Source organism: Natator depressus, chromosome 2, assembly GCF_965152275.1.
Source record: "Natator depressus isolate rNatDep1 chromosome 2, rNatDep2.hap1, whole genome shotgun sequence".
NCBI lineage: Eukaryota > Metazoa > Chordata > Testudines > Cheloniidae > Natator > Natator depressus.
Window position 1 is genome coordinate 103095111 of NC_134235.1, and position 288358 is coordinate 103383468.

Here is a 288358-nt window from a genome sequence, read left to right on the forward strand (position 1 = left end):
GATTAGTATCTTAGGATGGTGATGCACCACGACTGGTGACTCAAGGAAGCTTAACTACGAGGGCAATATGTCCCCACCGTACAGCCACCGATGCATTCTTGTTAATGAGACAGTGACAACAGCTGAGTTCAGTGTTAACTACATCTATTCAGCATGTACTAATTTTCAAACGCAAGGAAAAAGTGTTATCACTCTTAATATGCTAATTTTAAAAGTGTTCACTGAACACATGACACTCAAAGCACGGTGGTATACTCCAGTTGAATTGTCCCTTTCTGTAGAAAGATGAATGCAAATTATTCCCTGGTTCTATCATTCCCACCAACAAACATTCACATTCATATGCAAAAACACTCCCACACTCATCTTTTAAATAACGTGCATGCTGGGCAATGTTGCTTTAGAACAGTATTCACTGCAATCAGGCTGTGAATGCAGTCTGCATTCTGATCTGAGTCTGTGCTGTCTGCATCTCCCCTCTAGGTTTCTTCTCTCTCAGCAAAAAGAGACACCCCACCTCAAACCCAATCTCAAAGGCTATGGCTAAAAACAAGAAGCCTTATTCATATGAATGAAACTGTTTTTGTAAGTGCAAATGCGGAAGCTGCCACCACCAAAATGTTTAGGAAACTGGTGAAAGGAAATAGCCCTCTTGTAGCCTAGAAACTAATTCAAGCATTCAGCTCTGTAGCAGCTACCTCTGGCTGAGCTGTGGCCACGATGCAGCACCTAGAGGAAGATCTGACTATTCTTGGAGAAGCAGATGATATCTTCTGTGAAGGTAAAGAGACTTTTATTAAGCAGATCTTTTTAAAACACAGACTGAAGACAGGTTTGTACTTAGCTTGTAATCTGTTTCTTTGGTAAAAGTTGAAGTTCTCCACTGGCTCAGGACAGCTGCTAGGGCTCGCAGCAATACGGTTGAAAAAGACTTGCTTTCTCTTGGTAAAATAATGGGAACAAAAGCTTTCTGGGTGCAATATAGTGAGTGAGCTTCATATTAACTAGGCAGACAGGTTACACAGCGAGGGTGTTAGCTCAAAAGGAAAAGCAAAGGGGCAGCTACATACAAAAGTGCATCTTTTGATCTAAAAAGTTACACTTTGCAAAGTAAGCTAATATAAAGGAGCCTGTGTTCAGTGATTGACACTGTGGGCCTGATTCACCATGGCCATAAGCCTTGTGCTGTCACTGGCACCAATGCAAAAGGCTACTAAATGAGAATGGGAATGTTTTACACCCACTTTGCACTCACTCTCCATTGGTGTAAAGGATTATACCAGGTGGAGGCCAATGAGAATCAGGTCCACGGTCTCTCTCTCTTCTCCCACCACTCCCCACTGCCTTAGACACAAAGGACTTGATCCCACAGAAGCCCTCCCTGCACAGAACTCCTGTGGTCTTCCATGGGAGTTCAACACACAGAGGGTTTGCAGGATTGGTCACAAAGATTGCTAACCTTTAAACTCAGCTGCAACATAGTTTCAGCAAACTCAGTTTAAACAGTGTTTGGCTGGTCACTTGGGATGGGGCCAAACCAAGTTATTTTAGCCTGAGTAAAGACGAGACCAGAGAGAACACATTTTAAAATCCTGTCTTCAGTGATGTGCTGTCAATATTTGAATAGGTTCCCCACAAATAGCCTCCCACCCCTTACGCTGTGACATATCCCTATGCCAGACGTGCAGTGCATTTGCAGAGGCAGGCTGAGAAGTCAGAGCATTTACTCCTGTGCTTTCATTTATACACAAGTACTTTCTAATAATCGTAGCCCAGGAGGGAGGCAATGCCACCCAGCAAACCAACTTACACTTAGCTGGAAATCAGAGTAGCAGCCGTGTTAGTCTGTATCCGCAAAAAGAAAAGGAGTACTTGTGGCACCTTAGAGACTAACAAATTTATCTGAGATGAAGTGAGCTGTAGCTTACGAAAGCTTATGCTCAAATAAATTTGTTCGTCTCTAAGGTGCCACAAGTACTCCTTTTCTTTTAGCTGGAAATGTTTATGCTTCGTACCTGAAAACAATACTGAGTGTACAATAATGTAGCGCAAAGTTCAGTTTGTGCCGTTTGGAAGGAATATAAATCCTCCTGCTTCAGGGCTTAAACGAACCTCTAACTATTGGGGTTCTGGAGGAAGGTTTCCCCTGTGGGCAGCCTATCCCATAATTACCTACTGTAGGGTTTCTTGTAATTCCTCTGAAGCAGCTGGTAGTGTCAATGTCAGGCTACATCATTGGTCTGATTCAACTGAATTCCTTTGGGTACAGTGTTCAAAAGTGCTTAAGACCTACTGGAAGTCAATGGGATTTAGGATCCATAGCCACTTAAATGCTTGTGATATTTTTGTCCCGTGTTCCCAATTTGAAATGTGAGGGGTAAAAGTGAACTTTTTTTTTCTTTTTTTTGAGTACCTGCATTTGATATAATGTAATCCAGTCCAAAGACACACACAGAGCATTCATGCAATCCTTGTGGACCCCATGGCTAAATCATCTCTGGCAGGAATGACTTATCAGGAGCCAGCAAAAGGCTGGTTACTGGGAGCCAGGGGAATCATCCTACCTTCCCTTTAGTTTAGTGGCAGACTTAACCAGAGGCTCAAGAGAGCCCCCAAAAGTCTTCACATAATATCACTGTATAGTTGTAACATGATCTGACCCTCAGCCACATTGGCTGGCTAGATGGTATTAGGAACAGGTTCCCATATTTCGGGGGGTTAACGGTCCATCTAGATGAGGCCCTCTCTATTTTCCCTTTGTCCTATTTCCTTTCTTTTGAGTGAAACACAGTATTTTGCTTTTATTTTCCAAAGCACTTGCTAGCGCCATTCATGGCCTCAGTGAGGGCCCAGTGCATTCCCATAGAGTGGGCCGTGCCAGCCAGTGAGGTGCCATCTTCTGAGTCTCAGAGCATTTCCTGAGCCACCTCCACTTGTATGGAAAAGAGAGAATCAAGGGGCAGCACCCAGCAAAGGAACCAATAGCAGCATGGTTCCATCAGATTAGTGTTACCAGAGGTTAAAGGAGGCCAGAATGGAACCAGGGCCAGCGCATGAGTAACACTGATCCTCCCATGTCTACTAAGATCCACAGATACCTACGAATTTTGGAGGCTGGATCCACTGCAAAACCCACCATAGTCTAGAGAAAAGAATTAGGAGGAAGTTTAAGTTCCACGTTTCCAGTCTCCTATACTGGTTAATGCTGCAAAAGGCCTGGGTCAACATACATTTGTTTCCTGTAATTCTATGTTGCCCTACAGTAATGGGATACTAAAAATATCTGTAGCTTCATAATTATAGCAAAAATATGTCCAAAATTTCCCTCTTTTTAAGCTGTAAAATGTTGATAATATTTTTTCTGGGGTGTGGTAAGGAAAGTCTATCACAGACTAGAGCACATGGTCTGATAGCTAAAGCTCAGCCTGAAGAGACTAACACATTAACCAACATGAGGAAGAGATTTTTAAGGTCAGAAGGGATCATTGTGACCATCTGGCACGGCCTCCTGCCTAATGCAGGCTATAGGACTTCTCTGAGTTAATTGCTGTTTCAAGACCAATAACTGTGGTTGAACTAGAGCAGAGCTTGTAGAAAAACATCCAATTTTTTTTTTTTTAAAGATTTCCAGTGATGGAGAATCGACCATGACCGTTGGTAAATTGTTCCAGTGGTTAATAACCATCACTGTTAAAGATTTGCATCTTATTTTCCAGTCTGAATTTGTCTAGCTTCAGCTTCCAGAGATTCTGAATCTTGCTACAGCTTTGTCTGTCTAGCTTTGAAGAACCCTCTATTATCAAATTCTTGTTCCCTATATAGGGAATCAAGTCACCTCTCAACCTTCTCTTTGGTAGGCTAAATAGATTGAGCTCCTTGAGTCTATCACTATAAGCCATATTTTCCAATCCTTGAATCATTCTCATGGCTCTTCTTTGGCCCCACTCCAATTTATCAACAACCTTCTTGAACTGTGGACTCCAGAACTAAACAAAGTATTCCAGTAGGAGTCACATTGGTTCCAAATACTGAGGTAATATAACCTCTCTACTTCTATTTGATATTCCTGTTTATACATCCAAGAATTGCATTAATCCTTTTGGCCATAGCATCAGACTGGGAACTCAAGTTCATCTCATTATCTATGAGGATCCCCAAGTCTCTTCCAGAGTCACTGCTTCCCACGATAGAGTCCCCCATCCTGTAAGTGTGGCCTGCATTCTTTGTTCTTTAACCTTAACTTTGGCTGTATTGAAATGAATATTATTTGCTTGCTCTAAATCAGTGATCTGTCCTCTTTATTATGTGCCACTCCACCAGTCTTTATATCATCTGCAAACTGTATCAGTAATGTTTACTTCCAAATCACTGATAACAATGTTAAATATGTAGGTGCAAGAACCAACGTCTAAGGGACCCCACAAGAAACAAACTTGCTTGTGATGATTATTTCCCATTTATAATTACATTTTGTGACCAGTCAGCTAGTTCTTAATCTATTTAATGTGTTTCTGTATCATTCTAGTTTTTTAATCAAGATACTGTGTGGAACAAAGTCAAATGCCTTACACAAGTCTAAGTATATTATATAAGCACTATTTCCTTTATCAACCAAACTTGTAATCTCATTTTTAAAAAAGATATCTAGTTTAACAAGATCCATTTTCCATGAATGCATGTTGATTGACTTTAATTATATTACTCTCCTCTAATTCTTTATTAATTAAGTACTTATCAGCCATTCCATTATTTTGCCCAGATTCAATAATTGCCTGGGTCATCCTGTTTATGTTTTTTAAATATTAGTCCAACATTAGTACAAAACATTATTTCTATTTCAGTCCTCAGTGTTCCACAGAGCTCCTTGGCCAGCTCTTTTTAAATTCTTGGATGTAAATTATCCAGATGTACAGATTTAAAAATGTCTAACTTTAGTAGCTGCTATCTCACATCCTCCTTAGTTACTGTGGAAATGAAATGGAAAGTATTTCATCATCATTGTGCAATAAGAATAAATCATCTACTTTTTCCCAAACACAAAACAGAAATATTTATTGAATACTTCTTTGACAGTTCTATCATTTCCATTGATAGATTTTCAGAAAGCCTTTGACAAGGTCCCTCACCAAAAGCTATTAAGCAAAGCAAGCTGTCATGGTATAAGATGGAAGTTTCTCTCATAGATCAGAAATGGGTTAAAAGAGAGGAAACAAGGGGTAGGAATAAATGGTCAGTTTTCAGAATGGAGAGGGTAAATAGTGGTGGTCCCCCAGGGGTCTGTACTGGGACCAGTGCTGTTTAACATATTCATAAATAATCTGGAAAAGTGGTAAACAGTGAGGTGGCAACATTTGCAGAGAATACAAAACTACTCAAGATAATTAAGTCCAAATCAGACTGCAAAGAGTTACAAAGGGCTCTCACAAAACTGGGTGACTGGGCAAGAAAATGGCAGATGAAATTCAATGGTGATAAATGCAAAGTAATGCACACTGGAAAACATAATCCCAACTATACATATAAAATGATGGGCTCTAAATTAGCTGTTACCACTCAAGAAAGAGATCTTGGAGTCATTGTGGATAGTTCTCTGAGAACATCTGCTCAATGTGCAGTGGTGGTCAAAAAAGCTAACAGGATGTTGGGAATCATTAGGAAAGGGATAGATAATAAGACAGAAAATAACATATTGTGTCTATATAAATCCATGGTACACCCACATCTTGAATACAGAGATTAATAAGATTGGGACTTCTCATCTTGGAAAAGAGATGACTAAGGGGGGATATGATAGAGGTCTATAAAATCATGACTGGTGTGGAGAAAGTAAATAAGGAAGTATTATTTACTCCTTCTTATAATACAAGAACTGGGGGTCACCAAATGAAATTAATAGGCAGCAGGTTTAAAACAAACAAAAGGAAGTATTTCTTCACACAACACACAGTCAACCTGTGGAACTCTTTGCCAGAGGATGTTGTGAAGGCCCAGACTATAACAGGGACTTGGTAAGTTCCTGGGGGATAGGTCCATCCAAGATAGGCAGGGATAGTCTCCCTCTGTTGCCAGAAGCTGGGGGATGGATCACTTGATGATTACCTGTTCTGTTCATTCCCTCTGAAGCACCTGGCATTGGCCACTGTCAGAAGACAGAATACTGGGCTAGATGGACCTTTGGTCTGACCCAGTATGGCTGTTCTTATGATGGATCAATACCATTGTTAGGATTCCTTTTGTTCCTAATATACTTAGAAAACTCTATGTGATACAGCTGAGGGGGCCAAACTACACATACAAATGTATGTCCTGAAAGAAGATCTTATAATTAATTTCCTTATTCTTGCACTTATATGCCACCTTTCATCTCAAAGGACCCTAGAGAGTTTTACAAATGACCACTTTGAAACACTTTGCCCATCTATGAAATGCAACCACTTCAGGTGTGAAATACAGCAACTTTTTAACAGTGCACAGACATGTTAGCAACAGATAGGAATCAAAGAATATTTATTCCACTTAAAAGTACAGAAGTTCATTTACATAAATTCTTATATGGCCTTCATCATCCTAGTACCTAAGCAATCACCAAATAAGAATTTGGGCAGAGCATTAAATTAACACACCTGCTCTTGAGAAAATGCTATTGGTTTTAGTGACTATAAGTGTTTGGGATTTTGAGTTTATATCTTTTAGAAATACAGTACCTCGAACAGCACAATGCTCCCTAATGCCATCATGGGGTATGAGTACACTAGAAGCCAGACCATACCCTCCATATGACCTAGATTTTCCTTATTTCCCATTCATGTACAAACTTAGCAAGCTCGCAACCCCATGTACTTCCACATGTAGTTAGCAATTATTGATATATCTAAACTTAGAACTTAATTACAGTTATTAGCAAGTCTTTTAGACAGCTACTCCACACTAGCCTGTACTCACTCATGCTCATCTCCCTCTCTCACCGCTGAATAGCCTGTCCGGTTGCACTTAGGATAGCTGACCTACTTTTCAATGGTTGTTGTAAAGCTAACACAAAATCCTCTTAATTCTTCCAGAGTATGAAAAAGCAAAAACAACTATTTTTGATAATATTTAGTAAACAAGAGATCCATTTTAGACAGTCCACAACTATATACATGAAATCCCAGAGGTCCTTTCCCTGCCCAGAGCTGATTTGCTTACTGGGTCATGCAACCATTATCTCAGCATTGCCATCTACTGAAGAGCTCCTTGAAGAATCGTAATTACATTGACTGTGCACAATATGTTTTAAAAATGTCTACGAGTTTGCTTCCTTGTGAAAGTCCCTCTTTGAAGAGATAAACCTAAATTGCTTAAGTTTCATGATTGGGGTGAGTTTTACCTGAAATTAGGGTGAAAATAACACTCAATATTCGTTTGATATATGTTTGTGGTAGGGAAAAAACTAGGAAAGATCCTTCCTATGATTACTGTAAGTTTAAAAGACAATTTTATATGGTTATTCATAAAAAACAATACCTTCATTCAATTCTAGTTAAGGTAAAATAATCTCTTCCTTAGCCAAAAATATTCCTTAAAAGATTATAGTTTTCTCTAATGCACAAATCTTTGAAAGCCTGGAAAATCCAAGTTAAAATTCCACATGTAAAAATAAATCATTCAAAAAGTATAAAAATGTACAGCTGAGGTAACACATATGACCTTAACTCCACCTCCTTAGCGCCACATTGAGACAAGCTTATTAATTCTTACAACCATCATACAGGTTCATCTCTTTAGTGACCACAAAACCAAATAACTTGCTCTTAATGAACTGGTGTGAAGCTTTTCTCAAAGTGGCACTTCTGGGCCTTATGTTCTTTGGTGACCAGAACTATGCAGTGGAATACTTTTGAAATGGAGTGAGAGGGGGACTTTGTCAAGTAGAACGCTATCTTGGAATTTTCAAGCAGTTTGTATCTTTTGAGAAAACGGCAATATTCTATTGAGGACTTTTTGGTTAAAGTGAGTAAGTTTATTCCAAATGTAATTCCAAATTAACAAAGATTTTTGCATGGGAATTCCCTTAGTTTATAAAATAATGTTTCAATATTGCTAAGTGCCTGGAGTCCTTAAAGATATAGTAAGTCCTGCAGAGACTGAGGTGAAACTTTCAAGCACCACAGGGACTTCGGCAGACTTTTCACGCCACTTGGGAATGAACCTCATTCCTACTTAGACTGCCTCCTATCTTCACATGTGGCTTCCTCTCTCCCATTCCCCATAAAAACTCCTTGCCCCTATCATAGGGGTTGCATGTTTCTCCTCCTTCCACACTACAGAGTGCATCAAATTGATGCATGTATTATCAAACTATTGAGTGTACACTTTAAAAAAAGACATATGCATTTCAAAACTATTTGCATTCGTTATGGATAATTCTCTATGGCTGTATATTTTCACAAAAACAACTTTTAGGAAGTGGGGAAATAAGTATTCAAACACCAAGGACATATTACTGAATATTCTTTACTGAAGACCAACCTCTGTCAAATGTATGAACCCTGGGCCTAGTCTATTCTCATACTTCTGGGACATTATGGACAGTTTGTACTGAAAGCTGTTATAGGTCATCACCAGCCCTACCTATCCCTTCAGCTTATCTCATGCGCCTAGAGAAGGAGAATGCTTATGGCACACTGAGCTGTAGTGACAAGAAAGAAGAATGCCCAATAAATAGTTCATCACCAAGGCAACAGTGTTTTCTTGCAGAATATATATTTCTTAACGGAGTTTTTTTAGCCACAGGCCCAGATTTCAGCACATTTAGCCAAGGACTTTTATAGACCTTGTTATCATTCAGAAGAAGGATGGATTTTTAAAGTATGTGACATATAATGTTTTCATTTTTTAATTTCTTTTTTGTTAAACCAACTCTTCATTAGTCTGTTTGTTACGCCAGTCATTGCTGATTGCGGTTACCAGATGGAAAGGTAACAGAACTAAAAAGGAGTCTGCTCTGGTTGTTAGTTCAAGGATCCACAATAAGATAGTTGGACAGGTCTGCTCACCCTTATCTCCTCCCACCCCACCCCACAATGGTTTTTAGATTTTCAAAGCCTGTGCTGTGACAGCTGGAGAATTATTTGTAACAGTGCATTAAGCTCTGTATTTTAAGTAGAAGTGATTGATTCTTTAAGGATGGATTTTTTTTACAAAATAATTAAATCAGAGATTGTTTCTGCACTGTTGTCTCCCTCTTTTTTAATTAAAGATCTTTGATCTTGTTTTCCTAACTCTGCCTTGATGCTAGCCTAACTGACTTTCATGATCGACATTATTTTTGGATGGATAATAATAATAGTAATGAGAAAACCAGGCCACCTAAAATAGTAGCATTTTGCCAGCCTTCTGAGAAGAAAGCAGGGTACATATGGGCTAGTGAAGCAACTTACTAGATGTGCTCAGACAGCATTTCAGGCTGCCAAACAAGTGTCTTGTCAAATTTGACCCAACATTGCCTTTCCTTCATATCAGCTTTCTCTAATATTTGTAGTTCCTTGTCTCAGTGTACAGCTCAGTAAAAAATATAAGGGCTCTCGTGTCATACCAAATGATTAAAGTCATAAAATAAATTTGGAGTGATTAAAACAGTCACTTAGCATATATACCGGTAACGTTACCCCTTTAACAATTCAGTGCACAGTTTCACAGCCTGCTGTGAACACACACCCACACAAACACATGCTAACCATGTCTTTGTGGTTGGTGTATTAAGGGTATGGCTCTCACAAATCCACGAAGCCAGGAAGTTCAGAGTTAAGGCTAATGCTTAGCTCACATGTTTGTGCGGAAATGGAAAACGGTACAACAGCATGAGTTAAAGACAGAGGGCAGAACTGTCAAATGCTTGACAGTGTTAAAGTGGCACATAAATGTTGAAAGTGAACCATGGCTCATAGAGCTATTTAAACTTGATTTTCAGCGGGTTCCACGTAACAGCATAATTTCTTTAGGGGATCCCTACATCTGATTTTAATCTATGGAGTGTGGCCTGGTCCCATAGAATTTGAGTCAAAATTTCAAAAGCTGCAAGCTGTGAGTTGCATCGGAGGAGGGCAGCTGAGTTAGTCAAGAGATTTGAATATGGTTCCCATTATGGCTTCAGTTGAAACAATCCCATTTAAGTTTTGAACGTCACCATTTCATGGGAATGACCTTCCAAAAGGCTAGGTGGATGTGTGCTCTCGAGAACATTTTGCATGCAATATAAGAGAAGGTACTTATTCCCCAAACAACCATCTACTTTCTTGTACCCAAGATTATAGTCATTTTTTGACTGGATAACAGGTGAGACTGAAGTGCTAATGAAAAACTGGGTGGAATAGACTGGATTGTAAACTTTCATAAATGTGAACATCTGTGAATTAAGAATGGATGGACACTGACACAGTCTAACTTAATTGCCTGGCCATTAAAGGATTTAAAAGCCCAGACTTTCCAAAAAAATGGGTGCCTAAAGTTAGTCTAGTAAAACTTAATTTTCAAAAGTGCTGAGCAGCCAGAAGCCAATTGGGAGAAAAAGAACAAAAAGGACTGGGTCATTCAAAAGACAGAGTAAAATAAAGAGTGGGGCTTTCACAAGTGCTTAAACAATTTAGGAGCACAAGTTCCACTGGAAGTCAGTTCCACCCTAAGTAAATAAACAAACACTGAAATGTGGCAGCAGGAGAAAATACAAGGGAGGGACACAGAGGAATAAATACACTAGGCTGCATCTGCACTTAGAAATTTGGCAAACTCCTGCTATTAGCCTAGCAGCAGTGCAGCTCAGGTGGTGCTAACAGCAGTGGCAGTGGTATTGGAGAACAGCTGCTTGCCATTTTGCCAGTATGTTGCCTAATCCTGCACATTCTTATCCATAATGGTAACCAGTCTACATCAATGCTCCTACAGTTGCTAGACCAATGGTGGGAGAACTCCCTAAAATTCTTGCTGTAGACAAGGTCTAGTGGTGATGATCCCACTGAACAAACCTGTTCATGGAGTCTCATTGTCTAGACCCATGTTAAAAATAGGGCCCTGAACTCATCCCACTGCTTCCAAAAAACAATATACCTAAAGCACACTTATTCAGAACACTGCCCATAATCAGCTCATTATATGACCTTCCTTCATTAAGTGAAAGTATGTAGCAGAGACCAAAATTACATTCACTTTACAAACAGGTAGTTGCAACACCTCCAATTTCATCATCCCAGGCTCTCCTTTTAGGTGGCCTGTCTTCCTTCCTCTCCTCTTACCAAACCTAAGAGGAAGCAACAATAAAATGACAAGCTTTTGTGCAACTATTTCTGTGCTACCCTGAATTCCAAGAAGCTGTTTGTGAAAGTGACTATCCTTTCCTGAAATTTCATGGCACTTTCTTCTTAGTGTATAATCTGAAGTTTTAAAACCCCAGTGCTGGGTCACCATTCCATTAACTGGAACTCTTGGAACCCAAGAAAGTGTCAGTCAATTGTCAGTCAATTCAGCAAGAAACCTGAAGTTTTCCCTAAGGGCTCTTTCCCTAAGGGTATGGAACGGCTTCCATATGAGGAGAGATTAATAAGACTGGGACTTTTTAGCTTGGAAAAGAGACAACTAAGGTGGGATATTTACTCATAACACAAGAGCTAGGGGTCACTCAATGAAATTAATAGGCAGCAGGTGTAAAACAAAAGGAAGTATTTCTTCACACAACACACATTCAACCTGTGGAACTCTTTGCCAGAGGATGTTGTGAAGGCCAAGACTAGGGTTCAAAAATGAACTACATAAGTTCCTGGAGGATAGGTCCATCAATGGCTATTACTCAGGATGGGTAGGTACGGTGTCCCTAGCTTCTGTCTGCCAGAAGCTGGGAATGAATGACAGGGAAGGGATCACTTGATGATTACCTGCTGTGTTCGTTCCCTCCAAAGCACCTGGCAGTGGCCACTGTAGAAAGACAGGATACAGGGCTGAATGAACCTTTGGTGTGACTCAGTATGGCCGTACTAATGTTCTTATGTACTGCTGAAAAGGACCTGCGGGTTGTAGTGGATCCAAAATTGAATATGAATCAACAATGTGATGCAGCTGCGAAAAAGGCTAATATTCTGGGGTATATTAACAGGAGTGTCATATGTAAGATATGGGAGGTAATTGTGCTGCTCTAGTCAGCACTAGTGAGGCCTCAACTGAAGTACTGTGATCAGTTCTGGGCATCACACTTTAGGAAAGATGTTGTGTAATGAGGCTCCACTCAGCACACTGGTGCCTCTTGCTGGCCGTCTTAGGGATTAGCTCTGCAGATCGGTACGCCCTCTCCCAATGGTGCCTTGCCCACTGTCACATCTGCTTTCTGACCCACGTCACTCCAGGGACCGCAGCATCTTCCGTGTCACTATCTGTGCTCCCCCCTTCCGGGGGTTTAGTATGGCAGTCCAGCCACTTTCCAGTGGCGAGTGGGGGGGACTCAGGCCCACCCACTACTCCGGGTCCCAGCCCAGGGACCCTCTGAACCGCAGTTACTTACTGTGGTCCTTTGCCTTGACTACTGCTGCATTTCCCTGATCCACTTCCCTGCAGCCCCAACATCCTGCTCAGTCCCAGCAGCCCATGTGGAGCTCCTTCTGGACTCCCTGGGTCCCTGCCTGCACTGCTCTGTCCAAGGTGCTACAGGGTTGGAGCCTACTAGAGACACAAAAAGAAAAGGAGTACTTGTGGCACCTTAGAGACTAACCAATTTATTTGAGCATAAGCTTTCGTGAGCTACAGCTCACTTCATCGGATGCATACTGTGGAAAATACATAAGATCTTTTTATACACACAAACCATGAAAAAATGGGTGTTTATCACTACAAAAGGTTTTCTCTCCCCCCACCCACTCTCCTGCTGGTAATAGCTTATCTAAAGTGATCACTCTCCTTACAATGTGTATGATAATCAAGGTGGGCCATTTCCAGCACAAATCCAGGGTTTAACAAGAACGTCAGAGGAACAGTGGGCGGGGGGGAAAAGGAATAAACAAGGGGGAATAGGTTACTTTTTATAATGAATCAACCATTCCCAGTCTCTATTCAAGCCTAAATTAATTGTATCCAATTTGCAAATTAATTCCAATTCAGCAGTCTCTCGTTGGAGTCTGTTTTCGAAGTTTTTTTGTTGAAGGATAGTCACTTTGAGATCAGAAATCGAGTGACCAGAGAGATTGAAGTGTTCTCCGACTGGTTTATGAATGTTATAATTCTTGACATCTGATTTGTGTCCATTTATTCTTTTACATAGAGACTGTCCAATGTACATGGCAGAGGGGCATTGCTGGCACATGATGGCATATATCACATTGGTAGATGTGCAGGTGAACGAGCCTCTGATAGTGTGGCTGATGTTATTAGGCCCTGTGATGGTGTCCCCTGAATAGATATGTGGGCACAGTTGGCAACGGGCTTTGTTGCAAGGATAGGTTCCCAGGTTAGTGGTTCTGTTGTGTGGTATGTGGTTGCTGGTGAGTGTTCGCTTCAGGTTGGGGGGTTGTCTGTAGGCAAGGACTGGCCTGTCTCCCAAGATTTGTGAGAGTGTTGGGTCGTCCTTCAGGATAGGTTGTAGATCCTTGATAATGTGTTGGAAGGGTCTTAGTTGGGGGCTGAAGGTGATGGCTAGTGGCGTTCTGTTATTTTCTTTGTTAGGCCTGTCCTGTAGTAGGTGACTTCTGGGAACACTTCTGGCTCTATCAATCTGTTTCTTCACTTCCGCAGGTGGGTATTGTAGTTGTAAGAATGCTTGATAGAGATCTTGTAGGTGTTTGTCTCTGTCTGAGGGGTTGGAGCAAATGCGGTTGTATCGCAGAGCTTGGCTGTAGACAATGGATCGTGTGGTGTGGTCAGGGTGAAAGCTGGAGGCACGTAGGTAGGAATAGAGGTCAGTTGGTTTCTGGTATAGGGTGGTGTTTATGTGACCATCGTTTATTAGCACTGTAGTGTCCAGGAAGTGGATCTCTTGTGTGGACTGGACCAGGCTGAGGTTGATGGTGGGATGGAAATTGTTGAAATCATGGTGGAATTCCTCAAGGGCTTCTTTTCCATGGGTCCAGATGATGAAGATGTCATCAATATAGCACAAGTAGAGTAGGGGCGTTAGGGGACGAGAGCTGGGGAAGCGTTGTTCTAAGTCAGCCATAAAAATGTTGGCATACTGTGGGGCCATGCGGGTACCCATAGCAGTGCCGCTGATTTGAAAGTATACATTGTCCCCAAATGTAAAATAGTTATGGGTAAGGACAAAGTCACAAAGTTCAGCCACCAGGTTAGCCGTGACATTATCGGGGACAGTGTTCTTGACGGCTTATAGTCCATCTTTGTGTGGAATGTTGGTGTAGAGGGCTTCTACATCCATAGTGGCCAGGATGGTGTTATCAGGAAGATCACCAATGGATTGTAGTTTCCTCAGGAAGTCAGTGGTGTCTCGAAAGTAGCTGGGAGTGCTGGTAGCATAGGGCCTGAGGAGGGAGTCTACATAGCCAGACAATCCTGCTGTCAGGGTGCCAATGCCTGAGATGATGGGGCGCCCAGGATTTCCAGGTTTATGGATCTTGGGTAGTGATAGAATATCCCAGGTCGGGGTTCCAGGGGTGTGTCTGTGCGGATTTGATCTTGTGCACTTTCAGGGAGCTTCTTGAGCAAATGCTGTAGTTTCTTTTGGTAACTCTCAGTGGGATCAGAGGGTAATGGCTTGTAGAAAGTGGTGTTGGAGAGCTGCCGAGCAGCCTCTTGTTCATATTCTGACCCATTCATGATGACAACAGCACCTCCTTTGTCAGCCTTTTTGATTATGATGTCAGAGTTGTTTCTGAGGCTGTGGATGGCATTGTGTTCTGCACAGCTGAGGTTGCGGGGCAAGTGATGCCGCTTTTCCACAATTTCAGCCCGTGCACGTCAGCGGAAGCACTCTATGTAGAAGTCCAGTCTGCTGTCTCGACCTTCAGGAGGAGTCCACCTAGAATCCTTCCTTTTGTAGAGACACAGTCTTCCTGCCTCGAGCTCCAGGCGGCTACTGATTTTGCTTTGCCCTGGGGCTCTTCTTATATGGGCCTGCTGGGCCCAGATTGACTGCTCCTCAGAGCCTCTCTCCTTTCGGCCACTTCCCCACACAGCCTCTCTAGGGCCCTATTAACCCCTTACATGACAGTGTGGGGTGGATGCCCCATCACATGTGGACAAACTGGAGAGAGTCCAGAGGAGAGCAACAAAAATGATAGACAATTTAGAAACCCTGACCTATGAGGAAAGGTTACAATAACTGGGCATCTTTAGTGTTGATAAAAGAAAATGGGGGCGGGGAGGAGATGGGAAACCTGATAGTCTTCAAATATGTTATGGGCTGTTATAAAGAGGACTGTGATCAATTGTTGTCCAGGTCCACTGAAGATAGCAGGAGAAGTAAAGGGCTTATTCTTAAGCAAGGGAGATTTAGGTTAAATATTAGGGGAAACTGTCTAACTATAAAGGTAGTTAAGCTCTAGAAATACTTTCAAGGGAGGTTGTGGAATCCCCATCACTGGCTATTTTTAAGAACAGGTTGGACAAACATCTGTCGGGGATGGTCTAGGTTTATTTGGTCCTGCCCTAGCACAAGGGGCTGGACTTGATGACTTTTTGTGGTCCTTCCAGACTTACATTTCTATGATTCTATCATTTTTATACCTCATTCTTGTTCCACTCTGGGGAAACCCTAGTTCTGGGATGCAGATGGGCCTGAAGTTGATATAAAAGGCATATTATTGATTAAAGTGTGTTTACTGTTTAAAAAACAAAACACTGACTATGTTGAAAAGTAATCTCTCCAAGTGTATATTCAGAGTCACATCTGAATTTCCTGACAAAAAGATGTTTTTTGCATCTGTTAGCATCACAGAGCTAATACAGCGACAGGAAAGCGAGTGGGATTCTATTGTGCCTCATACTTCATCAGCAGAACTGTCATCTGAGCTCCAGTTGCTGAATCTTTATTGCTGGTGATGATGCAAAAACCAGAAAGAGCACAACTTGGTTTTCATAAACTTGATTTCTCTGCGGGCATATGGAAAAATCATCTTTTAGTTTATAAACAGAATCAGTGTGGGAGTTTTGTTCAAGTTGGGTTTGCAGAATCTGGTCATAATTCAGAAGTCACAGAGAATATATGTGGAAACCCACATTGTAGTTTTTATAATTATTTTTTTGACTGCAAAGTCACTTTGAGCTAAGAAGATGTGTTCTGATTAGCTCTTACAGACAGGGACATTTTAAATAATCACATAAACCCAAAGAGCTTCTACAAGATCTTAAACGCTTATTGACAATGTTGCCTGTCAAGTGATACTATTTGTATGATCATAAATGAGGCTCTCTTAATTTAGAAAAAAAATGTTAAAATGGGCTGAGACAAAAGCTTTCAGAAGCATATAAAACAAAAAAAGGTAGAGTTTTACAATGCTGTTGAATTCACTTTTAGCACCGCATGTCCTTTTTTTTTTTTAAAAATGCGGACTAGTAGGTAGTACAGTTGTGTTGTACTCTGCTCAGCCCCCTCAGTTTGGGTAGCTTTGTGCCATTTCTGTTCCTGACACTTGTCACGAACCAGGAAAAGTTAGCTTAATCAGAGGCACGAGCCACTGATTAGTGCTGGGCTGCTGTCACTAATCACTTCAAATGCTGTACATAGGTCATATGTTGGAAAATGGTCCTCACTGCCATTTAACCTCAGCCATGCCAAATGCCGAATTAACATGATTTTCTGGTTTGCATTAAATATCCTTTATTTGTTTAATTGAAATCCACTGACAGACCCACTGATGTGGTATGAAAAGCTTTCCCTGGTTTGCTGGTGAGATGCATGGTGATAGTGCTGTTTGCCCTCTTGAGAGGAAATGGTCCCTTTCCCTTCAATAATAACATTAGATTTGTGCAGGTGATTAAACATCAGTTTCCATGAGAAAGCTGGAACCCACCAATTTCCTATTCTCCTGCCATAGGATGTTAGGAGAGTGCAGATCAGGATATATAAACTGTTGTCTGCTGTGGTTTCTCTATTTAACCATTTAGCAGATGCAGTTTAGGATCATTGCTTTACAGAAGCAGAAAGGTTATTGCAGTCAGAGAGGCATTTCACTCGCACAACAGTTGTGCACTTTTACATTTGCTATTTTTAAGCCATGGAAATACGCACTGACAAGTGTATTAAAAAGAAAGCAACAGTTGTATCTTAGCAGTAGTATGGTTAAGAAACAGGTTCTAATTTTTGTTCCAAATAGTGACTAAATGGCACTACTAGAGGTGCGTCTACATTGCGGAGATGCACTAACTCTGCTCGAGCTAGCATACTAAAGTGTAGCCGGGGGTGGGGGGTGGAGGGGGGCAACGTGGGCAGTAACTGAGGCTAGCTGCCCAAGGGGGTCTGAACGAGTTTGTACTCAGACAGCTAACCCAAATTAATGCCTGTGCTACCCTACTCTTTTTACTGCATTAACTTGAGGAGAGCTAGCCCGTGTCTGTCTACCCACACTGGGAAACAGGCTCCCAGATGCAGCGTAGACATTACTTGTATTGGGGTGATTAGGGTAAAAAAATAATGGCAATTCAGCTGGATATTAAAACACTGAGGGCTGAGCTCTGCTGAGCTACCCCAGTGAATTCACTGATTTCTGAGCTACAGGGCATTTACTTTGGTAGAACTGAGAGCAGAATTTGGCCCGGCACATTCGTCACACGGGCTCAGCAGAAGTGTCTCTGATGCATTATCGTGTTAGGGATGTGCATGAACCCAAATATCAAACACTGGGGCTCTCAGACATGGAACTGCAGCATTTTAAGTGTAGACCTGCCCTTAGTTATCCAGCACAAATCCTTCCCATAAACCAGTTAATAACAAACAATGGAACAGTGCCTCTGAGCGTCTCTCTAGGGAAAAACAAACTGGATACTCAGCACCTGTCACTTTAGACCTCAGATTATCACATTAGCTTTGATCATCTCGTCACATGTCTGACTTTTGGCTGTCCAGTAAGACACCATGAGCTTTCAGCAGTTTTTCATGCATACTAATTAGAGAACATGGAATGCTTTTCAAAAAAACAGGAAAAAACAGGAGAAAGGCACAGTAATAGACATACATACGTGCACACACACTTGGCTTGCATTTAAAAGCTGCTTGGCCTGCACTGGTTGCTAAGCATTATGAGAAATTGGAATGTACAGTTCCGTCAAGCCCTCTTGTGAGCTTTTCTTGTTTGCCATAAAAAACCTGCATGTAAGAGGGGCCGATAGCAAAGAATGTGAAGTGTGGGATTTTGAAAAAATATAGTGCTTAAATAACAAGGAGTCCGGTGGCACCTTAAAGACTAAGAGATTTATTTGGGCATAAGCTTTCGTGGGTAAAAAGCCACTTATTCAGATGCATGGCTTCTTCAGTACTTAAATAGGTCAGATGTTCTCTCGCTGTCGACCTGCCCCCGAAGTTCCATAGATGAGGGCAGGAAAGCATATGTTTGCTTTTATATCTACTGATGTTCATCCTTACTAGGTGTGATTTTCAAATCTCCATAGGTGTGCACAGCATTCTTCAGACAGCCACAGCTGGGAGAGTCCCTGTCCTGAGGGCTAATGATCTAAGATCACTGTGGATACAGTACAGCACAAAACAGCTTGGGGAAAAGCAAGCATAAGTTAGGGAGCATGCAGCTCCTCCCCCCTCTACTAAAAGCTGAGGGAAACTCCCCTTCCTGTCCCTGCCTTGAGTGAGCAGCACTCCTCCGGACCCCACAGCTCCCTCTTCTAATTGGCTGGTGCAGTGGGGACTCCCTCACTCCCCTGCCCCCAAGAACACACACAGTCCCATGTCAATCCACTTAACTGTGGCAGAGGAATTACTGTGGAGCAGTGGACTGAACACAGGGCTGGGATTCAGGAGAACTGGGTTCTAATTGTGACTCATTGCAGAACCTTGGCTAACCAAAAAATTGCTCTGTGCCCTAGCTATAAGATGGGGATAACAACGCTTGCCCAACTTCATGAAGTGCTTTAATGTCTGTAGGTGAGAAGTACTACATGTGCAAATGCTATTCATTATTACAAGCGAAGGTAAAACATTTCAAATGACGAGTTCAGGTGAGATAGCAGCACAGTAAAGGGGAGGAAACAGAAGATGCACATGGGTTATTATTTGCACGCAATGTGAAATCTGTAGGTTTTGCGAAGCTTTGTGGAACAAAGGGTGCTTGTTGTATGGCAATTGGGAGGGCATGCCCGATGTACAGGGAAGAGCAAGAGAAGGGATGAAGATGGTAGTGGGAGGAAAACAAAAGAGCAGTGAGGGAGGGCAGTGTAGAGAATGGGAGGGGTTACTGGATTATTATAATATGGTTACCTTACAGATACCAAGGTGAACTTTCTCCCTCCTATCCAAACCTGGAAGTTACAGTCTTGATTCTTGACCATATTTGCTCACCTCTTGTGGAAAGGGGACTGTCACACTTTAGGGGAAGCTGTTCCTCAGTTTCTTTGTGGGCACCCCTTTCAAGTGACAGCACCCACACTTCCCTCAGAGTGAAACCCCGCAATGCATTCATGATTTTAGACTTAAATTACGGGGTTATAACTCTTCTGTTTACGTGACCATTTTTCTTAGCAGACCCAACTTCCTTTGGCTTTGGTCAGAGACTTCCCTTCACAAGACCCTGTGATCAGTATGAAAATGCAGTGACTCTGGGAGACAGCCTCTTCAAAGCAAAGTATTACTCTTTTATGCATGGGAATATAGCAAACAGGGAGGAAAAGTGTTAAAACAACAAAAAAGTCCTCTTTGCATATTGTCTTATCTAGCAACTTAGGCAGGTCTAACTTATCACAGACACCCCAAAATCTGGGAGTGGAGAGATACAGCCTTCGCAGCTGCTGCCTCCTTTCAACCTGCTCTTAGCTTCAGGGCCAAGGTTTTTAATGCCTTCAAAGTCCTTTGTTTCACTTTTCTCATTTGGATTCTCTGCCTCCAGCGTAGCATTACCAGCCTGTTGGTCAGTGTGTGGTGGGGACAAACCTTCAGAGGAACTGAGACCTGAATGGTTTGTTGATTATCAGTGGCTGGACTATCTACAATTATTGTCTGCCTTCCTGCCAATGTGTAAAACCACTCAGTACTAAGTTACCTCTTTGTACCCAGGTAGCAGGCAGCATGACAGTAATCAGAGAGACAGCAGTTCCCATAATAGTCATTTTTAAATATGTTGATACCTGCCACATTCTTCAAACTCACAGAGTTTTCTCAGATTGTCCCTTTGGGGGGGCAGGGCTTTCCCTCCCATTAAATGACCCCAGGGTTCAGCCCCCAAATCCAGTGGGATCCCTTCAGACCTCTGTGAATTTGCTGAAGGCAAAGGCAACTTGTGAGAGGACTCTGTCCAGGACGGCCCTATTTTCCCTTTCCAGCTTAGTGGCAGTGCAATGCAATGGAGCTGAATGCCTCAGACTCTCCTGCCCTTTGCTGCCCTAGGAGATTCTATGGCTTGGAGTCACAGGGACCATGGGACAACAGAAAAGTTAAAGGACTTTTCAAGAGATTCGCCACATAGCTTACAGTGTCTGTTTGCCAGCAGATGTGTCCAGCCCTTATGAGAGACAGAGCTGCACAAACTGCTAGTATGAGCACAGGATTTAGGCACTCTTGAATTTTCATCTCTCTTCTAGCCCTGACTCACTCTTTGGCCTTGAGTTATTGGTTGCAAACCATGTGGAACAAGTAGGCTTTGAGCAGCCTAACAGGTAATGTAAGATTCCTTGCCTCAGTTTCCCCAACTGTAAAATGGGGGTGAATACCACTCAGGCTTGTTCTGAGCATTAGTGTTTGTAAACCACTGTGTATTTGCCAGGTATTATGAAAGAGTGTATCATTAATGGAAACATACGTGCATTGCAGCTTCAGGTTAATTTTAATGCAGAATACTTTGGAGAGGTCACTCTAGTTTAGTAGAGTAAGCAAGAATCAGTTTTGCTTCTGCCACTTTGAGATTTGTACTTAGGACATAAGCGGTGACCCATTTTTAACATAACAGCAGATTACACTTCAGCAGAGTGAATAATTTATAGGTATGGTAGCACTATCCCAATCACAATACAATGGCAGCTTTTAGGCCTGCCTACTTATGGAGGGAGGCAGTGTTCTCTGGCATTTTCCACGTAATTAGCAAAACAGCAGACATGTGAAATGACTGATTCTTTCAAAAGCAGGAGTGCCGGGGTCAATGAACATGCAGAAGGACAGTGGGGCAAAGAAGATGTTATCCAGAGCTTTGTTAAAACTATGGAGGTTCTTTGCGGTTTCAGCAGGCTATAGCATTAGGAGCAGGGTCATCATCTGTCTGCATTTGCTACTGCAAAATGATATTGAGACGTCCCAGAAGGATAGACTATATCTCCCTGGCTTATGCACACAGATGGGATAAAGAAATATTTGTTTGGAAAGAAAAGGACGCTTGGAACTGAGGAAGTATTAGTTTCTGTAACACTAAGTTCTAAAAAACTTGTTATATCCTCCTGAAAGAGGATATAACAAGACTCAGAGGAAGTTTTGCAACACACTGGGTATATACAATAATTACTAAATATCTATTTCAGGAGTGTCAGGGTCAAGGTGAGATATAGCAAGTAAAGCCCAGCACTGAGAACCTTTAACAAATAAGCCAGGCCTCCAGATTCACTGCCTGTCAGCCACCACCTCAAAAGATTGAAATAGGCTCAGAAGCGTATTAAGTATACATGAAGGGACTTTTATAGCTTTTAACAAATATTCCCTCTTCTCTTCCCCTGCAGCCCGAAGAGCACAGCTGCTTTTCTCGGGCAGCAAATTCTCTGAATTGCATCCAGAGTTCAGTTCGTTTGAAATGTAGAACATCTATTTCTGCTTTAATTGAATCTCGAGAAGTTTGCTCTCATTTCCACTATTTTTCAAAGCTGTAGCATCCTATTTAATTTCTATATACAACGTGAATAAAATATCTTCATTATTATGATTTGAAATGGATTAAGACCAAGGGGCAATCAGATTCAGCAAGCTGTATGTCTTCCAGAACATATACTCTCATGTTTTCATTTGTACAAGGTGTAATATCAGGTCCTAATTTTGAAACCCGCTTATTCTTTGCTGGGTTTCAGAGTAGCAGCCGTGTTAGTCTGTATCCGCAAAAAGAACAGGAGTACTTGAGGCACCTTAGAGTCTAACAAATTTATTTGAGCATAAGCTTTCGTGGGCTACAGCCCACGTCTTTGCTGTTATTTAAACTCACTTCTAAAGTACCATTCTTGTGAAAGGTCATGTGTCGTCTCTGAAAAATATTTGCATTTGAAAGGGTGAATTTCATCCATCGTGACATACTTAATCAGAATGTGTAAAGATGTAAATATTAAGGGACAGTGTCAATGCTTGCATGCTGCAAATTTGATTAACCCTTCAAAATCGTATTTGTCTACCAAATCCACATAATTGTTTGCTCTTAGATTTAGGAGTCATTGTAGACAGTTTATTGAAGGTGTCTGCCCAATGCACCGCAGCTAAAAATGTTAAAGGGACAGAAACTAATACAGGAAATACTGTGCAGACATTATATTGAATGATACCTAAAGTATTATGTCCAATTTTGGTCACCTCACTGTAAAAAAGCTGCACTGGAAAAATGAAAAGGGTGAGAGACCAGTAATAAATGTGCTTAGAGATCTGTCAGGGTTGACATATGAAGAGAGATTACAATAACTGGGATTATTTACGATAGAAGAAAGAAGATTTTACTTGAAAGAAATATTCCAGAATTTGATGTGAAACCTGGTCATTCCTTTCTTTATCTCCTGCCCGATGGTAATGCAAGAAAGAAGGCTCAACGGATAAAATGTAAGGTTCCCTCTTTTCACTTAGACTCACCTTTCTAGTGTCGTCTTTACTCTACACTTTAGTGTGTCTAAACGGAGAACTTGATCTTGCAGATGCTACCAACTATAATGCACACTAGTGCAAATGGACCTGTGGCATCAATGAACTACTCTTGGTAATAAACATTATGATCAGTCATATGTATGTGTAGTATGAGGCTCCTGGATTGTAAGCTCTTTGGGGCATGGACCAGTCTTATTTTTTCTGTATAGCACTTAGTGCATTATTGAGTGCTACATAAATAATACCAAATAAAAAAATAGTTCTTCCTGCAACAGACTGTGGAACTCATTGCCACAGGAAGTCATCAAGTCAGATACAATGGCTGGATTTTAAATTACATTTGTAATAACATGTGCTGAGATAAAGACAATCAAATCTCATGCATCAGACCATAACATGAATGTCACAGGGATCAGAAAGGAGTCACCTATGTGCAGCATTGCACATTTGGCATCAAGTAGCCAGTGGGCCAGGACTCGATTGACCTGTAACCTGCTGCAGTATGGCAGATTTTATTATGTTTATTCTATGAAAATAAGGCCAGTGGCTGATCATTTATGATTACCCTATTGCAACAACTGTGTGTTCATCTCATGGAAAGAGATGTCAATTGTTAGAGTTCATTCTAGAAAAGAGAGAGATTTTTAAGGGTATAAAACATGCCTTGACAGTGCCCTTTTAAACACAGCATATTAGAAATGAATACATTCAAACAAAAACCACCCCTTTATTTTATAAAGCCTTTAAGCAAAATAGGTCCCTGTATAGTTTAAAAGACTATTTTAGCTGCAGAGCAATTTACAAAGAGACCACATAAAAAGAATTGTGGTGTATTAGTTTAGGCAAAAAAAAAAGTCACTTCTATTTTAATGATCAATATGTAAGAAACCAAACCCCAGTTCCCTGGAGAGGTGGGGAACTGCATTACAGAAATGTTTGTAGGGGAGGCGAGGATGCCAGAGCGATTAGCTGAAAGCAGAAAGAAATGCACCGCCCTAGCTTCCGATAGCTAGTTAAAACGATCTGTCAAGCAGCTGTTTCTATGAGCCTCAGCTCCCAGCACACATTAGGCTAATCCAGCACTGCTCCCCACGCTCTCTCTCTCTCACACGCACATTCCCTCTCGTCTCCTCCTGTAACTTTATCAGGGACAATGGTGTGTAGTTACTGCTTCTTCCCGGTAGCAGGGTGAGTCAGATCAGAGACAGCGGCTGAAGACAAGCTGGTGACGGCTTCCCCTCTTTCCCCCCCCCCCGTCTTTTTTTTTTTTTTTAATCTGAAACACCAACTAAACCAGGGCTGACTGTGCAGACAACAATACACATCCAACTAGTCAGAGCCTAGTGTACTTGTTATGAAGCTCTACTGTACAAGAGGAACTTTGGGTTACAAGCCAGTGCATTCAACAGCCCTGCCATGAATGTGAATCTCTATATTTAGGTAGGTACATGGTTTGGTTCCCCCCTCCCCTCCTGGTTTTAATGAGAATTATAAACCTGGATCCTTCTGATTATCACTGTGAATGGTGTCGGTTTGGATGCTATAGTTTTGTGCATTCGCTGTCTGCAGTGTGTTAGGAAGCTCTAGAAGTAATTATGGTTATGTTTCAACAAATGCTTTCCTAACTGTCAATATTAAATTACAAGATGGATGTTACCATTACTGTTAAAATAGATGTGTGAGATTAGTGTGACACTCCAGGACAACAGGGAATTTATGCGTGGAGCTCAAAGTTGTAAAATGAATTGAGCATCACAGAATCTGTGACGGTTTTTACAATGTCTGTAGAAGGTGGTGGATTTTAAAGTATGAACATGCCAAATCAAGAAAAGTGCTCAAGAGTAGGGAAAAATGGTACAGAAAGTATATACTGTAAGAGTAAAGTTTGTATGTTATGTCTCCATGGCTCACCAGTCACAGGTCAATAGTGTGAAACTATCCACTGAGTTTGGAGAAGTTGTCCTCGGTATTTCTACCTAGATTACCACTGCCAGCCAGTTTGCCCTAATGAGCAGATAAGATAGTGGGGACCTAAATGGAAAGGAAAAATATTATAAATGAAAAATAAAAGACTTAAATTGTAAGAGATTGCAAGTAATCAAGCTAGTAGCTGGAGGTTGTTTTTTTTTTTTTTTTAAAGGCTGTTGTCACAAAAGCAGTTGCTGTACCAAGCCTATAGTCTATGAAGGTCCTAGAGCACTGGTGTGGGGTTTTAGGGAGAGAGAGCTTGAAACAATCTTTTGTGTAGTTGTAATCTGTACATTTGAAAAAAACCCTTTTTGTTTGTGTGCATTCTTTAAGGATCTGAATAGCTGTGCCAGGAAAAGCGTGTTAATCATTTTTATCACTGCATGGAAGCTTGTTTCTATCCAGAAGACATCTCAGAATTCCCTTCGATTTTGTTTTTCTATTCCCAGCAAGCTTTTATGGTATTATCAGTTTGAGAAAGGATTGACCCTCTTAAACTCTTCCCCCTTTAGCCTTTGGGTAGTGCCCAAGCCGAACTGGTGCAAACATATTGCACTTTCACGTTGTACACAGAGCATGTGAAGTGTGGTACACTCAAAAGCTTGTGTCTTTCACCAACAGAAGTTGGTCCAATAAAACGTATTAGCTCACTCACCCACCTTGTCTGGTCACAAAAGGTCATTCTAATCCTGTCTTCCTATCCTATCTGATCTTTAAACTTTTTAAAAAGGCTGTTTGGTCGCTTTCTGGAAGATGGTGTTTGTTTTTGTTTGTTTGTTTGGCCATTTTGAAGGTTAAATATAAAGGTATTTGGCAAAGCTGCACATTTTCAAGCACCAGTTTTGCATTATTTAATCCGACTATGCATTTTGCCACGCTGATCTTAATTACTGTGTTTTAGCTGCTGTCACACAGCAGGAGAGTGCAGGAAACACTCCCAAATTGGAAGCATTATCATCAGTATTCTCCAACAGCTAATTAGTATTCAAGAACAAATCTCTCTCTGTGAATAAACAAAAGGCAGGGGTGTGTCCAACGAGGGTGGCATTGGGGGATGAGGAAATTGCTTCCCAGGGGAAAAACTCTGCTGTGCTAGCTGCCAGTCATAGCTGAGAAATTACTTAAAAGTGGTTTCAGAGTAGCAGCCCTGTTAGTCTGTATCTGCAAAAAGAAAAGGAGTACTTGTGGCACCTTAGGGACTAACACATTTATTTGAGCATAAGCTTTCGTGAGCTACAGCTCACTTCATCGGATGCATGCCGTGGAAAATACAGTAGGAAGATTTTATATACACAGAGAACATAAAACAATGGGTGTTACCATACACACTGTAACGAGAGTGATCACTTAAGGTGAGCTATTACCAGCAGGAGAGAAAAATAAAGACTGGGAGTGGATGTGTCATTACACAAAGTAAAACTATTTCCCCATGTTTATTTTTCCCCCCACTGTTCCTCACACGTTCTTGCCAACTGCTGGAAATGGCTCATCTTGATTATCACTACAAAAGGTTTTTTTTTCTCTCCTGCTGGTAATAGCTCACCTTACCTGATCACTCTCGTTACAGTGTGTATGGCAACACCCATTGTTTCATGTTCTCTGTGTATATAAAATCTTCCTACTGTATTTTCCACTGCATGCATCCGATTAAGTGGGTTTTAGCCCACGAAAGCTTATGCTAGTCTCTACGGTGCCACAAGTACTCCTGTTCTTTTCACTTAAAAGTGGTTCTTCACAAGAGGCAGAATATGCTGCACAGGGCTACTGTGGTCCACATTGTCCTGTCCATATTCAAGCAGGGCTCCCTACTGAAAACAAAGGGGAGTTCTGATTTAAATAAATAGGAAAATATGGCAAATTGTCTTTTGATAATAACTCAACACTGATGGGTTATGGTTAAGTAAATGATACACTGTAGCTCTAAAATACACCAAACATACCATAATTTGTTCTGTAAATTCAAAATCCCTGCAGCCTGCAAAGGTGGGGGCGCTGCCTATGGTACTCGTCACTACAGATTAACTTTGACAACCTGGACTTTAAGTCTTTGAAAAGTCACATATTGCTTAAGATATATAAAAATTGTAAATTGACCCTAAACTACCTTTTTGTATCCAGGGGACATTTTCTTGAGTGTTTTTTGGTGTTTGGCGCCGTGGACTGAGAGTCAGGGCTCTTGGGTTCCACTGCTGGTTCCACCAAAGGCTTCCTCTGAAATTTTCTGTGTTTACATCCCTGTAACACAGTTTACACCCCTGTAAAATGAGAATACAGGGATGCTATGAAACCATTAATATTTGTTAAGTACTTTGGGATCTTCAAAGGAAAACGACTCTTCAAGGAGCCTGAGGGGGACCATCCCAGCATATGCAAGTAAAATGGGTTGCTATTGCTTTTTGTGTCAAGGTCTGTGACCATTTCATTCATCCGCAAACGCTCAAAGTAACAGCTGTGCAAAGCCTGGCCTTGATCATAGGCTGATACATCTTATTATATTATGCTGAGTGGAACTGCTAGCACTGTGTTCATGAACTTTAATAGCAGCCTTTTGCCCTGCATATAAACCTGATCAAGAGGAGAGATAATTTTCACAGTACATACTGACTCAGAAATGGGCCACAACTGCCTTCTTACTAGGAAGGAGTAGGGATAAAAGTAAAGCAAGTATTTATATGTGCACCATTTCTTCCCAAAAAAGAGGGATGCCTGATCTGACTTTATGCTTTATGCGCAGCAGTGGCTAGCAACACTGTACACTCAGGAACAACTCATTTACTGGGGTAATTTTTGCCTGCCAAACTCAGCTGCTGGCTGAGGGAGACAGGCAGCTTGTGTTTGTGGTCATTCAACCGGCAAAGAATACCAGCTGTAAATGGACAATGTAGCAATGCCTTAGAAGCATGCGCACACAGCTGGTTAATAGATGTAGATGGGGATGTGTAGTAGTGTCATACAGGCTGTTGTCATGTCAACCTCAAGTTATATGGTTACTGGATGATTCTGTTAGTGAAATGCTAAGAATTCTGGGTGTTTTCCCTTTTAGCAGGAGCTTGGTTTCTCTATGAGATTCACTCTGCTTCATGTCTCCTCACCCTTCTCATGATTTCTTTAAAGGAAATTTTATTGGTTAGAGAATCTGAATATTATAATGAAGAAAAGGGACAGATTTGCCTCTTGCTCATGCCAGTTTTGCACAGTGACTTCAACAGAGCTATGCCTGATTTGCACCAGTGGAAGCCAGGGAGGAGAATCAGGCCACAATGAGTTAAAAAGGTCTTTTGATGAAAGACCTAATTCTTCCCAGTGTAAATCCAGAGTAAACCCACTGATGGCAGTGGACTGACCTCAGCTTTACATTGGTGTGAACTGAAAGCAGAACATAACCTCCTTCCAGAGCTAACACCTGTCCACAGCTGTAAATCCCTTTGGAAGGTGGGTGGGTGGATGGTGGTGGTGAAAAGCTCTCTCAGGCCCTGCAGTGCTGCAGGACCAGTGGCTGGCTCTCCCTGCAAGGAAGAGTGCTGGTTGGGGGGGGAATGTGGCTAGAGCACTCAGCAGATTTAAAAAGAAAAAAGAAAAGGAGTACTTGTGGCACCTTAGAGACTAACCAGTTTATTTGAGCATGAGCTTTCGTGAGCTACAGCTCACTTCATCGGATGCATAGCATATCGTGGAAACTGTACTCCTTTTCTTTTTTCTTTTTACGAATACAGACTAACACGGCTGTTACTCTGAAATCAGCAGATTTAATAATTTTATTAAGAAAATGCTGAAGTAAAAAGAAAACAGTACAGAGTTTAGGCATAGAAGTTTCTGGTTATCAGGGAATAAGGTACAGATTATCAAGGGGTGCGAAATTCGGTTTAGGAACGGGTGGCGTAAGGAATACATAATCTGCAATCTCCCCGATTGGGGGTAAAAGTTTAACCAGTCAAAGTACAGACATTGAGATATGGGGGTATGTTGTTGACATAATGGCTATGTTCAGGTGTGGAGTATAATGAGTGGATACGATGATGGGGATGGATCTACCCTCATGTGGTGGGATTTAATGTTCAGTGAGTTTATGGTTCCAGTTCATATGGTCCAATGGAAAAAGCCTCTCAGTCCCTTTTGATACACTGAGACCCTGTCAGCAGGACACCTATTGAGCCCTCAGCAAACAGCTGCCTGTTTCATTAGCAATAAGTGATGCAGCTGGGAGAGTTGTAAGAAAGAGATCTTTATTGAGCATGCTGAGAGGCCTGTGCTTGTCTGGTGGTAGCCTGGTGACCAGTTTCCATTCCTGATTTTTCAGGTCTCACACCCAAATTAGTCTATCCTGAAACTGACACTCTTTTCTCCAGTCCAACCCCATCATACTACAGTCTCCTTTCCTGGTAGAGCTTGCATGAGAAGATAGAGGGTAGCAATGCAATCACTGTCTTCCCCTGGGGGTGAATGGAGCAGCAGCTCTCACTGCAGCAGGAATGGAGGTGGGGGGGGCTGCAATTTCCATATCCTTATGGCAGCAGGGTAAGTCAAGTCCACTTTGGTATACACCACCGCTCACCATCAATAAAACAAACACTCACGGCAAAGAAAAACACATGCCTTCTTCTATACATAGTAATAATCAATACCTTGCAAATTATGTGTGGTGAAGGACCAGCCCCTGCTCCTACTGAAGTCTATGGCAGTGCAGTGGGAGCAGAATTGGGCCCCCAAGGCAGTTTCCATGGGATTTAGGTTCAGAGCACTGAAAGCTGAAAGTACAAACTTTTAAAACCCTTTGATACTGAAGTGAGCGGCGGTTCTGAACAATGCACAAGCCCACTCATGCCCGATGCCAGATTAATTAAGGAGTAGCAGAAACACAACCAAGGTCTTGCTGCACTCTGGCATTGTTTAAAAAGCAACCACCAGCACAGACTGTCTTTGTAACAGGAAGTTATGGAAAAAAGCAGGCAACCCAAACTCTTCCTTAATTGCTTTTGGTACCTGCAGTCTGCTACTAACAATTACAGGTGCTTGCCTGGGTCTTTTTTACACAAGCTCTTGGTGTAAGGCCCTCCTTAGGATGTGAATTCTTTAAGCATGAGCAACAATAACAAAAAAAAGAGCTAATATATTTTTTATTGCCTTTTTTTGTAATTCTTGTATTCTCTAATTTTCCCCGCCGTAAACACAAAACAAATGATGGATTAGCCACAAAACATGCAGGCCTCTTTCTGCTTTTCAGTACAAGGAACAAATTGAAACTGACAGTTCCCTGGAACCAATGCAATACATGAAGCATTCACAATACTACATTTTATCTCCCAGCCTTTTAAAGCATCAGAAGCACCATAGTCCTTTAGTGCATATAGTAAGTTGACCTTGACTGACAGTCAGCCATCTAATTTCTGCTATCCCACTGCTCACAATATGTACTCATCAGACACTCAAACATTCAGATTAACTACAGTAACTGGAGCTTCTGAGGTCAGCTCAGCCTGCTGGTAACACCATATCTGTTCCTAGTCATCTGATTTTCAGAGGGCAATAGTAGTTTAACCAAAGCATCTAGGAGATTCGTCAAATTTAACCTTGTCCAAAAGATGCCATTAAATAGCAAACTGCAAAACCTCTGTCAACTAGAGCAGCTTTTGGATTTGCAACAGAATTTGATCAGGGTGTATATGACAAGGTTCTGGGATTAGCCTACACTTTAGCTTTGAGAAAAGATCATGCTAGTACGGTCAGTCAGGCTAGACATATTATTTAAGCCTCTCCATTCAGGCAAATGAAGGGGATGAACTCACTTATAGTGAATCTGTTGGAAACAAGCAAGTTAGCAAATAGCCATAGGAGTGTTTTGTTTCAACATATGGAGCAAAAACAGGGATTTCCCTACACCCCACCCTGAATTCCCCCATCCCCTCCTCAGTGGTCAAACCAACCAAGAATATACCAATATGTCATCTGAAGTTTCAAGTGTTGTATCTACATCCAAACAGACCGAAGCACAAATACAGCTACCTACTGAATAAACAGTGTCTCTACAACTTGAAGGCAGTTCCCGATGTTTGTCGGTCAAACTTTTCCCGTTTATTGAAGTTAGAAAAGATGGCTAGTAATGCACCTCTTGCAAAAAAGCTTACGAAGAAGGAAAGCTTCCCACTGCTACAACTGATAAAACTGGAGAAGCCTGGTTTTCCAGACCAATCAGCAAACCCAGTGCTGACAAACTACATGAAAAGGCTGCAAAACACCAAGCCTCTAGACCCCATTGACATGCAGAAAGCCTTAGAAGCTAGTCACTCTCAAAGCCAATTTTAGAAGTACTTTATGAGGCTGTTAAGAATGTTGGGAAGAGATACTACAAACCGGAGGCCAATGTTAAAATGCATTGTCACTTGTTAACCCTGAAGTTGGACACTGGTTCCGATCAAGACTGACAAATGCTCACTATCTTTATGCAAGAAACTCAACTGACTGGCTAGAAGCATGCTGTGCAACAGTGAAAGACACAGCAACTGAAAAAATGAAGAACTCTCTCTCATCACATTAAAAAATTTGCCTACATGGCTGATAAATGTGCCGATGCAAATTGGCGTCAAGTATTAATTCATTGCATACATTATCTTGATGGCAGTGGTAGACCAACAGATGCATTTCTAGAGGTTCAGGTTATTAGCTGCATCTGTGACAACTTACGTCTTAGAGTCAAATACTTGTAAACTGGAGCCCAAACAGATGGCTGCTTGTGCATTTGATGGAGCTGCAAACGTCTCTGGAAGACATGATGGAGTACAAGCTTTGTTCAGAGAAAAGTGAAACCCTAATCTCTCCTATACACACTGCAGAGGCCATTTTAACTTCAGTACCGAGAAAGATAATGGAGCAAATAATTAAGCATAATAAGATAAGTAATAATAAGGTAATTGATTTAATAATAAGTTAAGGTAATAATAATGTGAGAAGTAACAGTCAGCATGGATTGTCAAGAACAAATCACATCAAACCACCATGATAGCTTTCTTTGACAGGTCAACAAGCGGCAAATAATTAAGCATAATAAGGTATAAGTAACAATAAGTTAAAGTAATAAGGTGATAAGTAACAGTCAGCATGGTAGCTTTCTTTGACAGGGCAACAAGCCTTGTGGTTAGGAAGCAAGTGGCAGAAATGGTATAGCTTGATTTTAGTAAAGCTTTTGATACTGTCTCCCATGACATTTTCATAAACAAATTAGGGAAATACAACCTAGATGGAGCTACTATATGGCGGTGCATAACTGGTGAGAAAACCATTCCCAGAGAGTAGTTCTCCGTGGTTCACAGTCAAGCTGGAAGGGCATACTGAGTGGGGATTGGTCCTGGGTCTGTTCTGATCTTCATTAATGATTTAGATGATGGCATAGAGAGTACACTCATAAAGTTTGCCAATGAGACCAAGCTGGGAGGGGTTGCAAGTGCTTTGGAGGATAAGATTAAAATTCAAAATGATCTGGACAAAATGGAGAAATGGTCTGAAGTAAATAGGATGAAATTCAATAAGGATACAGGCAAAGTACTTCACTTAGGAAGGAACAATCAGTTGCACATATACAAAATGGGAAATGACTGCCTCGGAAGGAGAACTGCAGAAAGTATGTAGCAATACCAATTCTTCCGCTCTACTCCATGCTGATTAGGCCTCAACTGGAGTATTATGTCCAGTTATGGGCACCATATTTTAGGAAAGATGTGGACAAATTGGAGAAAGTCCAGAGGAGTGCAACAAAAATGATTAAAGGTCTAGAAAACATGACCTATGAGGAAAGATTGAAATAATTGAGTTTGTTTAGTCTGGAGAAGAGAAGATTGAGAGGGGACATGGTAACAGTTTTCAAGTACCTAAAAGGTTGTTACAAGGAGGAGGTAGGTAAATTGCTCTCATTAACCTCTGAGGATAGGATAAGAAGCAATGGGCTTAAATTGCAGTAAGGGAGGTTAGGTCGGACATTAGGAAAAACTCCCTAACTGTCAGGTAGTTAAGCACTGGAATAACTTGCCTATGGAGGTTGTGGAGTCTTTGTCTAAGCTGCTCTTAAAAACCTCCAGTGATAATCACCTGTCAGGGATGGTCAAGATAATACTTAGTCCCCTGCACTCAAAGCAGAACTGAATTAGAAGACCTCTCAAGGTCCCTTCCAGTTCTATGATCTACTCAGCTAGCACTTGTACTAACTGCAGAATCTTCAAAAGACATTTAAAAAACCCATAAATTTAATGTCTTTGTTATACTCTTTTTTTCAACAAGAGTCCAAAAAGACTGAACATCTTAGAAAAAACAGAAGATGCTCTAGAACTGAAGTTCAGATTAGTTCAACCTGGAGAAACTCACTGGTTTCTCATGAGCGATCTTTGGCTGTTGTCTTAAAATTACTGAAACCATTATTATTGCCTTTGGAAAGTATCTAGCAAGATGGGATCTAAGAAGTGAGGCTGGTGGACTCAGAGAAGACAATTTTGCTACTAAGTTCAGAGAAGACAATTGCCATTCTCTGTCTTATAAATCTACTGTTGAAACCACTTGTGTCATTAAACAATGTCATTCAGGCATCTGCTACAACAGTTGTAGATCTTTGTCCAGCAATGGAAGCTACACTTGGATCAATCAGATAGAGATCCATTAAAAACATACTGGAAAAAGCAAAGACTTCAGTCCAGAAATTCACTAATGAAGGCACTTAATTCAATATAAGTGAAGAGGAGAAGAAGTGTTTGTAAAGCCAGCTGAAAAAATACACAGAGCTGATTCTTAATCCAGAAGTTGCAGTTGTAGATTCTACTCCAGCCTCCGTGGAGTAGATCCCTGTCTTATAAAACACCGACAGTTGAGTGGAATGAGGCAGTACCAGCAATGGGGCTGGCACATGATCAGGACAGAAAAGAGAATTTGAACATGGAGTGGAATGTCATACAACGAAGGAATGAAGATTTGACTTCAACTTTTTTTTTTTTATCACTAGTGGCTCAACGCAATCTTTGTGCTATGTTTCCTGGGATGAAAGAAGTAGGATTCATCTCTTGCTGCTCCCAGTCAACAACAGCTACAGGTGAGCGTTCTTTTTTGTCATTGAATAGAATATTGTGTTCTGAGAGAAGTTGCCTTCTGCCTGATCATGTCAATGAACTAATGAGCATATGAATTGAAGGACTAGAAGTACCAGACGCAAAAGAAGCCACCAAAGATGAGCACACTGCATTTGAAAAGTTCATTAACAGAAATGAGAATTATAAGAAATCAAGGAAGATGTAGATGTAGTGCTTCATGGAATACTTGAATAGCCAACTTGTGTGATTTTTGAAACATGGGTTAAAATCAAATAAGATGGTCGTGAAACATTTTTCAGTTTTTACTATGGTGCCATACAGCCCACTTTTGCCCTCATGGTCTCATCCCTTACCCCCCTGTAAATTCGAACACAACCCCCTAATTTCAATTCCTGGGGGAAATACTGGAGCAAAGTTAAGTACTGCCTCTTTTCTGGAACATCATCTCCTGGTATAAGCATCCAAATAGCCAAATTATTTTCTTAATAAGGTGTCTGTTTTTTCTTTTATCACATATAAGAGTACGTTCCTAGAAGACTACAGCACAATAGCAGGAAAATTATCATTTACAATAAACACGTTTGTTCTAAAACCGTGCCCAAAAGGCCCCAGAATGTCTTGGAAAAAAAAAAGTTCATGCTTATTCTTAGTCTATGCATAGGAAGGTAGATGTATCTATTGTACAGAAAGTCTAGTGAAATGGCATTTGGCCATTTTTGAGTTATCCAGGCATGAAAGGACATTTTTTTATGCTTTAGTAATTTTATGTGCCTAGTTCTTGTTCAATTTAAAAAACTGCTTTGTTTTAAAATTTAAGACATGGTACATATGAAGGGCTGTACTCTGTAACTTTTCATAAAGTCCAAATAAATAGACTTTGCGTAGGGAATCTCAGTGGGGTTTGCAGGCACCATTACTGATTACACTAATGCAAGCACCACTGAATTACAGTAGCAACTACATCCAGTGTGCATGTTCCTACCGTATACGCAGGGTTTTAGCTAGTGGATCTGTGGCGTCACTGTGCTGCTGAAGAGAGACTAGGCTCCATGGTGGGTGTGGGGTCCCTCTGAATGGCCTCACTTACTGAGCACAAACTCTAGCAGTCCCGCTTTGTTTAGCACTTCCTGGAGGGGGCAAGGTAAGGAGTGTGTGGTTAGGTAGGTACATTTTGCAAAAAATTAGTTGGGAAATAAGAACAGTCTACAGCAGTGGTTCTCAAACTAGGGGCGCCACTTGTTCAGGGAAAGGCCCTGGTGGGCCGGGCCCGTGTGTTTACCTGCCGCGTCAGGTTCGGCCGATCGCAGCTCCCACTGGCTGCGGTTCGCCGCTCCAGGCCAATGGGGGCTGCAGGAAGGGCGGCCAGCACAACCCTTGGCCCGCGCCACTTCCCGCAGCCCCCATTGGCCTGGACCGGCAAACTGCGGCCAGTGGGATCCGCGATTGGCCGAACCTGCGGACACGGCAAGTAAACAAACCAGCCTGGCCCGCCAGGGCCTTTCCCTGAACCAGCGGCGCCACTAATTTGAGAACCACTGGCCTATAGGACCATGTGACATTTTCCTTACTCATTTTAGTGCTCACTGAGTGCACTTATTTAGATGTATACACAAATACAAGTTGTGTTAATCTGGATAGCCACCCATTGGAATAAACATAGCTGCATTTATTTCAGTTATTAGACATTCAGATAAATCATAGTAGCAAGAGATGGAAACTGCCAGTCCATTCCTCTGCCAGTGCAGGACCCACGTGCTGGGTAGAGGACATTCTAAGAATTAAGAATACTAAGAGTTCAAGCAATATTAAAATTTAGGAATGGTGTATTAAGGATACTCAGATTTCAGATACTGTCCTCAAATAACCATGTGCTACTCCCACTGAAATCAGTGGAGATGTACCTGCATCTCTGTATGTGTAAGTTGGCCCACAAAACCTTTGTTTCAATGTGTTCTCATGTCGGTAAGTGCAGGTGCTGAACTCTCAACCTGCTTGAATCCCACATGTCTCAGCTGAAGGCAAGAAAGGAACCTCAGCCCTCCTATATGTTATAGTTTCTTTTCACTGTGCAAATTATCCAATGGGGGGTTTCTTTTCTAAATCTTCCCATTTAAAAAAAAAAACATAATGCAAGTTTAGTGTATTTACATGCTCTACCCATGTAAGAGCATGGCCCTGATTCATCACTGCCTTGGTCTTTGTGCAGTCATTGACATCTGTGTGAAGCTGGTGTAAAGTGCTACCATGTCAGATGGTAGTGTTTTACACCCACTGTGTACAGGTGGAAAAGACTACACAACTAGTGGAGAAAAGGGCTGGCCAAAAAACTTTCCATTCAACTGTTCTGACAGAAGATGGACTTCTCAACAAAATGAATTATTTTGCAAAGTGTATGTCTGCTTTCCACAGACAATTTCAGTTTTTTCACTGAAAAACACAAATGCCCTAAAACCAAAAAGTTTTCATCTGAAATCTAATTGAGAGTGGGGAGTGGACTAGATGCCTTCTCAAGGTCCCTTCCAGTCCGAAACTTCTGTGATTCTATTTTGATTCAGATATGTCATCACAGTGCCTCATGGGAGTGGTAGTTCATTTGCTTCATGTTTCCATTCTCCTTGATGGGCCAGGATTCCCAGCTGGACTTCATTTTCCATTATGCACCACCTCCTTTCATCAAGAGTGGAGACCATGGTGCATCATGGAACATGTAGTTTGAGCAGGGAGCCCTACCTGTATAGGAGAATGGGAGCATGAGGCACCATGGCAGTATTTATGAATTAAAAATAAATACATTTAATATTTTAGCCAAAATATTTCAGTTTTCAAAGTTAACGTTTTTTGCAGAACCTCCCCACAAGCTTTAGTGGAGAATCAAGACCAGTAAATTCAATGTAATGGATCCCACACCAATTGTTACTCACACATTGGTATAAATTGTAGAAATTGAGCAACATTTACATTCATACAAATCACTTTATTTTTGTGTGTGGATGAGGGAGTTGCTGTGGGAACTTCACATTTGAACTTCCTCACATCTATGGTTTTAGATTTTCACTCATTACACTAAGAGTACTTAGTTCTAGCACTGAATAGGGCACTAGGGAAGGGCTCCTTGAGACATTTGCATTATCAGTCAGTTAGATTCTTCATATTCTATCTGTGAAGGTATTGATATCTCATCACTTTTGTATCTGAGTACGTCACAATCTGACGGTTGGTGTTCCCATGTAATCACCATTTAAACAAGAGTCTAGCTACATTCACTGGCAAAAGGGCAGAACACAATTATCTATGAGCAAACAGTGCATGGAGCAAATGGTTAAACAACTTCTGACTACCTTTTACTACTATATGAATCTGAGAACTCTGCAATCCTAGCAAAGGAGAGAAAGAAAAGAGTGAGGGTACTGGAGTGCAAGCCATAGTGTGATTCCCATATGATCCTTAATAGTATATCAAGTTCACAGTGAATGTTTTTAATAACAGAATGTGAGAAAATAGTGTTATAAATTTATGCAGCCTTAATTTATGCAAGGGAAAGTTACTCAGGATACATACCTTGCAATTCAATAATAACGAATGCAGTGAGATCTGATTATTCAATGCTTGGTTTATCCACAAGTCTCTGTGTCTCAAAGATTTTAGTAGTAACCAGAAGTGCTAGAACAGGGGGTGCTGCCACACCTCCGGCTTGAAGTGGTTTCCATTATATACAGGGTTTGCAGTTTAGTTCAATGGGTCTCAGCAACGCCACTATACAAATAGTTCCAGCACCCCTGGTAGTAATTAATCTTGTAGCATGTACAAAGTCTACTATTGGCTTCTTCAACTGAGGGTTGTGGGTTTTTTTAAATCTGCATACAAATGGAGTTATCTGATTTGGATTTACTAGGTCTGACTGTAATTACCATAGCAAGAACTAAATCATGTTCACAAGATTCTGTCCATGTGCTGTATGTAAGTAGAAGAAAATACAAAGGCAGATAGACAAAGTGCCAAAATATCTTTCAGTAACACAACTGCATTGGTGTAACACCGAGAATGTAAGTGTAAGTCTGATTATAACGAATTTTGGGGGGAGAGGAAGTGATTTTGTCTTTTCTTCTTAACTAACCCCCTCCTGTTTGCCCCAAGGAGCAGAACTGGGGGGAAGGAAAGGCCTTTATGGAAAAGACCTATAGAATTTATTAGAAAATAACCTTTCTATATGTTTTTTGAACCATCCCACCGAATTTGATAGAGAATTATATCCCTGCTACAGAATTCTATGGTTCAGAAAACCTGTAGATAGGAGATAGAGATCATTCTCTGTACAGTTCTATAAGGTTTCAAACTCATTTCCATAGAACACTTGGATTTATTTAATATTCTCCTGGCGTCACCTCTATGACATTCTATAAGACTTTGGCTGAGGTCTGGCATGCTAACAGGGCTGGCTGGCGGATGTGTGGGAGGTCAGGGTATGCAAATTGTACCTTAGTGTTGAGCAGGGGTGAAAGTAGGCTGGTATGGGCCGGTACAGCGTACCAGTAAAAAATGGCTGCCGGTACTGGCCCATATGCAGCCGACGTTAAAATGCTGCTACGGCAGCGCTTTAACGTTGTTGCCCCTTTTGCCTCGCCCCCCCCCCCCCCCCCGATCCACCTCAGGGGCCAGGCAGCGTGGATGGGCTGGCTGGGGGAGGCTGACCCCCAGCCCCGTACCTTCTGCCTGAGGCCCTGCCCCTTCCGGGGGCCAGGAACCGGCCCCGTACTGGTAAGTGGTTAATGTTACTTTCACCCCTGGTGTTGAGGTCATTATTACGCTACTGCCTCCTACATGTTTCAGGATTTAACAGTTAAAATAAACTTGGCCATGTGACTAATAACCACTAATGGGATTTTAAAGACAAATCCTAACGTTTTATATATCTGTACTAAAACACAAAAACTCCTCTAATGTAACATTCAGGTTATTGATTTAAATTCTCAGAAGCCAAGAAGTGAAAAAGTTAAATTTGAACACACAACCTGAACTCCTCGCCACCACTCATGTATATTATTATAATACAATGTTTAACTGCATGATTACATGCTATAGATAAAGTTTCTTCGGCACTTATCCTGTAGCCTAAAGATGAATAAAGCAACATATAGGTGCTATGGAAGTAAATAACACCCAGCTCTGGTGTGTTTTTATGTAGGTGCTATTGCAATGGGCACATTTGTTAAGTGTTGGAAAGATCGAATTAAATATGTTGTTGTAATATTCATATTTGGTACAAGAATAAATAGCTATAGGATATGTTATGAAGGAAGGCTGATCCAGTGGTTATGGCACTAGCCGCCTAGGACTTGGGAGCCATGGGTTTAGTTCCCTGTTCCATCACTGGCTTCCTGTGTGACCTTGGGTAAGTCATTTAGCCTCTCTGTGTCTCAGTTTCCCATCTGTAAAACAGCAATAATAATGCTTCACTGAGGATTGTGAAGTGCTTTTAGACCTACTAATGAAAAGCACCGTAAAGGAGTTAAGTATAATATGTTGTCTTAACACACCTGACAGTGTGCCTTTAACAACAAAGAAATGAGTAACATATCATTACTTCACCGAGTGAAACAGAATTACTATATTAAATGGTTGATGCTTTTTAATTAATCTCTCATCATTTACTTTTTACAGAGTAGCCATTAAGAGTCTTTATCATTTTACTGACTGAAAGGCCTTGAAAATGATATTTTATGCTCTGTTTGGTGACGAGCCTGTTTAAATTCTCTACTTAGACATTGCTGAAATGGATACTGAGTACAAATGCAGTTTGTTTATTCTGGATGGGAGAGGACAAATAAGTTTCTACTGCCAGAGCACTATTCTGCATCTAGCTAGCTCTGATTACTTTCTCACACTCAAAAAAGTGTGGTCACATTAACCCCATATCAGTACACTGCCACTGACACCGATGAATGAGGGTTACAGCAGAACTGCCACCAACAGGCAGGAATTACAAAGCTGCACTCCCACGGACCACTTTGTCTTAAATCTGCCTCTTGTTAGCTTGCTCTTCCTGTCAACATCTTCCCTTTTATTCCCTCCATGTGTAAATTACACCTTCGTTTTATACAGCCACTGAATGCAAAATCTGTGAAAGTTGCTCTACGTTACCATTCAATGCTTGATATGTAATTTACAATTACTGTTTAACATCACCATGGATGCGGATTTCCATTGGAGTCACACCTACTTCAGAGCGGATTGGCCAGTTGTTTCCATAATTAACCCTTCTGTCTATTGCTTGATACTTTTGATCAGTAAAGAACATTACCTGCACCAACTATTTATTCACTAGGATCATCAGTGATGCCAGCATTTGCAACCTGATATAGAACAGACCTTTTCCAGGCATATAGAATGTATGACAGTCGATCCAACCATCGGTCCCTATTGTCTGGTGAGCTGACAGTGAAATTCCATATAATGCATCCAGTTGTAGAGTGCTTGTTTGTGGGGTGAGTCAGGTAATTCCTTCAAGAACCTTTCATTAGTTTGGCCCCTCAGATACTGGAACAAATTCTGTCCTGTTTGTTACAGTGCAACGCTATTAAAGTCGTCATTCTGCGCCTACGTCAGTAGTCTTTGTGGATTCAATGATGGGTGGAATTTGAGCCCAAATTAGTAGTTCTTGGCATGGTTTTTAGGTTTGTTCTTTATTAGCATTAGACTATCTACCTACCTACCTAAGGTACTAACACTGGTGCTTAGAGTAGAAGATTTTTTTCCCCCCATTTGAAAAAGCACTTTACAGATTCTGTAACTGACAAAGATCAATCAGTGATCAATACAGCCTCATTTAAGATATATGTAGAAATCATTATTCAATTACATCTAAGAAAACTCAATCGCATATGAAAGATAATTATAATAAAATGAACTAACAAAAGAATTCAGCAAATTTGTACAAATTTATTTAATTTAAAAAACAAAACAAAAAGAAGATGAAAATCCAATCCAATCAGATGCCACGTTCTGCTCTCTCAGTTACACTCCTAGAGCCCCAGTGGACCAAATTTTGCTTGTTTACATCCGTATAAATCCAGTGGGATTACCCTATATTTATGCTGGTGTAATGGAACAGAATCAGACACATCAGTGACTGCATTTCATACTCTGAGTCCAGATGTCCATTTAAAACAAATGTAGAGGCAACAAATAAGAAAGAGGGCAGGTACTCTGAACCCATTTGTCCTGTGGGAGCCACTTAGTACCTACAGAAAATAATTTTTCCTTGCCTAGTTACAGCCAAATAACTCTGTTTTGTGTGCATGAAACCAAGGTTAAGGAACACACGGGGGGGCGGGGGGGGAAGCTGCCCATATTTCTCTGAGGGCAAAGCAAGCCGGGGAAAGGGCAGTTTCTGCTACGATGCCCAAGAAAGCAGGCACGTATTAAGCACTCCAAGAAAAGGAGCGAATAAAACAATGGAGCGAACCGCAGGGAAGGAGTTAATTATGGTACTACACAAAAACGGGGACAAATACTGCTTGTCTTGTTGACATCAGTCGGAGTTGCATGTTAGCAAGGCAAGCCGGTTTTAGCCCCAAAGGTATATTTTATCAAAATTTGAAGGGGATATTGTCAGGTTAAAATCCTAGCACCGGTTCTGCTCTCATACTGGCGTAAGTCTGACCTAGGTCTACCGCTGTCAGTGGAATTACATCAGCATAAAACTAGTGAGTGTAAGAATCAGACCCCCCTATATTTTTAAACCCAAATTACTTTACCATGTTGCTATTAATTTGGGTTATTAAAATGAAAGTTTTCACTTATTTGGGCTTCGTGTGCAAATATTTAAGGTGAATTCTCTAAGGACTTCTCCTCTGATGTTTAGTCTGAAAAACAGGAGTCCACCAAAACTAGTTTTTAAAATGTATACAATAAAATGCATCATCGTAAAAACACGTTTGACATGGAGACTGTTTAAACTGAAAAGGGACACAAGACTTCAGATAAATCACCCCAAATACTAATATTTTCAGTGGAACGAGAAATGAGACTCAGAGCCCCCCGGATGCTGAATAAAGGTCTCTCTGAGATGATGTTCCGTATGTCAGTAAGGAAAGGCAGAGCTGTCTGATACAAATTAGCCTAGCAATTTTGTTTCTGCTGGAGATGGGAGGAGGTTTCTAGCAGCCTTCCTTCAAATACCTACTGTTGTTGGAGGCAGCAGGGGTGAGGATAGCAACAACCTCCTTCACCCCCAGTCGTGATCCACCAGCGACAGTCAGAAGGAATGAGCTCTCTTATTTACAGTTCAATCTCTATAATGTTGGTTTTCCACAGCAATATTGCTGAAACCATACGAGCTCACCAAGCTGTTTTTTTCGATATACTCAAGTTAACTCTATCTCACAGCTCATACCAGCCATGCACCAGTAGATATTGTCCTGGGATGCGTGCTGCTTAATATATATCTGCAGTTATTTAGGAATATCTCATTGCTTTTGATTCGGATGGAACAAGTGCAAATGATTTTGTTCTGGTAGCCAAGTATGGTTCATTAGATGGTGCTCACGTGCCTGTTACCCAGCAGATGAGAACAGCAACCCAATCACAAGGACCATCACAAACCTTAACACCTTCCACTCCAAGTGCAAGGCACATGTATTTGACCTTGCCTTCTGCAATATAAACACATTGCAACATGTATATTTAAAAAGAATCTATCTCAACAAGACACACCACTACATACACTTCCCCCTCTAGGGAGAGGATGAAAGAACAAACAACGTGTGACCGATGTTAGTCATTTTGCTTAATGCACTTCTGGAAGGCACTCAGATACTGCAGTAATGAGTGTAGCATAAAAACCTATATGGAATAGAATAAAGTCTGCTCCTATTCTTAAACTAGGTTCAACAGGGGCAGGAGACAAAATCCCATAGGTAAATCCAAAGCATGGAGACCTGGGTGAAGGGTTGGAATCTGGGTGAGCATGGGCATCACAGCATGGACAAAGAATAGACAACAGGGAACATGGAAGGGAAAATCTAACAAACATCTTAGATATCTGTATGGCCATTCTTATGTTATAATGCAAGAAGTAGGGGGAATAAACAGGAAGAACTAGAAATACTAGTGAATAATTGCAATTATGACATAATTGGCATCACAAAAACTTGCTGGGATCATTCACATGACTGGAATATTGGTATAGAAGGGGGGGGAACAGCTTGTTCAGGAAGGAAAAGCAGGGGAAAAAGGGAGGAGGTATTGCCTTGCATATCAAAGATGTATACACATGCACTGAGGTTGAGCAGACAGAAGTGGGAAGCAGACCTGTTGAAAGTCTCTGGGTAAGGATGAAAGGGGTAAAAAAACAAGGGTGATGTCATGGTAGGGTTCTACTATAGACCACTTAACTAGGAAGAAGAGGTGGATGAGGGGTTTGTTTGTTTTTTAAAACAGTTAACAAAATCATCCAAAACACGACTTGGTGGTGGTGGTGCAGGACTTCAACTACCCAGACATCTGTTGGGAAAATAATACAGCAAGGCACAGATTATCCAACAAGTTTTTGGAATGCATTAGAGACAGCTTTTTATTACAGACGGTGGAGAAAACAACTAGGGGAGAGGCTATTCTGGATTTGATTCTGACAAACAGCGAGGAATTTGTTGAGAATCTGAAGGTAGAAGGCAGCTTGGGAGAAAGTGATCATGAAATGAGAGAGTTCATGATTCTAAGGAATAAAGACGCCAGACTTGAAGACAGCAGACTTTAGCAAACTCTGGATTGGTAGGTAAGATTCTGTGGGAAGCAAGTCTAAGGGAAAAAAATTGTTCAGGAGAGTTGGCGGTTTTTCAAGGAGACATTATTAAGGGCACAAGAGCAAACTAAACCGATGTGAGGAAAAGACAGGAAGTATGGTAAAAGGCCATGCTGGCTTAACTAGGAGCTCTGCAGTGACCTGAAACTCAAAAAAGAGTCATGCAAGTGGAATTAGGTCAGATTACAAAGGATGAATATAAAAAAGCAACACAAGCATGTAGGGACAAATTTAGAAAGACCAAGCCACAAAATGGGATTAAACTAGGGATATGAACGGTTATGAGAAAGCATTTGACAAATATATGAGAATCAAGAGGAAGACCAGAGAGAGAGTAGGCCATTACTAAATGTGGAGGGAAAGGCAATAACATAAAACTCAGCAATGACCAAAGTGTTAAATGCCTTTTTTGTTTCAGTTTTCACCAAAAAAATTAGCAGTGATTGGACGATTAACATAGTGAACATCAATGTAAATGGGGTAGGATCGAAGGGTAAAATGAAGAAAAAACAAGTTAAGAATTACTTAGACAAGCTAGATGTCTTCAAGTCAGTAGGGCCTGATGAAACACATCCTAGAATACTTAAGGGATGGGCTGAAAAGATCTTTGAGCCATTAGCAATTTATATTTGAGAACTCGTGGAGAAGACAGAAGAGAAACCTGAGGGCTGGAAAAGGGCAAATATAGTACCTATCTATAAAAAATGGAATAAGGATAACCCAGGGAATTATAGACCACTCAGCTTAACTTCAGTACCTGAAAAGGATAATGGAGCAAATTATCTAACCATCAATGTATAAGCACCTTTGAAGAAATAGTCAGCATGGATTTGTCAAGAGCAAATCATATCAAACCAACCTAATATCCTTCTTTGACAGGGTAATAAGCTTTGTGGATAGGAGGGAAGCAATAGATGTCATATCTCAACTTCAATAAGGCTTTTGATACAGTCTCATGTGGCCTTCTCACAAACAAACTAGAGAAATATAGCCTAGATGAACCAACTAGAAGGTGGATGCACAAGTGGCTGGAAGACCATTCTCAGGCCTTGTCTACACTGGCAAGTTTCTGCGCAGTAAAGCAGATTTCTGCAGTGTAACTCCCGAGGTGTACACACTGCCAAGTCACTTTAGTGCGCAGAAACTGCACAGTTGCAGAGCTGTAAAAAAAAAAAACAGCCCGACAACAGGCATAGAGCTTTCTGTGCCGGGGCTACAATACCACAGTGCCAGTGTAGACACCCTGGTCGATTACAGCACTGTGATTGGCCTCCGGGAGGTGTCCCACAATGCCTGTTCTTGCCTCTCTGGTCATCGGTTTGAACTCTACTGCCCTACCCTCAGATGACCAACTGTGAGCCTCACCCCTTAAATTCCTTGGGAATTTTGAAAGTCCCCTTCCTGTTTGCTCAGGGACGCATGCAGTAGTCTCAGCGCATCTTTCCAGGTGGCCAGGCCTGCTCCACGCACCAGGTGATCCCCCGCTTGGAGCAATGCTGAGCTGCTGGACCTCATCAGCATTTGGGGAGAGGAAGCTGTCCAGTCTCAACTGTGCTCCAGCCGTAGGAATTATGATACCTATGGACAGATTTCACGATGCACGACAGAAAGCGACCATGAACATGACACACTGCCTTGCAGGGTCAAAGTGAAGGAGCTGCAGAAACACCTACCACAAGGCATTGGAGGCAAACCGCCGCCCCAGTGCTGTGCCAATGAACCGTCTCTAGTTTTGGTTGCAATAACTATATGTTTAAAGAAAGCGATTGGTGTTCGTTTTCCTTTCTAATGGTATCTTCCTCCCCCACTCCCCTTTTATATATAAAATTTTTTTTTGCAAGGAAGTTACAGCCATGGGAGTTTCATGTGTCTGTTCATTTATTTGACTACAATAAGGCTCTTGGCACACAATATTTGCTTACAAGAGAAGTCTGGAAGTGACTGCCGCCTTTTAATCCCTTGTGATAGGGCATACAAACCCCACCGTGGAGAACAAGGGGTTAAGGAGCAGCTCTGGGCCCAGGTGGCCCTGCGCTACTGCACCTGTAAAGCCAACACATGCTGGAGGTGGCATTTAAAAAGGGAAGCACAGCAGCTCAGAAGGAAGCAGGTGGTAGAAGGGGGTAGATCTCTGCTCTGAGCTTTGGGAAGTACTGCCCAGGAGCTCTCATTGCCTGACACCTGGCAACAGAGTCCTGATAAAGCCTGAAAAGGAGAGATTGGTGACTGATTGTGAAAGTCAGAAACTTTATTTGTGGTTCTTTAATTTACTGTGGCGGGAAAAGGGTACTTGGGTAGAAAGGGATACAGAGAAGCAGCTGCTTAGCACCCCAAGGTGCAGAATTTGGCTGTCCACCATTGCACCCCGGATTGGAGCCCAGTGGAAAGCATGGGTGTAGACTCCCCGACCAACTCCCACAAATGGGACAACAATAGAAGCCTTTACCTCAGTGGAGAATCCAGCTGGGGAAGACCATGAATGTTCAAAGGCCCAGACCTCAAGTTCTAAGGTGAACTAAGGTGGAAGCCCTGAAGCTTGTGAGGGTGCTGAAAGACTTCTCTGTGATTGGATATATGCCAAAAGACCTGGACTGGAATGGGCTGAGCCACCAAAGAAGGGACAGACCCCACAAGATAGAACTATAACTGGAAGGGGGGGTGATGTCAGAGAGGGAGACAAACTGCCACACCCCTGCCTGACCACTAGGCTGCACCGGTGGTGTGTGCCCCTTTATGCTCCTATTGAAGTAACCGTGGACTAACGAGCAATGTCACAAATAGTTAAAATGATAATCTCTTTCACAAAGCGACAAGTAAACGTTCCATTGACATAAAGCTGCGAGGTGCTTATGGATCCACTACAAATAAATCAGTTATCCCAAAAGAGCCAGAGTCCAAAAGAATCCTTGGTGAATAGCCAAGATTTCAAATACACAAATCACTTCAGCCGTGGAAAGCACAGTATCAGCCTGGTCCAACTGCCATTGAAGTTAATGGGAAGATGCCCACTGATTTTAGCGAGACTTGAATAGGGTCTAGTATGCAATATAAACTCACAGGGCTAAATTCTACTCCTAGGCCAAATTCTACCCTCAGTTATGACTTCATTAGATGTTAGCATCCCCTTAGGACCCTTCTGTCTTCCTTGCACAGGAGTAGTGTATTTGGCTATTTGTGTGAACCTCAGATTTAAAAATAGCTGAGCTCCTCCTCAGCTGCGGCAGAGAAAAAGATACAAGCCAGATGTATGTGGCGGTCTAGCAGGGTCTACGTATAGTTTTCTCTTATGTTCACACCAAATAATTGTTGTGCTTGTTGGTGTGCCTTCCTGACTGGAACTGCTATTGCTAGCCCTGACTTTTCCTGATGATGGACAGGGTTCCTGTTGCAGCTTCAGAAAGGTAGGCATCAGTAGTTGCCCATTTGTTTGCAGAACCACACACATGGCCCTGTGCCTTGTGTAAAGATGGTTCTATACTGTCATTGGTCCTGGGTGCAGATTCCACCTGCCTCCATATCTGGCCTCAGTTTAGACACCTTGCTCTAAATTCTGGGGCTGGATCATGTATCTCCAGGCAAAGGAGTTTGCTGCTGTCTGAGCCCCCCTGTCTCTTTTAACTTGTCCTACTCGCTGCTGCTACTAAATGATCACTTATTTATATTGACATAGTCTGTTTGAAAATCACTGGTTTTCTCACTGTCCTGTTTATGGTCTTTCTGCCTCGACTATTCTAACTCCAAAACACAGGAAGTCAGGATATATCAGGTGGCTGGGGGAACCTTCCCAGTGCCAAGATAGTTATTTGCCTGTTTATATGCTGACTTGCACATGTATCCCCACAATAGGTCCTCCCCAAAAATGCAGGTGAACAAAATGCAGTTAGCTAAATTGTTCATGGGAAAAACAAACAAAAAAGGGTACAAGTATACAGCCAGTACTGTATCATCAGTCAGATTTAGCAAACATGTTTGTGAGTATATTTACCACTCACTTAGCTAAGTAAACAGATTATCAAATATTCTGGCATTATAGAAAACACACTCTCACTGGCTGAAAATGAGTCCTTCTGTAGAAGGACTATTCCCTCCAATACCTTCCCTTCTAATTAGCTTAAACCCAGCTGTTTCACCACTGTTTCTATAATGAAAGGAGAGATGGAGCTTTTATTTCCCCAGGGACAGAGATATTGTCAATTATCTGCAGTTTCCTGCTATCTGCTGTCATTGAGAAGGGGGAAAAAGTCCCAGCTCATGGGCTGTATTGGAAGCTCTGCTGCAGAGAGGAATTTTTTTTTTCTTCTAAAATACAGGCATAATCACATTATAAAATTGGAGTATCCTCCCAAATGACTGGTATATTTTCAGCCTATACTAAGAGACTTATCATAAAATGCTATTTTATTCTGAAAAGTGACTCAATTAAGGACATTATGGTGGTGGTGGTGGTCTATGTTTTATACTCCCATTTTTAATTTGCTCAGTTCAAAAATAAAAAGATGTTTTCTTTCTAACTGCCAGATCTGAGAGGCGAATTGGATTTTTTCCATTTCAGACAAAGCAAAAGTAGATGTAGACAGGTCTTAATGTAAACATCAATTGTATTTGTTCCACACTTCATGTGGATTTCACGAGTAGATTCACAGCTAATAAATCTGCACAAAACATGAAGGGTAAAGTTGGTCAAAATATTTTTAACAAAAGAAAAGTTAGGTGGAAAATTCCCTTTTAAAAATTATCTTTGATTTCCTTTTTACTGATGACAACTGAAAATATTTGTGTGTGTATCTATCATACACAAACACTCAGGAAATATTTTCGTTTAGACTGATAAATATTTATTAAATCAACACATTGTCACACTAAGGTTTTTACTCTTTTGTCACTAATAGGGACCTGATGGAATAGATAATTGTTGTAGTGTGTGTTAGCATTTTGACTAGAGTTTTGAATTTGCAGTACCTCATCAGATATAGCCCAAGGCTTCATGACTAATACCAAACTTAGTTTGTTTTTGTTCTGCTTTTTTCTTGAGGAATATTTGATGATCTGTATAAATGTTACTGTAGTTGAACCCAGCTGACTGTCAGAGCTGTTTAGCTTTTACCTTCACACCATCTCTAGAGTCTGTCTGGGATGCACTAATCATCATGTCAAATCAGGAAAACACTGAACAATTATTACTGATTTGAATCTGTTTTTAAAGCAATACAAATTGCTGCATGCAGTGCACAGATTAACCGTTTTAAAGTCATTTGAGAAAATAGAGAAAACATCTTAAACTAGCAGCATGGTACCTGAAAGTACTGTAATCAGATTGTTCCCCATTATGTGTCTCTTGTTTCTCAGCTGGGTTTGAACTACTTGACTCAGACTCTAATCAATGCTTAGACTCTGTACTGTATTCATATATGGGAGTTTGATCCTGTAAGGTGCTGAGTGGCTCCTGCCAGGTACTAAGCATCATCAAGTGGAAGCTGAGAAACTTGGCACAGTACAGGAAGTGCCCATTGTCTAGAAGGATTGGATCCTAACGTAGGGCCTGATTCTGGTCTCAGTTAATCTGATGTCAAGCTGGAGTATCTCCAGCAATACGTAGAGGAAATTTATGCCATTACGTAAATTAGATCAAAATTTTATTCTTATTAATAGTTACTGCTCTGCTTAATAATAAAGCATTACAGGACTAACGAAAAGGCATTGATATAAGATTTCATGCAGTTATGGCACAGACACAGATGTACAGAAGGCATCTGTGGAAGCCCTGTGAGAGGGGGCGTGACACAAATTTTGCAAGTTTCGTATTCCTAAAATATTACACTAAAAGACTATTCATTCCTTTTCACATATGTCCTGCACACATCTGAAGATTTGGCTAATGAGCTATAACCAGTATAAAACCAAATACTCATTCTGTATATTTAAGGAGCATACTGTGTATTACAGAGTACATTTAGTCCATTTTAAGGCAGACACTTTCGGTTCCTGCTTACAAAAAAATAAGGCACATAAAGTTCATTAAGATATTAATGGAGCTTCTTAAGGCTCTTTAACAAAGATCTAGTAGTTATGGTAAAGATGAAAGATGATCACAGCCTGATGCAACTACAAGGCCAGCATATCACAAAACCGAGATCATGTCTACTCTGGATTGACTGTAACCATGAGAATCCAATCAGTTCTGGCTTTTGAATCACAAAGATCAATGCTGGCTGCATCACACAGAAATCTTCAGGTTAGTAATAGTGACAACACTCCTGGGGCTAGAAATACTTTTGGCAGAGCTTCACAAAGCTCCTTGTAAAAGTACCTCTTCTTGCGAAATAGAATTCCCTCTGAAATTGTATCAGAGAAGGCAAAGCCTCCAGTGGTGATTAAGGAAATCTTAGAGTATTTGGCCATTTAAAAGTTACTAATCAAAATATAACTGGGCTGCCTGTGACATTTCAAAAATAGAATTAACTCTCTTCAGCTAGTGCATCTGAAAGGCAGTAAGGATAAAGCTACTACATAGTTTCAGTGCCTATTTTTAGTAAATTCATTTAATGCTTGTGAAAGGCCCTAGATTATCAGCCCAAGGAGTCATCCTCTTTCCACCAGACAGCAACAACAATGTAGTCTGAGCCACAATGCCCTGCTTTGGTGCTTCAGGGTTGTTTGGCAACCCTAAGGGTATGAGGGTCGTTCAGTCTCCCTGACTGCCCATTCAGCCCCTACCTCTCTGTTGAGGTTGCCAAAGAGTCAGTTGTGCTAAACAGGTGTCCACATTTAAAAAAAAAAAAACTACTAGGAAATTAACTGAAATCTCCAGTTCATTTCACTGAGGATGCTGAATGGGATAGACAACATTCTTGCCACAGAAGATAGCAGAGACGGTCTGATGAATTGCACTTTTTCCTTTCTATCACCACACAGATAATTCCCTTCCCTTCCCAGAGTTCCTGCAATACACCCACATTATCTCCCCCTATCCCTCTCTCTCTCTCTGCAATAAGACGCTAACAGTTACTGAGATAAGGAAAGCTAAGAGAACAGGTTTAGGACTACATATATTTTTCAATGAACCCTCATCATTGTCTTTGTAATAATACCTAGCCCTTTTACTCTTCAGAGCGCTCAACACATAGTAATTCCTATGAAGTAGGTAACTATGTATTCCCATTTCACAGATGGGAAGACTGAGGCAGAGCGTTTAAATGACTAGTCCAAGGCCACAGGGGTAGCCTGTGTCAGAATTAGGATTAGATTTCAGAAGATTCTGGCTTCCAGTCCTGTGCTGAAACTAATGGACTACATTTTTCTCTCTAGCCTGTGTTTTTACCTCTAGAATGTAATTCTTTCAAGAAAGCTGCTCTTATAGATGTTATCCTGGAATTCATGGAAGATGTGCAAATTGGTAGAGTTTAGTTCTTAGTAACGTGAACAAATCAACTGCAAGACTGACTATCCCTTGTATTTTCCATGAGAATTAAACAGAGAAAATGCCTTTGCAGACATTCCTGTTATTATTCTGAAAACTGAGCTGTCAGTATAAACAGACTATGAAGTAAAGAGTCAGGCTTGTAAACATCTAATCATCTCATGACTCTATTCACCTTGTGGGATTCATTTACCCTTTATCACTTCTGATGAATGCAGAATGGTCTCTGTCTTCAACCTGTCTGTATTTTACCACTGTCACTAATCTTTGTTCTATTATCTTGCAGGAATATCTTCCAGGCTCCCGGAAATCATGTCAGTAGGATCACAGTCATTCTCCCCAGGTGGTCCCAATGGGATTATTAGAAGTCAATCCTTCGCTGGCTTCAGCGGTCTTCAAGAAAGACGATCCAGGCAAGTACCATCTTTGGGGGGGAAGCTTTCAGCTCAAGAATTGAAACTCGCGTTGGAGACGGGAAGGTTTTTGGTTTCTGTCCCCCGAGCTGAATCTGGGTGCTGCAGGTCAGACTGTCTGTCTGTTCTCCCTGCGACTCAGCTGTCTTGCATGGAGAATAAAGAAGGAAGACACCCTGTCTCTTCACCGGGAATCTATTGGGCTTTGTTTTTATGAATATAGGGTTCACCCTCGGGCCTCAATCTCAGAGGAATTTTGCTGGCATATAGATTTTAGTCCATTAAATTATACAGTTATATGATCTTTTCAACCTGTAAAAAAACCAGTCCAGAACTGCCTGAAACCCACTCCCTCCCCAGGCTTCGGAACCCCAGCCACCACCACCTCAAAAGGCTGTCTATGCAGCTGTTTTTTAGAGCGATAGTGCGAGACCCACTAACTTAGCTGAGTCTGTTGACCCAGGCTGGGAAGCTCGCTTATGTGTAGACGTAAATTACTGATAACTTGATTAAATCCTGCGATTTTTTTTTTAAGCTTTCAGTGAAGCAGGGAACAAGAAGAAACAAGAATTCAGTGGGACTTTTGAGAAGCCACATGAGAGTGTGTGATTCATATAAATATAGTAAAATTACTATTTATTTGCAGTGCAGTGGTGCCTAGAGGCTGTGGCTGAGATAAGAGCACAGTTGTGCTGTGCATGCAAACATCAAGACAGTGCTATTTAGTAGCATATAGGTTTTGCATGATTAAAAATTGCCTTTGTTCTCACCAACTGGGTGTAGCTTAGGCATTGCTGCAGGGGACTGGACTAGAAGCTCTCGAGGTCCCTTGCAGTCCCAGGGTTCTATGATTCCCTAGCATTGCTGGATGGGACAGACCCAGTATAAGACATATAGAGCTGTCTGCCATGGGCAAGCCTCAGGCTATTGTTTACCAGAATGGCATTCAAGTCTCAGCAACTGGAACATCAGATGCTGATAGCCTGAGCACAATACTGCTTAACCTGTAAACAAACAGTCCTCCAGCAGGCACTACTATAAGAAGATTACTTTTGCCAAAAGAGATAACATCAGGCAACAGTCCTTTAAGATCATTGTGATTGATAGTGTTTTCCTTTCATGTCCATTTTGCAGGTGTAACTCGTTTGTTGAAAATTCCTCTGCACTTAAGAAGCCCCAAGCAAAGGTGAAGAAAACGCACAATTTGGGGCATAAGAACAGCACCGCCTCCAAAGAGCCCCAGCCTAAAAGGATGGAAGAGGTCTATAGGGCCTTAAAGAATGGATTCGAGTAAGAGAATTTATCACTGGATGTCTGAAGCTTTACTACTTTAGAGTGGAAGCAATGGGTCATGGGAGTGGGGAGCCTCGGTCATGGTAGGATAAATCCAACTGCTGACTTCTGCTCTCCTGTGTTAAACCCACTTGTTCACAGGAAACAAAAACACACTTGGCGAAATCCTGGCTCTATTCAAGTCAAGGGCATAACTCCCATTGACTTCAGTAGGGCCAGGATTTCACCCCTCGACTGTTGCTTCAAATTTGCCTCCCATCACATAGGAGAGTCACACCACACAATGTGATACAAGATAACATCACAGAACATAGTAATGCCTTTGTTAGATAGGCACAAGGACAGTGATTGGACAGAGGCAACCCACAAACTAAACAGCAGCTTAGTTCTCACAAAACCTAGCTGTGAAATGTACTTGAAAGCGTTAACCTGTTACTCAAGAGCTAAAGAAATGTTCCTATTGCTTGTTTAGTTGGTGTGAAGCATGAGAGGGTTGCACATGCAAATCACTAGGGAAATATGGAGAGTTTTTATGACAGTCAGGTCAGTATAAACATGTTGTACTTGTTTAAGCCAGTATGTGATGAGAATAACTATTTGTTACACAAATATTCCTTTCACAGAGGTCAGCAATCAGCACCCTATGTACTGAAATGTAGCGGAGTTCATGATTCCCTTTCTGATTTATCTTTACAGCGAGTATCTGGAAGTTCACCAGACAGAGCTGGATAAGTTAACTACTCAGTTAAAAGACATGAAAAGAAACTCGCGGCTGGTATGTGTTATCCGACGATTCAGATGATAAAGTGTTCTATACTACTTGCACAGATCAAGGTATCGGAGGAAAAGGGGGGACAAGGGAGTTTTAAAGAAAAGCAGTTCTTCTAGGGTTGTCAACATTGTATTTCAAAAGTACTGTTTTCTTAGCACCCCCACCCCACCCCTCCTCCCACTATCATCATCATCACTAATAATAATAATAATAAACAGTACTCGCCTACATTCGGCAGGGGTATTTCTTGCTGGTTTTTGCAGCATTCAGCAACTCCCAAACTTGTACAGAGATGAAAAAGTAAGGGACATCCCTTGTACTAAGGGACAGTGGACCACCCTAGGTGAGCTCCCACCCAGGATCCTGTTTGATATTTCAGCTATTTAAACATAATAGGGCACTGGGGGAGTGTATCATTCAATGGAACGGTATGACACACAAGCAAATAAATTGGTTAGTCAGTAAGGTGCCACAAGTACTCCTTTTCTTTTTGCGAATACAGACTAACACGGCTGCTACTCTGAAAGCTAATCATCATCTCCCTTTCTTTATTGCAGGGAGTGCTGTATGATCTAGACAAGGTACGTTACCCTCTGGGGCAGTGGTGCTGCAAAGAAAACATTAAAAGTTGAGTGATATGTACCCAGACCTGGAGACAGCTGGCACAAAGAGCTTCTCAGAGCCTGATTCTCTAATCAGATACCACCACTGATGGGGAGAGGCAGGCAGGATTTGCCACTGACTTCAGTGGGAGTAGGATCAAGTCCTGAGGGGTCAGAAACAATCCACAGGGAGTTCAGCAAGAACCCACTTCAGGCAGGTTACACACAGAATGGTAACCCCCAAAATAAACTCTAGAGAAACATACAAAGAAAGTCAGTGGAGAACGACCTCTGATAGCTACTGCCTCGGCTCCAGCCAGCACTTGCTCTGGAATTTGGATGTATATCTGCCACCTCTTCATTAAGAGACGGCCAAATATACTGCTAGGGCACCAGTGGAGTTGTGCCCACTTACACAAGTGGTCCACCAAGTCTTCAGAGTATTTCTAGTCTGAAGCAAAGGCTTTCAAGCTTTTGAGGAGAGCTGGTTGAAAAATGGCAGTTGTTCTTCACAGGGAAATGTAAAAAAAACCAAACAAACCCAAAAACTTTAATGAAAACGAAGAAAAAAAAATGTAAAAACCAAAACATTTTGAGTTTTCAAAGAACTTCTGGTAACATTTTGGCATTTTGAAAACCAAAAACTAACTAACTGATTGTAATTATTTTTTTACTGGAAACATACACTTTTAAAATGAAAATTTTTCAGGTTTTTTTAAATTGAAAAACTATTTTTAAATGAAAATTTGTCCATACAAATTTGTGTTTTGGTCAGAACCATTTTTGGACAAAATAGATTGGGATGGAAAAAATTCAACCAGCTCTACTTTTGAGTGAAAGACTAATTACGTTAAGATAAAGCACCTGATCTGAGGTTCATATACAAAAACCTCTCCAGAATGAAAGAAAGCTTCACAGTTTGGAGAAGAAGAGTTTCTTTGAAGCTCACAATGGCTTGAGACAGGAAAACCAGCTAAAGAGAAGATTTCTGCAAGGAATCTATATAAAAATACAATCATCTGAGCTATTGGAAAAAATCTCTCATTCCTCTTATTTATTTGCAGCAAATCAAAGCGATAGAAAGATATATGAGAAGGCTGGAGTTCCACATTAGTATGGTAATGAACAATTCTATCATGTTTCTTCTATACCTGCTTTTATATTATTAAGAAAACCAACCATTGCCTAGTGTGAAAGCTTCCACTCCAGAGGGACCCACCTCGCTGCCTCTCCCCGATGCAGTTAAAGTACTGCAATGACTCCTGAGACAGAAACAAAGAAAGGATTTTAAAAAGCTTTAAAACCTCTGAGGTTCACCAGTTCTACATGCACACCAAACTCTCCCACTGACAATGGGTGCAAAGGAAATGCAGGGTCAGGCCCTTCATGGGTAAGCTAAGATCTCATCATAAGTTTCCTTGAAAGGTACAGGTAAAGGCACACTTGCACCTGCAAGAAGTTTAAGTTCACAATTTGATCTATTGCATATTAAAAGTCTCACAGTCAGACTGCGAGTGTCCTCTGGATTTCAACACTAGTTTTTACACCATTGTACTCCAGTGGGCCAAATTCTGCTCAGTTACACCAGCATATACTTGGAATAACTCCATCCAAGTCAGTTGGTGTACTCTAGATTTACACCAGTCTGCCTTAGAATCAAACCCACAGTATATTTTCTTTTAGTCATTAATATATCTATGAATTAATATTTTCCCCAACTTGACAAAATGATGTATTTATATGATAGATGAAATGTCTACTGGGATTCATTTAAAAAACACACACGCTGCTTGTTATATACAAGAGTGACCAGGCATACAAAAAACACTTTAATTTCATTGTTCTCATAATCACGCAGCTCAAAGAAAATCTTTAAGAAATACAGTAGGTTGAAATTTTTTCTCCGAACAATACACTTCCTTGCTGGTAACCTGCATGTCAAAATTATAGCCTAAAGCACATTTTCTATCTAAATCCCTCCTATGCCATCCCCATCCTGCACAGAGCTGCTGGTTTCTGTGTTTATGAAAAGAGATCCTAAACATAAGAGGAACTAATAAAAACAACTCTGCTTGCTCCATATGTTAGTTCACTGCTCTATAACCCATGGTGACAAATAAATAGACCATGTGTGAGAGAGTTTTATAACATCAGATCTTAGGCAGCTATTTAGGAAAATGGTTTTTAAAGGGATAGAAGCAGAAGAATCTTTCAGAACAAAGACAAACTGTGCTGTCTTCTGATAGCGGCAATGCCCTATCAGTGCTAAGTACTGTTGTCATTCTATACAGGAAACAAAGCATGGAAAACAGGAAGTGTAGTAACAGGTGGCAGATCTTTACAGTGGCAAATGAATTCATCTTAACCAGGCTCACATGTGCAGACACAGAGTCTGAGCACAGGGTTAGGCCCCACCCGGATTATGGTCATAAATAGCAAGTGAAAACTATTTATAGCAGCTCTTTAGAATGGAGACTAGAGGGTTACTAGCTGGAAAGATTAAGTGCAGTGGGCTTGCATCTCAGATAAGCTTGGTTTGTAATTCTGAAGTGTTAATAAAGTTACCTTTTCTTCCATTAATCTTTGTTGCAGTATTCCATTTGTAAACTGCTTTCTGTTTTAGTTACAGGTCCCTCAGATAAATTATATCCACCATTATGAACCCAAATCAGCCTTGTTAGTCTGATTTTTACACTTCGATTTTTGAAACTGTGACAGAGGGGGCTCAGATGGGGTATACTCAATCACACTCCTTGTTTCCCATTCAATTGGGAAACAGGCAACAGTATTTTGGTTAGAGATAGAGCTGAATGGGAAATTTTGATTTAGGATCTGAACATTCCTAAAGTTTGGAGATCCAGGTTTTGGTTCAGGTTAATTTCTAAGGTAGATAAAATAAAGTCATGGTGGCAGGTAGTATATGAAATCAAGTTAACACAAGTTTTGATAGAGACAAGTTCTGCTGTGAAAGATCCATGACCGAGCAGCATTAGGATGCAGGGCATGATCCGCTAGAAAAAAGTGGAATATATAAAAACTGAATCTTGTCCACTGTTAGCAGGAACAGTGGAAAGAACTAATGTGACAACCTCCTTGTAGTTTTAGTTTCACAGAAAAAAATCCAACTCCTAAAATAACTTCGTTTTACTAATGAAACCACTTGTTCAGATTCAGCAGCCAGCTGCAGGAGATGAATCTGGTAGAAGTCCCACCGCTGCAAGCCCCCAGCAAATAACTCCGCTATAACAAATGTGCACACGAAGGATACGGTTTTAAAAGAAAAGCACAGTTGGGGTGTTGGATAAGCATAAGGAATTATTAATAGCATATGGAGCTTTTTTCTTTTAAAGTTATGATCTAAAACTGGCCCACATTGGGAGATAACTAGGACCAAGATTTCCAAAAGTGATTAGGGAGTTTTGGGTGCCCAATGTGAGACACTTTCAAGGGGCCTGAATTTCAGAGGGTGGACAATTAGCACCCAAAACTGCTAGTTACTTTTGAAAATCTTAGCCCAAGTTGTTACCATTTAATGGATGTTCAGTGGTCTATATGAAATGAGTTAAAGGCCTCTGTCACAGTTTCAGGGTAACTGTACCTGTATCCTCCCCACCCCCGTGGCCCACTCCAGGAGTTTTAAGGCTGCACAGCCCCCTTACACTCAGATATCCCCAGTCAGCCAGTCTGTCTAAAGGCCAGTGCCTGAGCTTTGCTTTCTCCTCAAGGGCTATGACCAGTGTATTGCCAGCAGTTACAGGTTACCACACAGCTTTTTCTCAGCAAGCACCTTTATTGCTTAAGGTAAAAGCATTACACAGAAAAGTAATAATAAATAAAAGCTCCTGCATGCATGCTAAAACCTTATCAGAGGTCAACCATCAGTCTTTTAGAGCCCTAGTAGATCAAAGTCCTGCCAACCCTTCTGCAAGGGTTGGGTCCTGCCCTGAGACAGAAGGTTCTGTCCGTTTGCTGGATCAGAAAGAAGGCCCTGAGTCAGTTCAAGCTCATCCATTTATACCAAAAGTCTTTCCTTTGTTTCTTAGTCTCTGGAAAACCCAGCTTGAATCAGTATATACAGATAACAGGAGGGGGTGGTACCTCTCTAGAGCCGTTTGGTCTCAGTGATTCACTTTAATCACCTCTCACTGTTTTTAGTCCCTGGAGGAGCTGTGGTAACCCTCCCCTATGGAGCAGAACATAATCAATCATACATAAACCTTCATAGCTTTCATGCAATATTGTCCCCAAAGATATTGCATGTATTTGCAGTATCTGTCACAGCCTCCATCCAGGTCTTGGCATTCACGCTGCAGGACTTGTGATTGACACTACCTGGCAGCAGCATAGTGGCCAAGGCTCTATTTGGAAACTCAGCTACTTTCCCACTGCTAGAAAGAACTCCTCCACAACAGGGCAGTGGTATGTTGTGAGGAAGCTTTCTTTCACTGCCACTATTGTGCGATCCTTGGTTTTGAAACCAAACAGAGGACATTACGGCTCCCCAGGGCTGTCAAATCCAAGCTCTTTTATAAGCTTGAAATTGATCTCTAAAAGAGATTTAGAGAGTTCTACAAATCCCATATGAAAACAGTAGCTGGAGGTCTGCAGAACTAAAGTACAAATTGCTGAGTCTCTGTTGTCTTGATGAAGTTTTACAGCAGAGGATGTTTTTCTGTATTGCATCCTTATTAACTTTAATGTGATGGCATCAAAGCTACAGTTGTTTACCCGCTGGTGTATCTTAAAAAAAAATTTCAGAATTGTTCAGTTCTATTTCCTTTTAATGGAACCTATTTTACGATTCCTTTGGGTTTCTTTATTTTAATGTGCTTTCGTTGTTCCTGCTAGGTGGATGAGCTGTACGAAGCCTATTGTATCCAAAGACGTCTTTGTGACGGTGCCTGCAAAATGAAGCAAGCATTTGCAATGTCACCTGCCAGCAAAGGTGCTCGAGAGAGTTTGTCTGAAATCAACAGAAGTTACAAGGAATACACAGAGGTATGTGCTGCTCTGTTTAGTCCAGTCCTGCACTGCTTGACATCAATGGGAGTGTTCCCATAGATTTCAGTGGGAATTTTGTCGGAATAAGGACTGCAGGATCCACCTGTAAATCAATGCAGCTAATTACTTTTCACTTTTGAAATATTTGACTGATTCAAAATATTGTGGGACTATTTTGTATTTACTTCCATGGGACAGTGGGAGACCTGCAAATACAAGCTTGTCACTCTGTCAGAGATGGATGGAGTGGGCACAGTGACATTATATTGTAATGCCACAATATCTCCATCGAAACATGCATCCTGCGGCCACTGTTCAGGAAAAGGCATAAGTCTGCCCTGAGTCTATCTGTACTCCAACTAAATTCTTCCCAATTCTGCAGATTTCAGTACATTGTGGTTTCCATTAGCCTGGAACCCATTTGTATGAAGACATCTGCTGCATCATTTCTAATCTTACTCAGTATTATCAAATCTACTTTATTAACGTGCGATTGCATCATGATCTGGAAAAGCTATAGAAAGGTGTGACAACCACCACAGCTATAGCAATCTCCTTAAATACAGAGAAAGCATTGGGTAGAGTCCAATGCCCCTTTTCTCGTAGTGTGTTCCACGTAGCTCAAAGCATAAAAACATGTTGAGATCCACCTTGGAACAAATCCTTGGCTGGAGGGAGGGGTGGGAAAATGATCCGCTTCGTTCTGCCAATGCAAGGATTATAATACAACAAAAGAAGAACATTGGGCCAAATTCAGCCTTGGTGTAAACAGGCTTGGCTCACCTGAAGTCAATAGAGCTGCATCTGTCTATTCCAGGGCTGACTTTGGCATATTGATTTTAATTTGAGATACTTATTTTTATCTACTGAACATTGTGGGATCGTTTCTTTCTAAACTTTTTTTTTTTTTTAAACAAAATGTGGGAGGTTGGCCTGATGTCAATCTTCCTTTTTCCAACACAGAACATGTGTACCATTGAAGGAGAGCTGGAAAACCTATTGGGGGAGTTTTGCATCAAGATGAAAGGTAATTGCCTCCCTCCCAAACCTTCTGCATAAACGGAATTGCCAGAGCGCTCTCTGTGTGTTTCTGAGAGCAAAAGCTAATTTAGGTTTAATGTATGAGAGGTTTGTTTTTCCCGTCACATCAATTGCTGAGCCTTCAGAACCCTGACTTACACCCACACCCAGTAGAATTGATCATACTAGTTTGATGCGCAATTCTGTACAGTGAGCTCTTCAAAGACAATTCTTCCTATTTTTGAGGGAGATGGGGTAATTAGACTGCATTGCTTTGGTTATCGAGATGAATGTGTGATGCAGTTTTTAAGGCGACTGTCTTTTGATTGCAGCAGAAATTGTCATAAATGGCCAAACTTCAAAGACCTGACCCTGCATTTCCTGCCAACCCTAAGCTTCCAGTGAAATCAATGGCACCTTATGGTAGCCTGATTTTTCATTCCATGCACATCAGTGAGGAATAAGCATCAGGAATGGAGTACTTAAATAAAAACCCTGATTACACGCAGAAACCCCTAACATAAAAGACTGGGAGAAGAGAAATGGTAAATGGTGCATCATCAGAATTTTCTCTGTGAAGTTCAATGCAGATGATACAGCAACGTTGTTGTGACCCTAGGATCTGAGGGTGGAGCTGAAATATATGTCTCTGAAAAGCTTAAACATCCCCAGTCATGTCCGTGCAAATCACTTTGATTTTGTGTCATGCGTTAATACCAGTAGAGCAACACAGTCTCCTCCACTTGTACTGGATGAACAATAATGTCAGATGGCAAAGGGCCGTCGCTCTATTTTCATGCATATAATGTTTAAAAAAAAATCACGATCATTTTATGAAGTAAGGACAATGGCCTTGCTAGCCTTCTGTTCAGGATTAACTCCCACGTCGAAAGGAGGGGTACTAAACATCACCACGTGTGTACCATGGAGTGCCACCTATCTCCAGTACTCTAGGTGCTGTCACAGCCCTAAGTGCTGGGGGATGGCACACAAGTCAACTAAACTAACCTCCCACTATTCCTCTCCAGCCTCTATGGAAATATACTTTGATCAAGCTGTAGCCGTTTGAAGAATACTAGGGGAGAGGCATGGCCCTTCCGGGTTAACCTGTTACAGTGCTTTCATACTGCTTTTCAGACTCGCTTTCCCTACCACTCCCTTTTGTGTCCCTTCCCTCAAACAAATGCTGTAGGCCAATCCCCCCAATCAAAGACAAAGATGGAGCTGCAGTTTTAAACCACCCTCTCTCTCCCCCTTCTATTGGGCTGAAGAAAATGTTCTTTACATAAGATATGTTCAGTGATACTGCCCAGCAGAGACCAAGTTAGCTGATACAAGCATCTTTGTAGAGATGGGAGCAGCAGCAGAGTGCTAGTAAACGTAAATTATTTATAAACAATAAATAAATTAGAAAGTGGGAGGCAACATGAGCCCTGACAGAGGGCTGCTTTGTTCTTCTGCTCCCAGTGTTCAGGAGAGAGTAGAGGATATGCTGTGTTCTGCTCAAACCACCCACTACAGAAGTGAAAGGAAAGGGTCTGGGTCCAGATTCTTAACGCAGTGACCAACTATAGATCAACCAGTAGTAAAAGAATAGGGTTTACCTGCAGTAGGTTGGATCTAAACACCTCTTGTTTTTTAAAAAGAGGGTTTGTTTTGTGGGTACGGCAGCGAAGACTGGAACTCTAGAGTCTTGCGTTTGATTCCCTGTTCTGCCACAGATTTCCTGTGGGACTTTGTGTTAGTCATGTAGGCACAGATCCTCAAAAGTATTTAGGCACTTCACGCCCTTTGAAATCCATGGGAGTGAGGTAACTAATACCTTTAAGGTATTAGTCTCTCTTTGCTGCAGTTCCCCATCTGTAGAACAGGGATAATGCTTCCCTACCTAACCAAGGTGTTAAGAGGATACATTAATTTGTAAGCTACTCAGATACTATAAGAAAAGGAGTACTTGTGGCACCTTGAGACTATACTATAGTGATTGGGCCCATATAAGAATTGTTTAGGGTGATATAAAGAGGTGTAATTAGGAGTAATGGGATGAAATAAAGTTGAAGACTTTTACGCCAAATATCAGCAATAGCTTCCTAAGAAGGAGATATGAGAATCTGCAGGAAAGTGGAAGAAGTTCCCTCATGTGAGACCATTTAAATTAGGCTCGTGAAAAAATAGCAGATGTGTACAGTAGCTGTAGGGAACAGTCTTGCATGGGCAGGGAGAGGGGCATAAATGAGTGTGTATCTCGAACTCCTATGCATCTATGAAGAGAAAGTATCTTAAAAGAATCCTGCTCTTTATAATTTGTATCTGTTTGGTAACTGTTTGCAAGTAAATGTAAAGCAGTTATCAGTGATGCCAACTCTTATGAGCCTCATAATGATATCAGATGTTATTCTTAAAGCCTCAGCTTATGAAGTGATATGGTTACATGAGAATCTCCACTTTTTTATTTTTTAAATACAAGCTTTCAGCCCTCATGTTTACAGAGAAAAGCTTGAAAACTTGAACGCTGAAGGCTCCGCAAAAGGCAAATAAGAACCCCCCAGATTAATTATTTTTAACCAATCTCATTATTTGTTTGAGGCCTGACTCATGGTTTTTGAACAGTTGGGGCTGGCAGTACTGGCATTCTCTGGATTTTTATATCAAATGGCAAATACTTCTTAAATTTAGGAAGAGCTCTTACTGAAACGGTAAATTAGGCTTGTGAAGGATTGCTGCCACCTACAGACAAGTCTTGAGAATAGAACACAGTATTATTGTAAGCCTGTAAGACACCAGGTTTATGTACTTAGTGACCACTTCACTAACTGCCTCAAAGCCAAGTTCTCTCCCTACAAACTAAGGTTGGATTCTGCTCTCAATTACCTTAGTGGAACTTAATTGTTGTCAGAGAAGTGACATCAGTGTAAATGAGAGCAGTTTTGGAGTATAACCTTGGTTATGAATGAGTGTTCTGTGTGTGTGTATAAAATATACCAAGCAACATTGCATATGGTATTGGAATCAATTTACCTGCAGATCTAAGCTTTCGTTGTGCAATTCAAAGTATATAGTCTTAATGCTTCACTGAATACTTGCATTTAATAGAGGTGTCGCAATTATGTGTGTGTCCAAGAGCAGAATTTGACCCAAAACATGTCATGGCATATATTTAATGCCATTTATGTCAATCTTAGATGCTGCGTGTTGCTGAATGTGGCGACCTGTTTCAGTTTTATCAGGAGTTGAATCATTAAATTCACCATCTGACCAGGTAGCATAACAAATATCACTCGGCAAAAAATAGAATGAAAAAATGCACTGTCATTTGCCTACCACCAGTTTGGATAGTGAATATACTGAACAAAGAGCAAACTAGCAGACAGCAAGTTATCCAAGATCTCTCTAGCATGACTGTCTACTTGCGTTACATTCAGATAGTTTTGTTCATTTGACATGATCACCATTTATAATAAACCATGACACAGAGATCATGAAAAAAGAATGAAAGTTGGAAGCTTATGTGATGTCCCCTGTAAAGCTGTTTGGTTCTTGATGCAGTTTCCATTTCTTGGGGCTGTAGTGGTGGCTAAGAAATGCATTTCCAATCCACCAGAAGATACTTGAGATTTGGGGCTTGTCTTATTAACTGATTTGTAGAGCTGCACTAAAGAATTTGAGGGGCTAGTAGGAAGTCTTTATAGGTAAAATCCAGCCAGGAGCATAAATCAGACATTCAAGCCCCAAACAAACCAAATCCGTGATTGTGTTATTCTCTCAGCTACCAATGCATCCTACTCTCATGTTGCCCAGCAACAAAAAATGAACCCGGCAGCTTTCCTGCCATCCGTGGGATCTTTATAGAAGCCAAAGAGGCAGCCTGAATCTCAAACAGTAAGAAATACTGGTGGGTTCAATTCTCTTAGAAAAGATGTACAAAGTGCTGATGCATATGGCATGACTGCACTGATGCCATAAAAGGAGTGCTAGGGTTTTGATTAGGTCTTAAGCATTCAGCTTACACAAGTAAAGGGAACTAGAAAGGGAACAAGGTGTTAAATAAAGAGTGTCTTCTGAAAATGATCTCAAATGTCATTTGCTCTTAGGTCTGGCTGGTTTTGCTCGTCTTTGTCCTGGAGATCAATATGAGGTAAGTATCGTGTCAGTTTCCTTAGTATAAAATAAGCGGGGGGGATTTCCATCACTTTGTACGTGATCCTGAAAGTAACTTATTGTGGTGACACCTCTGGAAAGAGCTGCTTTTTCCTCATGTATATAGCAAGAAAAGCCCCACTGTTGTCTTTATGACTGAATGTGTCAACAGTGAAGACTTCAAGATGAGATCTAAAGTACTGGATAATGGCTATTAAGATAACAATAGGTCTGTCTTTAGTTTTGTTTTAGAAAGAAATCATGTCTCACAATATCTTATTCTTGGCATAAGTCTCCAATTCTTCTATGCAGAAGATGCCTCATTTATCCAGTCAGGGCAGATTGAATAGAACAAATCTATTAGAGCAACACTATATCAATGGGACATTACTATCAGGACAGAATATATATATAGGAATGACAGAATAGGTTGTGCTGGTGGGGGAGTGTCACTATATGTGAAAGAAAGCATAGAGTCAAATATAGTAAAAATCTTAAATGAATCAAACTGTACCACAGAATCCCTACGGATAGAAATTCCATGCTTGAATAATAAGAATATAGCAGTAGGAATATACTACCAACCATCTGACCAGGTGGTGAATCAACTGAAATGCTCAGGTTGATTAAAGAGGCTATAAAAATAGAAAACTCAATAATGGGGATTTCAACTCTCCTCATTTTGACTGGGTACCTGTCACCTAGGACAGGATGCAGAAATAAAGTTTCTAGACACCATTAATGACTGCTTTTTGGAGACAGGACTCTGGACTAGATGGAACATTGAACTGACTCAGTATGGCCATTCTTATATCAACCTTTATTAGGTGCAGATCAAAACCAACTAGAACCTTTGGAAGTCAGTAGTTTGATAAAAGATCCCTCCCCTTTTACCAAAACCCACTTATTAGTCCACCAGTCACCATTTCTTATTTACAGTGGCAGGCCCTCCATAGGGGGCAGAGAGCTCACTAGCTGGTAGCAGGTCCCCTCTACAGAAGACTGGCCAGGCAGCCTAATTCTCCCATACCAAGATCCTCCAGCTAGGGTGGCCTGCTGTTCTCCCTGCTTTAAAATGTAGCATTAGGTATGGGGCTTCACTTAAATGTGTGGCTTCACTACCTTTATGCCACAGAGTGCACAAAATCTTGGAGCAATGCAGGATTTCTGTCTGTCTTCCCGAGGGAACCTGTCAGCTCCTAGAGAATCCTGGTGCCTGAAAATAGAGGTAACAGACAGCCCTGTGATCCTCTCCCCTAGCTAAGGAGATAATAGAGCAGATAAGTGAAGCTGCGGCCAGAGGAGGTTGTGTGGGGAGGAGAGAATGGGACTCCCCATGCAACCTCAGATCATTCGGACAAGTATCTCTCAAGCATATCAACTTGTGGTGTTTTTGCAAATCTGACCTCTGAATCTTTTCAGTCTGTCCATCTCTAGCAGTGATGCAGTATTACTAATGACATCACCATCTCCTTTTTCTCAGCCTCAGCTGCTGAGAGGGAAGGGATTTCTGGTATTAAGGAGTTGCCTTCCCTTTCTGCCCTGGGTTCTGGATCATTAGGAGCAAGTATTTCGGTAAGACATCTAGTGCTATGAGAGCAGGTTTACATTATTAAATGAATGTGAGAACTCAGTGCAGTACCCCTTCCGCATAGACTTTCCTCCCTGTTTGGTGGAAAGCAGAGTTCAGCATTCATAGCATCTATTCTTCAGGTGTATTTCAGAAACTACCCTTTTCCTCATATCTTTGTCTGACATTTGTCGGCTGAGAACAGGTAGAGCGTGCATGCCTAGGAACTAAGAGGACTTTTCTTTATCATAGATTTTCATGCGTTATGGCCGCCAGCGATGGAAATTGAAAGGCAAAATTGAAGTGAATGGCAAGCAAAGCTGGGATGGAGAAGAAATGGTTTTCCTCCCTCTTATTGTTGGGCTGATCTCCATTAAGGTAAACACACCAATTTGTACTGTCTAGCCACCTGCTGCTAAAAGCTGCCCATAAAGCTGAAATAGAATATGAGGCCCTGTTCCGAATACTACTGCTCTTTACCCTTGCAGGTCACAGAAGTTAAAGGACTTGCTACTCACATTCTAGTGGGAAGTGTTACCTGTGAGACAAAGGACTTGTTTGCAGCTCGGCCTCAGGTGGTTGCTGTTGACATTAATGACCTTGGCACTATAAAGCTGAACCTTGAAATTACCTGGTAGTAAGTAGAACTGCTTTACTGCGTCAGCAGCTTTTCAAAACCAAGTAAAATCTCATATCCTCTTGTTTCCCTGGTGAAGAGCATTGGTAGACAGTGATGTCTTCTGCTTTACCGCAGACTTCCTGTGTGACTTGGGGTTAGTCATGAAAGGTACATCTACACTTAAGGCAGCATGTAGAGTACAGACACTGCTCGCCCAGCTAACGCAGGTGTAAATAGCAGTGTAGACTGTAAGGCACAGCTTAGTCAAGTAGAATAATGCAGGTTGCCCTACATGCCTGTACCCTAGGGAGGGTACCCTACACGGCTCTCTACTAGGGTTGCCAAACCTCCAGGAATACGTCCAACCAAAATTGGCAACGCTACTCTCTACAGGCCCTGGCAGTGCCTCTCATGTCTACACTGCTGTTTTTAGCAGAGTAGTGTCCTGTTGCCTCCCGCTGCCAGAGCCTTTTCCTGTCATTTATAGCTACACACCACAGTGACGAGTGTGGACACAGCCTGTCTCACTGCAGTGTGTAGCTGCACATGTTCTACGTATTGTTGCAAGTCTATACAAGGTCTTAGTGGGCTTGTTCAGTTCTCTACCTGTATGAAGGGTAGAATAGCCCTTCTTCACTTCACAGAGGTGTTATGGGGATAAATACATTAAAGATTGGGGCACTCAAATGCTACGTGATGAGGGGCATATAGGTACCATACAGATGTTGCCTAATCAAACTCAAACATCTGAGGGCAAAATTGGGCCCTTCTGATATGCATGAAAATCTTAGTTACGCTGGTGCAAATTTTAGTGGAGATTTACACTAGCATAATAACCAAGAACAGAATTTGGCCCAGAGCATTAAAAACTAGCCTTCACGTGCTTGACACATTGCTTCACGGTAGTGGGAAATCCCTTGACACGCTCACCCCACAGCAATAATAAGCCTGTGATGACAGAGCAAGGGTTCAAAGCAAGATTTTATGGCATTTTAATGACGCATCTACCCGTCATCTCTAAACAAACACTGAAGTATTTACTATTTCCATTTGTGTATGTTCTATCTTATAATGCAATAAAGCATGAAACCGATCATGACAACTGCTGTATTCCATCGTGATGTAACAGCTCTATTGATAGTAGAGCGCCTTACTCCTAATTATTTTTTATACCTGTCATCTCAAATGCAAGAAAATTCTTCATGCTGTAGGAGTCACATCATATTAGCATACATAAAATTATTCCTGGCAGCGGACTGCTTTTGATCCTAAATGAGAATCACACTTCTGAGCTGTCTAATGAACAAGATTTTCTCTTTAATGGTTCACTTAAAATCTGAATTCTCCTTTTTAGATATGCTGCTAAAAGCCATTACTTTTCTTTTGTGTCACGTGCAGATTCTAATGAACTAAATGAATAATAATAAAATAAGGAAACAATTTCCCTGTAATTGTGATGCAGTCTCATTCTGCCTAGGGTGAGATTTAGTTAATTATTTATTTATTGCAGCCCATTTGATGTTGAGGACTTGACCCCATCCACAGGCAATGTGAACAAAGCATCTGCTCTTCAAAGAAGAATGTCCACGTATAGCCAAGGGACTCCAGAAACTCCCACCTTCAAGGATCACTTATTCTTTGTGAGTTAAGTTTGGCCCCACATAATTATGTAAAGAGACCCTCACTGCCTCATCAAAATAGTAAATGCTTAATTGCTTTAAAATGCATTTTTCCCAGCTTCATCATTATGCCATGTTAAACTCTTTATGTTTAGCACACATAATGCTAAAGTAACACGCTTCCAGCTGTTCAGCCTAGAAGGAAAGCGTGTTTAGGTTCCTGTAACCCTAAAATATAATATGGTCAGTTATTGGATGCCCATACTTCTGCTTGTGTGCTTGTAAGATTTGGGGAGGCTTTATAAAATGTATGTCTATTGGGCGATAGCAGTTTAAAACAATTAGATTAAACAACAAACTAGGATTATTCTAACTCAGGGTGAAATTCACCCTTATGCAAAGGACCTGCACAAAGCCAAGGTGCCACTTAAGTCCCACTTAAACCATATTTTGATGGGTTAAGTAGGATTTTAGTAGTGCATTGGCCTTGCACTGAAATGAATTTCACCCACAATTAATATCTTTAAAGCTGGCCATTTAAGTGCTATAACTATGATGCATTCAACTAACTCCCCCTTTTGCTTTAACTGCTGAAGAAATGGCTACATCCTCTGCAAGACAGGCCGCAGTTGTCAGTTTTAGATACTCTGCAAGACACTTTCTTTGACAGGCTGCAGCGCAGTCGCTCTTTCAGTGACCTGCCATCTCTCAGGCTGAGGCCTAAAGCAGGGCTAGAGCAATATGTGAGTTTTGCTGGTGGGAGGGGGGCGTGTTTGTGTGGGTGTGTGTAATGAATGATTGTTTCAGTGCTCATGTTTCATTTCTGTGCATGCTCTGTTTGATCCTTAACATCACAGATCCTCTAGTTTGCTGACTGGTTGCAAGGGAGAGACTATGAGTATAAAGCCCAATGCTGCTCTCAGGAAAGCCAATAGCAAAATTCCCATTGACTTCAATAAGATCAGGATCACAGCCCCTGTCGAGGGATGGGGCAGAGATTCAGCTACAAATGATAGTCAAACAACCCGTCTTTAGGGATGCAAAGTTAGATTGGTCGATATTGGTCTATATTTTTCTTGTAATCCGACTTCCAGCATTGATAGAAAGTTTGAAAAGGTAGGCACATGGAAAAAAGCAAAAAAAAATAAAAAATAAAACACAGAACTTCAAATATATTTAGACTTAGAATGAAAGATACAAAGAGCTCTGGGCAAAAGTTCAGTAGAATTTTGGATGCTTTAATCTTATAAACTAAGCCAGTGTATAAATGCTTACAGCTTTCTTCAGCAAATTGTCAGCAAAATATTTGTCACTTTTCGTCTGTTTTGTGTTCATATGTGAGTTGTGAGCGAGTTTGCTGTGCAATTCAAAAAATTCTAGGGTAAGGACTATGTTAAACGACAGGCATTATACTGTAGGCTTTCAATGTCATTCTGAAGAGATTCTGATACCTCCCATTTTGCTCTGTTTTTTTTTATTATCCCTTTAATGTTCTACATTTCATTTCTCACTATCTACTTTAAAGATTGGTTAAAATAACAGAAGAATTTGTTCTAAAACTTCAGAATGGCTCAAACCTGTTTATAGTGAAGAAGATAGAGATTTTTTTTTAAAAATACCACATTATTCATACTAAAGGAGAGTTAAATATAAGATATTCAGACATTTTGCTCCTTTTTACTGATGCCTTGTCTAACCAAAGGCTGTTTTTCACTTAAAAAAAAAATGCATTCTGGTGAAATTCCCCAGTCAGATCTGTGTGGCAAGTTTTGGCTCCTAAATTTTGCTTTCCCTACATTGTATAAAACTCCCATATTGCTCAGTGAGAGATGTGCACATGTGTAAAATGTGGAGAGCAGAGATCCACTGCACAGACCTAAATGCAGAAAATTCTGTCCATTTATACACACTACTACCTTCAACCTGTCAGTTTGTCAGAGAACTGGTGGAAACAGCATCATGCAAGTTCTTCTGTTATCTTTGATCTTCTAGATCAGTGGTCTCTAACCTTTTTTCGCACAAGATCACTTTTTGAATTTAAAATCAACCCAGGATCTACCCCGCCCCTTCCCCGAGGCCCCACCCCACTCACTCCATTCCCCCCTCACTCCGTCACTCGCTCTCCCCTAGCCTCACTCACTTTCACCAGTTTGGGGCAGGAAGTTGGGGTGTGGGAGGGGGTGCAGGCTCTGGGCTGAGGGGTTTGGAGTGTGGAGGGGGCTCTGGGCTGAGCCTGAGGCCGGAGGTTGGGGTGTAGAAGTGAGGGGTGCAAGCTCTGGCAGGGAGTTTGGGTGCAGGGGTCATATCGTCATACTGTACCTAATCTCATAGAATCCACTGGACATTTCTTGAATTTTACTTTTTATTAGTGTCATTTGTGGTTTTATAGATCCAAAATCCTTCAGGGATTGTCACAAATCAATGCAACATTCTCAACTGTGGGGTGTGCATTGGCTGAGCCCTGGGGCAGGGGTTTGGGGTGCAAGCTCTGGGAGTTTGGGTGCAGAAGGGGGCTCCATGCTGGGGCAGAGTGTTGGGGTACAGGAGACGACGAGGGGTGCAGGCTCTGGGAGGGAGTTTGGTTCAGGAGGGTGCTCTGGGCTGGGACAGGGGATTGGAGTGCAGGAGGGGGTGAGGGGTCTGGAGGGAGTATAGTGCAGGAGGGGGCTCCGGGCTGGGGCAGGGGGTTGGGGAACAGGAGGGGGTGCGAGGTGCAGGCTTATCACAGGCGGCTCCTGGCCGGCTGTGCAGCGAGGCTCAGGCAGACTGCCTGCCCGCCGTGGCCCCACGCCACTCCTGGAAGTGGCTGGCTGCTGGCACATGTCTACGGCCCCTTGGGGGGAGGGAGGCAGCAGGTCTCTGTGCACTGCCTGGGCCTGCAGGTGCTGCCCCCGCCAATGGGAGCTGCGGGGATGCTGCTGGGGGCGGGGGCAGCGCACGGAGCTGCCTCCCCCCACAGGGGCCTCAGGGACGTGCCAGCAGTCAGCCACTTCCGGGAGTGGCGTGGGGCCACGGCAGGGCAGGCAGCCTGTCTGAGCCCCGCTGCTTCGCTGGACTTTTAGCAGCCCAGAGACTGCTATCAATTGGCAGAGTCTCCAGGATTGACCAGTTGATCACGATTGACGTGGTGGTGACCACTGTTTTATGTGATCTATGTTCACCAGTTACTCTTAGTGTAACAAAGACGTTAATTTTTTTGTCAAAAGTATTTCATGAGTAAGATTGTGTCCCTAAAAATCATATAATATTAAACATTAACATGATCTAGTTAAACAGTTTTGTGATTCTGGGATATTTTTTATTGCTTTAGAAATGGAAAAAACGAAACAGGAAGTCTGAGCAATCATTAAACAAGTACAGACGTGCACAAAAGAACTGTAACAATATAACAGTGAACAGAGCTTTTCTATGTGAAGTAGTAAACTGAATAATGCAAATTAAATTGCTGTCTGAGAATTAATCCAATTATACCTATTCAGATCTTACTGTTGTGTCACGCTCAACAGTGGGCTCAGTTTACTTTGCCAACAGAAAAGATACTGACCACGTTTCCCAGACCTGATGTGGCAGGTAGCACTCCCACTGAAATGCGCAGGAGTTGTGCCAGCTTATGCCAGGGCTGAATTTGTGTGTGTGTGTCTCTCTCTTTTTTTACACACCTGTGTATCATGTGGGATGCATTCCTTGTGTGTTATTTTTACAAGTTTACATTATCTTTGCAGTCCAATTCGCCAGACGACATCTTTGAAAATGGGATGGCAGCCAATGAGAAAAGACCACTATCTTTCAGTTTTGGCGATATACCAAATGGAGATTGTGCTCCCCCACCCAGCACTGTAGATCCCTCCTCTGCCCTTAACCCTTCCAGTCCTGAAATTACTGTCACACCTCCAGAGCACAAATCCTCAAATAACCCAACGATGGACAGTTCCAGCACAAACTCGTCCCTGGACTCTACACCTGAGTCAAAAGACTTGAAGTCACAGCCAGAGCATACACCAGTACATGAGAACAAGAAAAGTTCCAGAGTAGCCTCTGAAGTTCACCAAAAGCCTCCAGGCCCTGGGAGTGATAACCTGTTTATAGATTCTAGTGTCCCCGTGTCACTTCTACAAGAGACCGATGAAGTGTCAGAGCTGAAACCGGTCGAACTGGACACCTATGAAGGCAACATCACCAAACAGCTGGTAAAAAGGCTCACCTCCACAGAGGCTCCAATGACACCTGAAAGGCTGCAGTGTGAGGGATCAATAAGTGGCGAATCAGAAGGATATAAGTCTTATTTAGATGGAAGCATAGAAGATGCCTTTCAGGGGCTTCTCCTAGCACTTGAGCCACATAAAGAACAGTATAAAGAATTTCATGACCTGGACCAACAGGTGATGCATCTGGACGATATTCTCAAAGTAAGTATATTTTCAGGAAGCATCAACGTAAAGAAAATCTGAGTATGATTGGCCCTATTAACTGTAAACAGCAAAGTACTATTTTTTCAGTCTGCTATCAAGAGCTCACTGGGAAAATACCTAAAACCAACTGATTCCCTCCTACCTTGATTGACCAACCATCTCTCTAGAGTGACCCATTTTAAAGCTTTGTTGTTTGCAGTTTGGTTACTATTACCTTACGTTCTTGAGCAATTTGTATTTTAATTTAATTATATAGAAATTGAAAAAGTAGCAGGATACCATAATCAACAAATAATTGAATACATTTCCCCTGCTGCAGAAATTACTTAGTGAAACTCTGACTTGTGTTATGCAGGAGGACAGATCACAGCAGTCCCTTCTATCCTTAAAAATCTACAGGCCAGATCCTCAGCTGCTATAATTCAGCATGTCTTCACTGATGTCAATAGAGCTCTGCCAATTTATACCAGCCGAAGTTCTGGCCCTATAACTGGATGAGTGGAATTGTTCAAAAATGTCCAGGTGGCTTAGGAGCACAAGGTCTACTGAAAGTCACTGGGACTTGTGCTCTTAAATCATGTAGGCTCTTTTGCAAGCCCACCCCTAAGTATCTATCTAAATCCTAGAATCACAGAAGTGTAGGACTGGAAGGGACCTCAAGAGGTCTTCCGGTTCAGTCCCCTGCACTCAAGGCAGGACTAAGTAATGTTACAAATCCTGTGATTAGTCTAAGAATGAGACTGAAGCTAAAAGGGAAAAGTATTTTACATATGTTACAGTACCTAATGTCTTAACCCTAGATTTGTTTCACAGCTCTTCACTAATCACTGTGATGCACATTTTTCCCCACAAGAAGATATTCATGATTCTTTATCATGAGGACAGAGTTAATTGGGAATAACTGCTTTCAAGTGCTTCATATTCATATGCCAGGTGGTCTGTTGGAATGATCTGAGTAGTGTAGAATTAGCCACATAATTGAAGAAGAGCATAACTAAGGAAAGGAGAGAGAGGTTGTCCTTTTGCGTTACCATTTTAACATCTGTGTTTCCATTGGCATTTACAGCTACATGATACTTTTCCAAGTTAAGTGCTTTTCTGACAGCCCGTTCCTCCTGCTCTGACTCCCTGAACTAGCTCCGAAGTGGATTTGTACATGAGAGACTACAAGTATCAGTCATTTTTGAACTTCCCAGCTGCTCTGCTGCTTGTGCAAATGAGGTCAGCTGTCAGAACAGTACTGGGGCAGGAGAAAATACTCATTTTCTCTCTGTGAAGCATATCATACAAAGGAACAGAGGGGGGATGCATGTGCAGGTGGGATACTTGGACTCTTGAAACCTCTGCTTCTTTGAGATCGCCATTCAACCTGTTAATTTGCTTGAGGATTGAGACTGTGGGTCACTAACCGAGTTGCTGGACTTCACGTTCAAAAGGTCAAGACAGAAGCTTGTTCTAGCTGAAGAAAGCTTCTCTTGACTATGTCAGCAGGAAGAGAAAATTGACAGTGCGGTTGCTACAGTTTTATTTTGTACAGGACAGGAAGCTGCATTACTAGCCCATCAAACATGTAAACTGAATGAAAGGCTGGATAACACATACCTATCTCACAGGGGTGTTGTGAGGATTGTTTAATTAATGCTTATACACAGCCTTTGAAAGTGTAAGATACTGTAGATGCTAAAGTATTAATATTATGTACAGATGGCATAGATGCAAACCTGCACATCACCCCAAGCTGTGGGAAAGTGTGGTTCTGGAATCAGATCTGAACTTCTCAGGTAGCTCATCTTTCACTAATGGGCTAAACCAGAACTCTGAATCTTAACACCAACTTTTGGGAAGGTTCTGTTCTGGAACCATACTTTGTGGCTTCGGGCTGTCTCTGATGAGGAGTGTAGTTAAAACTGTAGAAATTGCTGTGCAAAACTGCAGGAGCTGATCCTAAGTCAAGTTACCGACTTAAACTCTGATCTTGCAAGATGGTCCACACAAGTAAACCTCTGTCCCATGCAGAGCCCCACTGACTTCAGCATGGCTCTGCACAGAACGTGGGGTCTGTCTGCATGGATCACTATGCAGGATTGGGGTCTTAGAGATTTCTTACAGAGGCCATGAAGCTTTACTTACACTTTCTCCCTGTTGTTCTGATTTTCTCACTCAGTTCCTCCCTAGTGATATGAAAAGAAGGCATCTCCTCTGGTTGGAATCGTTACTTTCTGGGTTATAAAATTGCCTTTAGGAATCTCCTTGATTATGTTTATCATTAAAAAGCACTGTCTCCTGGGGTGGCCAGTACCATGATATTTGATAGAGGAATGTCTTGCTTTCCTCCTGCTTCCAGTCCTGTACAGTAATCTGGAGAGGTGGGACCAAATTCATACCAGATTTAAACTCCGTTGGAGTTATCCCAGGAATGAATTTGGCCAGTACAGCTTAAATGAATGCATGTGATTAAGCTTCTGTATCTAAAATTACTGCTATGGAATGTGCCTTACGTTTTCAGCTTCCCACATGTTAATTAACAGACTGTCCTCTTAAAGGCCATTGAAGAGTTTTTCACTTGACTTTAAGTGAAATGTTTGTCATTTCGATAGGACGGAGTTGAACCCCAGCCTTGACGTGTTTTCTGTTTGGAGCTTATTTAGTGTGCAGACTTTGATTGTATTTGTTATGAATATGAAGGTTTGAAATCAATATAATCCAATAAAATGAAATTTTAAAGCATATAAAAAGTTGTAAACTTCAATGTTATCCTTTTTTTCAGTAGTTAAATATATTTTTGGTGTTCACTGGTTTGTTCTGCCTTTGCAGTGCAAGCCAGCAGTAAACCGAAGCAGGTCCTCCAGTGTCAGTCTAACAGTTGAAAGTGCTTTAGAAAGCTTTGATTTCCTGAACACCTCTGACTTTGATGATGAGGATGGTGGAGGTGATGAGGTTTGTAATGGTGGAGGAGGTGCTGACTCAGTATTTTCAGACACCGAGACTGAAAAGACTAGGTAAGTCAATAGTGGCGGCCAGCTTGCAGTTCTCAAGGCAAGCCGCTACACTATGTCTTTGTCACTAACAGAGGATCCTGGTGCACACGTTATTCAAGGAAGATGAAACTAGATATCTGAGATTATAAATCAAGAGGTTTTCTAGTGGTTAACATACATGAAACTCTGCAAATGCAGGTATCAATTTTTCTTGTTCAAACAGCTACAGTCTGTCCCCCAGAAGGGAAATGTAATAAATTAGCACACTAGAGATCAATATCTGCAGAGCTTCTTCCTTGATATAGGTTTGGACCTGGTTTTCCTTGGTTTGGATTTAGTAACTAATTCCTCTGTGTTTTTCACCCCCACCCCTGTCTTTTCTCTCTAGCCCAGTGAGTCTTTGCAGTGGATTAGGATTGTCAGTAACAGTAACATAGGGCCAGATTTAAACAGCATGGTGTAGGTTTCCTCTGGAATGAAAGAGTGATGACTGGTTCTTGTTCATGGCCCTGCATGTTACGTGCCCTCATTCCACCACTGTCTTTGTGAGAGGAGAAGTAGTTGTGTGTTTGTTAGGTGCTGTCATGTCACCTTGTGAAGCTGACTGTGTTTTATCATTAGAGCCTCATATATACATTTGTAACCTCAGGAGAACTAAAACATGACCCAAAAAGTCTACACACTGCAAATATGACTGCAAAAGGAGCAAAGAACACACAGCAGTCTCCTAAAAGGGAAGCTACATTTCCCACTGCCCATCATAGCACTTGTAAGGGATTTTCTAGCACAACAAGCAGTCACTATTCTGCCACGGGGGGGAAGAAAAGAAAAACCTCATTGCATACTTCCCCTCCACCTGCTCCCTCCCCTCCCAAAAAAATCTTGACAGAGTCAAGCCTTATATAAGCACCATAGCAATTAGTTAAGTGAATTAGCTTAAAATGAAAAGGTTTCCTTTTTTTTTTTTTTTTTTTTTTAAATGAAGACTTTGAAAGCAGCCTCAGCTCCTACTCTGATTTTAGGTGAATTTTAATGCATAGTTTAGAGCATCCACCTAAAGCAGTGCAGGTGCTGTGATTTTTAAAACATGTAAATGTGTGTTTGCATATTGGAAATCAGAATCAGGGCCCTACTTTCAAACCATGAGAGAACATTATTGCAACAACAAGAAAATGGAAATAATGATTTAAACACAGTGAGAATAAGTATTAGCCTGTGGAAAAAATATGATGAAAAAATATGGTTTGTTATACACACTATGCCTAAAACAGCAGATGGAAACATCATGTCTTTTATTCCAGCAGATGGAAACATCATGTCTCTTATTTTCTTTTACTGACAATTAAATCTGGTGCCTGCAAAACACTGATAAATTAGTTCTTAATGGTTTAATTTTTGAGAAACCACAAATCAATAATGCAGTTTAATCCAGAACAATTTGGTAACTAATAATGTCAACAGATGAAAAAATAACAAGTGCTAACAAGGGCAAATGTCAAAGACTTCTTGGCGAGTTCTCCACAAAAGAGGCATTGTTCTGGAGAAACAAGTAGACCACTGTGGAAGCAATTTGTCTTTTAAATGTGTACAATCATTCCACATTCATTACACAATGTTACTGCCAAGTTAAGATATGATGTATTCATTAAAAGGTTTCTGGCTTATCAAGGGCTCTTTGGTTACAGATCACTGCTTGCAGCAATTCTTCTTGTGCCTGATGTTAGTCATTTTGAGTTAACGTGCTTTGTCTGCAGGAGAAGAAAATCAACTCCTTACCCAACTTCCTGCATTCACAGTTACAGGTCAGATCACCCAGAAGCCAGAGGGCACCTCAGTGAAGCTTTGACTGAAGACACAGGAGTTGGGACCAGTGTAGCTGGAAGTCCTCTCCCACTGACCACAGGGAATGAGAGTCTTGATATCACAATAGTTAAGCATTTACAGTACTGTACACAGCTCATTCAGGTACAACTGCTCTTTTGGGTTATATTTTTATAATAATATTCCCAGATGCATTTGTTTTCCAGTTTCTTAGGGTTTAAATTGGCTGATGAATTTAGTACTGGGTGAAAGCAAGGCAGGAGTACTGCTAGACTGAGCCAGTTGAGGGGCTGGCTGACACCAAGAAAGCCTCTGCAGATGTAGCTCTTCTAATGTGCCTCAGTCATGACCTGTCAGACCTCTGTTATGCCAGTCCTGGCCCTCTTCTGAGCTGAGCGCAAGACCTGAAACTACAGGGCAGTTTTGTGACTACTGGTGTCCACTGCAGAAAGTGCAGACCACTCAATTCACTTTCCCCTTGGACTCAGATCCTGGCACTGACCCTGCACCACTGACTTCCACTCCACGCTCAGAGCAGCTGCAGGGTCAGCCTTGTTATGTGACTTTAGATTTCCAGAGGTGACATGGAAGCCCATTCATTCACTGTTTACTCTAGCTAAACTCCAGGCCATTGGAAGTCAACCAAGATATGTGCGTTATTTAAAAGCAAAAAGGTATTTTGGGTATAAAACCAAGATGATTCTTTAAATGCAGGAACTGTAAAATGCTACCTTTGCTTTGGACTCTATGTGCAAGCACAGTGGAATGTCGCACTGAAGTCCAGTCTCTGTGTGAACCAAGTCTGGATAGTTATATATTCCAGGAAGTTTTCCCTCCCTAACCAAAGTAAAAATTTGTCCCAGGATTTTCCACTTCCTGAAGGGTGCCCCCTTTGGAGAACATCAGTGTTTTCCTATTGTATTGGAATACTGCCTACTGGAGCCTCATTTACTGCATTAGGCTCTTCACTCCCAAACAGACACAGTTAACATCTATTTCCAATGGCCACAGGCTCACTGCTACAATGGAAATCAAGTCCTGCTTCTGGCATCTTGCTGATTTAGACAGCTAAATCCCAGCCATGTAGAATACGGAAGGGTATTGGGCTTAATACAGGAGTAACTGCATGAAATTGTATGGGCTGCACATGTTATGCAGGAGGTCAGACTAGATGATCTAATGCTCTGCCCTAGTCTTAAACTCTATGGAAGGAGTTAGGTGCCTAAAGCAGCACTTTGCTATTTAAATGAGTAATTACGTTCCTAGATATAGATTTAGGCATTTCAGTATAGGCATAAAAACTGAGCCCCTAAGAAACAGTTTGCAACAACTGTGAAACATACACGCACCAGAAGCTTTAAGGAGATACTATGCAGCAGAACCTCAGAGTTAAACACCAGAGTTCACAAACTGACCAGACAACCACACACCTTATTTGGAACCGGAAGTACAGAATCAGGCAGCAGCAGAGACCCCCCCCCCCAAAAAGCAAATACAGTACACTGTGTTAAACAAACTACTAAAAAAAAGAAAGGGAAACAAGCATTTTTCTTCTGCATAGTAAAGTTTCAAAGCTGTATTAAGTCAATATTCAGTTGTAAACTTTTGAAAGAACCATAACCTTTCGTTCAGTTATGAACATTTCGGAGTATGAACAACCTCCATTCCCGAGGTGTTTGTAACTCAGAGGTTCTACTGTACAACCAATTTCTCACTGCAGTTCTTACAGATCAAAAGTATCTGTATTCAGATCAGACTATTTCAGCAAGATGAAACGTCTTCCGAACTTTTTTTTTTAACCCTTGTTTTATTAGCAAATTGTGTTCTCCAGTAAAACTCCATTTGTTGTAAGAAACCTCCTGGATAAGCTGTCCAAGGAGATCGTAGTAGTGGAGAACCTTGCAGAGATCAGCAGTGAGAACATGGGAAACGTCATCTCTGTAACTGAAGGTAAGTAACAGTATGAGGGTTTGCTCTTTGGAAAGGCTGGGCGTGTGTGTAAGTCTTCCTAAGCAGTCATTTGTCTGATTTTTAGTAAATTCCATTGCACTAAAGGTTGACACACAGTACCACCATCTAACCGGTATCAGTCAACAGATGGTGGCAGGAGACCTCAGGCTGGGCTAAGGTACGATATTCAGAAAGGCAAGGGGAGAAGGGAAGAGATGCTCACAATTTCCAATGTGCCTCCTTTCCCCTACCACACACAAAAAAGCAGATGGCTGCAGTAGTAAAGGGTATTGCCAAAGCAACTGGTGTGGGGTCTCCTCTGAGAAGCCAGATTCTTCCTCCACCTCTCCTTGCCCAGAATGGGGAGATTATTTGGGGAAGCTCTAGTTTACAGGATCAGAGGCAAGAGACAGTCTCTGAATAGTTTGTCTAGGAGACTACTTTTAGTTACCATTATTGACTAACACTTAGCAGTTTTGTAGCATCTTTGCATCTTTAAAGAGTTTTACAAATATTATTAATCCTCACAAGCCCCGTGGAGTAGGCAAATATTGTTAGCATTATTTTGCTGATCATGAAAGAGAGGCAAAACAGATAGGTGAGTTGCCCCAAAAGAGTGTGCCAGAGCCAGGATTAGAATTCTGGAGTTTGTGGTGCCCAGTCCTGTGTTCACACTATTACCTCACATCTCTCTGGTACTTAATGGTAATTAAATAACTATTTCCTAGTTCCCAATACTGGATCAGAAGCAAGTTTGCTTTCATCATTTGGAGTTTTAGTACGGGAACCCAAAACACCTTAAAAGCTCTAAGAGCTGGCACTTCCTGTGCACTGGGAAGTTGACTACTCAGCAGTGGGGTGGGAACAAGTATTCATGTACGCTTGTGTTTTTGTTATACTAACACAGCAATCTGATCTCTGTGATTTTGTTTCACTTGTTTTGTCGTCCCCCCCAGCAATTCCAGAATTTCATAAGAAACTATCACTGCTGTCTTTCTGGACTAAGTGCACGGGTCCCACAGGGGTGTATCATACCTCTGCAGACAAGATGATAAAACAGCTGGATGTCACTTTTGCCACAGCTGTGAATGAAGAGTGCCCAGGACTAGCAGAAACAGGTAGATTCTTCCAAAAAACAAAACAACACAACAAAAACATTCTATCCACAAGTCCAGGTGGATCTGGCAGAATCTGTCTTGTAGTGAGCTTCTGAAAAATGCCAATATGCTGAGACCAAGTTTTGCTCACCTTCAGTTCCAACTCTTCAATCCCACAGAAGTCAACTGGGATGTGGTTCAAAACCTTACCTGAAAGTAACCGATTTAAATGTTTTTTGCCACAACTTGTAAAGCCAGATTTTGCCCAAAATAGTAAACCCAAAGAAATCAACTGTTTTAAAGTCCACATGATTTAAAAAAACAACTAGATCTGATACAGTGTATTCGTTTAGTCAGATATTAGGGGGAAATTCTCTATTTGCACTGCCCATCTCATTCTCTTGCCTGTTCTGCCTGCCAAATTCACACTGATGTCAATAGAAGCTCTGTGTATGAACATGAAACAGCAAAAGATCCATGCTCCAGGCCAACTCCTACCCCTAGGCAATCTCATTGACTTCAGTGGTATTACAGAGGTGCAACTGGGCACAGCATTTGGGCCTCTATTTAATGATGCACTGTCAGGTGGAGAGAAAGGATGGTCTAGTGGACAGGGTGATGCACTGGCTTCAAGAGAGTTTCAGTTGCTGGCACGGCCCCAGACACCCTGTGTGACATAGGGCAAGTCACATAATCTGCTCAGTCCCCCTTCTGGAAGTTGGTAATAGTTCTTCCCTACCTCACACGGTTTCATCAGGATAGAATCTATTAATGATTGTGAGGAGCTCAGATATTACACAGATGAGGACCAGACAGACAGGACAATGTTGCCCTGAGCGAAGATTAGAAATGCTGATGCTGGGAGGTGTCTGTCTGTCTCTCTCTCTCTCTCTCTTTTTTTTTTTTTTTTAAGTTCTACCTTTCTTTCATTGTAAAGTGTTGAACCGAGTTAATTGCAGTGTTTTCTCTACCGAAAGTGTTTTGCTCTTGTTAATACAATGTTCCTTTGTCTTTTCCTGCTGCATGCAGTATTCAGAACCCTGCTGTCTCAGATCCTCGACCGAAGAGAACCAGTCCTCTCATCCAGTCTGTCCTCTGAAATCCTAACAGTTTTTCAGTATTACAATTATTTTGCCAGCAACAGCGTTAGCGACCTTGGAAGCTATTTGTTGCAACTTGCAAAAGAAGGTAGAGTGTCTAAGTTCTGGCTGGTAGAAGGGAAACGTATCAAGGTGCTTTCAAGCACCAGATAAAACAACTCAGCCCTTGGGCTGATTTTTCCTTAACCAACAAGGAAAAGAGGGAAAGAACTGCCTTGGGTGTTCAGATATGATTGCAGTGGCACATGTGTATACTGCAGGAAGGGGCGGCTATTTCCAACTGACACTCCCCCCTCCCCTCCTCACCCACACATGCGCATCAGCAGGCCGGCTCAAGACACCAGCGTTCCAAGCAGGTGCTTGGGGCGGCAGTTAGAAAGGGGCGGCAGTTCCTCCGGCCGCAGCGGCAATTCGGCGGCACCTTCTCCCCTTTGCCGGCCGCGGCGGCAGTTTTTTTCACTGCTTGGGGCGGCAAAAGCTGTAGAGCCTGCCCTGCTCATTAGTATTAAAAACAAGTGTGTAGAAAACTAATATTTAGGGGCTGGATGGTACTGTTGGTTTGGTCCCAAAATCTGGAAGGTGCCGAGTGCCCATAGCTTTTATTGATTTCAGTCTTTCCTTGGCTCCCATCATCGTTTTGGACTGATCTCATGAAGTGCTGAGCCCCTCTTGGGAAGTGCTGAGGAAGCTGAGCAAACTCTGTGCCTTGCCAGCTCAGCACTTCAGAAGATCTGAGGCCCTGTGAACTCAAAAGGGCAACAGACACTTGGCACCTCTTGGGCCCAAGCCCATAGTGCTCTAGACTTTCACTCCTGGAGATGTGAATTTCATTTGTTAATCTAGTGCCTCTGAAATGGAGTTTGAGGGACGCCTCCTAGTCCCCGGTTCTGCATGACACATTGTAGCACATCTTGGCATAGCTGCCAGCTTTTACTCAACAGAGGCCAAAGAACTGGGATAGGAGAGATGTTCAGTACTGAGGCACATTAGTAGGGGCTGTCAGCAGAGACGGACATAAGTGGGCAGGAAAAACTCGCACATAAACATGTCCTTGGTACCAATATACAGCAGAGGAGAAGATCTGACTCTAAGCAAGGCCTCCCCCTATAGTGCTTCCCCAGGGCTGTGTGGAGAAGCCTGCTCTCAATGTGGTTGGCTGAAGCCGATGCTATTAGACACTCGCTCTCCTGAGCACTAAATCTAGACACTTTTCTAAAACAAAACAAAAACTAATGACCAATATAACATCACTATTACTATAATCAGATATCCATGACCAGTGTAAACTCCACTCAAGAGTCATGTGGTCTTAAGATACTGAAAATGCCAAAGGAAAACATGCCTTGAACTCAACTCTCCCCGTAAGATATTCAAGTTTCCTGTGCTACAATCACTGATTAGAACTTCTTGAATTTTCTAGCTGCAGTTAAGGTTTGATTATTTCACTTTGGGCTGGGAATAAGATACCTAACATCCCATTTAGCACATCCACACACATCTGTTACTCCTGTGGAGAATGCATGCCAGTCCTCAGCAAGAGTATTTGGGAGGCACTGCTCAAAGAGCAAAACACTCCCCAAGTCGGAGCACTGCAATGCTGGAAACTCAATGAAGCAGGAATTTTTCAGCTCTCCCCTGGGCCAGTGGATAGCTATTTTAAGTGGAAAGAAGCAACATAACACATGGGGAGAATAAATGAACAAAAGGAGAATACTGACATCTCTTTCTTTTATATTCTAGCCTCAGTAGTTCAGAAGCTGCAGACCTTAAGAGATGAAAAATGGCTACAGAACATAGCTGAGCTAACCTCCAGCAGTCTTCCACCTCAGCAGGAAGTACTGAGGTCCTTGGCTTTACTTCTAACTGAAAATAAAAATGAAATTGGCGAGGCTGTGACATTACTCTTGTCAGCTTCAGCAGAAAACAGGCATTTCAGGGAGAAGGTAGGTATGGTTCCTCTGTCCCCTAATTGAAAAAACAACATACAGCATAGGAGACCTATATAATCATGTTCTAATGTGTAAAGTAACATTTCAGAGTCTTGCAGTGTTATTGTAGCTATGTTGGTCCCAGAATAGGTGGGTGAGGTAATATCTTTTTATTTATTTTATTTGGACCTGAAGAAGAGCTCAGTATAAGCGCAAAAGCTCGTGTCTCTCTCACTGACAGAATTTGGTCCAATAAAAAATATTACCTCACCCACCTTGTTTCTCCAAGCCTAACATAATATACAAATGTGCAGGTATGCCTGTACAATACCTGTCACAGTAATATCTGGTCACTAATTTAAAACTATTTGGTTTGCATTGTATTCTCCAACCATCTATCATGTTTCAGCATTAGTGGGTGCGCTGGGTTGTTTATCTGGTGATTACTGAAATGCTGCTGGGCCATTCTTCAAGCACTGCCCTTTTGGAAAAAGATGGGTCTGATATTTTGCTCCAAAGGTGGTAAGATCTGGGCAGCATCCTGATGTCTAGAGGAAGGGAATTGCTGCTGAGCAAACAAGAATCAGAGTCATGGTCCCTAATTAGGTGATAAAAAGAATTTGGATCAAAGACTTTAGTTTAGATATAACATGATTTGAAATTCAGGCAGTGTAAACAAGTGAACTAAAGAGAAGGAAGAAGGAGGGAGAGGTAATGATTGACTTTTGTACCTGCAATACTTCCCAATTTCTTCTGCTACCCCAGTGAAAGTTCATTCTTGGGTGCCCTGGTTATGAGGAGGGGGCAGAACAGGAGGAGGGTGTGATGGGTCCGGAGGAGGTGGGGATGGCAATCCAGATCAGTGAGAGGTTGCGTCACTATTTTCCCTGCAACCCAGAGTGTGCCTCACAATGCTTTGCTGTTGTAATTCCCAGCCTGGGCTGCTCACAACCAGCCTACCAGCTTGCAGGTCACAGCCTGAGTGTTAAACAGCCCTTGTTCAGTGGCTCTGACCCCAGCAGCCTGTCTATAGCCCCACTCTGCCTTCCAGCAGCCTTGATTACAAAACCAGCAAAGTGACCCCAACAAGCTCCATGTCCCAAATTTCCCCCAAATCATATATTGGATAATATCTAGCCCTCACCTGGACTGTTTAGAGGAACAAATGGACCTTATTATTTCTCTGAAAACATAACCTACCACTTCACTGGGGTAAATACACCCTTTCATTTAAACACTGCACTGACTTGGTTCATAGTGAAACTAAAACAAATGTATGAACAGTAGGTCATAGGTTGAGTAACAAGTAACAGGAATAAAGTTAGAAAGGATCACAAGCAAATGAAAGTGAAAACATGCATCTATACTTAACAGAGTAAGACACGGGTTTTGTTCAAGATGGTTTCTCTCAACAGTCATGACTCACTTTTTCTCCATCAGGACCTTCTACAAAAGCATAAGGGGCTGGTTTCTCTAGTCTTTCTAGGTAAAAGATCTTTGCCTAAGTAGGCTTCTCACCTACAGTCAGTTCCAGAGACTTCAGCACTAAGCTTGGTTGAAGGACCCATCTTTCTCAGCATGCTAAGAGCTCTGTTCTCTTGTCTTTCTAGTAATGGATGCCAAAGATGGCTTCTCTTGTCTTTCTAATAATGGATGCCAAAGATGGCTTGCTTATATCTTCCAGAGTTCAGTGACTGTTTCAAGATGCAGGATGAGCTCATGCTGTTACTCCCTTCCTATGGGCTTCTCATCCCCCTGTATGTAAATGGGGCTTCCATTGTTTTGACTCCACCATGCTTAATTTACCTAGAAGACAGGTTTAATAGGATTCACTATTCACAGCTGGCATGCCTCCTTATGGCTAATCTTGGGATTAGTCTGCCACTCGTTGGATGCCCCTTCCTGCAGTCACTGAGCCCGTTGTCTCAATCTCACACTCCAGAAACCAGGGTAGTAGTCTTCTTTGTGATGCAGCTGCTCCCGCATCAGGACTTGGCCCTTCGGCCAGGTCACTATAGCCCTTCCCTTCCGGGGTCTGTCAACGTCTCTCTGAATAAGCTGTTCCAGGTAGTCTTCCATCCGATGTCCAAGGCTGTGCCACTTCCCCAGAGCCTGGGAGGGGAAGCTGGGCCCACCCTCTACTCCAAGTTCCAGCTCATAGACCCTGTGCTCCACAACTATGGTCTACTTTCTCTCAGACCTGGTTGCTCCTTCCTTAGGCTCTGTCCTACTCCCTCTTTCTATCCTCTGGGTTTTCCACCTGTCCTTTGCTCCCCATGGCTGCTTTCCCCTTGGGCTTCTTGCCAGACCATGCAATCTCTAACATACTTCCCTCCTGTCAGACAGTGACTGCAGATTTTCTGCCTACAGCCCCCTCTGGCATTAGCTTTATAGAAGCCCTGTCTGGTCCTGCCCAGGTAAGCTTCATCCTTAATTAAGCATTATGGAGTCCTGGCTTCCCTCCAGGTACAGCCTATGCAGTTAATTGGCCCATTTAGCCTACCTTAATCCCTTCAGGACTGGTGTGGGATGAACATCTCATCCAACAGGTAAACAGCTCCCTTCTGTCCTGTCCTGCCTGGGAGGGAGCCTGTTTTTCCACAGATTGGAAAGTCTAATATCAATGAGTATTGGTAATGCCTTATGTAGTGTTAGTGCATACAATTCTCAATGGTATTTGTCACCAGTGTGTCATAGGCTTTCATAAAAGACCTCACTCTCTACACTTTTATAACACAGTACTATTGAATACAATCAGTTGATTCAACTGCTTATCACTTGAGGTTCACCCCCTCCCCCCAGTCTTTATGCAATGTAGTCTTTGACAAGTAAAACCCAGACCAAGCTTCCCTCTCCTGCTGGGTGTCTCCTACCCCACTTGTTAGTGTGAGGTTTGCCTCCACCCCTTGTTAACTTGATGGATCTCTTTAGGTGATATGTAAATACATTCTCATTGTCTTTCAAAGTACTTTGGAAGTAACTCCCAGGTAGGGAAAACATGTTCCTTTGTCTAGTGCAGACCTGTTTACCAACCCACCTGCCCCCTGGAATGCTTGGTTTAAACACACTTTAGTCATAATTCTAGCATATACCTTTACCTGTGTACACACAAGAATATTAATCAGTCAGTTATTAGTTTTCAAATGATACATCACAAGGCATGTTTTGTACAAAGATTATTACAAGAGTGTGGAGGGTGTGAATACAGGGATGCTTAGTGTCACGGGGGAAACGATAGAATGCAAAAGAAGGGGAGGAAAAAAATGCTCATTCTCCTTTTGGTCCTCTTCCTCCATCCCTCTATTCCCTCTTCACTCAGTCTCTCTATATTTTGTCCTCCCTCACTTTCCAACTGTGCAATATCACTCTGCGCTACCTCGCCCCACTTCTGCATGGACAAAAAAAAATCCCCTTCTCCAAGCACAGGCCTGCTGCATTTATGTCTGGCTCACTGCCGGAGGGAAAAGGCAGCATGGTGCTTGTATCAAAACACCCTGGAATTCACTAGGAGCTACCTGCTTTTGAGATTTGCGACTAACGCGGATTCTGGTTTGCTTATCTGTAACTGGAACAGTTCTAGAAGTGAGCTGTGAACTTGGTTTAGCAGCTTCTGTTAGCTTTGTGATAGTCATTTTCATTCTCTCAGAGTTCCAATCCAGCCTAGGTCACTAGTGACCCAAAGTCATTACCACCCCTGGGGCTAGAGGGACCACCTTAAAAGGGGAGAGAGCAGTTCAGTCTCCATGACCCACTTCATGGCCTCTGAGAAACTGCCATCAAGGGCACCAATTATTGTTGATTGCTTTAACGTGCACACTTGCTAAGAACTGGACCAAGGCCACTATCTCTTCCCACATACATCACAAAACTTGGACTGGATTTCAACCAATGACATACCCCATTATCATATCCAGAGCCATCCAGTTACTCAATACATGATGGCTTTTTCTTTTCAATCCTGTATCCACATTGTTAGGTAATTTGGTTTTCTGTGTTTGGAAATGTAGTGATACGTACATTACTTTCACTTTTCTGCTCAACACAGCTACAAAATATCTTAATTGGTGTCCTCTGTTTTCCAGGCTTTAATTTACTACTGTGAAGTGCTAACACAGCCTAACCTCCACCTACAGAAAGCAGCTTGCATGGCACTGAAATGCCTTCAGGTAAAAAGTGATGCAATCAGTTGTTGGACATTGTTCTTGCTTTGAACTTCCATGGGAGAGCAAAGCAAAGCTTCTATTCAATAGAGTAGCGGTTCTCAAACTGTGGGTTGGGACCCCATTTTAATGGGGTTGCTAGGGCTGGCTTAGACTTGCTGGGGCCCGGGGCTGAAGCCTGAGCCCCACCACCCAGAGCCAAAGCTGAAGCTCAAGGGCTACAGCCCTGGGCAGCGGGGCTCAGGTTACATGCCCCCTGCCTGGAGCTGAAGTCCTTGGGCTTCAGATTTGCCTCCCACCCCGTGCCGTGGGGCTCAGGTTTTGGCCCCCCCACACGCAGGGCAATGGGGCTTACTCAGGCTTCGGTCCCCCCTCCTGAGATCATGTAGTAATTTTATTGTCAGAAGGGGGTCGCGGTGCAATGAAGTTTGAGAACCCCTGCAACAGAGCCTCTTGAGCACAGAGACGCACATACAGCAAGATGCAAACAGCAGCAGCAACATAAGCATTGCTTTTTATTTTGCATTTTCTTCCCTGATATTTTACAAATGGCTTGTTGGCCTGAATTGTTTGAAATCTTGGTTTTTAAAGCAATCAGTTTCTGATGATGATTAACTATGTATTAGGCATCTGTCTCTTCGTGCCTTGATAAAAAGGATCTTATTTATCTTGGGCGATAGAGGGTATGTCCTACATGGAAAAAAAAGTCCAGAGTATAGAGCCTTGGTAGAGGGGGAAAAAAATTGTCTTCTCAAGCAAAATTATAATGGACATAGCCAAAAATTGTAAAAGGGGAGGGAAGGGGAAGATAGAGACATACGTTTCTGTACATTACATGATACCACAGCAATTGAGACAGTGTAACCTGTAAGTAAGAACCTCCAAATGGCTGGAATACATGAAAGTCCCCTATTCAATATCAGTTTCTGGTGCCATTTTCGTACCCCCCACCACACAAAAAATTAATCCTTGCTGCACAGCCAGTAAAAGGCCATGGGAGGGAATAGCTGTTCTCAATCCCTGAGCCCTCATATGGTCCCTGAAGTTAGGTAACTGCAGTAGGTGCCCCCTAAAAAATAATAATAATAATAATAATAATATTCTATGAGACATAGACATTACACAGTGGTGATCCCTCTTGGAACTTCCCTCCAGAGAATATAACTGAAGTGTAGCCACATATCAGTTCCTGTATCCTTATGTGCATACAACAACATCCTCTAGCTATTATGGGACAATGCACCCTCTGTAACTATGACCTTCCAACTCAAACAATAGCCATGCGCAGATGCCCATAGGACATAAGGGCATTATACCATTAATACTACTAGAATAACTGGTTCTAAAGGGCTCTTTAATCTAGCAGAGAAAGGTATAAAAGAACTAACAGTGGAAGCTGAAGCCACACAATTCAAATTAGAAATAAAGATACATATTTTTAACAGTGAGGCTGATTAACCATTGGAGCAAACTACCAAGAGATCAAGATTTGGGGATTTCTGAGAAGATATGCTTTAGGCAAACAAGTTATTGGGCCAAATACAGGGGTAGCTGGGTGAAATGTAAAGGCCTATGTTATACGGGAGGTCACCCTAGATGATCTAATCGTCCCTTTAAAAATTGATGAATCTGTGAAGAACCTGCCTGTAATAGAAAATGGAAACACTTGAGATTTTACTCTGAGCTGACCTGCACACCCACCCTAACCTTAGCCCTACCCTATTGGCTGGGTTTTTCTGCTATTCTCCTCCTGCAGAGGAGATGGGAGAGAATGAACCATAGGACAGATAGTTACGTTGCTTAATGCACAAATGGAAAGTGCTCAGATACTACAGTGATGGGTGAACTATATGAGAACCGCTATTTGGGAAAAAAGAAGACATCAAATTATACTTTTAAAAAAAATTCCAGTAAGTCATCTCATACTTTAAAGGAACAAAGATTATGTGGCTCCAAACACCTTCTTTCTGGTGTGATGGGACAGCACCCATCTCTATTCCACTCACCACCACTTTCACAGTTGTAGCACCCATGGCAAGGACAACCACAACTGCTGCTCTGTCCAAAGGTCTGAGATTTTTTGCAGCAGAAGTGCAGAACAGAGTTACTCCTCGCTCTCTGGGAAAGTAACAAATTGAGCTCAAACACAGAGATACAAATCACTGTTTGTATGTGTTTGGGGTGGGAGAGAGATGTGGAGAAGGAGGTTTATGTGTACTCACACAAGAATACGAATAAATAGTAACTGATGTCAACACATGTTTTTCCACTTTCTAGGCTACTGAAAGTATTAAAATGCTAGTTACTCTCTGCCAATCTGACAATGAAGAAATCAGAAAAGTAGCATCTGAAACCCTTCTCTCTCTTGGTGAGTTGTGTGTGTTATATTTATTTTACTGTTGTATAAAGTATCTACTTAACACATCCAAGACGCATACACTTTTTAAAACAATAAAAATACAACTGGACCTGTAAACTCAAACAGCTTAAAAATAAAAGAAAGAAAGAAAGAAAAAGAAACCAAAGGAAATTGGACCAAAAAGAGAGGGGGGGAATCAGACAAAAAGGAGGAAGAAGAGAAGCTAAAAATGGTTGAGAAGGAATTGACCCTAACAGAAATACCTTGCCAGCAACCTGGACCACAAATAGAAAAAAATCCATAAAGGCCTCCCCCGTACAAAGTAAAATGAGAAAAGGGGTAGGTTTATAACTCAGTGTTTCTCAGCCTTTTTGATACCAGGGGCTGGCTTGATGCCTTCATAAACTGTGTCAGGGAGATCTCAGGGACTGGCACCAGTCTACGGACCAGTCGTTGAGAAACATTGCTCTAACTTACTTACACCTTCCGAAGTGGCCCTATTGGTGGGGTTTTTTTTCCCTACAACTCTGCCCCCTTGTGCCCTCAGCCTGTAAATTACACTGACATATACTCACCATGACAAACCAGCATGTTACTCACCCCTCTATATAGCCCCAAATTTGGCCCCCTTGTCTGTAACCCAAATAGAATTAACCTTGGAATGGAAAGCAAGAGCAACCAAGTTGATCTCATTTACCTTGCAGATCAATGTATATAGGGTGGGGGAAAGTATAGAGAAAGAAAAGGGATATTAATAACCAGATCTCTTGGGTATGCTGGGGTTCTGTAGCCAGGGAATCCAATCCCTCCTGAAGAACTTCTTTCCAGAATCAAAGATTTAATTGTAAAGAAAATTGTATCTCTAGCCCTCGCAGCAATGAAGAAACCCTTTCAAACATGAACAGTGTATATTGATGGTCTTTTTGAATCTGCGGACAACTGGAAACAATACATCTGTGAGACGTAAACTGGCCTTTTCGTCTCAGTAGGGTGTTAATTGTTAACTGTTTCACTGCTGATCATTTCAACGGGAACATCCAATCCCAGATTGCCTCCCTCACCTCCTCAGGGCCAAAAGCTTGATCTGTTCGTTGCTCAGCTGCCAAAACTTCCTTTTCCACAAGATAGCTGCTGCAATGCATTGGCATGGTGTCAATTTAAAAAGCCCCAGCAACACTCTGAAAAGTGAAAATGTGGGGAACAGCTTAAAACGTAATACATATGTTACCACCACTAGGGCTTCTGCACTGACTGGAATATTTCCAGATTTCATTAAAAAAAACTTTTCTTAATTTAAATGAAGCTGCAACCGAACTTCAGCTCTGCTTCCCCAGAGTCCAGAGATCTTGCCACAGAGTGCCCCGGGGCCTTAGCTATAACAGTTATACTGGCAACCTTGTCGGGGAGCAGGGAGATTAAGATCTAGCTAGTTACTTGTGGCTCAGAGGTGATGTTCTATGAAATTCACTCTGCACACGTACAGACTGTGTGAGCAGATACTGTTCAGCATAAGAGGGAGAGTGAGAAACTCCAACTGTGGGCAGTGCTGCTCTGTCTCCCATTATTTTTGTGCCCGCTCGTGAGCAGGAAGAATGGTCGCAGCCCCTTTTTTACATGTTGCAAGGAGTTAAATTCCCCTGAGCCACACCAAACTCACCCTCGGCAGGGCTGTCATGAAGCCTCTTCGGTGGGCCACAGATTCCCCCCACTAGCTTTCCCGCTATGTAGCGCCACGGCAGGATTCCACTAGAGTAGCACAGAGGACTTTGTGACCCTCCGCACCATGGTGATTTTCACAATAGTGTCTCTTCTCTTGTAACAGTGCACTTGCTTCTCACTAACCAAGTGGCTATTTTCATTACAACTGGTGTATTAGTGTTTAATAAAGGAGAAGCACGCTGAGGATCTGATCCAGCATTCTTTATGCACCTGAAACTGATGTTCACAGAAGATTTGGATATGCAAAGAATGCAGGATCAGGCACAGGGGGGCACATCCAGCCTCCACCTGTGTGGATGTGAAGGCCTCTTGGTTGTTAAATCTACTGGGCCAGACTAATTTGGCGGGGGGAAGAGCAACTGTGTAGATCCCTCCATTCTGCCTCCTCATGGCAGGTGCATGTTGGGGGTTCAGTCAGTCATTAGGCTGGAGTAATCACTAAAGCAGCTCTGCAGCTACTCTGTGTCAGTGGGGAAAGGGAGATTCCTTTTGCCCATACTCTTTCCCATGGAGATACCCAGTACCTAAGCCCACTACTGCTGAGCAACTGAGTCTTTGAATGAGGCTACATGCACCACTTCAGTGAAAGTTCTTCAAACACTCTTCTGTTTCTCACACTCACTTACAAGCTGCATGGAAACTTCTTAAAGACAGCATAATAGAGGCTCAACTTAAACATATACCCCAAATTAAAAACATAATAAGAGAACCAAAAAAGTGCCACTGTGGCTAAACAACAAAGTAAAAGAAGCAGTGAGAAGCAAAAAGGCATCCTTTAAAAAGTGGAAGTTAAATCCTATTGAGGAAAATAGAAAGGAGCATAAACTCTGACAAGAGAAGTGTAAAAATATAATTAGGAAGGCCAAAAACAATTTGAAGGACAGCTAGACAAAGACTCAAAAAGTAACAGCAAAAATTGTAAGTACATCAAAGGAAGGAAGCCTGCTAAACAACCAGTGGGGCCACTGGGCAATCGAGATGCTAAAGGAGCACGGAAAGGGGATAAAACCATTGTGGAGAAACTAAATGAATTCTTTCCATCGGTCTGCACAGCTGAGGATGTGAGGGAGATTCCCAAACCTGAGCCATGCTTTTCAGGTCACAAATCTGACTAACTGTCCCAGATTGAGGTGCCATTAGAGCAGGTTTCAGAACAAACTGATATTACTATTTAGTTTAAGTCACTAGGACCAAATGGTATTCACTCAAGAGTTCTGAAGGAACTCAAATGTGAAATTGCAGAACTACTAACTGTGGTATGTAACCTATCATTTAAATCAGCTTCTGTAACAGATGACTGGAGGATAGCTAATGTGACACCAATTTTAAAAAACCTCCAGGCGATCCCAGCAATTACAGGCTGGTAAGCCTGACTTCAGTAACAGGCAAACTGGTTGAAACTATAGTAAAGAACAGAACTATCACACACATAGATGAACAGGATTTGTTGGTGAAAAGTTAACATGGTTTTTATAAAGGGAAATCATGCCTCACCAATCTATTAGAATTTTTTGAGGTGGGTCAATGAGCATGTGGACAAGGGTGACCCAGTGGATATAGTGTAATTAGGTTTTCAGAAAGCCTTTGGCAAGGTCCCTCACCAAAGGCTCTCAAGCAAAGTAAGCAATCATGGGATAAGAGATCATGGATCAGTAACTGGTTATAATATAGGAACAAAGGGTAGGAATAAATGGTCAGCTCTCAGAATGGAGAGAGGTAAATAGTGGTGTCCCCCAGGGGTCTGTACTGGGACCAGTACTGTTCAACATATTCAAAAATGATCTGGAAAAACAAAACTACTCAAGATAGTTAAGTCCAAAGCAGACTGCAAAAAGTTTTACAAAGGAACCTCACAAAACTGGGCAACAAAATGGCAGATGAAATTCAATGTTGATAAATGCAAAGTAATGCACATTGGAAAACATAATCCTAACTATACATATAAAATAGTGGGGTCTAAATTAGCTGTTACTACTGAAGAAAGAGATCTTGGAGTCACTGTAGATAGTTCTCTGAAAACATCCACTCAGTATGCAGTGCAGTCAAAAAAGCTAGGGAGAGATAAGACAGAAAATACCATATTGCCTCTATAAATCCATGGTATGCCCACATCTTGAGTACTGCATGAAGATCTGGTCACCCCCTTTCAAAAAAAGATATATTGGATTTGGAAAAGCTACAGAAAAGGGCAACAAAAATGATTCAGGGTATGGAACAGATTCCATATTAGGAGAGATTAATAAGACTGGGACTTTTCAGCTTGGAAAAGAGACTACTAAGGGGGGATATTGTGGAGGTCTATAAAATCATGACTGGTGTGAAGAAAGTAAATAAGGAAGTGATATTTACTCCTCCTCATAACACAAGAACTAGGGGTTACCAAATGAAATTAATAGGCAGCAGGTTTAAAACAAACAAAAGGAAGTATTTATTCACACAACGGACACTCAACCCTAGGAACTCCTGGTCAGAGGATGTTGTGAAGGCCAAGACTATAACAGGATTCAAAAAAAGAACTAGATAAATTGATGGAGGATAGGTCCATCAATGGCCATTAGGATGGGCAGGGATGGTGTCCATATCCTGTTTGCCAGAAGCTGGGAGTGGGCGGCAAAGGATGGATGTTCTGTTCATTCCTTCTAGGGCACCTGACATTGGCCACTGTCGGAAGACAGGATACTGGGCTAGATGGACCTTTATTCTCACCCAGTATGAGCGTTTCTAGTTCACCAAGAATTCATTCTGTTATTGGATATGGTATTGCTTGGGACACAAAAAAACCTTAACCCAGGGTTGTTTGCGTAGAAGATCACATTCCCATTCTGACCTGCCTTATGGCACATGAAGACCTCATTCATTTCTCTGAAAGCACATGCAAGATATTAGATTGGACATAATGTAATGAAGTTCAAACAGAAAACAATAATGAAAAAGGAAAGCTGGTAAGACACAGCAAAAGCACTGCTTACTCTTTTCTATTTGTGTCATAGGTAAACTTAGCTTGGAAAGACACAGACCATTTAGCAGTACACCTGTGCAAACAGCATCACATGATCACAAGGCTCACCTGCTTCATCTTTGCTCCAAACAAATCTTCCCCACTTAGCCCAAACTTTTGTAATGCTATTCAGACCATCTGTAAATCCATACTCCTTATTACAGATCTGTAGCTCTCATTAAAGATGAGAGTATATCATGTTTTAATTTACTCAAATCCTTCCTTTGCCTATTTATTTTGATAAGTGCCCACAATTTTACACAATTTCATATAAAACTGAATCCTTACTACACCATTAGTGAATTTAGTAGATTACCTGTACAAATAAAATTTAAAAATTACACTCTGGCCACCATCCTATTGCATATTAATCCATTTCCTCTGAAAGTGTGGTGTGAAAGTGATAGAATTTTTATATACCATCCAAAAACATTTGACAGAAGATAGCTTTTTGAGAAGACAGATAGTGGGAAAGAGTAGGCAATGGTGTTCCAATATATTTATGCAAGTAAACAGTATATGGGTTATCTACTACTACAGAGATGCAGAGTAAAAGTTTTTAAGGAGTAGCTTGAACATTCACAGCACGCTCAATATTTGTGCCTAATTTCTTAATTTGCACTGAATATATGAAAATTCCTATGGAAAAAGTCATCAGCAAAGCAATTCTTTCCACAGAAAGGAATGCAGGGTGTGCGATTGTGTGTACACAAATGATGCAATGTTTTATTTACGCTTGACTGTTTTGTGCTCAGGTGAAGATGGGCGACTGGCATATGAACAGCTGGATAAATTTCCTCGGGAATTTGTTAAAGTTGGAGGCCGTCGGGGGACTGAAGTTGCCACAGCTTTTTAGATACAAGATAATCTACCTAACAGTTAACAGTCATTATGACTGTTCACATTAACTGGAATGGTGCTGTAATTCAACTGCTTTAATAAAAAAAAAAAAACTTTTGAAGAATTCTAAAGAATGTCCTGAAAGTTAGCAATTTATAGACTTCTTAAGGAAAAAAAAAGTGTAAATTCCAGTTATTGAGTTCCTATTGGCTTTTCTTCCTAGCTTATGATAGAACAGTTGTATGTTGAAGATAATGCTTCTTCAAGTGCTTCAGAGTAAATGATTTAGTAAATCAGTCTCAGCAAACTTCTATATAAGATTTTAGAATTCAGCATCTTCATATTTTTACACAATTTTGCACTTGTTTTATTGAAGTTGTTGTGTAAGCTTGAAATGTGATGCTGCATCTAAAAAGGAAAGGTAGGGAATTACAAAGTGGAAAAGTGGAACTACAAAGCAGCTTTCGCTCCACATTGCGCTAAGTGTTGGATGCCTTGCAGGGTTCCTAGCAGCATTATATCAGCCTGGACTGAAACTCAGCTACCCAGATTGATTTTAACGATGAAATATAGATCAAGTTTCTTCAAATCAAGTTTTGCCTCCAGAAACAACAGGCTGTAAACCCCAGGAGATGTTATTTCACTGACTCATTTTAAATGCCTCTGCTGATCTTTTATTTCCTCCCTCTCACCCGCCAGTAATGAACCATGATTCATCCACGGATTTGCTTGTGCTATCAAGCAATTACGTGGGTTTTATAGAAATAAATGGAAGGTTACATGTGCTCATTGTTCAAAAAGAAAAAAGAATATAATACAATTGCCTGAATCCCTGAAGCCATTTTTGTTTCCTAGGTTACAAGAAGGAGTGGGCTACATGCACTCTGGCTAGGGCATAGCAGCTTGCTATGGAGTAATTTCAGTATAAAGAATTAAAGCAAAGTAAAGAGGACCTTGGAGCTGTTAAAGACAGGGTGCAAATAAAAGTGTTTCCTCCCCCTCCAACTCCAAGTATGAAAGACTGAGTGCTTCAAGCTATAGATTATAGCCCTTAAATTAACGGACGAGGTGAGTGTAATTTAACGGAAGAGCATTGTTGTACTGCAGCACATCTGACATGAAATACTATTTAGATGTTAATTAAAACATCCAGCTTCTGATAGATTATACAGAAAAGGATCACTAAAAGTTCACTTCGAAAAGAAGCCTTGTGCGCCAAATACAGTGGCAGACAGTTTTTCTGACTGTGAATGTTAGCAACAATGTACATACAGCTGTATATTTATAAATATATATATATATATTCTTCCTGTAATTAAAGGTACATTTGTACAGTCTGAAATATTTACTTGTTTGCTGAAGGAAATAGGCTCTTTTTACAGATGGTTAAATAACCATGTCATGGTTTTTATATCACAGCTACTGCATGAGCTGATTCTCCCATCATGTTCTTTTGTTCTGACATCTGCTTATTTTTTGCCTTCTAGTTTTGTGGCATTTGTATTCATATTTCCTGTCATCGTTAAGTTATAATAAAGAATATTTTTAATCACTAAACACATTGGTCCAAACTATAAAATGTGTGCTCTACCTTCTCCACTGTGAGGACTAAATAACCTTAATACACATTTCTCAGGTTTTTGTCTACACTGGAAATTGGCCCCCAGCACTAGTCATCGGTGGCCACTAATCACTGTAGCTGTCCCAGGGCAGAGCCCATCTGTTGTAGACAAGGAAGGCCTCAGTTCTCAATGGTGCAACTCCCTTCAGGCTGGCACTGGGGCCAATCCCCCAAATAGTTAATTACGGTCTTAGTTTGCTACTTGTGGCAGCTCCCTTTGTGCAGTAGGATGTCTCCCAGGAAACAATCTGCAAGTAGAGATTCACTGTTGTACTATCATGAAGGTATTTCATAAGAACATCTGGGAAAGGGATTAATAGTTCTGGTTTGATAGGTCTTGTCTCCTCTGCAAAATTAAGGCACAACTTTGAAAAGTCTAGTTAAATAACAATGCTATCCACTACTTTGCAATTAGCATAGCCAAGGGTAAATCCTGTTCAGCATCATGTCAGCTAATCATGGTTAAACCTTGGTGCAGCACTACCTTAGTGCTCTGGTTCTCACTACATCCAGGAGGCCTTGGAAACGTGAATGGGGCTGGGCCCCTGCATGCTGTTCATTTATAGTTTTACACAGCACAACATGGTGGCAGATATGCAGTACTGCAGCTTCTCATGGAATTCAATGGCAAAACCAGCAATGCTAGCTTGTTTTTTTTTCCCCCTTTTGCTTTTTCATGGGTGACTAGATTTGTAGCCCCAACTTTCTGCTGGCCAGAAGACGCTATAGTGACAGATTGTTTTAGTTATTAAAACCAAAAACACATACAAAAAAAGGCAGAAAAAAGAAAGGGAAGAAAAATCAGCCTGGAAAGGTGGAGGGGTCTGATTAGCTCAAGTCAAAGAAATGTGGAGCCAATGCTCTAATGCTAGTCTCCAGTACCCTCCATCTACACAAGGCCTTTTAAGCCAGATTGATTTAAGGTGTAGAGCTTTTTCACAACCCTAGACCCAGCGTTGAGGGGTAATCGTTATGTGACTGGTACTATCTGAATTTCTGCAAAGCAAAATGAGAAATTATTTTAATCGTGTTTTAAATTAAAAACATTATTCTGGAAATATAATAGGCTCATGTCTGGTTTCTGTTGTTCCTTCGCTCCCTGCTCTAAAATAAGATTACAGCCCCTGGTTGTAGCATGCTGCACACGGTGTAAACCAACAGAACACATGTAATTCAGACGTCTGAAGAAGATAATGTGTTACAATGAAATGGGGGCATTAGGGCATAGAACATTGATTTGCTAAAATAAATCCTCTGATGTCATCAGATTCTGTGTTACAACAAAGAGCTGCCTCCATTTTTCATTCTGTTTATTAACTTTATTCTAAAGTGTTGCTTAGTTACTAACCTGAGGGATTTTCTTCAAAATCAGAATTAAAACTGTTGCTTTCCAGCTGTTTCCTATTTAATTTCAGAGCACACAGATTTCTACACACATTGAAGAAAGTCATTAAGGACAACTTCTTGAGGAGTCATTGAAAGTATGTTTAAGAAGCTCCAAGCTTGTTATGAAACTTTCATCAAAACCTTTTTCTCTTCTGTGAAGGAAGAGCCCTACAATCCAACTGACAGCATTTTTCATAAGCAAAAAATTGTTAGATATGGCACCGATGTGAGGAACACACAACTACCCCTTGAACAGAGAGCCCAAGCTGCAAAAAATATTGGACTGCTAGTGTACACAGGTAACAAGGCAAACTGGCTTGTTGTTTGCTATTTCAGTACAATTTAAACCTACGGTTTCATATATGTGCTAAAATAAGGCCATTCCCCTGCATCACTACAACTACTAAAAACAGTTTATGAGATTCAGAATATATAGCTCCCAGTCCTGCTCCCAGTGAAGTCAGTTAGGAAATAAGGCCTTAAATTTTTAAAAATAAATTAAGGCCCTAATTTATGGATTCTTAATGGTTACATGAAAACTCCAACTTCCATTTCTAAAAGGATACATTTCTAGCTCTTGCAGTTGTGGAGAAACACTTGAAAATGTGAACACTAAAGCCTCCAATGATTATTACTACTTAAAATCTCATGATTTTTAAATGCTCTGGTTCAGCAACATTGCTGTTTTTCACCTACCTCCTCTTTAGCAATAAAAAAAGTAAGGGAGAGAGGGAGGGGGGAAAGGACAGAACAGGTACTCACCAGCTGGAAAAGAAATTCAGCAGGTGCTGGTTACAAAATGACTTTAGAACTGCAGCTGCTTGGCTCTGCAAAAATTTAAAGGACCAGCCACCCCCAAAAAATATGCTAGGGAAAAAGTTCTTGTAACAAGATGAAGAAGTCATCAGGGAAAGCGTGCCTAGGAAGGGAGCTGCTTTGGTGTTGGCTTATTATCATTGTGTCCTAAGTTTTTCCTATCCTTTTAATTGGGTATGGTGTTCTTCATTCCCTCTCTTCAGCTGTTGGGAGCTGCTATTGTGTTTCTAAAGAACTACTGTACCCTTTTCAAGAGTCTGATTTGTCTTTCCTACCCTTAAGTTTCACCTCACTTAAATACTACTTGCTTACACAGACATAAAAATACAAAAGTGTCACAGCACACTATTACTAAAAAATTGCTTACTTTCTCATTTTACCATGTAATTATAAAATACATCAATCTGAATATAACATTGTACTGACATTTCAGTGGATAGTATATAGAGCAATATAAACAAATCATTGTCTATATGAAATTTTAGTTTGTACTAACGTTGCTAGTGTTTTTCATGTAGCCTGTTGAAAATCTAGGCAAATATCTAGAAATGAATTGCTGTATCCCCTAAAAGACCTCTGCGTACCCCCAGAGATACGCATACCCCTGGTTGAGAACCACTGCACAAGTTTAAAACTGTATGAACAGTAAGGATAAATAGTAATAATATACTGAGCTTGTTTAAGAAAAGAAGGGGTTCTCTGAGCCTGCCAGACAGCAAGCCTACTATAATTGTCAGAAATATTCATAATCAGTTGCCCTCAATGTTCAGAAATGTGATATGTTAGTCATAGTACCACTGTGGGTAGAGGAGACCCTCCTCCTTCTAAATGTAAAAAAAGGTACAGAGAAAAGTTACTGGTATGTTGTGATCCAAGTACACACTGCTGGCAGATATTCTATTACTTTGGGGAGTGTAAAGTCAGCCAAAACTCAAAAAGAAAGTGGTTCAGTAGATGTGAAAGTCAGGTTTTTGGCTATCTAGAATCTGGACTAGGGAGGGCGGTCATGCAGTGAGAGATCTAATGAACATGATGGCTCCATCTCACAATTTTTTCCACAGAAAAATTTAAGTGTAACTCTCTCATCATGTGTTCTGCAATCTGGCCAAGTTTTCTAGAGAATAGCTCAGCCAAATTCAGAAGCCAGACTGGCAGCTATCAGTGGATTTATGCAAAAAGAGTGCCCAAGAACCCACGTAAATCACCATCGCTTGTAATGGCTGCATTTTAAAATGCTCACTTACATGAATGTTTTTGCCACTAAAAATGGCTTATCAGCCCAAAGCTAATGCAGAGATGCTTTTACTGTGTACTAGGCACTGTGCTGTTCATAGACAGACAATCTTTTTACATATCAGAGGGCAACATTTGCACAGACGACAACCAATGTTTCTTGTTCTGAAGTTATTTCCAGTCTATTCATTCCATCTGCTGCCACTCACAGTTTTCTTGCATTAAATGGCAAATCCTGACCCCCACTGCACAGCCCAATGAACCAGGCTGGGCACTGGAGAGACCTGATGAGTTTGTGGGGGAAGATGTTCTCTGAAGCTCACTTGCAGCTCTTTGATGGGAATGACTGCTGGACCAATAACATTACTGAGCCTGCTCTCAACTCTTCCCTCAACCTGCCTGTGTTGCTGGGTTACACGGCTAATCCATGTAGCTGTGTTTGGTTGTGCACAACTGGTGTGAGATCCCCGAATTCTGTCCCACTACTGCCACTCCTTAGTGATACCACATTGGTTTTGCAGCATGCAGTGAATTCTGCATTGACAGAGGGGGAATGGTGGTGAATGGAGAGGAGGGGAGAAAAGAGGGGGCAGTGACAGATTTACGCTTATATAACTGGATTGCATTTTAGTAGTCAGAGTGATGCCACATAGCACCTTCTCAGCATTTATTCCTTGGACGAAGACCCCAAATGTTTTTTAGGACATGAAATCCTTTTTTTGAATTGCAATGTGCTATTGTTCTGATAAAAAGGAAAAATGTGTGATAAATATGCCCTATAGCAGGAAATTCAGATGATAAATGTCAGAATCAGATTAAAGAACAACACAACGTAAGCAGCTTAAATTGCTACCAACTTCAAATGCAGTTCTGAAAAAACACAAACTACTCCTGGGGGAATTCTGCACCACTGTTCATGTGCAGAATTCATGTCTCCCACAGATTTCTTTGCTTCCCCACAGAAAAATGACTTTCTGACAGAGAAGCAAAGGGAAGTTGCAAGAGCAGTCACACACCACTCCCTAACAGTGCAGGTACATTGTTTCAGGCAGCCAGCAGAGAGGTAAATCACTGTGGGGCTGAAGACACCCCAGCCAGTGGTTCCTACCCTGAGCCAGGATCAGCTGCTAGTCCTGGTTGGGCTGGAGGCAGGAGAAGACGGGACTTCCTCTTCCCCTGCAACGAGTGTTTAGGGCTGTATCAGACCCACCCCCAGAAACCTCCCCCAGCTTCAGGAAGCTCAGCATCCTCCCTTCCTGCCTGCCCCCACCTCTCCTCAGCTGCAGGGGGAGAGATCACTGTATGGGGAGCTGCTCCCCCATCCACCATGCATCCAGACCTCTCATACCCAGACACCCCTGTCAAAACTTACCCTGTACACCCAGAACCCCCCTAGCCCTCCATACCCAAACCCCACCCCACTGAACCTCAACCCCTGCACACAGAGCCCCCCTGCACCAAGTACCCCCCCCGAGTTCCCTGCACTCAAACCCCCACAGTGATGAACCCTCTTCCTGCACCACCCTGAGTCCCCACATCCAGACCCCCATGACACTGACCCCCAACTAGCTGCACCTAGACCTCCCCGCCAGACTCCTCCACTGAGCCCCAACCACCTTCACTTGGAAGCTCCTGCAGAGTCCCATTGTCCCTGCACCTGGAACTCCCCAATGAGCCTCTGTGCACTCAGATTGTCCCACACAGAAACCTCTCATCTCCACACCTTTATTCTTCCACACTGAGCCCCTCAACACTTGGATCCTGCCTGGTTGACCCTGCCTCCCCCACACCTGGTGTGCCACTGAGTACATTAATCGCAAGGGGTAGTTCTCAATGATTTTCCAGGCGCTTGTGGATCACTGTGGGCATTTCACAGACATTAATGCAGGCTGGTCCAGAAAGGTGCATGATGCACACATCTTTTGGAACAGTGGCCTGTTCAAGAAGCTGTAAGCAGGGACTTTCTTCCCAGACCAGAAGAGCACCACAGGGGAAGTCAAAATGTCCATTGTGATCCTGGGAGACCCCGCCTACCCCTTAATGCCATGGCTCATGAAGCCGTACATGGGGCAACTGGACAGCAGCAAGGAGCGGTTCAACAACAGGCTGAGCAAGTGCAGAATGACTGGTGTGTGCATTTGGCCATTTAAAAGTCTGCTGGCGATGCCTGTATGGGAAGCTGGACATGGCCGATTACAATATTCATATGCTTATAGCCGCATGTCCATAATATTTGGGAAGGGAAGGGTGAAAGCTTCACTCAGGGCTGGACCGCAGAAGTTCAGCACCTGGAGGCTGAGTTTGAATGGCCAGAGACCAGGGATATTAGAGGGGCACAGCGCAGGGCCATAAGGAACAGGGATGCTGAGAGACAGCAATTTGAGGCTGTAAGCCACTAATAGTTGTTGCTATGCTCAGGATTGCAGTGCTTGTAATGCTAGGAGGTGATTGGTGCACCTGATGCAAGAAGGGCCCTTAACATAATTGTATCTTGCTTTGCATTGCTCTTTGTGCTTTTACTTACTAGAATAACAACTGCTTTCAAACAATTATTTTATTCAAGAATAATTAGAGGGGAGAGTCAAATGGAAAAAAAAATCATCAGCAGGGAGGGGAATAGGGGAAGGGAAGGTCTCAAGAGGAGGAGGGGTGCGGAGACGGCTACAGATTTGTTGTTTGTCCAGGAATCATACCCAACCTTCTCCTTTGGAGTACAATGCAGCAGATGCAGGGCTAAACTGCAGAGGGATGAGTGTTGAGCGCAATGGGTACTAGGAGTCCACAGGGCTGGACTGTGCAGGGTAGCAGTGGAATGCAGCAGGTACAGACTAGAGCCAGGGGGTTGATAAGAATGTGCTGACAGTGTGTGTGGGGGGTGCATATGGGAAACTTTTGCAACAGCAGCTGCAGGGGAGGGTGGGCACGGAGCTAGTATCGCCTGGAGCATGGCTGCTTGGCGCTCCATAACTGTTAAAAGCCGCTCTGTGGCTTCTTTCTGGTGTGCCACATTCTCCTTTTGGTCCCTCTTCTCGCTGTTCTGCCACTCCTCCAATTCCTTCTCAGCAGCAGAGTGCATCATAACCTTATGCATAAAGTCCTCCTTAGTTCTTCTTGGATGCTTCCTAATTCTTTGTAAGTGTTCTGCTGCCAATAAAGCCACAAGACCCCCAAAATGGTAAGTAGCCACAGGGACAGGGTAAATCACTGTTCCTGGACCCTGTTGTACACTGGGCATATGGCTCTTGGGGAGAGACAACACTGTAGAGTGGTCCTGATAATCATTCCTGTCCCCACACTTGCCACAGGAGGTGATCATTATGGAAGATGTCTCGCAGCCGAGGGTGAGCAGGGAAACAAAGAAGGGTCTTCTCTAAGCCTGTGGCTTCCACCCTGGCACCTATGCGGCTAGCCTGTGTGCAGCAATGTGTAATGTCCCCCCCATGATGGCACAGTGGTGTGGGAAAGTTACCGTTAATGGGGCAAGAAACAAAGCAGCTCTGCCGAGGAACCTGAGGCAGCCGATTGCCCAGTATCTCCACTAGCATTTCCTGGAGATCTCCGAGGGAGATTCCCGTGAAGTGAGGGAGTGTATCAACAACCCGTTCCACCACTCAAACTAGGCATGAGGTGGGAGACCAGCCTGTTTTCTGCAACCCTCCTGCCCCCAACAACTCGCTTCAGCAATTCCCAAAATCAGATCCACTTACCAGGGGCTTCCTCTCCTGTTTGCACTTCGCCAAGATCCGACTGCTGTGACTGGCTAGGCGACTCTGGGTAGAAAAGAGCTCCTGACTGCATGCATCTCTGGCCTCTGAGTAGTCCTCTGCCTCTGGGTCCTGGCCATGGCCCTTTTCTATCATGCTTCTAGCAATCTGTCCATAGGTATCAATTTCTACAGCTAGAGTGCAGCTGGGACTGGACAGCCTTCTCTCCCCAAATGGCAATGAGGTCCAGCAGCTTGGCATTACGCCAGGTGGGGGATCACCTGGTGCGTGGAGCAGGCATGGCCACCTGGAAAGATGCGCCGAGACCACTGCACGCATCACCGAGCAAACAGGAAGGGGACTTTCAAATTTGCAAAGGAATGTATGGGGATGGGGCTGATGGTTGGTCACCTGAGGGCAGGGCAGTAGAGTTCAACCCAATGGCCAGAGAGGCAAGAACAGGCATTGTGGGAAACCTCCCGGAGGCCAGTTGCAGCACTGTAATTACCACGGTGTCTACACTGACGCTGCAGTGCTGTAGCCCCAGCGCAGAAAGCTCTACACCTCTCATTGAGATGGTTTTGTTAGAACACAGCATGTGCACAATTTCCGCGCACTAAGCGGCTTGGCAGTGTGTACACCTCAGGAGTTACAGCGCTCAAAGCTGCTTTACTGCGCACAAACTTGCAAGTGTAGACGGGGCCTCAGCCTCATGGCTATCCTTCACCTATACAATAGTTTCCTTAGTGGCACACACAATGGAACTAATTTAAAGGTTCTGTGGTAGCCTTAGCTCAGAATTTCCAATGTACATGCAAATGATGAACTAGCCAATGACCTACTAAAGATAGCTTCTTCCATTGCAGGTGGGCCAAATGCTGGAATATGCGCATCAGAATACATCCAGGACCTAATTGATATCTTGAACATGCCAGACACTTCAGCAAATGTGAGGATCCTGGTGCTCCAAGGGCTGTGTGGCATTTGCTATATAAATTACAGTAACCAAAACAAGGTAAAAGATCTGAATCTTGCTGATATTCTTCTTGCTTGTCTCACTGAAGATGAAGATTCATCCCCAGCTAGCAACCATATTACCGTGGTTAAGTTCTGGGTTTGTTACCTTCTGACTGTCCTTTGTTGCCACAATATCCCTTACATTAGAATACTCCATGAATTGGGAGGTCAAAAGCTGGTGGTAAAGCTGAAATTCCTGTCTAGCATGGAATGGTCTGGCTGGCCAGATAATTATGCAGAAGTACTGTTTTCCCTTTTGGGGTTTCACAAAGCTCAACTTACTTCTGGTATTTAAAATGAAATAATCCTCTCAAGGATTGTTATAATATGTGAACTATTTACATGGCATAATAAAGAAAATGAAGACAAATTAAATCATGTCACTCTTCTTCTTCCCCATCCCCCAATAACTAGTTTAGAATTAAAAAAAATGAACAGGACCTACCTCAGCTCCTATGCTCATCCATTATTCACCCTCTCCCCCCACTGGAAAGTCAGGACTACCTTACAGAACAGGTAATCTGCCATCAGGTTCATTTTCCCCAGCCAATGCCTTACCAAAAACCTCTCTTCTCCTTTCCCTTCCTGACACACCTGCAGAGTAACTTCAAAGGACTCCAGACTAATACTCTCTTGAATAGTAGGCTGGAGCAGGGGTTAGGGTGATCTCTGTGTAGCATAGCCCTAACAGGATGTGATATGTCTGCTGAAGATGCTAGTCAGCATACTGATTCAGCAGGACTTGGGGGAATGCACGTTGCTTCTTTCTAAAAGGCCTACTCCTATTGACATTACAATAAATGGGTAGTATCAGACTCTAAAGGAATACTAAGATACATCAAAATTAACCCTCCACCCTCACACAAATCTATTCTCCCCTGCACTGGCTCAGGAACCTTTCAGACAGCTAGCCTCACTCTGCTACCCACTCCTCGGTGCATGCCTTTACAATAAAATAGGATATTTGAAGAGAGAGCAAGGTCTTGAAAACATGAAGCATGAAATTATGATTTACAAAATGTGCACAGCATGCCAGGTGCTTTACAAACATGTATAAAGAAGTCTCTGTCCTGAAGCATTTACCATCATGAGACTGAATGCTCCAAACAATTACACATACAAGTAGTCCCAACGAACAGAGCCAGGACTGTGAATCTTTTTAAATCACATGGAGATACCAGAGAGCCTCTCAGTCCCAATCAAAATCCTGTTGCCAGGTTCTCTTACAGCCCTTCTAGATCAGTGCCTGCTCTATAAACTGAAGAGCATTTTCTGGGAAAGGTCCCCCCTCATGGCTGTACGTGCTGGGTACAGCTCATAAAGCAGGAAGTGCTTTGGGAACCTCTCCCATGAAAGTTTTCAAGACAACTGCACCTGTTTTGATACAGTCTTTTGAAAGTACTTACAGTAACTCTTCGCTTAATGTTGTAGTTGTTCCTGAAAAATGCTACTAAAGCAAAACGATGTTAAGAAAATCCAATTTCTCCATAAGAATTAATGTAAATAGGGGGGCTTAAGTTCCAGGGAAATTTTTTTCACCAGACAAAAGACATTATATACATACAGCATAAGTTTTAAATAATTTTAAACAAACAATACTGTACTCACCAGTGATGACCGTGAAGCTTGCTTGAGGCAGGAGCATAGTGGGGTCAGGGCGCGGGGGCCTGCCCAGCTCTGGCTGACCAGCAACCCTGCCAGGGAGCAGGGTCGAGGGCTTGCCTGCTCCCCAGCTGGAATGCCGGGTGGACAGAGTGGGGTAAGCCCCCGTGCCCCAACCGGAACGCCAGGCGGGCAGAACGGGGCCAGCCCCCATGCTGCAACCCCGCTTCCCAGCAGAAGTATTGAGTGGGCAGGGCGGGGCAAGCCCCCGAGCTGTGACTGGAACGCCAGGCAGGTAGGTGGACCAGGGCGAGCCAAACAACCTTAACACGGAACATGGCACGACTTTAAATGGGTATGTTCTCTAACAGATCAGCAACCTAATAAGGAAACAATGTTAACCGAGATGACTATGTGAGGAGTTACTGTATTAAGTTTCCACTCAGAGCTTCCAGATGTGCACATCTAGCCTTAAACTTGTTTAGAACATAGTGGCTCATTTGAGCAACTATGGCCCCCCTCTCTCCCCACAAAGACACACCTATGCATTGATTGCTTATAAACAGGTAATAAACTTTAAGGTGGTAGGGTTGAGTTTGTTTTTTTTTTTTAAATACTTTGCTCATACAGAAATCTTCATCTAGATCCCAAAGTGTTTTATCAAAGGGGAGAAGGATCATTTGAAAGGCCTTAAGGCTGGAAGATATGGCTATATTGGATACCATCTCCTTGATGCCAGTGCTACTGGCTATCTATGCTCACACACTAGTAGCTTTTTAAGGATCTGCTGCTTGATGTTTGAGAACAGTGGGTGAACAAGCCATTGCCATGATAGGAGCAAGAATGACATGTAGAGGGAGTGAATAGCACAATTACAATCCCTCACTTCTCACCTTTAAAGACATCAATATTTCCTCCCTCTCCTGCCTCCTATGTTATTGTGTAACCACTGTTAGGCTGGCCTGCTCTGATCTCTTACCTTTCTCTTCCCCTCCTTGACCTGATGATCACTGTCTTTTAAAATTACAAAGATGATTTGTTTTGTTTTCCAATACTGTATTTCATGTTGTATTTGACGTGAAACACTTTTGTCCCAAAAGTACCACAAACTGTAAATGCAAACTAAATGTATTCATTTATGATTGAGATGTTTAACTTGTTGAAAACTTGCTTGTGACAGGCCATATTCATCTGAGAAAATACAAGCCAGTTTCTACCCTACTTATAACAAACACTACTTTATATAAAGAAAATGCATAACAAGGTATATGAAATCAAAATACTTGGTGTTTGGTACATACTTTCAGGGACTCTACAAAGGTGTTAGAAAAAATTTACAAAATACCCACATGTAAGACAGCTATAGAGAGTGTTTTGTTATATATTTCGTTTACCTTTAAGAGAAAAAATTCAAATGGTAAATTGTGACTAAATATTTTTAAAACATTAACTTATTTGATTTTAGAAACAGAGCTCACATTTTCAGATCACAAATTATGTGAGTAGGAGGTTCAGTAAAGCAAATTTTCATCAGATTTGATGAGGAAAACTGCTTCTCATCGTGCAAACATTTGAACCTTAATCTGGCAAACACCTGATTAACTTTACTATGACTCCCATTTGAGATCAACAGGACTACATTTGGTAGTAAAAGTAAGCATATGTCTGCAAGATAAGGGCAATTAGGATGCTCATTTCAGAAATTTGAGATCTTCAGATAATAAGTGTTTTAAATGTATGCACCATTAAACACTTCAGAGTGGTATTATTGAACTGGTTAGTTGTCTGTATTTTAGAGCCATTAGAGAGCAAGAAAAGGCCAGGTGAAGCTTCCTCTCTCCACCATGCCAAGAACCCTTTTTCCTTGATTATTTTCTCACGATGGTCAACTTCCCTAAACGCAGGTCCTACCTCTTCCTTGACTGGGGGGAAAGAACAGGGCTTGTAGGTTTCTGAAGTGGCAGGAAGCACAGATGCACTCTGGCATGTAAAGTAAACAGCTTATGGAACACACTGACAGGTGGTGCTGGGGCTCTTTTGAGGGAGATTTTGAAGCATGTACAGAACCATGCAGGACTGCAGGGCATGAGAAACATACTTATTGCAGTGTACTGAAGATTAGTACATAAGGCAAAAACCAAGCTACTTTATAGCAAAGATGAGGACTGAAACCCCATAAACTTTGGGAAATATTACATAACATTCACTGTTCCTTCACAATGCAGAGATTAAGGTAATCAATTGTTGATCATATAGGTCACTATTATGTATTGCTATTGAGCAATGGTTTCTATCTTCCATTTTAAGTGAAACTGATAGCTGCATTAAACCCCTCCCCTCTCCCAGAGCATTTTCTGTTTCAAGAACTAGATAGCTGCCAGTTCTGTAGAAAATATTTTTTTAAGTTGACTAAAATAGAGGTTCCCAACTATTTACCACTGCAGGCCACATCCAACATATATACAAACACATACACAGTAAATCCTCACTTAATCATCCCAGTTAACGTTGTTACGTTGCTGATCAATTAGAGAACATGCTCATTTAAAGTTGTACAATGCTCCCTTATAACGCTGTTTGGCAGCTGCCTGCTTTGCCCACTGCTTGCAGGAAAAGCAGCCCGTTGGAGCTAGCTGGTGGGGAGTTGGAACCAGGGTGGACTGGCAGCCCCCCTTAGCTCCCCACTCCCCTGTGCAGCAGCTGCCCAGCAGGCTATCAACTGCCAGCCAGGTTAGCTGTCCCTCCCCCTGCCCTGGAGCTGCGCTAGGGAGCCTCCTGCTTGTTATGCAAGGGAGGAGAGGAGTGCTAATGTCAGGGTGTCTGCCTCCCCCCATTCCTGCTCCCCACTCCTTCCCCCACCATCTTCACAGAACAGGGGGACATGGCAAGGCTCAGGACAGAGGGAGCTTGCTGGCAGCAGCTGCTGCCTCACCTTGTTGATCTACTTAAAAAGGCCATGTACTTAGAGTGGGCTCAGTGTACTTAAAGGGGCAATGTGCATCTCACACACAGAGTCTCTGCCAGCGTGTCTCCCCTCCCTCCATTCATGCTGTCTTGTAGAGTGTGAGGCTACATTAACAATGTGTTAACCCTTGAGGGCTCAGCTAAGTGCTAGTTCATTTAGCAGTAATGACAGGTTTCAGAGTAGCAGCCATGTTAGTCTGTATTCGCAAAAAGAAAAGGAGTACTTGTGGCACCTTAGACACTAACCAATTTGAGCATAAGCTTTCATGAGCTACAGCTCACTTCATCGGATGCATACTGTGGCTTAGTATGCATCCGAGGAAGTGAGCTGTAGCTCACGAAAGCTTATGCTCAAATTAATTAGTCTCTAAGGTGCCACAAGTACTCCTTTTCTTTTAGCAGTAAGGCATCCCACCGACTTCACCTCAACCAAGCTTCACAATCATTGCTGTGTACAGTATTAAATTGTTTAAAACTTGTACTGTGTATATATACACAAAATAGTCTTGTCTGGCAAAAAAATTTCCCTGTTTACATTAATTCTTATGGGGAAATTGGATTCACTTATTTCACTTGAAGTAGTGTTTTTCAGGAACGTAACTACATTAAGCAAGGAGTTACTGTACACACACAAACCACCTGTATGGCCCCAAGGACGTTACATACGCCATAGCTGTGTGCTGATCGGGCCCCAGGTTGAGAACTGCAAGACTAGAGTTTTCACTTTTAGGTAAAATGCAAGCCTTCTTTTAAAAATTCACCACCACTTATACCTACCACTTAGTTGATTAGATGTGGACAATTAGCAAATATTCTAACAAAAGTCAATTACATTTCAGAGTGGTCCCTTGTTAGCAGCACTTACACTTATTCTGGTTCAGCATTTATATTGCAGTAGTATCCAAGACCACTAATGTGTTGGGCTCTATTGCACTAAGAGCTGTACAAACAAGTTAGTGCTCTGGGGTAGGGACTGATCAGCTTTGACTCATTGACAATACACTTTGATTTTTTTTTTTTTGCTTTCAGCACTGACCACAGCCATTTCCCCTCTTCCCCCCCCATTTTAGAAAGACTAGTTCTCTCCCCCCCTTACTGCACAGGCAAACCCCCCTTACTTCCTTCTCTACTGTCTTTGGCCTCTGATGATCAGTTGTCCCTTATCTGTGTCATTAGCGTAAGTAGTGTTTGTTTTGTTACCTTTGTTCTCCCTAAAAGTACTTAGGCTAGTGTTTTATTTTATTCCTTTGGTTTAAAAAGGAGAGAAAAAAGGAAAAGAACACTTTCCTTCCCTGTCTGGGGGCATTTCAACCCCAGGCATCTAGTAGCCTCAGTTATTTATTTTTTTGAAACTGAAAAAGTAAAGATGTTTTTCTGCATATTCCTCCCTGCTAGAGGAGGGCAACCCCCTGCTCAGGGGCTTCCCTGGCTCTCTGCTCCAAGCAGTGCCTCTCTTGCCAGGAGTCCGTTCCTGTAATGGCCAGACACTCATTGTGCCTAGGAGACCATCACAGAAGTGCTTTACCTGCCACACCTAAAACTGCAGCCTCACAGGAGCTGAAGTAAAAATTCCTCCCTATAGAGAAAACACTTCAGTCTGCAGGGGACTCCGGTGGGTGTTGACCCCGGACCATCCCTGGAGCCTTCACTTCAAAAAGGGGTTGAGTGGTGAAAAGGAGGAGAGAAAAAAGCCACTAGCAGACTGCCCCGGAAAGGCTCCTCGGAGCAATGGCCAGCCAGAGGGGTGTTCCCCAGTTCAGCCATCTCCACACCTAGCCCCGAGCAGCTGGCCAGCCAGTGGAACTCCCCAGAGCGGCCACCTTGGTAGGACAAAACCAGCAGAGGAACCTACTGCTGTAAGCTCAGCTGCTGCTCCTGTTTGGCACAGCAGCTTCCTGCTGTGGGCTCTGCCCTGCTCTGAGTTCTGCTCTCAGAATCAACAAGTGGCTTCTGTAAGCTCTGAGAAATTACTGCACTGAGAGGGGACAGTTACCGTACCATCTCTAAGAGAGACACAGAAGCCCTGCTGTCAGTTCTGCTTTGCACCAAGACACCAGAGGCTTCCATGGTCATGCTCCGAGGCAATGGTACCATCCCCTAAGGAGAGGGGACAGTTACCATACCATCTCTAAAAGAGCGGCAGAGAGAAACCCTTTGGTACCAGATGCAACAAAACTCCCATCTAGGAAGTGTTCTGCACCTTCCCAACCATTGATACCGACTACAGACACTCCTCTGGGGTTCCGCATGAGCCCCTGGTAACAGGTGCTCTGATACTCTGGAGACCTGTGGCCTCAGTACCCAGGGAGAGACAATTACCATACCATCTCCAAGAAAGGGGCAACAAACTTTTTGCACCGGGCAAAACTCATTTAGGGAGTGTTCTGCCTGACTATCGGTACTGACAATGTACCACAGACCCTCCTCTGTGGTACCAAATGAACCCACGGTACTGCATGAGCTCTGGTACCCTGGAGACCTGATGGGGAAGAACCACAATCCCCATTACTTGGTACCAGGACCCCAGTATCGAGCACATCCCAGCACCCAGAATTGCTCTTAGCACTGGGCTGTATACTGCCAATACCCCAGTCAGTGGCACCCTTACCCACTGACGAATCTGACACTGGCCAGGAGGAGATCATTCCCTGGCCTGTCAAGGTGGCCCACCACCACACTACAAGGGTCATCCCCAATTCCATCATGCCAACCGTCTGTGCCTGCCTTCCTGCCTCTCCCTCCCAAGGCCATATTATAACTTCAGGTATACACACACTTGGTGTGACCATCTCTGGTGTCTCTCAGGGAGAGTCCACCAGATAGTTTGCTACAGCCTGGCACCTGAGCCAGGACAGAAGAAAGCTTTTTCAGAATAGAAAATAAGGGCGGGGAGGAAGGAGAAAAAACCCACACCTGAAGAGGAAGCTACCTCTTGAGCACGCTTCTCATCTCTCCCAGATGAGACTGCTGCTCACCCTGCATCACTAGTTGAAGATTTAAAAGCTTTCTGGATCTTATCAAGAGGGTGCCAGACAAGCTGCAGATTCCCTTACAGGAGGTGGCAGATACCCATCACAAGTTGGTGGAAATTCTGCACACTACCTTCTCATCTAGAACTGTCCTCCCAATTAATGAGCTGATTCTACCAAAATCTGGCAGAGCCAGCCTCCATCGCACCAACCAGCAACTGAATGTAAACAAAAGCCACCCTAAATCTCTACCCAAAGAGAGAGACTTTGTTTTCAGCATCTGCAACCCAACTCCATCATAGTTGATGTGGTTAATGCATGAAGCAAGCAACATAATGCCAAGTCAACTCCATATGATCAGGCTTCGCAAGATGGTGTATTCATCGACAACATTACTGTTTAGAGTCAAATTACTGACCTGTCATGGCCAAAACAATTGTTAATCTTGGGAAACCCAGGATGTTTCTGAAACATTACCAGAAACAAAAAACTGATTCAGACCATTCTTAGAGGTCAGTTAATAGCCAGACCAGTTGTAGAGACACCACTGGATGTAGCTGTTACAGCTGCCAGCCCAGTCTCCATGACAGTGGTACTGAGGTGGCTTGTGCCTTTCATCAAAAACACCACAAAGGTTATGATAGACTTAATGTGACCTGTATGTTTTGTATAAACTGCCAAGGAGCTACCAGCTCTCCCTCCCTGTGCAAGACAGCATTCAAACTTTGGAACTGATGCACCCATCACTATGTGCTCATCTCAACTGTCTACAAGGGATACAGAACGGGACAACCAACAGTCTCAGTCAGGATTCTCATGACAATGACTGTATACTGAATTCAGAGGTGCTTCAAGATATAGCCACCCTTTGGGGAACCCAAACTTTTAAGAGGCCTATGGATCTCTTTGCTACTTATGGGAACAAGAAAGGTCCTTGTTACTGCTCCAGGGCTGGCTTGGGGAAACATTCACTGGCAGTTGCCCTCATCTTCCCAGGGGACAGGGCCCACTTGTATGTCTTTTCCCAGATTCCTACCCTATCCAAGATTCTGTTGAAAATTCAACAGAACGAAGCGAGAGCTATTGTGATTGCCCCTCTTGACTATGACAAGTCTGGCTCCCTTACCTGATGCAGATGGCAATATGCCCTCCTGTTCCTCTGATATCAGCCCACTCCTCACCTACTCTCAAAAATATGGGCTGACCCTTCACCCCAACCCATGGGTCCTCTGCCTCCAGGCTTGGATCTTTCTTTGTTCCAAGGCTTAGAAGCAGAATGCTCTGACAAGCTGAAACATGTTGCAACACAACCCAAGCTGACCACTCCCCATACCTATCTACAAAATGGAAACTCCAAGTTTGGATCATTCCAAACAGACAGACCCAACCTCATCTTTCCTCCCTCTGATTTTGCACTACATTTTAAACTCTCTCAGCTCCCTTAAGGTACATCTCATGGTGAAAATGGCTTCCCACTTGGAGTTTGCTCAACCACTAATACATGGGGAAGAGTCCCAATGCCCTTAAAGAATCTATGCGACACCACCTGCTCCAGCCTGGGACTTTAACCTAGTTCTCAGGGCTTGGACTAGACCTCCCTCTGAGTCCAGGGCAACTTGTTCTCGTACACCTGTCCATGACAACAGCATTTCTAATTGCCATCACCTCAGCTAGGCACACAGGAAAAATAGCAGCCCTGATGGCACACCCATCATTCACAGCCTTTGTCTTAAAAAAAGAGTAACTAGGCCATATCCCAAGTTTCTCCCTACTTTTTCTACACTTTCCATATGAATCAGATTCCTGTTTTTTCCCCAAAACCACATTGTGATAACTGGGAGACAATTGTGCATATGCTAGATATTAGAAGGATGTTAGCATTCTACTTGGACAGGATTAAGGACTTCAGGAAATGCCCTACACGTTTCCTTTTGTCCACAGAAAGATCCAAAAGCTGAGATCTCCTCAAAGACTATCCAAATGGGTATCTAGTTGCATCAATCACTTTGCAAGGGTGTAACTTGCTTCCATCCATATGCACTCCATGAGATCAGTTCCTACCTCAATCACATTCCATAGGGATACCCCAATCTCCCTAAACTACAGAGCAATGATTGGGGCCCTCTGTCCATACTTTTGCAGAACATTATGCGATCACTGAAGATTTGGCTGCTGACACCATCTTCTACTCCACAGTACTCTGTAGTAAAAGACTCTGCTCTGAAGTCCCAGCCTCCAGTGGTGGGTACTGCTCTGGAGTCACCTAAAATGGAGCATCCATAGGGACACTACTTGAAGAGGAAGTTACTCACCTTGTGCAGTAATGATGGTTCTTTGAGATGTGTCCCTATGGGTGCTCCACAACCTGCCCTCCTCCCCTCTACTTCAGAGTTCTCTATAGGCCTCTGGTAGAGAAGGAAGTGAGGGGGTTTGCCTATGCAGTGCTAAATAGCCTCAAGGCAGACCATGAGGGAGGGAGAGCACATGCTTGGGCTCAACAGGACACTGCTACCAAAAAATCTCTGATTAGAGGTGCAGGGGCACACAGACACCTAAAGTGGAGCACCCATAGGGACACATCTCGAAGAACCATTGTTACTACACAAGGTGAGTAACTTCCTCTTATGTTTTCCTCTTACTGGAGCAGAAGAGTAAACACTTTATGAACTACTTTTAACACTGGAGAGAAGTTTTTACACAAGCTGTACCTGGATTCAAGGAGTCTCTACTATGATAAGATGCAGGAAGTGATTATAGGTGTCTAGTAACAATAGTTCATTGGAGAAAGGAAGAGAGGATAAATATCCAAAGAAATCATTTGTAGATTTCCTCCTGATGCAGCTTAGTCTTCGCCAGAAACAGCAGGGGACAATGGAGTTAACACCATCCACGCAAGGTATTCCCCAAGTGACCATTTTGTTGGGAGTTCACTACATGCCAGAACTGCAACTGTAGCCTATACAACTCCCATCAGGAAAGAATCCTATGTGAGTGTAGCTTGATACCGCCAAGCCCTTTTACAGACAGAAGAACTGCCATAACTAGATCCTCTTAGTAGCCCAGCTGTAGATTTTTTACAATTCAACCAGAAAGGCTTGCCTAGAGAATTGTTACCCTTAATTCTAGTTTGAGACAAATCAAGTTCTAAAACAAGTTATACAGTACTCAAATTTGTATTACACTGAGCAGTTCCATGAGGCATTAACTAAATATCATTTTTGTTTATGATGTTCATGTTTGTTCAGTGACTACCAGACTTCTACATCTCCCAGAGTATGAGACTGTAGCAATCTGTCCCCCACATGCACCACCTAAGAGGCAGAGAGTTTTGGTAGAGTTTAGTTTATTTATCAAGTACACATTCTCATGTCAAAGCAACAGATACTATTTACACAACTTAGAAATACATAGTATTTCCATTTTATAGAAGTGACCAAATTCAGTCTAATACCTTGTTAGGTAGTATACAGCTATTTCCATTGCTACATATTACCAGTTAAAACCCATTGTGAACTTTTAAAGCTTCCACAAGACTTGTAACTTATCTGAGGTAAACTTTGGCAGTATATTCTTCTGACAGTCATTTAGCAATTAAAATAGGAAGCCATGTGCACACTGGCCACTCAAGTTTGCCAAGCCATTTTCACAGACTTCTAGCTTTCTTTGCAGATGAATCTGTGGCATTCTCCGTAGAATCACATGAGACTTGTGAAGGCAACTCTTCAGAATCCCAATCTACATCACCCTCAGAATCACTCTCTTCATCCTCCTGCTCAAATTCCTCCAAGTCTAGATTTTTCAGTGACTCAAGACCATCAGGTGCCTGCCCAGTTAGTCTCTAGAAGATACAGGAGAGAACTCTTAAGAATGTGTTAAAGTTGTGTTTCTATAAGGATGCACTTTAATTTCCACAGAAAATATTGATTTAGAGCATCAAGTCTAAATGCATTCAGTTTTACTCAGTCACATATTAGCTAAGTCATCAATAAGGTTATGCTTCTGAGTGACAGAAACCCTGCCTAATAAAAAGCAGACACTCTCACCCCAAAAATGCAGTCTACAGTCGCAAGTTGCATCTGGCTTGCTGATATTAAGGTCTTCCAGGCAGCTGAGGCAAAGTCTATTTTATCAAAGAGTTCATCTCTTGGTTAAGGGACTGTTTGAGATTAAGTTTATTACTATACCACCTTAATATTGTTTCCCTAGTTTCACACAATATATTGCTGTGACAAAAGTAAAGTTTGTTGTCAGAGCTTTACAAATAGTTTAACAGCTGCCAAGCCAGAAAAAATAAAGCTCAGTACTGGCCTGTTGGTTCTTGGTCCTAGAGGAGCAGATTGCACAGTTTTGAAGATTTAGGTAACTCAGAACAATTTGTCTAAGTTGTTTCTCTTTACCAGACATAAAAGCCAGCTTTAGAGCATTCAAGAGTCAGCTAACAGCTGAGTTTGGGCTCCATTTAGACCAGGGGTGGCCAACCTGTGGCTCTGGAGCCACATGCAGCTCTTCAGAAGATAATATGCAGCTCCTTGTATAAGCACTGACTCCAGGGCTGGAGCTACAGGTGGCAACTTTGTAATGTGCTGGAGGGTGCTCACTGTTCAGCCCCTGCCCCAGCCCTGCCCCCACTTCACCCCTTCCTGCCCCCTCCCCACAAGCCTCCTGCATACCAGGAACAGCTGATAAGGAGGCACTAGGAGGAAGGGGGAGGCACTGGGAGCTGATGGGGCACTGCTGATATATTACTCTGGCTCTTTGGCAATGTACATTGGTAAATTCTGGCTCCTTCTCAGGCTCAGGTTGGCCACCCCTGATTTTGACAAACTTAATATTACATTATGAATGCCAACCTTCAGCTATTCATATCAGTTCAGAGCAAAACTTTTCTTTACCCCTCTTACAGTAGTTTTGGGGGTGGTCTTATCCTATAAGACAGTAAATATGGAAGAATAAATCTATGTACAAGAAATGTTATAACAAGAGTTGAATTATCCAACTGGAGAATCACCATTGCATATACTTCAGTCTCACTTTTCTATACACAAATTTTTAAGCCAGTTTAGTTAAAAATCAGTGCAAACCCCTGTGTGAGCACCTATCTGTTTAGCTTGTGCCTGTAAGCTTACAAGTACAGGTTATACAGATATACAAATGTCCACATTTGATCTCCACTGGTAAGACCTCTAGTTATGTCAGTGCAAACATTTAGACCAGGCCTTTGAAAGAAATCAAGATTCCTAGGTTGAAGTCCTCAATCTTATTCAGCACAAATACCTTTTTTAGGGGTACTTCTAACTTCAGAGTCCCCATTAGATAGAGTCACTAGATAACTCTTATCACCCAACCTCATTCCAGCCAAGAGTACAAAGATTCCTCAGTCACCCACAATTTACCTTCCAAGAGCCACACCACCTGGCTGAACAATTACTGTTACAATCTGGCCCTGTCCTTCTGGTCAAGGTATTGAATGTATTGAAAGTGGACCCAATCCTGGGTCCTGGTATGCTTCTTGGCCCCTCTAGGCCTGGGGGGGAGTCTACCCGCAGATTCTGGCTAAGGCACACTGGCACAGACCTTGTCCGAGAGCCCCTTCTTGGGTTGTGGGTCTAGGGAATCTAATTACCATAGTCCATAAAACCAGTGCCTCAAGACTTCTGAGCCCCCTGTTGCTTAAACATGCTCCCCTAGAGTTCCACTTTGTTGTAAGTAATTCTGGCTCCTGGCTTAACCCCTTTGGTGACAAAGTGGCAGAAGGCAAGGAACAAGATTTTAAGAATTTAGCCAGTCACTATCATTTAAAAAAAGCCCTAGAGATCTTTGAAAGGCAAGAAGTCTTGAGATCAGCCTGGGGGTGTTTCAGCATTGTGTGTGAGGTCTTCTCCACCTTTTAGGCGGAGTCCCTTCCAGTCTTCTCTTCAGCAGATTCTGCCTATATGGGGTGGTATCTACCACCCTTCAATGCAGTGTCTTCCTTCAGGTATATGTCCAGGCTGAGAAACTCCATCTCATGCCTTACAATCAGAAGGGTCATTGTTATATGGGTTGGACAAGCTGATAATAAAGTTCATTTTCCTAGACCGCTTACACTGATTGCTTCTCAGTCACTCACTCAGCTAGGTGTACAGCACCATTCTTGGGCCAGTACCTGCAGCATAGTAAACCAACCTTATCAGGTTTTTCCTATACAGAATACAAAAAATGTACTCAAAACAGAAGTCATGATTTGATAGACACCCCAGTCACTTACATCACAGTTAACACTATGGATTGAAAACAAGTCATATGAGATTACCTCAATCATATTTGTCATGTACTGCACATGTTCTGCAAGTAATACCAGTTCATCATTTTCTTCTTTTAGACGGGCAATTTCACCATCTTTCTGTTCAATTTCTTTGTGCAGCTAGAAAAAAAGAAAGTTTTATATAGGGACTAGCCAAGAGAAAAAAGTGAAAAGGTATTTAACCTGATGAACTACCTTTTCATTTTCCTGAAGCACTTCATACAGTGCCTTCCTTCTCTCTTCAGCCACTTCCTTCCAGTACCGAGACGGAGGATTTTCTGTAGGAAGAGTTTAATATGAAAAATCTCTTGTGTATCTTATGTAAATAAGCCTTGAATTCAAGCAAATTAAAATAGAGTAAATTTAAATATAAGAGTTCCATATGTTTGGAGTATTTGTCATTTCAATATTCTACAACCCATTCTGACCTGCTAAAAACGGCCAAAGTGGTTAACAAATGAGCTTTAGTAACTTGAGACATTTGATTTGGCAGATGGGTCAAATTCAAGCTTATACTAATTTGCTTTTGACATTATTGAAGAGCATTTTCTGAAGCCGCTTCAATAAGTGTCACAATGTGCATTGCAGAATGGTCCCAACTGCAAGACCTATTGAACATAGCCACTTCTGCAATGAGTAGCAGCAGAATAGGCTCACTAGGAATAGCAAAGGCTAACAACTTCCAAGACACCAATCACATAGCTTGAACCCAGATTCTCTCCTAATTTAGAACAATTTAAAAAACTGGGTCAGGCTGCTTAATTTGGTTGGCAAGTGGTAATATGGCCTGAATTGTGACAGCATGCTAAACTAAAGTACAATTCCCAAAGTTTAAATTTGAGCCTCACATACTGCTGGCCAAGTCACCTTAAGTGACAGTGTAAAACTTTTAAACTCTGCATAGATCTGTGTGAATGATGCTTAAGAGGACATGATCACTGAAATGAGTAAGTGTTGCTACCTAATGTTGGCAAGTAGCACAATTTAACAATTCTAAGCCCATTTGCTTTTAGTAGCATACCAAAATTATCGGAATACACATGAAGTTTCAAACAATATGCGATTGCTGGAAGTGTAAAACAAAACATACTTTTTACCATGAGATCAACAGCTTGAGTGACTCCTTTTAGATTTTCATTTTTCTGTTTTGGGTCCACAACCTCAGCTTTGCAGGTCTTTGCAGTTAACTGATCACTCCAAAGTTTCCTTTTGAACGAACATTTAGCAGGCTGTAATACAATAAGTTTGGTTTGCCGTTATGCTATTTGTCCTTGACATTTTACATGTCTTCATACACTTGCAAACTCATCTAAGCTATACTAACAGATGGAGTTTCTCCTTTACCTATTGCTCATAGGTACGGAAGTTCTGTATTTCAAGGGTGGCACATCTTCTTGCCAACTCACCTCCAGATTTCCTGAAGAAAAGCTTAACTCACAAAACATTTTCTCAGCCATCGGACAGCTTTCTTGCACTAGCAGTATAGGTCTGATGAACAAGCATTTCTCCTCAAGTGCTTTCAAAGTATTTGAAATATTTATGCTAGATTTACTATTCAACAAAGCTAAATGATTTAATTACTACACAGTTTAAAGGTTCTTTTTACAGTTAATGGATATTATTATAGTACCTTAGCCCTTCTATATTAAACATAACAGCATTTAGTTACTGTTACAGATTGTGTTGTAGAGTTATTACATCTAAATACTTACTTCATTTACCCTGCCAATAAGGCAACCTGCTGCTGAAGGCTGAATCGTTTTAAGAGTCCGTCTTGGGGCTGAGTTTGCATTGTCTGTGACGTACTTCTTGAAAAGAGAAAAGTTTTAATACAAAGCAGTTAAACTCCTGGATGGAGTAGGGTAATTTATGAAGTCTCATGCCACATTAAGGTAATGGATTAAACTATCAATCCACTTGTCTTTCCTACAAATAGGATTAACAAGCTTTGTTTTAATTTAGTTTAGGGTTTATTACACTACAATTACAATATAGTTTGTATCTGTAGCAAAGCTGGATCTTAACTGTTCTATAAAAAGCTGAAGACCTACATAAGCCTTATCTTGGTTAAGACACTGTCTCATTTACACTACAAAGTAGAACTATTTTAAACAGGTCAGGTAGCAGCTGTGTTCTAACTGGATTCCCAATTAAATTATAGTGCAAGTGTTCTGTTTAATCTCACAAATTATACTAGCCATTCACCACAGATTAATGCTTCTGCACTTTGACAACTGTTTTGAGTTGTTAGAGTGATCCTTATTTTTTGCTCAAGGTGATTTCATCAGTTTAAACTGGAAAACATGCACAGGTAATCATGAGCAAGGTTCATTTTTTACTATCTATATGTATTAAGTGCAAAAAGGAGTACTTGTGGCACCTTAGAGACTAAAATTTGAGCCTAAGCTTTCGTGAGCTATGGCTCACTCCATCGGATGCATGCAGTGGAAAATACAGTAGGGGAATTTTATATACACAGAGAACATGAAACAATGGGTGTTACCATGATCACTCACGTGAGTGATCATGGTAACACCCATTGTTTCATGTTCTCTGTGTATATAAAATTCCCCTACTGTATTTTCCACTGCATGCATCCGATGGAGTGAGCCATAGCTCACGAAAGCTTAGGCTCAAATAAATTAGTCTAAGGTGCCACAAGTACTCCTTTTCTTTTTGTGGATACAGGCTAACATGGCTGCCACTCTGAAACCTGTCTATATGCAAGTGGTTCTTCAAGGGCTGTATGCATTTAACAGACGTTCTACTTCAGCCATTCATTCATCAACAGGCATCTAGAATTTCCTTGCTTGGGGCATAACACTGATCCAGGAAGGCTATTGTTTTGTGGAACAGAATATTTATCACCTTTCCTTGTCCTATGTCAATACCTATTTCCTGCATTAAAGCTTTTTAAACCATTAGTTACACTGCCACCATGGGACAGTAAACAATGGTAGACAATCAAACAGGGATAGCAAGAACACAATACCATACAAGCGTGAGAAAGTTACTGATTCACACTGTACTTCACATGAGAAGAGTTCACCTTTCCCACGGTAAAATTTCTGCCACCAATTAGCTTGGTGTTGAACTTGAGGACAAATGCCAACTACCGTGGGAACCAGCATTACAGATGCTATTTGCAGCTACTGAAGACTATGATTGGTCAATGTTCCCCTGGCAAAAAGCAGTTTAATACTATGCCAGGTGCTTAAGTTAACCCATTGTTCTTCATATTTGAGATAACCAGTGAAGCATCCAGAAAAGTGAGTCAGCCAGACACCAAAATAAGATCATGGCCATATGCTTGCTAAGATGAGCCCAAGAATAAGTCTTTAGTCATGGACATGTCTGATAAAAACAAACTTTTCATTACACAGATTTACTATTTATCCTTTTAAGGGTACAGGATTAGTCTTCACACCCTACAACACTGAGCAATTTTAAAGTTCCTGTAAGTAAGAATACAGATCTTCCACTACGCAGAATTAGGAACATATGGTTAAGTGCCACTCAACATTATAATACCCAAATTACTTCTAGGTGACTTTTACCCCCATGTCTTTCCCTAGACTGAGTCATCTGGGACTTCACCCAACACACCAAATAAAGACAAGACAAGTTTTTAGGGAAGTCTTATACTTGTTCTGAACTGTCCACAATTCAGATACTCCCCTGATTACACTAGTCTTGTATTAGGTACATCATTGCTCTACTTTTATATTAAGAGTAAAAAGTCTCCAAATAAAACTATTTGTTTTAGATTTGGATTTAAGACTGACTACATACTAGGCAAATTTGGAAAAAAGGAGTAAAGCAAGGTTACTGGTAGTAGGGTACTAACAGCACAGCTTACTTTCCCTAGTAAAGCCAGGCACAATGTGAAGACAGTCCTTTCCTCTGGGCTGGACATTCACCTTGGAAGGTCATCTCTTGAAATCCCCACAGTTTAAAGAGGCCACAAAAATAACCAAGCAACTCCCCTGCTATCTTAGGCACCCCATTTTGAGTTTTACATGCTCTGGAGTCTAGAGTCTCCAATGTGGGGAATTTTTTGAAGATTAGTATTATGATGGTTCTACTCACAAGTCAGACATTTAATAACTTGGTCCCCCTCGTGCATTTAGCAACAATTTTATATGCACGGCGTATATGAATGATGCAATGGTATACATTCAAAACTACTACCTGAAGACTAAAGCAATGGTCAAGTGCCCAACTTCCATGTATGAAGCCTCATTCTAATGATTTTTTTCAAGCACGAAAATAAGAGCATTGCTTCAGAAAACTGCACAGATTTTTTTTTATTAGGATCTTAGTTTAGAGGGATCAAATCTAACTCACATTATGAAATTAACTCATTTTAAGTAGTCTCACATGGAACGGATTCTAAAGCCCCCCCTATTTCTTGTGGTTTATTTTCTTTGCTGTCTAAGACCCATGCTGATAGGGGAAGCCAGCTACAGGGCTGGGAAATGCAGACTTGAAAGAGTTCTCTAATCAGTTATACTATTTTATGTATTATTGCATGATAAAAACCTGTAAATCTAGTAGAGTTAGCTTTACATTGACTGGGTGGTTTAGGGAACTGGTAACAAGATACAAAGCCAGTAAGTCACCAATTCAAGTGTGATCCAGGTTAGTAGCATTTGAAGTTTGCCATATAAAAACATGTGCCTGGAACTAAATGCACATACTTAAAAGATCACTGAAACACTGGGAAAAAACTCAGTGCAGGCTAAGCAGTTTGTAATTCTTTATCCTCAGGGTGGCATATTTTCAGTGTCTTTGTGAACTACATACCTGTTCTGCAAAAAAACAGAAGGACTGAGTCTCCAGAGCATCAATGTGACATCTTTCATAAGAAAGGCACATGATCTCTTTTTAGCTAGCATTATAAAATGGTGTGGATATAAAGAGCTCAGCTAAGTCTGGAGTGATTACAGATGCCAGCGCAAAGTCTGTCATTACAATCTGATCTATTTATGTTTACCTTCATAGACCACTTTAAAGACTGAGTAATGCTGAGTTAGGTTACAGACCTTTATCGTTCCTGAGGCTTTTCCTGCATCCAATTTCTCCTTCATACTGAAATTCATCTGACTACAAACCTGTGTTTTATAACAAAGGCAAAGACACAGAAAAGCAAATTTATTAGTCAGAGCAGAAAGCACAAGTTCAGTTTGCCCAGTGGCATGCACGTCTATCACAACAAGCCAGCCATGGGCTCCCACCTGCCACAAGGGCAGTCAGCCTCCGCTCAGCTCCACGAGCCCCTCACAGCTATCAGTCTCGTGAGAGGGGCAAACCAGCACAAGGCGGTGGCACATTTAAGCCGCATGCACCCCTTTCGCCCCTTCACACCACGAAGGGGCTCCTCGGGGCAGGGCGCCTGGACCCCCCCGCGTCCCCGCCCCGCGTGAGAGGGGCCGCACTGGCTGTTGTGCGGGCACGACAGACCCCGAGGCGGGGAGCTGCGTCAGCCTCCCAGCGCGGGCCGCGGGATCCAGAGCAGGACGGCGAAGCTAGAGCCCTCGGACATGCGGCGCCTCCGCCAGCCACCCTCAGCCAGCAGCCGAAAGCCCAGTCGGAGACCTCCCCCCCCCCCCCCACAAGGCGGAACCGCGACCTTCACCTGCCACCGGCCCCCCCCTCCCCCGGTCTCCCCGTGGCAGGGTCACCTCCCCCGGCCAGGCCCCCGAGGACCGGCGCTGACCTGCCCCTTTGCCTCGTACCCCGGCTTCAGCCCCTCGATCCCAGCCCGCCCGAACCCCAACCACCCGGCCAGCCCCGCCGCAGGGCGCAAGCCCGCCAACCGCCAAACCCGCGAGCCCCCTGCCGGGAGAAACCCGCCAAAACCCGCACACACAGCCAGCCCCGCAGCGGAGCGCGTGCTCCTCCGCCCCAATCGCGCGAGGACGCCCGGCAGACGCTGAGCTCCCTGCCCCCTCAGCCCGGTGGCGTCCCGCTCCCTCTTCCCCCCCGCCCCCGCCGCGCCGAACCCTGCGCCGCCGCCGCCCAGCAGGGGACCCAAAGACCCTCAGACGCACCCGACTCCTCTCCCGCGCGTGCCTCACGCTGCCGCCTTCCTACCACGCGCCACCAGGAAGCAAAACAGAGCGACCAGCGATCTTGAGCGCGCGCGGGCGCGGCTATAAATATCCACCCGGCTCACGCCACGTGATCAGCTCCCCTCCCGTGAAGCCCCGCACGACGCTGCGGGTGGGGCCAGGAAAACCGTGCGTCCTCCCATCGCCCCCCTCACCTGCCCAATCCCAAACCGTATCCACTTCCTCCTGCCCCGCCTATCGGGGCCCAGCAGGCCCTGCGCGTCAGCGCTACGCCCCGCCCACGGGAGGAGGAGGAGGAGGAGGGGGCGGAGCGTTGTTGGGGTGGGATGGGCAGTGGGTGGGAGAAGCGGGGGCACAGTTGCCAACTGTGTACCGGCGCAAAACCCAACACGCTGGTCCCATCCCTCTTCTGAGGCCCCGCCCCTTCTTCAAGGTCCCGCCCCTGATCGCTCCGTCCCCCCTCCCTCACTTGCTCGTTGTCAGGGCGCTGGCTGGGGGGGGTTGGGATGTGGGCAGGGGCGAAAGCAACTTAAATCGCTTAGCGGTAGGCAGGGCTGCCAGGCCCCTGGGCTAAGGGGGGGGGCTAGCTCCGGGCCCCCAGAAGGGGCAGGGGCTCAGGCAGAAGGGGTGGAGCCTGTGGCACGGGAACAATTTTGAGGGTGGGGGTGCCGCGCAGTCTGTTTGCTGGCCCTTGTCTGTGTCCGTCCCCGCCCCACGCTGGGACAGCTCCGGAGCCTCACGGCCAGTGGCCAGGACCCCGGGTGGCAGCAGAACCTCTGGGGCCAGGGCAGGTCAGGGGTGAATGGGACTTTCTCTCCAAGGAGCAGGTATTACAGTATTGCCAGCTTCAGGGATCAACAATCATAAGCCAGCCCTCACAATCACATGTTGTTGTTTTTATCTGTCCTTTGACAGTTGCACTCCCAGATCCCATTGTGGGTATTTATTTCTCTTTTTTGTATAGGAATTAGCTAGAGTGCTCCTGTCAGCTAATTTCTGATACCCGCAAAAACAAAAAACAAAAAAACACTAGCATTTCCAGGTGCCTAAGGAGCCCCTGTCTGGAATAACAGTTAAAGTTGCCCCCCACCAAAATCTGTGTGTGTGTGTGAGAGAGAGAATTTGTGTTACCCAACACATTTGAGAAAGTGGGTAAGGTCATTTTGATCACCTGCGGCTAGAGCTCTCATCCCCCTTCTGCCTGTGTCATACCCAGCAATGACTCCTGTCCTCCCAATCCATTCTCCTCCCTCATTCGTTCCATCCACTTACAGGTCGGATTAGCCTTTTGTGATCTCAGCGCCAAACATATCTGTGGGCCCCCATGGGGGCAATGGGGCATACTTGGAGGGTCGGTTTCCATAGCAAGGGTCCGGCTGTGGGAAGTGGAGCAGGTGCAGCAGGGGTGTCCCTGCCCTGCCCAACTCTGCCCAGCAAAGTGCGAGAGCATTGTTTACAAACCGGCAGCCATGAGATGCACACTGGCTGGCCTGGCCCTGCACTGCCAGCACGGCCCTTCCCCTCAGGGGCAGGCCCGCACTACGTGCCATGATGCCCCATAGCCCAGCACCCCCCCCCCGACCTCTATATCCAGCACTCCCCCCGCCCAGAGACCCCACCACCACAACTGCAGAGTGCCCTGCACACCACCACCCACTGCCCAGTGCGCCCACAGACCCCTATGCCCAGGGCCCCCCCCCAGAACCTCCACTACCCAGTATCCCCTTATACTCCCAGCACCACAACTGCACAGTGCTCCATAAAGACCCCCCCACTACCCAGTGCCCCAATTCACACAGATCGCCCCACAGCCAGCACCCCCCCACACAGACCCTTCACTGCCCAGCACCCCACCCAAACACCCAGAGTCGCACTCCCCCACTTCCTGCCCCCCACCCCACATTGTGTCTGCCAGGCCAAGCCAGCAGAGTGTCCTGGGTGGGTTGGGGCAGTGCTCCAGCCCATTGGGAACAGCAGCACGACCAGGCAGGCTGGAGTGGCTGGGGAGCTGCCCAGGCTGGGTTCCCTCAGGAGTCCCACTTGCCTGGCGGGGCGGAGGGCATGCTGTCCCCCACCCCACTGGCTAAGACCAGCCTGGCCTCTGCAACGGTACCAGGCAGCTCGAGCCGGGGAGGTGGGTGAGGCCCCACAGGTGGCAGGCAGTAGAGACTGCTCAGAGCCGGAGCTGTGCTGCCTGGCCTGGCAGTGTGTACACCACGGGAGTTACAATGCAGAAAGCTGCTTTACTGCATAGAAATTTGCCAGTGTAGACAAGGCTTTAGATTTGCTAGCATGGACCACAGCTTGGTCCATGCTAACAGATCTGAACACATCAGGTCCTAAATCACAATCCTACAAAGGCTTATGCACATGGTAAGCTTTAAACTGAGAAGTACCATTAACTTCAATGGAACTATTCACAGCTTAAAGTTAAGTACATGTATAAGACCTGGTCTACACTACAAGGTTAGGTCGAATTTAGCCGTGTTACGTCGATTTTATAAGGAATGCAGCTACACAATCAACCCCGTTCCACCGCCCTAAAGGGCTCTTAAAATCAACTGCTGTACTCCTCCACAACGAGGGGAGTAGTGCTAAAATCGAACTTCCTGGGTCAAATTTGGGGTACTGTAGACGCAGCACTGTGCAATTCAATGGTATTGGCCTCTGGGAGCTATCCCTGAGTGCTCCAATGTGACCGCTCTGGACAGCACTTTTAACTTCAATGCACTAGCCAGGTACACAGGAAAAGCCTCGGGGGAACTTTTGAATTTCATTGCCTGTTTGGTCAGTGTGGGGAGCTCAGCAGAACAAGTGACCATGCAGTCCCAGAATCGCAAACAAGCTCCAGCATGGAGCGAATGGGAGACACTGGATCTGATTGCTGTATGGGGAGAAGAATCTGTGCAGTCAGAACTCCAATCCAGCAGAAGAAATGCTGATATATATGCCAAAATCGCACAGGGCATAGTGGACAGAGGCTACACCAGGGACACATAGCAGTGCTGCGTGAAAATTAAGGAGCTCAGGCAAGCCTACCAAAAGACAAAGGAGGCAAAGAGTCGCTCTGGGTCAGAACCCCAGACATGCCGCTTCTATGATCAGCTGCATGCCATTCTAGGGGGGGACCCTACCACTACCCCACCACTGTTCATGGACATCTGCAAGGTGGCAGCCTCACGCAACACAGAGGAGGATTTTGTGGATGTTCATAACATTCCCACATGTTATGAACGTAGAAGAAGCCAACCCCACGTACCCTTTGGCTTACCCTAGCTGCCTGGAAACCAAATTCTGTTGCCCAGCCGTGTGCGATGTGTCACCATACTGGCAGACGCTCAATATAAAAGCCAAAATGCGACCTTGTACCTAAAGCACGTGTGCTGTCTGCTGTGAATTGCCTGATTCACTGTGAAAGAGTCTCCCTTTTGTTCTCAGAAACGTATCTTCTTAAATTTTACTCTTACTTCCCCGGCCATCCCACAATGATGTCGGTGAAACGTCCCTTGTGATCCACCAGTGCTTGCAGCACCATTGAGAAGTACCCGTTGCGGTTTATTTACTGGTTGGCAAGGTGGTCCGGTGCCAAGATGGGGATATGTGTTCTGTCTATCGCCCCACCACACTTAGGGAACCCCATTGCAGCAAAGCCATCCACTATGACCTGCACATTTCCCAGAGTCACTACCCTTGTTAGCAGAAGGTCACTGATTGCATTGGCTACTTGGATCACAGAAGCCCCCACAGTAAATTTGCCCACTCCAAATTGATTCCCGACTGACCAGTAGCAGTCAGGCGTTGCAAGCTTCCACAGGGATATCACCACTCACTTCTCAACTGTCAGGGCAGCTCTCATCTTGGTATTCCTGTGCTTCAGGGCAGGGGAAAGCAACTCACAACGTTCCATGAAAGTGGCCTTACGCATGCAAAAGCTTTGCAGCCACTGGGAATCATTCCATACTTGCAACACTATGCAGTCCCACCAGCCTGTGCTTGTTTGCCGGGCCCAGAATTGGCGTTCCACCGTATCAGCATGCCCCAATGTCGCCATGATATCCCAATTGCCACATCCCATGCTTTCAGGAACATCTGTGTCATGTCCTCCTCACAATCTTCCTCGTGCTGGCGGCTCCTAGTTGGGCTCTGCACATACTGAAGGATAATGCACAAGGTGTTTACAATGCTCACAAAAGCAGTGTGCAGCTGAGCGGGCTCCATGGTTGTCGTGCTATGGCGTCTGCACGGATAACCCTGGAAAAAAGGCGCAAAACGATTGTTTGTGGTTGCTTTCAAGGAAGGAGGGAAGGCTGACGACATGTACCCCAAATCACCCGTGACAAAGTTTTTGCCCCATCAGGCAATGGGAGCTTAACCCAGAACTCCAATGGGCAGCGGGGACTGTGGGATAGCTACCCACAGTGCATCACTTGGTGAGTCGATGCTAGCCACAGTATTGAGGACGCACCCCGCCAACCTAATGCGCTTAGTGGGGACACACATGATGGACTGTATAAAATCGCTTACTAAAGATCGAATTTTATAAAATCGATCTAATTTTGTAGTGTAGACTTGCCCAAATAAGTCTTTGCAGGATTAGGGCCTAAGAGCTTGTCTACTCTGGCAATTAACAGCGCTGGAACTTTCTCGCTCAGGGGGGTGAAAAAACACCTCCCAAGTGCAGCAAGTTGCAGCGCTGTAAAGCACCAGTATAAACAGTGCCCCAACGCTGGGAGCCATGCTGCCAGCAATGGGAGCTATACCCCTCATTGAGGTGCTGTTTTTAGAGCGCTGGGAGACCTCTCTCCCAGCGCTGCGCTGCAACCACACAGGGCACCTTAAAGTGCTGCTGCATTGCCAGTGTAGACTAGCCCTTAGTTTGTATGCTTCTTGTGGCAGGGAATGTGTGGTTCTCTGTAATACACACGTCCATTCATAGCACTATATAAATATTTTCTAATAATAATATAAAATTTCAGTGTATGTGTTTTCTTTCAAACTCAGCTTAGTTGATGATTGCACTTACTTCTATAAAGGTTGTTTGCATTTATAAAAAGAATTAAAATGTCAGGGGAAATTTATTTCTGAAAAGTGGCATAACTGCTTTTGGAAATGTTGGTAATTAGAATGGGCTGATGTAGTGAAAGAAGGCTGTGATTTGATAAACTCAAGTTTTATTTATCCTTTTAATCTGTCCCTTGCTTTGCTATCCGGGTGGGGATAACAATGGAGCCACTCCTTCCATTTAACCAGTTGAAGAACTTTTGCTATTGCACACCCTTATACTTCAGTGTGAGTTTTCTTTCTCTTCAGTTTCTTCAGTTTGAAGGATTGGTAAAGAATCCCTACACCAGATCTTTTCCTTCTGTCAGAAGCTAACTGATAGGATTTAATCGTGGAGACCATTGTAATTGCACCAGAAATCACACTGAAAGGTTTTAGGTTGCATAATTATAACTTAGCCCACTGAGCACAAAAAAAAAAAAAAAAAAAAAATGATGTTGTGACCTTTTTCTGGATTGATTTAAACAATTTTCAGTCTCAATACCAGTTGTATTTCTCTTTCCAAGTTCAGTGTGTCATACTGGATTTCAGTTTGTTTGTTTCACAGAGAATGAAAATCTGAATGTCATGAATAGCTATGACTGTTTGCACTTCTGTAGAATCTGAATAAATACACAGAGTTTCCCATTGAGCTCATCCAGTTTGTTTGATTGTGTTGTTCCAGAGAAAATGCATTTATTTTTTAGACTTTTTATAATCTGTGGCAAATGATAAATGTTCTAATCTATTTTACAGGACATGACAATAGAAGCAGTTAGCTAGGGGTCTGGATGCATCAGGGGATTTGTAATACATGATTTATATTAATTTCTAGGGCTCCCATGTTGCAACTATCTCTGGGTGGGCAGACCCCTGCACCTGTGTGAAATTTCATGGGTGTTCCTATGTGAAGCTCATTGCAGAGCTGAGACCCAGAGCTCTGTATCTAATTAGCCCGGGTAGATAGTGACCAAAAGTCATTTCCATCTGACAGCTTTTTGTGGCCTATATATCAGAGGTTCCCACACTGTGGTCTGGGCAGCACACACTTGTGGTTTATAGAGAACTGCCTGGCCACATGGTGCTAAGGATCCTCCTTATTTCCAGCTGCTGAATCAAATATAGATAAAAATATCTTAAATACTTTCCTAATATTAATTTTTCATGTAAGCAGTTTCATGTAAGCAGTAAAACTCCCAGTATTGTTATGTGAGAGTGAATTGGAGGATAGGATGGTTGAAGAGACTAGATCCTGTCACTGTGCACACCACTAAGAGACATAGCCCTGTCATGCCCTTCCTGCCTCAGCCCTGCCCTTATGCCAAAGCTTGCGAGCCAGACCTCAGCGGGGAGAGAAGGGGAGCCATAAAGTTGTCTTCTCCAATCTCTGGCCCTTCTACCCAACATAAAGGGGCCAGAGTGGACTAAGCAGGTGTAATTCCTAATAAAGACAATAGCAATTCTGAACCTTTACTCCAGGACTGAATTTGTCCCTTAAGGTGTGACTACAGTTGGGTAGACATATCCATGCCAGCTTTAATCTTGTTAGTGTGGTTGAAAATGCAGTGAAGACATGGTGGCACAAGCTTCTAGTCCAAGTTCATCCAAAACCCTGGGTATGTACTCATGTTCCTAGCCTGTGCTGGGATCTGTGCTGCACATCTTCACAGCTACTTTTAGCCATGCTAGTGTGGATAAAACCAGTGTGGATATATCTACCCGAGATGCAATTACACCTTCAATTTCAGTGTAGACATACACTTAAGGTTAGATACTTTGTAAAAACTAGGCTTTAGCACCCTAAGAGTCCACTAGATGGCAGTGTAACATCAATTTGCTTAACATTTCAAAAAGAATGAGGAGTACTTGTGGCACCTTAGCCCTGGTCTACACTAGGAGTTGAGGTTGAATTTAACAGCGTTAAATCAATTTAACCCTGCACCCGTCCACACGACGAAGCCCTTTTTTTCAACTTAAAGGGCTCTTAAAATTGATTTCCTTACTCCACCCCCGACAAAGGGATTAGCGCTGAAATTGGCCTTGCTGCGTCGAATTTGGGGTACTGTGGACGCAATTAGACGGTATTGGCCTCTGGGAGCTATCCCAGAGTGCTCCATTGTGACCGCTCTGGACAGCACTCTCAACTCAGATGCACTGGCCAGGTAGACAGGAAAAGGCCCGCGAACTTTTGAATTTCATTTCCTGTTTGTCCGGCGTGGCAAGCTGCAGGTGAGTGCAGATCTCATCAGCAGAGGTGACCATGATGGAGTCCCAGAATCGCAAAAGAGCTCCAGCATGGACCGAACGGGAGGTATGGGATCTGATCGCTGTATGGGGAGAGGAATCCGTGCTAACAGAACTCCATTCCAGTTTTCGAAATGCCAAAACATTTGTCAAACTCTCCCAGGGCATGAAGGACAGAGGCCATAACAGGGACCCGAAGCAGTGCTGCGTGAAACTTAAGGAGCTGAGGCAAGCCTACCAGAAAACCAGAGAGGCAAATGGCCGCTCCGGGTCAGAGCCCCAAACATGCTGCTTTTCTGATGAGTTGCATGCCCTTTTAGGGGGTTCAGCCACAACTACCCCAACCATGTTGTTTGACTCCTTCAATGGAGATGGGGGCAACACGGAAGCAGGTTTTGGGGATGAGGAAGATGATGATGATGAGGTTGTAGATAGCTCACAGCAAGCAAGCGGAGAAACCGGTTTTCCTGACAGCCAGGAACTGTTTCTCACCCTGGACCTGGAGCCAGTACCCCCCCGAACCCACCCAAGGCTGCCTCCCGGACCCGCCAGGTGGAGAAGGGACCTCTGGTGAGCGTACCTTTTAAAATAGTATACATGGTTTAAAAGCAAGCGTGTTTAATGATTAATTTGCCCTGGCATTCGCGGCTCTCCTGGATGCACTCCCAAAGCCTTTGCAAAAGGTTTCTGGGGAGGGCAGCCTTATTCCATCCACCATGGTAGGACACGTTACCACTCCAGGCCAGTAGCACGTACTCGGGAATCACTGTAGAACAAAGCATTGCAGTGTATGTTTGCTGGCGTTCAAACAACATCCGTTCTTTATCTCTCTGTGTTATCCTCAGGAGAGTGATATCATTCATAGTCACCTGGTTGAAATAGGGTGCTTTTCTTCAGGGGACATTCAGAGGTGCCTGTTCCTGCTGGGCTGTTTGCCTCAGGGAATGTTCCCCGCTGTTAGCCACAGGGAGGGGGAAGGGGCTAGCCACGCGGTGGGGGGAGGCAAAATACGACCTTGTAACGAAAGCACATGTGCTATGTATGTAATGTTAACAGCAAGGTTTACCGTGAAAGAGTATACCCATTGTTCTATAAAATGTGTCTTTTTAAATACCGCTGTCCCTTTTTTTTTCTCCACCAGCTGCATGTGTTTCAAGGATCACAGGATCTTCTCCTTCCCAGAGGCTAGTGAAGATTAGAAAGAAAAAAAAAACGCACTCGCGATGAAATGTTCTCTGAGCTCATGCTGTCCTCCCACACTGACAGAGCACAGACAAATGCGTGGAGGCAGACAATGTCAGAGTGCAGGAAAGCACAAAATGACCGGGAGGAGAGGTGGTGAGCTGAGGAGAGTAAGTGGCGGGCTGAAGAGAGGGCTGAAGCTGAAAGGTGGCAGCAGCGTGATGAGAGGAGGCAGGATTCAATGCTGAGGCTGCTGGAGGATCAAACTCATATGCTCCAGCGTATGGTTGAGCTGCAGGAAAGGCAGCTGGTGCACAGACCGCCGCTACAGCCCCTGTGTAACCAACCGCCTTCCTCCCCAAGTTCCATAGCCTCCTCACCCAAGCGCCCAAGAATGCGGTGAGGGGGCCTCCAGCCACCCAGCCACTCCACCCCAGAGGACTGCCCAAGCAACAGAAGGCTGGCATTCAATAAGTTTTAAACTTTTAAAGTGCTGAGTGGCCTTGTCCTTCCCGCCTATCCTCCCGGGCTACCTTGGCAGTTATCCCCCTATTTGTGTGATGAATTAATAAAGAATGCATGAATGTGAAGCAACAATGACTTTATTGCCTCTGCAAGTGGTGATCGAAGGGAGGAGGGGAGGGTAGTTAGCTTACAGGGAAGTAGTGTGAACCAAGGGGGTGGATGGTTTCATCAAGGAGAAACAAACAGAACTTTCACACTGTAGCCTGGCCAGTCATTAAACTGGTTTTCAAAGCTTCTCTGATGCGCACTGCGCCCTCCTGTGCTCTTCTAACCACCCTGGTGTCTGGCTGCGCGTAACCAGCGGCCAGGAGATTTGCCTCAACCTCCCACCCCGCCATAAATGTTTCCCCCTTACTCTCACAGATATTGTGGCGTGCACAGCAAGCAGTAATAACAATGGGAATATTGGTTTTGCTGAGGTCTAACTGAGTCAGTAAACTGCGCCAGCACACTTTTAAACATCCCAGTGCACATTCTACCACCATTCTGCACTTGCTCAGCCTGTAGTTGAACAGCTCCTGACCAGGCTATCTGCGTATGGATTCATGAGCCATGGCATTAAGGGGTAGGCTGGGTCCCCAAGGATAACTATAGGCATTTCAACATCCCCAACGGTTATTTTTTGGTCTGGGAATAAAGTCCCTTCCTGCAGCTTTTGAAACAGACCAGAGTTCCTGAAGATGCGAGCATCATGTAGCTTTCCCTGCCATCCCACGTTGATGTTGGTGAAACGTCCCTTGTGATCCACCAGTGCTTGCAGCACTATTGAAAAGTACCCCTTGTGGTTTATGTACTCACCGGCTTGGTGCTCCGGTGCTAAGATAGGGATATGGGTTCCGTCTATCGCCCCACCACAGTTAGGGAATCCCATTGCAGCAAAGCCATTCACTATGACCTGCACATTTCCCAGAGTCACTACCGTTGATATCAGCAGATTTTTGATTGCGTTGGCTACTTGCATCACAGCAGCCCCCACAGTAGATTTGCACACTCCAAATTGATTCCCGACTGACCAGTAGCTGTCTGGCGTTGCAAGCTTCCACAGAGCTATTGCCACTCACTTCTCAACTGTGAGGGCTGCTCTCATCTTGGTATTCTTGCGCTTCAAGGCAGGGGAAAGCAAGTCACAAAGTTCCATGAAAGTGCCCTTACACATGTGAAAGTTTCGCAGCCACTGGGAATCGTCCCAGACCTGCAACACTATGCGGTTCCACCAGTCTGTGCTTGTTTCCCGGGCCCAGAATCTGCGTTCCACCGCATGAGCCTGCCCCATTGCCACTAGGATGGCCAAATTACCGGGACCTGTGCTTTGAGAGAAGTCTGTGTCCATGTCCTCATCACTCTTGTCACCGCGCTGACATTGCCTACTCGCCCGGTTTCGCTTTGCAGGTTCTGGTGCTGCATATATGGCTGGATAATGCGCGTGGTGTTTAATGTGCTCCTAATTGCCAAAGTGATCTGAGCAGGCTCCATGCTTGCCGTGGTATGGCGTCTGCACAGAAAAAAGGCATGGAACAATTGTCTGCCGTTGCTCTGACGGAGGGAGGGGCGACTGACGACATGGTTTACAGGATTGGCTTACAGGGAATTAAAATCAACAAAGGGGGTGGCTTTACATCAAGGAGAAACAAAAACAACTGTCACACAGAATGGTCCCCCTCAATGATTGAACTCAAAACCCTAGGTTTAGCAGGCCAATGCTCAACCCAATGCTTAACCCACTGAGCTATCCCTCCCCCTGGTATTTCAGGCAGGACTGAATCTCCATTAAACTTTTCAAGGTGCCCCTGACAGACCTCACCGAAACGATTGTCGGCCGTTGATTTCACGGAGGACGCAAATGAATACAAACCAAATCTGGTCTATTTCTTGCTTTGATTCACTCCATCTATCTTTTACATCTTTGGCTGGCAGCAGACGGTGCAGTAGGACTGCTAGCCATCCACATCTCCTGGCTTCTCGGCAGAAGATGGTACAATAGGACTGCCGGCAGGACTAAAGAGAATGACCTGGTCGAGTCACTCCTAATTTAGTCCCTGCGCCCATGTTTGCCCAGGCGCTCCTGACTGACCTTACCGAGGCGGCCAGGAGCACCTCGGCCACGATGACGATGGTTATCAGGCCTATTGCACTGTCTGCTGCCACACGGCAATGGGTTGCGGCTGCTGTGTAGCAATGCAGTACTGCGTTTGCCAGCACCCAGGAGACGTACGGTGACAGGAGCTGAGTGGGCTCCATGCTTGCCGTGGTATGGCATCTGCACAGGTAACTCAGGAAAAAAGGCACTAAACGATTGTCTGCCGTTGCTTTTATGGAGGGAGGGAGGGCCTGATGACATCCCCAGAACGACCTGCACCAGTGTTTTTTGCCCCATCAGGCATTGGAATCTCAACCCAGAATTGCAATGGGCGGCAGAAACTGCGGGATAGCTACCCACAGTGCAACACTCCGGAACTCGACGCTAGCCTCGGTACTGTGAAAGCACTCCGCCGAGTTAATGCACTTAATGCACTTAGAGCATTTTGTGTGGGGACACACACAATCGACTATATAAAAACGATTTCTAAAAAACTGACTTCTATAAATTTGACCTAATTGCGTAATGTAGACATACCCTTAGAGATTAACAAATTTATTTGAGCATAAGCTTTCATGGGCTAAAACCCACTTCATCGGATGCATGCAGTGGAAAATACAGTAGAAAGATATATAGATATATACACACACACACACACATATAACAGAGAACATGAAAAAATGGGTGTTGCCATACCCACTATAACAAGAGTGATCAGGGAAGGTGAGCTATTACCAGCAGGAGAGAAAAAAAAACAAAAAACCTTTTGTAGTGACAATCAGGATGGCCCATTTCCAACAGTTGACAAGAAGGTGTGAGTAACAGTAGGGGAAAAAAATAAGCATGGGGAAATAGTTTTACTTTGTGTAATGACACATCCACTCCCAGTCTTTATTCAAGCCTAATTTAATGGTGTCCAGTTTGCAAATTAATTCCAATTCAGCAGTCTCTCGTTGGAGTCTGTTTTTGAAGTTTTTTTGTTGTAATATTGCTACTTTTAGGTCTGTAATCGAGTGACCAGAGAGATTGAACTGGTTTTTCAATATTATAATTCTTGATGTCTGATTTGTGTCTATTTATTCTTTTACATAGAGACTGTTTGGTTTGGCCAACGTACATGGCAGAAGGGCATTGCTGGCACATGATGGCATAGATCATATTGGTAGATCTCCCTTGACTTCTTGTCAACTGTTGGAAATGGACCCTCCTGATTATCACTACAAAAGGTGTTTTTTTTCCTCCTGATGATAATAGCTCACCTTAACTCATTATAGTGGGTATGGCAACACCCATTTTTTCATGTTCTGTGTGTGTGTATATATATATATATCTTTCTACTGTATTTTCCACTACATGCATCCGACGAAGTGGGTTTTAGCCCACAAAAGCTTATGCTCAAATAAATTTGTTAGTCTCTAAGGTGCCACAAGTACTCCTTTTCTTTTTGCGTTTAGACTAACACGGCTGCCACTCTGAAACCTGTATACTGTCTGTTATCAATTGTTGAGTTTATAATGGCTTCTACTCTACAGACTAACATGGCTACCACTCTGAAACTTAACATTTCAGTTCCAGAGTATTATTTCTTATATTAGGTTCCTGTGCATTCAACAAACAACTTTGTAGTTTGTCTCTTTCCCCGTTATTTGTTTTGATAAGGTTGCAGTCTTATTAAAATATCCTCAAAGAAATTATCATCCATACACCATCTTCAAAGTAGTTGGTCACAATGCATGCCGGTTTATCGTGATCCCCATTGCTATTAATTAACTCTCCCCTGAGAGTCCATAATAGCCTCCTCCTTGTTAAAATGAGAGATTTTCCTACAAGTATAGTGATCCCTCATGCTTCAATGGAGAAAGATGAAAGGAGAAAGCTGAAAAGTGCCTTTCCCCTCCTAGATTTTTCTTTAGTTTAGAATTGTGTGAATCATTAAGTTGTCTCTTAGAACGGTTAGGAACCACCTCCTCACATACAACGGGATCTCTAAAGTGCGGTTTTACTTTGAGAAAATCTATGTAAAAAAACCTCAACAACTCTGTTCCCTCTAAGTATTCAGAGACATAGCTGCTGACTTCAGCGACTAACATATATTTTTAGTCCCACATCCACAGAGACTTAGGCGTTGCAGCACCTAACTTTTAGGGGCCTAGAAAATCACAGGAACAATACTGTGATCCACAAACCCTGAGGTTAAGTGCCTCGGATCCTATACAATGAATGAGGGACGGCTGCTACTCTGAAACTTGCCTTAGATTGTGATCCACAAAGCCAGCACTCTAGTGGGGGAGTTGCCTAAAATAGCCAATGGAAGATGCCAGGAGAGGCATACTAAGCCCTGCCCCTCTCACAGAGATAAGGCCTAAGACCAAGCTGCAGAGAGGTGCCTAGCTCTGCTTGAGATGCATAGGTGTTTGCAGGATCAGGGTCTTAAGCTGACAGGTGTACAAAAAGAGCCAGAGGAGATGGATTGCCGAGACACCTTTCTGCTTCCCCCTCAGTACCCTAGATATATCTTGTTTAAAATTAGTGCTATTTTTGTCTTAATCTAAACAACTGAGACTAGGGGCAAAATTTTCTAAAGCACCTCAGTGACTTTTTTCAGAGTAGCAGCCGTGTTAGTCTGTATTCACAAAAAAGAAAAGGAGTACTTGTGGCACCTTAGAGACTAACAAATTTATTTGAGCATGAGCTTTCGTGAGCTACAGCTCACTTCATTGGATGCTCAAATAAATTTGTTAGTCTCTAAGGTGCCACAAGTACTCCTTTTCTCAGTGACTTAGGAGCCTAAATTTTCCCCAGAACTACATTACTCCAACTCTTTCTATTCCATTAAATAGCCTATAGCAAGAGATATATTTATGTTTGCTCTTTCCACTATAGCGGTTGCCCATGCTGCCTGATTCTGCTTGCTTCTTAGAACAGACAAATGAACATTGTTCCCCATCTTTGCTCTTCCCCGCCTGCTGAGATGAAAGCCCCTAAAGATGTGTATGCATATAAAGAATTTTACTCCCCAAAGGCTACAGGGCCCCAATAACATATGAAATATTCATTGGAAGTGGAGGAAGGAAGGGAGGAGTAAAACGTACCAACCAATATACTTGGGTTGTGGGGGTCAAGCAGAGGCTCTCCCACTCTACCTACCATATTGCTCTACCATGAATAAAAATGCAAGAACATTATCTTTGCTGAGCTAATGGGGCTCTACTTAGAGGTCGTTAAGAAGTGTGGAATGGGAAAAACAGAATTTCACCTTGGAAAGGACCAGCTAAATTGATACCATAGCCAGGGCTGCTTCCTTGTACCACAGCTGTACTAATTTTGATGAAATAAATAGGCCTAGAGTCAAAGTTATCAACATGACCCTGAGGTGCCACAAGTAGTCCTGTTCTTTTAACATGACCCTGTCACTGTACAACACTAAACAATTAAACATGGTTCATGTGTTTGAATACAGAGGCTTCGGACTGCTTAGTTCCCTGGCAACAACTTCCATTAAAATCTGTTTATAACCTTTTATTAAAGATACAGAAAAAGAAGGAAAAACAGTAAAAGCATTTAAAAAGCAAAGCATTAAGTAAATCTTTCACTTTAATAATATCCCTTATTCATTTTCCCTTTATGTGTAGAGAATATATATGGGGAAAACTCCTTGTCTGACTGTCTTTTAGATGTTATTAAAGATGGTAACAAACTGTCATTTCTGGGGAAAAGACAGTTAGCTGAGATGGATTGGAGCTGTTGTTGATGTTGTTAATGTTCCATCTTGCTTCCTTTATGACAAAACAAGACAAGTGCACAAAAAGAGAGAGAAAAAACAGCCAAGATGGAAAATGCAGCTTCTGTCTCTTGTGCTGACTTTTACTTGCAACCTTGCCTCTGGAAAAACACAGGCATGGCTCACAGTCTTATCAACCACTCTGAGACCTGGCAAACTAGTATCAAACTCAGGCTGTTTAGGGCATTGCTTTTAGCTCCTTTTCTAGTCATGGGCTCACAGCAGTGTTGCAGGAAAGTACATACTGTTGGCCAGCTAAGCCAGGTTCTCATTAAACAGAAGTGAAAAGGAGAAAGATATCAAAGTGGGGGGAGGAAGGGGGGAATGGTGGGGAAGGAAAAGGACGCACACACAAGGAGGTGATAGCAGGAACCCAGTGTCACATTCCAGGTTGTTCACGATTTAGCTGAAGCTGGTGGAGATGGTGATGTCATCAGTTCCCTCTCCCTGGATGGTCTAGTCAGGACATCTCTCAGGATCAGGATGATGAAGGTCCAATGATGTAACAGTGGATCCTGGTGTCGCAGGAGATCGTCAGGGTGGTAAAGTCCACTTCTTCCAATTCAGCCACCATTCAACCTGGTGTACCGATCCCCCAAAGTCTTTATTTCATTTATTTACTTATATTTAGGGATCCCAAAAAGGGGATGATGGGCAGAATAGCCCATCCCCTCTATATTTTGTTCACTAGTTAGGCCTAATTTCCAATACACCAATTCTGGTCCATTAATGTCTGATTCCATTCTCCTCTTGTTTACCAGTCATGATCTTCATACAGTCCTTGGATGGCATCAGCAAGCTTTTTTGTTTGGACTAATCCAGCTCTTTCTGATTTGAACTTTTGCTGACTTCTATAAACAATTGTATGTAACAGGCTGAGTTAGACTTTTGTTACCTTCGCAACTTAGAGCACAGGCCTCTATACAACATTTCCTCTCCTATGAACTAAATCAACTTGATCCCATATGTTGGTTCATAAGATACAACTGTAAAACAAAAATCTTATTTTCTGTTCAGTATATAAGAAAAAGTATTTAGTTATATTTTAGGTCTGCAAATTCTGTATCCCAAAATTGCTGTCTCACAGGAACAAAACAACAAAAAACACATCAACATAAAAAATAAAACAGAAAACACATTTGCACAAACAAAACAATCACAATCACAACAAAAAATTTGGTGCTGCAACAGCCCTTTCAGAGCATTTCAGAGCAGACACTCAATTTATAGTTGATATAGCAGCAGTCCTGAATTAAGACAGCATTTTGTTAATGAGGGGTAACACAGGATACTCTTTTAGTAAAAGTCTGTTTTAGCAACTTAACCTTCAAAAATTTAAAAGACTTAATTTTTACTGCTTCTGCTTTCTTTAAAATTCCTTTACATTAATCTAACAAAATTATTCTCATTACAAAAACTACAATTCTCAAAATAAACAAAAGAAAAACAGAAGCAAAACATAGCATATCTTAAAAGGTTTAAAAATTCATAAGTATAAAATGAATTGTTAAATGGTCTTTTTTTTTTTAAATAAGAACATTAACAGTTTGTTTTGCATGCTTAACCTAAACAAGATCAACATGTTCAAGGATTTTAAAACAAACTTTTGTTTCTCAAATCAACTGTAACCTCTCTAGCATTGTCTTAAAAATAACGTTTGTGTTGACTGGATTTAACGTGATATAGGATTACACAGTCAATCTGAAGCATAACCATATTCAAGTACTGAAAGCCATGTGGTGAGGAGAAATATGGAGTGATATTGCATAAAGCTCTCTCTCATAGGCCCTTATGCTGTTAAAGGGAAAGGACTGAAAGACAAAGGAGGAGTGTGTGTGTGGGATAAGACAAGAGACCCTTATGCTTTCTGTCTCCTTAGGTTCGGCCTCCCTGTCCAGAGTCTGTCATCTGGTAGGATTCCTTCTCCTGCAAAGAGGACCCCTTCCACCCTAAATAATGAGTCAATCAGTAAAGGTAAAATCAAATAAAGTATATTGAAGGGTTTATAACAAAGAGTGGGACAAATAAGAAGGGGAATAAACAGCAAAATTGTGCAATACAGTGATTACCCCCAAACTCAACCCTACAAAACAGGTATAAAAACCTTCTTCACAGATCAAAGCAACAGCATGTGCTTGGGACCTCAATCCTCTGGCTAATGGCAAACCTTTGGAGAGGAGCTCCAAGGCGTCCCTTGATGTTCCTTCGGGACCACGGGAAGCAGGAGAACAGCGATGGATGATGACAAAGGTAAGTGTTGTTTCTTCTTCTCTCTTCTATTTACAGGTGAGGAAGCTGTTGGAGCAAAATCCCTAGCCCTTCTATCACTAGGATGGATAGATGTCTGCAGGTAAGACCCATGAACCGTGACTGTCCCTGGCTGCCACTCAGATGGACAGCCCTGAGGCCATGTTCGGGGCAGCTTTTTATACACTTGCACGGGAAACCCCTTAGAAAAGGTGGGAAACCCCTTCTGGGAAACCCCTTAGGAAAAACCGGTTCTGACTGGAAGTTATTTACAACTCCAGGAGAAATCAAAAGAGCAGGAAACTTAACCTATAGTTCATGTGAGCGCAAAACTCCATTTTAGGACCAACATGGATTCCTGTAGTCACAAAACATATAAGAAAATAAACCCAACCTAACAATGCCCAGATCCACAATAGGATTTAGGGCTTGTCTACACTTCTCTGAAGTTCAGACTATGGAGGTGTGAATAGCTGTGTGCACCACAGCTGTGCTGTAACATCCCTGTGTGGATGCTGTGGGTGTGAACTAAAAGATTCCAAGTTCGTGATAATGTAGTCCTCTTCCTCTGGACTACATTAATGCAAACTAGGAACCTTTTAAGTTGAACCCACAGTTCCCACATGGAGGATATACAATGCAGCACTGGGTGCGCACTGCTATTCACATGCCCATAATCTGAACTGTGGGGCACTGTAGACATAACCTTAGGGACTTAACTCCCTACTTTAGGCACCTAAGTCAAAAAAACCCTGCTCAGCTAACCCTGTAGGCATCAAACCCTGCAAGCTTCTAAATTTTTGCCCCTGGGCATGTGCACAATGCCTCACACTAGGCATCCAGATACTTATCTCATGCCTAAACCCCAGCAATCTCTCCTGTTGAAGATATTTCACTTTAGTAAATAAAGAATCATTGATACAGGAGGACAGGATCCTAGGTCTCCTACCTCCTAGATGAGTGTGGTAACCAGCAGGCTATAGAGGCATTCTCATTTGCATTCTATATCTGGCCTAAAGACTATTTAATCCAAATTTAAACAGCTTCAACAGGAGAGACTGCACGAGAGCCACACCAGAATATCCCATAGCCAAGGGCACGCTCCTTAGAGGTGAGAGACCCCTGTTCAAATCGTTTCTCCCCATCCGGCAGAAGGAGTAAATTAAACCTCTCTCCCACATCCAAGACAACTGCTCTAGCCACTGGACTAAATGTTATAAGTACACTGGTGGCACCTCCTCCTCCTCTGGTGTTTCTTGCAAAAAACAGCTTAGATGCCTAATTCCAGGAGAGGGCTCATGGCTGTGGATCCCAAACAGAGATAGATACCTTCTTCTGGTCTGGATTTAGGCACTTTAATCCCAGAGAGGGGTGGGGCTTATGACACCCTGTCACTGGCATCCACTGTTGGCTATTTTAGGTGGGCAGCTGCCTATAGCATGCTGGCTTTTGTGTATCCCTTCTTAGGATCCTCTCTCTCCATTCATTGTATATGAAACCTGGGAGCCTGGGCTTTTCGGATTCGTTTTTTTCAGGTGCCTAAAAATTAGACACTGCAATGCTCAGCACCCACAACACCTAAGCCCCTTTGTGGATCTGGGCCTTAGTTCATCCTCCATTCATTAAGGTGAGATGAAAACAAAGCATTACCATTTAAATGAAGATGTTGGTATATACCAACTTTTGTCTGCCATATGATCTTCTCCATCATTGGTGGAGTTCATCATCATAATCGTTATCATGGCAAATCTCAAAGGAACGTGGCCTCCTTGCAAACTGAACAATCCCAGATCCATCTCTGGCAAGGGACTTAAGGTGCTCTGGTTATATATTCAGTTTATGTCCATCACTGGCAATCTTATTGTGCCACTGAAACTTTTGATGCCCATGTGATTGCCAGCTGTGTAGCAGCATTCTATGAGGAATTAATTGGGTCTTCCATTCTAATATTATGTCCATACCAAGAAAGCTGCTGAAATTGAATCAGTGCCGATGGAGGCAGTTGCTGGGTTTGGCTTTGAATATTTTTATTTCTGATGGTGTCTGGAGCAGCTGATGAAGACAATGAGAATTGAAAACTTCAATCTGAATATCTACAGCCTTCCTTAGCACCCACATTTCACTGCTGTACAGCAGAGTTCATATAACCATGGTTCTATAGATTTGCAGCTTTGTAGCAATCTTGATGTCACAGTGTCCCCACAGTGGCTACTGAAGTGCCCAAAACATGGCAGCAGCTGCTGCTATACTATTGTCCACATCTTTTGAGTATCCACCAACCCTATCTATGATGCTGCCCAAATATTTAAAAGTTGCCACCTGCTCAGTGTCCCAACCGGACAGGTTAATTCTGAGCTGTTTGTAATCTGGAGCTGTAGCCTGCTTAATGGTAACGGCGGTGGTCAGATGTTGACTGCGTGTGTGTTCATGCAGTGTGCTGTCCCAGCTCTGCACAGATAGCGGAGATTACAGACCTCAATTAAACTGCCCAGTAAATCCACAGACTCAGTTTTCAGCAAAGGCGCCCAGCCAGGTTTATTGTCGATGAAGCACAGTAATAGCACCTGGCAGACTCTACGAGGATACTAAGGCATATATGCCCATGACAATGGAAGCAGCTCAGTCAGCGGTGGCACTTTCAACTGCCCCCTCGGCTGGACAAAGATAATCCCTCTAAGATATATCTTTATATCCCGATACAAACAAGTTAGTACTTCCCCTTTGGCGTAGTTAGTTACTGCCCCCTGACATCACTAGTTATCAACCTTTATCTCGTACACATTGGTTGGATTAAAAGATTTTTATTATGTACTGTTATCCTGACCTTATCTTTTAGGAGGGGTCAGTGTGTTCCTGTTATCCTTGGGAAATGTTTTTGTACTATCCTTGATATCGGGATGTTCTGGTATCACTTGATATTGAGATGTGTTTGTGTGAGCACTCTGTGACTAGCACTTCTTAGGAATGTGTATTTCTGCATTGGTTTCAGAGTAACAGCCGTGTTAGTCTGTATTCGTAAAAAGAAAAAAGAAAAGGAGTACTTGTGGCACCTTAGAGACTAACCAGTTTATTTGAACATGAGCTTTCGTGAGCTACAGCTCACTTCATCGGATGCATAGCAACACATGACGAAAGCTCATGCTCAAATAAACTGGTTAGTCTCTAAGGTGCCACAAGTACTCCTTTTCTTTTTTCTTTTTATTTCTGCATTATCAGCCCTGTTCTTGCCAAATTTTGTGAGCAGGGCCTGCCTCTTGCTCATAACCTGACTTTGCTTTATATCAGCAAAGTTTTGACCACTACTTTAGTTCAGGCCTCATACCAGGCCTCTGATACAAGGGCTTATGTCTCAGGCTCTCTTCCTATTACATTTCCCACACTTTTTGTCTTTTTATGGGGAAGATATTTACCCATTGGCCCAGAAAAGCATAACGCATAGACTGAAGATGACCCAGTGGGCTAAACACTGTTATGTGGTTACCTTACTTTGCCATTCACACATTCATGCCCCACACATTCATCTGTCACTTAGTTTGCACATTTCCTCGCATGACCAATAGACAGATTTCATTTTCTAATTGTTTTTAGTCCCTTAGGTGGACCTGGGAATGTTAGGCCCGGGACTTTGATTATACATAATTTTGTGCCTTGGGGGCACTCTCAGATAATTAATATATATGAATAATATGGATATTTGTATGTATTTGTGGTGTATATGGGCATATATGTATAGCATGTATGTGTACATATAACGCCACCTTATATTTAAGCATAACAATTCTTTTCCCATTTGGTATTGTGATTTGGCCCTTGTGGTACTGCAGACAGCAACACACTCCTAGTAGGGCATTTACAATTACCACATGTATTTTTATTGGTAGAAGGCTAAGTGTTTTGAAATACTGGGATAGGCAATATTACAGTGATCCACAGTGCTATGTATATGAGAAGTAAAACAGAAATTTGGAGTAGTGACACTACAAATGAGGCCTTTATATATAAATGTCTTGTAATTAGTTACTACCCAGTACTGTCCATTCATGTTATAGGTTACCATTACTGCTGGTTGTCACTCTCTGATAAGCTTTACTAGGCAGGAAAAAATGTGGATAACAATTATAGCTTTGGTTAAGGTCTGACTGATGTTATAATGACAAACATCTGACAATCTAGGGCTAACTTTGTACTCCCATTTAAACTGCTTGTTTTTACTCTTAAATATAGGAGTATTGTTAGCAAGCATTGCCATAAAAACACATCAGAGGAGATCAACATTTTCTTGAAGCAGTGATGTGTAAAGGCATAAACTATTTTCTCACAGACACTGTGAGATACTTTCACTCCACCAACTCCTTGTTACTGTAGTACCCCTCGTCCCTCAGATAGCTGCAGAACAATGAACTGATTGCCCCCCTCAATTAGGATTTGCCATGCAGCGTATTTCAGGGCAGTATGGCCTGGTTCTCCGGCTCCCGACCAAGGACTCACCCCTGTAGGACCTGAATAGATACACCCTCCCAGTTTGAGAGTGAACCACTGATAACCACTTTTTGAATACAGTCTTTCAACCAGTTATGCACCTACTTTAATTTCACCTGCACCACATTTCCCAAGTTTGCTTATGATAAGGTCATGTAGGACTGTGTCATAAGCCTTACTAAAATCTAGATATATCACATCTACTGCTTTTCCCCCATGCAGTAAGCCAGTACTCCTGTGAAAGAAAGAAATTAGGTTGGTTTGGTATGATTTGTTCTTGACAAATCCATGCTGGTTATTCCTTCTAACCCTATTATCCTCCAGGTGCTTACAAACAGATTGTTTAATAATTTGTTCCAGTATTTTTCAGGTATCAAAGTTAAGATGATTCATCTTTAATCCCTAGTGTCTTCTTTGTTCCCCCTTTTAAAGAAAGGTGCTATGTACCCTTCTCCAATCTTCTGGGACCTCACTTGTCGTCCAGGAGTTCTCAAAGATAATTGCTAATGGTTCTGAGATTGCTTGAGCTAGTTCCTTAAGGTCCCTAGAATGTCATCAGGCCCAGCTGAAGTGAATACATCTAAATTATCTAAATATTCTTTAAACTGTTCTTTCCCTGTTTTGGCTTTCAAACCTTCCTCTTTGTTGTTAATATTAACTGTGTTGAGTATCTGGTCACCATTAACCTTTTTTTGTGAAAACTGAAGCAAAATAGCCATTAAACCCCACAGTTTTCTCACTGTCGTTAATTGCTCTCCTTCCCTTGCTAAGTAGAGGACCTACACTTTCCTTTTTCTTTCCCTTGCTGCTAATATATTTAGAGAACCTCTTCTTCTTGAGAGTTGTTAGGAGACAATGCCAGGACCCTTGGCTCTGAGGATGCTGCCTTATCTCCTGCTGATCCTATCAGACTGGTTTGGATCAAAAGGGTAAAAGTCTGGGAACTCACAAGAACAAAACAACTCTGGAGGGATTAAAAGGAACCTGTCTCTGAAGAGATGGGGATAATTATTTGGGGAACCAAAATTGAGACAGACACTCTATGGGGTGTTTGAAAAACTTAGGCCTGTCTAATTTACCATCAAGGGATGATAAACCTTTAGATAAGATAAACGTGTGTAGTCTGTTTGCTGTTTTAAAATACTTTTTTGCTAAATGCTTTGCTCCTACTATTATTGTATTTTGGTTTTTAAAAGTCTCTCTGTTTACTGTATACCCCAGGTCACAGGCTCCTGAAGGGAAGAATACAGGTACTTGAACTAAGTCAGACCTGTTGCATAAGGATGGTTGATCCACAGGATACCATAGATCAGGGCCTGGCCTAAGAGTGGGAGAATTGCAGAATTCCACTCCAGAAGAGTTTCAGAGTAATAGCCGTGTTAGTCTGTATTTGCAAAAAGAAAAGGAGTACTTGTGGCACCTTAGAGACTAACCAATTTATTTGAGCATGAGCTTTCGTGAGCTACAGCTCATTCCAGAAGAGGTAAATGCAGGAGGCCTGACCCCAAGGGGGAGCACTCAGAGGGACCAGAAACGAGACAGATGCAGCTAGCTCTGTAACTGTGATGGTGGCTGCTCCTGAAATCTAATTAATCACCTAGGCTTAGAAGAAGAAATAACTGTATACTGTCTAAAGAAAAGTAGTACTTGTGGCACCTTAGAGACTAACAAATTTATTTGAGCATAAGCTTTCGTGAGCTACAGCTCACTCCATCGGATGCATGCAGTGGAAAATACAGTAGGGGGATTTTATATACACAGAGAACATGAAACAATGGGTGTTACCATACACACTGTAACGAGAGTGATCAGGTAAGGTGAGCTATTACCAGCAGGAGAGAAAAAAAACCAAACCTTTTGTAGTGACAATCAGGATGGCCCATTTCCAACAGTTGACAAGAAGGTGTGAGTAACAATAGGGGGAAAAAATAAGCATGGGGAAATAGTTTTACTTTGTGTAATGACACATCCACTCCCAGTCTTATGTCAAGAATTATAACATTCAAAAACCAGTCGGAGAACACTTCAATCTCTCTGGTCACTCGATTACAGACCTAAAAGTGGCAATATTACAACAAAAAAACTTCAAAAATAGACTCCAACAAGAGACTGCTGAATTGGAATTAATTAGACACGCTTAAATTAGGCTTGAATAAAGACTGGGAGTGGATGTGTCATTACACGAAGTAAAACTATTTCCCCATGCTTATTTTTTCCCCCTATTGTTACTCACACCTTCTTGTCAACTGTTGGAAATGGGCCATCCTGATTGTCACTACAAAAGGTTTGTTTTTTTTTCTCTCCTGCTGGTAATAACTAATCTTCCCTGATCACTCTTGTTATAGTGGGTATGGCAACACCCATTTTTTCATGTTCTCTGTTATATGTGTGTGTGTATATATCTATATATCTTTCTACTGTATTTTCCACTGCATGCATCTGATGAAGTGGGTTTTAGCCCATGAAAGCTTATGCTCAAATAAATTTGTTAGTCTCTAAGGTGCCACAAGTACTCCTTTTCTTTTTGCGGATACAGACTAACACAGCTGCTACTCTGAAACCTGTATACTGTCTGTTATCAATTCTTGAGTTTATAATGGCTTCTACTCTACTTCCTCTCTATTAATTTGGGCTTCCTGTTCAGGAGCATGGGAGTTGGTTGAATGGGAAACTTCTCTTTTGTAATGCAAAAAAAGTTATGTATTGGCAGGCCTTCTGTCAAATTTCCCAAGTGCTCCCATTTTGCTGCCTTTGTTTAGATGAGCTGATTGCCACGCTTACTAAAAGTATAAGGTTAGACAGGTTCTGTAACTGTTCCTCCTCCCTTCTGAGGCACCTGCAAAATGCTGAGTAGGCATGCAAACGCAATTCCTGCTCAGCAGTTCTTCTTACACCACTGAAACTGAGGCCTTGTCTACACTGCCACTTTACAGCGCTGAAACTTTCTCGCTCAGGGGTGTGAAAAAACACCCCCAAGTGCTGCAAATTTCAGCGCTGTAAAGTGGCAGTGTAGACAGTGCATCAGCAGTGTAGACAGTGCACCAGCACTGGGAGCTGGGCTCCCAGTACTGGTAGCTACTCCCCTCGTGGAGATGGTTTTTTTACAGCGCTGGGAGAGCTGTCTCCCAGCAGTGGCGCCACGACTACACAGCCATGTTAAAGCGCTACCGTGGCAGCGCTTTAATGTTGCTAGTGAAGACATATCCTTCACTTCGGGGAGGGGGCTCAGGGCTGGGACAGGGTATTGGTGCATGGGGTTGGGGCGTGAACTTACCTCCGGCGGCTCCCGGTCAGCGGTGTCGCCAGGGTGCAGAGGCAGGCTTCCCGCCTGTCCTGGCACCACGGACCACGCTGCACCCCAGAAGCGCCCAGCAGCAGGTCCGGCTCCTCGGTGGAAACAAGCAAGCGACTCTGCGTGGCTTTCACCCGCATGCCCCGCCCCCCAACTCCCACGGGCCGGGCTGGGTCCTGTATTCTTACGCTGCTGCCCACCTTTGCAGGGGGTTAGTGGCCGTCTACTAGGCTGTCTGTACATTATGTAACAGGGAGGGTCCTTAATTTTGTGTGTTTCTTTCAGTGTTACAAGGGAGGGTGGGTATGGAAAAGTTACCCAAAAAGTGTTATGTAATTTATGGTCAGCCCCCTAATCCATGCTACCCTGTGCTCTCGGAGCCACAGCCCAGTGCTAGCTGTGTCCCTGGCCTCGGCTGTCGGGGTCGCAGCGCCCCGGGCTGCGAGGAGAGGCCCGTGGTTGCACCGCAGCCGGCCAGGCTACAGTTTGCCCCTTAACTCCTTGTACAGCTGCCGGGCCGCCCTGGGCGAAGCGCAGCGTGACGGGGCCGCCTCCCCGCGCGGCGGCCACATGCAGCAGCAGCAGCAGCAGCAGCCCCCCGCCGCCGCCTGGCTCTCCCCGGGCGGAGGGTGCCACGGCCGCCGTCAGGGGGCGCGCGGCACTGCGGGGGTGGGGCAGCTGCCACCACCCCCTGCCCCCACAGAGATTGAAGGCGAGGCCCCGGAGCCCCGCCCAGAGCCAAGGGCGGGGCAAGAGGCGAGACCGAGACGTTGCCCCCCCACAACAGGGACACGATGGGGTGGGGCAGCGTAGGTCTGATTGAGCAACTCCATCCGGGTCCCCGAGTGGGAAGCGGTGCAATGGTTGCGGGTCACGTGGGTCGCTAGAGCCCCGTGACCTGCACTCAACTGGGGGGGACCCGGGTTCCTTACCGTAATGCGATGCACAACCTTCCCTTCCCCCCCGCCTTCCCTGTCACGCGCGGGGCGCAAGCTGGCTTTCTCCCCCTGCCAAGGCATCACTAGCTCGGCCGCTACTATGGGCTCCCTGCTGGATCTTAGGCTCGCGCTGCACCCCCCCCCCGCAGAGCTGGGAGATGGTACATGCCAGCGGAGCGCGCCTGCGCAGTGAGTCCCGGGCGGCGTCTAGTCTGTGACTCGGGCAGACGCTGCCATTTTAAGTTGTTTGTTCTCGCTCTGTCCTGTCGCTGTCGGTCGCTCCCGGGCCTGAGAGGCGCCTCCGCTCTCGCCGCCGCCTGAGAGGAAACGCCTAGGCGGTGCGAGGCTTCCCCACGCACCCGCCGCCGGGACTCGACGCCATCGCCTGGTCTTCTCCGTAGGAGCCGCTAGCGCAGGGACCCGGCCTCCTCCTCCCTCCTCCGCTGCCGCCTCCGCCACCATTTCCCCTCCCCCGGCACCGGGGCGCTGAGCTAGACTATGGGGACCACGCTGGGGCTGAGCAGCGGCAGAGCGGGCGGCCCGGTCACCGTGTCCAGTGCAGCAGGGATGGGGGGGCTCGGCGGCTTCGTGGCTTTATCTTGACATGGCTCCTCCCCGTGCTGCTAGCAGCGCCGCCGCCTCCACTGCTCCTCCTGCGCCCGCCGGCTGCGGGTAGCGAGTGGGCCTCGGTCTCTGCCTGAGTCTCTCCGTCTCCTGCTTGGGGGGGATTTGGGGGTGTTTTGTTGAGAGGAGAGGAAAAAAATCGGTGGGTTTTTTTTAACCTAGTCCGACGACTTTATTTTGGGTTAAAACTCTTTCAGAAGCCCCAACCCCCTAGAAAAAATGGCTGGAGTGAGGCAAAAATAACCTAAAAAGGGTATTTTTTTTGTTTTGTTTGGTTGTTGTTTTTTTTGCAAACAATCTACCACCAAAATTTCAAAATAAACGGGAAAAAATTGGTAAAAATTTGCACCTTTCCCCTCCCCACAAAAGTCTGTTTTTCAAAACAACCCACCGGCCTCTCCATGTCTGTAAAGTCGCTACCATGAAGTGAGAGGGGGAACGCCAGGCCACTGAGTCGGTGCCTCGTTGCTCTAGGCACAGGCCGTCCCCCGCCGCCTTGTGTAGGGAGAGGCCCAAGGGGAAGTGAAAAGCATCGGCCATGTCTAGCCCCAGCTAAATCGGGCTCCCTGAGGAGCGCAGCGGCAGAGAGAGGAGGATCCCCGGGGGATCAGCAGCCCAGGGAGACTCTGGGGTGTTGGGGAATGTAGGACTCTCACCCTGAGGGGTGGGGACAGTCGGGGCCGAGGGATCAGGTCGTGTTTGAGTCTCTAGGCGATATACTATTTTCCCTTCACCCACACCCACCCCTCATCTATGGCCATCATGATCCCTCTTCTCCTTGGCAGTGGCAGCCTTAGGGCGATGATGTGCCTGATGATGAGCAGGATGAAGTTAGAAATGACTCCGCTGTTTTTCCTCTTTGCTCTTCTGCAAACCAGCACCATGTTGTTTGTAGTTGATGATTTTGTTGTTGGCAGGGAAATCTCGTACCTCCCGGGACGTGCACGCCTCCTCCTCTGCACTCTCTTCTCTGCTCTCCATCAAGTGTAATAATCCTTTTAAAAAAAGAAAGAAAAAAAGGGGGCAACATAGCAATAGTGGAAATCTCAGAATAATAATCAGCAGAGTCATGAATCTGGCTGGGGTAAAACGCAATTTGTAATTTGTTTTTTATATATATTAATTTTTTTTTTTTTTTTTTTTGGTAAGCAAGGCACCGATAACCCCACATGGATTGGGCTTGTGCCAGTTGCTTTTTATTGTACACATAAATCGTGATAAGATTTTTTTTTTTCCTTTTCATTCTCACCCACTTATTCCTGTGGTTAAACTCTTCACACAAGCATATTTTCTTCAGAATTTTTAGGGTTTTTTTTTTTTTTGGTACTGTTGCAAAATTGCTTCTTGTCCAATCATGGTTGGACAATTACATAGTTTGTTTCTTGACCCCTCTAATATGATAGCCTCATAAAATATTACCTGAGGTGCGTTTTTTTGGGTTACATTCGCGTTTTATCTATTGAGTCGTATTAGCGGGAATAAAATGACTTGTTTCTGTTGTACTTGAGTCTTATGAAAAAGTGCCCATAGTTTAGTGACCGTTTCCAAAGGCTTTAGTACCACCTGTGTTACAAAATGGGGGACCCAAACTCCCGGAAGAAACAAGCTCTGAACAGACTTCGTGCTCAGCTTAGAAAGAAAAAAGAATCTTTAGCTGACCAGTTTGATTTCAAGATGTATATTGCCTTTGTATTCAAGGACAAGGTAACTTCATTTTAAAATCTTTCTTCTTTGTTGTCTGTTACAATAGGACTTCAACTCTTTGTATTCTGTTAGCAGTTTTTTTGCAAAATGATCCAAGGTCAAAAATGAAATTTAAAATGTTTGTCACCATGGTGTCTTAACGTTTGCCTTTAAGTGATTTTGGCTTTCATTTGTCATGTGCTTGTAACACAGTGGTAAACTCATCCTTTGAGACACATGCATCCAAATAAATCGTTTCCCAGGGTGGGAGGGAATTAAAAAGTACGGTATGTAACTTGTCTATAAAGCCTAATTTGGGGCCTGAATTAGATGCTAATGTGTTTATGAAAGTCACAGTTGTGACAGAGAGAATTGGCTGCAACAACTACTGAAGTTACTACCTTTATCAGATTAAAACAGAAGTTGATTGTGACTTCCTTTTTAAAACACCTCTTGAAATGGTATAAATCTGCATGGATATCCGAAGCTGCTGCTGTCATTCTTGAAAACAAGTTTTTATTTGCTTGGCTGCAGTGAACAGAACTTCCAGATGTTGTCATGTTTGTCTGTCCTTGGATAACTCATCTATACCTGCATTTGTATCTTCAATGTGGGTTCTAACTGTTTGGCAACTATTTTTTCACTTAGAATTAGATTAAATTAGTTTGACATACTAATGAATGATCCTAGAAATTCAAATTTAAAATGAGGATGAAACTGCAGTAGTTAAAGTTATGTGTTTACTCCAGGAATGAGGGAGGAGGCTATTCAGTATTCCGGAATGTGATGCTAAGAAATTGAGCAGACTTAAAACACTTCTTTAGGCCATGTCTATACTAGCACTTATGTCGGTAATACTTTTGGCACTCAGGGGTCTGGAAAAAACACCCCTGAGCAACACAAGTTTTGCTGGCATAAGCGCTCATGTGCACAGTGCTATGTGATGTGGCGAGGGAGACTCTCTGGTTGAGCTGGTTTTGTTATGTCAGCATAACAGGGCTACACGAGTGATTTTTTTACAGCAGCACAGCTGTGTCGATGTCGCTTGGAAGTGTGGACATGGCCTTAGTCTGCAGTTACTTCCTGAAAGCTCCTTTCCTGAACTCCCCGAGGTAGTTTTGACAAGCCTCTAAGTCTAAATCTAACTCTAACCTCAGTTTTGTGAGAGTGATATCTATCCATGGCAAATGGTATTAGGAGTATGTCTGGTGATAATGGATATGCAGGTCTCCTCTGTTCTTCCTGCACAAACTCCATAGACAATTGTAGCAATCACAGATCTGTGAAAACCAGACACTAAGGAAGTGAAAATCTAAGTAACTGAGGGAAAATGATTTTTTTGGTCAAACTGTGTTACACCTTTCTCTGCCTTTTTAATGGAGCACAAACTAAAATTGTGAACATCTACTTGAGAATGTGATAGCGTAGACCTACTGGTCTCTAGTTGCTATGTCATAGGGCAATAAAGATGACTTCTTAACTTATTCACGTGGCCATTATCATGCTAAAAGATTCCATGCTCAGTAATAAGGTGGCAGCATATGCCACTCATTTAAGAGAAATGTAAATGTTTAAGCAATGATAGCAATTACATTGTCTCAGTTAGGAAAAACGCTGTCTGCTTCAAAACTAGTGATAATACCAGTGTAACTTCCTAGATGTTTTTTTGGAAGTGTTCTATGCATGCATATGTGTTCTGAAACCTTGCTTACATCCAAGTAGAGCATTCCAGACTCCATCTTGCTGTCAGTCCTGTACATGCACACCAAGACTTAGGGTGTTTGAAAGCTTAATGGCAGTAGGAAAGATTTAGAATAGCCCAGCCTGGAGCATGCAAAAAAGGGGAAGATAAAATACTCAGTCTCCATAATAGACATTATGTGCCATATATCTAATGAGGTGTTCAGAAGAGAAATGAAGAGCCTCAGTGAGTTATAAGAAAGTCCTACAGGCAAACAACCTTGGTTTACAGGTGATGTATGTGCAATGGAAAACTGCTTTTTGTTCCTATGTTCTCATGAATGGGAGATGCTGAAGCAGTTCATAAGTAACTGTCAGTGTGGAAACAATGCAAGAATCAGCTGTGAAAGTGAGTTAGAAAATGAAGTAACTCTTCACTGGTTGACAGTCTGTGATTGCTAGAATTAAGGCTTTTCTACACTACCACTTCAGTATAATGTGTGTCACTCAGGTGTGAATAATCCACACCCCTGAGCCAGTGAAGTTACACTATGTCAGTGGGAGAGCTTCTCCTGCAGACATAGCTCCTGTCCCTCATGGAGGTGGAGTAATTAAGTTGACAGGAGAGCTCTGTCTGGCTTAGACTGCAGATGCACACTGTAGCGCTTCTAGTGTGGACTAGACCTTAGAATTGTTCCAAAATTGGATCTGCCTCCCTTCTACTGATAGTGGAGTTCTTTTCGTAGGGGGGAGAGACACTTAAACTTCCATTTGATGGAAATTGACAACTTTACAGATGTGAAATACCTTTGATTAACTTGGTTCACCAGCAGAAATCTGTATCTAGAGCTGTTGTCAAGACGACAGCTGTCAATTTTAGACAATAAAGCTCCAGTCCCATCAATGGTTGTGCATGTGTTTAACTTGAAGCATGTGCGTAAAAAAACTTTTGTGGGGATTGGGGCCTGAGTCATCTGTCTAAATATTTATTCAAGTGACACCATCATAGGACCTAATCACATTAGCCACACCATCAGGGGCTCGTTCACCTGCACATCTACCAATGTGATATATGCCATCATGTGCCAGCAGTGCCCCTCTGCCATGTACATTGGCCAAACAGGACAGTCTCTACACAAAACAATAAATGGACACAAATCTGACATCAGGCATCCTAACATTCAAAAAACAGTAGGAGAACACTTCAGCCTCTCTGGCCACTCAGTAAAAGATTTAAGGGTGGCAATTTTGCAACAAAAGCTTCAAAAACAGACTCCAAGAAACTGCTGAGCTTGAATTAATATGCAAACTAGATACCATTAACTTGGGTTTGAATAGAGACTGGGAGTGGCGGGGTCATTACACAAAGTATCCTCACACCTTCTTGTCAACTGTCTAAATGGGCCATCTTGATTATCAGGAGAAAAAAAACTTTTGTCCTGATAATAGCTCATCTTAACTAATTAGCCTCTCACAGGTTGTAAGGCAATTTCCAACATACTCTCTGTGTGTGTGTACACACACACACACACACACACACACACAATCTTCTTACTATATGTTCCATTCTATGCATCCAATGAAGTAGGCTGTAGCCCACGAAAGCTTATGCTCTAATAAATTTGTTAGTCTGTAAGGTGCCACAAGTACTCCCTGTTCTTTCTGTCTAAATAGAGCTCTTTGACTTATTCTCAGTCTTGAAGAGTTTTGCAAATAACTTCTTAAGACCGAGTTATGACTCCACGACACACTACGAATGCAGTGCTTAAGCAACGCTAGCACTGAGGGGGAAAACATGCAGGCTTTGAAATGCTGTAATCACAAACTGCTTGGAAAAAGGGTAGAACCCTAATGTGACTATTTTTTTATTTTATTTTTTTTTTAGAAGAAGAAGTCAGCACTTTTTGAAGTGTCTGAAGTGATACCAGTCATGACCAATAATTATGAAGAAAATATCCTGAAAGGTGTGCGGGATTCCAGCTATTCCTTGGAAAGTTCCATAGAGCTTCTACAGAAGGATATAGTACAGCTTCATGCACCCCGCTACCAGTCTATGCGCAGGGTAAAGTTATTCCTTACGCTTACTAGTTTTTGGCCTGAGTTCTGAACAGTTGTGAGCTGTTCTTACAAATCCTGTTCCCAATCCTGCATTCCTCCAAATTTTTGTTTAAACTAGAACTTTGGGTACATAAAGAATGGTGAATTGTGAGTGCAGGTTGGGGGCTGAACTGAAATGTGGCACATGTGCTTATCGTGGAATCGGATTTACTTAAGTATTTGTGTAATTATTGAAACTTTCCTTTTGTACTTGAATGGGACAGATTATATACTTAGAAATTTGAAAGTTCTTCTTCCTGTTAGCCTTGTCCTCTTCTAGTGGGCAAATATTAATCTTCACAAACCAGTGTTTTTGTGGCATGGGTAAATGCTTATTCCATTTTTGAATGAATATTGAAATGAAATGACACTCAAATAATCCATGAAAAAATTTATAATAAGCCTCTTTGAGACTAGAAGTTGTAAAACTGGGGACTGTTATGTAACACTTACTTTGCAGTAGCATGTAAAAAAGCCAGCTAGTTCTCTGCTAGCTCTTGTGCAGACAGAAAATTTATCCCATTTCTTGTCCCAAAGCATTTGCTTTCTTGGACTAGATATAACAGGTAAATCGGATAAAATAGTGGGTTAGGATGGAAGAATGTGGAGACAAATTTAAGAATTGTGAACATTGTTACCTTATGCAAAAGTGGATTATATTTGCTCTTGCACGGATCATGCTGTAAGGGTAATTTACAAGTGAACCACTCAACTCCTTCTTGCAGGATGTGATTGGCTGTACTCAGGAGATGGACTTCATTCTTTGGCCTCGGAATGATATTGAGAAGATAGTCTGTCTCCTGTTTTCTCGGTGGAAGGGATCTGATGATGAGCCCTATAGGCCTGTTCAGGTATTTTGTAAATTTAAAAAAAAAAACCATTAACTTATTTGAAATGTTAAGATTTTAATATTTCCTGTGAAATGCCAACTTGCTCCTTAGGCTCTTTGTAGCAGTGTATAGTGAGCTCCTGCCAACTTAATGCTATTACAAACATAGCTGCTATGAGCTGTCTTGCATTAGGTGAATGTGCAAGCAGCTTCAGCTCACCATAGGATATGGGAAAGGATTTTTAGTTCAAGTATTGTCGCACTACTCCTCTTTGGTCCTGAGCTTGTGCTCCATTGAAGTCCAGGGTTAAGCTCCCATTGACTTCAGTGATGCAGGATCAGGCCTTTACTTAGCATAAATGTATTCTCTTTTGAACTAGAATGATAGCAAGCATGTTGTACATGTTGCTTGTGAAAGTATATTCATTTTCATAACCAATAAATTGGTGTCAGATACTAGTGATAGTTACTTTATAAATGCTTGAAAATTTATTGGCCACTTCTGTTACAAAGCAGCTAAAATATTGAATGCATACTTCTTTCTGTTACTCATTCGAATAGTAGTATTGGCAGACTTTTAGCATCTGAAAGATATTCACAAAAGTTGGAATTGCATATATTAGAAGATGCAGAAACTGGAATTAGACATCCCTGTTTTCCGTACAATCCAAACCTTATTACTTCAACCTCCTTTAGATAATAATGAATGTTCCCCAATAAGTGGAGTTGTATTAATAATGTTTGATAAATGGAAGAGGGGAATGACTAAAGTTTAGATGCTGTTCCTGTTTCGTTCTTGGCTTGAAGTTAATGAGTTATGTACATGTTCCACAGCCAGCTGTAGCTTATTACATTAAGATATTGAAAATATTTTATGCTTTATGCTCCTTGCTATTGCTTAACGGGCAATAAGCAATTCCAAGTGTTGTGCTACCATCAGTGATGCAAAGCTGTTCTAACAAAACAAGATGAAGTTCCTGTTAGACACTGGGTTGAAATGGCACCTCTGTCTACATTTTTTTTTAATGTATCCTTGTTATGGTTAACACCTACAATGTCTGAGTGAGGGACTACATTATTCCTTGAGTTTACTAACTTGTTTGTCAACACTTTAAGTCTATAGTCAGCATCACTTCCCTTGTTTGTGTTTCATAAATAAGCTGTGTGAGAAGCAAAAGGAAAACTTGATTGTAAAGCTGCAAAGTGGAAAGGAAAGCTGGCATAGTACTGAAACTGCTTGTAACTCCACTTTTTATTTAAGCAGCCAGCTGTCTTAATTTCAGCTACACTTGAAACATCAGAGAGCAATATTGGTGTTCCCTAACGAAAGGCAAACAAACTTCACACAGATCTCACTTCAAGCTTCGAGTCAAAGTAAAGTTAAATAAATCATTCTTTCATATAAAATCTAAATACTCTTAGATTTATAAAACAGTGATAAGGACTTTACTGTGCAGCATACATGATGGCCCCTAGTTTTCTGTAAAAATAAGTGATTTTTTTTTTAGAATTCTACTTAATATTTTGTCTTCTTAAAACTGAACACATCTGCAACTAAAAGTGACTGCAGATAAAAATACTTGTGCCCTGTAGTGCTGCCTAACAGTGTGTAAATTGTCTAAAGTCTTTAAGCTTATATTTTACTTGACAAATACCATGACATTTCAAAATGCTAGTGAGGGATGTGCCCCATGAAGACTTTGACCCAGTTTAACTTGCCCACTCACAATGAGTAGAATCATAAGTTGCTTCTTTCCCAGTTCTCTGTTGAAGGGGAGATGTTGAATATATTTCTTGACATCTCCCAGAGGTCTATGAGTATTCTGCTGAAACAGAGAAATTTTAAACACCCCATTCTTCCTCAGTTGAGGGCTGGGAAAGTTGCTCAGATGTCAAATTCTCCCAAGTCACTACCCTATCAGTTTTCCACCTATGGCAAACAAAAAAAAAAAACCAAGGAAGGTAAGGACTTACTTAATGGGTGGGGTTTTTTTTTAACAGCATTGACAAGCCTTGGAAGTTGTCTGCTCTACAATGTATAGTGCTAGTGCATGAGAACCAGAAAGTGAAGTATTGTAGACACTATTTTTCTTGTCTAAGCTGAGTAAATGCAAAAAAAATTTGGTTTTGAGAATGTAACTCTACTAAAGTAGAAGTTTTAGTAGTTCAGGGTGTAAAAAGGAATCTGTTTTGTTAAAATGTTTCTTAATCTGACAGCCTCTAAAGCAATGCTAATATATGTATCTTTTGCATTTGCAAATAGTTCTTCCATTCTTGATGTAATTTGATGCCCTGAAATTGGTAATTTTTATCCCTACTGCTCTTACTAGCTACACACTGTAAAAAGTCTAACTCTTAAGGTCTGGTCTAAGCAGACTTGCACCATTTTAGCTAGATGTGCATGTTGAAACTGATATAGCTAAATGGATGCAAGTTTGCCTAGACGAAGTCTGAGTTAAGGAGCAACACCCATCAAGCAAGATAATTACTCCATTTGGAGTTCTTACAAGGACACAGTTAATTTGAAAGTCCATTTCAAATGGCCAAGTGTGTAGTACCTAAAAATATCCTTCAGTTGCCTTGTCAATTTTTATCAATTGAACTTCAACTTTTTCAAATATTTTCTCTTCTCTCCTCCCTCCCCTTTCACATTTGACACCCATACTACAGGAAAAACTGACAGTACTCAAGTGCTGTCAGGTGTGCAAAATAAACCTAGAGCTTTTTTTTCTTTGTTATAATAATGCAGCTTGCTCATGTGCCTCTGCACTGCTTATGTCTCTGTCCAGCAGCAGAATGAAATGTACATCTCTGGTCACGTTCACCACTGTTTAAAAACCTAATGGGTAGCAGTAAAACTGATCATAGTGTTTCTTCCCCCAAGCTTAAATCTGAGCAGTAGAGAGGGATCAGCTCTGAATTTTACTACTCAAATCAAAACACAGAATGTTAGTAATTTAATTTTGTTTGTAAACACTGCCTTTATTCCTGTACAGGCCAAGTTTGAATTTCATCATGGTGACTATGAAAAACAGTTTCTGCATGTTCTGAGCCGAAAGGACAAGACTGGAATTGTTGTCAACAATCCTAACCAGTCAGTGTTTCTCTTCATTGACAGACAGCACTTGCAGGTAAGCTTGTGCTCTTCACACTTTTCAGAGCATAGTTTTTAAGGACCTGGCATATTTAATCTTATCTTATGAGAGAACACTTTATCCTTTTGTAAATACATGAAAGGAGAATAATCGTCCAAAGGTTTATAAGTGATCTAGTTGTAAGTATTTAATTATCTAAGTTTACATGAACAAAATTGCCGTGGTCTTATGCTTGCAATTAAGTGGTGTTACAACAAACCACCATTCTGAAGACTTAAAGATGCAACAACTGGATATAAGCAAAAAATGTTGCCAAATAAGATTGATTCAGGGCTTTTGTGTTATGGAATCTATTGGAAATAACTGCTAAAACAGATTCCTTATATTTTGGAAAGTCAGAGCAATTTTGCTTAATTCTTTTTGTAGTTTCATTAAGTTACTCAACTCACAACTTAGAGTTGGAATGAAGAATTATTGGAAAAACAGTTCAGAGGTTTTGTAACACTTTCATCTTCTAAACATTGCAGATCTACTGTTGAAGACTTAATTCTTATACATACAAAATGATCACTGTCAAACATCCCTCCCACTCGGGCCAGTGATCAGTCTGAGGCCTATTTGGAGCCTTGCCATATTTCTTATATCAAACTTCAGAAAAATCTCCATTAGACAGGAGTAGTATCCTAACTGGCATCCTCTTTCAAAACATCTAACAATTTTCAAGGTGCTCAATTGCCTGTATTCCTAGAATCATAGAACTGGAAAGGACCTCAGTTGTCCAGTCTACTCCCCTGCACTCAAGACAGGACTAAGTATTATCTAGACCAGTAATTCTCAACATATGGGCCCCCTGTGGCCCAATCATCCCATAACTGCAGTTCATGTGACATCCTCTGGCATACAAGTAGTATATATTGTATGGATGTGGCCCACATAATATAGAACTGCATATGCTGTGGTAAATAGGTTGAGAACGACTGATCTAGACCATCCCTGACAGGTGTTTGTCTGACCTGCCCTTAAAACTCCAATTATGGAGATTCCACAACCTCTCTAGGCAGTTTAAAGAAGTTTTATCTAATGTAAACTCATTAATGTAAACTGAGGCAAACTCAGCAGTCCTGGGGTTGAAAACAGCATCTTATTTTAATAGCTTGTTAACTGCAACTGACAGAACAGGAAGCAAGTACAGTATCTATTTGAAACTATTGGAGGAAATTGGTGAACTCTAATTATCCAAACTGTTTCCTGGCTAGGAACCACTGCAGCTACCATCTTTAGTCTCAAAATGCCAAGTGATCTTCAGCAGATCCTGACAACCTGTAGCCATTGAAATCTTTAGGGGGAGCTCAAACAGTATACCTTAATATTGGGGCATTGATTTGGTACTGAAGAGAATATAGCCTCTCCATTCTGCACGCTGACCAGATTATATTCAATTTAGTTTGAGAGCTGAGCTCTCAGCCTGCGATGATGTGGCTGCATACCTTCCCCATGTAGAACTGAATAACTTATTTTTGTATGAAAATATATTCTGGAGAATCTCTTCATTGTTATAGAGCTAATGTTAAATCTTCACACAAGAAGTCTAAATTGGTAGCCCCTCCTACAAAGACACTATGCTACTTGTTAAATCCCACTCATGGTTGTAAAAACTTGTTAAATAGTTTGACATTGTCCAATATTTTGATCAGAGTCTACATACACAGAAGGGGATGAAGCAGAGTGGTTGTAATAATCTCATTTATTTTTAGGGAGTGTTTTAAATGGGGAAGGGTAAATATTAAACCTATGAAAATGTAACTTTGACTACATGTTAGGTCTGAACAAACTAAATACTTGTTTGTGTGTTGTTTTTTTTTTTTTTTCGTCCCCCCCAGACTCCAAAAAACAAAGCTACTATCTTCAAGTTATGCAGCATCTGCCTGTACCTGCCACAGGAACAGCTCACCCACTGGGCGGTTGGTACCATAGAGGATCACCTCCATCCTTACATGCCAGAGTAGGGTACTGGCCAGCAAAATGGGGAAGATCACAGAATGCAGTAGTGAATTCATTTTCCTCACCACTTCATTCTTTCAGAATTTAGAAGAAAATGGACTCATGTTCAGAACACTATACATTGTGAAACTTGATCATCCTGGATTATTTTTTAATCATTTGTGTATCAGAACTTTACAATTTTTTTAAATGTTTTCTGCATGGACCTTGTGAAAGAGAGGATGCTCTGCATATTTTTGCATTGCATCAGCGTCTTACTAAAATGTGAAATGAAAGGACTGTTGTACACTGAAACAAATGTATCTGAAAGCACAAGGTGATCATTTGTGGTGGTGTTTCCATTTGTGCTGATCATGCCCCCTAACATCTAATGTTGTTAGTCATCAGTATTTGGAGGGTGAGAAGTGAATGTAACGGGTATAAAAGCCTTATAGCCTTGCTGTTAATATGATTGTATCAGAGAGCACTATCCGGTTCATTCTAATGAACAGAAAAGTGGCTGTTACAATAGAAATGTAAATGTGGGGAAAGAATTCTTATAAGGAAAAAAGCATCTCATTCAGTGTAGGCATTTCTTGCCTTTTTTTTATTTTGCTGGGCCATGTTTAAGTTTACTGGCACTTTCACTTTTGGATCTTTCCCCAAGTTGCTGTATAACTGTATAAAAGAGTATTCTGTTGAGTTGGATACATTTATACAGATTATGAGGCAGACCTGGAGTCTGAAGTAGTTAAAGCAGCTAAAATTAAAGTAAAATAGTAGCTGCAGAAACCTTGTTGTTGGTAGAGGATTATTTTTTCTTGAGAGTTGAGACTTGTAAACTTGCTGGCGAACTGCAGGAAATACTGGTTTCTAAAACATTTCTTATTGAAAACCCATTGAGGGTTTTTGAAATAGACGTTATAAAGCAGTTGTGAACTTCACTGTAAAATAGTGTTTGGAGTGTCAAAAGTTGGTTCTGGCAGAACATTTTAAGACTGTGCAATGAAATGAAGACTACTGTATAGTTTTGATGACAAAGAAGGCTTTGCTTAAGGGTTGAGTACTTTACTGGAGTAAATCTGTATAAGCCTGCTCCCTTTGGGTAAAACTAGTGCTTACCTGTTTAAATTTGTATTTAGCTTTTGTTTGGAATTGGAAAAATTGGAAATTAAATAAATTAGGTGAAAGATGACAATGTTCATTTTATGCAAAGCTCATGAGTTTAATTACCTAGCTCATACTATTGTCTTACAATATGTCATCTACAAGCTTTAAGTCTGAAATATTTGTGGAACAGTCTAAGCATAGTCTCTCCAGTGAAAATTAGTGGCAAAGACAGGTTCTCAGCATCTCTGATATGGTTTTGGTAATATCAGTCTGGTGTTCAAAAATAGTGATGTGACAACATTAATAATAAACTATCTACCCAAAGCAGCTGAATTCACTTAAGGGCATGCTGGTGTGCCAGAACCACTGTGAATTCTACTGGTCCCCGTCCCCCCCGCCTTTTGTCCTGGCAAGTCCCCCAAAACAAACTGAAGGGCTGCTGAAGTGAAATTACGTAATTTCAATTTATTAAGAAAATATTGCTTACTCTTTCCCCTACTTCTGTTGTTTTAGGGCCTGATCCTGAAAAATGCTGCTAGGCATGAATACTTGAAAATTAGCATAACTGCCGGTAGTGCTGGCAGGATCAGTGTGTTTCTTTTCGGTGACCTGTAAGACTACAGCTTGGTGAAACTTCGGTTCACCTTCTAGAATACTGTCTTTAACAGTCTTGTTTGAACACTGTAACCTACTAATGAACTGTTCAAGGTTGCTCATATGTTGTCTTGGGCAATGCATCTCAGGTGGAAATTAGTGTTTCACTCTGTCCTTGATCAAACTTTAATTATAGGGTGTGGTAGTGGCCATCTCAGTTGAGATTCTGGTCACTGACAAGCAAATAAGGCAAAGGATAAGAGTTAGTGAGGGAATTGGTGTTTCTAATTATAGAATCTTTTAACAGTCGTAAAAGAAAATCAAGATACTGGTTTATGAGGACATCTACAGGTTTATCCACAGTGACCAGATCCTTCATCTTAATTTAAAATTCTGTTACAGAAAGTAATCTGTACTCAATCATATTGCTGTTGTCTTCTGGATTTGTATGGGAATCTTATAGATGTACAGGTATCAGACCTACATTATGTGGCAGAGACCTCAATTTAAACAGCAGTATACTCTTAAAACACTGCCTATTCCAAGCTATACACTATTTCTTACACACTTTGATAAATTAAATCTATTATATCACTACCAAGCTTTCAACTTCCTGAGGATGTTGAATTGACAAGTAACATAACTGTATAAGTTTGTCAGGAAAGGAGAAAGGGAAACAGGTTTTAATAGGTGGGTTGGGATGTCATTGGAGCCTTCTGACTCCCAGGGAAGGAGTAGGAGGGTGGCTTCACTCCCCACCCCCTTCAGTATTTGAGTCTTAAATCTCTTGCTCTGGGAAGGGGATTCACCATCTTTCCTTTCCTCTCCTCTTGGGAAGGGCACAAGAGACCTCGCATTTAGGAAGGATGCCTCATTTTGTCAATGTATCTCCAACTATGGAGAACACTGAATATTCTGGTTTTAAAGTTCCCACCCTATGAGAGCAGTTTGTCATTGAGCTATTATTTTTAGGCCATCTTTGGGGTCATATTCTGCTAGAGGTGTGTGAGCTGATGCAATCTTCACAACTCTAAAGGCTAGGGTTCATTTTATTAAATCTTTTATGAAGCATAATTGTGCTAACTTAAGTATGTGTAGCAGCTCTGCATAAACACCCAAAACATAGCTTCTTAAAAGGTCGAGCTGTTTAGTTAACATTCTTTGACACATGTACACCTCCCTTGTATGTCCTTAAACAGTCTAATAGGAAAAAGACAAAATTCTGTGAGGCTGTTCTCACTATGCACCCTGTATGTTGTAGCAGGAGTCCTACTTGATTCTTGGCAGGAGAATTTTCTCGTGGCTCTTAAGTCTGAATATAATAGGAATTGAAATCTGGGCAGGGATTTGGGTACAACAGAGCAGACTGGTTAGGAGTATCTGTGGTTGGTTCAAGTTTTCCATGTATCTTGGCAGTGGAAAAGGATGCTTGCAGAAGAGGATGCTTACCTACCAACTATGGAATATGAGTTTATGGGGCAATCACTTTATAATGCTCTTAAGCTTCAAAATGCTAAATCTGCACTCCTAACCTACTAAGTAATGTAGCTTTTTGTCCAGCTGAAGAAACCGGTAAGTAGTTACTGTGGCACACCAGATAGCATGAGGAAATGGTTGCATTTGGGGTGGGAGGGAAGAGTGGGTCTGAGAAGGGGCTGGAGCCAGGAGCTTACCAAAGGTTGAACTAGGTTTTTACATCTTATCCACCTACTGAATAACTGATACTACTTTATTCCTCCATTATACTTTAAATAAAATCCCTTCCCCAGATCTTTACTAGATTACACTTAAATTGATAATTAAATGATGCATCATACATCAAGCAGTTGTAACACATTTAGGTAATATAACACTTCTGTTTATTAAGCACATGCTTCCAAATGCTCAGAACAATGCTAAACTAACTGGTTTGGCTGAAATTTTACATGCTCTATCTCTGCCTCAGCTTGATTTATTGAGCAGAAACAGTTTTTAAACCTGTTAACAAGGCTAATGAAAAGTTGAAAGTTTTGCTAATTTTAACTTTTCAAACAGCTCTGGTAGTTCTGTGGTGTAAAGTAACACTGAAATTAAGCAAGATGATAGTGCTGGGAACAAGAATGTGCCATTGGCTATTCTTGTGAAAGTCCAGTCTATCTAGATTCGGTAGTTACAAACCACAGATTTCTACTTGCATAGAGAGCTTATTGGATGCTCCTTCATTTTCTGAAAGTTTCAGTTACACTACGCATGTTCCAAAGCACTTACATAGAAATGAAATCTTTCTATAGGGTGGGGAGAGACCCAAAATGGAAATAGTGGATTGGGAAGAAGATCTGGAGTTCTACTGTAGTACTACTGGCTGGTATTATGTGCACTTCACAACCATTATTACTGAGCAAGGCTTTATATGCTTACACAGTTATCTAATATGGCAGATACAAGTGTTGGTTACAGTAAAGTTGCCTCAAATGACATCCTATCCATATGCTTGAGTATGCTGTCTGCAAAAATGGGGCTATTGCTGCATATGCTACCTTAGTTAGGGAAGGGGATTGGACTGAAGTTGTGGATCTAAAGGTGGAGGAGGCCTGGAATTACTTCAAGTCAAAGTTGCAGAAACTATCAGAAGCCTACATCTCAAGAAAGGGGAAAAAATTCATAGGCAGGAGTTGTAGACCAAGCTGAATGAGCAGGCATCTCAGAGAGGTGATTAAGAAAAAGCAGAAAGCCTACAAGGAGCGGAAGATGGGAGGGATCAGCAAGGAAAGCTACCTTATTGAGGTCAGAACATGTACAGATAAAGTCAGAGAGACCAAAAGCCATGTAGAGTTGGACCTTGCAAAGGGAATTAAAACCAATAGTAAAAGGTTCTATAGCCATATAAATAAGAAAACAAAGAAAGAAGAAGTGGGACCTCTAAACACTGAGGATGGGGTGGAGGTTAAGGATAATCTAGGCATGGCCCAATATCTAAACAAATACTTTGCCTCAGTCTTTAATGAGGAGCTTAGGGATAATGGTAAAATGACAAATGGGAATGAGGATATGGAGGTAGATATTACCATATCTGAGGAAGACGCCAAACTCTAACAGCTTAACAGGACTAAATCGGGGGGCCCAGATAATCTTCATTCAAGAATATTAAAGGAACTGGCACCCGAAATTGCAAGCCCAACTAGCAAAATTTTTTAATGAATCTCCAAACTCAGGGGTTGCACTGTATGACTGGAGAATTGCTAACATAGTTCCTATTTTTAAGAAAGGGGAAAAAAAAGTGATCTGGGTAACTACAGGCCTGTTAGTTTGACATCTGTAGTATGCAAGGTCTTGGAAAAATTTTTGAAGGAGAAAGTAGTTAAGGACATTGAGGTCAATGGTAATTGGGACAAAATACAACATGGTTTTACAAAAGGTAGATCGTGCAAAACCTACCTTCTTTGAGAAGGTAACAGATTTTTTAGACAAAGGAAATGCAGTGGATCTAATTTACCTTGATTTCAGTAATGCATTTGATACAGTTCCACATGGGGAATTATTAGCTAAATTGGAAAAGATGGGGATCAATATGAAAACTGAAAGGTGGATAAGGAACTGGTTAAAGGGGAGACTACACCACATCATACTGAAAGGTGAACTGTCAGGCTGGAAGGAGGTTACTAGTGGAGTTCCTCAGGGATTGGTTTTGGGACCAGTCTTATTTAATCTTTTTAATACTGACCGTGGCACAAAAAGTGGGAATGTGCTAATAAAGTTTGTGGATGACACAAAGCTGGGAAGTATTGCTAATACAGAGAGGGACAGGGATATCATACAGGAAGATCTGGATGACCTTGTAAACTGGAGTAATAGTAACAGGATGAAATTTAGTAGTGAAAAGTGCAAGGTCATGCATTTAGGGATTAATAAGATTTTTTTGTTATAAACTGGGGGCTCATCACTTGGAAGTAACAGAGGAGAAGGACCTCGGAGTATTGGTTGATCACAGGATGACTATGAGCTGCCAATGTGATATGGCTGTGAAAAAAGCTAATGCGGTCTTGGGATGCATCAGGTGAGGTATTTCCAGTAAAGATAAGGAGGTGTTAGTAGCGTTATACAAGGCACTGGTGAGACCTCATCTGGAATACTGTGTGCAGTTCTGGTCTCCCATGTTTAAGAAGGATGAATTTGAACTGGAACAGGTACAGAGAACAGGGCTACTAGGATGATCCGAGGAATGGAAAACCTGTCTTATGAAAGGAGACTCAAAGAGCTTGGCTTGTTTAGCCTAACCAAAAGAAGGCTGACGGGAGATGTGATTGCTCTCTATGAATATATCAGAGGGATAAATACCAGGGAGGGAGAGGAATTATTTAAGCTCAGTACCAATGTGGACACAAAAACAAATGGATATAAACTGGCCATCAGGAAGTTTAGACTTGAAATTAGATTGTTTCTAACCATCAGAGGAGTGAAGTTCTGGAACAACCTTCCAAGGGGAGCAGTGGGGGCAAAACACATCTGGCTTCAAGACGAAGCTTTAAGTTTATGGAGGGGATGGTATGATGGGATAGCCTAATTTTGGCAATTAATTGACCTTTGACTATTAGCGGTAAATATGCCCAATGGCCTGTGATGGGATGTTAGATGGGGTGGGATCTGAGTTACTTCAGAGAATTCTTTCCTGGGTGTCTGGCTGGTGAGTCTTGCCCACATGCTCAGGGATTAGCTGACTGCCAGATTTAGGGTCAGGAAGGAATTTTCCTCCAGGGCAGTTTGGCAGAGGCCCTGGGGGTTTTTTGCCTTCCTCTGCAGCGTGGGGCACGGGTCACTTGCTGGAGGATTTTCTGCACCTTGAAGTCTTTAAACCACGATTTGAGGACTTCAGTAGCTCAGACCTAGGTTAGGGGTTTGTTACAGGAATGGGTGGGTGAGATTCTGTGGCCTGCATTGTGCAGGTCAGACTAGACTATCATAATAGTCCCTTCTGACCTTAAAGTCTATGATTCTATATGTAACTTGTTGATTCAGTATATTACACAGGATAGTACACCAGCTAATGGAGTTACTCCTTCAGCTCAAATAGTCAAGGTCTGTGCTGTGGATCTGAAAACCGTGGTTGTGAATCCCACTGATGAACAATGCAGAGGATCATCCGAGTTCACTTGATATTTTTTCCGTTGAAGGGTCCTGTGGGAAAGAGTATGTGATTATGCAATGAAAGGCAGTGTCCTAATGCATATACAAAATGGGAGTAAATTAAGATTGTGTTTAGTGTTTACTTTGAAATGTTAACATTCTTTTTAAACTTTAACTTTTGAGGGTTTTTTATAGTTATATGTATATGGAGAAAGTCCATGTGTCTTGTGCATCAAAGTGTGTGGGGGAATATGTAAGGTTAACTTTCATATGTCCACACTGTTAACCAAATGTGCAAACTGTATGGATTAACTATTTCCCTATTTTTAATGGGACCTGGACACTTGGGAGGTCCAAAAATATTATTCTCAATCTTTTGGTGTGTTTGTTATAAACCCAGATAGAGAATAACCTTTTATATTGATATACGAATTTAAACCATTCAGATCTGGCATTTTTCCACTTACTGGTTTGTCATTTTTACTGACATTTGATCTGGTATTTCTATTTCATAGTTACTTGTTACTGCTATTACATTGAGGTATATATGACTAACTTGCACTCAGTTTCTGGTCTCTTTACTCAAAATGATTAGTCCCTTATTTTAAGTAATCCCTGCCATTTCAATCGGGGAAACTTATTCAGAGTAGGGATATCAGAATCTGACTCTGAGTGCAATATAAATAAGTGTAAATTCTATTTTATTGAACAGGTTACATGTATAAAGTCAAACTGTCTAAAATATGACATTCACATGGTATGAATGAATAGCTGATATACAGCATCTACCCCCTAGAAAAGAATTCTGAATTTTGTCACTATAATTCCTATAAACATTTATAACAGCATTATAACAAAGGAAGAATTTAGGTAAGTGAATAAAAATGATCAGACCAAGTGAAACTATTGTGGGCTAATTAGGTGAAAGGAAGTGATGAAAACGAGAGGCTTCGTGAATACAGCCAAAGGGCTTGGCTAGCAGTAATCACAAGACAAGTCAGAAAAGCATGAAGAGAACACTAGTGCAGATAAGTTTCTCCATACCTCATTACACATGCTTCTTACTCTAGAGCATAAAACTTCTCCTGATCTGTCTATATAATAATAGCTCTTCTTCTGTATCCACAGCCATTCACTGTTGCTAGCAATGATTTGTTTCCCTAGAGTTTTACGTCTGCTGAGACCAGAAATGAGTGTTTGAAAGTAAGTAGTGATTAGGCAGAAGCCAGTCTCAGGGCAGTAGGTAATTGGCTAGCTGGGTGCATAGACACAAGGACTGTGCAGGCAATCAGAGATCCAGTTATCTAACAGCACTGACTATTCTTCTTTTCCAGTCAGGTGTTGTTTTTCCCCTAAAACTCTCAACACTCAACACTCAAAACAACATTTCAGGAAACAGGAAGTGCCTTTGACAATCTGCCAGATTGTTCTAAATGGAAGTCTGTTTGTAGTGAGCACTGATTTAACTCTAAATGGCAATGCTTCACATACATTTTTAATCAAATCACTTGAGACCCAAAGATGATACTTTACATACTTCTAGTAAGTCTTTTCCCTAAAGAAACTAAATATTCTTTTTCAAAAGAAAATGAAAAGGCATGTGTAGCATAAAAAGCTAAATTCATACACCATAACTTTTGAAAGTAATGAGATTCTTAAAAATACTTAATGATTATCTCAGTAAGGTAGTGGAGCATAGCATTGCCTAGTCCTGAAGGTTATCACATGACAATCTTTAATTCCTGGAGACTTGGCAACCCTGGTCATGTAAGGGTCTGGTTTTTGCCTACAGACCAAGAGCTGAGAGATTTGAATAGAGAACCTATCAAGTGCTAGCACCACCCAACATTTTTAAGCCATCTTCCTCTCCTCCACCCCATTTTCATTTATTAAACGGCATAAACTGTGAGGAATATAAACATTCAAAGATACTTTAAAAATCAGTTAACAGATTCATCTGGCCTGCTTAACAACACTTATGTCCCATTTTCTTAATTATGCAACAGGGACTAAACGCAACATGAACGACTGCATTGGAGTTACAGCAAAAGTAAATGCTAATGGCATGATCCTGCAGTCATTACACAGGATGACTCCCAGTAGAGTCTAATTTCTGTTTCTAAAGCTATGCAGATGCCTTCTGAATACACACCTGCTCATTCTCTATTCCCTCAACATAAGCAGCAATGAAGAAAATGGAAGTTTTGACTGATATGACGAGAGGGCAGTGGCTAAACTGTTTGCTGCAATAGTTCACATTATTAATTTTTAACTTTAGTCATAGAGTTGATTAATTTAGTCAACTTTTGCAAATAAAATATTCAGTTCATCACTTTCTCATTATTCACTCATCTACAGCAGTAACAGTATTTGATTCCATGTGGGAAGCGTCTAGGCTTTTATTAGATGGCATGCAGACAGAGCTTGATTTGTTTCAGTGCACAGATAAGGCAATAGCCTACTTAAGACAAAGGTATATAATTACAGAATGGCACATTTTCTTTCAGTCCGTTAAAACAAAGTGGGTGTAATACTATTCATTAACATTGATTTTCACTAAATGGTTAATGTATGATAGTTCTGTAAATGAAATAGATACTGGTCACTGGAAAAGCTTTTTTTAAAAAATGAATTAAATGGCAAAAATAGGAAAGATTTTTTCCCCATTTTACTGTATATAAGAAGGAAGCACTGACTAGGTCAATTTGCCTTGGCAAGAATGACAGACTTTTTAAAGATGGCATAGCTCTGTATTTAAATACATTAATTTTTAAAAAGGAGGTAATGGTCATTTTAGAAAAAGTTAACCCCCTTGCATTTTATATTAAAGAATAAAAAAATATCAGTGATAACCCTCTAATACAACTACTACTATTTGACCTCAAACACTTTTTGAAGGTTTTGGCTGCCGCCAAAGTTATTTTGGAAATGTAATTTGCTTCAGAATGGTTTTGAAATTTTCAACACCTCACAACGCTCCTGATTGCACTTTGTGATGCACAATCCCACCCCTAGAGGTCATGAGCCACTGGTTGAGAAAACACTGCTCTAGCACAATATAACTATACAACTTTTCAGAGAGAAAAGTTTCTTCACATAGTTTCTTCATCTGGGCTGAATGAGCTTACTTAATGTAGTAGTATGAGAGCTTTTATTAAATGTGTACTTCTTGAAAATTTATTGAATTTTTTTTAATGAGTTAAGCATTTGCCAGATATAAAGACTTATCTATGTTCTCAATGTATTACATTTCCCATTTGCAAAATATTCTTATTTCAGATTAATAATTTAAAACAGCAATACTAAATGTGTAACACCTGTTACTTTAACACTTAGTAGCATAGGACAAAAAAAAAAATGCAGTTTGTTAGTTGCTTTAGTTTTTGAAAGGTTATGAACTGACAGCCCTAGAGACTGGAACCATGCTCTCATGAGAGAGGTTCAGAATGGGAGCAGAAAGCTTCCCCACACAGTCCCACCAGTGAGCCTGAACACTGACCTTATCTTCAGGCCCAAAAGAAATACATTGTCTTGGTTTAGTTTTTAGACTAATGAGGGGAAGAGAAAAATAAAGGATTAAACCATTATGGTTTAAGTGTCAAGCCAGATGTTTCTATAAATCTCCAGTTGCAAATTGTTTCCCTAGGGAAATGTATACCTCCTATAAAAACAAATATGCACATTGTATGCAGTGTTGGGGTAGCCATGTCGGTTCCAGGATATTGGTGAGACAAGATGGGTGAATAATATACCGTTTTCTTTTTATTTTAACATCATCTTAATAAAATTCTTAAACCTGTTCTTTTACTGGACCAACTTCACCTAAACAAGAGCTCTGTGTAAGCTCAAAAGCTTGTCTCTCTAACACAAGTTGGTCCAATAAAAGATATTACTTGTCTCTTCAGTTTTTGGTCTCTCTACCAAGACTGCAACAAGCTCAGAATTAGTGCCAATTACAATGTGAACACTTGTCCACTAGGAATGGGACTGAGACCAATTCATTTTACATAGACCTCTTAACTGCCTTCATATCGTGGTGACCTGATACAGCTTAAATTAGAAAAAAAAATATCAATGCTAGCTTCTTAAGCACAAACTTTCCTTTTTAGATATTGTTTTCTTATATTAATGTCCAAGGTGTTTTGTATGTCTGCCTTGTGCCACAAACTTTCCCGTTGCCTTGTTTGTTACATCCACGCTGGCAAAGGCAAGACTTCTTCCTTGCTTCAAAATCTGAGCAGTGATCAATATCTCTTCCCCAATCTTAGCAGCAGACATGTATCTTGAATGAAAAACAGAACAATTGTTTTATACAACAACACGCTACAAATCAGGGAACATTCATCTGTTTAAAATTATTTTTTGAAGGAGCTACCATAGTCAGTTTGTACTTAACCCCTTGCACCTTTTCACAGGCCTGAATCTTGCAGCTTCTCCTCAGGCAGCGCTCACACTGATATTCCCACTGATATTCCATGCATGAGAAGATTATAGAATTTGGACTTTGTTACCTAGAAGTAACTAAGGCATTAAACCAAACATAATAAAAGAGGGAGCTTAAAGAACATTTGACTGCCTCAAACTAGTGTCTCAACCACATGATGATATTCCCAAACAGGATCTATAATGACTTTATTAGAAGTTGTTCTTTCAGAATAGACTGCAGTTTGTCACTAAAGTGGTAGCTAGATCATGGAAGAGAAACTTAGCAGAATCCAGGCCCTGTTAGTAGAACACATCAAACATTAAGATCTAACATTTGACAGTAAGCATGTTCAATACATACGTAATGTTCATATCCACACTGACCCCGGGTAGTCCTCTTTCTGTGTACAACAATGCTGCTGTTGACACTACGTCTACCAGTGTGGCAGTCAAACCTCCATGCAAGGTGCCACCTCTGTTTGTGTGCTCCTCCTCTATTTTCATTTCACAAACAACCTTTCCAGGAGTTGCAGAAAGAACTGTCATCTGAACAAACAGGAAAGAGGAACAAAATTCTATTAATTCAAAATCTCAATAAGGGGAAACATACGGACAATTACAAGTCTAGTGACTGCTCTCAAAGTAAACAGATCAACTTGAAAGTAAATCTTGGTTCAGTTTTTAGACTAATGAGGGGAAGAGAAAAATAAAGGATTAAACCATTATGGTTTAAGTGTCAAGCCAGATGTTTCTATAAATCTCCAGTTGCAAATTGTTTCCCTAGGGAAATGTATACCTCCTATAAAAACAAATATGCACATTGTATGCAGTGTTGGGGTAGCCATGTCGGTTCCAGGATATTGGTGAGACAAGATGGGTGAATAATATACCGTTTTCTTTTTATTTTAACATCATCTTAATAAAATTCTTAAACCTGTTCTTTTACTGGACCAACTTCACCTAAACAAGAGCTCTGTGTAAGCTCAAAAGCTTGTCTCTCTAACACAAGTTGGTCCAATAAAAGATATTACCTCACCCATCTTGTATCTCAAATATGGACACTGTCAGTTTATTGTAATCATCTTGAGATTTCAGTAGTTGTTTGAGACAAACTCTACTGAACTCTATTAAAAATGGAAAGTTGACTTGTCTGACTTTATACCTGGCTTAAAGCTAATAGAAAGTTACTACTAAGTGTTTGCTTTGATTTTTCCCCACATTGTTGGCTAGCACAGTTGCATAGCCTCTTGTTTACAGAATGAAAATCAGCAACATCTGAGTAATCCTTAAAGTGAAGCAACGTCAATTAATATTTAAATAATGGAACTAAATCAGTATTTTGAAAGGAATAGGTATTGTTTCATGGTCTCTGTGTATATAATGTCTTCTGCAGTTTCCACAGTATGCATCCGATGAAGTGAGCTGTAGCTCACGAAAGCTTATGCTCAAATAAATTGGTTAGTCTCTAAGGTGCCATAAGTACTCCTTTTCTTATAGCAGAATAATTATGTAGGTAAATTTCCCCATGCAGACAAGCCCCAAGAGGCTAGTTAATTGATTCTAATGCCTAGAAGTTTGTTATTCTAGAGCATTTAAAATACATTCTTCTGATTCCAGTTGGAACAACTGAAAATTTTGCATATTACAAAATGAGAACAATGGACATAAGGTACCCCACAAAACTGGGAAAAGTACAGTTTCTGTAACTACATTCATCCCTGCAAAATTATTTTTTAAATAAATCATTCAAAGTGGCTTTAGGATGAAATGTCCCAGAGGTGGAAATATTAAGTTATTTCAGTAAGAGATTCTTACTATACATTTGGAAGTAGTAATATTTTACTAAAGATGGCATATGTATGTCCTATTTTTGAGGAATATATTCATAACATTATCAGTTCACTATTGATTGGTATCACTGAAACAGATTTAAAAAACCCCCCTACAATGGAGTTCCAAGGGTATGTCTGTATTAGAAACATTACAGTGGTGCAGGTGCACCACTGTAGAGAAGACATTTAACTACATCAGCTGAAGGAGTTATTTTGTTGCTCTACTAAATCCACCTTGCCGAGAGACAGCAGTTAAGTTGACAGAAAAATTCTTCCATCAATCTAGCGCTGTCTACGCTGGGGATTAGGTCAGTTTAACGAAGTCTCTTGGGGTGTGAATTTTTTACACCTCTGATCGGCATAGATAGGTCAACCTAAATTTTAGATGTAGACCTGGCTTCAGCCACTGCTATAAAGCCCCTAAAACAGAAAGGTATTATAGCTATTGTGAAATAACATTTTAAACAACCTCTCCTGTGTTATTGCCTAGTCTGTTAAAATATAGCATGAAGAGGAGAAGAATACTGATTATTAAAAACCCTAATCTGAACAATCCAAACCATAAGTTGCTCCTGACCTTTTCAAACATGTCAGGGGACAACTTATTTTGGAAAGTTAGGGTTCAAGAAAAAGAATTTTACTTTCAGTACAAATGTCAGATAGAGGCCTAAATACAAATTCTGGATATCACAGATTCAGACAGCAGCAGTTTAGAAAGTCAGGATTCCGTCTAAACATTTCATTGCATCCCACCCCCTTTTTCTGTGTACTGGCCAATCAGGACTAGATCCTGCAAACCCTTATTCACAAAAATAGGCCTAAATCATGCAACTCGTCCCACTGAATTCTCATGTAAGGAAGCAGTACTCATGTGAGAGCTTGCAGGATCATACTTTTTGGCCTCAATTTTGCAGCTGCATCTCCTAGAATGGACAGGCCCCTACTACAACCCTATGGATTTAAACTGAGAAGATCCAACTGGGATTTTAGTTTGTAAGCCTCTCAAGACAGTGACTTTATGCTGCATATATATAGGTTTAGAACAGTCGTTTTCAACCTTTTTTTATTAGTAGACCTCTACAAAATTTAAAATGGAGGTACAGACCCCTTTAGAAATCTTAGGTATAGTCTGCAGACCACAGGTTTTAAAACACTGTTCTATAGTAATGCCAACCATTCGCTGACTCCTTAGACACAGCCTATGGACCCAGAAGGGTCTATGGACTACAGGTTGAAAACCACTGACTTAGATGGATTGGATTTTTACTGATAAAATATTTCCATCCATAATAATCAAAATGTACAGATAAGTAAAGCAAGAAAAATGCGGATAGAGAATTTAGAGTATGATTTCAGGTTATTTACTTTCCATACTTTGACATGTTTTGTTGACATGTGCTTTAACTTTTTGAATCTCAACAGCTACATTAAATAATCAGTTTAACCGCCCCCAGAATTTTCCCACAACTGTGAAAATTTAAATATAGAAAGATGCTTTAAAATAAACATTGACAGTATCCATCAAAATTATACAAAAAAAATCAAATTCTGCCAAACCTACATATGTATATGTTTAATATCTACACACCAACTGCTGATACACTCTGGAGGATGCACTCCTCATATAACAAAAAGAAAAGGCGGACTTATGACACCTTAGAGACGAACCAATTTATTTGAGCATAAGCTTTCATGAGCTACAGCTCACTTCATCGGATACACGAAAGCTTATGCTCAAATAAATTGGTTAGTCTCTAAGGTGCCACAAGTACTCCTCGGTTTTTTTGCGAATACAGACTAACACGGCTGCTACTCTGAAACTCCTCATAGAACAAAAGCTATGCAAGTGCCAAGCATCAATCCATTCCTACCTACAACTATACCTTACTTAACACCCGATCAAAGTTGGATGAGCTCAGCAAGACTTTCATCATCTCCCGGAAGGAGTGGATCGTGAAGGAGCTCATGGTTTAAAGGCTGGTGGCGACGTCCCTCTTCCGCAGAGAGAGCGGCGTGGGGCACCTGCTCCAGCCGGCGGGGAAGAGTGCCCCGGAAGCGGGCGCACCGAGTGAGCTCTGCGGGGCTGGGAGCAGCTGCAGCAACAAGAGGCCGGGTGACCTTCAAAACACGCAGCACAAGAAGGGGGCGGGGCTGGCCTGGCCCCGCCCCGCGCGCTCCCCCTGGCCCTCTCCCGGGGCCACAGCAGCCTGGTTCCACCCCGCCTCGATTCACCACGTTCCACAGGCCGAACGTTCGCGGCCCTTCTGATCACCTTCACGTAGGTCACGCGCGCGCGCCCCACGCGGGGCTCGCGGGACCCCCCCGCCCCTACCCCGGGGGGCGGGGCTTGAGCTCGCTGCCCCCTTCACCCCTCCCCCCGCAACGCTGCCCTCGGAACGTGCGTCCGCTAGTAGGGCCGCTGGGATTGGGTGAGTGCTGCGCAGGCGCGCCGCTCGGGGGTGGCCTGTACGGCGGGGCGGGGCAGCCCGCGAGCGGAGCCATGGAGGGCGGGAGCGCAGCGGAGGGGCTGCTAGAGCAGCGGCCCCAGGAGGAGACGGTGCCGCAGCCGGAGGAGGCGGAGGCGCTGCCCCGGACCGAGGAGGAGGCGCTGCCCCGGCCCCGGCCTCGGCCCCAGGAGGAGGAGGAGGAGGAGGAGGAGGAGGAGGCGGCGCAGCCCCTGGCGAAGCGCAGGAAGCTCCTGTGCGCCGAGTTCGCCTCCATCACCGGCAGCGACCTGGCCCTGGCTCGCTGCTGCCTGGCGGACAACGACTGGCACATGCAGGTAGGGCCCGGCCCGGGCGCGGGACGGGCTGGGGGCCGCCACTGAGCCGGGCCCTCACTCCCGCTCCTTTGCTTTCCAGAGGGCGCTGAACTCCTACTTCGAGCCGCCCGTGGACCAGCGAGACGTGGGCGGGAGGACCCAGGCCTGCGCCCCGCCGGAAACCTGGTGAGCGACGGCGCGGGCGGGGGGGACTCAAGCTCGCAGGGAAGGCGGTAGCCGGGCCCCCGGCCCAGCACCGCCCTCGTCTGCCTCCCTCCCCTCTTGGCCAGCGCCTTGCAGCTGCAGGGGAGGCCCCGCGGCTCCGCTTTGCTAGCGTTGCTGATGCTGCTCGTCCCCCGCTGTGAAGCTCCTTCCCGAAGGCGAGGGGCGTCTCACGATCCACCCCCGTGTGAAACTCTCAGGCTCTGATTGCCCTCCTCCCGCCCCCACCGCGTCTGTGCATCCTGTGTCTGTCTGTATGCTGCCTGCTGGTAAACTGGGTTTGTTTCATGTATCCCTGCGAAACAGCATGTGTGCGGACTCCCTTAAAGTCATAGAAGATTAGGGTTGGGAGAGACCTCAGGAGGTCATCTAGTCCAACCCCCTGCTCAAAGTAGGATCAATTCCAGCCAGGGCTTTGTCAAGCCAGGCCTTAAAAACCTCTAAGGAAGGAAATTCCACCACCTCCCTAGGTAACCCATTCCAGTGCTTCACCACCCTCCTAGTGAGAAAGTGTTTCATAATAGCCAACTTAGAGCTCCCCCACTGCAACTTGAGCCCATTACTCCTTGTTCTGTCATCTGGTACCACTGAGAACAGTCGAGCTCCATCCTCTTTGCAACCCCCCTTCAGGTAGTTGAAGGCTGCTGTCAAATCCCCCCCTTTCTCGTTTCTTCTGCAGACTAAATAAGCCCGGTTCCCTCAGCCTCTCCTTGGAACTCATGTGCCCCAGCCACCTAATAATTTTCACTGGACTCTCTCCAATTTGTCCACATCCTGTCTGTAGTGGAGGGCCCAAAACTGGACACAATACTCCAGATGTGGCCTCACCAGTGCCAAATAGAGGGGAATAATCACTTCCCTCAATCTGCTGGCAGTGCTCCTACTAATGCAGCCCAATATGCCGTTAGCTTTCTTGGCAACAAGGGCACACTGTTGACTCATATCCAGTTTCTCGTCCACTGTAACCCCAGGTCCTTTTCTGCAGAACTGCCACTTAGCCAGTCAATCCTCAGCCTGTAGCGATGTCTGGGATTCTTCTGTCCTAAGTGTAGGACTCTGCACTTGTCCTTGTTGAACCTCATCAGATTTCTTTTGGCCCAATCCTCCAATTTGTCTACGTCCCTCCGGACCCTATCCCTACCCTCCAGCGTATCTGCCTCTCCCCCCAGCTTAGTGTCATCCATGAACTTGCTGAGGATACAATCCATCCCATCATCTAGATCATTAATGAAGATGTTGAACAAAACTGACCCCTGGGGCACTCTGCTTGATCCCGACTGCCAACTAGACATTGAGCCGTTGATGACTACCCGTTGAGCCCGACGATCTAGCCAGCTTTCTATCCACTTTATAGTCCATTCATCCAATCTGTGCTTTTTTTAAAACTTGCTGGCAAGAATACTGTGGGAGACAGTATCAAAAGCTTTGCTAAAGTCAAGGTATATCACGTCCACCACTTTCCTGATATCCACAAAACCAGTTATCTCATCATAGAAGGCAATCAGGTTGGTTAGGCACATAGGTCATTACTTTAATTATGTCAATCTAAATTCATTTAAGAGGTTATCCCAGTGTAACTTTCCCATGTAGACAAAGCCTGATACATTTTTGCTAAAATTTCTCAATATCAGTTCAGTGTTAGACTAGTGTAGATGGAGCACAGGTTGACAACTGGAGCACAGCATGCACTTAGCTTCCACTAGTGGGACTGAATTGGGAAATCTTAATAGAAAAATCTTACTGTAGACATAGTCTATGTCTGGGATAGCCTCCCTTTTCCAAGTCCTTTTAGAAAATACACTGCTTTGGTTAGCTTTCCACTACTAAGCAAACACCCATGTTCTAATAGCTACATTAAAATGATGATGTGAGTTCACATTATAGTATAACCATAAAATTTCATCTTGGCAGGGAAGTCTTGGAAATGCATGCCCATTATAGCTCCTATTTACTTCGTTATATCCCTGGAGCACCCCCAACACCTGGTCTCTTTTTGTGCACTTTAGATTGAAGCTCCTTAAGGCATGGATCTTATCATCTTGTCTTTAAAGCACTAAGCATGGCAACAGTGCATAACTTACTAATGTTTAAAAGTTGTAGAGAGGAAGTGTTTTGGTTAGAGGTCCTATCTTCACAATTTCAAAGTAACAGCCGTGTTAGTCTGTATTCGCAAAAAGAAAAGGAGTACTCGTGGCACCTTAGAGACTAACCAATTTATTTGAGCATAAGCTTTCGTGAGCTACAGCTCACTTCATCGGATGCATACTGTGGAAAGTGTAGAAGATCTTTTTATACACACAAAGCATGAAAAAATACCTCCCCCCACCCCACTCTCCTGCTTGTAATAGCTTATCTAAAGTGATCACTCTCCTTACAATGTGTATGATAATCAAGTTGGGCCATTTCCAGCACAAATCCAGGGTTTAGCAAGAACGTCTGGGGGGGGGGGGGTAGGAAAAAACAAGGGGAAATAGGTTACCTTGCATAATGACTTAGCCACTCCCAGTCTCTATTTAAGCCTAAGTTAATTGTATCCAATTTGCAAATGAATTCCAATTCAGCAGTCTCTCGCTGGAGTCTGGATTTGAAGTTTTTTTGTTGTAATATCTCAAACTTTCATGTCTGTAATCACGTGACCAGAGAGATTGAAGTGTTCTCCGACTGGTTTATGAATGTTATAATTCTTGACATCTGATTTGTGTCCATTTATTCTTTTACGTAGAGACTGTCCAGTTTGACCCTCTGATAGTGTGGCTGATGTTATTAGGCCCCTTACAACTACAATACCCACCTGTGGAAGTGAAGAAACAGATTGATAGAGCCAGAAGAGTTCCCAGAAGTCACCTACTACAGGACAGGCCTAACAAAGAAAATAACAGAACGCCACTAGCCATCACCTTCAGCCCCCAACTGAAACCCCTCCAACGCATTATTAAGGATCTACAACCTATCCTGAAGGATGACCCAACACTCTCACAAATCTTGGGAGACAGGCCAGTCCTTGCCTACAGACAGCCCCCCAACCTGAAGCAAATACTCACCAACAACCACATACCACACAACAGAACCACTAACCCAGGAACCTATCCTTGCAACAAATCCCGTTGCCAACTGTGCCCACATATCTATTCAGGGGACACCATCACAGGGCCTAATAACATCAGCCACACTATCAGAGGCTCGTTCACCTGCACATCCACCAATGTGATATATGCCATCATGTGCCAGCAATGCCCCTCTGCCATGTACATTGGTCAGACTGGACCGTCTCTACGTAAAAGAATAAATGGACACAAATCAGATGTCAAGAATTATAACATTCATAAACCAGTTGGAGAACACTTCAATCTCTCTGGTCATGCCATTACAGACATGAAAGTTGCAATTCTTGAACAAAAAAACTTCAAATCCAGACTCCAGCGAGAAACTTGAATTGGAATTCATTTGCAAATTGGATACAATTAACTTAGGCTTGAATAGAGACTGGGAGTGGCTAAGTCATTATGCAAGGTAACTTATTTCCCCTTGTTTTTTCCTCCCCCCCCCCGCCCCCCCAGACGTTCTTGTTAAACCCTGGATTTGTGCTGGAAATGGCCCAACTTGATTATCATACACATTGTAAGGAGAGTGATCACTTTAGATAAGCTATTACCAGCAGGAGAATGGGGTGGGGGGAGGTATTTTTTCATGCTTTGTGTGTATAAAAAGATCTTCTACACTTTCCACGGTATGCATCCGATGAAGTGAGCTGTAGCTCACGAAAGCTTATGCTCAAATAAATTGGTTAGTCTCTAAGGTGCCATGAGTACTCCTTTTCTTTTTATCTTCACAATAAGTTTGTTATGCCTAAGCAGTATGATTAAATCCCATCATGTCCCCAACTTTCCTAAAAGACCATTTGATCTTGTCTTGCCAGTTTTGATGGGGACAAGCTGTGCTACAGCTTTTTTTCTTTACTACAGGAACTTGAATTGGAGCACACCTCTTTAACAAGGTTTTGCTCCCAATCACACAAGAAAACTCAAGTCGTATGGCAATATAGTCTGTGTACTACATTGTAGAAGCATGCTGGTTAATCTTAGTAAAGTCTGTAGTGTAGACCAGGCCTTAATCTTTGAAACGCTGAAGACTGGGGTGCTTCTTCCCAAAGAAATATGGCAAAATAGACAGTCGTTAATATTTTAGAGGAGGTGTACACAGACAGAGGAGTCAAAGTAGTTTCAGAACACAGACATATAAAACGAGGTGACCATTATTTCTTTTTCTGGTATGAAACCTGCTCAGATTCTTTCATGTATCCTGAGATTCTCCTTGGTGATTAAAAGGTTTGGAGAGAATTTAAATTAGTTGTGTTAAGCTGGTTTAATTTAAATCAGAATCAAGCCCTTTGTCTTGTGTCTGCAATGAAAAAGAAAAACATTAATTACAGCTACATACTGACGGCACCATGTGATTGTTGCATATGTTCTCAGTCAATGTATTTATTTTAGATGTTTTAAAATTAGAGAGTAATTTATGTTAATTTTTGCAGTATGTTCAATAATAGGTTTTTAGTTGGGGAGCTCTAAAAATGTCTTGCTTTAGAAGATGGACGTTACTCCAGGGGACTGCTTAGTTTACTGAAAGCAAAAATTTTAAATATTCTTTCTAGTATTGACCTGACTGCTGATGTTACTACTAGTAGTGTTGGAGTGAACAACGCAGACTGCAGGCAACAAGAAGATGACAGCAGGTTCTCTTTACTTACCTGGAATATTGATGGTCTGGATCTAGGAAATCAAGACGACAGAGCTAGAGGAGTCTGCTCTTATTTAGCATTGTAAGTATTATCTCCTTTATAAGTTAGTTTAATATTTAGACTCGTAAGTATCGTATCTTATTTTAAGAGTCTATAGGATGTATATCCCCAAAGTATCCAAGCACCAAATACAGAAATACTATAATACAGAAATTTCATAATGTGTGTAATCCTAAACTAGCTTAACTAAAAGCTGTGATTTGGTTGGCCAAAAGAGGTTCTGAACCTAATCTCCCAATATATGCAAGCTTTGGTACTAAAAGCCTTTTTGCCAGATAGTCACTGTAACATATAACTTTTTTTAAAATAAGCATAATTATATTAAATGTCTAGCTATAGTAATGAGTCAGGAGGTTGTGGGATTGAAATAATAGATTATAATGTCAGGAAATGCAAATGCTGTGCTTCCAGTGACAGTATTAACTTGACCCTGTTGCACAACTTGCATTATTTTATGGTGTGTAGTCTAAGACAAAGCACAAAAAGGTCACTCACAAAAGGAAAAACAGAAATACAAAATCCTGATTACAAATAAAGTGGCTGAGTTGACATTACTGTTTTCTTGTTTCCATATTACTTGTACTTTGAACTGTGAATCTGAACATGGTATTAAACATGGGGGTTGCATTTATTTTCCATATTCTTTTAAAAATGTTATCAACCTAATAGTCTCATTGCATTGGAGACATTTATTCTTTGCTGAGGTGTGTGGGGTTGGGAACAGAGAGTTCCCAACTTAAAAATGCTGCTGTTCAACAGTCTTCAGTTGGTCTGTTGTGATTGCTTTGCAGTGGATAACTTTACAACCATTTGTGTAAAATGCAAACCTAAAATTTGCAGAATAGGTAGAATGCAGTAAAAATTGTGAAGATGCACTAAAACTGCTGAGTTGATGACTTTTTTCTTAGTTAAATCAGTGCAAACCCATAAAATGGATGGATTACACTCAAACAGGTGTAATCCTTGCCTATAATCGTTTAGCTTAATATTGTAATTTAGCAGTGCAAACTAAACCAATTTAAACAAATGTTAAACCAATTTAAATGTATCTAAAGGGTTATCAGATCAGTTTTAAATTGATGACTAAACTGGTGCAATTTTTCATGGATAGACAAGGCCCTATATTTTTCCTTCATGCAGATTATCCCAGTACCAAACCCTGTACCTGCTCGGAGCATGTTTACATAAAAATGGTGACAAGCTGCTGCCTGTGTCCTGTCTACATGAATGCTTCCAGTGTTGCTAGTAACAGGAGAGTCACCGATTAGTAGTGCAACAGAAGTAGATCTTTAAAAAAGGTCTAGCGTAGACAAGGCTAAGGAGAACAATTGCCCTTTTACCTGTCAGTCTGGACTGGGAGATTGGGGGGGTGTTATCACAAAGGTGATAGGTCTTAATTGGACTCTCCTAGAAATCTTAGGGCTTCTAAGTGTGCTCTGAAGCTATATTTTCAGTCACTAACTTAAATTCCCCAACGTGCATAAAATTAGACACCTGCATAATTGTTTTCGAGATCCAGATCTATGTGAGGAAATTAGCCCCCGCATTAGTAACTTGTTGGTAAAATACAGATTTGAATCTTTTTTTTCCCCTCCAAATATGGTGGCATTTTTACATGCCAACAAATGTGGCGGAGCTTCTTTGGAAACCATCATAGGCACTTCACATGTTTAAAAAACCCCAGCCCTATACCCAAAACCTTACTCTGTTTACGTTTGGCATTACAATGTGAAAAACTGTGTCTGCTTTAAAAGTTATATTGTAAACTTGTCTTGCTGATTTCAGATACAGTCCAGATGTGGTGTTTTTACAGGAGGTTATTCCACCATACTTCAGTTACCTACAGAAGAGAGCAGTCAGTTACACAATCATTCCAGGTAAAAAACGAAGGCCTAAAAATTTGAGAAATCTGATTCAAATGGATAGAAGAAGCAAAAAAAAGTTATTTGTTTTCTACTCACAAGCTTGTTAATACCCCTCTGACCATTGGTAGAAGTTGAAAGGAAAAAGGAGGGGAAGGAATCAGTGAAATGGATTTCCTTGGCTTCTAAACTCTGGAATCCAGTTTGATGCAAATTATAAATGAACATCTTAACTGTCACTTTCTTCTAGCTTTTTTCTTTTAGAAAGACAGACTTTAAAATTAAGGACAGAGTTAAAATTAATTCATTTTTCTGATCCTTCACTATTACTGAAAATAGCTACATGTTGTATGGATTAGGATAAGAAATGTGCACCCTGAAAAGATCTCTGTGAAAATATATACCATATATACTCGTTCATCAGCCCATTTGTTTATAAGCTGACCCCCCAAGATGGATAGGTAAAAATAGTAAAAACTGTATGACCCTTTCATAAGCCGACCCTATATTTCAGGGGTTGGCAAACTTTGGCGCCCGGCCCGTCAGGGTAAGCCGCTGGTGGGTTGGGACGCTTTGTTTACCTGGAGCGTTCACAGGCACAAAGCCCCTCAGCTCCCTGTGACCGCAGTTCACCGTTCCCAGCCAATGGGAGCTGCGGGAATTGGCGTGCCACTTCCCGCAGCTCCCATTGGCTGGGAATGGTGAACCACGGCCACAGGGAACTTAGGGGCTCCAGGTAAACAAAACGACAATATATTAGATATTCAATTCAGTGATTTTCATAGAGTTTAAAATCATCAAATTTTGGTGTAGGCCCATTTATAAGCCGACTCCCGCTCTTTGATGCGTCATGTTTTTACCAAAAATATTTGGCTTATTAACGAGTATATACGGTAATTCTTCTATATGAAGGGATGGATGAATATGGTGCATACAGCACTGAACTTTTCTTTTCTTTCCTTTCCTTATTCCTCTTTAGGTAATATAGATGGTTATTTCACTGCCATAATGCTGAAAAAATCAAGAGTGAAGTTTTTAAGGCAAGAAATAATACCTTTCCCAACAACCTCCATGATGAGAAACCTATTAATTGTGCATGTAAGTGGGTCACTATATATTACAAAGCAGTTGAATGTCTAATTTAAGGTGACAAATCTTTCTTAGTCTGGAGTTAAGGTTGTAAATATGGGTACTAATTTGAAGGGAAAAAGCATCAACAGATCATTATAATTTAAGAGAAAAAATAACTTGAAAAGTAGGGCATTTAGATTTGAAGTCTCCAATAAAAACACTAGAAAGGATGCATCAAACAATTTTATCTGTACTGTCTTACACACATCCACACTCTTACCAAATCATGCTGCCCCCAACCAATGTGTGTATATAGGTCGTATTACTCCATTCTTCTGTACCATTCTCAACCCACCATGTGTCACCTACTCAGAGATTATCCCTCACTTCACCCTCCCGCAACAAGAGAGACCTTCAGTATTGTACCTCTTAGATCTTTGGTATGCATATGAAACCTATGAAATTCCAGTGCACCTTCTCATTAGATTTTCCCCGCATCAGACACATTAGTTGTTTAACCATTTAAATGGTTAAACTCCTGTCCTGTGGTAAGTCTGTTCTGCTGCGGGCTTCTTAAACCTTAAATACTCTTGCCATTAGCCTGAGTAAGCCAAGAATAGGTATAGATTAAGTTGTCCACAACTGCTGGTAGAACTGCAAAGTATACAAGGTCTGATATGTCCCCAGCTGCAATATGCAGTAGTGTTGTAGCTGTGTTGGTCCCAGGATATGAGACAGACAAGGTGGCTGTGGTAATATCTGTTATTAGACCAACTTCTGTTGGTGACAAAGACAAGCTTTCGAGCTTATGCAGAGCTCTTCAGGTCTGGCAAATATACTCAAAGGGTATGTCTGCATTGCGATTAAAAACCTGTGGCTACCCAGTGCCAGCTGACTCAGACTTGCAGGGCTTAGGCTGCATGGCTGTTTAGTTGTGGTGTAATTTGGGTTCAGACTGGAGCCAGGGCTCTAGGACCCTTCAAGGTGGGAGGATCCCAGAGCTTGGGCTGGATCCCAAGCCTGAATGTCTACATCTCAATTGAACAGCCCCTTAGCCTGAGCCCAAGTAAGCTGGCATAGGCCAGACATGGTTTTTAATTGCAGTTTAGACATACTCGGAGTGTCATAGCTAAATACAAGGTGGCACAGATTGTTTAGCGTAGGCAGTTAACACGTATTTCAAGGTGAAGTGACCTGTTGTTACCCCTTCAGACAGGAGGGAAAGGAAGGGTGGGGGATAGGCAGCAGGAGGGGGGCAGGTTGTTGGTGGGTTATAGATATTGTAATAAGCTATAAATCCAGTGTCCATGGTTCAGTCTGTGATTTTTAGTGTCTAGCAAAGTTATGCTGCAGTGGTTTTTACCAAACCACCAAAGTAAAGGGTTTAGCCGTCATAATTGCCAGACATGAACTTTTTACACAGAGGGAGCATAGAATAGTAGGAAAAGAAGGGCAAAGTTAGATTATTTGGGATACCTTCTCTGCATTTGTATACTTTAAGAATACGTTATCTGGGTGGTTTTGGTTAACTAAACCTAAACTTTTGACTTTCCAGATATGCAAGTGTGTTGTTTTTTTAAAAATACGTCTTGTTAATATTTCCCCTTCAGTTACTGATGCATGTTTACAACCTTTCTATCTTTCAAATAGTTGTATATACACCTCAGACTTTTCAAAAAAATATTCTACCTTAGTATAAGATAACACATATTAAATTTTGGGCAGACTTGTTTCACTTGGGTTGAAGTAGAGGTCAGCATTGGCTTTTTAACTGAAAGCCACTTCCAGCCTTAAGCTTAAAGTGGTTAGCATGGCTCTGGAATAAAAAGTTGAAAATTCTGCCCTAATAAAGGAACTTTAAAAAAGGATGCCCTTGTCCTGCTCAGCAAAATGTCCTGAAAGATTTTAGGGTGAGGAGTATTTCTTGCCATATATAAGCTGTGAACTGAACCGGATTTGAATTCTTGTTAAAAATCAACATTTAAGCCTGCTGCTAGTGGCACATTCACTGTCAAAAACCTCACTTATGACAGCGGAATTAGAGAGGCCCAATATCAAGTTGTAAATCACTTCTATCCTGTATAATAGCAGTTTTAACAAGCAGAAGAGTGTTCCTGTTCAATATTTGAACAGTATGTTTTGTATTTGGCCTTCAACTGTGTTCCATGGTGTATGGTTTAATGTTTTTCTTTGTCTAACAGGTGAATATATCTGGTAATGAACTCTGCCTTATGACTTCCCATCTAGAGAGCACAAAAGGTCATGCCAAGGAACGCCTAAATCAACTGAGGCAGGTGTTAAAGACAATGCAGGAGGCATCAGAGTCAACTACCATTATATTTGGAGGGGATACAAACCTAAGAGATCATGAGGTGAATAGCAGTAAATCGCTTATAATTATTTTGAGAACAAACCACCATTTTGAACTCTGTTGGGGGGTTTCCTCCTTTTTATAGGATACAGTGACTTTTCCCATAAATCAGTTATACATAACAGAGATGTTGAGCTTTCTGCTCTCAAACATGCACAGGTGTGCCCTCTAAGGTATTTCTACACAGCAAAGAAAAACCCACGGCTGGCCTGTGCAGGCTGTTTTATTGCTGTGTAGACTTCTGGGCTCAGGCTGGAACCCAAGCTCTGGGACCTTCCCACCTCATAGGGTGCTATTGCCTGGGCTCTAGCTGTAGCCCAGACATCTACACAGTAATGAAACAGGGCCGAGTAGGTTGGCATGGCCAGTGAGGAGTGTCTAGTTGCTGTGTAGACATACCTGTAGCAACCCCATCCATTAAGTGAAAAAGTGAAACTGGGACAAGCGAGGTTGCTGCCTAGTAGACGTTTAGGCTTGATTGTGCATGTCTACTTTGGAGCAATGTTACAGCTGAAGTGACATCAAAATTAAAAGAGATGGTGGTTTTTCCTCCCCAATTGGCTTCGTGTTGCTCCTCTAAAGAAATACACAGAGTCTATGTGCAAGCTGTAACCTTCAGAAATAACCTAATTCTGGGTGCCACATTTTTAGTTGCCCAACTTTGGAAATCTAGCACTCAATTTTCAGAGATGCTGAGCACTGACACTTCAAGTTGAAATTAGCAAGAGCTTTGGTACTCAATGCTTCTGGAAAGTCAGATCCTATGTGTTTAAATTTGAGCAACCGAAAATGGAGGGACTGAAAATAAGGTCACTTCTGAAAAATTGGTTACCAGGGTTCCAACTGAGGGTGTTAAGTATTACTAAAGACCCAGTCTTGCATGATCAGGTTCAATCACTTAAAAATGCAGTGGTTTCTTACACACACTTTGATTTGGGAAGTGCAACATGAACAGTCAGTCTTAGGTGGTTTATATTTTTATATATTTCTTAAATTCTTAAGGGGCTATCCTATTTTAAATAGTGTTTAAATAGTTGTGATTTCCTGTTGTGGCTGGTGCTGTGCAGAAAAACAATGTGCTGTAATATCTAAATTCTAGGTTCAGCAAATGATTGTCATGCATATTACATTAAAGGCATTAGCGGGTATAATGTTGTTCCATTTTTTCTCTCTTTAGGTTACTCAAGTAGGTGGCTTACCTAACAATATTTTGGACATATGGGAATTTTTGGGCAAACCAGGGCACTGCCGTTATACATGGGACACAAACTGCAATTCTAACCTGGATGCAAGTTACAAATGTAAGTTCCGATTTGATCGCATATTCTTCCGAACTGCAGCAGAAGGGGGACAAATTATTCCACGGAGTTTGGACTTAATTGGACTAGAAAAATTAGACTGTGGTAGATTTCCCAGCGATCACTGGGGTCTTCTGTGTGATTTTGATGTGATACTGTAAAGAAAACAAAGCTTTTAAAGTTTATGTATCATTGCAAAAGCTCTTAAATCTTTTAACCTTTGGATTTCACAAAAATTTAATTCTAAATTTACATAAGATTTATTTTACAATCCTAAGGAGTTACCCACTCATTTAACATTTGCTGGGATATCTGCAGAGTAAAAAACCAAACCTTTTTATTTTCTTTGTATACATTCTAGCAGACTTTTTAAAAATATATTTTAATGTAGCATAAAGCACAGAAATACAAAACAAAATCCATTTTTAAATGGAAGAGATAAAACAATCTCAAATATAATCCATCAACGAATTAAAACAGTCATTCACACTCTTTCTTTTATCACTTTTTGTTGTAATAGTCTCAATAAATACTGATTGTAAATTTTTTTAGTGTAAATGTCTGTTTCTTTCTTTTGTGGCTAATGCCATAAACATTGTCTTATTTCTCACAAGGCACCTAATATCTCACATAACTCAGGACATTTCCATGTAATTCAGAGTTCAGTCTTAAAGGATAACATTGGTGTTTTCAAAAGGATGAATAGATGTTAACAAAACAAAAAAATAGTTCAATAAACAACTGAAATATTACACAGAATGGCTTTAAGAACTGAGGATATTGGATGATAAACTTCTTCAGTCATCCATCTTACAATAGACATAAGGAAGTTATGCTCTTGGGCTATTAAATAGCTCACTTTATCAATCTAGATATGAGGGAGAGCTGCATGTTTTAAAACATGAGAACAAATGTTGGTAACTTTTGAAAATTATCTGTTGTAAGATTTCTTAAATCCCTGGAGTGAATTTACCTTTCTGAGCATTCCTCCTTCATCTAGTGCACTTCTGGTGCCACATTTTCATCAACAGAATGTTCTCTTCTGTGTAAAGCTGGAGCAGTCAGAAAGTGTAATTGAATTTTATTTCATGCTCTCCAAAAAGAGCAAACAGAAGAGGTTTGTTTTGTTTTTACGTGTGAATAATTAACCTCTTGGAGGACATTTTATGGAAGTATAGCATATTAAGTTGTGTGATAACTAAGGGCTAAAGTTCAGAATACTGAGTGAAGGTGGAGAACACTCGAGCTATGGAGTATGGTATAGAAGCCTTTTATTAAATAAGTTTAGCTGAACTTGTGGGTAATGTACATCATTCCAAAGATGAGGGAGACTTCAGAGGTGGCAAATACATGCAACACCTCAGAAAAGGGGATGTAAGGGAGTCTAAATTAGTGTTATGTACCATGAGGGGACAAGAAGCGAGGGCCAGATTTTCAAAGGTATTTAAGTGCCTATAGGTGTAGATAGGGAGTTAGGAACCAAACAGGATTTTCAAAAGCACCTATGTCAAGGTTTCTTCCCCACTCTGAACTCTAGGGTACAGATGTGGGGACCTGCATGAAAAACCCCCTAAGCTTATTTTTACCAGCTTAGGTTAAAACTTCACCAAGGTACAAACTATTTTACCTTTTGTCCTTGGACTTTATTGCTGCCACCACCAAGCGTCTAACAAATATATAACAGGGAAAGAGCCCGCTTGGGAACGTCTTCCCCCCCCCCCAAAAAATCCTCCCAAACCCTACACCCCCTTTCCTGGGGAAGGCTTGATAAAAATCCTCACCAATTTGCATAGGTTAACACAGACCCAAACCCTTGGATCTTAAGAACAATGAAAAAGCAATCAATCTTAAAAGAAGAATTTTAATTAAAGAAAAAGTAAAAGAATCACCTCTGTAAAATCAGGATGGTAAATACCTTAGAGTAATCAGATTCAAAACATAGAGAATCCTTCCAGGCAAAATCTTAAGTTACAAAAAGACACAAAAACAGGAATATACATTCCATTCAGCACAACTTATTTTATCAGCCATTTAAACAAAACAGACTCTCACGCATATCTAACTAGATTGCTTATTAGCCCTTTACAGGAGTTCTAACCTGCATTCCTGCTCTGGTCCTGGCAAAAGCAACACCCAGACAGAGAGAACCCTTTGTTTCCCCCCCTGCCTCTAGCTTTGAAAGTATCTTGTCTCCTCATTGGTCCTTTTGGTCAGGTGCCAGTGAGGTTGTCTTAGCTTCTTAACCCTTTACAGGTGAAAGGGTTTTTCCTCTGGCCAGGAGGGATTTAAAGGTGTTTACCCTTCCCTTTATATTTGACAACCTATGTGCCTATCTGCATCTTTAGGCAACCAAATACTTGAAAAATCTGGCTGTCTCTCTTGTGTAAGCACATACATAGTCCCACTAAAATCAGTAGGATTACTCACATGCTTAGACCAAACACAGGTGTAAGTGTTTGCAGGACTGGGACCTTAGTTTCTGCCCTGGATTTAACCCTTAATGTTCAGGACCCAGATTCTGTTTCTGTGAGGCTCATCCATGAGCTTTGAGGATATGTCTATGCTGCAGTTAGACACCCCCAGCTGGCTGGAGTCAGCTGACTTGGACTCCTGGGGCTTGGGCTAAGAGGCTGTTTAACCATGTAGATCAGAGGTGGGCAAACTATGGCCCGCTGCCTGCCCGGCCCTTGAGTTCCCGGCCCCTCCCCTGCTGTCTTCCCTCCCCTGCAGCCTTAGCTCGCCATGCTGCCAGCACTCTGAGTGGCGGGGCTGCGAGCTCCTGCTGGGCAGCGCGGTGGTGTGGCTGGCTCCAGCCGGGCACCGTGGCTGCCAGTGCTGCTTGTCTGAGCAGCATGGTAAAGGGGCAGGGGGTCCCGGGGGGCAGTTGGAGCAGGGGGCAGTTGGATGGGGGGGATGTGCAGTCAGGGGATGGGGAACAGGGGTTTGGATAGGGTTCGGGGCAGTCAGGGGACAGGGAGCAGGGTGGGGTCCCCGGGGTGGTGGTTACGGGTGGGGGGGTCCCAGGAGGGGCTGGTCAGGGGACAAGGAGCAGGGGGGGTTTGATAGGTCAGAGGTTCTGAGGGGGGCAGTCAGGGGGCAGGGGCCAGGCTGTTTGCAGAGGCACAGCCTTCCCTACCCAGCCCTCCAAACAGTTTTGGAACCCTGATGTGGCCCTCAGGCCAAAAAGTTTGCCCACCCCTGATGTAGATGTTTAGCCTTGGCCTGGAGCCTGGGCTCTAGGAACCTGTGAGGCACCTCAATTAAAGAGCCTGCATCAGCTGGTGTGGGCCAGCAGTGCGTGGCTAATTGTAAAGTAAACCTACCCTGAAAGGAGCAGGGCCTAATATCCTCAGTTTTTGCATCTTCCATTGACTCCAGAGAAGCTGTAGGTGCCCATCACCTTAAAAAAATCAGACTCTTAATACCTAAAGAAGGTGAGTGATGGAGCTATACTACCCTAATTTCCTAGCGCAGACCAGGCCTAACACGCTTGAAACCATGTTAGCTGACCACATTGTAGTTTAAGGGGAGCCTAGGGTGAGAAACAGTCATGGTGAAGATGACCATATTAAGGAATCATATACACTACAGTTAAGGCTATGATTTTGTCACAGAGGTCACGGAATCCATGACTTCCAGAGACCTCAGTGACTTCAGCGTCCCCCTCTCCCACCCCCCGCCTGTGGAGGCTGGGAACTGTAGGGTCCCCCTGCTGCCTGAGCTGCTGCAGAGGAACCCTGCAGCTCTGGGCCCCCTTGGGGAGTGTGGGACCCTTGAGCTCTGAGTCGGGGCTTCTGCAGCTGCCCAGCTGCTGCAGGCGATTAGAGGACTCCCTACCTCCCCATTTTGTCACGGATATTTTTAGTAAAAGTCACGGACAGGTCACGGGCTTCTGTGAATTTTTCTTTCTTGCCCGTGACCTGTCCGTGACTTTTACTAAAAATATCCGTGACAAAATCTTAGCCTTAAAAGTTTGCAGGTCAGGATAATAGCAGTGATAAATCTGCTAGCTTGTAATAAGTCTCTCAGGTTCACGCATTCGATTTGGAGGTCATCAGTCTATTGTTCAAAGCTCTCCTTTGTTAGAAATCATATCTCGAGATATGGAGCAGGATTGAAGACGAAGTGATGTCATAGCCTAAAAGTATAAAAGGAGACTAAGTGCATGGAATGTTAATGGCAAAAGATGGAGCCTTAGATCACATGTCCTTACATGCCTTGCTGAATCATTGGGTGAGCTGATTGTCCTTAATGGACCATCAAGCAGGCTGGCTAGTCTTGATGCAAATCTGTCTTGGAGCATCATCCAAGAAAACATGTTTGAGATACAAACACATAGCCTATATTCATAACTTCAGATACAACAATGATACATGGATTTAAACAGGATAATAATACTTAATAGTCTATAAAAACTTTCCATTGATACATACATGACATACTTCGTAGACGATTTATTGCAATTTTATAACAGTGATGACTGTATTAGGGTAATTAGTTATTTTCCTCTTTATACAGCATCACACCAATTATTTTGACTAAGGGGAAAAAAACAAGTTATAATTATGTATCTGCCTTGAAGAAGGATAGTATGATTTTTATGGAAGGAATGTACTATGTCATTCTAACCTACTTGGAAGCAGAACAGCAAGTAATCCCAGCAATCAAAACAAGGCAAGCTTGAAAAAGACAAAATAGACCACCTGAAATACTGCCATTGGCTTTCAAAAGTTTCTACAACCCCTGGAAAGTCAAAATAAGACTATATGAAATAATGTAAAAATTAACCCCCCAATACCCTCCCCCTAAAGTTCATGGACACCTCTCCTGGATGAGCCCAACAGATTATACAGAATACAGAGATTTTTACCATCATTTTTGAGATATGGGGTTCTTAAAATTAATAAATTAAATAGAAATAGAACACTCTAACAAAAATAAAACACCTCTAAGTAATCAAACTGTCAGATCTCACAAACCGAGATACCTGATTACCCCCAAACTTTACAAAATCAATTCATGGGTAGAGAAATCATAGGAGACATTTCAAGCTGGGTGGTTTAGTTGTGGCCAAATTGGGAGGAGAGTGACAAAATCAGACTTGTGACAAACTAAACTATGGAGAAGCTCCTCCCCTCTCCATTAGAAGAACCATAACCCATTAGAAAAAAAATCACATTTTCCCTAAATCAAAGCAACACAGCCCAGCAGTGCCAGTGTACCACATAGTTGTGAGGAGAGGTGCACATTAGAATCAAGCTTCCAGAATAACTCTGAATGTTTTGCAGAGTGAACTGTACTGATGCCATATCCTGATTAAATTAAGTAATTAATTGTGGAGGACTGAGCACTGGTAACCTGACCAACTTCCCATAGAATTTTACATTTTGAAGCTCTAGCAGTCCTCAGATACGATTATTGCATTCAGATCCTCTTATTTCATCACGGTTATGAAAGGCAGGATCTTGCTCAGCCAGGAAATGTCAACTCGACTTCTACCATCTTCATCAAAAATGCTTTTCAGTCCTGTTCTTCCAGTGCACAGCATTTCTGGAGCTACAAATTTTGACTGGGCAATAACTGCTATAATTGGATCTCTGCAATCAGGACTGTTTTCTCTGACACTTTTGAGTCTGAATGTGACCAGCTGCAACTTGTTCCTGTAATAGAGGGTGGGGGGAAAAAACACTTTGAACCAGATTCTCCTCTGTGGAGAAAGAGAACACATAGCAGCAGGAAACTTGGGAATTTTGCTTTTTTATTTTTTCATTAGGAGGGTGGGATTTGCCCCCTTGAAGGATGAGCAGAGGGTTTGTCCCCCTAACCCTGTGGATGTCTCGGGAGCACCAAGCACAGCTGCCTAGGCCATCCAGAAAGTGGTTGAGCATGTAAGTGAAAATCTACTCACGCAACAAGGCGGGATTTGTGCAAATACGTCTGCCGCGTTTATTAGAGGGTACACCAAGCTGTTTCAGGTGGTAAAGTCAGGTTTCCATAACAATGTAAAACAGCCAGACCAGTGTTTCTCAATCAATGTGTAGCAACACCTGTCTCTCCCCCAAGGCAATCAGGAGGGTCATGAGGCAGTGAAAATTTTGTTCTAATCTAAAGCCAAGCAAATCTTATTTCTCCCCCCCTCCGCCCCCCCCCCCCCACACCCTTACCTTTCAAGGTCAAGTATTCTATGTCAACCTCTTAAAATGCACAAAAGATAAAGGCTTATCAGGGATAAAAAAAAAAAAATTCTTACTTTTACAGTAAATGTAAGGGGGTCATGATATTTTTTTTACTTAGAATAAGGGGCTGTCAAGCTGAAGAATCTGGAAAAACACCGATCCAGACAGCCCATACAGAGAATCACAGAACTATGAAGCAAAACCAGCAGCACAACATATTTTGTATAGCTTTGTAATTTTATTTCTGTGAATGCTAATTGGTTAATCCCCTTAGGCCCCATTCAGATGTTTTTAACAATAATTCAATATTGCAGTTTGGAGACTTGTATTCCTAACTGTCTCACAGAGCAGACACCAGCCTTAGTTGGTCCTCTGGAAAAGTAGATATGAAGCCCCAGGAAATGGCATCTTCCCAGGACCAGCTTACAGTTGGGAAAACTGAAAGGGAGGAGGTAAAAGGAAAGAAAAAAGACAGAAAACAATTTCCTGTACACTGAAAGATGAAAATGTTTGCCTTTTAGGGCACTTTTTTTAACTGTTATACAGTACTTACATAACAGTGAGCAGTTATAGGTGCCTTAGAGAAACTATAGCTATAGAACTAGGCAGCATAGAGGTAGGGAGGTAGAAGAGAGGGTTTGGCACGTAGGTGGGTTGGAGCAGAGTTATACAATATATTTATAATTAAATACTAGAAATTCAAGTCTCTTTGCACTGTGTTAATTGAAAGTGAAGCTACTTGCTTAAAATGTTGTTAAGGTGTGTAGATTTCTTTGAGCAAAACCAGGTCTCTTTTCTGTGGGACCTGGTGTTGAGCAGAAATGGACCTGTTTAAGAATGAAAATGGACCAACTATTTTGGAGTGATTCTGTGAAAATTCACATTTCTGCAGATTTTCAATGCAAACATGCCATAGCCATTGAGCTGAAAATGCAAATGAAGCAACATTTAGGGAGTGTGAAATCTCATGAAAAAAATGGTGACTATTTTAGTGAGAAACTCCGTAAAACAAAAAAATTGTGATTTTTACATAGGTATTAGTTGGAGGCACTTGTCCCTAGGACACAGGGATTTGTCTGCTGGGAGAGAACAGTCTCTAATCACTGGAGTTGGGAGAATTTTGGCAGCTGGTGCGGGAGGTTTGGATCAGGAGGGGGACATCCTTGAGGACTAAAAAGATTTGGGCCCCAAGTTCATCTTTCCGGGTGTGGGAGGTTGTGAGTGCACGCTAGAAGTCATACACTGACAGACTGGTCCTCAAAAGTCTTGGGCAGCAATATATGTGACCTCCATGTTGTGTTAGGTGGGATCCTAACTGGCTCCCAAGCTATCTCTTGTTCTGGTAGGCTCAGCTGGAGATGTTGGATTTGACACCCTGGCACCTTTCCAGGTGATCATGTCCATTTTTTTTCAATCTGTGGCAAAGTTAGGCTAATACCTCCCTCTTTCCCCACAGCCATATTGAGAATTTCAGTCAGATGCTGACTGATCCATTACTTCTATTACAAATTCATAAATCTGAAGCATTATTACAGGCTTAAAACTCAGAGGCTCAGTACCTTAAGATTTTTGCTGCATGTGCTTCCTGCTATTTTATCTGCAGCTGCAGAACCTGTGTCCAGTCAAGTCTGTGGAAAGATAAAACTCTTCTTATGATAATCCTATGTGGGATAAAATAACCAAGTTGAAGCTTTCAGGGACCAGAGTATTATTGGTGCTGATCATTATATAATACTAAATGCAAAGACTCTATAATACTAAATTTTAACCTTCTGGTTTCTGCATTCCATCTTCCGTAGAAGCAAAAATTCAAATCCCACCAGCGTCAGCTTGAACCTTCATCCTTTTTAGGTATGCATATGCACATTATCTAGCTATCTATGTGTGTGTCTCTTCCAAGCAGTTTACTGTGTCGTCTCTGGATGTGACCTTAAAACCAAAGTCCTGTCTGCTTTGGTGAACAAAGTTTACCCTAGTGTCCTTGGGTAAGATTTCTCTTACCACAACTCTTTTCTGCAGGATAGTGTGTGCCAGATGGCTGCCATGCTTTCCCCTAAAGTAGCTGCATTTCAGTGGTGTTGTGTATATATGGTTTATGAAGTGCTTTGGGATGAGATTTGCTATATTATTGGTTCTATTAATTATTTGATGTGACAATTTCAAGTGTTGCCATCTCTTGCAAATTTTATCACAAGTCTTGTGCTATCTGGTGGTTTTCTTAAAGCCCCAGCTTCTGGCCTTATGTTAATTTGTGAGAATTTCAGCTTCCATTTAATAGGAATAAGTAAGTTTCTTGCCCTCGTAATTGTGGAGAAAGGCTTGAAGGCAAACAAAAAGACCCCCCCCCCAATGTATTTTTTAAAAATCTAATAATTGGGAGGGAGGGGGACTGGCTCCTGGCTTTTGCATGCCTGAGGTTGGCAATACTGCCTTTTACAGATGGCAGCTCCCAGAGTGCATTTTGCCCCACGTACATTATTGGACAGTGAAATAACTAATACTGTGTTAAGATTGAGATTTTACATGTACGAAACAGGGATTTCACATGGGGACCCATTCCCCCTTTTCCTCCCACTGTAGTTTCAGTTACCAGACAGAGCTACTGCCTTGCCCCTCCCCTACCTGCCTAGGATGCTTTCTGCCCCTTCCCCTGAAAAACCTATCTTCCCTGGACCTGTCAAAGGGCAGCAGGAGAGGAAGGCAATGTCCTCTTGTAGTTGTTGCTACACTAAGCAAACTGTGGGAATCCCTGGGGATTCCTGACAACTATGTTCTAGTTATCCCCTGCCTGGGCTTAGTGTAGTGTAGCAGTGCATTGCGGGAGGGAGAGAGTGTGTGTATAGGAACAAGGGGAGGTCAGGCCTTTTTCTCGTCCCCCTACTCCCCAAAAAATCCTGGGCATGGAGGAAGACATTGTTCTGCCTGGCTGACACTAGCAGAAGATACAAGGTGGAGGAACACAGCCACTAACCCTTCTCCCACTTCCTTCCCAGACCCTGAAGACCCAGGGAGGAGGCCTCCCTGTTCTCCTTGAAGGCAGCCGTGGTAAAGAGGTATTGCTAGGGCTGCTGTGGGGAAAGAGGATATAGAACTAAGGGTCCCCCTGAGCTTTGAGTCCCTTGTATTTAAGCTTCCCAGCAAACCAACAGTGCTCATTCCACTTCCACTTCTCCATGAACTGAAATCTGCAGGGTTGGCACCCCTCTACTCACACCACCCCTGGGATTATGGACCTGATCCCAGCTTGCAGATGGGGGATAATCACCATGACAGTTTCCCTTCCTTTCACCCCATACTGGCTTTGATGGTTGTCTGCTGCAGACTGAGCTCTGTTGCTTGGAAGCACCTTTTAAAAGCCATCTTTGTCACACCAACACTTCCATTTTGTGTCTTTCAGATAGAGCAGGGGACTGGGAAACCAGACTTCTGGGTACTACTCCCAGCTTTGCCTTGGTCATGCCATAGCACTGCCCCGTGCCTCAGTTTCCCCATCTGTAAAATGGGAAGAACAATAATATTTGTTCACTTTTGAAAGGGGGTTGAGCTCCCTGGAGGAAAAGTGCAACCTGACTGTTAGCCTAAGTGCAGTTTTAAGCAGAGGTGCCTCTGAATCAATATCCCAGCAGGTCTGAAGACCCAGGACTTTGAGGGATTTATAGCTGCCCTCTTTCTCTTGGGTGGGACCAACTCCCCACCTTTGAGGAGCTGGGAATCTGCATCCATATCTGCTTCTTATTATCGACATTATTTTTAAACATCTGCTTTAATGCGTGAAACACCCTTCTTCCGCCCCCGCCCCGAGACCCTCCCCCTTCCCGCCCCTCCGCTTCTTGCACCGTGGACCCACCCACCCAAGCCGTGCACCACGGCTAGACGCCCACCCGCTCTTTGCAGAGGTCGGTCTGGGCGGGAGCGTGACACGCTGCTGCGCGAGCCCGGGACAGGTTCCATCTTCTGCTCCCAGCGCCCCGCCTCCCCTGCTCTGGGCTCCCGGCAAAGGCTGGGCTGACTGTGCAACCTACAGCGCGCCCCCTCGGGCTGCCCGGCGCGGGGCTGGGATAAAGCGCTAGGGGGCGTCTCCGGGCGCTGCTGCTGCTGGAAGAAGAAAGGAGGAACAGCCCTTGCTGTCTCGCTCCTGCTCCTGCAGCCGCCGCGCTGGGGATCCGGGCAGCAGCAGCTCCCGGATTCAGCCGCAGGAAGAAGACATTAGGAATCTTGGCCTGGTGCCTTGCTACCGCTCCCCCCCTCCGGCTCCAGCGCACACGCCTCTCCTCCCGCTTGGCTTCCGTTCCATGGATGGGGCAGCGAAGGATGCTGCCAGGCCCTGGGGAAGCGACAGCAGCAGCATCTCCATCAGCAGTCTCAGGTACGGTCGTCATACCTGCCTCGCTAGCCTATAGGTGCTAGAGAGCGAGTTAACCCTGTATGCAACGCATGCCTCACAGATGGCTATGTTATAGATACAACAAAGGATGCTGTAGATGCTCGCACTTGTTTGAGCTTGGGAGCGGGTGCGTTCAGTGTTGTTTGGGTCTGCGTTGGTGCTGTGCAGTAAGTACCTCGTGCTGCACAAGCTAATTGTTGCATAGATCGGTTATTTATTTGACAGGGTTAGGAAACTATGGAATTTCCCATCCCCATCCCCCTCTGGCTGTAAACATTCAATAACTTCCCAGCCAGAGAATGAATGTTCTCCCCTGCTCTATATATTGCCTGGAAATGTGCATTACTTGTTAAATAGATTATGATAACCAGTCTACATTGATTGAGAGCTTTAAGTGATTTTATGGTCTTGCACCCTCCAAGAATTTCACAAATATATTACAGGTCTAGATCTTGAACACCAAGACTAATTGGCTGCACTTGTGCATCTCACAGCATCAAGGAAGGAAGGAAGGAAATATATGCTCCTTAGCAAATATGTTTTCACTCTCTGCTCTTAGGAAAATACCTCCCCCCCTTGCTGAATTAGCACAATGCAATATAATGCCTATGTGTAAAGAAATACTGGACAAAGTGGTTTTATTATATGACTGTGAGGGTCATTTGAAAAAATAAAGGAAATGCTATAGCAATTGTTCAGTGTTAGTAATGTTTTATTTCCATAATGTATTTGGCAAATGTGTACCACCTGTTGGACTAGGAAGAAAAACAATTAATATGGATTCACTGCTGTAGTGAGGGCATTTCTTTTCAATTTCCACTTAGGTTAAAAAGGGTCAAAAATGGAAAAGTCTCTTCCAAATGTTGCTTTGGAAGTATGCAGATGTGATGGAGCTGAGAAATCTTAATATTGCAAATGTTACAGTTACAGAGCCTATGGAAATTAGTAATTTGCTACTGAAGTGCATGCTTTTGTTGTAAACATGTATTTACGTTATGGTGAGCACTTATATATTTGCTAAGTGAAAAGTTTTATCCCATTGCAATCTAAGGAAAAATCATTATCGATAATTCCATTACTAGCAGAGTTTGGGTGCTGTGTAAATACTAAGTGCTTTACAAACACAGAAAACATTTTTCTGCCCCAAAGAGCGTACAGTCTAAATCAACAACCTATAGATGAAAAGGTGAGTTGGAAATTAAATGCAACATAAGCCTATTTTTCTTCTTCTCCCAATCCATGTGTGTGTGCATTACTTATATTACAGTAGTGCTGACCAAGTCTCTTCTACTAGATGCTGCACAAACACACATCTATCTATCTATCTATATAGAGTCCCTGTCCCTGTCCTGAAGAATTTACAATCCAAGCCATTTATGGATTAAGCTCTCCAGGACAGGGACTGTGTCCTATCTCTGTTTGTACAGCATCTAGCACAAGAGGCCTGACCCTGAGCAGCATAACTGTAATCCGTGTAATAAAAATCCAGGATTGTTACTCTGTGTGTCACTCTGGAGCCTATGATGTCTGTACAGTCAGCGTGAAGTGATGGAAACAACTACAAGCATGGCTGAGAGCAGCTTTTGTTCAGAGCATCACCAGACTGAACCATCACTCTGATTCACTATCATTTACTGTCCAACTTTTAAGTTCTCAGCCATTTTGACTTTACGAATTACCCCTGTGCGTTTTTCAGCTACAGTAAGGCATGTATCTATGCGTGCCCAGAATCCTAGACCATTATGATAGCAGAGGTAATTTAACCAATCACAAGTGTTATTCTACAGCTAATTTACATGCAATCATTTCATTGGTTGTATGAGAGACTGCCCGGATGATGGATAACCCGGCCCAGCTGCCACACCCATGTGCCCAAATGCCACCTACGCAAATCTCCCAGCACAACCCCCCCAGACACAAATCAACACAGCCAGCAGACACAATAACCCCAAAGCCTAGAAGGTCTGTAGAGTCAGTGTTAATCAATGGAAGTAGCTACAAGCATAGAGGACAACTCGTTTTGTTTAGAATATTGCCGTGATTCAATCATCACTGAGATCGATGGTCTGTTACTGTCCAGTTTTAAGTTCTCAGCCATTTTTGGCTTTTTTACACACAACTTTATGAATTACACCTGTGCAACAGCATAGGCTTTCAGCTACTAGCACAAATATATATATATAGTAGCACAAATATATTCCTCTTGTTTGCATAATGCCCATTCATTTTTATTAGCTTTTTCATTTGTGGGGTTGACTATTCAAGTGGATGTTCCATAATTTTTGGCCTGCCTCAGGACAATTGTAATCTCTTATTAACCTTGTACCACACTCATCTTTCATACTCAATATTCCCTGTAAAAAGGGAAAGATTAATTTAGTATCTTAGACAATGTGTGCAGAGCTACACACCTCACAAAGGATGGGAAATGGGGCAAATTGTGTGAAAGGGGTGGTGTAAGTGAGAGGAATAGAGTATACACACAACGCCCTGGAGTGATGTGCTATCCCTGAGAGCAAAGGAAAGGACTACATAGTAAGGCCCTAATTCTACACCATTAAAGTCAGTGGGAACTTTCCCACAGACTTCAGTGAGTGTAGGATCAATCCTACAAGGGGTATGACCTAAGGAACAAGGGTGTATTCTCGAAAGCACCCTGGCAGTTTATCCTTCCCCACCCTCCCCCAGCAATGAGTGTTGGACATGCAAGCAGTGAATAAAGCAACAGCCACTGGATGCCCTAATTTCCACAGGGAAAATGCCTGGATGCAATTCTGTCTTATCACTGTTGGTTGTGTGTGATTCCCTAATCAACTGTGTGGGATCCTTGTCTACTGGTGACTTTATCAGTGCTACTTTGTGTGTCTTAATATTGCTATGTATCCAGTGGAGCTCTCATCATGCATGGCCTCTTTCATCACGGGAGAGAAGCTATCCATTTGGATAATGTGGCAGGCACAGCTGTTGGTTATGCTGGGCATTGCTGATGGTTCCACTGCATGGTTGCTGCCTGAGCATTGCTTATAGAATGTTATTTTCTGAAGGTATGTAACTTTACATGGTGTGGTGTGGTTGATTGTTTTGGTATTGTTACTACATGTCTGTCCTTATTAGGATCATAAGGATTGCCGTACTGGATCAGGACAACAGTCCAATATCCTGTGTCCTACAGTGTTCAGTACAAATGCTTTAGAGGAAGGTACAAAGCCCCCATAATAGACAATATGTCTATGCAAAAAGTTCCTTCCTCAACTGAGGCAGTTAGTGGTTGGCTTATTCCTTGATAATTTGTTTCCTTATCTATTTTAATGGCATATATTCCTGTTATTTTTACAAATGTCTAATCCCCTTCTGAACACAACTAAACTCTTTGCCCCAATTATATAAAGTAGCGGTGAGTTCCACAGGTTAATTGTGTTTTGAGTTTTAAAAAAAGTTCCTTTTTTAATCACTGCCAAGGGCACACTCAGCTCTGGTTATGGTGCTGTGTGATTTGTACCTGTGGATAGTTCTTCCTTTAGCTTCATTGTCTTCAAATAAACACTTTTGTTAATCCTGCATGCCTGTGGCTATTTATGATATGACTGTTGTTTTTGCTCCAGTTGATTGACTGTATGGATCAACTGCTTCCTTGCCTAACCTCTGAACACCCACATATTCTCCATTTTGCCCCTCAGAATGCTGTTGTGATATGCATCTCCTCCTGCCATGCAGCACCGGTGCCAGTGGAATCAAATTCATCTTCAGTTCATTCTACAGCACCTCCCAAAACCCACTGGTATTTTACCACCTCTCTGAGGCCACTACTGGAACTGCTTATTACCTACATGTGTGGCACATCTTCTTCTGCCATGCTGTGTTGCTTATTGGTAGGGGCTGGTGCTTTATGTGTGGCCTGTCAATCAAGCCCTGGTTACCATGGATATCTTCATGTCCTCTGTCTTAGCCACTTGACCACGTTTATTATAGTTTTGCAGCCTTTTCATAAACTGCAAAGTGTCCTAGGACCCAGTAGGCTCCATGCCAATTGCCCACCCCTCTATTAACTGCACATGATGTGATTTACTCTTTCAGGCAATCTGATCATGGAGCACATTGCATATAACATTTTCCATACTAAAAGAAAAGGAGTACTTGTGGCACCTTAGAGACTAATAAATTTATTTGAGCATAAGCTTTCGTGAGCTACAGCCCACTTCATTGGATGCATCCGATGAAGTGAGCTGTAGCTCACAAAAGCTTATGCTCAAATAAATTTGTTAGTCTCTAAGGTGCCACAAGTACTCCGATGAAGTGGGCTGTAGCTGACGAAAGCTTATGCTCAAATAAATTTATTAGTCTCTAAGGTGCGACAAGTACTCCTTTTCTTTTTGCGAATATAGACTAGCATGGCTGCTACTCTGAAACCTGTCATTTTCCACACTGTGTTTCATGTTCCAGATTTGGGATGATGGGGAATACTGTCCATCTTAGCTTTGAAAAACTGTCAGAAGATTTATTACCACAGGCATGAGATATACTCTCTAGCCTTTACCAGGATAACTGGCGATAATGAATATCATAGTGATATTTTACTTGCTTATAACAAAGAGAAACAAAACATACTTGCCCTGGTTGAGTGGGCAAATAAACTTTTTTGTCAAGGTAATGTATCTAATCTCTCTCCCTCTGTCCATACACAAACTCAGACTCAGAGCTCGAAAGGTATGTGTGAAATCCCGCTGAGACAGGAGTCATGTCTAAAAGCAGCTGCAAGGAACTATGGATAGAATAAGTATACACGTCTAAGTTACAGGATTTTGTTTTTGCTGACAGTGCCCTGCAATATCTAAGCAGTCCTGTACTGAGTCTTTTCTTCTCCAGATCATTTGACTCAATCTCCATCATTAGCTAGATCAGGGGTGGGCAAACTTTTTGTCCTGAGGGCCACATCTGGGTATGGAAATTGTATGGCGGGCCATGAACGCTCACAAAATCAGGGGTAGGGGTGTGGGAGGGAGTGAGGGCTCCTGCTGGGGGTGTGGGCTTTGGGGTGGGGCCAGAAATGAGGAGTTCAGGGTACAGGAGGGGGCTCCAGGCTGAGGCAGGGGTTTTGGGGTAGGGGGGATGGGGGCTCCAGCAAGGGGTGTGGGCTGTGGGGTGGGGCTGGGGATGAGGGGTTTAGGGGTACAGGAGGTGGATCCAAGCAGGGATCAAGGGGTTCTGAGGGTGGGAGGGGGATCAGGGCTGGGGCAGGGGGTTGCGGGGCGGGGCGGGGGTGCAGGCTCCAGGCGGCACTTACTTCAAGCATCTCCCGGAAGCAGCGACATGTCCCCCCCAGCTCCTATGCAGAGGCATGGCCAGGGGGCTCTGTGCGCTGCCCTGTCCACAGGCACCGCCCCCTACAGCTCCCATTGGCTGGGAACCATGGCCAATGGGAGCTGCAGGGGCGGGGGTTGGGGTGGGGGTAGCATGCAGAGCCCCCTGGCTGCCCTTTTGCTTAGGAGCTGGAGTGGGGACATACCGGCTGCTTCCCGGGAGCCGTGGCACGTGCACAGGGGGTCAAGCCCCTGACCCTGCTCCCCAGCTGGAATGCAGGAACGGGGCAAACCTCTGACCCTGCTCCCCGGCGGGAGCTTCAGGGACGAATTAAAAGGTCTGATATGCCGGATATGGCCCGTGGGCCATAGTTTGCCCACCGCTGGGCTAGATGGTCCATATTTTTAGCGTCAAATATAATTAATCAGCTATGCGGGCAATAGGACGTAATCTTAAACTTAGTCACATGAGCCTGTCTCAGCTAATCAGACTGTGACTGGCCATTGAAGGCTATAATAAATATGTATATTTAAGTACTTACGTAACTTCAGAGTCTGTATTTTACAACATGAATCCTTCAGTGCACTCCCTTAATATAAAAATATCAATTCCCTAAAATTAGGGGTATTCATTAGTTGACAGGTGCATATGGCCTTGAATACCAAAAAGCGACTTCTCATATTTGTTGAGCAAGCTATATGTTGTCTGACATGTACTCAAATAATGAAAATGACATAAAACATCTTATGTTCATAAAAAGGGTAACCTCACTGTTATATTTAAAATGAGGTAATTGCCAGAAAACTTCTGCAGTAAAACTGAAATTTTAATGAGAAGTGTTTCATATGTAAACCCCATCAATGCGTGTAGTATCATTGCCAATACAATTTTAAAGTAAAAGCCAGAATTTTCTCACCTTGCTGACACTGCAGACTGAACCAGAAAATAGAGCTGTTTGCTTTTTGGTTTTGTGATCACTATCTCTCTGGCTAAAATGTTTTAAAGTGTGTGATTTTTAGATGCCTCAATTTTGGGGCACTCGCCCTCTGATTTTCTGGGTGCTCAGCGCTTCTGAAAATCAGGGTCTAGGAGTCTCAAATGGGGTGCTCACAAACTCAGGCATCCAAAATCGGTGACCACTTTTGAACATTTTGGCCTAGACAGGTAATGGAGTGTCAGTCAAAAAGTAAGTTGCAGATAAGTAGTTGATTGGTATGATGCTTCCTCAGTGTGCCCAGTACTGTGAGTGACCTTATCACTCACCTGCCTTTGGTGAGAGGAAGTTTTGCTTGGGCTGAACTGGGGGTGAGCTCCCTGATACCACCAGTCAGTTAGCTTGCACCCTAACAGTCTCCTCAGGGCTCTGCCAGACCTTACTTTACCTTGCTGGTTAACAGTAGGTGCACCCCAATCCTCAAATACCTACATGCTGTGTCTGGACACTCACAGAAATTACCAGGTAAGCTGTCCCCAGAGGAATAGTGAATACACCAGCTTCTATTATTCAAATGAGGATCAGCTCCAATATAACATCACAGCACTGAGATATATTTATAGTGAAAACAATCATCAGTTTATTATCAAAGGTTAAGATTTGAGAGATAGTGAGTAAGGATAGAAATGGAAACAGAAATGATTACATATAAAACAAAAAGTATAACACTGTTCCTAGAGTCTAAACTTAACATTAACAGAATAAACCTTTGTCTGAAGTAGTTTCTGTCACCTAAAGCAATCTCCCAGCATCTTCAACCAACATGGCTGGGGATCCCCCTTTCATGAATGCAGAAAACGCTGTTCTTTTTGTTTCCTCAGTGAAGGATCAAGATGTGTTCTTTTGCGTTCTCCTTATATCCCCCACAGTTCATTGTTTTGTCCCCAGAGTCAGGATGGTTTATTTGTCGGTGTGCTGACTCCATGATGCCTTCACATCCTCATGTTAACGTCATGCAAACAGTCTTCCATTGTGTTGGCTTACAATGCCTATTTTACATATGACCCGAGGCACACAGGTGAATATACATCCTTAGTCTGGTCAAAACCTGCTTGACATCCCTGCTTTGATTCAGACTTTAAAACACATGTTCCGGTGTGTATATATACACAACTCCTTAAATAACATCCATCCATACATCTCATAACAATTAGGATTAGTATGATATTGTAAGTTTTTATTAGAGACTTTTCTTGACCCTCTTTGGATAAGTATTTTGAAAACAATGTGTTAGATGTGGTGAGTTTGTAAGGCCTGTCAATAGTTACTGTTACAGATCAGTGAACCCTTTGCCAATTAGCATTGAGGTGTTCTTTAGGTCATAATCAGACATTATATAACAGTATTGCCAGCCCTAAGTGTTCAAATGAGTCGGGCTCCAAAAATCATGACATTAGCTTAAAAATTATAGGTGAAATCCTGTCCTGTTGAAGTTGAATGGGACCAGGATTTCATCCCCTAGATTTTATTTTTAAAAGATACTAAGTATTGGTTCTTTTTATTTGCCTTCTAGATTTTGAGTCTTTAGGGGGTGTGTTTTCAAACTTTTCTCCGCAACCATGAGGACTAGAAACTTTCTTTTTCTTTTTTTCTTTCTTTTTTTAATGAAGGCTAAGATTCTCACGTGATCTCTTGACTTCAGGAAATAGGACTTTAAGAAAAATAGCAAAAATCATGAGACTCATAATCAAATCATGAGAGTTGGCATAACTGAGTAACTTGTTTTTATTTTTAAGATCTTAAAACTTGATTGTAAAAATATGATCTTCGCTGCAACTTAGTCTATGTCCCTAAGAGTGAAGTTTTGATTGCATTTAATAAAAAACCATGTAAACCATTTTGACAATATAAAAGCACACCAAAAGAAGTGCAAAAATAATCTAAACTAATCTGATCAGAGGTAGTGTTTTTATATATATATATATATATATACATACACACACACTAATCAAATACATATATTAAAACACTATTAAAATTAATAATCTGAGCTAATCTGATCAGAGGTAGTATTTTAATATATAATATATTCAATATATAAATATATTATATATATTTTATATATCTATTAAAACACAACTTAATTCAGATTTTTATATATATATAAATGTGAATTATATAAACATATATGTTTTCTCTTTATTTCAGTGCTCATGAAAGGTATCAGTCTTGGAGACTGATACTTTCTGTTCATGCACAGGATGGGAAGCAGCAGTGCAAGCTTCCCTTGCTCTGTCCCATCAATGTGTCCCCCCCAGTCTGACCTGCAAGACCTCTGATATGAAAGGGTAGTTCACTCTCCATCCTCATTCCGACTTTGGCCTCGAAGATGAGGGAGGCAGCCAGTTGTGGCGATTGCTTTTTATGATGAGGACACATCCACTAGGAATTGGACTGAGACCATGTCCATGCAGCCTCATCACAGAGGCCACTGATCAGCCATCAGACAGTCGTGGCTTTCAGCACTGCAAATATGAGCTGGATTCATACCAGGATCTTTGAGGCTGTCTGTCCCATTAGCAATCCCTTGAAACCTGTTTTTTTCTCTTTAGTTTGATATTGACAACTGTATTCCCCTTCATAATGGATGTTCAGCAATGATACAGAGAACTAATAGGAAATACCATTTTCATACAAAAATCAAGAATGTGTGGAAACCAAAAGATCTCTTGATTACAGTCCCAGTTGATCACAACAATCCATCAGTTTTTGTCCTCAGGTGCCTCCCTTCTAAGACTAGGATTTATGCCAAGTGAGGATTCAAAGTGCTGAGATGTTTGGCATCTTTGAGTCTTTATTGATGCATTTATTGAGTTCAGCTCATATTTACCACACTGCATGAAGTACTCTGGCATGTGCATACACTAAGTGCTATGCAAATGATATCTGTATTGCAATTTAAGTGGCAGCAATCCTGAATGATTTTGACTTGTTTCCAGTCACTATATGTGTCACAGTGTGGTGTAAATTCTGACACTGATAATGGCACTTTAATTTTTCATTAGGGCAATTACACCGTTCATTGATTTTTTTTTTATTTTATTTTTTTAACTGTAAACTGCTCATGGTACTGTGTAACCTTTTTAAGTGTCTCATTGTTAGGAATTCCTTTGCTGTTCGCTGTATCTGCAGGAATCATAACAAAGTCATTTGTTATTCAGGTAGCTATCATATCTGCTTAAGTATTGTACAGTAAAATGACCCTTTAAATGAATCATTACTTTTCTGCTTTAGCTGTGTTACTTGCATTGGATAGCAGTGATGAGTGTTTGGGCATATCACACAGACAAGTGACCCTTCAGTACAATGTAATAGGGTATTTTTAACTGGGTAGGGAGGTTTTTTTTTTTTCCACATAATTATTTTTTGTAGGAGTTCTGAATTTGACTGACAAAATTGACTGGAATTAGGCTATAACAACCTACAGCAGTTACTAAACAAGGCATACAGAACTCCATACAAATTGAACAGAGAAAGGATCAGAATCACAGATATGTACTGGAGTTGTAATAAAGAAGGTTTTGTCTATAACCCATTTTCAAAACTGGGTGCCTATTATTAGGCATCTACATAAGGGAGCTGATTTGCAGAGGTTTTGAGCACCAGTAAATCTCACTGTCTTCAACAGCAGTTGTGGATAGTTTGAACATTAGCTCCTTTATTTAGATGCTTAATATTAGACACCTAAGTTTGGAAAGGTTTACCACTGTTACACCATCCTTTGGCATTAGAATTATGCCTGCTTGTTCCCCAGATAGTTTCCTTGTGATACTAGTGGTGAGTGCTGCTGTCGTGTTTTTTCTTCTCTTCTGTGTTAGTCAGAGATGCCAGGGGTTAGTGTAATGGTGCAATTGGTGGAGCAGTTCTACTTGGGGTATCCCCCTTTTTTTTTTTTTGAAGGATTGTTTAATGCTGTATTTAATGGAAAGATTCAGTTTGAAATTGTTTTTTGTTAAAAAAATCAGGACAGTCTAATAAGTAGGAGGTTTCATTTACTGTATCTTCCTGTTTTGGAGAAGGGACATCATCAACATGAAATCTGGCTAGTTTAAAAAAAAGAGAAGAGTTTAAGATATTACTTCTACCTGTTCTTCTTCTGGCAGCATAACCCAAAGAATGCAGGGTTCCTGGCAGTGGAAAATCCTCCCTGAGGTGATGTTTACTCCTGGGGGAATTCTGCATCACTGCATGTGCACAGAATTCATGTCCTCTGCAGATTTCTTTGCTTCCCCACAGAAAAATGACTTCTGACAGGGAAGCAAAGGGAAGCTGCAAGAGCGGTCATGTGCTTCTCTCCTGCAGCGCAGGCAGGTCCGTTCGGGCACCTGGGGCAGCCAGTAGAGATGTAAATTACTGCTGGGGGGACAGGGGGCTGGGCAGTCATGCGTTTGAGAGAGAGAGAGACACTGTCCCTCTCGCTTGCTATTGCGGTACACTTGGTGTGGAGAGGCAGGGCTTTGGGGTGTTTCTGAGGAGGTAGGCGTGGGGCAGGCTCTGTCCCCTTAGGCAGAGCAGAATGTGGCAGTCTGCCTGCTTAGTGAATTGTTCCCAGTGTCTTTGTGAATTCCCACCAGGAGTATAAAATAGGTGTAAAAGTTTTAAGGCTCCTTTACATTGCCAGAGTGGTGTAAAGGACAGAATGGCCTTATAAATGCTTATGGTGCTTTAGTGATTAGAACCTGTCTAAATTTTTGGACTGAAAAAAATTCCTATCAAAATGTGCTCCATGAACTGTTTGCTACTGACCTTTCTGGAGATGGTCAGTAGCCAATATAAATTGTGAGTTTGATTGCCCAGCCCTCGTTTGCTCTTCAGTTGCCTGTGATGTAACCCTGAGCATATGGCTGCATATCTTTGTTGACTAATAACTAGAAATAAAGGGTCAAACCTAGCTGCATTACTATTAGGCAAGAAGGTTTGGGGATTTTCGTCAGTACTCCCCACTTCCATTCTCCATCCATTGGATTATAGTTTAAATAAATTACCAAAATAATAGAAACTAGCATGATTATATTGTGTTGTTTTGACAAATTTTGCAGAATTTTGCAGAATTTTAAAATATTGACTGCAGAATTTTTAATTTTTTGGCTCAGAATTCCTCCAGGAGTAAAGTTGTTGCTAACGAGCAAGGTATTCATAGTCCTGTCATTCCACTGGTGGTCAGTCTGCAGTTCTCCAGAGCTGCTCTGTGACTATCCTAACCACACACTCTTTCCAGTCTTTGATTATTTTACCTTGAAGGTGAAATGTTCTCACAGCTGATGCAAGTACCGTCAGTACCAACAGTGAGCTACATTTGAAGATTCTGAGCTTTCCTGTATGGGCCTGACTGAGTCCAGTGGGAGTTTTGTCACTAATGTCAATGAGAGGAAGATAGAGCCTGGATATGCTGCCTTATGCTATATTCACCACTCTGCAGACCAAGGATTTAGATGTAGTCCCTGATCTAGGTAATACAGTCTGTACAATTTTTTATTGTTCTAACCCTGGGGTAACTTTTATGTGCAGGGAATGTTAATGTGTTACTGCTTGGCTGGTCCCTTTCTCTCTCTAACAGGGAAAATGATTTTAGTCTATGTTAAAACCCAGGAGGATTGAAATACAGAGAAAGGTTCTGGGGGAAATTGAGTTGTTGTTGTTGTTTTTTGTCCTCTGAACAGTCTGGTGCTGGGGGTCTGCCCCGCTGCTGAGCATGTTAAAAATCATGAAGCGGAAATGTTTGTCTCGGGCTGCCAGATACAGAATTCCATTTGGCTCAAGCAAAGCTGAAAGCTGGCTCAGAAAAAAAAAAAGTGGTTTTCAGTGTAAGGCAATATATATTTTTACTGTCATATAAACTTTCATACAGTCCATTTTGAGCAGTTCTTCCTCTGAAATGTGAATAAGATTACAGGTCTGACTTAAGCCGATGAAAGCCAAGAAAATTCAAAGTTAATGCCGACAGCATTATCTTCTCTGTTCACATCATTATGAAAATAAAAAGGCTCAGTGATGTGTGAGTGCAGGATAGAGATTCAGCTATAATACCAGATCCCCTGGCTTTGTTGATTTAAACCAGACTTCTCATCCACATCATTTTTTTAAATATATGCATTTATTGATTTATCTACATCAAGGTAAGCAAGCTCTGATGTAGTGTGTCTGATGTCACTTGTATGTAGACAGTGTAATATTGTGGGGTAAATCAGAGGGGTGAAGGTACATGGCATTTCTGTGAAAGAAAATAGTTACATTTTAGTGGCACATGTCTGCAGAATTTGCTTAACCTCAGAATCCTTCCCCACGGCTACACCCTGCCTCCCTCTGGAGTGTGTTCATGGGCCCAGTTATTTAGACATTTAAAGTCATTATTGTTTTTAAAGAGGTTTTCTATTTTTTTAATGGAGAAAAGGCTGTACTCTTAATATTCGCATTATATACATTTTGGATCTGATATTGCTCCCATTGACATCAAAGGTAGTTTTGCAATTGACTTCAGTGGGAGCAGGCTTTGGCGATTTGTTACATAGAAGGTAAATAAAAATAGTTACCTGTCATCAGAAAATGACAAAGTTACCTGAGTGAGGCAGGCGTCCTGTACGGTAAAAACAGTGTGTATCATAATGCATATGCAAGTTGGGTGAAATTAAGCTTGTCGCCTTTTTAATGCTTATCTTTGACACCTTACTTTCATATTTACAATGTAGGTTTATAAAAACCTCATTTTCTAGAAAAATACAAATTCTATCGTATAAATAACCTTGTTCCACAGGCATCATGAGTAGGGTTTGAACCCAAGAGATTCAACAGTGCAAATATACTAATAATTTTTGCTGAAGCAATATCTATATTAGTTGGCATCAGCATCAAGCTGTTAACCTCTGTGAACCAGCCACTAAAGGGGGAATATAGTACACTGAAACAATGGGTTATGTATACAGGAGGAGCTCCATTTTGAAGCCGTCTTAGAACTGGCATATTATTTATGAGAGGCAGTGCAGCTAAGTGGCTAAGTCTTGGGTCTTCTGTATTAGAGACCGGAATTCTATTCCCAGTTCTGCACGATATGACCTTGTGGAACCCTTACTTACTCCTTCTGTTAAATGAAGGAACTGATACTTGCCTCCTTTTGGGGGCAAGGGTATAAGGCCTTGCTTAATAACTCTGTATACTTCACAATCCTTATTATTAATGCCAGTCAGAAGAAGTGAAACTTGACCCTGTGATGTTTTGATTCCCAGCCCAATGCACCTTCCCCTAGGCCAGAGGAGCATGTGTGTCCAGTCCATCCTAAAGAGACACATCTGATTTGTGGGACTGCTTCAGGAAATCTGTGAGGGGTGAAGAACATTTTTACTGGCACAGAAAAAGATATCTCTCTGACTCTAGGAACCTATCCCTCTGCCAGATTTCAAGTTTCTGTTTCAAACCAGAGGGATAGGTTCCTAGAGTCGGAGAGATATCTTTTTCTGTGCCAGTAAAAATCCATCCAGAACTGGACAAGTCATAAGCCACAGAAAACTGCCATTTGCGCATGTGCAAAAGAACTTATTAGGAGCTTGATCCTAAAATCTAACATCTGGGCATGATACTTTGTTCTTAAGCAGCACCTTTTTCCAAAGGATCTCCGAACACTTACAAGCATTAGTTAATTCTCATAAGACACCTTCCAGCTCCCTGGGTTTTTTTTAAGTTGGAAAAATTGTTAAGGTTGGCAAAACTTCCTGTTTTTCCCTAATCTTATTCTCAAAAACAGCTGAAACATCCCAAAGAAATTAAACCTGAAACAGAGAGCAAACATGGAAAGTTTCAGTCCCAGTAGCTAAAGTTTGACAAAGTTATAAGGAGTTGAACTTTGGGGTTATAATGGGAAATGGTTGGCAACTTTAATAATAGGAGTCACTATCACTAGCTCCTAAAATGTAAAATGGATTTAATAATATTTGCTTAGCTTACAGGTGTCTTATGAGAATTAACTAATGCTTGTAAGTGTTTGGAGATCCTTTGGAAAAAGGTGCTGCTTAAGAACAAAGTATCATTATTTTCCTTCTCAGTTAAGCATACTGAACCAGATTAATTCCTAATGTAACTTCATTGCCCTATGTGGAGCTACACTTGTGTTGAATTTAGTCTATTTGAATAATGACAAAAACCCAAACACCCCAGCTTTGCACGAGCTTTTGCAGTGCTAGATTAAAATAAAGATTTTTTTGTTTAATAGTTGATGCCCAACAAAGGGTGGTCAGAGTGGGAAGAAGAAGTGGATTAATACATTTTCATCCTGTTTCTAGGAATTTCTTTTGGATGGGGAGCTGTAATTGCAAATATCAAAACACTTTTAAGCATAAAGTAGTGTTGTTTTGTGACAGATAGTTGTTCTTTCCTTGGTTTTGAATAAATCATGATAACCATTTTGATGCTTGGTGCCATGGATTCTCTGTAATAGTGTGTCTCTCAAAAAGAAATTTTATTGCTTGTTTGGTAGAATTAGGCTTAAAAATGTCAAACTATATTTTAAAATAAGTGTTGGGCTTCTGAAAAGTGACTAACCTTCCACAGTTTTGCAGGCAGCTTGCCAAATTTATTGCTTTTCACATTTGGGACTTGAGATTCTCAGCAAAATATTTTTCTACTTTAACCTTCCCCTTCTCCAAAACTGCAGATTGTTTGTAGGGACCCTGGAGATTCTTCCTTTCCTAATGAATTGATGCTACATGGCTACTTGGATTGCATGTGGAGCAGATGAAGTCCATCTGGAATCTGGAGCTGTTTCAATATCTACCCTGTTTAGATCAGCCTGTGTAAAAAAAAAAACCATGTCAAAACAGCTCTCTTCTTCCTGTATTTCTCCTTGTTTTGTAGCAGGCCAGTCACTTGCCATATAAAAGGCCAAGTTTTAAGGCACAAATCAGTAACCAGCTCAGTGACTGACTTGTAAAGGAAACAAACTCCAGTCATTCACTGACTATCAAAGGAAACTAGCTGTGATTCTCTGTACTGAAAGGGCTATACTCAAGCGAAAGGTTCAGCTCCCTTCCCTCAGGAGGTATGCCTCCGTATCCTTTGTATGCATAGTAGATTGTAGCTAAATAGCTGGCTAAATAAAACTTGTTTTTCCTTCTCAAATCGGATGTTGGAATTAGTTCTTCCCCATTAAACCCATATGTTAGTTGCTTAGGATTCCTGGAGGAACTTTGACTGTCCTGAGAAGAAATGTCTTCTTCCTGAAAATCCCAAAGAGGCCCTTGTTTGCCTTACTCACACAAGAAGTCCCATAAATTAACAGACTTATCTTTGAAGCCTGGAATTTTAATATTGAAGGTGTTTTTTATGGCTCCACAGTGAAGGTTGCATTTCACTTTCCACTTGAGCAGAAATAAACTCCCTTTGTTCAATAAGTGCATAGAGGGGTTACTGGTGCTTTGTAGATACAGGAACCCAAGAGTGTAGGCTATTTCTGTACCTTCAAAGCACAACAGTTACAGGTAAGTAATTTGTTCTTTATCTTCATTTTGCCCAATCTCCTGTTTCATCCATCACACAGACGCTGGGGAAGTAATTGTCAAGCCTACATTTATCCTCTCTGCTTTGCTGTGACAGTCTAAAATGCTAATGTCTGACCTGTTTCTTCCTCTGCTGTCTATTACAGCCCTTCAAGGCTCCTGCTAGGTACTAAACAGTATTAGAGGAAACCTACACTAAGGTCATATATCATCTCCAAACAGCTGGCCAGAAGCCTGGTTGTCACTGCCTGCCCGGTGTAGAATGGCATTTGGGCTCAGCACTCTGTTCTTGTTGCTGTGGGCAATAACAGGTAGGAGTTTACTTCTTGTGTTAATGTCTGAATCGTGCACAGCGAATGAAGCAAACATTACCGATTTTTGTAATAAGAATAGGCTGAGGAAAGGAGACTGTTACTGTTCCTCACTAAGAAGAGTTCTTGTACATAACTCTATATCTGATAGCCTCTGTATAAAGTCCCCTTTTTGCTGTTAAAAACTGATTTCTGGCCACTACAGATAGGGTGCAGGTGAGGGTGGAGGAAAGCTTCCAAGAAACCCTTCCCTATCTATTCTGGATCAGCCATAATTAGGTACAGGTGCTGGGGAGTGCAAAGGGAATGGAGCACTATAAGAGGCATATCTAGGGAGGGGCAGGGCCATATGCACCAGCAGCACCGTGGTAGAGGAAAAGCACTGACTACATCTGTTGTTTAGATGGAGCAGGTCCTCACAGGTGCCTATGAAAGGCACAATGTTTTGAAGGATGAATGCTTCCAGGCCTCAGAGCTGAGGCCTGATCAAGCCACTAGTGTGGGGGTGGGCAACCGTTTTGGCCCAAGGGCTACATCAGGGTTGTGAAACAGTATGGAGGGCCAGGTGGGGAAGGCTGTGCCTCCGCAAACAGCCTGGCCCCTGCCCCCTATCCGCCCTCTCCCACTTCCCGTCCCCGACTGCCCCCCTCACAACCCCTGACCCATTCAACCCCCCCTGCTCCTTGTCCCCTGACGGCCCCCTCCCAGGACCCTCTGCCCCTAACCGCCCCACCCCCGGAACCCCAGCCCCTATCCAACCCCCCTGTCCCCTGACTGCCCTGACTCCTATCCACACCTCCACCCCCTGACAGGCCCCCCTGACCCATCCAACCCCCCCCACTTCTTGTCCCTGACTGCCCCCTCCTGGGACCCCCATCCCTAACTGCCCCCCCAGGACCTCACCCCCATCCAACCCCCCTGCTGCCTGTCTCCTGACCACGTGCCCCCCCCCACCTCTGTCCCATCCAACCACCTCCTGACTACCCCCCGGGACCTCCTGCCCCTTATCCAACCCCCCCCGCCGCCCCCTTACCATGCCGCTCAGAGCAGCAGGACAGGCTTATTGGAAAGCCTGGGAGGTTGGCAGGCTCAAGCCATGCTGCCCACGCAGCAGCGTAGCTGCGGGGGAGGGGGACAGTGGGGGAGGAGCCGGGGGCTAGCCTCCTCTGCCGGAAGCTCAGGAGCCAGGCAGGACGGTCCCGTGGGCAGGATGTGGCCCGCGGGCCATAGTTTGCCCACCTCTGACTAGTGCATGGAAAATAAAACTGCATTTTTTTTTCAGGTAAGTAGAATTTCTTTTTGCAAAGACACAGTTTAGGGAAATGCTACCAATTCTCCCCCACCCCCAGCCACCACTGGTGACTTTTTTTTTTTTAGCTATAAGCAAACAAATGAAAAGTAGTATAGATTCTCAATACTACCACGTTATCATCCATCATTTTATCTCAAACGTTGGCAGTGTTAGCACAGACGCTACAGAACAAAGGTGAAATGCTCATATAAGGTCTTTATTTTGCCAGAGGGCTAACAGTTTTTGGAATTGTGGGGGTGGAGATACTGGCAGAATCTACATTATTGGAATTCAATAAACAAATAGAGAAATTATTTGGACGCCAGCAAGTCTCTTGAGATACAAGCAGGATTAGCTGTTTAATAAGGCAGATTCTTGCTCGTATGCCTAGTTTTAATAAAACCGCTGAATTTGGGAATGAGATGGCATTAACTCCAGGATATTTTGGTGATAGTTCTAGAACCATCCTCTAGAACACTGTGACACTGTCATACTGTATCTCCACTGAGGGGAAGATGGGCCTGTTTTTGTATAGTAAACAGTGGATGCATGTGTCTACTCGTGTAGTCAATCCTATTTAAGCAGTATTTGAGGTCCTGATATGTGGCCAATACTGGTATTCTCTGGTGAATAAAATTTCAGTGGGAGCTCTTTGTGTGTAAGGAATAATGAATTTGACTCATTAAGAGTGTTACCAAATTATAGGAGTGTATAATAATGGTTCTAGTTACTTATTACTAGACTAAAAAGTCCTTCATGACATCTGAAAAGACTTGTTCATTGATTATGTCTTGTAACCATGTCTCAATTATTTTTCCAAATAACAGCAAACCTGTTACCCATCTCTCACATCGTAGGGCAGAGGTTCTCAAAGTGTGGTCCGTGAGCTCCATTCAGGTGGTCCGTGGATAGTTCCCTCTAAGCTGTGCACCTGGGTGGCCACACACAAGAGAATAAAGGGCCATCCACCTAATTAGTAGAGCCGTGGAGGTGTGGCTCCACTAATTAAGTGCCTGGACCCAGGAGAAGATGCACATGTAAGGTGAGGTGGTGGCCTTGAGGGGAATAGGTGGGAGGGGGCAGTAGGGTGAAAGAGGGGGTGGGGGGAATTTGGGATGTGCAGGGCTGTGGTGGCCAGAGAAAGAGGCAGCTTTCCCCAGCTCCAGGGCTGCGGCTGCTGGAAAGAGATGGCCCTCCTTCCCAGCCCCAGCTCGGGGGCTACCACAGTGGGGGAGAGAGGGAGAGACCCCCCCCCTCCTTCCTATCCCTAGCTTGAGGGCTGCCGTGGCAGGGGAGAGAGGGCACATCCATCGAATTAGAAAGGTAAGACTACTGATATTAAAATAAGAGTTGTATGCTTTCATTTGTAGAACCAAAAAAAGTTGTTTATTATTAAGATTTTTTTTATATAGCGCTTTTATCCAAAACGCTTTACAGTAGTTAGCTAACGGTACAAACAACATTTGGAAAGATCATTAAGTGGTCTGCCGAGACCCTCAGCAATTTTAGAGTGGTCCGCGAAAAAAAAAGTTTGAGAAGCACTGTCATAGGGTATGTATTACAAGCTTCTCTCTGTCCCAGAGGCAATTGTTCCGAACAGTAAATTATGGGTTAACAAATGTTATCATATAGCCTTTTATGTTGATTGTGTCCCTTCCCTCCCCTGCACACTTCCATTTACTTTGGCAGAAAATTCAGGGACATTATCCCTTTCAGTGCCCTGCCAAAACAGTTCAGTAAGGGTGTGGTTCTGTAAAGTGCCGTACACCCCAATTGAATTGGAGGGTGTTCAGCGTCTTCCAGAAGATGCTCATTTTAATAAGTCAATGTATGCTCACTCCGGTGCATGACAGTAACATTATGTGTGGCTCAAGAAGCTTGTTAGATGTTTGTGCTAAAGATTTTAGCTTTTCTGTCTCTGATTCTCTGAACTACTGATCCTTCTAAAGAATTGTGAAGTGTGTTGCATTTTCCTAACAGTCCTAAGCATGGATTTGTTAGGTCTTCCAGGGCTATTTTTTTTAGTCAAGTTGTTTGCTATTTGAGCTGACTCTTTCAGTAGCTCGCTTGACTTTGCATGGTAAGGGCTTGATGCAGTGTGCTTGAGAGAGAATAGCTGTAATTGGAAGGTGCTAAAAAAGAGGCAGAACAGTCCTCTCCTTTGTCAAAGGCTTTGAGCTGAGCTACCTTGACCTGTATGCTGAGATGGTTCTATTTGTGTTTTTATTAGTTGGCTGAATTAGTTTGTGGTGGCTGTTGTTTGCTGAGAGCATTTTTGGTTTTTGTAAAGAGAACATATAACAGCAGACACTGAGGTTGGTGGGTACTGACCCCTGCTGTTGACCTTATGTAACACTGACTCATGTGATGAGCTTTGAGCCAGGTGTGTCAATGAATATTGGTGTCTTACTATCACTGCTATGTATCATGCCTTAGCACTCAGCACCTCCCATGCTTGGGTCAACTGACTTCATGAAACTCTGGTTGCAACTTATAATTTCTCCTTGTGTCTCACTAAGGCTATGTCTACACTACAATCTTAAATTGACCTGTGTTAGGTCGACTTACAGCGACGGCATTAATTACTGTGATGGCTGATGTTCACAGTACCCTCCTCTGGTCAGTAGTGCTTACCAGGAGCACCTCTACCGACTGAAGAGGGGCAGTGTGGGGCACTGAGGGCCAGGGCTCTTGGCTCCGTGCAGCTCCCCACCGGGAGCCCAGCTGCCTCCCCCCACCTCCCCACTCCCATCTGAGCTTTGATCTCGCCTCCAGGGGAATGATCTGCACCCGGAGTCCGGTTGGCTGCCATGCTTCCAGCGGGAAGCCAGGATCCTGGTGTGCAGCAGGTCTCCCAGTGGGGAGCCCAAGCTGGGAGTGAAGGCCTGGATGGGGAGCCAGGAGCCAGCTTTCTTGCCAGGAGCCATGAAATAGACAAGATTGATTGCCAACGACCAATGTAAGGAATGCAGTGTCTACAGAGACACTGCATCGCCTTAACTAAACCGACATAAGCCTTACACCTCTTGTCAAAGTGGTTTTATTATGTCAGCATAAAGGAGAGTTACATCGGTGGGAGGAGCATTTCAGTGTGTGCACCTCCACTGTTTCGTTGATGAAAGCTGACTTGTGTAGACAAGGCTTTAATGTATGTATGAGTCTCTTATAATGTAGTCTATTGCCACTGATATAAATCCATTAATCAAATTATTTTGTGTTGAATGAGGTCTAAATTATTCTGGCCATTCTAACTATCAAGAGTGGTTGTGCTAATGTATTCCAAAATTGATTTTATATTTATTTATATCTCATATAACTATAAAATGCCATTCCAGCTGAACTAAAGTGGGGAATGTACAGCTCTCTCATTGATAAAGACAGCATGCATTCGTTACCATCATAAACACAACTGTTTAGTTGACAGTGCTATAGATTGGATTAAATTCAGTATGGCACACTTGCAGAGACATGCTCCAACCTGGCATCACAGTGATCGTACAAACTCATTTTATTGTAATTCATTTCTACTGGCGTAATAAAGCTCAGAGGTGTCATCATGCCTGACTCGCAATATTCAGCTACTGCATTTTCACACTGTGCTACTTTGTTCTGAGATTAGCCTTTATAACAAAATCACAAAGATAGTTTAGTGTGCAGTCACAATTACAGGTGGTGTAGAACTCCCATCTCCTTGCTCTGGGCAATGCAGCCCTGCACGCATAAAGCAACCTCCCAGTGCCATTTACAAAGACGCCATTCCCATTTCTCTGTTTAATAACACACTTCTCCTGAGATTCCTACAAGCTGTGAGTTCTCAGCACACTATTGCCAACCTTATGTGCTCAAAAATCAGGAGTCAAAATATCACAGTGAGACTAAAAATCATAAGACTAAAAATCTGGTTTCTTTCGATTTGCTTTCTGATTTTTGATGCTTTAGGGTTCATGTTTTTAAAACTTTTCTTCACAACTGCAGGGGCTGGAAACTTTTTTTTTTTTAAATGAAAGCCAGGATTTTCATGAAACACATGATTCCAGGAGCTGGGGTTTTAAGAAAAACTCCAAATATGCGAGAATCACAATAAAATCCTGAGAGTTGGCAACACCGTAAACAAATGTCATTCTCTTCTGATCAATTATTTTGCAAATATGGCACTTTGCACACACGAAGAAAGGAGATGTGTTGCAGAGGAAAGTCATAGCTGCTGACTCTAGTGAGTAAAGTATATTTTTATAGCTGTTAGCATTGTGGAGTCAACATAGCTTATTGAGAGGGGCCTAGAGTCTATTCCTTCTTGAGATCATCAACAGAATTGTTTACTGAGTTCCAGTCAGGTACAGCTGTGCAGGCCTACTGATTGCAGTGGGGTTTCACAAGTGTCACTGAGGGCATAATTTAATAATAGTGGGATTGTCCAGTACAACAGACAGTATAATTTGACCTGAAAGCAACAATTAAGAGTTTGATGATGCCTAAAGAGGAAAGAACCCAGCTTGACTTTCAGGGTCTAGATCAGGGGTGGGCAAACTTTTTGGCCTGAGGTCCACATCGGGGTTCCGAAACTGTATGGAGGGCCGGGTAGGGAAGGCTGTGACTCCCCAAACAGCCTGGCCCCTGTTGTCGGTAGCTACCGGTGTGGTGCTCCGCTCTTGTTCGATGATGATAACAGTCGGTTGTGTGTGTGTTCCCTCTATGTGCTGCCCCAGCTCTGCGCAGATAGCTAACACAGCAGACCCCGAGAGAATCCCCCAAAACCACAGACTCTAGTAAGGTACGAAGGAACCCGAGCCAGGTTTATTGTCAAACGAAGCACAATAATAGTTCCCTATAGACTCTACAGGGCATACTACGAATTTGTGCTCCCTGGCAATGGACACAGCTCAGTCAGTGGCAGGACACTCCACTGCCCCCTAGGCTGGACAAAGATATGAGCTCCGGGACCTACTTTTATACCATTGCAGGACAGATTACTCATCATAGTTCAAACAAATCTATCCACCATGTTGTCCTTTTGACCCTGTCTTTAAGATGCACCTGCCTGTTCCTTGTTATGTCTATGGAGTGTCTTGCTGCCATTTTGGCACAAGTTCCTCTCATTAGCACTTATGTGTGTGTGTGCACGTGCCTCTAACAACCTTTTCTTGCAAACTTCTGTGAGTGGGACCTGCCTCTGACTCACAGCCCAGCTTTTCTTATCGTTGCCTGGAAGTACTTTGGTTCAAGCTTTACTTTGGTTCAGGCTTTAGGCCTCAGACTGGGCCTCTGATACAAGAATTTATATTTCAGGGCCTTCTCTTACTACAGCCCCCACCCCCTATCCACTCCCTCCCACTTTCTGCCCCCTAACTGCCCCCTCAGAACTCCGGACCCATCCAACCCCCCCACCCCCGCTCCTTGTCCCCTGACCACCCCCTCCCGGGACCCTTGCTCCTAACCGCCCCCCCCGGGACCACACCCCCTATCCAACCCTCCTGTCCCCTGACTGCCCCAACCCCTATCCACACGCCCACCCCCTGACAGGCTCTCCGGGACTCCCACACCTATCCAACTGCTCCCTGGCCCTTGACTGCCCCCGGGACCCCCTGCCCCTTATCCAACCTCCCTGCCCCCTTACCATGCCACTCAGAGCACCAGAACTGGCAGCTGCGCCGCCCGGCCGGAGCCTGCTGCACTGCTGCACAGTCTAGAGCACCGGGGCAGGCTGGCGGTTCTCGCAGCCGCGCTGCCCAGCAGGACCTCGCAGCCCCGCCGCCCAGAGCGCTGGTAGCACAGCGAGCTGAGGCAGCAGGGGAGGGGCTGGGGACTAGCTTCCCCGGCTGGGAGCTCAAGGGCCGGGCAGGATGGTCCCGCGGGCCGGATGTGACCTGCAGGCCGTAGTTTGCCCACCTCTGGTCTAGATTGTACGTGCAGGGCTTGGAAAGACCAACTTTTTAGTTGTTTGATATTAAACTTATCAAGAAATAATAAAAGGTGAACACCACAATGCCAGTCACTTTGCAGACCAGAACTGCACGTGAAGCTCTTTCCTCCTGTGGATTTCATGGTGAGTCCTGTCTCTGCTGCGTCAGTCTGTTTAGGCTATAGGATTGTAGGGAGGGACTATCTTTGTCTATGGGCTGTGTACAGCACCTACCATATGGACATATTTTAAGTACATTTCAAATTGAATGAATTACTGACAATTGAAAAAAAAAAAGATTATATCTATTTAAGGTATTTATGTGGCCCCTGTTCTCTGAGCATCTCATAGTCTGTAATGTATTTACCTTCACAACACTCTGTGAGTTAGGGAAGTACCCTTATCCCCAGTTTTAGAGCTGAAAAACCAAAGCAAAGAGAGAGTGAGTGATTTACCCAGGTTCATACAAAAAATCAGTAGCAGAGCAGAGAACTGGATCTATGTCTCCCAAAATCCTGCCCAGTATTACATAGGGATACTGGGGACGAGGCAGGTAAGTAGCCTCTTCCTTCCCAGAGCATAAGCACAGCCGCAGGGAAAGATTCCCACCAAGTGCTCAAGAGAGTACTGGGGAGAAATTGAATCCATCTGCTCTACCCACCAGTACTTCTTGATTTATCAGCAACAAACAGGGATCCTGGCAACCCGTGAAATGAAGATGAACCATCAAGTGAACCATCAGGATCAGTGAACCAATTAGAGAGGCTCAGCAGCTGATCCTGGGCCCTATAACAGAATTGTAAACATCCTGCAGACTGCTGCTCTAATTACTGTAAAAGCTTTGCAGCCCATTGTTTGTAAATCTAATTGCAATACTCTTGGTTTTGTCCCTGTGTCAAGGATTTGCTTTTATGTAATTTAGCATTTTTCCCTATTTGCTTTTCCCCCCTCCCCCAGTGTTTAATCTGCAATTAGAATGGTCTCTGAAGCAAGAAACAGGCCTTCTGCTTTCCCTGAAGTATCTCTGTGTAAAAGCTTACAGGATTTCAGGGAGGGAAAGGCTCTAAATTACATGGAAGCAGCCTGTGGAGAGAGAATGAAGTCGTATTCCTTATGTACAGAGGTGTACGCCATCCCCTCAGAAACTGATGCAGTGACACTTCAGATTTTGATGAACTTCTGGCTAATCTGGCTTCTCTGGTTTTGAGGATAGTGATTTTTATAGATCCCTGCTAAAGCTGCTGGAGTTAAGCCTTTGTCAGCATTTATGTTATAAATCCTATTCTTCAGAGGCTTATAACTCAGCTGTGAAAATTGGCTCTGGCTTGAAAGTTAGAATTAAAGTTCTCATCTTGGGAGACAACTATTTTTTTTTTTTCCAGAATCTCATCAAAAGTATCTCAGCCCTTTATAATGCTGAAGAAGGATAATAAAATTATAATATTTTGCACTTCTGTTGCATGTTTTCTCTCAAAAGCTCCCAAAGCTCTGACCAAAATAAGCGTACACATAACACCACTGAAATGCAGCCACCTCTGGATGTGGAAGCCAGCCCACAGCACAGTGGTGTGGGGACAGGAGATTTTGGGCCAGGATACTGGGGCAGACCCCATCCTACCCTGCCCTTATGAAAACTAACACTGGATCTTCCATGTTCATGTAGATTGTGCCCATGTGACCTTGGTTAAGGTCTGTATCAAAAGATGCTTATATAGTAAACTACACGGAATTCAGTTTATCTACCTTGGAAGGATGAAGAGCTGAGTCACTCCTTCGAGGATTTGAACTTGTGACTCCAGCAAGCCTAGGGATTGAAAACTAGCTATGGCTAGGAACAGCCCCTCAGCTAGAAATATATGTTTGCAGTTTCAGCTTGTTTTTCTTGGGCATTAGCAGGATTCCTGCTTACAGCTTTAAAATCTAGGTCTAGCCTGGCTGAGTAGTGGCAGCGTGGCCAACCTTGGGCTTTGAGTCTGTCCCACGTTTCCCACAATGGTAGGAGCCAGGAGCGCTGTGTGTGTGTATGCTCAGTCTCCAGGAGATGGGACTGCTTTGAATTGTTCCCCTAAAATCTCCTCTGCCACAGCCAATTCTGACTGGCTATGGTGAGGCCAGGGCTAAGAATGCTGGAGAGGGAATAAGTGGGATGGGGGGAATCTCAGAGCATCAGCTTGACAACTAATCAGTTTCTTAAAGGGACGGGGTTAAAACTGACCCACTCTTCCTTATCAGTGGTTCCCCATTGCAGTCCTTAATGGCTGGATTAATTCCATCTGATATTTCTCACTTAGAACACAGAAAACCCTCCTGCTGCACAGCTTACTGTTAGATCCGATGACCAAACCAGTCCATGTGCACTGTCATCGTAATCATGCAGAGTTTCCATCTGCCCTCTAAACAACCCTGATAACCTGCAATATATTACTGTGTGATCACCAGGCCAAACACAATTTGGTGCCTAGTAAATTACCACAATCTCCATGCCATTCATGCCTCAGTTGGCCTATGAAGCTGACAGTGAGAGAATAGGAAGCCTCAGTTAGTTTCTGCCAGAATCCTTCTGCCCAGTTCAGGCATGCTGTCCCATGCTGCTCAGGCAGAAAGATCATTGTTATGATTTCAGGCAGTGAGGGCAGAGAAATAAAGCAGGAAGTGTGTGGAGCAGGGGAACCTTGCAGCTCAAAGAGGGGCTTGGGGGATTCCTTATAAGGAATAAGAAAAGGAGTACTTGTGGCACCTTAGAGACTAACCACTTTATTTGAGCATAAGCTTTCATGAGCTACAGCTGTAGCTCATGAAAGCTTATGCTCAAATAAAGTGGTTAGTCTCTAAGGTGCCACAAGTACTCCTTTTCTTTTTGCGAATACAGACTAACACGGCTGTTACTCTGAAACCTGTCCTTATAAGGAATAACTTTACTTTACAAAGTGACTGTAAAAATGGTGCCTTCTTACTCAGCAGTTGTGCTCCCTGCATATGTATGAAGAGCTATGTCTGCAGACTTGAGGGGGGGAATTGTCTTTATTAATTTTTCCTAAAGTTAGCCCAAAACAGATCTGGGAATGTGAGATTATTCTTTACTGGTTTACGCATTATCAACAGAATTACTAACATCTGTGACAGGGCCACTTGTGCAACTCCATTATCTCCAAATTATGCCCTCAGTTATGCCTGTGCAAGCCTGCTCCAGGTATAAGGTAGCACAGATGTAGGTGTATTTGGCCTACAGAACCTTTACTGCAGGTGATGCTGCATGAGCCAGAATGCTCCCAGCATGACTTTGCAGTGCTGGCAATTAGGAAAACCATCTTTTTAACTGTAAACTGAGCACACATGATCTGCAAGTCATTCAGGCATTATAAATGTGGAACTGCATGATGCTATTTTTGCACAGTCGCTTTTCTGAGTGGAGTGGCATGTTACTTTCTGACCACAATTGACTGTAGGCACAGTTTTTAAAAACTACTTTAATTTTATGCCTGCAGTCAATTGGGGTCAGTTTTGCAGGCACAAGTGTTAAAACATGACCATCTAAGTAATGAATTTTCCGGCAAGTTTCTCACAAATCAGATAGACATCAAAATTCTATCACTTGGGACCACTGTGGAGTGCAGATAGGAAAACTGGAGATCCAACTGAGTCCCCTTTGAAAGCCGGGCTTTCATATCCCAGCTGAAACCAACCAACAAAGAAATGTAGTATTGAGGCTGAAATTTCATCCTTGCATCATCCAATTGTGCCCAGTTATTGCTTCAGACTCTACAATGGGCCAGTTGGTGCTCCCAGTGAAGCCGGTGGCAAAGCTTCCATTGACTTCATGGGGCTTTGGCTTAGGCCCAGTGGGCTCAATTGTTCCTTCTCAGGAGTAATGCATATCACTGTATCTCCTGAAAAATCTGCTACTGTGCATCCATATGGAAGGGCAGCAGCTGACTTTCCAAAACACTCAGGCCAGGTCTACACTATAAACTTACATGGGTATAACTGTGCCGTTCACACCCATGAGCAACGCAAAACACCCATGAGCAAAATTCACACCCATGAGCAACGCAATTATACTGACCTAACCCCTGGCATGGACAGTGCTATGTCGACCAGGGGGCTTCTCCCGTCGATATAGCTACCGTCTCTCATGAAGGTGGGTTAACGCTGCTGATGGGGGAAACATCTTCACTGTAGCGCTACAGTGGCACAGTCTGAACTGTTGCATCTTTTTAAGTGTAGAGCTTCCCTCGGTGATGTGTGTTGCTCAATGCTGGGCACCACTGAACTTCTTGAGCTGATTTTCAGATGGTCAGATTTGACACTGTTTTTTTGTTTTGTTGGCCAGATCTGACATCCAACAAAGCTATGGGTACTCGGCACATCTGAAGACTAAGTTACCTACCTATGCTGTAATGCTTAGACATAACAGGGTGAATGCCTGCTTATGCAGGGGAAATTGTAAAAGATCTAAAACATAGGTGTTCAACCTGGGGGCTGTGAACAGGTCCAGGAGGGTCGTTGCTACTCTTCCTTTTTGAATGAATGGATGAGAAGGGGTCCTGAAACTCCTGCTTTTGTGACATAGAGACACAGTATAAAAAAGGTTGAGAATCACTGATCTGAAACAACCGCTGCCCTCCGAGAGGCCCAGGGCTGGCTAGGGCATGGAGATTGAACTATAGTTCGGCAGGTAAAACTGATCCATTCTGTACCTGCTCTGTGGGTAAATGGAGGACTACAGTCTGTGGGAATATTGATCTACCACGTTGCATCAGCATGAAATTCACTTATAAAAAATATAGGCCACAGTTTTCAAAAGTATCTAGTGATAGGAGAGGCAGTAGGGCCTAGTGGCTAGATCAATGGCCTGGGACTCAGGAGACCTGGATTCTGTTTTCAGCTCTGCCACTGATCTGCTGTGTGATGTCAGGTAAGTCATCTCACCTCTTTGTGCCTCAGTTACCTCTACCTGTAAAGTGAGGGAAGTGATGCTGACCTCCTGGGTAAAATGCTGATGACCAGTGCTATACAAGGGCTGGATGTCATTATTACTGTTACTATTTTGGGTGCCTGAATATTTGGGTGCCCAGCTTGGGAAGCCTTCAAGGCACCTGATTCAGAGAAAGTGCTGAGCATCCAAATAACCAGTAGTTTTTGAAAGTCTGGGCTTTATACCTATTTTTAATGAAGGGTTGTTTACTTATTATTGTACACGAACCTGAGGCACACTTTTGTGTTACCCTACAAGAGATTTTGTTGTTTTTCCAAGTTCCCATTTTATTATGCTTTTATCGATGTGGATAAATATGTCTAAATTGCACAGCAGTTAAACTGGTTTCCTACCTCCCAGCCCTCTCCTTTAACCATGAGCTCCTGCAGCTGCCCTGTCAGAAGCTGGGTAGCACATTTAAAGTACTGATTTATGGTAAGTGTTTTCATAGACCTCTGCAACAGCATCCCTGATATTCTCAGAGGTGAATGGGAATGTGGAGGAACTAATTATAGTATACTCGGTGTGGGAGAGAAGAATGAGGGTGCTGATAAGCTGAAGAATTGCACACTGTTGTACAGGAGCTGTTATTTTACGTTCATGTTCCCTTGAATAGAGGTCTAGCTGGAATACAAATACAGGCAAAAACAAAACCCCAGCCCTGTATTAAACTGTAGCTGTAGTCAGAAAAGTGCTGCTGTAAATATAGAATCAAAGAACTGGAAGGGACCTCGAGAGGTCATCTAGTCCAGTCCCCTGCACTCAAGGCAGGACTAAGTATTATCTAGACCGTCCCTGACAGGTGTTTGTTCAACCTGCTCTTAAACAGGGGGGCATTTATGCTCTATTAGTGCCTTATTAAATGTTGTCCATTTGCAAGTCAAAAGATTTTTTTTTCTCCTCTCAAAGTGCGAGCACTGCAAACTCAGGGCAAAATCCTGCCTTACCATCTCTCTGTCATGCTGCGGGGGGGAACAGTAGCAGTTGAGCAGAGAGTCTGCCTGCCCAAGGATACCATACTCTGCAGTGCACCTTATCCTTACTCGTTCAGGTCCAGTTTGGGATCCCCTTACTCCCACTGAGCAGCACCTCGCTCCACAAGGAGTCTCAGTGAAGTCAATAGGGCTGCTCCTGGGATAAGGTGCTGTTTATCATAAATAAGGGTATCAGAATCAGGTGTAGAAAGAGTTGTGGGCAATTTTCCAGGCTGTTTCTGCCAATTGCAATATGTTTTCATGAGGGATTGGGCCAGGGTGGATTAGATTTAAATGAAATTGATTTAAATCATGATTTAAATCGCTAGTCAGGAAGACTCAATTTAAATCATGGATTTCTACATAAAAGTGCATTCTTGTTGGTTGTTATAACCTTAATACGTATTCTTCACAACTCAGAGATAGATGTAGGTTTCGTTTTTAGAAGGTACACACTATACATTTTTAAAGTGATATATTATGAAAACTTTTCAGATTAGTGTTACAGCTATATCAGAAAATGAATGATTGTTTGGTTATTTCATTTACCAAAGGTAATTGAAGCGGATATTTATGAAGTCATTGGGAGGTGAACTATCTCCAATTCAACAGGTTAATCATTAATATTTGGAGGATTTTCTTGCCAGGCTGTATTAGGAGAAGAACATAATCAGACAGACATTTAAATTGTTTTATTTAACTAAAACAATGTTATGTATTCTGGATTTTTTTCTTCAACAGCAAACATATAGTATTTTAACAAAACAAGCATATGAATTTTTGAATTTAGTTAAACATTCAAGTTTTTTAAAATCTGATTTGCTTTTGTTAAAATTGTTTTTAACTAAAATAGTTAAATGAAATATTACAAAAAAAATTGACTATGTTAGCCAGGTCAACATGAGAAACCTAAAATATTGGCTTCTACAGCTCACTCAGTCGTCTTCACCTTCATTTTACTGTTTGTTCATAATCTGCTTTTTCAGGTCTCAATTTGGAATGAATTAGTCCAAAGGAAGAAAATATTCTTTTGACACCAGCAGAAGAAACTAGTTTGGGGTGCAGGGACACATGGGGATGGGGGAGGATGCAGGGCCACATCGGGAAGGGGAAGGAGAGGCAGCTGAGTAGGGGTTCATGGACACATGGGAACAGGGGAAGGGGGGTGCAGGGACTATTGTGGATGGGGGTAGATGTGCCTGATTCAATGGGAGAGCCTAGGGGTCAGGCACGGTCTACATGGGTGAGGCTCCCAGACTCCCTAATAATTTCTCCCCCGCTCGCCGGGGAGCGATAAACACCACTTACTTATCACTTATCACTAACATCACTTATCATGATAAACACCCATTTTTTCATGATTTGTGTGTATAAAAACAAATTTCTTCTGTATTTTCCACAGTATGCATCTGATGACGTGAGCTGTAGCTCACGAAAGCTTATGCTCAAATAAATTGATTAGTTTCTAAGGTGCCACAAATACTCCTTTTCTTTTTAGTTTTGATAGTCCTCCTTGATGGGTGGGTGAACCACTTCTCCTGCCTGGGTTCACAAGTTCAGAGCAGGCATTTTTACAGTTATAAAGCAAAAGTTACATACTACCTTACAGCATAGGATACAGACATTACAAGTAAAATTATTGCCTAAACACTGAACACATCTTACAAGTCTAACACCTGTCTTGAACAATACTAACATACATGTGAGCTGGTCTGGTTTCCAGCTCTGAATTTGTCAGTGCTCAGCTGATGACTACAGCGTTGGCAAAACCTGGCATCTGGTCTAGTAGTGTCACAATATGTATGTTGTGCCATCAGGGTTCTTATGTTCCCTGCCCTGCTACTAGCTTGCTGTAGGATGTTCGGCAAGTCATGTAACTTCTTTGCCTCAGCATCTGTATTTGTAAAATGGGATAAGAGATACTTTGCAAGAAGCTTTGAGACCATCGGATGAGAAATGCTACGTGAGTGTAAAATATTACTCTTAATGCACACACATATCTTCAAGAATTAGCAAACCTTGTAAGAAAAATAATGGCAAAACTTGTGCATGGTAAAATGATTTATATTTAATCTTAATATTGTTTACATTTTTGCCCTTGAATGAAAAGTCCCTCCAAGGCATGATGGCAGCTTCTACAGCTGTGTGATTGTAGTTCTCTGCCTAATGTCAGTGTATGTTGTTTCAGGGTATTTCTGTGAGCAGTGCACAGAAGGAGCCACGTATGCAGACGCAGTGATATCTCCTAATTTAGACACCACTAAAATCATGCGAGTTCCCCATGCCATGTCGATGTCAGACTGCACAGCAGCTTGCTGCGATCTTTCGGGTTGTGACTTGTCCTGGATGTTTGAACGGCGCTGCTACATTGTGAACTGCCAGCATAAAGAAAATTGTGAACCTAAGAAAATTGAAACAGTGAAGTCTTATCTTACGTTTGTACTTAGGCCTTCTCAGAGGCCAGGTGCATTGCTAGGGTATGGACAGGTGCTGCCAAATATGGTTCACTCTGTGGGACTACAGAGTGAGCCCTCTGAGGAAGTGAGTAACCTGAAGGAGCTTTCTTTGCTGAGCAAAGATCACAGCCTTGACGAGATACCTGAATACACTGATGACTACAGGGACTTGGAGAAGGACCCCTTTCAGCTGAGCATCAAGCACAAACAGAAAGAGAGCACTGATTACATGGACTGGGGCCTGGTGGTGACCAGTGAAAATGGCTTCAACCCTACATTAGCTGATACTGAAGACAACCATGAGGATTTGGCTGAAAAGCACAGGGAAGGCAGTAGACTGGAAAATCTCATGACTAAAAGTGGGTCCAATTCAAACTCTGTTCCTATTGAACATGCCAAGGAGAAAATGCCATCTCTCGCTGAGATGACACCATTCCCACTGGAGTCCACTGAAAGCAAAGCAGCTGGACAACCACCTGTAAAAGCCATTGACAACCTGGGGAAAGAGGTAGGGATGCCTCAAGATCCCAGAAGAAGTAGTGATGTGTGCACTGTAATGTTCTGCTTTATAGGTCCTTTTCAAATCAAAATAGATTAGTATAGTAGTCCCTAAGGAAATCAGTGTTTCATTGTCCACTACTGTCATGTAGGGTGACCAGATGACAAGACCAAAATATTGGGACACATGGGGGGCAGCCACAGGCTCACCCCCACACCAGGGCTGGCTCTAGGTTTTTTGCCACCCCAGGCAAAAAAAAAAAGCCAGAGTGCCGCCGAAGCAAAATATCAGGACAAATGGCGTCCCGACCGTACATCGTTCAGGACATGGGACAAACAACTAAATATCGGGACAGTCCCGATTTTATCGGGACATCTGGTCACCCTACTGTATGTGACAGTATAAGAAAAGAGTGTGCTCTTTTAAAAAAACCCAGCCCTCCTGGCTAGTGTTTAATGCAATACAATGCTACTTGGATCAAGGCAAGGCACTCAGATATCTATCAGACAGTAAGGAGTAAAGCTTCTGGTAGTTGGGTATAGGGATCCCAGTTTAAACTTTCAGACTTGTGGACATGGATCTGGGTTACAATGTGTCTGTATGGTATTCTGGCTTTCTGGCCTTCAAAATGCATCGTCCTTTAACAGCTCCCCATGCAACATGCATTCTAATGTGCACGAAGCAATGTGGTCTACGGGAGTATGCGCAGGGTCGGGACTCAGAAATTCCTTGCGTTTGAATCCAGGCTGTGGCACTGCGTCAGTGTGTGACCGTGGCCAAGTTATTTCAAATCCTGGCCTCTGTTCAATAAAATAAGTCAGTGTAATGGGGATAGTAATACTTTCCTATATCCAAGGTGCGTTGTGATGATTTATTAGTATTTGTGTAGTGCTTTGAATATGTAAAGCACCATATAAATGCTAAGTATTATTAATGGACGTTACATGGTTACAGAAAACGCTGCTTTTCACCCTAGAAGGTCAGTGTTCAGGTACTTATCAGTAGATAAGGATCATTACCCACAAAGGTGGACATGCCCCCTGCCCTGAAAAGCTTAGTCTTAATTTAAGACTAGACACAAATCAGTGTGACAAATTGTATGTTAATAGCCGTATTCTTGCATTGGTCTGCATGTGGAACTCCTGTTGAGGTTGAAAGCAGTTTCTTAAAAATATGATGGGAGAATGTGGGCCTTCATTGGTAATGTTTTTCTTCATGTTCAGGATATCCCAATGACACTCATTGCTGGGCTCAGTTTATGCATTATAAATAATGTATATCTGACTAGGGAAAATTATTTATTCATAATAATTTTACCCTTACTGTTCCCCTTATAGGTTCTAAAGCCTTCTCATAACCCTCCTTCAGACAATCTGGAATCTACCCAAGCTATCGCAGAGAGAACCCAAATCCCAACAACAGCCCCCTGGAGTCTGACACAAGATGGGATCACACCACTTCCAGCTAGTTCTGTCATCTCTCAGGCCACTGTCATGCAGCAGGTCACATCTCCCACCACTGCTGACAAAGCGGGTAACTTTCTTCTTCAAGGCGGAACTTTTAAAAATAAAGCAGTTGAGAAATGTAGACTCCTCCTAAGGCAAATAGCCCTACTCCGCTGCCCAGACAGTGCTAACACTGAGCGCAATGTTGGTGGCGCTGGTCATTTCTGATTACCAACTTCAGTGGGACAGTGCAGGTTTTATACCAAAACACAGTGTATCAGCACTTTAAGGTGGTGACACAGGTTGCATGAAAAAAAGCCCTGAAAGCCAGAGTTCATTTTGGCAATGGATAGTATGGAAATGCTTAGAAGGTGCTCTCAGTTGAGAAGGACTGGCTGTGAAATGAGCTTCCAGAGGCGAGCAGGTTAATTTAGAGTCTCACTACTTTTACAGCGTGCTGCAAGCCTGGCCCCATTTGATAAAGCTTTCTCACTCTGGGTATATCTACACTGCACTCTGAGCTGGGTCCTGGGAGACCTAGGCTTGTTGACACAGTGTTTCCAAGCCCATGCTTCAGTGTCCACACTGCATTGTAAGCCTGGGCTTACAGTTGCTGGAACCGGGTCTCACAGCCATGCTATCACATCCATACTGCACTAGTCAGAACTTCTGACTTGGGTATGTGGCTTGAGCTGCATCCACAGTGCAAAATGACAGGCTTGGACCGAAGCCACAGCGGAACTTGGGCTCTGACCCACCCCCCCTAGGAGGCCCTAGGAACCAGTCCTGTTTTCTGACCTAAGTCAGATTGGTTTGCATGTGGGCAGCAGCGGGGCTTGGACTCAAACCTGAGTCAGAGCCCAGGCTTAGTATGCGGTGTAGACATTTACTCCCTACCTGCTATGGAGATGACGATGATAATATCAGTGTGCAAATATATTTCCAAAAGTCAGTGTTTTGCTCAACTGTTAGACAGTAAAACTCGAGTTCAGCATGGAGGAGAATGGGAAGAAGGGGAAAGCCTGAACGTGTGCGGTTTGCTCCACTCTGCTCATGGAGTGCCTGACAGAAGAGCCCTGCATATCTCAGTAGAACCATCAGGGCAGGGATTTTTGCAGAATTTCTCTCTTGAGCCAGGAGCAGCCAGCCTGGACCTAAACCCGCAGGAAAGCAGGACCCTGAAGCAGGTGTCAGTCCCCCCCTACCATGACAAAAAGATACAAAGGGGGCCCCTGAGCAATGGGGTGAGCCCCACCTCAGGCAATGGTGTGTGGCTGCAACCACAGGCCAGGCAGCTTTTTCCCTGCTCCCTCCTGCCTCTCCTCAGTAGCATCCAAGGGAGGGAGAGGGCTGAAGAGGACTCAAAATGGGACTTGGGAGAAGTCAAGGGGTAGGTAGCACTGAACCTCCCTCCCCCTGGTGTTTCCTCAGAGCTGCATCGTTACTTCATCCTTTTAAGATTAATCAAGTGCTGCCATGGAACCACAATGTGATTCTTAATGCACTGACTCTGCATCCCTTTGAACCCCTCAGGAAGGTATCCCTGTATTTCCTCTCCACCAAGGATGGCTTCCTGATGGACATCACCTCTACCCAGAGAGTGTCAGAGCCTGGGGCTTCACCCATTGAGGAGCACTATAGCACATTCCACAATGAAAAGGTGGTTTTCATAAAGACGCAGCCTGTATCCCAAAAACTAACTCAGTTTTTCAGAACTAAAGAAATTGTGATCCTGTCCACCCAAGAGAGAAGCTCTAGCATACATTGGATGCTCGTGGAGACCTCAGCTCTAAATCAGTTGCATACAGGCCTTTTGCAAGTTCAGTGCTTGATCTGCTCTCTCTCATCCAAAGAAAAGAGAGCATCAAAATGTTCTATTTCGAGAGGGTTGGATAGTGCATATATGAAGCCTTCCAGACAAGAATCTCTCCAGCAACCGGCATCAAAGCCCACTCGCTCGGAGTGGTACCAGCTTCCTGGGCTCAGAGATCTTCTGCCCCAGATGATGAGGTCTGCTGGGCTCAAAATGTACAAACTGGACATTTGGGCATCAGCAAATGCTGCCTCTGGTAGCAGGGTGTTCCAGGCTGCGGTCTCTCAGTAGTGGGGAAGCATTATAAAACCCTGGGTATATATAGTTCTGTTTGACTGAACCCTGCCTGAAAGTGCATGGCTGTACAAATCCCAGTGGTTAAAGGATCTGTGGACCTTGTAGATGGAAGAGTGGTTTGAAGGAAGAGAGGAAGGACTCTTTGTGGCCAAGAAGTAGAAGGCTGTTCCTAGAGGGAGGGCAGCATGAAATAAGATGCAAAGCATACAGTCACCTTTTAGCCAAGCTGTTTTTTCCATGTTCTCCTGCTGTTTTTATGGACATTGAAAATGTGACGCTATGAATAGCATATTAATCATGTCAATGGCAGCATCATGCTAATGTATAAACAGTACACAGTTGGTGGAAAAGCGAGCTCCTATTGCATTAGTAAGTGTTGTGTTACTTTATTTGGTTTAATCTCTTTTAGTTCTGACTCGGCTGGTTGTGATTTCTTTGGAATGCTTCCAAGAACAAAGCCATTAGAAACTGTTCAGAAGCCTGTCATCAGAATCACTGAGAGTTGTTTGACTGATTCAAGAACACATGTGATTGAATTTAGGGCTGAATTGTGCCTTTAAGCACAACGGACACAGTTGGGTTTGGTAGCCTGGATAGAGCTATCGAAGCCGAGCAGATGCAATCTGCGGCATCCTGCAGAAAAAGAAAGTGCCTCAGGGCCTGCTAGGGAGAGTGCATGAAGCAGTAGCACTTACCTGTAAAAAGAGTCGGCACTGACCTCCGGGTGCTAGCAGGTCTGCAGGAACTGACTGCTCCGAGTCTGCCTGGCTATGCCTTTCTTGAGATTTAGACTGCTTCTTACTTTGCTAACTGGTTCCTGGTCTGTACTTGGGGAACATGAGCAGTGGCTTTCTGGAAGTATCATGTATGGGGGTTTGGAGGCTGGAGGAGGCTTCCTTTACTCTCTTCTTTCTCTAGTGCACATTTACAGGGTTAGCCAAAATGTGGCCCTTAGACAGCAAACTATGTCTCCTCTATAGGTATCTGATGGAAATGGAAAACTAGCGACTGGGAAACTTGAGAAAAACTACATAGAGATTGAATGCAGACATGCTCCGGTTCTCATACAAGTCCTTTCTAATTCAGCACTTTTACCCTTTAGTCTCCCAAATTTCCATACTTTTATTAAGGAAAAACACATTGGCTCTGTGGGGGGGAATTATGATTTTTGTGTGTTCAAAGCAAAATGAATATACACGGTGTACGGAAAAATCACAATCATTGATTTAAAACAAAAATGAGTTAATTTTGATTTCAGTTTCAGGGGGAGCCATTCTCAAGTGTAGGCTGGTGAGAGAAGATTAATCTGTAATTATGATTATTCTTGATAATTTATCAAGAAAATGTAATTCTCCCCCATCTTTCCCCAAAAAGTTGCCAGATGATATACAATAAATATGCAATCCCTATTATAATTTGTTTTTCAAATCCGTTTCCCCTTTATTCTGTTTTTTTAAAATGTAATGCTTTTATCTTCTTCAGATACAGTAAAAGAACTCGTGGTGTCAGCTGGAGATAACTTACAGGTGACTCTACCAAAAAATGAAGTTGAACTGAATGCCTTTGTTGTGCCACCGCCCCGCACAGGTGAATTTAACAATCTTTTCAAACAGGGAGACATAAAATATTGACACATGAACACAGATTGGCTTTGAGGCTGTATGTACAGCCACAACTAGAAGGGGATCCAGGGGGCAGAACTTCCCCTTCTTATCTGCGGAGACAGTTCTCTGTGGCACCAGCTGCAGAGGGGCATTTCAAAGGGGGTTTTAGAGATTAGTGGGTGTGGTTTTTGTCTTCAGCATGCAAATTAATTAACCAGCTCCTCCTCTGGTGCTACACACATTTACGCTAGGGAGGATCTGGACTAATGTGTCCACTTACACTATCTGCTAAAAACAAACTTAGGCTGCGAACGCTAAGCTGAACTTTTCTTAATGCTGTCGTCGCCTGGTGCAAAGAATGAATTCTTTGTTCATAAGTGTTTAGCACCAGGACAGTTCAGCAACTGGTGTCAGTGATGGTGAGGAGAGTAAGTACTCATGCTAAAGTACCTGCAGAGTCCATTAATTTGCATCCCTCTTCCCCCACCACCGTTCATATCACTGAGTTACAGCATGTTGCAGCAACTTGACGCATACTATATGGAGCAGTGATTCAGATCACAGACTCAAACATCAGAAGTTTTCACAGGGGAGAGAAGTAAATAGCAAGGTCCCAGACTGATTTGAGCTGGTACCAGTGCTGTTCAACATATTCATAAATGATCTCGAAAAAGGGGTAAGCAGTGAGGTGTCAAAATTTGCAGATGATACTGTGACGGGTTGGGTGACAGGTACTCCCTCAAGACTGTCACTAGATGTGCTGGGATACCACTGGGAAAAAACCCCTATGCCAGAGAAGGCTTCCTTCCACTCCCGTCTTGCTGAGCTAGACACTCCAGTCGTCTACAGCACAGACCAAGAGGTTGGGCCACGCCCCCTGCAGTGCACAGAAACTAAGATTCACTTAGTCCAGGGGTTTTTCAGGTAACAAGGACTTTCCCAGCACCCAGTATTCAGCCTTTCTGGGAGCCTAAACCCCAAATAAATCCATTTTACTCTGTATAAAGTTTATACAGGGTAAACTCATAAGTTGTCCGCCCTCTGTAGCACTGATAGAGAGATATGCACAGCTGTTTTCTCTCCCAGGTATTAATTACTTACTCTCGGTTAGTTAATAAGCACAAGTGATTTTTATTAAGTATAAAAAGTAGGATGTAAGTGGTTCCAAGTAATAACAGACAGAACAAAGTTACCAAGCAAAATAAGACAAAACACACGAGTCTAAGCCTAATACATTAGGAAACTGAATACAGGTAAATCTCACCCTTAGAGATGTCCCAGTAAACTTCTTTCATAGACTAGACGCCTTCCTAATCTAGGCCCAATCCTTTTCAGACCAACGTTGTGACTTATGGCCTGGGTCCAGCAATCACTCACACCCCGTAGTTACAGACCTTTGTTCCAGTTTCTTTCATGCATCTCTTTGGGGTGGAGAGACCATCTCTTGAGCCAGCTGAAGACAAAATGGAGAGGCTTCCAGGGCCTTTTATATTCTTTCTCTTGTGGGCAGAAATCCCTTTGTTCTTCTGTGAAAAATCACAGCAACAAGATGGAGATTGTAGCCACCTGGGCAAGTCACATGTCCATGAATGATTCAGCTTTTTGCAGGTTGACGCCATTGTTTACATGTTAGTTTGAACGTTCCCAGGAGAGCTCAGATGTGGACTGGCTTCTCCCAAAGTCCATTGTCAGTTAAGTGTTTCTTGGTTGGGCACTTACTCAGAATAGTCCTTTCTCAAGAAGCTGACCAAATGCTTCACTGATGCTACTTAGAATCAAACACATTGCGATACAAGTACATATCATACATTCATAACTTCAAATACAAAAATGACTGCACACATACAGACAGCATATTCATAACTAGCAAATGACAACCTTTTGTAAAGGCAACAAAATTGATTAGGGGCATGGAACAGCTTCCATATGAGGTGAAGTAAAAAAGACTGGGACTGTTCAGCTCAGAAAGAGACAACTAAAGGGGGATATGGGAGAGGCCTATAACATCGTGACCGGAGGGGAGAAAGCGAATAGGGAAGTGTTATTTATCCCCTTTACATAACAGAAGAACCAGGGGTCACTCAATGAAATTAATAGGCAGCAGGTTTAAAACAAAAGGAAGTATTTCTTCGTGCAACACACAGTCAACCTGTGAAACTCGTTGCCAGGGGATGTTGTGAAGTCAAAAAGCATAACTGAGTTCAAAAAAGAGCTAGATAAGTTCATGGAGGAGAGGTCCATCCATGGCTATTAGCTAAGATGGTCAGGGATGCAGCCCCATGCTCTGGGTGCCCCTGTGCCTCTGAGTTCCAGAAGCTGGGATAGGATGACAGTGGATGGATCTCTCGATAATTGCCCTGTTCAGTTCATAACCTCTGAAGCATCTGGCATTGGCCACCGTCTGAAGACAGAATATTGGGCTAAGTGGATCATTGATCTGACCCAGTATGGTCGTTCTTATATTTTTATTAAGTCATTGTTTCTGACTATTTTGCATTGTAGACATTCAGCCTCGTTTCATTTTTTCCCCATGTGTCTATATAGTTGTTTATATTGAAGGCAAGGCTAATAATTACTGTACAATTTTTCACTCCCAGAAACAGCCTACAGCTATGAGTGGAGCTTGATCAGTCACCCTGCTGACTATGAGGGTGAAATGGAGCGAAAGCGTACACGGACACTGAAACTCTCTCAAGTAAGCAAGACGTAATTTAGTCCCACTACACTCTCATAATTGCTGCATGACATTTTGCGGTCTGCACTGGAGGCATCTTTGATTTGTTACGAATACTTCAGTTGTGCTTCCCTCAGCATGTTATCAGATCGGCTCTGGGATTGTTGGTTTATAAATCAATTCTACCTGCTAGCTAAAAGGCTACATCCTCAGCTAATGTGAATCAGCAGAGCTCTGCTGAAGACCGTGGAGCTGTTACGTGTTCAGTTTACGTCAGCTGAGGATCTGTCCGAACGTTCCTGAACAGAAAGAAAAAGTTGGTGAGCTATAGCGTTAGAGTGAAATGGGACCTCCAGTCCTTCTAATTTATATGTTATGCATCACAGAGAAGTTTATTCTTGTTTTACTGACTGTCAAGGCTCCCTTGTTTCCTCTGCCCGTGTCAGTGTCTTCACTAGGCATATCAAGTTTTTCAGAGGAGTCTGATGATCTTTTAGGACGGGTTCTCAACCTTTTTCTTTCTGAGGCCACCCCAGCATGCTGTTAAAAACACACGGCGCACTTGTGCCACAACAACTGGTTTTCTGCATATCAAAGCCAGGGCCAGCATTAGGAAGTAGCAAGCAGGGCAACTGTCTTGGACCCTACACCACAAGGGGCCCTGTGAAGCTAAATTGTGCAGGCTTTGGCTTCAGCCCTGGATGGCGGGGCTTTGGCTTTCTGCCCTGGATCTCAAAGAGTCTAATGCCGGTGCTGCATGGCAGACCCCTTGAAATCTGCTCGTGGGCCCCCAGAAACCCTCGGACCCTGGTTGAGAACTGCTTTTTAGGGCAAAATAAATGTGTCTTAAGTGGCTTCTTCTCAATCCCCACCACTGGGCAATGACCAGCACGCTTTGTGCATGCCGTTATAGATGGAGCCCTGGATTTCAAGTTGCTTGTTTACAGTCTGACAGGCAAATCTTTAAATGTTCAGATGATCTCTGTGAAATTCCTGCCTGTAACTGGAAACACTCTTTTCTGTGCTTCAGCTCTCAGTAGGCCTCTATGCCTTCAAAGTGACTGTTTCTGGTGAAAACGGATTTGGAGAAGGATTTGTAAATGTCACTGTCAAACCAGGTAAATCAGTTTGCCGGAATAGTAGCTAAATTTTTCAACATAAGGGCTCGTTCACCACCTTTTTTTAAAGCTTCATTAGTGGTTTAAAAGAATAACTAGTCGCCTAACCACACACACACATTTGTATTCAGTACCACACATTTCGTCAGGGAATTTTTTCTAAATTAAATTAAGTGCAGTGTGCGGAATCCCAAGCTGTTCCAGAGCTCCATGGACCTATGGGGAGGGGAAATATTTCACCTGTCTGTCTCCCTGTACACCACCTTCCCCCCAATAGTGAGCTGTTCGGTGCTGAACTGGCCCCTTTCACAAGTTAAAGCAGCCACAGCACTGATTGAACTTAGGCCATTTGGAATAGTCTCCAGCCTAGGACTGCTGGAGCACAGTACACTCTGACCTAACATCCTTTCCCCTGCCCTGCCCTACAGTGCCCCAGAAGGTACAGCAGGTGTTCTAGAGCTGCCTGTGCTAGCTTTATGTCACTAGGGCATTCACCGACATCAGGGAAATTCCTAGATACTCCAATGGGGTGGCCTTAAATCCACTTTGTGTTGCTAGAGTGGCACAAAGGGGACTTCGCCTGGGCTAAGGATCTGGACCAGTAGTGGTATTTGAGCATATCATTCTTTCTCCCTAATCACTCGCATTCTGGATCCTAAATTTAAGGTTAGAGGGACTATTGTTTTACAGACCTACAGTGTGGCTCCAAAACTGCATGGATTACTTCATGTATCTAGCTAACTGCATTGCAGCTCTCAAAGTTTGCAGGAAATCAATTTTCTGGTAGTGTTAGACAATATATTGAGCAAAGCTGAGCAGTTTCCTCCTGTTTAATTATCTAGCTCATAGTTCTTTAAGAAAACACCATTTTAAGTGCTGTTCTTTAGCTTCTTACCACAGAAAATAATAGAAACTTTCCACCTAACAATCTATCTGATTTCACACACAACCTCCATTATTTTCCCCACTGCCTAATGATTAATCTTCCTGCTCACTGGTTGGATGTTGATTTGTCTATCGTTCTGGCAGATAGCCCTCTCAGCAGAATAGAGTTCTATGCACAGGTCTTCTTTAAACAAGAGTTTTCTGTTCCTCTTTTTCACACAGCAGTCAGAGTAAACCAACCACCCGTAGCAGTTGCTTCCCCCAACGCACAGGAGGTGTCTTTGCCTACAACTTCTACCTTCATTGATGGCAGTCGTATGTACTGGACAACTCTTTGTTTTTATGCTATAATCCTTATATAGAATTGTAATGTTGTTTCGTATGGATGGTACATTTAATTTATTACCACCATCTCCTACTTATCATATAAGAGCCTCAGTACTATATGTTTATAACATTACATCCTCTATCTGTGTCTTATTGATGAAGCGACACTTGGTTATGATGTTTGTCAGAAAATTTGAGCCCCATCGTTTCCGTTCTAGTGTTTGTTTACCTTTTATTTTTTTTAAATATGAAAGCTTCTCTCTCTGGATCCATTTTCAAGTGGAAAGCAACATGGCCATATAGTTTGGCCTTGATTCTCCACCACTTTGCAGTCTTTTATGCCTGGGAATGTGAGTGGGGAATGCTATCAAGTCACTGTTCCTGGTGGTAGTGTTTTACGTTCGCTTTGCACAGGGATAAGCTCCTGATTCACCTAGGTATGTAAGACATGCCCAACTTCAAGCATGTGAATGGTCCCACTGAAGTCGATAGAACTACTCATGTGGTTAAAGTTAGGCATGTGTTTAAGTACCTTGCTGAATCAGGGCATGTATGTCTAAACAAGGAGCGTGGCAGGAGATAATCAGGCTGAATGTGTATAAAATGTGAGGCTGAATGAAGTTCGTTATGAAATAATCCATTCTTGAGCTCTCACTCTTTTTCTTTCCTTCTACTCTCTTCACCTACAGAAAGCTCAGTCAATCAGACTTCACATAATCAAGTTGTATGGGGAGGTTGGGAAGATGAAAGTCATCCTCCAATTTGGGGCCAGGGTGCAGGGCTCTGGTGCAGCCCCCTCAGCTGCTTCTCCACTTGAGCAGTGTGTTGGGGGCCATTGGATCCACAGACATGCTAATCTCATAGCCTGTCCTTCCTCCAGTTCCCATTGTCATCCTTCATGCCAACCTGTTCAGGGCCAGTATGGAAATCTCTCCATGTGACATAGGCGATGCTGAGACCTCTTCTACAACCGCTTTTCTAGCTGTTCCTACTCTTCACAGCTGTAGTATTGAGTTAAGCTTTCTGAAGGCTCCTGCCTGCCTTTGTTAATTCTGCTTTGTCTCTGTTTTGTGTTGAATATCACTCTTCTTCATCATCATCTGAGCTGTTCTTTCTGTTTTTATTGGTGTTATTTAATCGCCAACCCTTGGGCCCCAATCATGCAAACACTTACAGATGTGCTTAACTTTACGTGCACAAGTAGTCTCATTGAACACAAAAAAACCACTTGAACTGCTCGCATATTTTAAAATTAAGCATAATTGAAGTCTAAATAGATAGCTACCTTAAGTGCTGGAGTGGAATTACCTATGGTCTTTTGGTATAATATATCCTTTCATGATTTTTTTCCTTTTTAAAATGGAATGAGGAAGCTAAATATACCCCCTTCTCAATGTAATTGCCATATTATACAACTACATATTTATAGACTTGCTGCCATTTAAAAAAATCAACGTTTACCTCAACATAACCAGGGGTTATCTTTATCTAAGTATAGGGAAATACTGCTGTGGGTCAGATGTTGTGGTTTAATACCTGTCAGCAAATTGAGATTGCTCGGTGTACTCGTGTGTGTGAACATGTCTGAAAAGATAAATATAGAAAACCAATTAAAGTTTCTTAGTATGAGAGGTTTTTAATATTCATGGTGTTAATACCAGACTCTGGTATTTTTCTTTACTTGGTATAGAAAGTAGAGATGACACTAAGATACTGAGTTACCACTGGGAGGAAATTAAAGGTCCTTTGCGAGAACAAAAGGCATCAGCTGACACGCCTGTTTTGCACTTGTCTAACCTTGTTCCTGGAAATTACACTTTCCGGTAAGTGAGGTGCTTTCCCTCCTCCTGTGTTTCAAGCCTCACATCATGATTTCAATTCAAGATTTTTTTTCTTTTTGTATGTCCTTTGGAGCAGGGACCATCTTTTTGTTCTGTTTGTACAGTGCCTGGCACACTGGGTTTCTGGTCCATGACTAGAGCTCTCAGGTGCTATGGTAATACAAATAAACAATATTCTTTGTGGTGATGTTTGCCTCCTCAAACAGAGGGCTATGGCTTTGGCCAATTGTACCCCTAAGTTTAGCTTGTTGCAGAATCTGAGGGAGTAGGATAATGCAGAAACACTTACATGGATTTCACAAGACTGACATGTTGCAGCAAATCAAAATTTGCTTTGCAGCGTGGTGTTATGTAAAATGATATATCAGAATCTCAACCCCAACCCCCACCCCCCGCAATGTTTTCTATAATTAGGAGAGACTATTTTCATTTCATTATTTTTCATTCCACAAGTTGGAAAAGTGTCCTTGGTATCCGTATGTAGTCAACTGTTGTTGTCATGCTCTAGAACTAACTGTAGACAGGATGGGATTAGGAGACTGATGACTGCGAAGCACTCTGGTGAGTCAATATTGCAAGAATCATTAACTTCTTCAGTAAAACCTTTTCACTGTTACCATTTGACTCCCAGCATAGCCTGCTGAAACTGGAGTCAATCCAGGTTTCTGTGCAAAAGCAGAGATTGCCATTGTAATTCTGAGTGCTTGTTCAGTATGATAAATTCTCCGTTTTCTAGCAACTTTTAGTTTAGGGCCCAATCTTGCACGCCCTTTATAGGCAGGACTGTCACAGACTTCAACAGGTGATTTGCCTGCTAAAGTGAGCCCTAAATTTGATATAAAATCAATTGTTATGAAATTGCTTAATAACATAACATCACTGAGGTGTTGGAACTTAGAGAGTTCACATACGTGTATGTAAAGCGTGGTGCTCTGTGCGAGCGTTGTGTGCTAATACTTGCTTTGACATATAGGTCCATATTGTGTTCTCAGTTATACAGATGTAAGTCTTGAGCTGCTCTAATGACTTCATGAGTTACTCCATATTCACAATGGTGTAAATGAGACTGAAAATTGACCCGTTGCCCATATCGGGGATGCTTCTAGAATGCCTTCCGAGCAAGGATCTTAAAGTGCTCTTCATACAATAATGAATTAAGTCTCAAAAGACCTATGTCAGGTGACCATTTATTATACCCATGTACAGGTAGGGAAACTGAAGTTCAGAGACATTAAAGGGACTTGTCCAAGGTTACAAAGGCAATCTGTCGCAAAACTGGGAATGGAACTCCGAGCACCTACCTTCCAGTCCTTTTGCTTTCACTACAAAACTATCCTTCCCCTTATGATAAAATCGCTTTATACTGGTTTGCCAAATTTTGTGGAAAGCTTCAAAGTGCACTCCCTCCAAGTGTTTCGTTATGTACATTAGGCACAACTGAGCTCAGTTAAAGATGTGTTCTGATACCACAATGAGGAGCACAGTATAAATACCTAAACCAGGTAACTTTCCCTCAGAATTTCATTCACTTGTAGATTTATATCTCAATCGTAATTTAAAGTATAATGGGATTTCCATTTTGTTTATTGTTAGCAGTAATATAACTTCATTGTTTTGGTATTGTGACTTAGCCTCCATTGACATTGTCTTCAAAAATTTTGGATGCTGCTAAATCCCACTAAAGTAAATAATTTTAGTTCTGCAAAGGAAAAAGAGGACACTATGAATGTTAATTACTTCACCTCTGCTGAGTCTGGTATCTAATTTCAGAACCTCTCAAACAATCTTTTCTTCAGTTATTAACAGGAATTAATACATTTCAGATGGAGAGCTAAATTGTTGGGTTCTTACTCAGTAAGTGTTGTTAGGAATTTGGGACTTGGGATGAAATATTGGCTCTGTTGAAGTCAATGGGAGCTTTGCCATTGATTTAAATGGAGTTAAAATTTCACCTGTAGCCAGAATGGGGAGAGTTTAAAAATTTCAGGTATATTTTCAGTATCATGCAAGGCAGTGTTTGGAAATCGTTTCCTTATCATTTTCCTGAGACCTGACTATAGGAATCTGGATTTCCTTTGTAACAGTTCATCACATTAGAAACACTTTACCTCAGGGTAGGAAAGTGCTCTTGACTTTGCTTTGTTTTAGGTGTTATTTTTGCCATCTCCTGTTGCAGGAGAAACATGAGCATCTGAACTTGGCAGAAATCCAAACTAATGGATTTTCAATATCCTCCTTCCTCCTGTAGGTTAACAGTAATTGATTCAGATGGAGCAGTGAACTCCACAATTGCATCTCTGACAGTCAACAAACCAGTGGATTACCCACCCATTGCCAACACAGGACCAAATCAGGCAATAACTTTGCCCCAAAACTTCATCACACTGAATGGAAACCAGAGCAGTGATGATCATGAGATTGTCAGCTACGAGTGGTCGCTTAGCTCCAAAAGTAAAGGCAAAGTAGTAGCAATGCAGGTAAGCTTACTTCTTGTTTAATATCAAAAGCTTGTTTTATCTTTTGTTTCTAATTTGAGCAAATAAATACCTAGAAATTATCACCACATTTGCTAGTTGTTATTTAAAATGTATGGTTACCCCTTTTGACCTATGCAAAGCATGCAGTTCTTGTATTAAATTCTTTTTAGAGTCTGTAGATCTTGTTTTCATTCCCTTTGGTGTTGTTTTAATTTATTTTGGCCAACTTTGATTTCTATGAGCAGCTTCATTATTTGTTCCCTCTTGGTTGAACAGGAATACCAGCTCCCAATTTCTCTCCTTGGATCCAGCTGTTAACAGCAGCATTATCCCTTCTGACTCAAGCATTCAAAGTCTTGCAAGTTGTTTCCATTAGGAGGAGAAGTTGATGGTGGGGTCAAGTATTTCTTTGACTCAATCCTGTTTATGTACAAAGAATGTACACAAAATCCTGTTTCCCTGAACACAATAGGAACAGATCACAGAGGGCAGTTTTTGTTCACATTTCCAAACTTCTTTCCAGCCAGCACTCTGCCCCAAAAGCTCTCACTTGGCTTTCTTTCAGGGCCACATTGTAAGGTGATGAGTCATCCCTGAACTAGAGTCTGATTAAGCCACATGCACTGATGAGTCATTCCGTTGCTAGGCTCCAGCCAGTCCACAAGCCAGGAACTGGTCTGGTGACTTTCAGGGCAGGTATATATGCCTCAGAGGAGGAACAGTAGCTCAGTCTGCTCAATGTCACTCCAGGGTTTAGAACTCTCCCCTACCTGCCTTAGCCTGCTCCAGCCATTGTCTTGCTCCAGCCCTGTTGCTAATCCTGCTCCAGCTACGGTATTGCTCCATCCCCATCATGGTTTCTGACACACATTACCAGTGTTTCCCTGGCAGGCTGCTTCTCCCACAGAGAGAAAGGGCAATACCCAAACAATACCAAGCCCCCTATGTTTTCATTCAGTCCCCAGTGAAATCCCTCCACCTAGATAGATCAGCTTCTGACCAGCCTGATATGCCTATCATTTGGGTGGTGGCTCCTGTTGTTTCAGCTCTCTTACTCCAAAAAGCAGCTTAACTGCTTATTACATTTGTCACGAATGGAAGGCAGCTTTTAGATCTATCAGCTTCAGTCCCTCAACATTCATCATAACAGTATCTTCCGCTCTCAGTAAAATTGTGCAGTCATATTAAAGTTAAGCCAATTTACTCTATTAATTTTTATGGCTGTTTTCCCTTTTAAGAACTCACTTTAATGAATATTATCCAGGGCTTTTTGCATTCTGCAAGGCCTCAGATCTTAACTCTGCAGTGAGTTGACTTAATTAATTCCCAGATCATCTGAACCACAGAAGCCACTTTTGTAGGATAGATGGGTTTGTCCATGTTGAAAATGAGGATGTTTCAGGGCTTGCCTACACTGGTTTTGTACCACTCTAATTATATTAGTTTAGAAACGGATTATAATTAAATTGGTACAAACCCTTAACATGGACTGAGTTATTCCCATTCATATAAGCAGCTTTCTACTGCTATAACTGTTCATAATAGAAGGTTGCACTGATTTTAGCGATATTGATTTCTAAATTGATACAGTGATACAGAAACTGTGCAGACAAGCTCGAAGTCTGAGAAAGCAGGTGTCTGTACAACTTGGAACTATAGGTCTGGGAGTTATTACAGCCCAAAGCAACTCCCCTGTGTGAATGGGACCCTGGCTCAATATGTCTAATGGGCTCATCAATTATCTGATGCTGAAATGCAGTGGCATGTTACAATTTCTGCTCAAGAACTGGGAATAGTCTTCATGGCTACAAAGCTGAGGATGTGAGGACTGTTGCATTTGCCATTAGCTGATTTTTAGTACAGAAATGAGCTCTGGTTAATTAATAATAAAAATTACACTTTAGCTAGTTTTAAATGACATCTTTATTCAAAGACACAGGTGGTGTTGCATCATAGTTTGCTACAGCGTGCATTGTTATGATGCCACAAATGATCACTTATTAATATGGTGGTTGGGACATGAGCTATAATGGGCCCTTTACACATTTATATTTAAATATCAGATTACCATGCTATTAATTGTGTGATGGGCATTATGAGAGAGTACCTGATGGGCAATTTGTGGGATCAGGATTTGGTCCTAGAGGTAAAGTCAGTGACATAACTTATTATCATATTAGTGATATTAACTTCAGTGGACCCAGGATTTGGTCCTTCTGTATATTTTCTTTATTGACATTTTCACTAGAAGACAATGTACAATACACAATATAATGTTATAAGATGTCTTATTGATATAAAATAGATGCCCTCATAAACCTATATTATCTTCCCAGTATGAATGCAATCAGATTTGTTTTTTCATTTTAATGACATTTTAGTTCAACTACGTGTTCATATTAACTGAGGGAAGCTGTTCTTTTTACAAATATTACATTTAAACAGCTTTGCTGTGTTTAAATAAAAAGACATATCATCAAGAAAACGAAAGAAGCTATACTAATGATGATCATGTTACTTGTTAGTTATGAATGTAAATATGCTGCACAAGAAATTGTTGTTCGTTGTTATTGTTTTTAAAATAATCAGCAATTATAGCAAAATAAGAAATTTAAATTTGACTACAAAGGAAAGACTAGTCTGTTTGCATAAGAGAGTCTGAATAGTGTATCTGAAATTTGCTTTTAAATCTATTTTTCCCTTGAGACACATTTGAACAGACAAAATGTTTGTTGTTGTTATGAATTAAAACTGTTAGTTGGCTACTATACCAAGTTGTATTGCTTAGACCATTTTGTACCTTTTGATTTTTCTTTCTTCATCTCCTATAATCTTCTGTTTTACCTCATGACTAGGGAGTGCGGACTCCATACCTCCACTTGTCTGCAATGCAGGAAGGAGATTATACATTTCAGCTGACTATTACAGACTCAGCGAGACAGCGGTCCACAGCTGAGGTCACCGTGATTGTACAGCCTGGTAGGTAGACTGGAAACAGCTTTAGCTTTGTAGCTGATACATCGGCATCATAATTACAGCTGTTCTTGAAGGCCCTGCTTACCTGAGTTGCTTCTGCACTGAATCTCTCAGCTGGCAGACAGAGTATCCAATGGTGGCTGCATCAGAGACTCTTGCTTTTTCTTTTAAAGGTGAACAGCAAAGTAAAAAATAAAAATAGACTACAGCACATCTGTGCTGAAAGCTCCCACTAAGCAGACTGCATGAGGCATTCAGCACAGAGGTACATTTTAACTGATTTTTGGAAAGTTGAAATGCAGTTCTGTGCTGAATTTCTTGCACAGCCAGCCCGCTTAGCGAGGTCATTCGGCACATAAATCAGTGCTTCATTCAATTTTTGTTTTGCTCTGCAGTTCACCTTCAGGATTCCTTTTGTGGTTTGAATTCTGAATAGGCTTGCTTGATAAGTGTTGCTGGAAAATTGCACTATGAATTTTCAAAGATTTCCCCTTTCAAATTATCTTCTGGATTTGAAGCTGACTGATGGACACTCCAAATGGTCTAGGTCTCATCAGATTTTCATGAAGGTTTTCTCTGGGTAATGAGTTTGCCAGACTCTAGGCCCCAGCGAGGTGAGAGGGTACCAGAGTCTGGGCTGTAGCCCGAGCCCAGATGTTGGCAGCAGAATTAAACAGCCCCATAGACTGAGCCACGTGAGCCCTAGTTGGCTGGCACAGGCCAGCCGCAGGTTTTTAATTGCCATGTAGACATACCATGAGAGTACAGAGTTCTATGCAGATGACTATGCTGCAGTAAAGCTCTACTATAGCTGTTTACTGCAGTGATCAGGAACACAAATCCCAAATGCAGCCCATGTGTGTGCCTTTAAAATTGAGGACAGCATGACACTATGAAAATTTTACTCATGAAACGTGGTCTAAGGATGAGCCAATATCCTGGGAAATGGGATCATGACTGTGATCTAACTGTAACAGCAAGGATTGAAAGAAGAATCTTAGGAAACATTTCCTTATTAAATCCTCAGCTGGCGTAAATTGGCATAACTCCATTGAAGTCAATAGCATTTTGCTGATTAAGATCTGGCTCAAGATTCTTTCTTTTATGATCAAGGGCCATATTCATGTTGGTGGAAGTCGGTGGATTTCCACAGGGCTGGATGAATCTGACCCCACGTGCCCACTAGGAGCATATTTAAGTGGAACACAGATAAAGTAGGAAAAAATACCCCGATGCTGATGGGGCAAAGCATTTTTGAATGTTGTGTATGAGAAGATGCAAAAGCTCTTTAAGTGTGATTGTGCCAGAAAAAGTGACTGTAAAAAAGACACTGGGGGGTGGGGGAGATCTCCACATGCCCTGCCCCATTCTGTGCACCCCCTTAAATGCCAGACAGAATCTGTCCCACTGTAGGGTTTCTGCAGAACTACTTACTAGCACCCTAGAGGATCTTGCAGACTCTTTTATAAACCAGACCCGTGGGATCCTTGCCTTCATATTCTTTGAGCAAATGTGCGCAGCTTATCATATAAAATCTAAATCTCTGTATTCATTAAAAATGGCCCCAGTGATTGATAACCTCCACAAGTGACTGATTAGTTGTATTTTTAAATATGATTTTTACAGAAAATAACAGTCCTCCAGTAGCGGTGGCTGGGCCAGATAAAGAATTAACATTTCCAGTAGAAAGCACTACACTGGACGGAAGCAAAAGTCATGATGACCAAGGCATTGTTTTCTATCACTGGGAAAATATCAGGTATCTAGTAAAAATGAGGTTAGTCCAATTGCTTGGCTGAAAGAGTATCCAACCCTATTATAAAGGAGACGCAAGACCAAGAATAACTTTGGGAAACATGCTGCTTTGCTTAGTGGAGAATGGGATGGAAACTTTCTGGCAGTGAGAATATGTAAAAGGTTTAAACAGAGCAAACTAATGCCCCACAATGTTGATTGGAAAACCCTTCAGACTGTTTCTTTCACTGTAAACCAGCCCTGATCCTACAAACATTTACAAATTTGAGTAGCTTTTCTCACAAGAAGTACCACCGTTTGTACACAGCCAGGAAGAAAATGGGAAGAAAGGAAGGATCTCATTTGGATACTGGGTCCCTTTGCCTCCCCACCTCCAACCAAAATATGAAAGCAAAAAGGTGTTGGATTTCCTGGTGCCATGTTATGCTGTTGCATCTAAGTGCCATTCTGCTAAGGGGGATTAGCAGCATGTCTGGTAGTGACCTACAGGAATGTCAGATTCAACTTGAAAGCCTGTGAGATTTCTGCCTATGTCTTGTAATGAGTCATGGCAGATTAGTACAAACAAAGGTTTGTAAAAAGAATGGCAGGAACTCTCACGTCTCCCATTAAAAAGTGAACAAGAGGCTTGCACATCAGTAATGTACACAGTTACCCTTGTATGTTCCTAGACTTCTCAGTGAATACAGTGGACTGAATGATAGCTTAAATCCCCAATATGTTTGAGTCCAGGCTTTCATCAACTGGACTGGACTGTTTTTATGTTTAAGTATTTTAACTTTAACATCTTTTGACAGTGATTTACAAAATTTTGTAATTGCATTTGTCTGTAGCGAGTAACAGATACGAACTCATTCAGCTATCACACTTGTGACGCAGCAGACACATGGCTTACTGGCACTCAGTATATTTAGTGACAGTGTGGAACTCCTATGATTACAGCAAATGTGGCCGTAAGTGTTGCTGAAATATTAGAGCAGGAGAGTGGGAATCAGTATTCCTGGATTCTTTTCCTGCTCGTGACTTGATGTGTGACCATGGGCACCTCTGCATGCCTTAGGCCTGGTCTACAGTACGCTGTTATTTCGGAATTAGCCAAGTTACCTTGAAATAAAACTGGTTCCGTCCACACGACCAAACCAATTTTTTAGATTTAAAGGGCTCTTTACTCTGATTTCTGTACTCCACCTCGGCAAGTGGAGTAGCGCTAAAATTGAGATTGTAGTTCCGGGTTACAGGTACTGTGGATGCAATTCAACGATATTGGCCTCCGGGAGCTATCCCAGAATGCTCCCTTGTGACCTCTCTGGACAACACTCTGAACTCCAATGCACTAGCCAGGTAGGCAGTAAAAGCCCTGGGAACTTTTGAATTTCCTGTTTGGTCACCATCAGCACAGGTGACCATCAGCACAGTCCACCATCACAGGCGATCATGCAGAGTCCACCATCACAGGCGATCATGCAGAGTCCACCATCTCAAGAGACCACACAGTCCTGGATTCGCAGACAAGCTCCAGCATGGTCCAAACGGGAGGCACTGGATCTCATTGCATGTTGGGGAGATGAATCTGTTATGGCAGTACTACGTTCCAAAAAAAGGAACAGAAATATGTATGCTAAAGTCTCCAGGGCCATGACAGAAAGAGGCTACTCCATGGACACAGAACAGTGTCATACAAAAATCAAGGAGCTCAGGCAAGCATACCAAAAAGCCAGGGAGGCGAACGGGTGCTCTGGGACACAGCCCCATACATGCTGCTTCTACCAGCTGGGCTGTTTGAATTTCGTTTAAAGGACTCATCCCTTCTCAGAACCTCATCGGAGCCACACTGGGCTGTTCACGTTTAGTTTAAAGGGCTCCTCCCTGCTCAGAGCTTCATCGGAGCCCCGCAGTGTGTGTGTGTGTGGGGGGGTGTTGTGTGAAGCGATCATCCCAGACAGCCTGCAGGCTGCCTGCAAGCTGAATTCTGTTGCCTGGCCGCTGCCTGCAAGCTGAATTCTGTTGCCTGGCTGCATGTGATGGCTTACTCACTCCAAAGTGGCAGGCACTTCAATATAAGAGGCAAAATGAGACCTTGTACAGAAAGAATATGTGCTGTATGCTATGAATTGCCTGTTTCACTGAGAAACAGTGTTCCCTTTGTTCTCTAAAATGTATCTTTTAAAATACTACCCTCCATTTTTCTCCTCCTGCAGCAGGTGCAAATGTTTCAACGCAGCCTCTATCTACTCCGTCCCAGAGGCTGGTCCAGATTAGAAGGCGGAAAAAACGAACTCGGGACGACATGTTTGCCGAGCTCATGCAGTCCTCCCGCACTGATAGTGCCTAGTTGAATGCATGGAGGCAAACAATTGCGGAGTCATGTAAAGCGTTACATGAATACAAAGAGAGAAGGGATGTGCGCGATGACAGCAGGCAGGATGCTATGGTCAAGCTCATGGGGGAGCAAATTGACATGCTCTGCTGTATGGTGGATCTAATGCGGGAAAGGCAGCAAGACCACAGACTACTGTCGCAGCCCCTGAATAACCGCCCTCCCTCCTCCCCAAGTTCCATCGCATCCTCACCCAGACGCCGAAGAACATGGGGTGGGGAGGCTACGGGGACCCACACAGTCAACCCCAGAGGATTGCACAAGCAGCAGAAAGCTGGCATATCCTAAATTTTGATTTCATTTCTGGACTTGTCCTTCCTTCCTCCTCCACCCCCCTAACCTAATACCCCCCTTCCCCCGTCTAGCTTCTGATTTCTCTCAATGTTTTGTGCCACAAATAATATAGAATGGTTTTTAAACAATTGTGACTTTATTTCCTTTAATATATATATATATATATATATATATATATATAGGGGGCAGGTAACTTTAAGAGAAACAAACACAACTCTCACACCGTACCCTGGCCAGTCATGAAACTGGCTTTCAAAGCTTCTCTGATGCGCAGCGCGCCCTGCTGTGCTCTTCTAATCACCCTGTTGTCTGGCTGTGCGAAACTGGCCGCAAGACGAGTTGCCTCAACCTCCCACCCTGCCATAAACATCTCCCCCTTACTCTCACAGATATTGTGGAGCACACAACAAGCAGCAATTACAATTGGAATACTGGTTATGCTGAGATCTAACTGAGTCAGTAAACTGCGCCAGCGCGCTTTCAAACATCCAAACGCACAGTATACCACCATTCTGCACTTGTTCAGCCTATAGTTGAACTGCTCCTTACTACTGTCCAGGGTGCCTGTGTACGGCTTCATGAGCCATGGCGTTAAGGGGTAGGCTGGGTCCCCGAGGATAACTATAGGCATTTCAATATCCCCAACAGTAATTTTCTGGTCTGGGAAGTAAGTTCCTTCCTGCAGCTTTTGAAACAGACCAGAGTTCCTGAAGGTGCGAGAGTCATGCACCTTTCCCGGCCATCCCACGTTGATGTTGGTGAAACGTCCCTTGTGATCCACCAGTGCTTCCAGCACCATGGAAAAGTACCCATTGCGGTTTATGTACTGACCGCCCCGGTGTTCCCGGGTCAAGATAGGGATATGCATTCTGTCTATCGCCCCGCCGCAGTTAGGGAACCCCAGCGCATTAAAGCCATCCACAATGGTCTGCACATTTCCCAGAGTCACTACCCTTGATAGCAGCTGGTCAATGATTGTGTTGGCTACTTGCAGCACAGCAGCCCCCACAGTAGATTTGCCCACTCCAAATTGATTCCCGACTGACCGGTAGCTGTCGGGCGTTGCAAGCTTCCACAGGGATATTACGATTCACCTCTCAACTGTCAGGGCAGCTCTCATCTTGGTATTCCTGTGCTTCAGGGCAGGGGAAAGCAACTCACAAAGTTCCATGAAAGTGGCCTTACGCATGCGAAAGCTTTGCAGCCACTGGGAATCGTCCCAGACCTGCAACACTATGCGGTCCCACCAGTCTGTGCTTGTTTCCTGGGCCCACAATCAGCGTTCCACAGCATGAACCTGGCCCAACAGCACCATGATCTCCCAATCGCCACATGCCATGCCGTCTGTGTCCATGTCCTCATCACTATAGTAATTGCGCTGTCGTCGCTTCATCGCCTGGTTTTGCAGGTACTGCACATACTGCCGGATAACACGCGAGGTATTTACAATGGTCAAAACTGCAGCGGAGATCTGATCGGGCTCCATGGCTATGGCGCCTGCACAGATAATCCTGGAAAAAGGGTGCGAAATGTAGGAGAGCAGAATGGCAGCGGAAGCTGTGCTATTTGGTTCATGGTAGCCAAACAACAGTGGAAAATGGTTGTCTTCTGTGGCTTTCACGGAGGTGGGAGCCCAGGAGAGACAACATGGAGAAGCTCAGAAGCGTGCCAATAGCAGGAGAGCAGAGTTGGTGGCGGAAGCTGTGCTGCTCGGTTCACGATGGCCAAGTAGAGTTGAGTTTTAGAGGTGGATTCATAGTAGCAGAAGAGCAGCGGTGCACTGTCTGCTGAAAGCAGTATGGTGTCTGCATGCCAAAAAGGCGCGAAACGATTGTCTGCCTTAGCTTTCTGATGGCACACACCCAGAAACACCCGCGAGAATGTTTTTACGCCACCATGCACTGGGAGCTTAACCCAGAATTCCAATGGGCGGCGGGGACTGCAGGAACTGTGGGATAGCTACCCACAGTGCACCGCTCTGACATTTGATGCTAGCCTTGGTACTGTGGACGCAATCTGCCGAATTCATGTGCTTTAGTGGGGACACAGAAGACCGAATGTATAAAATAGCTTCCGAAAATTCAAATAGAATAATTTCGAAATAATTTCGTACTGTAGACGTACCCTTAGTTTATCTCTAAAACAGATATAAAAATTCAAATTCTGTGAGCCAAATTCATGCCTGGTGTGATTCCAGTACAGTCAGTGCTTAGACACTGTGGTTACAAATACAAATAGACTGAATGACGGAGGGACACGAAGGGGAGAATTTGTCCTGATTATTTTCCTGTGGTGTTTTGTTTCAGTGGTCCAACCACTGTGCAAATGGTAAACATTGACAAAGCAGTGGCAACTGTAACTGGTTTACAGGTTGGTACCTATCACTTCCGACTGACAGTGAAAGATTATCAGGAATTAAGCAGCACAGCTACACTCTCTGTTACAGTTAAGGAAGGTAAGCCAAATCACCCCTTCATGTGCAAAGCAATGTGACTTATGTTGATCATTTAGAAAATGGGAGGAAATTAGTACAGAACTAGATTACAGATTTGGTTTCAAGGGAACTCAGAGAAACCTACTGGACTAAAACCAATATCTAATCAAGAGATATTGTTTCTTATATGACTGTAATATCGTTACTTCGAGGACTTTCTTTAAGTTAATTACATATGCAAATATATTTATTAATTGTTTAATAAATGTCCATGGGAATGTGTTAACCTCAGCATGTATCCTTCGTGAATAGAATAATATTGCACTCTCACAAAGTTAGCAGCAGCTGCCTGTGTGGTTAAAATAATACTCAAACACAGGCTCAAGTTCCAGCTAAAATCTCACAGTAATTATGTGTTTGTTCATCTGTAGGACAGAGGCAGAGAAACAGTGTTTTGCCCCACATTCACCCCGCAGAAAGCCCTGCTGTAGTTACAATGCTGTTTTTCTGCTGTCCTGCACTATATAACAGGAGTGGCCAAAGTACAACTCTGGAGAAAAATGCAATCTACACTTCACCCTGCACTTTACATTCATCTTTAATAGGGAGATGCAGCGGGCGGGGGTAGCCAATCCCAGCATCTATTGTTCCCTCTTGGTCTGAATATTTAGGGGCCGATTATCTCCATGGGCTTGCATCCCTTTGTTAAAGATGCTGTGTTCTATTGCATGCAAATCAGCTGAGGCCCTTATCACAAAATTTGTTTGCGCGTATTCTGCCAAGTTATTTGTTTGTAGCCTTACCTGCCATTCCACTCTGTAAATATGGCACCTTCTTACTCAACAGAGCTGGCTTTAGTAACAAAAATGTGTTTTTAATGCTTTTTGCTCTGGTTAGCACTGCAGCACCAGCACAGCTGGGGGAAAGATCTGGTCTCTATTCCTTCATGTGCATCATCAACAGAACTGTTTACCAAATTCCAATTACACATCCAATCGGTGACACCTGTGCAAACCCACTGAAGGCAAAGGAGCTGCACAGGTACTGCTGAGGGCATAGTTTGAAGACAACATGGCTGCACCGGTGCCCCTGAGGGCCTCATTTGAGCTCTGGAAGGCTGTACAAGTGGTGATGATCAAGAAGAGAAGAACCCAGTTTGACTCTCAGATCCCAAGTTGAGTTTATGAGGCTAGGACTTGTGAACAAAAATCTTTTTCTTTGTAAACTGAGAAAATCTAATCTGGAAATTGAGAGAGAATAAATATAGAACCCCAGAGTGCCGTATGTACAGGGTCACTTTGCAAAGTGGGAGCACCCTTCAATAGTAATCCTGTCAGTAATGTAGCTCTTTTTCTAGACTCTAGTAATCCTGGGGTCAAATTCAGCCCTGCCGTAACTGCTTCGTTGACTTCAGGAGAATCGTAGGCCTTCTCTCACTGGGGCTGAATTTCACCTACTCCCTTGCTGACACTTTTGAACAGAATTATTTTCCTTGTCTTTGGCTGTCTGAAACGCAGAGTATTATACTATGGAGAGGCTGTGTGCGTTTGCAGTTGTGTATCATTTACATCTTGCACCTTTTGAGAGAAAACTCTCCTGCTTTACTGTCTTTGTGGTTAGAAAACAACAGTCCGCCCCGGGCTCATGCAGGAGGCAAACACATTCTTGTGCTTCCTAATAACTCCATTACATTGGATGGCTCACGGTCTACTGACAACCAAGGGATTGTATCATATCTGTGGATTCGGGATGGCCAGAGCCCAGCAGCTGGTGTAAGTATTTTGAAAGTATTTAACTGGAGACAAAATCTGCCCTCTCGTGCATGCATGCAAGCCCTCTGACTTCAATGTACCATGCTGGCAGATGTGCCCAGTCAGTCGCTATAGGGATTGGTGTTACATCTGGTTTTATTTCACAACTCTATATTAATAAACTGGTACAAGGGGTCAGTGGCACTTTAAGTACATTTGCAGATTATACTCTGTTTGGAGGGCCAAAGCAGTCAGGACAGAGATGCCAAAGACGCTAGATAGAGAGCTTAGAAATATGGCCATGTGATAGTAAAATGAGACTCATCTGGGGAAAATACAAGCTAATGCGCCTGAGGGAAAATAATGTGAAACCCAGATATTCAAAAAGGAGGAAGATCATTGTAAAGCAAAAGTGCTGATAAAGCCTGAAGAATGAGGGCAGGCAGCAAATCTGATATGAACTTGCAATGTGAGATGATAACAAAGAAACCAGTCTTGTTTTATCATAGACCAAAGAGCTGATGATCTAGCTCAATAGGACACTGGTGGAACTACCCCCAGAATGTTGAGTGTGGGTCAGAGCTCTTTGGCGTCAGAAAGATGGTGACAAATTGGCAGGAACTGAGGTGGGAGGAGCAAAATGATTATGGATCTGAAGGGAGTGATTTATGTGAGAATATTAAAAGAACTAAATAGGCTTCGCATAATAACAACAGAGAGTGATGACAACAGTCTGCATATAAAGGGCATAAACACCAAGGAAGGAGAGGAATTGTTTAGAGTCCAAGGAGATAGAATTAAGAATATTGGGATAAAATTTAAAAACAAAAATGTAGACTGAGTCTTATATTTTCAAACAGATGTGCATCTAAGTACTACTGTATGTCAGCCTTGAACACACAATATCCTTTTACGAGCTTTATCGAAGGTGTCCACGCTGCATGGGCATGTACACAGCACTAAGGCTACGTCTGTGCTGCAACTGGAGGTGTAATCTGCAGTTTCTGTAGACATATCGTACCTGGGCTATCTCTAATCTACTTAGCTTGCTAAAAATAGCAGTGAGGGGGCACAGTGGTGTGGCTTGTACAGTCCATGCTGAAACCCACTGTGCTGTGTCCTCACTGCTAATTTGAGAGAGCTAACTAGATTAAAACTAGCATGGGTATGTCTACACAAACTGCAATTACACCTCCAGTTGCACTGTGGACATAGCCTGATTAACACCTCCAAAACTTGCACTGGTCCATTGTAAACCCTGAGAATTCTGGGAAGGATTCTTTCAGGGTGGTCCCTTTGTTGTTTGTTTTGAAGGTCTGAGGGCAAGCTTTGTGGTGGATTTTCCATTGCAGACAACTGTTAAATCAAGATTTGATGTTTTTCTAAAAGATCTGCTCTAGGAATTATTTTGGAGAAGCTCAATAGCCTGTGTTATACAGGAGCCCAGACTAGATAATCACAGTGGTCCCTTCTGGCCTGGAATCTATGAATTCACATTCTGCAGCTAGACGGATGTACAGCTTGCAAGCCTCTGTCCTCTCAAGGAGTATAACCCTCTGCTGCTATCTCTTTCTTCTTTTTTTTTTTTTTTTTTTTTTGCAGGATGTGATACATGGCTCAGACCATGAGGCACTTCTGCAGCTAACCAATCTTGTGGAAGGACTCTATACTTTTCACTTGAAAGTCACAGATGCTAAAGGAGATTCAGCTATTGACACTGCTACTGTTGAAGTGCGGCCTGGTATGATCATTAAAAGGTCATCTATAAGCTGTGTATACCTCCACATCTCTTCTTTCCTGCTGGCAAGATACTGTCGGGTTATAAATCATGGCTCTGATTCACCACCGCCTTGCATTGTTATTTACACTGGTTTAAAGTGGATGTAAAATACTGTCACCTGAATTCTCCCTTTACGTTGTGACAGGATCGGGCTAGATGGCTATAGGAGAGTAATAGAAGGCAGATATATTAGCCCCAGGCTAAGTAGGTCCCTTTTCCCTGGGTAAGGTAACAGGGAAGGTTCCAGAACAATCAGCAACCTTATGGAGACAATTAAGACAGGCTGATTAGAACACCTGCAGCCAATCAAGAAGCTTCTAGAATCCATTAAGGCAGGCTAATCAGGGCACCTGGGTTTTAAAAAGGAGGTCACTTCAGTTTGCAGTGTGCATGTGAGGAGCTGGGAGCAAGAGGCGCTAGGAGCTGAGAGTGAGAACGCAGACTGTTGGAGGACTGAGGAGTACAAGCATTATCGGACACCAGGAGGAAGGTCCTATGGTGAGGATAAAGAAGGTGTTGGGAGGAGGCCATGGGGAAGTAGCCCTGGGAGTTGTAGCTGTCGCACAGCTATTCCAGGAGGCACTCTAGACAGCTGCATTCCACAGGGCCCTGGGTTGGAACCCGGAGTAGAGGGCGGGCCCGGGTTCCCCCCAAATCCTCCCAACTCCGGTTAGATACAGGAGGAGTTGACCTGGACTGTGAATTCAGAAAAACGGCCAGGCTGAGGGCTGCCGTGAAGCTCCAAGGCGAGCACATCCGCCAATAAGCACAAGACCCACCAAGGTAGAGCAGGAATTTTGTCACAACATGCATTGGTGATACTGTTGTACGTCCACTTTGCACAGGTATAAATGCTTGCATCCTTTTCAGTCAGTGGAGAATCAGGCCCCATAGTTTAAAAAAAGTTGCCTTATTCATTATATTACAGGTAACACCTTTTCTTTTTTAAAACTGAAAGACGTATCTATATTACTTATTTTCCATTATTTGTTTCAGTTTTGCATTTCAATCATTTTGGACAATGCAAAGAGACCATTCACTTTTATTTTTAGTCACTTTACCACTCAGTTACACTTCCTGGTTCTAATGTCCAGTTGCAATGTTTGGGTGAAAAAATGCTTCCATGGAATCTTCGTTTGCTTAAATAAGATTTCATTTCTATTGGAATGTTTCCTCTTGGTTTTAAGATGACAGGTTTCAGAGTAGCAGCTATGTTAGTCTCTATTTGCAAAAAGAAAAGTACTCCTTTTCTTCTTGGTTTTAAGTTTTTTGTAAAACTTATTTGGGAATGGATAGTTTTGTGATGAAGGCCTGGGGCGGATATTTGGGAGATCTTAATTCTAATCCTGGTTCTGCCACGGATTTCCTGTGTGATTGTGGCCAAGTCACTTAGCCTCTATGCCATGTGTTCTTCATCTGTACAATCAGGATAATACTTATGTCCCTGGGTTGCTGTGAGGCTTGTGATGTTTGTAAAGTCCCATAGAAGGGCAAAATATTATTACCTATTTTGTTCATTTCCTCTGGGGCACCTGGCATTGGCCGCTGTCGGAAGACAGGATACTGGGCTAGATGGAGCTTTGGTCTGATCCAGTATGGTCGTTCTTATGTTCTTATTATATTTAACAAAACCTACAATTACCAAGTTAAATTTGCCTCAAAAATGTGTCTAAGTTTTCTGTCCCAAGTTTATATTCCTCATTTAGACTCACTTGAACACATGCTGTCCCAGTAGTGATGGATTTAAGCACATGCTTAATTGCTTTTCCTGAGTCTAGGCCTTAAAGACTGATAAAACCCTCCCTAAATGTGGTCTCAGGAGAAGGTGACATCAGGGTTTTTTTTACATGGATGACATATAAATGAGTGTGAGTTCACTCTCATGTTTTAAAGCATTGAACTCAAGCACTGTGACTTAACTCAGTGACTTTCAACCTTTCCAGACTACTGTACCCCTTTCAGGAGTCTGATTTGTCTTGCCTACCCCAAGTTTCACCTCGCTTACAAACTACTTACTTATAAAATCAGACATAAGAATACAAAAGTGTCACTATTAATGAAAAATTGCTGACTTTCTTGTGTTTACCATATAATTATAAAATAAATCAATTGGAATATAAATATTGTCCTTACATTTCAATGTATAATATATACAGCAGTATAAACAAGTATATAGTATATAGAGCAGTATAAACAAGTCACTGTCTGCATGAAATTTTAGTTTGTACTGACTTGGCTAGTGCTTTTTATGTAGCCTGTTGTAAAACTGGGCAAATACTTAGATGAGTTGATGTACCGCCTGGAAGACCTCTGCACGTACACGTACCCCTAGGGGTACACGTACCCCTAGGGCTACACGTACCCCTGGTTGAGAACCACTGACTTAACTGAAAAAAGAAAAGGAGTACTCGTGGCACCTTAGAGACTAACCAATTTATTTGAGCATAAGCTTTCGTGAGCTACAGCTCACTTCGTCGGATGCATACTGTGGAAACTGCAGAAGACATTATATACACAGAGACCATGAAACAATACCTCCTCCCATCCCACTCTCCTGCTGGTAATAGCTTATCTAAAGTGATCACTCATCCGATGAAGTGAGCTGTAGCTCACGAAAGCTCATGCTCAAATAAATTGGTTAGTCTCTAAGGTGCCACAAGTACTCCTTTTCTTTCTCCTTACAATGTGTATGATAATCAAGTTGGGCCATTTCCAGCACAAATCCAGGTTTTCTCACCCTCCGCCCCCCCCCCCCCCCGACACACACAAACTCACTCTCCTGCTGGTAATAGCCCATCCAAAGTGACCACTCTCTTTACAATGTGTATGATAATCAAGGTGGGCCATTTCCAGCACAAATCCAGGTCGTTCCCCCCCCCCCCAAAAACACACACACACACACACACACACACCACACACACACAAACTCGCTCTCCTGCTGGTAATAGCTTATCCAAGGTGACCACTCTCCCTACAATGTGCATGATAATCAAGGTGGGCCATTTCCAGCACAAATCCAGGTTTTCTCACCCTCCGCCCCCCCCCCCGACACACACAAACTCACTCTCCTGCTGGTAATAGCCCATCCAAAGTGACCACTCTCTTTACAATGTGTATGATAATCAAGGTGGGCCATTTCCAGCACAAATCCAGGTCATTCCCCCCCCCCCCCCAAAAAAAAACCACACACACACACACAAACTCGCTCTCCTGCTGGTAATAGCTTATCCAAGGTGACCACTCTCCCTACAATGTGCATGATAATCAAGGTGGGCCATTTCCAGCACAAATCCAGGTTTTCTCACCCTCCGCCCCCCCCCCCCCACACACACACAAACTCACTCTCCTGCTGGTAATAGCCCATCCAAAGTGACCACTCTCTTTACAATGTGTATGATAATCAAGGTGGGCCATTTCCAGCACAAATCCAGGTCGTCGTCCCCCCCCCCCCAAAACACACACACACACAAACTCACTCTCCTGCTGGTAATAGCTCATCCAAAGTGACCACTCTCCCTACAATGTGCATGATAATCAAGGTCGGCCATTTCCAGCATAAATCCAAGTTTAACCAGAACGTCTTGGGGGGCGGGGGGTAGGAAAAAACAAGGGGAAATAGGCTACCTTGCATAATGACTTAGCCACTCCCAGTCTCTATTTAAGCCTAAATTAATAGTATCCAATTTGCAAATGAATTCCAATTCAGCAGTTTCTCACTGGAGTCTGGATTTGAAGTTTTTTTGTTGTAAGATGGCGACCTTCATGTCTGTAATTGCGTGATCAGAGAGATTGAAGTGTTCTCCGACTGGTTTATGAATGTTATAATTCTTGACATCTGATTTGTGTCCATTTATTCTTTTACGTAGAGACTGTCCAGTTTGACCAATGTACATGTCAGAGGGGCATTGCTGGCACATGATGGCATATATCACATTGGTGGATGTGCAGGTGAAGAGCCTCTGATAGTGTGGCTGATGTTATTAGGCCCTGTGATGGTGTCCCCTGAATAGATATGTGGGCACAGTTGGCAACGGGCTTTGTTGCAAGGATAGGTTCCTGGGTTAGTGGTTCTGTTGTGTGGTATGTGGTTGTTGGTGAGTATTTGCTTCAGGTTGGGGGGCTGTCTGTAGGCAAGGACTGGCCTGTCTCCCAAGATTTGTGAGAGTGTTGGGTCATCCTTCAGGATAGGTTGTAGATCCTTAATAATGCGTTGGAGGGGTTTTAGTTGGGGGCTGAAGGTGACGGCTAGTGGCGTTCTGTTATTTTCTTTGTTAGGCCTGTCCTGTAGTAGGTGACTTCTGGGAACTCTTCTGGCTCTATCAATCTGTTTCTTCACTTCCGCAGGTGGGTATTGTAGTTGTAAGAATGCTTGATAGAGATCTTGTAGGTGTTTGTCTCTGTCTGAGGGGTTGGAGTAAATGCGGTTGTATCGCAGAGCTTGGCTGTAGACGATGGATCGTGCGGTGTGGTCAGGGTGAAAGCTGGAGGCATGTAGGTAGGAATAGCGGTCAGTAGGTTTCTGGTATAGGGTGGTGTTTATGTGACCATTGTTTATTAGCACTGTAGTGTCCAGGAAGTGGATCTCTTGTGTGGACTGGACCAGGCTGAGGTTGATGGTGGGATGGAAATTGTTGAAATCATGGTGGAATTCCTCAAGGGCTTCTTTTCCATGGGTCCAGATGATGAAGATGTCATCAATATAGCGCAAGTAGAGTAGGGGCGTTAGGGGACGAGAGCTGAGGAAGCGTTGTTCTAAACCAGCCATAAAAATGTTGGCATACTGTGGGGCCATGCGGGTACCCATAGCAGTGCCACTGATCTGAATGTATACATTGTCCCCAAATGTAAAATAGTTATGGGTAAGGACAAAGTCACAAAGTTCAGCCACCAGGTTAGCCGTGACATTATCGGGGATAGTGTTCTTGACGGCTTGTAGTCCATCTTTGTGTGGAATGTTGGTGTAGAGGGCTTCTACATCTATAGTGGCCAGGATGGTGTTATCAGGAAGATCACCGATGGATTGTACTTTCCTCAGGAAGTCAGTGGTGTCTCGAAGGTAGCTGGGAGTGCTGGTAGCATAGGGCCTGAGGAGGGAGTCTACATAGCCAGACAATCCTGCTGTCAGGGTGCCAATGCCTGAGATGATGGGGTGCCCAGGATTTCCAGGTTTATGGATCTTGGGTAGTAGATAGAATATCCCAGGTCGGGATTCCAGGGGTGTGTCTGTGCGGATTTGATCTTGTGCTTTTTCAGGAAGTTTCTTGAGCAAATGCTGTAGTTGCTTTTGGTAAGTCTCAGTGGGATCAGAGGGTAATGGCTTGTAGAAAGTGGTGTTGGAGAGCTGCCGAGCAGCCTCTTGTTCATATTCCGACCTATTCATGATGACAACAGCACCTCCTTTGTCAGCCTTTTTGATTATGATGTCAGAGTTGTTTCTGAGGCTATGGATGGCATTGTGTTCTGCACGGCTGAGGTTATGGGGCAAGTGCTGCCGCTTTTCCACAATTTCAGCCCGTGCACGTCGGCGGAAGCACTCTATGTAGAAGTCCAGTCTGCTGTTTCGATCTTCAGGAGGAGTCCACCTAGAATCCTTCTTTTTGTAATGTTGGTAGGGAGGCCTCTGTGGATTAGTATGTTGTTCAGAGGTATTTTGGAAATATTCCTTGAGTCGGAGACGTCGAAAATAGGATTCTGGGTCACCACAGAACTGTATCATGTTCGTGGGGGTGGAGGGGCAGAAGGAGAGGCCCCGAGATAGGACAGCTGCTTCTGCTGGGCTGAGAGTATAGTTGGATAGGTTAACAATATTGCTGGGTGGGTTGAGGGAACCATTGTTGTGGCCCCTTGTGGCATGTAGTAGTTTAGAAAGTTTAGTGTCCTTTTTCTTTTGTAGAGAAGCAAAGTGTGCGTTGTAAATGGCTTGTCTAGTTTTAGTAAATTCCAGCCACGAGGAAGTTTGTGTGGAAGGTTGGCTTTTTATGAGAGTATCCATTTTTGAGAGCTCATTCTTAATCTTTCCCTGTTTGCTGTAGAGGATGTTGATCAGGTGATTCCGCAGTTTCTTTGAGAGCGTGTGGCACAAGCTGTCAGCATAGTCTGTGTAGTATGTAGATTGTAATGGATTTTTTACCTTCAGTCCTTTTGGTACGATGTCCATCTGTTTGCATTTGGAAAGGAAAATGATGTCTGTCTGTATCTGTACAAGTTTTTTCATGCAGTTGATAGATTTCCACTCCATACGGCTAAATGCAGTGCCTTGCATAATGACAGGTTTCAGAGTAACAGCCGTGTTAGTCTGTATTCGCAAAAAGAAAAGGAGTACTTGTGGCACCTTAGAGACTAACCAATATATTTGAGCATAAGCTTTCGTGAGCTACAGCTCACTTCATCGGATGCATACTGTGGAAACTGCAGAAGACATTATATACACAGAGACCATGAAACAATACCTCCTCCCATCCCACTCTCCTGCTGGTAATAGCCCATCCAAAGTGACCACTCTCTTTACAATGTGTATGATAATCAAGGTGGGCCATTTCCAGCACAAATCCAGGTTTTCTCACCCCCTACCCCCCCCTTTTTCCAAAAACCACACACACAAACTCACTCTCCTGCTGGTAATAGCTTATCCAAAGTGACCACTCTCCTTACAATGACTTAACTGACTGGGTCTTGTCTCTTTATACATGAGCAACCCCTGCAGGACAGCTGGTGAAGAGACTTGGCATTAGCTGTAAAGGTTCGTTGATTCTCATTCCTGAATGTAGAAACAGTGCTGGATTGTAACCAACTGGAGTAGAGGGTAATGAGATAGAAACTTAGATATTCTGGTATGTTTCAAAATTAACTAAGTACCCTTCCAAATTACCTTCCCTTATAGAGATCAAGGGTAGGGGAACCTGGGTTACTAATCACACCCTTCAGTCAATACTGAAATATTTGCCTGTCTCTGAAAAAACAAGTGTTTTTTTGTTTTCTCAGACCCTAAAAAAAATGGTCTGGTGGAGTTGATTTTGCAAGTGGGAGCTGGCCAGCTGACTGAGCAACAAAAGGACACCCTGGTGAGACAGCTAGCAGTGCTGCTGAACGTCTTGGATTCAGACATCAAAGTTCAGAAGATACAAGCCTATTCAGATTTAAGGTATTCAGATATCAGGATGTGTGGGATTATGGAGGTGACAGCTCCCCTGTGACATCCTAAAAGAAAAGTTAAAATATTGTGATAGATGCTAACGGGTTGCGTGTTAGGGGTCACTTGTGTATAAGTACCTAGGGAAACTCTACAGTAACTGCAGCCAGAAAGTCATTAAAGGATATTGTGCAGCTTAAAGCACTCTTCTTTGTCTGGGCTGTTAGACCTTTCTGAGTTTCTTTTGCGTTGCAGAGAAGCCGCACAAAATTGTCACATCATCTTTTCCAAATCTTGCAGTCCAAGGGGGAGTATTGGACTAGAAGCTTCCCAAGTGAAAAGTGATGAGGCTGACGGAGGGAAAGGAGCACCAGTGAGAGAGGCAGCCCAATGTAGTTGCTTCTTGGGACAGGGCAGTTGAGCTTTATGTGAGCTTTTTGCAAAAGCGAGATGTCTGTATGCCATTTTTTACTACCTCTGTGCAAGGAAATAGGACTTGTATACATTTTATAAATAAATAAGCTACACTGAGGCCAGATCTACATTAGAAACTTTTGCTAATTAAGCCATGTCAGTTAGGGGTATGATCTTTTTTGTGTGTGAGAACATTTCTATACCAGCAAAAGCCTTACTATAGGTGCAGTTATGCTGGCATAAAAGTGCTTTTGCCAGTATAACTTATTGTGCTTGAAGAACTGATATAAGTTATACCAGCAAAATACTATAAGCAGATTTTCCTTTCAAGATGGCTTTTTAACTGACAGTATTTTGTGGGGCTGCAGGATGGCAGCAGTTAGATTTTAAAAGACAATTTTTACTTTTCAAAACTAGTAAATGAGCTTTGTGATTCTTCTTGACTCTGCCAAAGCTCATAACTAGTAGCTTTTTGTGCAGCTGCATGGAAGAGTAAAGAGAAGTTGAGAGAGATTTCCCTGGAGCATATTCTTTAGCAATATTAGTTCTTCTACGGGTGGTAAAATCCCTGAAGTAGGAATCTGGAACTCGAGAGCCTCATTTTAAAAAACCTCCCTGCAGACACTTCTTTCACATCTTTCGCTCTATTTCAAAGAGACTGCATTTATTTATCTTGATGTCTTTGTTTCATTTACTGTCTTTGTCCTTCCAAAGGCTAGATGGAGTGAGACAAAGAGACTGTCACAATAAGCAAATGTTTCATTAAGCAAATGTACTTGTCTGGGCCAGGTCTGTGTGATCAAAGCTTCTTTTTGTTTCCCCTCTCAACTGTTTGATGCCCCAGGTGCTTTAGATGCTTTTTCACAATCAGTATTGGGGACCCCTGGGTAAGTGATGAGCAGAAGGTCACTGAGCATGCTCAGCAGTCTACCTGGCTTCTGAGTAGTATGGAGAAGTGTGTATATAGGGCCCTACCAAATTCACGGTCATAGGATTTTAAAAATCATTAATTTCATGATTTCAGCTATTTAAATCTGAAATTTCAGTGTTGTAATTGTAGGGGTCCCGACCCAAAAAGGAGCTGTGGGGGGTCACAAGGTTATCGTAGGCAGGGTTGCGGGACTGCTACCCTTACTTCTGCGCTGCTGCTGGCTGTGGCGGCTGCCTTCAGAGCTGGGCAGCTGGAAAGCGGCAGCTGCTGGCCGGGAGCCCAGCTCTGAAGGCAGAGCCGCCGCCAGCAGCAGCACAGAAGTAAGGATGGCCTGGGTATGGTACTGTCACCCTTACTTCCGCGCTACTGCCTGCAGAGTTAGGCTCTCAGTCAGCAGCCGCCACTCACTGGCTGCCCAGCTCTGAAGGCAGCAGCGCAGAAGTAAGGGTGGCCTGGGTATGGTATTGCCACCCTTACTTCTGTGCTGCTGCTGGCAGGGCACTGCCTTCAGAGCTGGGTGCCCAGCCAACAGCCACCATTTGCTGGCTGCCCAACTGTGAAGGCAGCACAGAAGTAAGGGTGGCAATACCATGAGCCTCCTAAAATAACCTTGCGATCCCCTCAGCAACTCCCTTTGGGTCAGGACCCCCAGTTTGAGAAACACTGGTCTCCTCCGTGAAATCTGTACAGTATAGGGTAAAAGCACACAAAAGACCAGATTTCACGGGGGAAGACCAGATTTCACAGTCTGTGACGCGTTTTTCATGGCCATGAATTTGGCACGACTCTACGTATATACAATGGATGCATTTGAGTGGCAGATTCAGAGCAAAAAGACTGGAAATGGTTGCACACAGCCGAGCCTACCACAGATTTCTGTGTAGCTTGCACATCTACTGAGACCTGACAATGCAGTTGATGGAATCTATTCAGATGACTAGTCTTTCAACTATCTTCCTAAATTAACTAATTGATTTTTTTTAAATAATTTTTGGCATCTATTCAGAGCTCTGTGCACCTCCCAAAATTTAAAAATACACTATTAGAAAATGTAATACCATCACTACAATATTTCAAATCCCAATGACTAATTTCCAATTAAAAGACTCTCTTCCCCCCCCCCCGCAAAAGAAAACCCCAAAGCATCCCATCAAATGCAGCATAACATGACATAATGATTTTAGATGGACTCTCTCTTAATTGCCAGTCCCCCAGTGCCCTGATCCAGTCTTCTCATTGACTGCAGCAGGTGTTGGATCAGACCTTAGATGCTTGTGGGAAAGGGGGTGGGGGCTTTGCGGTGGGCCTGGAAGTTTAACAAATGGGAGGACGAGGGAAGGAAGAGTGTGTCCCCCTCTCCTCCGCTTTCTCCCATGAAGCTGAGGAGCTAGAGAACTGTTACTGCTCCTGAACTGCATGGTAGTGCAATGGCCATGTCACTGGGAAGAATTTGGTTAACTCAGTGGCAGATTAAATAATATCTATACACCAAACTTCTAATTTCCAGAGTATGGGCTCTTACAATCAAATTGAAAAATATTAGCTCCTTGGACAACATCAATCTTAATTTTGTTTGTGCGTTTTCTCTGCAGCACAGCGGTTGTATTCTATGTGCAGAATGGGCACCCTTTCAAAGTAATAAAGGCTTCAGATGTCGCACGGATGCTGCATGTGCAGCTGCGAAAGGAGAAGGCTGACTTCCTGCTTTTTAAAGTTCTGCGGGTTGACACAGCTGGTATGTTCTGCCTGCTGCTTCCTATTTCGTGAGTTTTACAGCCATCAGAATATTAATTAGCATAGGCAACATGGAACAGTGTGCAGGAGCTTCCTCTCTACACAGTTTTGCATTTGGTTTTCTGAATGATGAGGCTGATAATGCCTGAAATATCTGGTTATCTAGGGCAGATTTTTGCCCGTTACTTGCTTTCCTTTTAAAGATACAAGTGGCAAAGAGTATGATGGCTGTCAATCATTTTGTAAACTAAGGCTCATTGCTGTATACTAGGAAATGTACCATGTTGGGAAACCATGTTGTAACACTATACTATCCCAGCTGTGATATAACACTGTTTGTTCTTACTCTGTGGATGGGACAAACCGTGCTGTAACCGTAATATAGAATTTTTGTTATATCCCTGGTTCCTTTGAGGTTATTACACTGTTCCCCAACAGGATTATAATATGATTCGTTCCTACCTCCCCAGGCAAAATGGTCAGGCCATCATTGTATTATAACCCAGTCCCCTAATGTGGTAAATAGTCTAGTGTAGACAGGCCTTTCGTATTTCTTCATAATGAGAGATCTTTTCATAATGATGGTTGGGCTTTCAAGTCAAGTTTTAATCTGCTTTAAAGTTGCAGTGCTGCTGGGAATTAGAACACTTCATGACACTGGGGCATTACAGATCTGAATTTGTTATAATTTATAGCCAAAGGGGAGTTTTTTGCTGAGGATCAGAATTCAAGGGGAGAGATATAAGCTGTAGCTCTAAAATAGTCATTTATTAATAGGGTTTATTTTTGAATTTACTCCCTGAGGAAAAAACTACAGCTGTTATACTGTAAAAATTAAATGGTGTTTTTTCACTTTGAAATAGAAGAAAACTGAAGGTATAATTTTCAAATTTGCAGTCACTTACTTTTTATTCACATAGCAGGTTTTAAGGCAAAAGAAAGCCGCTGCAAGTTTTATGTATTTTTTTGGAAAGTAATTTATTTTGGCTGTTCTACATTTTGATAAAATGCACACAACCCACTACCTCTTGGTGCATTCACAATGATTAAAACTTAAGTATGTGAATGCTGTACCCTAAGGAGTTCTGATGCTACATTTATTTCAGGTATTTGTATGATGATCATTATGGTGGTATCTGGAAACATTAATATTTCTCAAGTACTCCGGTATTCTGGAGAATATACACCATAGAAATACCAAGAAATAAAACATAAACAAATAAAACTGAACTCCTTGACTCAGGTCGATCTCCAGGTCTAGTGTCAGTAAATTAACTTTGGCTCGCTGGCTGGCTATTCAGTTGGATAATATATTTTCATCTTTCCAATCTCGCCCACCAGGCTGTGCCTTTAAAGTAATCTTCCTAACTCAGACCACCCCGCAAATGACTGGAAGATTAGGAACCAGCAGTGGTTCAGTTTATTAATAAAAGCAACGGTTTGGGGTACATATGTCTACCAATGATTCGTGGAAACACATCAGTGTAATTTCCACTGTTCGATTTCTAAGTGACCTTTTCATTTGTCAGTCTCTGCACTGGAGTTGTGGGCCAGGAAATGCACCATGCACCACTCCCACGTTAGTGCCTCAACAGAGTGTGCATTACAAGTTGCCCTTTTACACTGTAATTATCTTGACCTTTATTTTATTCTTAGTCTGCCTTTTAAAATGCTCTGGACATGGTCACTGTGACCCCATCACAAAGCGTTGTATTTGCTATCAGCTGTGGATGGAGAACTTGATACAGCGTTACCTAAATGATGGAGAGAGTAATTGTGGTGAGTTTGGATGGCATTGTGTGGTATGTTCCAAGAATGATTTCCCTTTCCTGTGTGTAGCAGTTCTGTAAACATATCTATGAATATTATGCATGCTGAAAGTCAGTTAACAATACACACAACTGTTCTTCCAGAACCAACCAACCAACCAAGGAAATGCAGTCATATGACATGAAAGAAGCAAGTGTGTATGAGCTTCATCCTGCACGTTGCCAAGCACTCTAGCCCAGTGGCTCTCAACCTTTCCGGTCTACTGTACCCCTTTTAGGAGTTTGATTTGTCTTGTGTACCCCCAACCCCAAGTTTCACCTCACTTAAAAACTTCTTGCATATAAAATCAGACACAAAAATATAGAAGTGTCACAGCACACTATTACTGAAAACTTGCTCACTTTCTCATTGCCATATAATTATAAAATAAATCAATTGGAATATAAATATTGTACTTACATTTCAGTGTATAGTATATAGAGTAGTATAAACATGTCATTGTATGAAATTTCAGGTTGTACTGACTTCGCGAGTGCTTTTTATGTAGCCTGTTGTAAAACTAGGCAAATATCTAGACCTCTGCGAACCCCCAGGGATACAGGTACCCCTGCTAGAGAACCACTGCTCTAGCCTGATCCATCAAAACACTTAGGGGCCTGCTTAACTTGAAGCACACGAACAATCTCATTGACATCAGTAGGACTTCTCATGTGCTTAACTGAAAGCATGTGCCTAATTGCCAGATGGGACCAGAGTGCTCACTACCTTGCAGGATTGACCTTGATGTAACCACTTTTTTAAAGGGGAAATTATTTTTATGTAACAGGCTAAGCCTAGAAAAAAAAGACAGAGGTAAAGCTAGTATAAACCTTTGTTACCTGGTAAAACTGTTGCTAATGTATATCGGAGAAAGGAGACCAATTTTTCTGGAATTATTTTCCCTCTTGACTGTTTACTAACATTTTTTTTCCCAAAAAAAGTTTGTCAGAGTTCCATTTTGTAATGTGCTGAACACCTCACTACCACTAACTGCAGTCAGAGTTGAGGGCACTCAGCAGCTTGCAGGACATCTCACAAGCCTGACACCTCCATGTGTGTGCTGTGACCCCATTACTGGCATTAGCAGTTACATGCACAGAAGGAAGGAAGAATACGCCTCACAGTTGGAGTTGTATTGCTTGTGGAAATGGAGAAAATTAGGAAATGAATAATGAAAGAAAATTAGGGGACTCTCTGGCTGTCCAGCCCCGCAATATTATCCTGTGGAAGACGTGCATGAGAGTTTAAAGTGATTGAGAATCTTCTAAGTCAGGGGTCCTCTATGCAGTGCCTGCGGGTGCCATGGCGCCCACTGGGACATTTTTGTGTGCCTGCAGGACACCGCGCTGCCGAAATGCCGCCGCCGAGTGCGGGCGCCGGAGAACCACCCACCAAAATGCTGCCGAGACGCATTGCCGTTTCTCAGTGGCATTTCGGCGGCGACGCTTCTTGCCGCTGCCGCTTCTCGACGGCATTTCGGTGGCGGGGTGTCCGGCGCCCCCCACAGTCTTCTGGGAGTAGCAATATGCTATTCCCACAGAAAGGTTGGGCACCACTGTTCTAAGTAATACTAGACGTTGTCATTTTAAAACATTTTTTTTCAAATTTTGCATAAGGGTTTTAGGAGAAAAATATAAAAATAGCTAAACGTTACTTCTGACACTTTGAAATTATTTTGGGCCAGATGGATGTTTCCGTAGATAACCCTTGTACTGAACCTGCTATTGCTTGGGAGTTTTTGATTTTTTGCTCAGGTTAAGAGGAACAACACAGAGATAACACCCCACAGGTTTCTTGTGGATGTGTTTTGTGCATCATGTTTTAATACGGTGACCTAGATAGTTGTAGCAGTAGCTACAAAATGCGTGTGTCTTATACGAAACAGCCTTGTCAGTTTTAAAAACTTGGCTTTTTTATTTGACCACTTTCACCATTTTCTTAATTGTCTTTATCTCACCTGTATTACAGTTACCTCTGGAAAATACAGTTTAATTGTCACTGGTTTACGTTTTATTGTTTGACAGGACTATCACTTCTCTGTTAGGCATACGCACGGCATACCCCTTTGACATCCCATTTGAAATCTCCTCTACTGTACTTAGTTTTCATAGCCTTAATTTAATTAAAATTTTCTAATAGCATCAGTTTAGCCAAAATACAATTCAATTCTCTGCATGGGACAGAGTCTCCTTCTTTTATGTTGAGAAATACATTACTCCTCAAGTAGTCTGATTGATTGATTAATTTCTATAAGATCACTCGAGGAATAAGATACTATTCCCCATGAGCAAAGGTATCAGAATCTGGACCCATGTGTTTGTACATAGAGTTGCCAACTGTCTAATCACACAAACCCAAACACCCTTGCACTGCCGTTTGCCCTGCCCCTTCTCTGAGGCCGTGCCCACTCCATCCCCCCCTCACTCACTTTCACTGGTCTAGGGCAGAGGTTTGGGGTCTGGGCTCTGAGCTGGGGCCGAGGGATTCGGAGTGTGGGAGGGGGGCTGAGCCTGGGGCAGGGGGTTAGGGTGCAGGAGGGGATGTGGGGTGCAAGCTCTGGGAGGGAGTTTGGGTCCTGGAGAGGGCTTAGGGCTGGGATGGGGGTTGGGCTGCAGGAGGGGGTGAGGGGGTGCAGGCTCAGGGAGGGAGTTTGGGTACAGGAGGAGGGTTCAGGCAGGGCATTGGGGTGCAGGAGGGGGTGCGGGGTGCAAGCTCCGACCAGAAGGTGCTTACCTCTGGCGGCTCCCAGTCAGCGGTGTAGTGGGGGCTAAGGCAGGGTCCCTGCCTTCCCTGGCCCCGCACAGCTCCTGGAAGTGGCCACCAAGTCCAGCCCTGTGTGTGTGGGGGGAGAGGACAGGGGGTCCTACACGCTGCCTGTGCTGCACGCGCTGCCCCCGCAGCTCCCATTGGCAGCAGTTCCCAGCCAATGGGAGCTGCAGAGTTGGCACTCGGGGTGCGGGCAGCGAGTGGAGACCCCCTGCCCTCCTCAGGGGCCGCAGGGACATGCCTGTCACTTCTGGGAGCGGTGCAGGGCCAGGGCAGGCAGGAAGCCTGCCTTAGCCCCACTGCGCCACTGGACTTTTAGCACCTAAAATCTCCTGGTTTGGCTTCACTAGCCTCTGGGAGATAGGCCCTGATTCCGGAAGACTCCCTGCAAAATTGGGAGGGTTGGCAACCCTATTTGTACATTGTCTATCAGAAATCCAAATAAATAAAATTAGCACAAAAATTTCCCCACAAAAATAGCACTGATCCTTAGTGCTACTTGAGTTCCAATGATAATAAATATAAATACCCTAGAGAGTGGCTGTAAAGATGGGATCCTGGGGTTTCATATTTGTTTTGTCTCTCTGATCCCATATGATATTTTCTCAGTTTCTTCATATGAAGGAATTCTTTTTCTAACGGCACACTATCATCAATCATGTGCCCTATCAGAGCTGTACTGAACCGAGGTACATATCTCACCTGGGTGAAATGCCCAAGCTGAAAAGAACCCAGTCTGACTTTCAGATCTCAGGCTGAATTTGCTGGGCTGGCAGGAGAAAAAATATATTTTACTTACAAATTGTGACTATTTGATTTGGAAGTCTACGTCTCAGCAATGATAAATAGGGACCCTGGTGATGTCATTTTTACAGATTCCCTTTTAAGAGAACAACTCTCAAGTTCCAGTCAATCTTAATGAAAAATGAAGTCACACTTCACCTCATGGGATCAGTTATTGAGACAGTTTCACTCATGATACCTTTGCATATCACTCTCTTGTTTTATTTTCTAGAATGGAGCATACTCTACGTGACGGTATCCACTTTCATTTTGGTTGTGCTCATGGTAAGCTTGGCGTGGCTCTGCATCTGCTGCTGCAAGAGGTATGTGTGTTATATCGTTTTCACTGCGGTATGTGTTTATCATTGTCACTGCACCCTATCCAACCCATATAGTCAGCTTCTCAGCATTAAACCACACTGCTCTTCTCAAACACACTACTGTCCTCTGTAGAGATTTCTTTCTGTCTTTTGGGTTAGATACTTATCCCATTGAGAAGTAGGACCTGTCCTTTGCCTGAGGTGCTCCTTGACACACTTTAAAAATAGTTATAAAAAGAGACCATTGCTGGAACCACCCACCACCTCTCCACCTAATAATTAATGTATGTCCTAGCCCAGCAGCTGAAAATATATTTAAGATCATTACAATCTTCCCACTAGAATCTTCTCAGTCTCTCACACCAAGATAAAGCCGTATGTCCTGGAGGTCACTTAACTACGGCTGTTTTGGACCGGGAGGAGGGAAGGAAACTCTAAAGCAGAGGGTACCTCATGGAGAATGGCCATAGCTTGGCAGGTTGGGTCTGGCTTAGGTCCAGGGAAACTAGTCTATACAAAGTATGCTAACGCTGTCTATCCCAGGAGTTTCTCCCCGCTTCCAGCTCTTTTTTTTGTCTGGCTTGTTAATATGCTTTTTCTGATCTCATTATCAGTCTCAGGTGTGGCTACACTAGAGAGACCACACTGATTTAGCTACATCAGCATCACTATGCCAGCATAATCCCATAGTGTAAAGCAGCCTACTCTGATGGAATGGATATTTTTCCCATTCGTATAGGAACTGCAGTAGCTATGAATGAGAGTAGTTATGGACAAAGAAGCATTCTTCTGTCGACATACCTGCATCTGCCCTGGGGGTTAGGTTAGCATAGCTATGGTGGTCCAGGGTGTGATGTTTTGGTTTTTTTCTCGCCCCTCACCGACATAGCTATGTCAACCTAACCTTTAAGCGTAAATCACATCAGCAAGACAATCAGTAATTCTCTCCCAAGTAACATATTTGTGTATTTGGTCCTTGCTGGTGCGAGTCATTGGTGTGAATGTTTTGTTGCTTATCAGACCGCCCAGCAGAGAGACAGTTTGTTTTGATGAAACAAAAAATGAATTGTCTGGGTGTTTAGTCTTCCCCAAAATGATATTTTGGTGAGACTTACCAAATATTATATTTTTTGAAAAGCTGTCCCCCTTGGACTACTTTCTCTGACACTAGGGGGGCTGGCGTTGGACCTCCCAGACTGGCATGTGGCCGGGACTGGTGGAACTCCTGCATGGAACTGGGGCTCAGCTGCCTCTGTGACTCTGTCCTCACTTGCCTCAGACTCTGCAGAGGGTATCTGACTGGTCCTAAAATCGACATGGAGAGAAGGGGCAGGGACTGTGGAGTGGGGCGCGGGGACAGAGGTAGGAGATATCCTTGGCCCCGTGGAGTTTATAAGAAAATGATGGCATGGCTTCCAGGGACTGGATTGTTTTTTAGATATCTTTATCGACATCTCAGATTAAATCAACTTGTCTGGAGGGTGCAGAGTCCAAGTTATTTTTATTACTGTTTATTTATTTAGATTGTAGTAGTGCCCACCACGTGCTACATGCTTATCAAACAGGGGAGATCGGTCCCTGCCCTGAAGAGCTTATAGTATAAAAAAGATAGACAGCAGAAAGGTGTGGGAAAAGGATACAGCATACAAGCAAAGTGATCAGTGATAGTAATGCACTTACTGTTAGATATGTCCCTGATTGTACATGCTAAAATCCCCTCCCCATTCCTCTTTCTACCATTCAACCCCCTCAGCTTCCCCCAAGCAGCAGTTCTCCACTTCCCTTCTAGTGTTCTTACTCTTCTCTCTGACATTCAGCCCCTTCCCTCCATGTGAACAAGCAAGTAACTTCGAGGATAAATACCTTACAGAAATTCATAGGGGATGTAGTTTCTGTAGGCGTTGTGGGAGAAGTGAACCTTGAGGAAGGATTTAAATGAGGAGACAGTTGTCTTTGCAGACCAAAGCAGTAGGGGGATTCCATGCCTAAGGGGAAATCTCCATTTTGATTGGTTATGGTTAGCGATGGGCCCAAACCAAACTTGGTGAAAATCCAGATCCGAAATCTTCTCTCTGTAAGGGCTAAATCAAAATGCTGGGTTTGGACACACCCCTAAGCTTTGGGAAAGTTTTGTCCTGAAGCCAAACTGTGTGCCTGAGGCCCATATCTAGGTAATATAGAAGTCTGTTCCCTAGTTAAGCAGGCCCAATTTTGCCCACTTTCTGCATATGAAAGAAAGACTTGTACTCAGTGGTGCAGATTCTGCTCCCATTTACCTCAGTATAAATCAGGAACGACTCTTGGAATCAGCGGAGTTATATCTGCATAGAATTGGTGTGAGGAAAATTGGCCTCTCTGGGTGTCCCTGTTCAGTGTATGTGTGTGAATTTATTTACTGTGCATGAGAACTTGATTTACTGGTGGTAACTTTCCTTTTAGCAGAAAGAGGACAAAGATTCGAAAGAAAACCAAATACACTATCCTAGATAACATAGATGACCAGGAGAGGATGGAGCTAAGCCCCAAATATGGTAAGATTTATTTTTTAATTGGGACCCTTTTTAGCAGTGGATCATTAAACTCCTATGTTTGTCTTAGTTTTTGTTAAAGTTGTTTACTACTTCTCATAACTCAAGAACTAGGGGTCACCAAATGAAATTAATAGACAGCAGGTTTAAAACAAAAGGAAGTATTTCTTCACACAATGCACAGTCAACCTGTGGAACTCCTTGCCAGAGGATGTTGTGAACGCCAAGACCATAACAGGGTTCAAAAAAGAACTAGATAAATTCATGGAGGATAGGCCCATCAATGGCTATTAGCCAGGATGGACAGGAATGGTGTCCCTAGCCTCTGTTTGCCAGAAGCTGGGAATGAGCGATGGGATGGATCACTTGATGATTGCCTGTTCTGTTCATTCCCTCTGGGGCACCTGGCATTGGCCACTGTCAGAAGACAGGATATTGTGCTGGATGGACCTTTGGTCTGACCCAGTAGGGCCATTCTTATGTTCTTAATTTGATGGCAGTTACAAAGTTCTCTTCCATACATATTTTCTTCATTTTAAAGGAAAACATGAAAACAACATTTTTTTTTTTTACGTTACAAAGTTAAAACTGCTTTCCTAACTAATACATAGCAATGTTGCATGTCCCAGATATGTCCCATTTAACTTCAGTGGGCTTTGGAGCATGCCCCTAGTTAACAGCTTCCCTTCACAAGGAAAGGACTTTAATTTTGATTTCCCTCAGTCTAATGGGGAGAAACTTTAAGTGCAGCGGAGGAAAACCTCCTGAACAATAGACATCCTAAAAAGTAATACATTCACCCAGAAGCACAGACTTTTCATTATCAATCTTAGAGCTGTATGTGCGGATAGATTTAATGGATTGGTTCAAGCTGTTAGAAAGGACTGTGTTGCGTGATGAGATGCTTTCAATGAATTGTGAACAACTGTAGCAAAATAGAGGCAGAACAAGGCACAAGGCACCAGCTGCTCAGGTGGTATCAATAGGTGAATCTCCATTGCGGTCACTGGAGTATCTGGCCCCCGATATTTAGTGTTTCTTTGTCTAATCTTTAATATGGATGGTGGTCTGAGTAGTTACTCTTAGAGGTAGTGCAGCACAGCATCACTGACTTTGCACAACACGACACAGGGGAGAGGTTACTAAATTTAAAAGTAAAAGTTTCTGGAGACTCTTTTTACTGCTTGATTTACTTTCAGGTATAAAACACAGAAGTACAGAACACAATTCCAGTCTGATGGTTTCAGAGTCTGAGTTTGACAGCGACCAGGACACTATCTTCAGCAGAGAAAAGGTTGAAAGAGAGAATCCTAAGAACATCATGAATGGTTCTGTCAAAAATGGAGTTTCCTTCAGCTATAGCTCAAAAGACAGATAATTGAATGAGTGTAAAATGAAAGGACATGCTGATTCGACACCCCAAGAAAGTGTTGATCCACCTTTTGTTTTTCAGAATCAAAAGCTTCCTAAAATTTATCCTAACAGCAGATGAGGTAAAATTCCAGTTCAGCGGAGGGGGGATTAAACAAACAACTAACTCTTGTCATTGGTGTCAGAAGCACATTTAATTCCTCGTTTGCTCTTTGCTGAACATTTATGCATAAATGTCAGCAGACATTTTTCCTATAGTAGTCCAATGAATCACTGCTATGACCCCAGCCAGGAGTGTTCTGTTACTAACAAAGGTGACTGTCTGAGGCTATATACAGGCTGTGTCTTTACTCTGTTTCCGTCACTTGGAGGAGCACTGTTTTATGTTATGTTATGTAGCTAATGTAAAACAGTAAAAGTTTCTAGCTGCAAAGAGCAAAGTTAGGCTACAAGCTCCATCTTCATATACAGTTTTTAAGTTGGATACAGAAAGGGGAGGTCCATAGCTAGCATTTTTAATACATAGTATTTACCTCTAAGCTCTGCTTTATGACTGTGGTTTTTAGGGTAGCATGCCTAAGGTGAAAATGCCTCTGGTTTTAAGGGACATTTGCTATCTAGCAGTTTCACTTAATCAGCTGCAAGCTAATGTGATACGTTTGTATCCTGTACAAAGCACATGCCCCCTATATTTACATCAAAAAAATGACAGCAGCGGAGGAATCCTGCCTTTTATTCTCTTCCGTTATGATGACTGAGGCATGTATTTCTGTTCCCTGTGGGGCCTGAAGACCCAAGCGAGGGGTATGTAATAAAGAGGAGAGAGGGGCTGGGAGGACTTAGCACCTGTATGCCTCCTGCTATGTGTTGAGCACCCTAAACTTCCTTTGGCTTAAATTGGAGTTTAAGGTGCTCAGGACCTTGTAAGATTGGACCCTTAATGCACTTAAATAGAGATGGACACTAGAATATGTCAGGCAGGGAGGTTTGTAATAGAGTTAGCATGTGTCAAGGCTGTTACTGAGCAAAGGCTTTTAACAAAGAGCCATATAGGAAGCAGGAGCTTTGATCGCACAGTAAGGGTTAGTTAGGGCTGACTGAAACTTTTGCTTGAATATTAGAGGGTTTTTTTGTTTACTCTTTGCTAGGGGGTTGGCTGTCTTGGGTCAGGAAGAAGGGCAAGACTGTCTGAGTTTTAGCTCACTGTTGTTCATAATTATTGTTCAGCACCCAGGTATAATTCAGGGGTGCCAAATTAGAAGCACCCCATCATGTCCTTGAGATCTGTGTAAGGAGAACCCAGGTGATATGTGGACTTCATTTGTTCATGGCTACAGTGGTGAGGGATACAGATCAGTCAGCTTAACTTCAGTATCCGGGAAATTCATTGAGCAAATAATTAAGCAATCAGTTTGTGAAGACCTAGAAGATAATAAGGTGGTAAGTAATAGTATGGATTTGTCAAGAACAAATCATGTCAAACCAGCTCAATAGCTTTCTTTGACAGGGTAACAAGCCTTGTGGATGGGGCAAGCAGTAGATGTGGTATGTCTTGACTCTAGTAAGGCTTTTGATACTGTCTCGCATGACCTTCTCATAAATAAGCTAGGGAAATACAACCTAGATGGAGCTACTATAAGGTGGGTGCAGAACTGGTTGGAAAATCGTTCCCAGAGAATAATTATCAGTGGTTCGTTCACAGTAATGCTGGAAGGGCATAACGAGTGTGGTCCCACAGGTATCAGTTCAGGGTCCAGTTTGGTTCAATATCTTCATCAGTGATTTAGATAATGGCAGAGAGAGTACACTTATAAAGTTTGCGGGCGATTATCAAGCTGGGAGGGGTTGTAAGTACTTTGAAGGATAGGATTAAAATTCAAAATGATCTGGACAAACTGGAGAAATGGTCTGAAGCAAATAGGATGAAATTCAATAAGGACAAATGCAAAGTACTCCACTTAGGAAGGAACAATCAGTTGAACACATGCAAAATGGGAAATGACTACCTAGGAAGGAGTACAGCGGAAAGGAGTCTGGGGGTCAGAGTGGATCACAAGCTAAACAGGAGTCAACAACAGTGTAACGCTGTTGCAAAAAAATCAAACATCATTCTGGGATGTATTAGCAGAAGTGTTTTAAGCAAGACGTGAGAAATAATTGTTCTGCTCTACTCTGCACTGATTAAGCCTCAGCTGGAGTATTGTGTCCAGTTCTGGGCGCCACATTTCAGGAAAGATGTGGACAAATTGGAATAAGTCCAGAAGAGAGCAACAAAAATGACTAAAGGTCTAGAAAACATGACCTATGAGGGAAGGTTGAAAAAATTTGTGTTTTTTTTTTTTCTTGAGTGGTAACAGCTAATTTATAACCCTTCATTATACATGTGTAGTTGGGATTATATTTTCCAATGTGCATTATTTTGCTCTTATCAATGTTGAATTTCATCTGCCATTTTGTTGTAATTCTTTGCAGTCAGCTTTGGATTTAATTATATTGAATAATTTTGTATCATCTGCAAACTTTGCCACTTCACTGTTCACTCCCTTTTCCAGATCATTAATGAATATGTCAAACAGCACCGGTCCCAGTACAGATCTTTGGGGGACCCTGCTGTTTACCTCTCTCCATTGTGAAAACTGACTATTTATTCCGACCTTTTGTTTCTGATCCTTTAACCCAGGGTTGGGCAAACTTTTTCGCCTGAGGGCCACATCGGGTTTCTGAAATTTGTATGGAGGGCCGGTTAGGGGAGGCTGTGCCCCCCCCCCGCCCCGCTTCTCGCCCCCTGACAGCCCTCCCCGGGACTCCTGCCCCATCTACACACACACACCCTCGCTCCCTGTCCCCTGAGTGCCCCCCACAGCCCCATCCAACCCCTCCTCTCATTCCTGACTGCCCCCCCCAGCGACCCCTGCCCCATCCAATCACCCCTTCTCCCTGACCGCCCCTAGAACCCCTGCCCCTGATTGGCCCCCACTGCCCCATCCAACCCCCCTCTCCTTCCTGACTGCCCCCCCCAGGGACCCCTGCCCCCACTCAACCCCCCTGTTCCCTGCCCTCTGACCGCCCCGACCCCTATCCACGCCCCGACCCCTATCCACACCCCCATCCCTGACCACCACCCCGAACTCCCCTGCCCTCTATCCAACCCCCCCGCTCCCTGTCCCCTTACTGCACTGCCTGGAGCACTGGTGGCTGGCAGCACTACAGCCGCGCTGCCCAGAGCACCAGGACAGGCAGCCGTGCCGCCGGGGTGGAGCTAGCCACACCACCATGCAGCAAGAGCCCCGCCGCCCGGAGCATTGCGCTGGCGGTGCAGTGAGCTGAGGCTGCGAGGGAGGGGGAAAAGCGGGGGAGGGGCCGGGGGCTAGCCTCCCGGGCCAAGAGCTCAAGGGCCAGGCAGGAGGGTCCCAGGGGCCGGATGTGGCCCACGGGCTGTAGTTTGCCCACCTCTGCTTAAACCAGTTACTGATCCATGAGAGGACTGTCCCTCTTATAAGAGCCTTGGTGAGGGACCTTGTCAAAGGCTTTCTGAAAATCCAAGTCCACTATATCCAGTGGCTCTCCCATAGTCACGTGCTTGTTGATGCCCTCAGAATTCTAATAGATTGGTGGAGGCATGACTTGCCTTTACAAAAGTCTGTTGTCTCTTCCATAACAAATCGTGTTTGTTTATGTGCTTGATCATTCTTTTTTTCACTACAGTTTCTACCAGTTTGCCTGGTAGAGACATAGGCTCACTGGTCACGATCTCCTTGGGTGCCCTTTTTACATATCAGTGTTAAATTAGCTACAATCCTGTCAGCTGGTACAGAGTTTCAATGACAGGTTACGTACTACAGTTAGTAATTTTGCAGTTTCATATTTGAGTTTCTTGGGTGAAGACGATCTGGTCCTGGTGACTTATTACTGTTTAATCTTCTACTGACACATCAGTGTGGGATAGTACTTCAGATTTTGTGGTTAAAAAAAAATAGCTCTGAAGTCCGTATCGCCCCCACATCCTCTGCAGTGAAAATCGATGCAAAGAATTCATTTAACTTTTCTGCAATGGCCTTGTCTTCCCTGAGTGCTCCTTTAGCATCTTGGTATTCTAGTGGTCCCCGTGTCTGTTTAGGAGGCTTCCTGCTTCTGATGTACTTCAAAAAATTCTTACCGTTAGTTTTTGTGTCTTTAGCAAGTTGCTTCTCAAATTCTTTTGTGGCCTGCCTGATACTTGAACACGTAACCTGTCAGAGTTTGCGGCACCTTCCTATAATCTTCACTAGGATTAGACTTTCAAATGGTAAAGGACGCCTTTTTGCCGCTAATGGCCTCCACGGCTCTGCTGTTTAGCGATGGTGGCATTCTTTCTGTCCTCTTATTATTTTTTCTGATTTGTGGTGTAGATTTAGTCTGAGCCTCTGTTACGGTGTTTTTAAATAGTCCTCATTCTGCTTGCAGGCATTTGACCCTTGTGACAACTCCTTTTGATTTCCATCTAACAAGCATGCTCATTTTTGCATAGTTCCCCCTTTTAAACTTAAATATTAATACCTTTCTGGCTCTGAGGATTTGTGATATCAAATGTTAATATCATCAGTGGTCCTTAAGGCTAGCAGGACTTTTTTGTCAGGCATTCAGGACTGAATATAACAAGCCCTGGACTTTGGATCAGTGTAATTTTTATTTCTAAGAATGCTGAATTCCTGGAGTCTCTGCGCAGGCAATTCCCAGAACTGGGAGGGCAAGGCTATTAACTGGTAGGGTTAAAATGCATTGGTGGAACTGAGTGGGGAAGTCTGACTATTTTTATGGACTGTGCTGGACTTGAAGCACTCAAGACTCTGACAGACAAAATAAAAATATTAAAAATGCCCCAGGGTGCTGGGAACTACTCAGAAAATTCCCACACCTACTATACAAGCAGCAGAGGGTTGCGATGCTAACGCTGTACACGAAAGCATCAATACGTTAATAAGGACAAGCATGGCAACTATATTCTTGCCCGCATCCCTTTAAAGTTAAGCCCTGAGTGCAGCTGATATATTGAAGATGCTCTCACTCATTACTATAAGAGGCATTTAATAAGTCCACACACTAATTGTTGCGCATGGGAGCATCCATACTTACAGAACATAAAACTCCACCACTCTAAGCAAGCTAAAACCTCTTTTTACCATGGCAGACAAAGTGCTTCTGCAGTATGAGGTGAAATTTAGCTGGACATATCTGACAAGAACAGTAAAAGCAAAGCCTCTGTCTTCTAATTCAACCCCTGGATTAACGGAGCTGTTGCTGATAGTGTTAACTGTTGTCTGACGGTCATGACTAAGTTACATTTGACGAGGCCAGTTATCTCATTTCTTGTTTCGCACTTGTCAGATATATTTCCAACTACCTTCTGGGAGGACAAAAGGAACTTTATCAGCCTCATTGTCAAGTGCACCAGATACAGCTGTAGTTCAGGGACCCCTCCCACGCGCACACTGCCGTGTTGCCAAACATGCTTGCCTATGCGATGCTAATTTTATTTTATTCAGCAGATTGTCTTGAGGAAATGGAACTGCACACGCTCATGCAGGGGGGTTCATCTGCAGGGGCTTTAACAACACAGTATGTCTTGTCTCCATTCTTTATTCTACCCCTTCAAACCTGAGAGCAGCTCAAAAATGCTAGAGCTTAACATTCCTCAGACAGCTCTGGCCTTCTTCAAACAATCACAGGCCAAAACCGTCAGGCCCCCCCCATTCAAGCAAAATTCTTGTCCAAGTTTGTGGGTGTATTGCCTGTATAACAAGTGTGGGTTTTGATCTTTGCTATGTTGAGATGACAAGGGAATAAGTTATAGTGACCTTGAGTTTTGGGTGGTGATGGAGCAGAGAAAATGACAATTGTCATCTGCTGGACAATGTATGGAAGACTGGTCTGAGAAATAGAGATGAATGATGAGTATCCCTCTAGGACAGTGGATCTCAAACTTTTTTACTGGTGGTCCCTTTCACACTGCAAGCCTCTGAGTCTGACCCCCCTAATAAATTAAACATACAGCTTAATATATTTAACACCATTATAAATGCTCAAGGTGAGGAGGGTTTGGGGTGGAGGTTGACACCTCGCGACCCCCTGAGGGGTCCCAACCCCCAGTGTAAGAACCCCTGCTCGAGGAGAAGGATGAGTGGGATAAGAAAGTGGGGATGGGAGGTCCTAAAGCATAAGGGAGAGTTGTACTTTAGGATTCCGAACACAGCTCAGTGTCAGATCCAGGTGTAGCAAGGGAGAAAAAAGCCCAAAGGTTTGAAACTGATAGTACTTTAAATGAAAATACATTTCCCTGTAGCATAGGCAATGAATTAAGTGAAGTCAGCCACAAGTCAGTACTTTGCCTCTGTATAGAAGCATGGTGCCCCCTGTGTGGGTGAGCTACTGCAGACTTTCTAATAGGAATCTGTCTCTAGAAAGTGTTATATATTGCAAATGATAATATATTATAACTGGAACCATTTCTGAAGTGATACTATTACATTTATGTAGCCCTCCTAATAAAGATCTGTCTTTCCCTCTAAGAGGCTCGGTCATGTGTCCTTGTGGCTGTTGCATTCTTCTGTATCTGAGGTTCAATTCTGAGGTCAGAACAGTATAGTAAAAACAATTACATGCTTTAGCTTTTCTGTTCATACATCAAACCATAGGAATTCAATTGTTTTTGACCCCTCTTTGTGCTGAGTGGCAAAGAAAATATGAGAGGTAGGAATGAGTTCAGTATATTGAAGAAGCGGACAAAGAAACCCGAAACTCAGATTATAATTGCAGCTCTCAGAGAGGGGCTGTCTGTCCTAGGCTGTCTGTGCAAATAACTGATTTTGTTGGTTTGCTGGCAACTACATAAAAAATCGGGACAAAATGTTTTGAGTCAGCCTGACAACAAAACGTTTCTAAGTTTTCAGTGAATTGAAATAAAAATATTTCATTTTGTGAGACTGAATGGTTTTTTTGGGGGAGGGGTCACAGTGTTTATTATTGTCTTTAATAAAATTGACAGACACTTCAAATCAAAATGTTTTGCTAGCTGTTTAAATAAAGCTTGCTTTCTTTTTCACGAGCTAAGTATCGTTATGACAGAGTGCCCTTTTCAGATAAATGGAATAGCCCAATTCTGTCATCCCCCTGGACATGTGGGTACAAGTGGCAGCTCCATGCCATGCTACAGGTAAGAGGATGGAGTAGTTATGATTCTTAAGTGTTCTGTACAGTAGCATGGCCTGTAGCCTTCTGTATAACACTTAAGCCAACATAATCCTGCTTCTCCCTTTCCTCAAATACTAGGCATTTCCAACTCGGCCAGGAATTCTGCAGTAGGGCCAGCTGCAACAAGTTTTGTCTATCCTAGCGTTGAAAAGTGACTTTGTTAAACAATGAAAACATAAGATTCCCTATTTTTGCCTCAATTACAGATCAGATTTGTTTATAAGTAAAATGTCCTAATTGCCAGCTGTGCAAGCTCAGGC

At 42.7% G+C, this 288358-nt stretch overlaps 7 protein-coding genes across 13 annotated transcripts; 5 read left to right on the top strand and 2 right to left on the bottom strand.

Moving 5' to 3' along the window:
• Positions 1-459: 459 nt before the first annotated feature.
• On the top strand, positions 460-96892 carry RIPOR2 (RHO family interacting cell polarization regulator 2). The gene is given in 23 exon segments (XM_074944765.1): positions 460-781; positions 51475-51601; positions 52736-52891; positions 53591-53669; positions 54224-54247; positions 55333-55386; positions 59117-59266; positions 60233-60296; positions 64381-64424; positions 66249-66374; positions 66485-66633; positions 68126-68255; positions 71957-72640; positions 75458-75642; positions 77418-77586; positions 79257-79392; positions 80349-80510; positions 81519-81677; positions 83330-83532; positions 87600-87683; positions 89955-90045; positions 95509-95552; positions 95554-96892. Coding segments are annotated over 23 exon segments (3189 nt in total). The 5' UTR covers positions 460-720; the 3' UTR covers positions 95662-96892.
• A 551-nt stretch (positions 96893-97443) lies between these two features.
• ARMH2 (armadillo like helical domain containing 2) lies at positions 97444-105665 on the top strand. The gene is made up of 3 exons (XM_074943498.1): positions 97444-97498; positions 98687-98899; positions 105220-105665. The coding sequence occupies exons 1-3, from the start codon at positions 97444-97446 to the stop codon at positions 105663-105665; spliced, it is 714 nt and encodes a 237-aa protein (XP_074799599.1).
• Positions 105666-116338: 10673 nt separating this feature from the next.
• On the bottom strand, positions 116339-125475 carry GMNN (geminin DNA replication inhibitor). Of its 4 annotated transcripts, none has more exons than XM_074943156.1 (7): positions 125457-125475; positions 124234-124302; positions 120901-120993; positions 120279-120417; positions 119384-119466; positions 119198-119308; positions 116345-116743 (listed from the first exon to the last, which is right to left on the bottom strand). In XM_074943156.1, the coding sequence occupies exons 2-7, from the start codon at positions 124288-124290 to the stop codon at positions 116549-116551; spliced, it is 678 nt and encodes a 225-aa protein (XP_074799257.1). In that variant the 5' UTR covers positions 124291-124302; positions 125457-125475; the 3' UTR covers positions 116345-116548. The 4 variants fall into 4 exon arrangements, with proteins under 4 accessions (XP_074799258.1, XP_074799257.1, XP_074799256.1 ...); XM_074943155.1 differs by lacking the exon at positions 125457-125475 and adding an exon at positions 125242-125396 and having other exon boundaries at positions 116346-116743; XM_074943154.1 differs by lacking the exon at positions 125457-125475 and adding an exon at positions 125242-125396 and having other exon boundaries at positions 116353-116743; positions 120901-120996.
• Positions 125476-151289: 25814 nt separating this feature from the next.
• Positions 151290-164494, top strand: C2H6orf62 (chromosome 2 C6orf62 homolog). Its single transcript, XM_074944767.1, has 5 exons — positions 151290-153395; positions 156940-157116; positions 157877-158002; positions 160977-161111; positions 162956-164494. Exons 1-5 carry the CDS (start codon positions 153267-153269, stop codon positions 163079-163081), a joined length of 693 nt encoding a protein of 230 aa, XP_074800868.1. The 5' UTR covers positions 151290-153266; the 3' UTR covers positions 163082-164494.
• Positions 152409-178289, bottom strand: ACOT13 (acyl-CoA thioesterase 13). Of its 2 annotated transcripts, none has more exons than XM_074944768.1 (3): positions 178000-178289; positions 174646-174830; positions 152409-152686 (listed from the first exon to the last, which is right to left on the bottom strand). In XM_074944768.1, the coding sequence occupies exons 1-3, from the start codon at positions 178081-178083 to the stop codon at positions 152485-152487; spliced, it is 471 nt and encodes a 156-aa protein (XP_074800869.1). In that variant the 5' UTR covers positions 178084-178289; the 3' UTR covers positions 152409-152484. The 2 variants fall into 2 exon arrangements, with proteins under 2 accessions (XP_074800869.1, XP_074800870.1); XM_074944769.1 differs by lacking the exon at positions 152409-152686 and adding an exon at positions 171554-174141 and having other exon boundaries at positions 178000-178262.
• Positions 178290-178563: 274 nt separating this feature from the next.
• TDP2 (tyrosyl-DNA phosphodiesterase 2) lies at positions 178564-190985 on the top strand. Its single transcript, XM_074944766.1, has 7 exons — positions 178564-178898; positions 178978-179063; positions 183751-183918; positions 185683-185774; positions 186739-186857; positions 189032-189202; positions 190379-190985. Exons 1-7 carry the CDS (start codon positions 178617-178619, stop codon positions 190658-190660), a joined length of 1200 nt encoding a protein of 399 aa, XP_074800867.1. The 5' UTR covers positions 178564-178616; the 3' UTR covers positions 190661-190985.
• A 9545-nt stretch (positions 190986-200530) lies between these two features.
• On the top strand, positions 200531-283597 carry KIAA0319 (KIAA0319 ortholog). 3 transcript variants are annotated; one of them, XM_074944773.1, is made up of 21 exons: positions 200531-201041; positions 216980-217144; positions 232472-233247; positions 234576-234771; positions 238276-238380; positions 240995-241092; positions 242102-242189; positions 243297-243389; positions 245092-245224; positions 247491-247719; positions 250575-250698; positions 252322-252454; positions 257428-257576; positions 259176-259327; positions 260909-261047; positions 268068-268227; positions 271153-271295; positions 272951-273073; positions 276885-276975; positions 279412-279503; positions 280700-283597. In XM_074944773.1, exons 2-21 carry the CDS (start codon positions 217096-217098, stop codon positions 280876-280878), a joined length of 3252 nt encoding a protein of 1083 aa, XP_074800874.1. In that variant the 5' UTR covers positions 200531-201041; positions 216980-217095; the 3' UTR covers positions 280879-283597. The 3 variants fall into 3 exon arrangements, with proteins under 3 accessions (XP_074800874.1, XP_074800872.1, XP_074800873.1); XM_074944771.1 differs by lacking the exon at positions 216980-217144; XM_074944772.1 differs by lacking the exon at positions 216980-217144 and having other exon boundaries at positions 279415-279503.
• The last annotated feature ends 4761 nt before the right edge of the window (positions 283598-288358 follow it).

Coding starts and splice junctions, on each gene's coding strand:
- TDP2 (XM_074944766.1), top strand. CDS start 178,617: ATGGAGGGCGGGAGCGCAGCGGAGGGGCTGCTAGAGCAGCGGCCCCAG. Junction 183,919..185,682: donor GTCTGCTCTTATTTAGCATT/GTAAGTATTATC, acceptor TGCTGATTTCAG/ATACAGTCCAGATGTGGTGT. Junction 186,858..189,031: donor GAAACCTATTAATTGTGCAT/GTAAGTGGGTCA, acceptor TTTGTCTAACAG/GTGAATATATCTGGTAATGA.
- ARMH2 (XM_074943498.1), top strand. CDS start 97,444: ATGTCTCCCAGGAAACAATCTGCAAGTAGAGATTCACTGTTGTACTAT. Junction 97,499..98,686: donor ACTGTTGTACTATCATGAAG/GTATTTCATAAG, acceptor CTTCTTGAGGAG/TCATTGAAAGTATGTTTAAG. Junction 98,900..105,219: donor TGGACTGCTAGTGTACACAG/GTAACAAGGCAA, acceptor CTTCCATTGCAG/GTGGGCCAAATGCTGGAATA.
- GMNN (XM_074943154.1), bottom strand. CDS start 124,290: ATGAATTTCAGTATGAAGGAGAAATTGGATGCAGGAAAAGCCTCAGGA. Junction 120,418..120,900: donor TTATTGGCAGGGTAAATGAA/GTAAGTATTTAG, acceptor ATTGTATTACAG/CCTGCTAAATGTTCGTTCAA. Junction 116,744..119,197: donor ACATGACAAATATGATTGAG/GTAATCTCATAT, acceptor TGTATCTTCTAG/AGACTAACTGGGCAGGCACC.
- ACOT13 (XM_074944768.1), bottom strand. CDS start 178,083: ATGAGCTCCTTCACGATCCACTCCTTCCGGGAGATGATGAAAGTCTTG. Junction 174,831..177,999: donor TTGATCGGGTGTTAAGTAAG/GTATAGTTGTAG, acceptor CTGTTTGTTCAG/ATGACAGTTCTTTCTGCAAC. Junction 152,687..174,645: donor AGTGTGGATATGAACATTAC/GTATGTATTGAA, acceptor TTTTTTTAAAAG/GATTATTACACTTGATGGAG.
- C2H6orf62 (XM_074944767.1), top strand. CDS start 153,267: ATGGGGGACCCAAACTCCCGGAAGAAACAAGCTCTGAACAGACTTCGT. Junction 158,003..160,976: donor AGCCCTATAGGCCTGTTCAG/GTATTTTGTAAA, acceptor ATTCCTGTACAG/GCCAAGTTTGAATTTCATCA. Junction 161,112..162,955: donor TTGACAGACAGCACTTGCAG/GTAAGCTTGTGC, acceptor CGTCCCCCCCAG/ACTCCAAAAAACAAAGCTAC.
- KIAA0319 (XM_074944771.1), top strand. CDS start 200,972: ATGGGGCAGCGAAGGATGCTGCCAGGCCCTGGGGAAGCGACAGCAGCA. Junction 233,248..234,575: donor TTGACAACCTGGGGAAAGAG/GTAGGGATGCCT, acceptor TTCCCCTTATAG/GTTCTAAAGCCTTCTCATAA. Junction 252,455..257,427: donor TATCACTGGGAAAATATCAG/GTATCTAGTAAA, acceptor GTTTTGTTTCAG/TGGTCCAACCACTGTGCAAA.